Source organism: Typopeltis vanoorti, chromosome 13 (genome assembly GCF_054136105.1).
Source record: "Typopeltis vanoorti isolate ZY-2024b chromosome 13, IOZ_Tvanoo_1.0, whole genome shotgun sequence".
NCBI lineage: Eukaryota > Metazoa > Arthropoda > Arachnida > Uropygi > Thelyphonidae > Typopeltis > Typopeltis vanoorti.
The window spans coordinates 18,739,280-19,027,637 of NC_143561.1; the positions used below are offsets into that span (position 1 = coordinate 18,739,280).

At 35.6% G+C, this 288,358-nt stretch overlaps 3 protein-coding genes and 1 long non-coding RNA gene across 4 annotated transcripts; 1 reads left to right on the forward strand and 3 right to left on the reverse strand.

The window, feature by feature from the left end:
• Window positions 1–30,556: 30,556 nt before the first annotated feature.
• Window positions 30,557–134,477, reverse strand: LOC150099966 (uncharacterized). Its single transcript, XM_090402802.1, has 3 exons — window positions 134,353–134,477; window positions 31,924–32,054; window positions 30,557–30,703 (listed from the first exon to the last, which is right to left on the reverse strand). Exons 1-3 carry the CDS (start codon window positions 134,435–134,437, stop codon window positions 30,566–30,568), a joined length of 354 nt encoding a protein of 117 aa, XP_090258928.1. The 5' UTR covers window positions 134,438–134,477; the 3' UTR covers window positions 30,557–30,565.
• Window positions 86,212–153,243, forward strand: LOC150099967 (uncharacterized). The gene is made up of 3 exons (XR_016549252.1): window positions 86,212–86,232; window positions 129,317–129,370; window positions 153,169–153,243. It is a non-coding gene; the product is annotated as an uncharacterized LOC150099967 (long non-coding RNA).
• On the reverse strand, window positions 152,501–214,880 carry LOC150099968 (dual specificity protein phosphatase 19-like). Its single transcript, XM_090402800.1, has 4 exons — window positions 214,745–214,880; window positions 184,466–184,646; window positions 176,438–176,698; window positions 152,501–156,166 (listed from the first exon to the last, which is right to left on the reverse strand). Exons 2-4 carry the CDS (start codon window positions 184,572–184,574, stop codon window positions 155,721–155,723), a joined length of 816 nt encoding a protein of 271 aa, XP_090258926.1. The 5' UTR covers window positions 184,575–184,646; window positions 214,745–214,880; the 3' UTR covers window positions 152,501–155,720.
• Window positions 214,881–247,901: 33,021 nt separating this feature from the next.
• On the reverse strand, window positions 247,902–279,056 carry LOC150099969 (uncharacterized). Its single transcript, XM_090402720.1, has 2 exons — window positions 278,595–279,056; window positions 247,902–249,076 (listed from the first exon to the last, which is right to left on the reverse strand). Exons 1-2 carry the CDS (start codon window positions 278,873–278,875, stop codon window positions 248,827–248,829), a joined length of 531 nt encoding a protein of 176 aa, XP_090258846.1. The 5' UTR covers window positions 278,876–279,056; the 3' UTR covers window positions 247,902–248,826.
• Window positions 279,057–288,358: the final 9,302 nt, after the last annotated feature.

Consider the following 288,358-nt stretch of genomic DNA (forward strand, 5'->3'; position numbering starts at 1 on the left):
TTGATTATGCTCTCTAGCAGAGTTGGTTACAAACTTCGGCTGTCTGTAATAATATACGTTCTGAACTAAGTATAAATCTCATCTCCATCTCTTGTTAGGCATATTCACCAGCTTACAACCAATCAGCTGGGTCTCATTACTATGTTTCCTGTCGATTTTCAACATCACATTTGGGACAGTATCCTGGAGTGCCCTAAAAATCCACGAGTCAGTACAAAAGAGAGTTAAGTTGATTAATGGCCGCGCTCTCTCTCTCTCTCTCATACAGACATTCAATTTCTTCTGATTTAATTTCTTTAAAAAAATCCATGGTAATTCTCTCAGCATTCTCTGTTATGTTAAAACATATCCACAGACTATATAATCACTACAATTCCAACTCAGATTGATTTACTCCCAAAAAACACATTTTTCCTCCCCATTTTTCTTACTTGTGTATATATTTTTGAATATTATAATCTATTGGTCGTCATATCTAATATTAACAAGTTTATTCTTCTTTCTTTCTTTTTCGCCTCGACTTTCTATTGGTACTCCAGCACTCATCCTGAATACTCCAGTACCAAGGTTTAACAATCTTTCTTGTGCAGTATTACCAATAAAAATTTAAATGATTATAAGTATCATATCCTAAATACATAAACAACGTTACTTGTTCTTAGATTTGGTTTTCAGTTACTTTTCATAAGGAATATTTAACCAAGAATGTCACAGTTTTCTTTCTTATTTTTTCCTCTGTAACCTGTATTGAGTGTTTGGTTTATATCGGTGACCTCTTGTCTTTCTGAAACAGATAAATGTTTCGTCGTCTGTATTGTTTTTATTTGAGATTGTGTAGTTTTTTGTTCTAAATTTGTTTATTACGTGTTCTCCAAATGTATCTAAAATCTGCGGTATTTTTTCTTCCTTTTTCTATCATTAAAATCTCCTGTCATTATAAAATAATTGTTATAACTTCTCATTAACCTTTCTAAGTCATTATAGAATATTTCACTCTTATCCGACATTCTTTCTTCTGCGAAACTTACTTATATCATTATGAAGCCCTCAAGTTTCATTTTTACAATCACACCACGAATGGCGCTTTTATTCTACACGCTTGTATCTCATTATATTATATTTTAATAGTTCTGTTTATTTAACTTAGTTTCGGATACCATCACTCTTCGTTTATAGTTTTAACTGTTTCTGGAGTTCTATTTCCTGACCAAACCCGAACATTTCTTAATTTATTTTTATTTTATTAAAATGTTTATTAAATTTATTTTTCCTTAAATGGTTATTCATAAATACAAACCGTAATTATAAAAATTTTCTTGTCAATTTACAACGACAGTTTTGTTTTTCTTATAGTAAACGAAACATATGATTAATTAAATATTTAATTAGAATAATTATTTCTTTCGATTAAACAATTTTATATAATTAACCAAAAAATAATCATTATAATTTTAATAAAATAATTTTATGAAAATTATTGGCCAATTTTTGTCAGAGTAGGAGAATAAATTGAAATTTTCCTTTAGCTTATCAAGTAGAAATTAACATTTTATGTAATCGCAGCTGAGTGTTTTTTTACGTAAATCAGACGATCCTATGTTTTAAGGTCAGATAAGTGGTTAGAAATTCACAAATTTTTGAAGTAAGCTTAGTGAATGTTTTAAATATTTAAGTAGCTCATAAGTTTATGACCGTTTTATTTATTTATTTTTTTTTTTGTAATATCTTAAAATGTGCTGCCATCTACAGGCCACTTGAATACTCTTATCAGAAAATAAATAGCGTTTTCGGGAAAACTGCAATGAATATTAGATGGAGAGAAGCGGAAAGAAGAAAGAAAAGCATACATATCCCAAATAGAGCTGCATGAAAGAACTTGAGCTATGAAAGAACGGGGTGAGAGAAACACCAGACAAAAATTTGTTGACGTGTGGAATTAAGGACTTCAGTGATTCTAAGTAATAATTCTCATTGTGACTTAGAAACACTCAAACACACATTTGAGCTCACTGCGTAAATCATCGTAATACTAAGTGGTGTTTGTAAATTTAATTTATCCAAATGATTTAGTACATTTCATGTATTCTTGAAGAATTTCTATATTTCAAAGTAAACATCGTATTTGTTTATTCAAATTAAGTGGATATTGAATCCAACATTATTAAAAGCCGAATAGAGAAACTACAAGAGTTTTTTTTTTTTTTTTTTTTTTTTTTTGCCATTTTATACTGGCGCTGTTTGAAGATTTATTATCTTCAGTATTTATGTATTTATATATATTTATATATTTATCATATATAAATAAATAAATATTTATATATATTTTTAACAGTAGCGCATCATATACTGGAGGTTTTGCGGGACCTCGGGAAAAGTTATTAGTGGGGTCCCAAAATATTTGCAAAAAAGATTTTTTTTATCGAAAAATCATATAATTTTATTAAACATAATTTGCAAACATTAAATACATATAGTTAGATACTAAAATATTTTTCATATCAGTACATCTCTGGAACATCAAAAATGTTATTATCAAATTGCGGTGCCCTCTTGGCGAAGAGCCTTTGTCTGAGGCCTGAAAAACCGATGTCTGAGCCGGCCCTGATCATATATCTTTCTCTCAACTTTTTGCGTTGTCTTGGTATATATATATATATATATATATATATATATATATATATATATAGAGAGAGAGAGAGAGAGAGAGAGAGAGAGATCTATCATTAACAGCTATAAGAAGTGGAATCCGGATGTACAAGGATTTTCGAAAAGTGAGGGCTTAAAGGTCCACTTCCACTTGTTTTCATATTAAAGGCATTATTATTATTATTATTATTATTATTATTATTATTATTATTATTATTATTATTATTGATGTCTTTTCACCAGAACACTTAAGTCCATGTTGAGTAGCAGAAGCATGAACATCACAAATTATCCAAATTTATCATACATTTCGATAATTTATGGTCTTATTATGCATTTATACTTGTCTCAATTACGATGTTCAGAATCTTATTATTCCATATTGTTCTATTTAAACATTTAGAAATCTTGATTTCCTTTAAGTGCTCCTTATTTTATATTAGTTTAATTTTATTCCTTTTAAATGAATCTGAGCATGAATTCATTAACAAGAGAAATGGTTAAAATTCACCACTTCTGTTATTTTTATATTATTTTCACTTACACTTGATCGGTTAATATACTAATCACAAATAGTTTGGTATGATGTTTACATACAAAGGCAAATCAAGCAGCTGTCGGACCTGGCGGCCTCCAGGGGCCCCGAACTCGAAGGGGGCATGCGAGTTAACTTTTCAAATGTAGAAATTATTCTAAATTTTTTTCCACTATTGCTTTTTCCAATTCATCGGGAGAAAGCTCTTTCTATCTTAAAAAGGGTAATAAACTACCTAAGAAATACTTTGTCAGAAGACTGGTTAAAGAGTATGGCGCTATTGGAATAGCGCCATACTCTTTAAATAACATCGATACTTTGAAAACAATTGATGAATTTGCTAGAGAAAAATAGAGGGAAAAATTTATTTAACTTTTTACTCCAACTTAAATATGTTTCTTTATTTATTTAAAATTTTTTTTGTAATTTTTATTTTTATTTATATACTGTATTTTACGCCTGATGTTATTATAAAGAAAAATTTATCGTAGTGTTTTGAAATAGAAATCTTAAATAACATATTATGTGTGTTTAATTTTTTTTGTTATAGTGAAGCCCTTAGTAACACATGCATACGTATATAAACACTTTTTTAGGGACTCGTAAATTTTACCGCTAGTAGCCTCCAGCTCGCTTAATCCGCATCTGTTTACATATTATATTATTGGTGCCTGTTATAAATTATTATTATTATAAAAAACATCCATGGAGTCAAAGACTCGTCGTGGGAGATTCACTGTTATACACACAGTTTATCATACCACGCCTTAAATATGTTCACTGTCTCTGCGCTCACCACACTCTCGGGCAATGCATTCCAATCACTCACCACTCTCCATGCAAAATAACCTGCTCCTCATTCCCTTGCTCATACTCTCCTTATACACCTTCCAGAACTGACCTCTTCCTCTCTTCCTATCTTCGCCCATTCTGTGCAAAACCTCCCTGACATTAATCTGGTAATATCCTCTTAACAGCTTATATGTCTCAATCATATCCCATCTCCTCCTTCTATCCACCAATTTCTGCAAATTACATTTTGTCAATCTGTCTTCATACTCAACATTCCAGAGACCAGAAACCACCTTAGTCGATCTCGCCTCTGAACCTTTTCCAACATATTTTCATCATTTTGAAAACCAGGTGACCAAATCTGCGCATAATCCATGTGTAGCCTCATTAAAGCCTTATACAAGGGAACCATAACATCCTTACTTGTACAAGTCAGAGCCCTCCACATCAATCCCATTTTCGGCTGTGTTGTCCTTACAAAATGCCTTCTTTTATAAATTATCTTATGCGTCTGGTACTGTGTCATTTGCATAACAGATCAGACATTGATATTTTCCAAATATAAATAAACATTTTTTTAAAATTCGATTTGTTAATAACATCAAAAACAATCAATTTACCTTAACCATATGTATATATTCCTTCACTCGTTGATTCTTGACAGATGATCTGCAATATCAGTGTATATCGGAATGTTATATTTATTAATATTACTCCACCATATAAGAAATTTTTAATAAATAGGTTATCTTTTAATAAGTTTAAAAGATAACCTATATACTAAATTACAGTATAATATGCAATATACTATAATAAATGAGGTAGTAATAATACATGTTGAAATAATTATCACTCAATTGCTTTTTTTTTTAAGTCTTCACATTTTAGTTAAGGATGAATGGCTTAAGACTTGTCTACTTCTTCTAGGTAGGTGTTAGCGAATTTATTTATCTTCACACTTAAGAGTTATATAGGTTTGACCTCAGATTAAAGAAGTATTCGTAAAGTGAGAAGTCTAAGAGGATCTCAAAAGTCAGAAGCCTGGAAATCATTCAAAGATACCGTGGAAGAGTTTTGGAGTCAAGCAGCAATAAGACTGAAAATTAATAAAGGATTACTCGATCTGCTTTTACTATAGTACTGGAGAAATGATAGTCAGAATTTACTGAGTAGCATCCTTCAATTTGTATATATTTTTAAAATTTCTTCTTACTTATTCTTAATATTTTTATTCTTCTTATTCTTACTTTATTCTAAATTTATCACAAGATGCACACACACTTGAATCGCATGTTGACGTTTTAAACATGCATATTTTTTCCTGATTGATAAACACTCGCGCGCGCGCGCGCGCGCGCACACACACACACACACACACACACACACACACACACACACACACACACACACACACACACACACACACACACACACACACACACACACACACACACACACAATTTTAAAAAATATTTTTGACCTGTGTTAATATTCTACTACTATAGCTCAACGCAGCAGTAAAAGTATAGTTTTAATTTTTATATTTATTTCATATGTATTGATCATCAGTAATTTGTGCGTATTTAATTTTATAAAAATAACATTTGTCTAATTTTATGAAAACTGACTTGCATTTGAAGAATTTCCTTCTATAGTAAATTTGAAGAGGATCTCAAAAACCGGAAGCCTGAAAATTATTCAAAGATGCTGTAGCACAGTTTTGGAGTAAAGCAATAATAGGGTTGATAGTTATAAAGGACTGAATGACCTAGACCGATGTTCTTTCATCTAAATTATTTGCAGCATCCCTAGAAGACATTTTTAAAAATATGAATTGAAAAAGTAGAGAATTTATGGTAAATGGGGAAGAACTAAGTTACGATTGATGATGACATTGCTCTTTTAGGAACCTGCAGAACTTCGACAAATGATCAATGAATCGAATGCAGAAAGTAAAAATAAATAAATATAAACAAAGACAAAAGAAAAATAATGTATAATGAATACATCACCAAAACTCTAGTACAAGTAGAACACCAGGAAATTGATATAGTAAACTCTTATGTTTGCCCAAGAAATCATATATAGAATTGAATTGGTGGATAGATAGCCTTTGGAAAACATTACGAAGCACTCGAAGGAAACATCCCAGGCTACCTTAAAAGAAAAATATTCGACAGTTGTGTGAAACGCGGACTTTGACAGAAAAACTGACCAACAAGTTGAGGACTACCTAGAGGAAAATAGAAAGATCATTGATCGATATTATCATTGTAGATTAAAACGCAATACGTGGGTCAGAGCTCAGACATTATAATAGTCGTTAAAATACCCAAAATGGCCACAGGCAGATCATATTTCTATCAAGAAGTAGCACTCAGAAATGGACAAAATTGATATCTGAGTGGTATCCCAGAGATGGAAAGAGAGACACAGGAAAACCAAAGAGAGACGGTGTAAGGATGAGATTAAAGAGATGGTTGGAATTCAATGGTATAGAAAAGCTCAAGTTAAGACTTGAGCTTTTCTATGCCATTGAATTCCATTTTCTATACCATTGACTGAATGGATGGTTTTGAGGAAAGGCTTCGTGCAGCTGTGTACCGAATATATATATATATATATATAGGAATATCACATACGCGCCCTTTAGCCACCAATCCCGCAGGAAGTCATCGAGGAAAAAGTTGACGCCAGTTGGCAGTCTGTTATTATTATTATTACTATTATTATTAATATTGTTGTTGTTGTTGTTGTTGTAAATCCTCTAACGCCTTTCATTTCCGAATGGAGTACACAAAGCTCCTTTAGCCCTGACTAAGTTTTTGACGATCGTGCGCAGCCAGTCTCCATTACTGACAGCTGAACTCCAGGCTGTCAATGAATGGGGACCTAAAACACTGGGAAAAATCTTATCTATTCCTCCCCTGTCTTGTTGATATTTTGAGTATTTGGTATTCTAGATTAATCAAGTTTAATAACTTCTAATCCTTCAAACCTTTCCTTCAACGTCAGAATCAAACCTGCTCCAGAAGAATGAAACACCCTAATACAGTATTTATTAAACAACTCTTGTATGTTCTTTACACCAGATAAGCAAGGCTGCTCGTTCTCCTGTTGGCCACATAAACGTTTTCAGTACGTTTTATATATTGCAAAGTTTTTCACGTTAATATGATAAAATACATCACTCCGCATGCGCTTCCTGTCCATGATATATTTAAATATAATATCAATGGTATTACAATTTTAATATGCATTACGTATCCATGGTAACTTTGACGTGTATAAACGTCATGGCCGGTTGGGTGGTTAAACTGAAAAATTCGGTTTGTGAATTATTTCTAGAATAGTATTATTGTAATGGACAAAATTCCCGCTAGGGGAAGTTTGTTGTTTGCTCAACGATATTGTCGTTTGCTCTAGTAAATGTAATACGTACTTAAACAATTTATACGAAAAGAGCTGCATGCTGAGTGTAGAAAATGGATCGTTTCAAAATGTCGATATTTTTTTCTCAATCAATAAAAAAGTAACCAGTTACATATACTATTATCGATTATTAATATTTCATATAACAAATGAAAGCATCGAATAATAAAACCGAGAGTCGAGAGTAAGTATTTAGGTATGCAGAGGTTAATTATTTAGACTTGCGAAGATTAATGAACCTGCTTTACCGAAATAAAATCAGCGACATGTAATATGCAGATGCTTTTTTCCCCCTTCGGTAATGAGCAAGTTTATTTACTTATTAAAAATTCCATTCGAGACTATGTACATACATGAATCCCCTTATAAAATCTGATTAAGAAATTCCGACATCAAAAGACTATTTATAAAACGTGTAATAATTCTCATTGTTTGCTATTTTAAGCGAAATCTATTTGCTTTTTTTTTAGAATATGCATTTAAGTTAATTTAATTATAAAGAAAAATTACAGCTGAAAGTCTTCTGTTAACCAGTATTTGAATTTTTTTGCTTGACTGTTGGTTTTAATTTTTAACTGATTTTCTTGTGATCTATTGCGAATTTCATTGAAATTCGCAATAGATCACAAGAAAATCTTAAATATATCTGGAAAAGGTAAACAACAAGGTGACCAGATAAAAACTTTTCAAAACGATACAGTTATAAGTGGTGAATGAAACATTATTCAGAGCCACATAGTTTATATTTAAGTTGTAAGCCAATAGTTAGTATTGAAGGAAATACAAGATAGTTGGATATAAAATCAGGTAAAAGGCAAGTGTGCACACAAATCCTACTGTTATTCAGCATCTAGATCATATGAATTGCATTATTAAAGAAGGTTTCAAACCTGATATTAGAAATGTTAGAGTTATCAAATTTAGGTATTTGCTTTACGCAGATGATGTTGTACTCCTAAACATATCCAATATGCACATCTCTAGGATTGATTAACTAAACTCAATAGCGGCTGTAACAAATTTCGCATGAAAATCAGCAATTAAAAAAGACCAGAAATTATGAAAATAGGCAGGAACATAAAAAACTTCAGGTGCATTCTCGATGTAGAACCTATAGAACAAGTATATTATTTTAGCTATTTAGGCACAGATTTTAGTGAAGATGACAAATTAAGTTTGCCATTTTCAATAAGCAAAGCTGGTAAGGTCGGAAGCAAGGTGAATATACAGGGTGTTCGGGATAAATTTGACAGTTTCGTAAGGAAAAAGAAAATCTTCTTTGTATCTATTAAATTTAATGAATTGACAAAAAAACATTACAGGCAGAGTTAATTACAATACTATCAACAAGATTTACTCAAAATAACCACCATTAGCATCGATCACAGCTTCAATTCTGCTTCGGAACCTCGAACAAGCTGATGCTACAGTCTCCCTGGGAAGGGCCGCAAAAACTGTTTTAATTTTATCCATTAACTGGGCTTTTGTATTACTGGAAGTGCGATTGGTGTCTTTTTCAACTGCGCCCCATACAAAATAATCCATGGGGTTAAGGTCTGGGGAGTTTGGAGGCCAAACATTTGGACTGGTGAAGTCGTAGAAATTTTCAGACAACCATTTTTGACTTTTCCCAGAGGTGTGGCAAGGGGCCGAATCCTGCTGCCATACATACGGCCTACCATTGGCTACCCTTGTTATCCAGGGCTTGACTACAGTTAGCAACTCCACGAACAAAGCCCGAATTCCAATGCCAGGGTTCTTCAACACCTGTTCCTGCAGATTTGCGAGGAATTCTGCTGTACGAACGCAATCAGATCGTCTGCTAGGGATCTTTCTTCTTGCTACATCCTCGTAGTCACCATTGCAAGTCTCTAGTTCATGCCTGATTGTTTTTACTGTATTCAGGGAGCATTGGGCAGCAGTCGTAATATCGTTATTTTGATGGCGGGCACGAATCATCATGATACAAGTTATTCTCTTCCATGATTCAGGTGGGTTCCAGCTATCCATCCTTTCTGACATCTTGTATATGAATGAAGAAGGGTCCAAACTTTTAAATGAAGAGAAGTGTGTGTTAATACATGTAACTTACGGAAAAATATAATTAATTATAAATATATCAAATTTATCCCGAACACCCTGTATATACAGTATATATATGCAATAATAGAAATTAGCTAAACACTAAACTAACAGTATACGAGACAGTGTTCAACCCAGTTTAAGCGATGAATCGAGAGTTGGTTTAGAAATAAAGCACTTGATTAAACATTAGAGACCGCACATATGAGAGTTCTGAGAAAGATAAGGGGGTGAACCGGATGACTTTATGCCAAGTACTTTGTGGGCTGGCATGAAGAACCTCATTACCTGCACATTACTTCTTCGTACCTATTGAACCCTATTGAACATCTGTGGGATGAACTGGAACGTCGGGTAAGGTCAAAAGACGCCCCGCCCTACAACAGTCCAGGACCTTATTACATGCACCATGACTTCATGGAGTCCATCATGCCATGTAACGAGTCACTTATTTGTAGCCCGTATAAATGGGAGCAACATGATGCTTTCAAGTCTGCAGCTGTGTACGGGTAAAAAGCTGGGAGAAGGGAAAGGGAATTAACGGAGCTTGAAAGAGGCGTTGTCATAGGATGCCATTTTACCAGTCTATCTGTTCGGCAAATTATCGAAAGATTGGGCCATTCCTGGTCAACAATCAGGGATAGCATGCTGAAATGGAAGTGCAAGGAGTCAATTGCAAGCAATGGACGACTAGGCTCACAACTGGGATTTCCATAGCAGGAACACAATATGCAAAGCTCCACATTACTCAAACGTACATGCACCGTCGTCTTCAGTAGTGCAAACTGCGTGTACAGTGGGACGTTGAAGTGTACAGTGGGACGTCGCTCCAGAACACGGCTTTTCAAGCCGTGTTCTGGAGCGACGAATCACGCTGCGCCCTCTACCGAGCAGATGGATAAGTGTAGGTGTGGCAGATGCCTGGTGAACGTCTCTTACCAGAATGGGTAAAAGCCAACTATGAAATTTGGAGGTGGCGGTGTGATTGTATGGTCCTGTTTTTCCTGATTTGATCTCGGACCTCTTTTTGTGGTGCTGCGAACACTGAACTCTGAGTGGTATCTGAAACCCTTGGCAATCAATGCAGTGTGTTTCTGCAAAACTATTCACCGTTCTCTTTCAACAAAACAATGCACCGTGTAATAAGGCTGCTGCTGTAACAGCTTGGTTTGTTTGTAGATGAACATCACCAGGCTTGCATGGATTCAACAGAGCACTGATCTGAACCCTATCACACATCTGTGGAATGAAATGGAGAATCGAGAAAGGTCAGGATATGTTCGCCCCAAAACATTCCATGACCTCATTACATGCCTACAGGAAGAATAGTTCAAAATTCCCATTGATCACTAGTGTATGCTTGCACAAAGTATGGCTTGTCGGATTACTGCAGTCACTGCAGCAAAAGGAGGTCCTACATTTATTGATACCATTTTCTTTCTTACATCTATGACTTCTTTCCAAGCAGTGTGTGTAGCTCAGGGGAAGTGACTTTTACTTCCTCAGAGCCAAACTGCCCGAAGAAAGGCCCATGTTTAATTCTAAGACTGTCTTCGACCAGTTCCCCAGTTAGTCGATCTCTAACTGGAGAACTGGTCGAACTAGTAAGGATGTTTTTCTTCTCCTAAACTCAATAAAATCGACCATAGAACCCACGTTATTAGAGATAGTATATTGTGTTAGAATTAGGGACTAGGAGATGGCGACACTTGACAGTCGTCTCTTCATTGGATGCCGTTTATAACTGATGATAGTCTTGGTCCAGTTATCTTTGATTGGCTACGGTGGAGATTGAACAGCCCCACGCAGTCTAAAAAGGGTAATAGGGTTAAAATGGCCTCGCCTACTACTATACGAGAATAAAAGGCGTTTGCTGATATATACCAGCTAACACCTTTTATTCCTTTACAGGGAGTAGGCGAGGCCATTTTAGGCTGTTTCAAGGAGGAAACTTTGACGGTACCAGATATCTACTATCAGAAACGGCTAAAGAAAGACTTACAAAGAGTTGTGCTAGTTGAAAAAAAAATTAAAACTATATCTGCGTTTATTCGGGCTTCTAAGATGAAACGTAGAGAATCTATTTACCTACTTTCAGCCAGTTAGGGGTGATAGAACTCCATCTACATTCTTTTGGTATAAAAGCACTTACAAGATTTGTATTTTATTAATTTAATTATGCCCTTCATTACCTCACTAACTTTCTAGATATTATTTTAGTGTGTGTTTAACTGCGTTTCGAATCATATTTATAGTAGTGTGGGGATTTTTTTAATTTTTATTTCGATACCTCACTTGACGTCGGAATATCTTCTTGGAAGTAGGCTAATAAAACCACTTTTTATTCTGTTTCAAGAGTTATTCATGATGTGTTAGGCCCCTTTTCTATGACATAATGAATCCCAACCTTTATTCTAAGGCAGTTTTTCTCAAAATGTGGTACGCGTACCTCCGGGGTTACGAAAAAGGTCGTTAGGGGATATGTGGCAATTTTCGGCTATGCATAACGGGAACAACATAGGCGTTAGCTGATTTTTTTTTTTTTTAAATATTTTTCAACAAACAGTGCAATTAGAGCACTAACTAATGAATCACATCCCCTCGCCAACAGACACAGCTATATAGACCAAGCAAAACCATATGTTGCCGGTGGAACATATGCTTTTGCTTGACACTACCCCCGTCGTTAACGTGTTAAAACTAAGAAATATATAGTGAATGTGTTTCAGATATTATGGAATTCGGTTGAAGGGAATTAACATTTCAACTCAACTGTTGAAATGCTAATTTGTCTTTGGTTCGCGCGATCTTTTGTTAATACCGCACCGATCATATGAAGTTCTTCGCTGTTCTACAGGGTGTTCGGGATAAATTTGACATATTTATAATTAATTATATTTTTCCGTAAGTTACATGTATTAACACACACTTCTCTTCATTTAAAAGTTTGGACCCTTCTTCATTCATATACAAGATGTCAGAAAGGATGGATAGCTGGAACCCACCTGAATCATGGAAGAGAATAACTTGTATCATGATGATTCGTGCCCGCCATCAAAATAAGGATATTACGACTGCTGCCCAATGCTCCCTGAATACAGTAAAAACAATCAGGCATGAACTAGAGACTTGCAATGGTGACTACGAGGATGTAGCAAGAAGAAAGATCCCTAGCAGACGATCTGATTGCGTTCGTACAGCAGAATTCCTCGCAAATCTGCAGGAACAGGTGTTGAAGAACCCTGGCATTGGAATTCGGGCTTTGTTCGTGGAGTTGCTAACTGTAGTCAAGCCCTGGATAACAAGGGTAGCCAATGGTAGGCCGTATGTATGGCAACAGGATTCGGCCCCTTGCCACACCTCTGGGAAAAGTCAAAAATGGTTGTCTGAAAATTTCTACGACTTCACCAGTCCAAATGTTTGGCCTCCAAACTCCTCAGACCTTAACCCCATGGATTATTTTGTATGGGGCGCAGTTGAAAAAGACACCAATCGCACTTCCAGTAATACAAAAGCCCAGTTAATGGATAAAATTAAAACAGTTTTTGCGGCCCTTCCCAGGGAGACTGTAGCATCAGCTTGTTCGAGGTTCCGAAGCAGAATTGAAGCTGTGATCGAGGCTAATGGTGGTTATTTTGAGTAAATCTTGTTGATAGTATTGTAATTAACTCTGCCTGTAATGTTTTTTTGTCAATTCATTAAATTTAATAGATACAAAGAAGATTTTCTTTTTCCTTACGAAACTGTCAAATTTATCCCGAACACCCTGTACGTATCTCAAGTCGTAAATGACTGGTAATTTTTGCTTGAAAAAATGGGAAAGAAGATGACGCTATTTGGGTAGATGACTTTGACGATGCACATAAAGAAACTGTTCTCGATGCCAAAAGTAGTGATAGCGAGTCGGAGCTTCTTGGTAAGTCGCACCATTTTCAGTTTTGTTCTGAAAACTTTAGTTTCCGAAAATTTCCGCACGTATCTCGCAACACGATTTTTTAGCTTTAATTTTGGGAAAAACGTTAGAAACATATTCGAGTAAATACAGTATTTTTTTTTTCGAACTTTCAAATTCTTACGTATGGCTCATTGGTTAAAGATTGGATTTATAAAACCCCCAAGAGAGCAATAAAGCAAATACAAGTAACTATAAGTAACAAGAAAACGTTGATATTGCATCTGGATCAAATGAAATTAATAAGAGTGTGTCGTCTGACATCTCTAGAGAACCAAAATTTAAAAATAAATCATATTTTTTGTTTATAAATTCAAATAAAATATATATTTAATTTTAATTAATATTTTAAATTAATTTATTATTTTTAATTAATTAATTAATTAAAATATCTCAGGATATCTGAGGTTCGAGAAACACTGTTCTAAGGGATTCAGTGCGATCCCTTTCTCACATGCCTTCAGTTTCTGCCCATGTCTTTTCTATTGCTTTTTCATGGATGTTGTTCTGCTAGCTATCATCATTCTTTCAATTTTCTTTGGGCTTTGTTAAATAATGAATGAAGGTAATTTATAAATTATAATACTTCATTCATATTTAATATTTCATAAGCAAGACATTTAAATATTATTTATTGTTTGTCTCTTGCTTATAGTGTGTTATTCATGCAATTATATGAATTCATATAATTCATATAATTGCTTATAGTGTGTTATTCATATACAAATAAACAAAATCCTTGAATTTTGTTTATTATTATTTAATAATATAATCTTAAGTAATGTAATAGTTATAAAAAGGACTCTGTATAAAAATGTCATTCATTTTATTTAATTTATTCCTATAATAATATTGTAGGAAATTATATATATATATATATAATTTGTGTATATATGTGTTTGTGTGTGTGTGTGTGTGTGTGTGTAAGTTTAATGTGCCTAATGTGAACTATGATATTTTTTATTTAACATTACTGAAAGAGAAAGCAATTTTATGTAAATCTTCTGATTGAATTTGATTGGTTGTTGTCAAGGAAACGGAGTTAATTTTAGATAGCGCGTGCGTAGAGCGTGAGCTATGGTATTCGAAGGGAGAAGGAGTTGATATGAGCTGAACTGGTTAGAACCGGATTTTGGCGGGAAGAATGAAGGTATTTTATTGGAAAACGAAAGTAAACAGGGGAGAAGCATTCAGGAGAGCACGGAGTGAAGTAAGGGGTGGCAGTAAAGGGAATTGGAAATGCCATAAAAAATTAAGAAGGGACCGGGAAATTAATAGGCAATTTAGGAATATTTCTGCGGAATTCTAAAATTACGTCGAATTCCAATTGTTTTGAGGAAGAATAGTGCAAAGCCCGAAATTAATGCATAGAAGAAAATAAGGAATAAGTAGATTACCTGAAACGAGTGCGTCAAGACTTGTGAAGCTCTATATAGCGAAGATTCCTTTTTAATAGTGTTACTTCAAAGTGATAGTTAACTTCAATTTTAAGTGTGCCTATCGTGAATCCAATGTGCAAAAGATGTAACCAGGTAATAGCAGTCCATTTTTTTATATTTCAGCGTGATGAAATAAGAGTTAGCTCCGCCCGATATATCTTAACATTAACTGTGGCGTTCTACTAAAATAGCCGAAGTATGGAGCTTTAAAGTATTTCCCCCTTGAAGTGATAACTGCCTCATAATTGAATTAAGTGTTTGTTGACTAAGAGAGAATTCTACTTTAAGAATATTTACTGTAAGATTCTGTAACATTGAACTGTGTGAACCATTTTTAATTATTCGGAAGAATGTAAAATTGACAGCTGGATGTCTGATGCCTAATGTTTTATGTTTGTTATGAGTATTTGAACTAAGTTTATTTGCATTATCTTGTTTTCAAAGTTATACTTAATGTACATGTTATGTAACCCTGCATTAAATGTTTTGTTTTATTGATTCCAATTTGGTGTTTGCCTGATTCTCTTTCATTGCACCGCTCATAAAGTTTATCGGACCTTGCGGAAGCCTTAAATAATGATATTCACCTCGGCCTGTATAAAGTGAGATTGCAAGGGTTAGTTGATGATTGATTCCTCTATATTTTATAGGCTAGTCTGAATATAGGGTGGCGCAGGATAATATAAATTTCTCTATATTTGGATTAGTAATCAACCAACAATTAATTAAGATAATAAAAAATATAATTTAAATAAGAACTACGTTCTAACAAGATGACGGATTCAGAGCCAGGATGTACGACACAACAGGCTTTTAATAATACGCACAGATTCTGGTCAACGCACATTTACTGTAAAGCTTATTTTAATAAATTTTCATATCACTGACTAAATTCCTGCAATCTACAGAACAATCATTCACATTAATTTTGACAACAGTGCAGTTTTCGCAATAGATTGCCATGGTTAAAGTTTGTGGATGTGCAACTGCATTGTTCATAGAATTCGAGTTTACCAGACTCCGTAATCCTGGTGTGATCTTTCTGCTATCAGAGTGATGTTTCTAGCCCACCTTTCTGAGCACTCTCTGTTCCCTTAGTCTTATTTTTTGGTCGTATTATTGGGAGATACCATGTGCATGATTAGCGGGATCCTGAAATCCATCTCTCTGCCATGGCTACCGGTGCTTTCCAATATAGCCCCACCAAATATACAAAGCGGCAGGCTTCACTAAAAGAACTGGAGAAAATCACAAATAAACTCCCTACTTCCTCTCCACTCAACCCTTATAAATTCCCCTTAGAATTCCGCTGAAGTCAAGGCACACATTTTGGGACATAACCAGAGCCTTTCTAGTCCAGCACCTTCAACTCACATGTGGAACCAACAATGGCTCTGTTGTGAAAGATGTACTGCCGTCGCCAGCCTGGCTTCATCCTTCCTAGAAGGTTATCGACAGAATCAAGGTGAATCAAGACAGATGCGGCTACCTTTTACGAGTACATAGATGGAATATGGCAAATAGCCCTTACTGTGACTGCACCCATATTCTACAGACTATCAAACACATCATCATTGACTCCCCCCCCTTCGCCAAGAAATAAGACTAAGGGAACAGAGGATGCTCAGAAAGGTGGGCTAGAAACATCGTCACTCTGATAGCAAAAAGATCACATCAGGTTTACGGAGTCTGGAGTAGTTGTTAAGGACGCAAATAGGTGTTTAACTCGAATTCTATGAACAATCCAGTTGCACATCCACAAACCTTAACCATGGCAAACTATTGCGAAAACTGTACTGTTGTCAAAATTAATGTGAATGATTGTTCTGTAGATTGCAGGAAGTTAGTCAGTGATATGAAGCAAGGAATAACGCTACGTCATTGGATGGACAAGGCAAGGTGTCGATGATGCCTAAAAATGTTTAATGCCTACATATATAATTTCAACTGTGAAGCTTGGTGCGGAGGTGTAATGGTCTGGAGCTATTTCTCCTGGTATGACGTAGAGCCGTTGCACTTTCATATATCCATGGAGCGTGGGAAACCTTCCACGCTCTATTGATGTAAACATTACCTGTTATAGATCACTAACGCGTAATGACTAGTATTAAATGAGACAGTTATCTAGACTCATATGCACTTTTTTCTCCTAACGGAAACGCAGATTTATCATCAACAAAGCAGACAAACTGACGGTTAACAGAAATAATATATTGGCCTGAGAGATTAATTGCTTCATCTGTAATTACAATCAAAGCAATACGTTATCGGTGCAAATGACTGTAACGTGATATTAGGCAGGTGATCATCAGTCGATATTGTGTTAGTGTATATCAGTTTGGTCAGACAAATGACGAACACATTTGTATCTTGATTTACAAGCTCAACAGCATTCTGTGAGATCATCATCCAGAAAGGAGAAGAATGTTCTAGATGTGGGTAGATTGGAAACCCAACAGAATCTTTAGCGTGGAGAAAGTGCCATAAGCGATAGCCTTCTTAACAGGGGAGTTATTTTTTTATTTTTATGGCGCAAAGTCATCAAGGGTCATACTGCGCGAGGATACAGGTTACAGCGGTACATATGGTAGACGGTTAGTAGGACAATCACAAACATCCATGGCCCTGGCGGGATTCGAACCCGCAGTCTCTTGGCTGGAGAGCAATAATTTCAATTCAATAGCTCATATAATTAGCGTGAATGAAGCCTCCGTAGCTCAGTCGGTACAGACGAAGCCCTTTGGTCGGAAAGACCTCGATTCTCGTTCATGACGTGAGTAGCCTTTATCTGGTCTCTTTCGACTAAAGGCGAGTTAACCGGTTTCATACGTAGGTAAGGTTTTTTCACCCAGAAGCTCGGATTTTTCGTCCCTCAAAACAGGCCCAGTAAACACATACGAATTTACAGTCATCTTAATCCCTCATTAGGCTCAACCCGTCCTAAAGGACGGGAGAGGAAAAGAAGGAATAATAAATGATGTTTTCATCCACTTTTCATCATATACTTTTTTGGGAGAAAAGCCACAGGGCTCAGTTTTACTAGCATAATTTACGTATTGTCAATTAACTTGGAAATTATCTGAAGATATTAGTTTGGAATTTAGTTACATATAGGGGCGGTTCGTGCATAAGCACCTAAGGAACCGCAGCAGCCTAAATTTTTCTCGATATATAAATATATTTATTAATTTATTTCTATTTGCTTGTAATATTTAATTTTATCATCAACAATCCTATACAATTCCCTTATTTTGTATAAAAAATAATAAAAATCCATCTTGTAGCACTTAGGAGGGCGAAGGACGCTAGCAGCACTGTGATTACCACAGTCTCATATTGATACGCGCGCAAGCATACGCACGTCATAGTGAGATGCGAGCTACTGTATACCCACAGATGCGAGACCCTTCGACACTTCTGCGCATGTCAGAAGAATGAGAATCCATTCGGATATTAGGATAATCAATGCGTTTCGTGGGATGAGTGTTTATTATTATACGTCGGAAAGTTAGCTTTTCTTTTATTAAAATTGTAGTTCTTAAAGTGGTAACTATTTTACTTGTACAACAGTTAGAAAATTTACGTAAAACGCACGTGATTTCGCGTGTTGGTGACCAATTCGTACATCCTTTATTTCTTTCTCCCCTTCAGCATAAACTGACTATTCTTGGCAATCTGCTAGACCGGGTTCTATGAAGTGTGGATGTACAATATTAGCGTAATGCGGCATTGTCCGTCGCGCAGTTCCACTGTTGTTTACATGCAGTTTGCGCCAGTAGTAGAGTGGTCGTAGTACTTATCGTGTTTACTCCGTCTTACTTATTTTATTTATTTTTTATTTACTTATTTAACAAGGATAAATTAGCTAATTTTAATAAATTGCCTACAGAAGAAATAAAATTGACCACTGAAGCATATCCCATGATCAACAAAGGAAAACTTGAAACTGAACTTCGAGTATTCTACAGTAGACCCGACATGCATGATTATTGTAAATTAATTGACTTGTTAAAATTTATAACAGAAAATAATTTAGATTGTGTTCTTACTGAAATTACTGTATTGATAAAAATTCTCTTGACAATTCCTATGACTACAACAGAGCCTGAACGCTGTTTTTCAACATTAAAGAGAATAAAAACATTTTTGAGGAGCACTATGAATCAGGATAGGTTAAATGCACTTGCGATGATTTCAACGGAGAATCTTCGACAGTCACACAAACACCAAGGAAAAAGTTATTAACTTTTTCGCTCGAAACAAAGCAAGAAGAAAGGGTTTTATTTTTAAGTAATTTTGAATTATACTAACCTGTATAATTTAATCGATAATAAACAATATTTTTCATGAAACAAAACAAGAATATATTTTATATTTAAGTGATTTTGAATTATACCAAACTGTATAATTTTATCGATAATAAACAAGATTTTTTCATGTTTATTTATTTTTTTTTTAATTTTTACCATAATTTTCGTATTTTGTCCATACACGTATACACTGTACTTACAGTATGTATGTGTATTTCGAAAGTTGCAGCACCCCCACGATTTCAAGCCACGAGCCGCCACTGGTTACATATTATCTTGGAGATAATATGTAACCAGTGGCGGCTCGTGGTTACATATGCAAGGAAAATTATGCTTTTCTAATAGGGTCCAAGATTTTCAGGAAGTTTTGAACATTTACTGCAGATCTGCAGATGTTGCAATAGCCGTCTTTACTTAGTAATGGTTGTTCGGAAGAAAAGATTTTTTTTATTTTTTTTTATTTTTGATATTCATGTCAAAAGTTACAAGTTGCGGTTAGTTCAAGAAGAAAAATCCGATACAGAAATAACATTATTGAAGATGAGTGCAAGTGAAAAGAATTCGATTTTTTGTGTGTTAGATAGAAGGCATTGGATATTTGTAAGCAGTGACGCTAACAAGGTTATCCTTGTTAAACTACAAAACCGGTTGAAGAATGACTAAACGTCATCTTTAAGAGGTTGTCATGTAAGCACATATTTCTTTTTATCTGAAAATATAAAATCCATTAAAATTTTACTCGAAATATGTAACATAGAATAACTGAAAAGGAGGACGACAAGTCATTTTTATAATTCATCAAATTTAAAAAAAAATAAAAAACGCCATGTTTTTGAGTATGGCGCAGTTCAAAATCTTCGAGACTTTGGAGGTTTATAAATATGTTGATCCGTGTTTGGTTACAAACTCTGGCTAAAGTAATGATCTGTATTAACGTAACTTTTTGCCGCATAGCATGTTGCCAATATTTTTCATATTTCTCCTTGTACGCTTCTATCATTTCGTAATATTTCATTAGCAATCCCGAAGGTATTGAAAATGCAAATAAACACATTGACACACTTATGACTAGTTTCTGATGTGTTTAGCATATATTTTCTCAGTGTTTTTTTTTTTTTTTTGGCATTTCATTGGAATGCATTTCAAGGTGTGTGGATCTGCGTGTGTTAATTACAAAGTAGCTATGTAATAAATACAAGCCAAGATCACTTTAGCGATTGTCGCTTTTAATGAGTAAACACAGAATCCTACATACAGAATCAAATCATTGTCTATACTCATAATTTATAACGGAAGTGATTTGAATGTGGTTTATGCCAGATGGAATACTGCAACCCGAGCTCTTGTCCAGTCTTGGGAATTCAGGAACTTGGGATGCTGAAAAGTATATTTGGAGAAAATGGGGAAAAAATCTGCCGGAAAGAGAAAAAAAATGGAAAGGAATTATACAATAAGGTATTCAAAACATTCTAAAAACACATTTTAATGATATCACAATATCAGAATGCATACAAAATAACACATTCGGTGCAAAAATTAAAATACATAAAATATTAAGTAACTATTCAAGAATATTTATTTGATTACTATCGCATTTAATAATAGACTGCTGCGATATTTCCATTCAATCAACTGGTGGCTGTATCAACAATTCGCTTACCTTACTGTCTTCTACAGCTAGAAATATTCTCTAATTGAATGGGGTATGGCAAGTGATGGACTAAGATTTATAATTGGCTTTTGTGTTCGTTTATACGACGAAACTCTATTTGATATGTAAATTTCATGACTCGATAAACGCATACTTAAGATTAATTTTTATCGGGTAGCCAAGTACATCGAATAAAGCTTTCTACTCTAATATACAGATTAGCATATGTTTGTTTATTATAATCTTCCACATCCACAAATCAGCGTGTAAATCCCGATTGCTGGGTACCTTCACATACGCGGGAGAGTTGGGTCTACTTGTCCACTGACTATCCAGTCCGTGAGGACTCATTTGAATAACTAATTGTCAAATCCTTTCCTTGCCATGTTGTAGTGCGAATCACAACAAAAACGCAATTTGATTCCACAGTATTATTTCACAGTATATGTGCAGTATTCAACTGCACATATCGGACATTGAATTAGAAATCTTTATGCAGATATACGCAAAAGTCACGCGGCGTATATGCATAATACTTCGTCAAGTGCGTCACTACGTGTGTTTTAGGCAACTATTTAAGAAAGTTGCTGGTCTGTAAGCGTTAATAGTGTTTATCCTCAATGGGAAAAACAAAGGATCTTTCGAAGTTCGCTAAAGGGCTTATTGCCGGTGCCCGTCGCAGGCTCCAGCCACATCAGAGCTGACTGGTTTCTCAAAAAAAGAAACGAGTGGGGATGGAACTCTAGAAGAATAGATGGAGAATATGTAAATGATTAAAACATATTAGAAGGATTCTAACATGTTTTAATACTATTAAAACATGTTAGTATTAACATCTTAATAGTATTAAGACCAAATATAAATTTAAAAAAAAACTTCGTTTAGGATTACAATGAAGTAGGAATGAAGATGAAAAAATATTCGGTACTCCATTAACGTGAAGGCATGAAAACTTAAACATTGTCATAATACAATGCATTCTTTACAAAATCGAAGATGCAATCAAGACATTGCGAGAAGAATAAAGCAGCATGGGGTAACTTAGAATCCCACTGACGAAAGATGGCAAACTTATAACACGTTAATACTTCGTGTGATTTAAAAGAGCCCATTTTAGGGCCTATTCTGGACAGATGAGCTATCCACGAAATGCAAACAATTCTTACGTGGTATTTTTTTTTTTTGAAGTTTTAACGCATACATCTGAAACCTGAATTTTTATAAACAAAGATAAAAGTACAACATTAAACGATGAATATGAGTGCTGAGTAATACAGGAAGAGATATAATAAGAAATAATCGCATAATAAAATCCATAAATGTTGAAGCCATCAACAGGATAACACAATTGTGGTCTATTAGCATACCTAACCTACTGCAATATCCTGCAAGAGAAGGGAAGAGTGCTCATGGGCATAGTAGTCGAATGTAAGCGCTTGGACCCTATGAGAATCATGAAAGGTCTACCGAAAGCTTGATGCAAATGGAAGGGACAACAATCGTATAGATATCCCTGGGATAATAGGATCAACAAAGAAGAGATTTGGTTTGATCGTATGAAGATGGCGAAAGATGAGATGAAGATGAGGAGAGGCTGCACTATGCATTCGAATGACAACAATGCATACATTTCTAGAATAAAAATACTATCAACTAAATTAGTTGATAAACTAAACTAACTACACTATAAAGTAAATAATCTAAATTTACTAATTATCAACTAAATTAGTGTTGAAACCTTTGCATTATGAGTAGGATTATAAAGAAAGACTACAAGAACAATTTAATACATACATACTCCAAGCTCCAAAATTTTATTTTGTTTATAATCGTCGAGGAGATGTAACGGGCTACTCCATTTTGGACGGAAGGGACTCGACCTCCTCTGAGTAGCCCATTACTTTTGCCTTTCTTAGGTCCTGTTTATTACTGTTTCTGATGGCAAAATAATTAACTTGATTTTACTTTATGCGCGCGAAATTTCTGTTTAACCTTCATTTGGAAATATTTCTGAAAGCTGGTTAAATCTACTTTGTTGTAAATTTTTTAGTAGCTACCAAACGCTAATTTAACCAGGTTGAAAATAATATTCCATATTATTATTCTATTTGGCATATTATTTTCAACTGGATCCCGCCATTTTCTGTGGCTGCGAAAAGCTAAAAATGTAAATAACACGTAAATACTAATTTAATTTTGACCACTGCAGAAAAAGAACGAAGACAGGTATATGGAGATTGCGCTGCATTGAGGTTTATGGAAAGAATGCTCGCCTCATAGAAATGATAAAAGAATAAGCGGTATGTAAGCATTGCTCACTTGAGAGCGAAGAGTCCTCATGAATGTCCTCTAACTTCCATAGGATCGTGGCTTAATCTTTAAGAGGCAGAAGGATGAAGGAATGACAATTTGAATCCTTACATTTGCAATAACCACATTTTAGATGACACTGCGGTCGTCACCATTTTTTTTTGGAATCTAATATAAGTGCGCAAATGCTCTGTCGCAATATTTTAAAAAGCTAATTACGAAGCTACATAGATGTTGGTAGTGGCTGTATTAGTGTTTCATAATTAGCTTTTTAAAATATTGCGACAGAGCATTTCACTGCAGATATCTACTAGACTCACAACTGAGCTATAACCGAGACCACTATAAATATATTAACAAAAATGTCACCTGGTCTGCTACCAGGTGTCAGGTTTAATTTAAAACTTGAAATAATATAAGTCACTGTCTTACGAATATTATTCCAAACAATAATATCGTAAGGTGGTGACTATTATAAAAAGAATTACGGACTCGAACAGCTGTACTATATTCATCAACAATTCCTCACAGATCGCTCTTCAATCGCAGCTGTTTAATACAAATAGCTAATAACCAGATTAAATTCTTATTAACTCATATTAAATGATAAAAAGCGTGCAAACGTTTTTGCAATACAGATTCTTAATACTTCGCTGACAAGTAAAATCTTGTCATAGGCATGCTCTTCGCCATGATAATCACTAACATAGGAAATTGTAATCTTTGCATAAGTATACAAATTTTCATAATGAACTGAGAAGAGAGAAATGGGAAGAAAATAGAACCCTTTATTTCTTTTTTGATGGCAAATATGATCTGCGTAATCAGCAAACTCATCAGGAAGATCTAAAGACCTTTCATTAAAACAACAAATATTAAAATCCACATGGAAGCCCACCACATCTGCATTTTAACTGTCATTCAAATGTACTAACTAGAATGATTGAGATTTTAAAGCACTATTTAACGTCGATCTTCACGCTATACTCCGAGGCAGTTTTATCAAACTTTTCCTGTTCTGTTGCGATTGCTTTTCTTAAAAAAAAAAAAAAAAAGCCACAAAACATTCCTTAACAGGAAGAATCGTTGTGATTTTATATAAGAATCTCCAACAAATTTATGAAAGTTTTGCTACGGGCATAAATAAGACATTGGAGTACGAAGCGAAGCAACGACACGTCGCACGTAAATAGACTACTTATTTTTGCGAAAGGTCGCCCGTTAGGTTTACAAAACGGAAGCGAAAGTATCGAAATGACCTATTAAACAAGACAGATGCGAGAATTATGCGGCAGTAAAGCATATCTGTTACGATAACAAAATAACAGTTTTCAACCGCAAATCTCGTATACAAGTTGTACACGCACGCACGCACGGAATCTTAAAGCATGCAGATATGCACAACGTAACCTTGCCTTTCTCATATTTAAAGAATTGACTTCTAATGACGACATGTTCTACAGAGGAGCGACTCTTTCCATTATTTATCGACGATGACGTCGAAGTATTCTCCCCAGACTGTAACACCAAAAGGAATATTTTTCATCACTGGCGAGCTATCGAGAGAAGGAATGAATTCTTGTCTGTCGGCAGGAAGCAGTCAAGACATCTTCAAGATATATTGGCGACGGTTGTCGTGGGAAGATAACAAGCTAGGAGAAGTTCGTCTTAGAAGCTGACATTCGCTCGTGTGGAAACTGGTCGTTATTATATCTCCCCCCCCCCGCCCCTCATTCCATCCCCATCGATTGCTGTAACTTTTAAATGCGCAAAGTTCCAGTAATATTCGGTCCAGAGGGACAAAAAATGAAATTTAAATCAAGAAATCGCGGCCAGTGAATTCAGTAGGAGTCGTTTCAGAATTGAACATGGGAGGACGTTAGTTTTTATGCACTTATTGGAATCAGCTGTGCAGAAACTAAATCTTTGCGTATGGAAAAATAGAAATAGAAGGCAAGTAAAAAAAATCGAAAGCTATTCCGGGACCTCCATCATCTTCTGCGTTATAAATCACGTGATGATGATGATGATGATGGTAAAAGGCAACTTCCATTAACATCGTTCTACGTTGCATTTTTTAGACGAAGAATCGATTTATTGAAGTCGACTTTAGCGGAACGTTACGTGCATTTTAGAGACGATCTAGAGGTCGAGCAATGCAAAGTGCATGCACAATACTTAATGGCGTTTCTTAGTGGATTTCTGATTGCCATTTCGTTCCCCGGCTAGGAATTATTTGGTAAAGTAAGTTGGTAAAATGTGGTGAAAGGTTGTTACTTTTCAGTAGAAGCGCATTACAAGCCAAACACGAGAGGGAGTGCGAGTTTGGATAGAAGCATGAAAGGATATTTTTACATTTACATTTCTATAAACTCATGTTATATTCAGCTTTCTTTTTTAGTTTGCATCCATACAATGCTGTCACTGCATCGGTTGTTTTCTTCAGGAATCGAGTTTAACTATCAAATAAAAGAAAAGTTGTCCTTCTTTAGAAAACAGAGGTATAAAGTGGATGTCATAATGATAAGCATTAAGGTTCTGTAAACAAATGTCGAATGTACAGCAGAATCAATGGGAGTTAAGTTCAAAGTTGCACTCCCAATGAAGGGCTCCGAAATTTCGGATGCGCATATAATAATGAAATAAAACTCACTTCCTAAAGTCTTGAGTTAAATCAATTTTTCTTTTACTTCGCATTTCAGCTGGAAATACGTGGGTTCAAATCTCCTTTATAAGGGTTTTTTTAAATGAAGGTGAGTTAGCTAGCCTCATATGCAATGGCAGATTAGGAAACAGCTTTTCATCCCACAAAATAAATCGACAGGAGGACATACATACAATTGACAGACCATTCGCTTTGACAATAATGATATGGTAAATCCGTATTAACAGTATTTCCAAAAGCATGCGCAAATTTAAGCACTGAGAACATTCCCCCATTTCGAATACGAATCTATCTGGGTGACTGCACATCTAATATAGCCAGGGAGTTTGTAAATGAAGAAGCCAAGGTGTAAGACATGAGCAAATGTTCCTGTCTTACACCTTCGATACCAAGTGTACGGGCAAGCTAAATGAAGGACTCGTTCAAAGCAAATGCTATCATAATGAGATATCTCCTCTGTTCTAGGATGGTGACGATCACCAGCGCACTGTCCCCGATATCGCTGATCAGTAACATAGTGTGGAACAGTACCAATAGTGCATTCGGATAGAAATGGGTCTCTTTACTACAGAGGATGTTGCATTAATCCAATGGTAATTTTATGTAAGTCCTACACACGAAGGGTTGCAAACGTATACATTAGTATTAATACTACGGGCGAAGTAAAGATTAGATGAATCGGAAACACTGATCTAGAGACAAAACAGAATTTTCAAAGCCACTTCGCACTTCCAATAAGTAGGATAGTGGTCTCACACGAGTTAATGAAATTCATCTGCTATTTAAAGGCATTAACAAATCCATGACTAAGATGGAATTCGAGCCTAAACCTGTTGGTTGGGTAGTGGATGCGTTATATACTCAGTCGATCTTTCCGCTTCTGGGTGTGACTAATTTACTTTCATTCCAAATGTTTTTATAAACGTTTTTCGCGTACGAAACGAAATTGGAACTCAACCAAAGAGTATTATCGTTTGAGACTCATCTATACAGGTTCGATGAAAGCAGTTTCTACTGTGTCAGCAGCTTGCATTTGGACACTAGGAGAGTGGAGAAAAGTGTGCAAGTCCGACGGATTGTATACGAGTTACTGGACTACGAAACGAAATTGGAACTCAACCAAAGAGTATTATCATTTGAGCCTCATCTATACAGGTTCAATGAAAGCAGTTGCTACCGTGTCAGCAGCTTGGCATTTGGATACTAGAAGAGTGGGGAAAAGTGTGCAAGTCCGACGAATTGTATACGAGTTACTGGACTTCTTCTGAATAGTTTTCGCTATTCAAGCTGAGAAAGGAATGAATTAAAATCCCACTTGGGTACTAACTAAAGTGGTGTTACCTACTGGCAACTTGTAGCAGTCTACGCGCTCTCTGCCAAGTTGCATTTGCTCCCAGAAGGAAGATGAGTCATTAGTAACTCTAATGAGCTCATGTCACCGGTGCTGTGATGTCAGGAATTGGTCAACGAACGCACGAATGACTTCCGTGTTGAATGACCAGAGAATTCACTGGATCTAAACACAATCGAACACTTGCGAAATGTGAAACGTATAGACTGTACGTTCTTCCTTTCCTAGACTTTCGTATGGCTAGCAAACACAACGACTACAGGTTCACTAATATCATTACACATCTAATGAAAGCAGTCCCATAGCAGATGAAGGACAGTATCAATATATCAATACGAAAAGCGACCACGATATATTAGGCAGTTATTCATAATGAATATTATGTCATCGTCTGTTGTGCTACTATTCTGCATTTAAATTTGTTAAGTGTTTGTGCTCATCTCTCTATTACTAAATTTTGGAAAATAGATTATGAACAAATGTATCCACACAGTTAAAGTAGCATTTGAAAATAACTTTGATGCAGTGAATATAAAAGAAATAAAATATCGAACCAAGAAGAGAATTAATACACAAAGAATTACTTGATAAAGGAGGAGTATGAAAGTGTTTCTTCGGGTTGATCTGTGATAAATCAGAAGAGACAACAAATGCAAGCCTTATAAATCAAAGTCCGATTTAAAAATCAAACTCTACTAAATAGAAATAATGAATGCAAATGGATACCTCGTTAAAATTGTCTAATTTCTAAATGTCAGAAATAACAGTGAGCATAAATAAAAGAACGAAGCAATTTTATCGTAATTAAGCGCGTAACTTAAATTAAATGATCGTGTAATCAGTAAATATCGCATTGCTAATATCTGAATGACGTATGAAATGAACTTTGATTTTCAGAACTTCCACTTCGTTTTATAGTATTTGGTAGTCTAGTAAAATTACACTATTGCAACCAGACTCCAGACTATCTGCTTGAGAAACAAGTAGTTATCAAACTGTACTGTTTAATTATTAATCTAAAATTTCAGAAGAGAATATTTTCAATTTCCGATGACATAATTATAAGAAATGGGTGTACCTAGCTATCCGGCCTAGAATGAGTATAAATGAATTGTTACGAAATTATTATGAAATTGAACTTTAATGAACGAATCAGCAAAGAAGCGAAGGATTTTCTTCATCATAAGAACTAAAAGAGCAAAGGTTGTGGGTTTTTCATTCCACAACAGAACAACACATGTAGCTTGGAAAACATACACGGGTAGAAACACCACATACGCGAGTAGAAACACCACAAAGTATGGCATTGTGGACAATGCCATACTTTGTGGTGTTTCTACTCGCGTAGGATTTCTATAGTCATCGTAGCGAAGGAGGTCCGACATCTTATTAAAGTGGGCGCCATGACATCACAAGTTAATTCGATCAAAACTGCAGTTCCTTTTGATAAATACACTTCACTTCACGTCTTATAATCTTTCGGTGAACTGTTCATTCGATAATTTGTAGTTTCGATGAATTGTGGGTTTTCGAAGAATTGCTATTCGATAAATTGTTTTCGATTCATCGCTTTCTCGAGAAACTGCCTTTCGATTAATTGCTTGTTTTCGATTAACTGTTTTGTGGATAAACTGCCTTTCGATACATTGTCGTTCATTAAATTGTCTTTGTATAAATTGTTTTCGGTGAACTTTCTGGAGTTGTTTCTTCCCTAATTCCAAAAAAAGTGACATAAGATTACTTACTTTCGTATCTGAATAACATTGAAACATTTAAGCATGCGTTAGAATTAAGAGGTTTTAGAATTAATGAAAAATGTGCTAAGACACAAGGGGAGCGTTTATCTAGTTTTGTGGAAAACTTCCAGTTTCCAAGAGAAAAAATGGCAATAGGAAATATAGATTTACATAAAATACATTAATTAATCTTTAATATACTGGATTCGTATACGAATTCTATTTTTCACATGGAAGAAACGAAATACACACACATCTCTACTAGTGTCAGCAATACGTAACTTACAGACCATGCTGGTCAAGTGGATAGAATCCCTGCTCTCCAACTAACAGTCAGTGTGGCACTAATGTTTGCGAAAGTCGTTAAATAATGATTTTCACCTTCAAGTGGGAGAACACTTCATTTAAGCCTGTGGTAGTTCGAAAAAGTTTTATGTTCGTTCTCTAGAACAGGGTTTCTGAACTGCTTAGCCATTAGCCCACCAATGGTACGTTAGGATTACGGCGTTGTGATAGCATTGTCGTCGTCATCATTATCATCCGTTTAAATTTGTGCCTTTAAGCCCACACCATGCTATGCAGGCTCTCGAAAACCAAAGCGTGGAATACGATGGCTAGCTCTATTTCCGTAGTCTGCGATGTTTGTTTACTGCGTATGTTCTCCATCCGGTTTCTCTTTCTCTCAATTGAGAAAAACCGGGTTCCAGGAACCCCTCCACTTCCTATAAGATCGCCTGTTTTGTGATTGAGCACTCACAAAGGTTCTTCGCGTCATAGATAGGATTTGAACCCAGATATTTCAAGATACCGATTAACAACTAAGGTTCAATAAAAATGTGAAAAAGAAATACAGTTATTTACATAACGACAACTATAAGAGATATTGAGGTGAATGTTCATTTTTATAGGCATATAATTTTGCGAAATGCAATTATAATATATTGATCAAGTCTAATAAATGACGGCAAATAACGATAAAGGCCAAGAATAGCGATAAAGGAAAGTGCGCAAAATTCCACAGATAAGAATTCTCAAAAGCAGGAGAGGAGAGAAAATATAATTTTGTACGAGGATGAAGGTCATTATCACCACCACATAAGTAACAACCCCTATATAACCTGGCAGGAATTCTCTACACAATCTGCCTTGAAGCTTCACTATCTGCTACGGCCATTTGCTGTAATGGCAATGCTGTGATGGCATTTGTACCTGATATTATCAAGGGGCTAATATTACCGTATACAAGAACTTTGGTTCACGGTAACGAGAGAATTATGAAGCACATCCATTTAGAGAATATGCAATAGACAAGCCCGTCTATTTTAGCGATTAATACTTTCATATCAAATACACTTCCGTATCACACAGAACTTATGCCATAGTATTTTATTATTATTATTATTATTATTATTATTATTAGAGAAACTTCATTTAATCACGTTACGGAAGCGATGAACTTTTTTGGATCTTTTTTCCAGAGAGAGTGAATTAGCGGTTTTAATGAGAAGCGAGAAACAGCCCACCAACTCTAGTCTTTAAAAAAATAGAAAGACACAGAAAACCAACTGCATTCACAGTCATATACACAAACGAAATATATTTCTAGAGAGCTCATGAAGGAAACAATATTAAAATGTTCTTACCATAATGTTGAATGTATGACTTCATTCTGATTCTTGATGGTAACTGTTCGGTTCCTCCTGACTTCTTATGGACCTTTTCGAAACCGGAGTTTCGCCACGGAGATCATACGAATAGTTAGGTCTTGCAAATTCTCTGTCCTCAGGAGTCAAATCCAGAAGCTGAAAGATAAGTTGATATTAGATTGAAAACCAACACGAAGAAGCAAATAGTTTGCAAACGTATCTCATTAGTTATGAAATAACTCACAGAAGGATCTCTGTGGGTATCGTAGTGAAGTTGTCACCAACAGATTTCTAACCTGTGATCCGAGAATTTCTACATCTGTCGGTTTCCTGAGGAAAGTCAAATCTAGGAAGGAAAGCCGCAGGAAGAATTCTCGAAGATGTCCCCATAAACGATAATTTATCCAGCCATTTTACCTCTTTATTTGTAACACGTGATTAATAGATATCACTGGCAGTGGTCTCTTGATTATGTGGGATGACGTCATAATGGATGCAACAGGAAATAAAGACAGTAATATTTTTTCCTCAGAGAGTGCTGAGGTGGTAGAAAAATGATGATGCAATGCGTTATATGTCGGAAATAAGTTTGGATAAAGTGCTCAAAGTTATTTTATCCAAAAAAGAGAAAAGAAACAGATGCGGCGGGACAATTTTAATTAATTGTCCTAACCTACAAAATGAATTAATTTTTGCCGAATATCAATGTTACTTATTTACATTTTGATTTCCATTTACACAGATTCCGTTGATTTTAAATAGTTCATTTAAAGCGAATAATTCTAAACGTTATCAGCCAATAAAAGTGTTTGCATCTTTCTTTAATTCAGCATCTAGCATTTCGGTCTTCGCTCCCTCTTCCTCTCTTTTTTTCCGATAGACAGACTGAAAGAGAGAGAGAGAGAGAGAGAGAGAGAAAGAGAGAGGGAGAGAGAAAGGAATATAATGGTCTTCGTTACAAGAAAAGTTGAGGGGGGAAAATTGAACAGCATTATTTACTTTAAAAGATTTGCTCCGTTTGAAAAAGGAATTATTGTAGAAGAGGATTGTTGGATGCGTTAAAAATTCTCTCCCTCACATATTCTATAATTTAACTATAATTAACCACTTTAACCACTCATTTAACTATAATATCACCCTAGAACAGGGTAATATTATAGTTAAACATCTAACAAAGCGAATAACTGAGGCTTCAGGGCACAAACGACTGAAATTTTCAATGGAGTGATAAGTTATTTTGCCTAACACACACGCGCGCGCGCACGCACACACACACACACACACACACACACACACACACACACACACACACACACACACACACACACACACACACACACACACACACAGAGTACAGAATTACATTTGATACTTACAGCTCTTAGGATTTCTTTGATCTGCTCTTTGCGGATTCCGTCTGACCTCGTAGGTAGATAACGACCTTGTGCCAACAAACAGCAAGCTGTTAGCACCAAAAGGGCCATTAGGACTATGCTGCATCGGATAGCTGGAAAGAGGAAATTTTGTTGATTAGCGTTGCTTGGGTTTATCGCAGGTATCATCATTTAACCCCACCTCCATAATGTGAAAATGCTGCTGCACCCAAGCACAATGAAACAAAATGGGAATACTCTGCTAATGATTATAATTAAACAACAAAAAAAAAAAAAAAAAACTTTCCAGACGTACTTCTGCTGCTTCCAGATACGCATATCACTTCAAGGAATCTTCATTGCGGTTTCAATTTCTTCTTGGATTCCAACATAGACATTGGGTTACGTTTTAATTTCTAGATGATCTTTTTTGTATAATCCGAAAAGATGGTTGTTATTTACATCAATGCGTTATACGTTGCCTGAACAACAGCATGCTGTCCTTGAACAGAACATCAACACCAATTTTCAATAATTTGTCGTCTTACTATCAAGAAATGGCGGGGACTCACAAATAAATCCGAACGAATTGTACTTAGTTAATGAAATGAGGTAAGAAAACACAGTGAAAGAGGAAGGTCTATAAGTTTGTAGATGAATTTCGTCGCCATGTGAGAGATCACCCTGCTTGTTGGAGCCTGAAGTGGCCTTAAAAAAAGTTCCATGTTTTGTTTATGGCCAAGGTTTCAGATTATCCAATCCTTAGTCTGTGTACAGTACTAAATGTACAATATGTTTATAAGCCTTTCAGAGACTCACTGAAAGGTTTGAGTGAGTCAGTGTTAATGATTCGGTTTTAAAGACAAACTTTGTATTATTTTCACATGGTTTAAATTCAAATTTTAAACTGTTTTTTTTTTTTTTTCAAACGTATTCGCAAGCTCCACTTACATAGCCTAATTTGCCTACTGGGAAAAAGGATATGATTAGTCTATGATCCTTTCACGAGCTATTTTTTGTTAATTTTGGATGTTTTGTTAAAAATATTTCTACTTTAATTAAAATATTTATTGAATATCATAATTCTGCTCGTTGACTTTATAAATCTTAATTATTAACAATCAAAAAATTTAAAAATAAATTAAAACAAATTTAATTAGTATTGATTGTTTAACAAAGTTATTTCGACTGGGAATCGAAGTAGTTATTCAATATCCAATTTATTTATTTCATATCCAAACACCAGTGATGCAGTAATAAATGATTGGCACAACACTATTTACAACTAATTAGGATATATTACAAATGAGAACAGTTTAAATTTAATAGATACAATATAAAGGGGAATAATAGGTAAAATACACCAAAGGGAACGGAAAGCTATATGGATGGGCGATAGATGACTTTGATGATAGTAGTGTCGTAGTTAGAGAATTTAGTAGTGGAGAGGATGAGATGTATTCAGTGAAGTAGAGCAGTGTGCCCTCCCGCGATGAGTCCTTTGACTCCCTGGAGGTGTCACGTAATAATAATAATAATAATAATAATGATAAATATAACCAAATGTTCCTCTACTATCATGCGCAACCAACTGCTCTTTCTGTGCAAGATGCAAGATATTTTGTTGCAAGGTGAATGAAGAAAGGGGCAAGACAGAAAGTGTTCGTTCCACGGACTGGGTTGTTCCACACTCTCACTTATCAGGTCCAGTGAGGAAGCCCCATTTGATGAGATTTTGTCTGTAAAGTCTTTGCAAATTCTGTTGAGGATTTTTCAGGTGTTGCAGCCCAAGTGGGCACCAGGTGAAAGATGTTCAGCTATTGGAATACCAGTATTACTCTCAGGGTACAATGTATACCATTGTTGAAGCCTTGTCTCTGGAGGTGGTTCAACAGTTGCTAGAAAGCTATGTCGAGATCTTAGTCTTTGGGGAACTGAAGTCTGGCCAAATATTGGGCGATGCTCATCATTTGTCTGCTTCTTTCGTCAACTCAGAATGTTTATCTTCGGGTTGAAGGGGGAGAAATACCAGACAAAGTATAAGTTTCTTAATGGTGTTGGTTTCAGGCATCCTGTTATTAAGGTGGCAAATCTCATTCAATTTCCAAGGCATTTCCAATATTAACTGCACGGAATTCTGGATAATTCTCAGGAAGTTTATTGAAATGGTTTTCTATGAAATATATTTAACTTTTTTTTTTTAAAGAATCTGTTAGTCTTACTCAAAGAAACAGACAATTGGAGTACGGGTGATCAGTGGGAACAGAAATTGTATTTGCTCGATTTTAAAATATTTTTGCGAATGACGTATATAATTTATGCGATAATTAATATAACACGCAGTAATAAAATACGAACATGAGGCCTTCGTAGTGGTAACGCTTCCATAATGCTAGACCATCAAAAGAAATACTTTCATAGATTTGATTCTACGCAGAACTAAACGCATTTTCCAGGCCAGGTTTCCAAGTTAATCAATTTCTAGGGAAGGCACATATGGCTTATGTCCTGAAAATTCGGAATTTTACTCCGCAACTCAGAAAAAAAACTGTCGTATTTGGAATCCTTACAAAAATTGTGGAACACCTCAGTTTGCTACAATCGAAGCATTTGCAAGACAAAAACATATCGAAATTATTACAGAAATAACTTTGAAATAACTGAGCTGAGACTGATGTTATACAAACATATGAAAGGCCTAGCCAATTCGGCTGAACTCTTTCTTTTAGCAAACTGGCTGATATTCCATCTGTTTCTATAGACAAATCACAGATAAATCTTATCCAAGTTATGCAACAGCTCTTCAACCTCATTTTTATGAACCTCTAACTCTTCATCCAACGTAGTAGTAGTACTGTGCATGTTACATACACCTGGTTGATATATCTTAGCAAAGTGAGCACTTGTTAACTGAACAATCCCAAAAGTTATTCTTTCGCATTCATTCTTTCTTTTGCTTGCGGCATAACGACAAAATCCTTTTGTATTGCCTTTAGCTTGCATTATTTCTTTTCTAACTCGGATTTGGTTTTCCGCACAATACTTGATACTTTTCTGGCCTGAGCTTTATATATTTCATAACTCCTTTCAATCTTATTCTCACGATAATCTTTCCACATCATCTTCTTCTTGTACATCTCTTGCTTAATTTCATGAGGAGAAAGACAAAAAATGACAAGATAAATGTTGAAAGATCAGCAGAAGCGAATTTCTTCCTGATTCTAGAATGCAAAAAATGCAAAGAAGGAAGAAACATATCATAGATTGATCTATCTGTAAGGTCTAAAGGAAAGGCGTGCTAGGGTACAAAATTCCTTTTCGGAGATGCCATAAAAGAGTAAAATAAAAACAAAAAACTATCACTCGCCGTTTTCCCTTGCGGATAAATAATCAGTAGCACTTCAATGTAACACAGATGGTTAATAATTAGAAATTATATTCTTCCATTATATTATAATATTGTTTAGAAGAGTATTACAGAAAATAGCACTTAATTCTGTTACTCGCAGATGTTTAATATTTCAGAATTAATTTCTAAAGCCTGCAGGATTTAGCAAAACAAACAAGTGTGGAACAATCACATTTACTAATGTATGGAGCAAAAAATTGGTGCAGGAAAAAAGAAAAGATACTTAATCAGCCTGGAAAAATAAACGTAGTAATAAATGCCAGCCGGATATAATGAATAAGAACAAATACAGAAGATGAGAAAGATGGGAATGAAGAGGCGAGAATAAAATGGATTGAAAGTGTGAAGGAGGTTACTAAATTTGTAGCTCCAAAAATCAAGATGTTTCATTCTTATCATCTGTGCCATAATAAGGAAAGCGTTTCTTATTCATTTATTCTTCCTTTTCATAAAAATTTCAATGAAACAAATACCATTTTAATGTGGGAAGTGAAATTTTTGAAATCCATTTTGACTGAAGTCGAAGCCTTTCGAAACTCTTCATTAGGAAGGCAGTGCAGTAAGATAAAAATGTGTTTAGTTTAATTAATTGAATCATTTCAAATATAAAATGCTCGAATTACTAGATAATTTCTTTAAAATTATATAAAATGAATTGATTAACAGAAAATAATTATTTTGAATAATTGAATTATTGTCATGATCTTCCGGGTTAGAATTTTCTGGTTTTCTTTTTTTTTTTTTTTTTTTTGTAAATGTGGAATTCCAATTCTTAAAATGAAATTTTAAGAACTGGAATTTGCACTTCTGCTAAGTCTGCCAAAAAGAATTTTTGCAAAATTCTTGTTAATCCACCATTTCATGCGACACTCATGTTTCATTAAAGTCCTATGTATACGGTAATCTTCTTTTGTGGTTGTCTCGTAGAAATAATTCTCGTTGTAGTAATCCATACATAAACACCTATTACATTTATCTTCCTTCCTTTTAAGCCTCTTCTTAAAATACAAACATTGCACGACTTTAAACTACTCTTCTTACAAGTTTTCTCAAGTATGTTAAGACTGTGTACTTTGAGCGAGCTTTGCCCACCTGGTTTTTAATTAAGAGGTCTGGAAGGTTTGAAACTGTATCCTACGTGTCTTGGTTTAATTGGAAATACTCAGTAGCATTAAGGTCAGTATCTCATCATGAAAAACAAATTAGGAGAAAATAAACTAAAAGTAAAGCTTTAGCAACTAAAATAAGTTGTTATCAAAGAGATCTCAGCATAAATTATCCGTAAGCGTTCCTATTTTTAATTAAGATATATATGAATATTTCAATAATGCATGAAAATATGTACAAAGTGATAAATACTACTTTATACATAAGTACTAAAATTCCCAACCATTATTACAACTGTATACATTTTAAGCTTAGTAATTTTAGTAACGCACTCCGAAAAAAAATCAACGTACTCCTTGCTACACATAGAGTGAGAAGAATAAATAAGTTTCTCATAAGAGACTAGCTAACTCATGTTCAAATAGTAGTTGGGTTAGCTTAATAAAGCACAAGAGTAGCTGATGGGAAATTGGATATACTATAACCTTTCTGGAGTTTACAAAATCATTTAGATTAATATTGAAGTTACAACGAATGAGTTTGAGTATCACGTTAGCGGATTGGATTAGCAGTTGGCTATCTAAGATATACACTATCTACCAAAAATTGTCCGGACACTTTAGCAATTTACAATTGATACCAGCAGGCGAACCCTAATGTCGTGTAAGTAGGTGAGTGGATGCCTTTATTCTATGGATTCAATATTTGCTTCGACACCTGATAAAGCCTTTATTTCCTGCTTTCATAATATTGTATGGGTCGATAATAGAAAGTCCATTCAACGTTAGCGGGTACTCACGTTATGTTACGACACGACAGTGAAATTAACAGATGCATTAGAAAAAGATAAATGAAGAGAAAAATCTATACTTAATTCTGTTGAACAATAGCAGTAATGGTAGGTGCATTACTTCGATTGCGTTAATTCCAGTGGCTATTTAAAAGCACAGCCTTTGTATAGTGTTACTCTTTGCGAGCTGGCACTTAGGAAACACTCAAGTAATACACGCATATATGGAATAGAATAGCGTGTTGATTTACACAATAACCTTCTGGAGCAGTTCTAACGTATCGTGTCTAATTAACTGAAAATTATCTCGAGGCTGTTTTGTTATACTATGGGCGAGTAGAAGGTAGTTTTATGACAGACTCCGACATATATGTGAATGCTCACTATTTAAGTGGTCACCGTTGGAATACCAAAACTACGAACGTGTCATCATAGTAACTGTTCGCGCTAGAAACGGAATAATTAGAAATTCACTTAGTATTGTAGTAACAATCAGTTAGATCGAAGAAATTCAAGTATTACTAAATTCATAATATAAATTTAGTATCAGAGATAGAATAAAAAAAAAGTGTATTATTTTTTTTTTTTTTTTGCTTTCTTAGTACCAAGCAATGGTAAGAAGAGCACTTATTAGCGATATCTCAAAGTGCGGCGAAGAACTGAGGATAACAGCGCCACATTTAAAAGCAAGAACGCTTGAAATGGAAGTTTCAAATCTTTAAAGTTGTATAATGCAGCGGATTTGTGAAAGAATAAAACCCCGAGGATTTAGCAACACAGCTTTTAGTAGTCTAATAATATAAAGAGAGATTTTTGATATTTCTTTTAGTACACTGAAATGGAACATCGTAGAAAGATAAAAGAACACAAGACTCACTTACGATCACTTATAATCGATTTCTCTTCCTTTCAAAACGGTATTTTAAAAAGATGATAATAGTCCATTAGGAAGCTTATAGTTGACTAAAAGAATATTTGGACTATTAGTAGTACATTCCGTATGGTAAACATGCAATAATGGATCTATTTTTACACGCATTTCAGTCCTTTCTATTGATCACATGGTAGGAAGTGTCCAAATACCGAAAATCCCTCATCTCTGTATTGTTCTAGCTCGATATAACTATTTTTGCCGTGATCTTTCTCGATGTGTTATTTGATCGATGGGAGGATTGGTGGCATTATTATTGTCATTAGGTGAAGGAAGAAATCTTACTTTACTCACATATTGGAAAGAGAAGAGATATGGATGACAAAGAAAATCTGAACGAGCGAATAAAGAGAAGTTTCACAAATAAGAAAACAAAGTAAAGTTAAAATACAGAAAGAAATGATTATGAGTGGTAATCATTTCCATGGAAAAGTATAGAATCGAAAATTTATGTTTTACTAATAAATTACAAATTATCTAACTTGAACATTTTCCATCAAGAATCTTCATCAGCTGAATGCAAACCGATAAGCTGTCGCAGTGTAAGATTCAAGATTCACTTTGGCAAATATCCATTTCCTGTGGCCTGCTTTAAAAGTAGCTGGATATCTGTCTGCAAAAGCTGTCCGTTGACGTTGATGAAGAAATAAATTCTTATATATCAAGCAGTTGATGAATTTTCTTTCCTCTTTGGCTTCAGCGTTTTTGATATTTTTCACTGAGAATGATTGAGTCTTTGTTTGTGCATTGCAGTCGTCAATAGATATCTCAAACCAAGTTAGGACAGTTAAATACATTCTCTTAACCCACAGAAGTTCTTCGCATATCTTGAAGGACATTAATGATCATACTAGATATATTTTAGGAAAAAAGCTTGGCAAACAAAATTTCTAAATTCTGGCCTCCCGCTTCTTCAATGTACATTCTTGTAGGATTAAGTGATACACTCCAACAAATGTCAAACGTTACATGCAATAAATTCACTGGGTGTATTTTATGATTACATATATATACGGATTATCTAATATTATTTATTAGTTACGAGTTGAGACTCCTCTGGCATTAGAAAAAAATCTGGAAAGGTCATGAGGAATATTCGATGGTTGATAGGACGTGATGAGCAAATCAGAAGCAGGTAATTATGACCGAGTGGAGAGTGAACAGTTTCTACATAGAGCTAATATTTAAAAAGCCACACAGAAACACGGGACAGCTCCACTGATTTTGTTAATTTAATAGTGAGATATTTTCATTCGAATCCCTCTGCATTTATGTTTCTATTTTTGTACACTTTTGAATTTCTTAAGATTCTTAAAACATGAAGTTATATTGCATGTGATTTATCCCCTAGGTGCGTCTCTTTATGTGCTTGGTGACATTAAAAGCAATGTTTGGCCATTAGAGAGGCTGTTACGTTTCCATGTTATGTAATCCCTATTGTACTCACTAGTGTGCCAATATTTATACTTTTGTGGATGTAGTTAACCAATCTGAGATGGTGGGATCAAAATTTTGCCAAGGGCACATGCATTTGAGAAATCAAAGGCGAGGATACCACCTTAAATAAAACGAACTTTGAAGGTCTCACACTAAACGAGATAATCCTGTTCATTATTTAGAAGCAAAAGGTCTTCCATATGTCCTATTATAATTATTATCATTGTCCGTTAAGAAAAGCAAGCTGATATTATACGCTGTATAAGAAATAGTTCGATGAACACATGCCGAATACTTGGAAGCAACTGTTCTATAAAACTCACTGCCTCTCTGACTTATGCACTATCAAAGGCATGAAGCCAAAGGAACAAACTCAGTACATTTCATTGACATATCAAAGTTGTAGTAGTAGATTTACTAGTAATATTTGGTTTATATTTATTTACAAATATATATACGGTGAGTTACTAAATTACAAAGGAAATAAATTCCCGAAGATAGCCTAAAGCCACACTCTACAGAAATTGTTTGAAACTGAATGTTTCCAATACAATGATCAGATATATAAAAAGAATCCGGACTAGTAATAATGGAATCATCATTATCTTCATTAGCAAATTTTTATATACAGAGTTGTGTTAAAATGCATTTTGATACATAGTTAAGTAAATCAAAATGCAGATGATATTTTCCTAGTGACAGTTTGACCATAAGATTATGTGAATCTCATGCACGAAAAATTATAAACCTTTAGCAATACTTTAGCATTGTTGGCACTCCATACTAGATAAGATTATCGAGTATGAAATTTTAAAATAAGAATTACATTCCAAACTATAAATAAATTATGTTTAGTCAAACCACGATACAATCCAGAAAAATACCCAGACGTGTACAGCATCTTGCGGAGATGTGAATATACTGAATTTCGGTCGAACAGAGGGCGGAGCAACGTGACATGCAACAACATCATGAACAAAACAAAGAAAAATAAACCAACTCGGAAAAGACTCGGCTACTTCATCGATCGTATAAAGAATTAAACAAGGAAACTCGAGTATCTATGGAGACACGAAAAGCACCGGTGGAGTTAACCATCGCATCAATTCCCAACTTCAGTCTGTCAGATGTATACAACGCACTATTAATAAGTGATATCGTCCATTCACAACGCACCTCTGGACATGAAATCCGCGAGGCATGACGGACGAAACGGAAAATAAACAGAGCGTTGTTTAAAGCGACTCGGATCTTATTAGATATTCGAACAAGGAATCTATAATTTGTATGCGCTTCTTAATATTACGGAATTTCTTAGCAGGTGATAAAGAGCAGGAATACTACTCAAAACGATTGTCAGAGTGAATAAATGCAAGTAATTACAGGTTTCCATTAGAAATAGGTGGATGTGATTTTGAAGCGTTTCTTTTTTCCTCTATCGACAACACTCCTTACGATGTTGCGTTCCTTTTTTTCTAAAAATACATAAGATAAAGGTTGTAATTAAATTATCTGATTAAAGGAGTCAAACTATTTCCTAGAATAACTCATAAATGGCTAGAATTGCTCTTAAACTATATTATGAGAGGACCCCAAGATAGTTGGATATCTATTGTTACGACAAGGCAACTTAAGACCGCAATCCACCTATGTTAGGGTAAATTAAGAGGAAAAGTTATAATGTTATTACATAAAAGTTAAATAGACGAACTGATTAAATCTTAGGATTCTCCCATATTATCAAGTTTTGTGTTTCACATTTTAAACTCACAATTTTGATTTTGCCCTTTCAAACTCGGTAGAGGATGGAATGGTCCTGTTAGCACACAAGTTGTTTACAAATCGATACAAGTTACAAAGTTGTCAGTCTGAGAATGCAGTGAAAGTATTTCTGTAACCGTTTTTCTCTATTATAGCAGTGGATGGCCAGAGATACTATAAGTTGCATCCAAGGAAGTGAACATGGCAACAAAAAAAAATAAAAACATATTGAATGAAGGTTAAACAGAAAACAAGTGATCCGAGAAGTAGATGAGCAAGGAGGAAAAACACTGAAAAACAGATCGCAAAAGAATCACTCAGGATATCTATTTCAGTTCTGCTTGAAGACTGTTCGAACTACTTCGCATTTCTATCCAATTGAACAAACAAAAATGACAAACTTTTGTAACATTATTTTGCAAAGAACATCAATCTATGCTTGAGTTAAACAAGGCGTGCATTTTACTTTCAGCGTGGGCAACAAAGCCAAATTTATGCTTACATTTAGATCGGACTATTCAGATAAACACGTTCCATTTAAAATATAATTTTTCCTCTGCAAATCGGTGATAGATGTTTCGCTATGAGTAATGGTGTGTTTTAGACTACTAAAATCGGACGAAAAGCAAAATAGTTTTCTATTTAAGTAACAGAATTCTTTTTTTGTAAACATTTGCTGCTGTGCAAAGATGCGAGACCCCTCGACACTTCTGAGCATGGCAGAATAAGGCAAATCCATTCCGATAATACAGTAATCAATGCGTTTCGTGGGATGAGTGTTGTGTTTATTATTACACGTCGGAAAATTACTTTTCTTTTATAAAATTTCCAGTTTTTAAAGTGATAACTATTTTGCTTGTATAACAATTAAAACTTTTTACGTATAAAGCACGTGATTTCTCGTGTTGGTAAAGAATTCGTACATCGTTTTATTCCTTTCTCCCCTTCAACATGAAATGACTCTTCTTGGCAGATTGCCAGCCGAGGTTCTCGCATCTGTGATCAGACAGCACAAGGACTTTTTTGAGTATACGTAATCACTATAATGATAAAAAGGAAATATAGCGATATAAATTGTGCGGTTCAACACCAACTCCACAAGTTGTTATTATGCTGGTTTTGTTTCCAGCATGGTGAAACACATGAAATACGATTGTTTCGCAATATAAGCCAGTTTTACTAACTACTTATACCACTTTAAAATGTTGCAATTGTTACATTTTCATATTTTTAATTTGCAGCACTCTTTGCTATATTGCAACGTATAAAAGTTTGGCAAAATGCACAGCGCCTATAATTAGGTTCATTTGGCTCCAATACCCGCACGTATAAATGTCAAGAGCCAGCAAACACATTAGCGCGATAAGTACAGTTAGCGAATTAATTAATCCGAACAAGACGAATTTTTGTCAAGTTTTTGTTTACAGTTCATAATAAGTTTAGTTTTGGTTTACTATTTTCGGTTTTGGTTTTACTTCACTATTTTTTGAGTGCTGCGTCTTTTAACTGTCTCTACGATGTTTAGTGCTGTGATTGTTTAATAGTGTAAACAAGTTGACATTCTTAGTGTTTTATTCATTTTGTGTAGCTACAAAATGGATATACTTCTAAGAAAGCGTTCAAAAACATGTGCTGTTTCTCAGAACACATCCAAGATTCAAAGACAAACTGCCAATGAGTGTGGTGTTGGTTTGGATACTGTTAATGCGATTTTAATGGATTTAGGCAGGCTGGTATCTTTTCTCCTGACAGAAAAAAAAAATGTGAGCAAAAAAAGGAAACCTACACTTACTCAAAATCGTTTACTAGTTAGGAAAAGCAAAATGAATCCAAGATTGTCTGCTGTAGACTTAGAGACTAGACAGTTAACGAGATTAATGTTTCTGACATGACAGTCCGTCGAAGACTGTTGGAAGCAGGGAGGACTTCCCACAGACCAAAACAAGAAACAACTTGTTTGGCTAGGCAGAAAAAGAGACTCCAGTGGGCAAAGGTGTATATAAAGATCGAACTGTTGAGAAGTGGAAGGAGGTAATATTCTCAGATGAGAGCCATTTCTTCGTCCAAGGAAAGCGAGTACCCTATGTTCGCAAATCAGCGGCTGAGAAGATTTCTCCCACCCACCTTCAAAAAGCTTCTAAACACCCAGCTAAAAAAATGTTAGTGTTCGAATTAATTTGTTCGCTATGATATCATCATAACTAATTATAATGATACCGTAGCGAATAAATTACGGCATCATCATAACTAGTTAATTTACTTGTCTGCAGAGACTGTGGACTTAGTATCTCATAATGCAAAGTATTATGGGAAGGATCACTATCCAGACCGGTTTTGATCATTATTGATTTTACAACAATTTAACTTTGGTATTTTTTGGATTTAGTTCCCACTGATGAGACTAAAAAGATGTAATACGAGCATCTGCACTTCTATTCCGAAAAATGGCCTCTGATTATCATGAGATTTTTCTAAAGTGTTGCCGAATTCAATTTAGACGAATCAAATGAAAAGTAATAAAACTATTCTGATTTCTAACATTAGAAACAAGTCACCCAGATAGATAGATAGATAGATAGATAGATAGAGAGAGAGAGAGAGAGAGAGAGAGAGAGCCCGTTTGCCGCAGAAACAGAAAACAAAATGCTCAATGTGCTGCTGACGATGTGTCGGTAACATTTGTTATCGAAGAACCAGACACTGGTATGCATGTGTGGTGTGAATAGTGAAACGTACGTACGTAGGCTTCTGAAGGAACGTGGCATTCCTTTGACTCGTGGAATTTTCCACCATTAGAATCAGAAAGTTTATGAAAGATAAGATGCTAAAACAATCTTAGAGAAGACAAATGTGCTATATGGAACAGGTCAAGCGATGGTTTTTGTTGGCTTCTTCGTACAGCGAGCTTAATTAATGCCAGGCAAACCAAAGAGTAATTAAAACATTTAATTAGATAGATGTTAATAAGTCCGTTTATGAAACCACAGACTCGAAGTAATTATATCACAAAAGTTTTCCAACAAAAAAAGTCATTATTGGCACTACTCGTCATCTTTTAATATGGCATTCCTCCCATTAAAAAACAATTCTGTAAAGAAATAAAACCGGGCATTAGCTTAGCAAGTGACAAGTGCGGCTATTAATGAAGTGCACTGTATAATTTGCGAATGAAATACGAAAAGAAATAAAAACTTGATGGTAATAAATAGATTTTATAAACTGACATGATAAAGAGCTGCTACTTTCACTGCATTTCTAATAGATTTGACGCGTCGGAGTTTAGTTTTTGACATGACCAGACCTGTATTTGAATCTAGATGAGCGTTTCAAGTAGGAATGATTTAGTAGCTTATGCTGGGTTACCAAGATCGTCTACCTATCGTGATCTTCGGTTTCATCTTCTAAGAAAACATGCAGAACATTAATGATATTTTAGGTTTTTTGGTTCTGCGAGTAATCTAATACTATAATTACATAAATGGAGGTTTCTAAAGCAAATTTGTAATGAAAGTCATGATCAAAAAGAAACCGTTTTCTCAAAACATTCTGATTTGAGAACTACGTTACACATCGCGATGTATGTGTAACGCAGTTTTGATTCACTGATCTCTACCATGAATTAGAATAATTTAAACAATATTCAGCTACAGGTGAGGTTCAATTGGTGGCCAAATATTTGCGACTGAAGGCAATCACAAACATTTTGAAGAATTACTGAAACATTTATTAGTTTTAGCACCTTAGCAATTACACTTAACTTGTTATTCGAGTTTAGTTATAATCTAGTTGCTAAAGAAATCGACTTCCACCGAAGGACTGAGATGTTAAACCAGAATCGCATCAATTTATGTACAGTGACATTTCTCTAAATGGGCTGCCTGCATGAACACCTATTTTATGAACAAATTGAAGAATTCATTTGAGCATCAAATGAATTCTTCATTAGATTAATTCATTCATTTGATTCATTTGATTAATTCAAATAGAGATATTTGGATTTACAACCAAGTGTTACTATTTTAGGACGCTAATATCCAAAACTTAAGCAATATTTTTAAGTTGAACTGAACAACACAAAATGAGAAAGAATGGACTATGGATGTCAAATTTATAAGTTCTGGCTTGGTTTATAGAATACTCTACTAATTTCAGCGAATTCTTTGAGATGATTAAATTGATTCTGTCGTTTCAATTTTTTTTTTTGTAGTAAGTAGAGGACACCACCTTCTAATTCTTATAATCATTAATATATGTATATGTAGTATTCTATTGAGGAGTTTTACGATAATTCATAAAGATAAAACTCTGGTATACAATATTAACAAAAAAGCAAAGGATAAAAGGCAGCTAATATTTTTTTCAGCAAATTATAAAATTTTAACTGCTTTATTTATTGTACGCCAGTGTGTCGCCTACAGACCTCATCAATATTTACATGCTTGTGAATCCTGCTTAAACAGCTGCGATAACTAATTATTCAGAGTTTAATTACCTAAGCAGGAAACGTCTTCCGCTAAGAAACAGGTTTATTAAGTGATGGTCTTAATGACAGTACACTGAGAATGTTCTACTCTTTGCTTTGGGTCTTGTACTATTCTACTTATTAAGTATGGTATAAATCGTGTATTTATTAGTATGTAAGAGTGTTATTGACTAGTTGAGCTCATTTTGTAACATGTTTTATTATTATTATTATTGACTTTACACAGGAGAGATCACAAGACCTAAAACAGTACATGTGTACTGTTTTAAATCTTGTGTACATGTGTACTAGAAGGGATTCAAACTCAGATCTATTCACCCAGAGTTTCTTTCGGTTTGGAGATATTTGTTCGATTGGAGAAGTCGTATACTTTTATGAAAATGTTATATAAATTTTATCCTTTTAAGATTAACGAATTATAGTTTTTAAGAGCTGAGCTTATTTAATGCGGATTTGAATTCCGTTCAAGGCACGGATGTTTGTAAATACTGCTATGAATGATGGGTGGTCTCTTGTATTTATTTTTTACGAAGAAACACTTATATTGAATTAATCAAAAAAATCAAAATTTCAAAGTGACATTTCCAGTTGTGAACAATACAAATGCGACAAATGTCTTATAGTTTCAATAGGAAAGCGAAAGTAAAAGGATTCATAATCTACGAAACCTAGTTTTCTTGTTTACTGAAACGTCTATCAGTTCGAAAACGAAACAATTTCGTTGTCCGAATGGCTAGCTTTCTAAATAATAAGCTGCTGATTAGAATTCCGTCGTGGGCATGGATGTTATCTTTATGTGGCAGATGAATTTCATTACTTACCGGAGACATGAAGTTGCTTGGAAAAGTTCTACGTTTTGATCTCTACAACAGGGTTTCGGAGGTAAAAATGAATCAAAATTCAAAAAAGTACAAAAATTAATAAAATACAAAAAATAATCCTTAGACCACCCACGGTACTAATGTACCAAAATGTGTCGAGGGAGGAAGCCACTTAAAGAAACACGGATAATCAAGCAAGGATAGATGTCACTTGGCATGTTTATCAGAAGAAAAAAAAAACAGGGTTAGAATCTCATCCTGAAAACAATACTTGTTACTGTCAAACAGCATTAACACTTCACACTGTAAAAAAAAAAAAAAAACGGCAGACTCTTAAAAGCAGCGCGGATGTCAGAGAAGTGACATTCTGCCACTTATCACATGTTCGGATGGCAAAGGGCAAAAGTGCTCATCCGCACATAATCTTGACAACCATTGTAAGAATTCATCGCTGTGAAACTGGCCACTTTCTCAAAGCGCAACATCTTGTCAGTGGCAAGACAACCCTTAAAAGATAGCCAGAGAAAGATGAATAGTTTCACTAGCAGATGTTCTGACCCAAGGGTACTTCCGAATGGAATCGGAGAGGACGATTAACCTTTGTCATCTTCTGTGTTACGACAGGAAGAGAAAAACGCACAAAAGAATATAATTGTCTTCTTGAAAATCTGTAGTGTTATTGCAAGGCATTCAGTAGGCGGCTTCATCTCGTGAACTGACACACTCCCACTTTTCGGTGGTAATCGAAATCGAACAGGTGTCAAGAACATCGTGATTGATGTCGTTAAGTGTATGTGGGAAGGGAAGAGAGAAAGAATGAATTTAATTTTCTCGTATCATCGCAAGAGTAGGTTTCATTGGTTCCCATTTGGTCTTTAAGGTTCTGTCAATATACCAAAGCACAAAAATAAGTGATATAATTAAATGCTCTTACTGTAATATATAAGCACGTATTTTATTTCAGATCCTATTAGTTGAAGATACTAAGATAACAGTTTAGGTGATGGCTCTGCTGCAGCTTACAGTAAGTGGAAGACTGAAACTGCTTCTCGTAAAGAAGTACTTCGTATAACTGGACTGATTAAAATGGATTTGAACGACTGGTAAGCAATCACCAATAATTAATACCAGTATTCGTCAAATGATTGGGGAGGATACTGAAAGAACAGTTATCCATGAATTATGTAGTTCGTTTTGAATTTTATCTAAAGTGAAATTTGTGTTTATCATAGCTGCAAGAATACTTGTTTCGCAATGTATGGGACAGAATTGTGTAAAACATTAAAATTCCAGACAATGCTTCCATGTTGTAGTTTTAGACGAGATCCTTAAGTGGAAAGAAATCGCTCATATCTTGCCAAAGATGAGGCAAATTTTCTACGCATGCAAATCAAGCTGAGCGGAAAGATTTGTCTGTTTTCCTCAAGATGTTTTATCTTTTCACATATGTATCTGCGAACAAGCTGTTTACGCGATAACCAAATTAAGTATACAAATTGCCAACTTCAAGGTGTAGTAAGAAACGGATGAAGACAAAGCTAGCATGTCAACTCCAAAAATAATCGAAATAATTAAGACGACAGTGAAAAAGAGCTTTAAACCAAAAGTATCACGTAGCATAATCCGAAAAGAATACATGACATGATTTCTTAATCATAATTCTCAAGAAACTCCACACGCCTTTTTTACATTTTTTCTTTAAAATAAAAATGATATGTACCAAAACCATGTGAAGTTGGTGTGTTATTTCTATAAACTGTGTTGAATGAGATATTTAATTCCTAGTTTGACTATATCTTTTTTTTTCATAAGAATATTTTTTCTATTCTTACAGTTATTCTTTATAAATATTCAGTGGACAAAATTCGTTAGAAAGACTATCATTTATTTCTACAATATCTCTTAGAATCATATCCAATAAAAAAAACAAGCCAAATTAACGTTAAGACATTTAGCTTATTTAATCGAATGCGGGAATAAAACTTTGTTTGAATGGTTCAATAATTAAATCACTTAACCTCCAAAGAATAGGAGCAGAAGAATAGTCTAGAACTTTCCACGAAATGTGGAGGGTGCCAGTGTAAATCGGGAAGCACACGTGCTTATCCACTTGAAAAGTCTTGAAAAAGATTCTATGAGGGTGGGAGTAATTTTGCCGGCCCGGTTGGCCGAGTGGCTAGCGTATCTTTTCTTCAGCCGAGAATTGAATCGTCCTAGTGGGATGCCTTCTTTATTTTTGCGAAAATGTAAAAAATAAAAGTATAAACCAGAAAAAAGGAAGGATAGCGAGGAGCATATGAATGAGGAAATCATTGGATCTGTTAATGGGCGCCTCCGTAGCTCAGTCGGTATAGACAAAGCCCTTTGGTCGGAAAAACCTGGGTTCGATTCCTGTCAGTGACGTGAGGAATCTTTATCTGGTCTCTTTCGACGAAAGGTGGGTTAGCTGGTCTCATACAGAAGTAGGGTTTTTTTTCACCGGAAACTCTGGTTTTTCTCCCCCAGAACAGGCAAACTGGCCCCGTGAACACAGGAATCCACAGACAAGACACTCCTGGAATAGGATTGACCGACCTATTCAGCGGGATTTCTGGTTTCGAATCGGAATTGGCCACGAAGCCTAATACAAAAAGGAAGAAAAAGATAGATATACGGAGAACATACCTAAGGCAGAAAACAGTATTTAGTTTGCTTTACAGACATCTTTGAGTATGATACAGAGGTATATGAAACTATCAAGCCGTTTCCAAAGACTATGGAAAGAATAGCGAAACGAGAGATGTACGTATGTGTACCTAAAACAGGAAAAAAAACTGATGAAAGTATACAAGTATTTATGATTTATTTTTGTTACCTAAGTTTAATTTATATCACTTTTCAAGATCATGAAGGAAATATACAAGATGTTTCGAGCTTAGAGCTACACTAAGTAAAAAGAAGGAAGATGATTGCATTGAATAGAAGTTACTAAGATATTCTCTATGGCATGGCGAGAATGATAAAAACTGCATCAATAACTTACTCCTGGTCTTCATGTTCATATTTTATGAAGCCAACATTACTACCTGAGTAGCAAATGACAGTGTTAATGGATACTCAGTATTGTTATTAATTCCGAATTATGGGAATAGTAATGATAGTTAGTGAATTCGCTTTCCAGTCAGCTCCTAGTTACGCAGTGAACAGACTAATTCAAAAGACGCCGTTTGTCGAACAAAGCGCTATTAATAGGTGCTTACATATTGTGGCAAGTAATAAAAACACCGAAAAACAACACGAATAGCACAAGAAAGGCAATAATTATGATAACAGAATTTTCAGTCCCCACTAAAAGAATAGTCTTAAGCCTAATTCTCGCAGTGACAGTGATACGTTCATCGAGAGGAATGATTAGTGAAACTCGGTAAGTAGTTTAGGATGAAAATCTTAAAATGTATCAAATCGGAAAGCTCCTTCATAGTGGACGCCATGACAAATGTCTTGCAGTATGAAAAACTCAGTTTTGAATCTCGTCTAAGTCGTGAAGAATTTTTATAAGGATATATCAAGTGAAGGAGAGTCAGTCGATCTTATACGGCAGTGGTGGTAGAATGTTTCCTCCGCATGGTTCTTCGTTCATATTTATAAGCCCAATGATGATGATGTGACATTCCATTCTAATGAATTTTACGATCTATTAACAAGCACGAGAAGTTTGGTAATTGGTCTCATAACTTGGCCATCATTGCAAACATCCCAATCGATCCAAGTATGATCAGTCAATCCTGATTTATTGTGTTTGTGATAGCGAATGTATGTCTTGTGTTCACTCATCCACTGTTTATAAATTTTCCAGTCTGTGAAAAGTAGGTTGTAAAAAATTGTTTTGCATAATAATTCAATGTATAATATTTAATAAACTGGAATAAATGGAATTTTTTATTTGTTTTGTATTAAAAAAACCAAAGCGTGGACTTTCAAATATTTAATTAAAATACTAATTTAGAAAAATCTAAGATATTAGACAGCGTACTGATGATAATGAATTGGATTATTTGATAGTGGAGACTTTAATGGTCTCCTTAGTTGGCGCTGATGCTGAATCTTGTTTTATGGATACTGTGGGTAAGTTATGCATAAACACTAATGACATTACAAATCAATATACAAATGGGCCTTATTTTTGAAATTTGTCACTGTCATCAGCATATCTCCAACCATCTCGTATGACAAACACTTCTCTATATTTGACAGTAACTCACTGGTAATGGTGATGACTTGTGACATTTGCTTCTCGAATGGAAGTTCTTACTTAGAATCTCGCCTAGGAGACGAAACACCTTTAGAATTCATTTTCAAATGAAGATAAGATAACCATCCTCATTAAAACTCAATATTATGAACCTAAAAATAATGTATGAAAGCAGTTCAGTTCCATCAAAACCTGAACTGAAACCTTTTTTAAACATACTGAAGGGAGTTGCCAGTTAGTCATCTTTAAAACTTGAGTACGTTCATATGATTCCTGTTTTTGAATTATGTACATAAAAGGATACGCTATTCACGACAAACTATCACATTCAGTAATGTAGTAACAATATTATAATATTAGTCAATCATAATTAATAAAATACTATGTAATATTAACATGATATCCTTTTGGTCTACCCACACATACTGCTGATCATGGTCTCATTGCCAATGAGTGCCTGAGATAATGAATGACGTCATTCTCTCAGGATGACGTCATCATCATCACACACCATGATTTCCAGCACGTTCAATAATTTAGATACTAAAGTTTAGCTTTACAAATTAGGACACAAATTGAAGCAGACTCAGAATATAATATCTTATTCTAATTCATCCACAAACAACAGTGTGCTATTATACATAAGCAGACAGAACAAACGGTCCTAATAAGTGCTTACAGATGTAATAAACTGAACTACGTGCAATAATCTCTAGTTATATGGATCCAAGGATGTTATTAAAGAATGCTCAGAGAAGAGGCGAAAGAGATGTCGAATGAGCTCAAATACTCAATGCAGTCGTAATTAATTTCACACTGCACTCGATTTGAAAGAAAAATACTGAGAGTGGAGTTTTTTTATTACTTTTATAAAGAAAGAAAAAAAAATACTTTACACGAGCGTGAGGAATGACTTTATACAGTGCAAAATAAAAACAAGTTATTGTAAAACTAAAAGTAAAATAAAAAGAGAAATGGCACTTCTTTCAAACTGAATCAAACATCTGCTTCTCTTTCGGGTCGTACAAATTATGCAGTATAAGTTTCTAGGCTCTAAAGAGCAAAGGTTTAAGAAATGGTATTCTTTGAGGTACAGAAAATAAAACTACATTTCCAAAATAGCTTTAATCTAATAGTAGAAAGTTATTTCAACTTTCTGAAGTAAAATTTTAAAAATAACAGGACTTAATAATTGTAGCTTAGAGAAGCACGTGCATTAATAGAATATCATTAAATCAATAACTGAAATTATGTTCTGGTGGAAATGGACGCACCAAAAGCAACTAAACCTATCTTACCTGCCATGGTGCTGTTGAGAGCTATAGAACGGAATACTTGAAACAACAGAGAGGTGTTCTTGTCTTCTCTGCAATCAGTCTGCCGTTCTCTGGATCAGAGATCACGCTTCTCAATTTATAGCCTCCCTAATTTTCGAAAGCTAGCGCACGCTCCGTTATGGCTACCTTGCAAACATCGCTGATGTCAAGAGATAGATTCTCCGCCTAATCGTGACGTCACTAAAGTTTGAACGCGCCAGTTTCGTAGGAGTAGAACGCTTTGAGTGGAGAAATGGCACAGAAGGTGCTGATGTTTGTGTGCGTGCGTGCGTGCGTGTGTGTGTGTGTGTGTGCGCGTGTGAATCCATTTAGTTTTTTTCTTTTTTATGTTTTTGTTTCGTCAGTGCAGCTATGGGCCACAGTGAACAGTTCGAGGGCGGATGTCAATAGGAACTGGATATTCTGTGTGGGAGGTAATAAAGAAGTTGATTTGACAGATCTCAATGAATACAATTACGGTCATGCAACTGGACAATGCTACGGATAATGAGTGCTCCAAAATAAAGTAAGAAATATTAAACGTTTCTTTTTTTCCTTCATGTACTTATTTGGTCATTTGAAGACGCCTTCCTTCTCTCCACTTGAGGAGAGAGAGAGAGAGAGAGAGAGACTACTTGAAATATTAAAGATATTTCTTGTAGGTTTCATATTTCAGAAATTATATCTGATGATAGAATTAATTCTAGATTATGAAATTTCATGGGTTTTTAAACTGGACTTCCGGTTCTTCTTTTATACGGGTGGAGGTTCATCAATTTCAGGATGGCATGCGTGCCAAAGCGAAACTAAATTTAAAAAATAATCAAAAACATTTTTATTAAAATTATTCAAAACAAGTGACTCACTGGTTTAGTTTATTATTTATATTCGATCTTTTTCTTGGTTGATGGCAGAATTATTTAACCTAGGGCTTCCATTCTTAAAAAAAAATCAAAGGACTATACTCGATTAGAAATCTGAATATAGTATGATGTTACGATATAACAAACGTATATAAAGTGAAGAAGAAAGCAATCAAAATCTTTAAACACTTCGTAGGAGACCACTGATATATAAGCTTAAAAAGTATTACTGTTCCTTCATCAATAGAAAACGGAGGTGTGCATCCCTAGAATGTTTTAAACTACTTGGTTTGTTTTTTAAAAAAACACTCTCCCTTCCCCACAGCGTGCAGTCTTCCATTTGATAGGCAGGAACGTAACAATTTTGATAAAGAAATTCGAGTGGCATTATCCACCCTAATCATAAATATATTTCTATTTTCCCTCTAAAAATGCAATCCATTTTAAGTTCACATTACTGCAGGAGGGAGATTAATAGGATATAGGAGGAAAGTAGTACTGATCATGACAATAACTGATCATTGTCTTCGAAAACTGTTCAAGGATATTTCATAATTAAAAAAATTTGTCTATAAAGAATAATATAATTTGAGGAGTCGTGATAGATCTGAATATAAATCCTACATTTTGATAAATGCACAAGCCTACAAAGGTTCCTTACCAAGAAAAACAAAGTGGGTTTTTACAAAATGTATGTACTGCCACTTGTAATTTTATTTATTTATTATCCTTACGGGATGTACTAACGGAGGTGAAGAATGACGATTTCTACAATCTGAATTTAATTATATAAATTATGTGGTTCGCAGTTATCTAGTTATAAAGTTTAAATTCTCGGTACTATCAATTAACTCACCGATGCTTCTCTTCATCTGGCATTTGTTTTCTTGGAACTTAAAAGGATTTGAAATTCGCGAGTTTTTAATCATTGTAATCCATTTTTAGATGTTTCGCAAAATACGCAATCATGAGGTTTGTCTTAACCATTCATCTGCAAGTTTATTCAAGAACTCTACTTGACGGATTTTAAACAGATTTGGTACTCGTATTCATACAAAAATTTACTGAACCAACCTAAAGTTTTTGTTACAACTGAATATTTCCAGAGACACAATGGAACAATACACGATTAAATTATACATGGCAATAAATCCACTCTTGAGTGGATAGAATTTAATAAAAATTAGAATAAACAATGCGCACAAGGAAAATGTCAACGCGCTTATTTTAATTTCTATTGGCGCATTTTTACTGACAATATTTGGCAAGAGAATCGAACTGATATTAATAAGTACATGCCACGTAAGTAATTAAAACAAAATCTCATAGAGTTATTTGAATAAATAACTTGGTCTTTTTTTGTTTGCTATAACTGGACTGTTTTATAAGCAAAACATTTGAAATGATAATAATTATTCCCTTGAATAATTATTATCATGACTATTAAAATTTGTCAAGCATTGCAACTGGACCGTTTCAATGGCAAAATTAAGAAAACAGTGCTTCAGTAAATATGCCAAAAACAGCTTTCGGTTCAACTTGATAATGAATGATGTTATTATACGAAAATACGATGACATTTTATGGCCTACGATTATTTCATTCGGAGAATAAAATCAAATACTAAACTGATCGCATTGAAACCAAAAGTAAGGCAATGATCTGATGTAGGATATGATTATTAATTGGTGATAGGTAAACTTAAAGATATGTACGAATAATAAAATTAAAAAAAAAAAAAAGAAGGATAAGAATCTGTCTAAGTTAAACATGAATAAAATAAAGGATTTTTTTCTGTTATGATAAATCATCGATTTCCGATTTTGGAGAATGAGAAACCAGAAGTTTGAAAAGAAGAACTTCCAGGCAACACAGCAGAAAGTAGTTGAAAAATTTTAGGATAGTATATAATGAGGTAGTAAGCGACTGTTTGGGTGCTAAGTAAGGGAAAAAAGAAAACAAAAGATAGTTATCAAAAACACCTAAAACAGCAAAAAAGGAAATCTCAGAAAATTAAAGAAAGTATTTAATTTTAATTTTCTGAGATCTGAGAAAGACATTAAAATACCTCCAACTGTTCAAAAAGAACATCAACAAATTGCTTTTTTTCTTGAACCCTGTCTACACTTGGCATTGATTTGCTATATTCATTGCGGACTCATGTATAGAAGTGGTAATACATAAAAATGAGTAGTTGTAGAACAGGTAGAGTACTGTATATCATATCTTTATTCTAAGGAACATTACGAACAAAATATAGAATTTAGAATCTCCTTATATCTATTTGTAGATTTTGCTAAAGCTTTTGACATTATCGATAGAGAGATAATATCGATAATTATTAGAGCTACTGGATTCCGGAAAATTATGTGAGAATAATAAAAATGTATATAAAAAGTAAAAGTTGTATTATCAACAAACAACATCATAGTGGTTTGAGATGAGGACTGGTGACAGCCAAACCAAAACTTCCAGAGAGGATTGTGTAATATGTAGTCTACTTTCTAACACAGCCGCTGATTGATTGTCAAGAAACTTAAAAGTACAAAGAGAGGAATGAAACGGAATCAATCCCGCATCTGGAAAATCTGGATCTGGAAGATTTAGATTATGCAAACAGTATAGTTTTAATCTCATCCGTGAACCCTGATATATCACCAAAATGAGAGTATTGTATACGACAGCTAAACAAATTGGATTAAAATATGAATAAAACGAATGAATAAAGAAACTTAAAACTAATCAGGATACAACAGAAGATGTTAAGAAGTTTATATAGAGTTCGTAGCTAATGTTGATACTGAAGGACAAGAACTGACAAGAATATAACACAACGTTTGATGAAAACAAAGGACTACTTTCAGAAGATTAAATAATGATGGAACTCATTCAAATATCAAATAAATAAATCAATAAATATCTTCAATAGCATTGTTGACATGTTGGACATGTACTGAGAATGGACAGAGGAGAAATTCTCAAGGGTGACTTCGATACAGATGGCAGAAGGGAAAAAGGAAAAGAGGAAGTCCCAAACCAACTTGGCAAATAATAGCAGAATAAATTTTTTTATGATTTGATTGGTTTATGAGAGCTGGAGAGAAGCAGAATTCGTTATAAAAGATAGGGTTAAATGGAGAAGGTGGAGCTCGGCCTTATGTGCCACAGGGCACGAAGAAAATAGGTGGAAGGTAGGTTGATAGATACAAAGCGAAAACTGTTTTTATTATAATTTTCGTACATAATTCAGATCCGCTGAGAGATGCGTTTTCTATTTTCTTTATTTTTGATCCCTTATTTTCTCCCCTCCCCGCTTTTTAAGCCTAGCCTAGCGTTCTCATTTCCCGGTAATGCCGGTAATATATTAAACCATTTGTTGATTCTAAAGATAACTTAATTTTATCGAATGTCATGACTATCACTGAATGCTTCAAATCCATAATCGATGGATTTGAAGAAGTCACAACATGAAGTTTTAATGCTATAACAAACTATCAAATTAACCTCATTTTATTACTCAAAATCGAACTCTTTTTCCCCGAAACTTGACTAATACATTTTTATGACAATGTCCATTTTATGACTACGAACCATTGGAAAAACATTAACAATTGAAGTCCACCACCCACATCACATTTAATACGTGTAGTGGAGGTTAAGTAAACTGAGAGCCGTTCATTAAAGACAAAATACGTTGTTTTGATGCACTTTATACACATTACGTGCTCTAATAATCAGTAGTGGTGGTGATAGGGCTCGTGCCAAGTGATTAAAATCGTTCATTGTCTAAAGACGTTCACATTAACCAGCTTGTGATTCGAGTCTATTGGTGGTAAAGTAGGCAGACTATACACTCAAACATCCGCTCAAGCCTGTAATTCGTCCGTGAATTACATACGTCTCAAAAAAAGGAGGAGGTGGGTTTCGTGAAAATGTGTGAAAACAATAAATGAGAAGTTATTCAAAAATATTTCTCACATTTTTCTAATAATCTCTAAACATATATTCGAACTGGCAAGAGCAGTAACGTATCTCGTCTTCAACTGGATCTTCATTAATGTTAATTTATTAGATTTCAATACTCCATACTACTAAAAAAATTAATGCTAAATGTAATTAAATTTTAAATGTTGGAGTTTTAGCAATTCATTTCGTCATCCGATTAACGGTTTTAGGATGGATATTAGTAAATAAACAGCGCATGTAGTTACCGAATAAAAATCTAAATAAAAGTCAAAGAAACAAAGATACATATTTAAAATAAACAACAAGAAGAAACAATACTTGCATACAATTAATTTTTAAGTTAGTACACAACAGAAATATGAATGACATATTTCGCATTACTTGAGCTGTCTAAAATTAACAAATTAAGCCCATCCTGAGCTATTTATATAGTTCAGGTAATGAGAAATATGTCATTCATTTTTCTATTGTGTACTGAATTAAAAATGTTAATTGTATGCAAGTATTTTATATTATACTATGTATTACTCTGCTTGCCTCCCCCCAAAATTGACTAATTCGGGAATCTGTTTAAAAAGCCTAACAAAAGTTCTTTCAATTACTATAATCAAACTTATATAATCACTATATAATAATAAAATTATTAATTTAGCAATTATAACACTAATACTTTTATTATTATATAAACATTTTATTTTATATCACGAAAAAAAAAAACTTTTTATTATACTTGTGGTTTGGAATAGGTTGAATATTTGTTAGGTAATTTTTGAGGGAGAGTTCTTATACGTTAATTTGAGGAATATTTAGTGAGAGCCTGTGAAAAGGGAAGAGAGGATTTAAAATCCCTAGAATGACATTAGGTTCTTTATGAATAATGCCAAATTTTAAATTGTAGAACATAATTCTAGGTTCAGTATCACGATCTATTTTATCACGAGCTCCTTTTTTAAGTAGGTAGACAGTGATAAAATATGTTTTGCTAATAAAGTTAGAGAAGGATAAACTTAAAATGATACAGATAGTAGAAATGAGGAAAACACAATAATAGACAATGTTATTGGATAGAAGGCTTTTTTTAAGAAATACCGAATGGATAATTTAAGCATGCGAATATTCATAAATACACGTGGGGTTAGCTAAACTAGAGATTTGAACTCTATCACTTCTTGTGTAATACTTAAGATATGGTTAAAAACAAAGGCTACAAATGAGAGTTCACTGAGACACAGAATGTAGAACAGGCTGTATGTTAAATAGAAAAGGATCATTGAGAGACTGAAATATTCTCCACACTCTACAGTGCTCCAGTAGCTCAACTTAACTTTTGGTAGACACTTGTATGAAATGTCTAACCAATTAAGAAGACGTTACAAAAGAATGGAAATCGGCATGCATAACTCCAGTATTTAAGAATAGAATAAAATAATCTAATAATTACAGAATTGTAATTACAGTTGGTTCTTTTGAGAGATTGTATAGGAGTATGATTTACAACATGACAGAACATTAAGTAGAGGATCCAGAAGAAGACAGTAGGTTTAGTGCTGGGAGATTGTGCATAAACAACATCTTTATATTGAGATAAATGATAGAGAAAATGACAGCACGTGGCAGGGATATACATCTGGCGATTACAGATCTTCAAAAACCATCTAATATAATAAAGAAACTCTTGTGGTTTCGAAGCAGTCGAATGTAAGCAGGAAATATCGGAAAGCTAAAATCGATATATCATAACCGCAAGAGTGCTGTAAAGGTGAGAAATGAATTATCTCATACTGGTGTAAAATATCTAAGGGATTAAAAACACAGTTTAAAAACAAATTTTAGTAAATTTAAATATTTACTAGTCGGAGAACCTAGCCGTAATTTTATTATCGACAAATCTGTTGTTAAACTATGCTTTCGCAAAAACTGAGATAATAATAAATATTATATTTAAGATATTATAATTCTGTTTAAGATAGCAGAAATAATAACCAGAATTATAAAGAATATTGTGATCGAAAAGAATCAATGGAAACCAAGAAGACAACAGAAACATCAGTATCGAAAATATCATTACTTACGATATAAAGTGGGGAACTGATCGAGAAGAACAAAACAAGCTTTTAGCTGTGGAGATGGATTACCTACGGAGAAGCTGTGGCATTTCATGACACAAAAATATCAGAAATTAGGAGATCAGTAAAATAATGCACAGTACATTGATAGATCGAGTTGATAGTGAAAGACTCTTATGAATGAATCCCAAAAGGAAGACTAAAAAAAAAACAATACCAAAGAAAGAATCAATCACTGATGTGATAAGCTTTATGAACGATAGATAGACTGGTCAGGACTGTAGGCAAATTAGGAAAGTCTGGTTTTAGGGTGAGGAATAAGGCATTCATAAACAATTATAAAGAAAATTGCTAATAATGAAGTTAGATCAGACACCAGCAAATAGGAAATTATTTTTCTTTTTTATTCGCCATTTTTTGAACATATGGTCGTATTATTCATCAATAAATCAGATTGCCCATTCCCCCCTAGGCAGCTTATTTCTATAGTAATCTCAGTATAAGTGAACCGCAACCAAATTCTATTGAAAATTCCCAATGGAGGCTTCACTGCAGAGCTCTGGTGATTAAGGGTAAAGGTAGTTTACCGGAGTTGTAAGGAAGAGTTTCTAGATCATTTGAGTATGAAATTTCAGCGTAATTAAACGCATTAACACAAATAATATTTATACGTTATTATTATACGATACCTTCTGTTGATTAAATGTAACGTCTGCAGTGACGATAGCGACAGTTATTCTTTTTATTTCACTTAAATTCGTGGGTTTTTAACTGAAGAATTACACGGGTTTATGGGTTTAATATTTGAGTATCTATCAATGTTCAGTTATCCATTGATATAAGTATTAATCCACTTATGTTACATAAACTAAATCACATAAAATACGTTACTTATTAGCGAGTTATTCTTTTATTTTATTCTTTTATTTATATGTAAATGCAAATGAAAAAATAATCATCTAGTGACTTTATAATATAAAGTTAAATAATTATATATATTAGAATATGTATACTGTGGTCAGCAAAATAATTACAGATAACGAAGTGGGAGGGATTATTAGGAACTGCAGAAACTTTTTCCAAAGTTTGATTAATTTTGCCAAGTGATACCTAAACGACATTAACATTTTCAGAGAATGTTTCTGTATTTTTAAGCAAGTAGCTTGATCTTTTTAAATCGATTCTGAGATCGACAGTTTTCAGGAATTATAAATGTCACAACATATCTTCCTTTAACCTTACTGAGCAATATTAGATTTTCAGTTTATGGCACTTCAAAACAAAACAAAAAAAAAGCAAAAAAGCAGTGGCCTCTTGTTCAAGTGGTAGTTATTCGTTCCCAACACATATTAAAGAAGACGCTAATATCTCTGCTATCTTCGCAAACATATCTCGCGATATAACCTTAAATGACCTTTAAGGCTATATCGAGGTTATATGAACTCAAGTAATTTTAAAACGTAAGTCTCTTTTCTTAAATAACCACTCTTCTCCAGTTTGTCATAATATAACGACTTAGCAATATTTGTAACTGTTGTTCATATTTTACAGTTAGCTTTATTTATTTTCGTATTTTTACTTGAATGTTTGCATGCAATGAGGAACTTCCAATGTCTACATGAAAACGATTACAGAAAAATTCATGCGGCTGATGATAAAAAATGTTCCTGGAAAGCAACCACATTAAATGATAATTTGGTGCATGTGATATCAGACTATAATTTAATAACAGACTTTAGAATATAGAACTCGAAAACATAAACATTGAAAACATACATTGAAATAATGCTTTTATGGGCTTGTTAAAGATTCAGCCGCATATATTTTGCAGTACAACCAGTGTTATCAGTGGTTTTAAATTTTTATTCATTTTTCTTTCTAATTAGTTTTTTTTTTCGATTGCGTATATTTGAATAGTGCAACATCCCACATTTCGCTCATTTCTTTTATTTCCAATGAACAGTCGTATTCTACCAGCTATTTTGAAAAGTATGGGCTAAAAAGTAATTCAGTTGATAAACAGAGAAGCGAACTTAATGGATCTTAAATTTGAAATAGAAAAGACAAAAAACCTGAAATGTTTAGCACACTTTTGGTAAAATTAATGGACGCAGCCCATCAAATAACATTCTTTAAGTTTCGGCTCATTTACATCCTACTTTATGAGCAAGATCTTATCTAATGGAAGTGCTATCGATAAGGCTTATAAAATGTCGACATGAAAATGAAACATTATTTCATCATATCGATATTTATAAAATTGTATTTGTAAAAATATATAACGGGGATTATATCGAACAGAATTCAATAAGTAAAGGAAGGTAGTCTTCAACTGTGCATGTGTGTTTAGGCTAATTCCCCCCCCCCACACACACACACATCATATCAGTGATTCATTCATTATTCGAACTTAGATAACAAACATCTAGTACCCAACGTCAGTTTATCCTATGGCGAACTTCACAAGTCTCTTTTCTATTACTAACCAAGTTATTCAACCAATGATATACTATTTCTTATATTTTGCGCGATCTGGATTTCAGTATTATACAGGGTGTTCGGGATAAATTTGACAGTTTCGTAAGGAAAAAGAAAATCTTCTTTGTATCTATTAAATTTAATGAATTGACAAAAAAACATTACAGGCAGAGTTAATTACAATACTATCAACAAGATTTACTCAAAATAACCACCATTAGCATCGATCACAGCTTCAATTCTGCTTCGGAACCTCGAACAAGCTGATGCTACAGTCTCCCTGGGAAGGGCCGCAAAAACTGTTTTAATTTTATCCATTAACTGGGCTTTTGTATTACTGGAAGTGCGATTGGTGTCTTTTTCAACTGCGCCCCATACAAAATAATCCATGGGGTTAAGGTCTGGGGAGTTTGGAGGCCAAACATTTGGACTGGTGAAGTCGTAGAAATTTTCAGACAACCATTTTTGACTTTTCCCAGAGGTGTGGCAAGGGGCCGAATCCCGCTGCCATACATACGGCCTACCATTGGCTACCCTTGTTATCCAGGGCTTGACTACAGTTAGCAACTCCACGAACAAAGCCCGAATTCCAATGCCAGGGTTCTTCAACACCTGTTCCTGCAGATTTGCGAGGAATTCTGCTGTACGAACGCAATCAGATCGTCTGCTAGGGATCTTTCTTCTTGCTACATCCTCGTAGTCACCATTGCAAGTCTCTAGTTCATGCCTGATTGTTTTTACTGTATTCAGGGAGCATTGGGCAGCAGTCGTAATATCCTTATTTTGATGGCGGGCACGAATCATCATGATACAAGTTATTCTCTTTCATGATTCAGGTGGGTTCCAGCTATCCATCCTTTCTGACATCTTGTATATGAATGAAGAAGGGTCCAAACTTTTAAATGAAGAGAAGTGTGTGTTAATACATGTAACTTACGGAAAAATATAATTAATTATAAATATGTCAAATTTATCCCGAACACCCTGTATGTTTAAGCTAATGTATAAAATGTATCACTCCGTCTAAACCAGTTCATAAAATGCCTTGTGATTACAACTGTTTCCTGCATTTAAATCTTTGGTGATGGCATGTTAACTACTAATATTTTAGTTGCTATAATGGGATGCTTGTTTTTAGGATTCATAATTTACATAAAACATAATGGTTTAATAAACAAATCCATTCATAAAGTTTAGGAACCTATATCATGTATTGGTAAGGGTTAGCATATCTCTAGAGTTATGAACTGACATTACCAGTATCGTGTAACGATCTGTTCTTATGAAACACAATAAAAAGAGAAAACGCACATATGAAAATGCGAGATGGTATATTTCTAGCAGATTTCGAAGATATGTTCGTAATATCGTTTCCATGTATCGTGCATTAGGTTGGAAACATTATTCAGACACTTAAATGCTTCATAAATCCTTTGTTTCTGTAAATAAAGTGTCACAGATGCCCTTTGTTAAGGGTTTGTTTCACTTTCACACGATTATAGCACTCTCGTTCGTAAGTAGGATTGCACTAACTGTTGAATAAATACAAGTATTTTGTGTACCTTCTTTCACCAAAATGCAGCCAATTCCAATGTGTGTGTGTGTGTGTGTGTGTGTGCGCGCGCGCGTACGTGCGATGGTCTGAAAAAATGAGACCATCACGCTCTCATTTTCTCAAACTGTTTCGTCAATATCCCTTGCAGCATGCATGCATGCACTATGTCATGTTGCAACGAATACCTATTGTAGCGTGACATAATGCATTATCATGTTAATACTCCACTGGCTCGTTGTAATAGAACCATGGTAGCGTAGACCAGCAATTCTTAAACTATGGGTCGAAGTAAACATTGATAAACGTGAGTAAATTATTATGCACGACAGCCTTTCATTCAATATTTGCTTAGTTTATTGCAGAAATAGTCGTCGTCAAACTCAATGATTACATGACACTAGAGTAGAAAAAAAAAAAAAAACTAACTCAATCGGTACTGCCAGGGGTTACTAATAATTTCCTCTTATGAAAAGAGGTCATGGATAAAAAAAAGTTTAAGAATTTGTGGTGTAGATAATATAAACTTGTTCATAATGTTGATATAAATTGATGTTCATTTTTTCGCGCATTTCTTCTTCTTTGGACACTACGATGTGTCCAAAGAAGAAGCATTTCAACATTATATCACCACCTCCACCATGGAATGATACATTCTGCTAAACAATGTCTTCCTAGAAGATGCAGTGTCGGAATTGGGCTAAAACACATCGGATTTTCATTCCAGTTGACACGAAATAAAATCAGAAGCGATCTTGTTCTTAAAAGTAGTATAAATATTATTTATTTATTTTTGTTTTATATATATATATATATATGATGGAAATTATTCAATAATTTTGTAATTATCGACAAAGCTCAATAACTGTTTATGCGTATGTTTGCCGCAGACGCACCAGAGACAGCTCTCCGCCAGTGTAAGTGCTAGGGAGGTTTGTAGCCCGCATGATGTAGGGCAGTGGTGTTCAACCCGTCGATCGCGGAGCGATTTTTGGTCGATCTCTTGAGTATTCCTACTTACTTAAAAATTTAATTAAAACTGAAAACATAATATTTTATTTATCATTATTTAGTATTATTTTTAATTCGCTTTAAATGTATTGCTATTGTTTATTTATTTTTCGTTAAAATTGTCAAAGCAGTAATTTTCTTATAAGTCCGGGTAAATGAATTAATTTGGATCAGTGGAAGTCAAACAGCGAGCCGAGTGAATACGATTATAAGCAAAGTGTAAAAACTCGATTGTTGCTTAAATATTAAATATTCTAAAGCACATTACATCGATTTTTTACTTAGGTTAAGTCCCATGCGAATATTGTAAAAAAATGACAAATATCCAGATTTTTTAACATACCACTATGTTATTCATCAACAAGTACTGTGTAGTAAAAGATTAAAAACAAAAGATGTTTTGGATATTACATTTAAAATTGTAAATTCTGTTCGAGGAAAAGCCCTGCAACGGCGGTTATTTAAATTACAGGCAGATGATGATAGGGAACTTCTGTTGTACAATAATATTCGCTGGCTCAGCAGAAGTCAATTTTTAGAATGATTTCTTGTATTAATTAACGATATAAAAATTTTTCTTGATGAAAAAGGAGATATTTATCTACAATTGAGTGATAAAAGATTGTTGTTACATTTATCATTTTTAGTAGATTTCTGTACGAAATTAAGCAATTTAAATTTAGAGTTACAAGGTAGAGATAAAATTTAATTGACATGTTAAGTTCAATAAAAACTTTCCACCACTTACTTTTATTAAAGAAAAATATAAATGACCGCGAATTTAGATATCTTCCATATTTATTAAATTTTTATGAACAAAATCAAGAAATATTTCGCTATGATTTAAAAGAATTTATTCGTGAAATAGAATTAGTTGAGGAAGAAATAAATTCAAGATTTAAAGATTTTAATAAAACTGAAATGATTGTATCTTTTATCGATATTCCATTTCAAGAAAACTTGAACATCACAGAAATTTCAAATAAAATTAGTGGGCTGTTTGATATAAACCAAGCCGAAGTAGAACTTGAGATAATAAACATTCAGAATAGTTTACATTTAAAATCAATAAACAATGAAGTCATTTGGAAATATGCACATGAAAAAAATTTCCAATATTAACTGATATTGCGCTAAAAATTCTGTCGTGTTTTGGATCGACATACTTGTCAGAATCCGCTTTTTCAAATATGACCGTCATAAAAAATCAATTAAGAAACCAAATTACAAATGATCATTTGGATGATTGTCTGCGATTGGTCACTTCTTCATATCAACTTAACTATGAAAATATTGCGAGGTCCAAACAATGCCGAATTTCACATTAACTTTTTTTTTAAATCAACCAGCATTTCCTGTAACTTGTGAGTTTGTAATCGATCTGTTGTTTTTTCTAACTTTGGTTTTCCAAAATAGAGAAATAAATATTTTATTCCAATATACTTGTTTTTTTTTATTGTATTTAAATATTTGTTGTATTAAAATAATTAAAAGTGATAAATAAATTTTTAAATACACAAATAAAATTTTTAGTTGTGTATTTTTTTTAGTTGTTTATTTGTGCGTATTCAGATACCAGGTTGGGGGAACGTGATCTATATAAGAGAGTAGATCGCCGAATAACTTTTTATAGAAAAGTAGCTCGCGTAGTAAAAAAGGTTGAACACCACTGATGTAGTATATAATAAGTTTAGTTTAATCCTTTATCCAAGTGTGAGCAAACAAAGTTTGCACCTGAAAGTATCTTCAGGACTGGGGTAAGGTAGTGCAACACCAAGCAACTCGTTGCAAAGGTGGAGAAAGTTCTCATCACTCCTATCTCAGTATCTCCCATAATGCAAAGCATATCTCCTTGTGGATATGTGTAATGCTATGCATTAAGACAAGGGCCACTACCCATACCGGTTTCGACCTTATGTATAGGTGAAGCGGGCTCTAAAAATAAGACGATCCCGAAAGATCGCCCAACTCAGCGTTGTTCCACTCGATGACAGGCTCACCCCGTCACCGAGAACTTCTCAGCATTGGCTCTACCCAGTGGCAGCCTCACCCCACCACTAAGCAGAGCTATTATCTCAGCGGTGGCCCCACTCAGAGACAGGCAAAAACCTACCTCTAAGTGGAGCCTCTCAAAGCCAGATCCGCCCCGCACCAGTTTCCACCCTCATCGGAGTCTCATCAGTGAGTAGGTAGATCCTAAATACCCATACCGGTTTTGACCTTTATTGAGGTCTCGTTAGTGGGAGCCAGGCCCAGTAGTAAAGATACAAAGGCAGAAGCAATGAGAGGTCATCCTAACCTATAGGAGTTGCCAAAGGGTGTGCAACCTTATTATTGAATTACTCCGGATTCAGAGAAAGATGTTCAGAGTTTATTTTTCACTTGGTTAGACTATAATAAGTTTAGTTTAATCCTTTATCCAAGTGTGAGCAAACAAAGTGTGCACCTGAAAATATCTTCAGGACTGGAGTAAGGTAGTGCAACACCAGGAAACTCGTTACAAAGGTGGAGAACGCTCTCATCACTCCTATCTCAGTATCTCCCATAATGCAAAGCATATCTCCTTGCGGATATGTGTAATGCTATGCATTAAGTCACTACCTCTCATTGCTTCTGCCTTTGTATCTCCACTACTGGCTCCCACTGACGAGACCTCATTAAAGGTCGAAACCGGTATGGGTAGTGGCCCTTGCCTTAATGCATAGCATTACACATATCCGCAAGGAGATATGCTTTGCATTATGGGAGATACTGAGATAGGAGTGATGAGATCTTTCTCCACCTTTGCAACGAGTTGCCTGGTGTTGCACTACCTTACCCCAGTCCTGAAGATACTTTCAGCTGCAAACTTTGTTTGCTCACACTTGGATAAAGGATTAAACTAAACTTATTATAGTCTAACCAAGTGAAAAATAAACTCTCAACACTGATGTAGGGTATGAGAATTGCGACGGAAAAATCGAAACTGCATGATATCTGATTTGTAACACACGTTTTTGTTTTTGTAAATTATTCGTTAATCTTGGCATGAAACAGAATAATGAAACACATTTTTTTTTGTGTATGAATTACAGACCAAACTTTTCACACAAACAGACACACGCGCATCGTTCCCATATAATGCGTTTATAAAAGTGATTAAAATTAACAAAAATAAATATATATATAAAGACCAGAACGAGATAAAACAGGAAATCGAAAGACAAATACAAAATCTGGAGAGTTCAAGCAACGCCTATCAAAGTAAAGTATTACTGCTCTTACTTCCTGTTGAAAAATTTCCAATTCGAGCACTGGCAGCCATCACACTCAAACAGGCACATCTGATTTGATTAAGAACGTGTGAGAATGTGCATGGCCTTGTGTGTTTTATAGTTAGTCGCTGGTATGAAGTATCTGAGAAAAAATGACATCTTGCCAATTTTTTCATTATCCAGAACTCATGCTGGCACTGAAGGGAAAAAGAGTTGATGTCACCACCATTACTAGAAAAGAAAATAAAAGAAATAAACCAGATCTCTATGTTTTACTTGCTGTGTTTATAACACAAACTTTCTGGAAACGCTGTAGCGAGGCAAGTCAGAAAGGCTCCTTTTCGGCTTCTCCAGCTAATCTCCACTTTATCTTTTCGGTTTCCATTTTAAGTAAATATCGTCACCTTCTAATTCCCCCCGCCCCCCAACCGCAGAGTAATTGCAATACAGCGATCTATAAACAAGAAAGCCCATCTCTTGCAAAATTCCTGAATTTGAGTCTCCCATATGTTACATAAACCTTAGTGAATCCAACTTTCAATAGCTTCACTACCACTTATTTTAACCATATATAATAAGCTTCATTTGTACGCTAACAGATTCTCAAATTATTTACTGAACCCTATCGCTACTGGATATTTGTTTCAGAGTCTCGTAATGAATAAAACAAGAATAAACATTAGGTTAGTAGAATCTGTTAACCAAAGCAAGTATGAGATGGTAGAACAAGACGTTAGATTTGATTGGGACTTCTAGACGTATCAACATTGATCGGATTAACTACTTGTAGCCGCATTAAACAGCGCTAAGCAGTTAACACGAGATAGGCAATTAAGAGAACCCAGCAGGCTTGTGGACAAAAGCGATAATTAAAATCTTAAACTGGAGCATTTAATCGACTCCCATTACAAGACGGCAATAGAGTTTTCTTTCAGTAAGTTATTGTGATAACTTGTTTCAAGAAGTAATTCAGAATTCAAAGATATTTTATAAAATGCAATGACAGAGCTTATCCCCTAGATGCAAATTAAACAATACATGAGGTCATGCTAGGAAGAGTAAGTTAATTTAGAAGGAAATACATTATAAGAAGTTGCTTTGGGTAATTATAAGTGGTATCAGAGAGCTATTAAAATGTAACACATTTCACGAAGTGTTGAATGTGTTTATTTTGAGTTATTCGGTTATAACTTACTTTTAATGAAAGTTAATGTGCTAAAAGAAATCCTTGGAAATTTCTTAATAGCTGGAGAGGTGTAAACAGAACGCTGAGGGCAGAAGAGTAACAGCACGATCTAGAGTGGATGGGAAACGTTTTCTAAAAGTATAATTGGTCTAAACAGCCATTAAGAGATCGATATCTCCTCTTTTAATATTCCTCATTGATAATGAGATTCGGTATTGAGTACCGAAGACATGTTTTATGACTATTACGAATTTAGAGTTTAGTTGCAATTTACGAAGTATGAAAGAGGAGAAGATAATTATATTATTCAAGTGTATGGCCTACAGAAATCGACACGTATTTGAAGATCGAGAGAGAGCGAGAGAGAGAGAGAGAGAGAGATCTAACAGCCACAATTAAGTGTAGAGGTCTAATTATTTCATGTTAATATTCAATATCGATTGGAAAGCATAGTTTTGCTGATTTGTAAAAGCAGTGGAGGGGCCGACATCATTGCAATGTTGCAGTATCACAGAGGATTAACTTAAAAGATATTTTTACGTAATCACAAGCGTATAATTTGGCGAATTCAAAATACAGGGTGTTCGGGATAAATTTGACATATTTATAATTAATTATATTTTTCCGTAAGTTACATGTATTAACACACACTTCTCTTCATTTAAAAGTTTGGACCCTTCTTCATTCATATACAAGATGTCAGAAAGGATGGATAGCTGGAACCCACCTGAATCATGGAAGAGAATCACTTGTATCATGATGATTCGTGCCCGCCATCAAAATAAGGATATTACGACTGCTGCCCAATGCTCCCTGAATACAGTAAAAACAATCAGGCATGAACTAGAGACTTGCAATGGTGACTACGAGGATGTAGCAAGAAGAAAGATCCCTAGCAGACGATCTGATTGCGTTCGTACAGCAGAATTCCTCGCAAATCTGCAGGAACAGGTGTTGAAGAACCCTGGCATTGGAATTCGGGCTTTGTTCGTGGAGTTGCTAACTGTAGTCAAGCCCTGGATAACAAGGGTAGCCAATGGTAGGCCGTATGTATGGCAGCAGGATTCGGCCCCTTGCCACACCTCTGGGAAAAGTCAAAAATGGTTGTCTGAAAATTTCTACGACTTCACCAGTCCAAATGTTTGGCCTCCAAACTCCCCAGATCTTAACCCCATGGATTATTTTGTATGGGGCGCAGTTGAAAAAGACACCAATCGCACTTCCAGTAATACAAAAGCCCAGTTAATGGATAAAATTAAAACAGTTTTTGCGGCCCTTCCCAGGGAGACTGTAGCATCAGCTTGTTCGAGGTTCCGAAGCAGAATTGAAGCTGTGATCGATGCTAATGGTGGTTATTTTGAGTAAATCTTGTTGATAGTATTGTAATTAACTCTGCCTGTAATGTTTTTTTGTCAATTCATTAAATTTAATAGATACAAAGAAGATTTTCTTTTTCCTTACGAAACTGTCAAATTTATCCCGAACACCCTGTAAATGAAACAGTACCAGAATAAGTAAAACTTGCATTGTTTTCCGTTTTTCGAAGACGTAATCAAAACATAAAAACTTCGTTAGTTTTTATCGTAGGAGAGCATTTTTTTAATTCTTAAATATTTTTCATTCAGTCTTTACAAGTTGTTTTTAAATATATTTTATCTCACTGTTAGATGTTTATGATGTTTTAAAAATATGTAATTGAAACAGGTCCGCTCGGTTATATATGCCTGGGGAAGGAGTGTCCTGGGTTCGATTGCCGTCGCCGACGTGAGGAGTTTAGGATCTTTCTCAGACATAGCCACGTTAGCTGGTCTTGGGCGGGGACAGCAGGGTTTTTCTCCCTAGTTTATCTGGGGTTTTTCCTCCCGCAAACAAGCCGGTCCCGTTAACCCACGCCTCTATAGACATAGGATACCTCCAGGAATAAGGAGTAACCAACCTATTCCGTAGAATTTCGGTTACGAATGACTACACGATAAAAGGTGTAGGTCTACGCGTGAGCATAAATCAGGAAATTGAAAGAGAATGTAGCTGTTTGCTTGTAGTTCGCCAATACCTTTTTCCACCAGTAAAGTGGCATCGATCAGGTGTCGTTCTTCAATGAAAAAATAATACAAGCGCGTGTATTATTGTTCACATAACATAAGAGCAGTGATATAAAAGATCTTTCAGGACCTATTTTTTGTTGAAAGAGGTGAAGCATTTGGTGTGTTTGTTACACGTGCATGTAATCGTTACACTGTACTATACATTATACTTCACAATTAAAGCCAAGATTTAAACACCTTCACAAGAAAATGGACGATTTTCCTTATATTTTCAAATCAGCTGTTCTAGTACATCACAAAGTAAATAATTTTGATGAGAAAACAAATTGTCATCCTCAGTGGCGCAACTGGTTAGCGCGCGATACTTATAAGACAGTGCTCGTGAGTCATGCCAATGTTGTGTGTTCGAGCCTCACCTGGGGAATTTCGTTTTGCCTTCATAATCTAAAATAAGCATCGTCTCAAAACCAAATAAAAACATTTCATCAATTACAGATACTCTTTCACAAAAAGAAGTTGTAGATTAGTTTTTGTTAATTCTGGTTAACGTTAATATTTTTTTCTAATATCTATTACATATATTAGAGAGATAATTTCGCATTTGTGGTTAACTTTATACCTTATACTACGGAATTCGTTTTCGGTGTTAGCGAAGAAATTTGTTGGAAAACTATTTTCCCTGTAATACTGGCGGCAAATAGTTCTTTTAATAATATATCATCATGGTATGTATCGAGGGCTTTTCAGCGCAGCATTTGTTCTAGTTCAGTGCAATTGGAGCTTAGAAATTTTCCAGTAGTCTACTCATTCCTTAATTTTTAAAGACTGTACAAATGTGCGTTTACTAGAGTATAGTTTGATGTGTAAAGGATTAAATTTATGTGGACTTGCGGTAAGCCAGTGCTGATATTTGTAATTATGGTAATATATAGCTTATATAATAATTCTTAAGGATCACTGTTTAAATCACTAGGTTTGATTAACATAAAATAAGAGGTAGAAGAGGAGGGTGGTGTCAGTTAATTCTAATAATGCTAAAATTGTTCATATAAGGTATCTAAATAAATAATGATTGCATTACTAGATCGACTTAGGAGAAAACTAACGTCATAAGAGACAAAAAGAAAAAAATCAAGAAAGGGGAACTACTTTCTCTACGTAATTAAGCTTAAGGAAGAACTTGCTCTTTCTTCATTGATTATTTAAAATACTATTAATCACTTTTTATCATAGTTTTAATGTAAACATGTGTATAGATTTTATGAATCAGTAATTTTAATTTCAGTGTTGCTGTTTTGAAAAAATACCTTTATTAACTACATTACTAGTTTCGTCCAAATTACAAATACCTTTTTCAGGTGCGAAAAAGGCATAAAATATCAAGAGAAAAACTTAAAAACAGTAAAAAAGACTCACATTGCAACAACAAATTATGATAAAAATGTCATCTCTTTCAAGATAACGTTTTTCTCTTAATATTTTTTACGTTATTGTTTTTCCATTATAATAGTGTATGCCATAAGTTTCTTGTGATGTAGGGAAAAGTCGAAATACTCTTATCAGAACTTTGACTTTCTCAAACGAAGACAATCTTTTTCTTTCTCGAGTTTGATAAATAACTATGAATCTTAAATAAACAAACAAATAAATTCTAATTCATGGTCGATTGGTAGAGCCTCTGCTATTAATGACGCACGTAAAAAGTTAAGCAAGTATGAGCGCGGTTAGTAGTTGGAAAGGGTTCAATAGTTCGATGCTGTTGGCACACTCTCCCTCGATGAGTCTTTGGACTCTCTGGAGGTGTCAAATAATAATAATAATAATAATAATAATAATATTATTATTATTATTATTTTTCCTCAAAGTGAGTTAACAGAGCTCTTTAGCCCGCTAATACATTTTCGGAAATGGTAGTGCAGTTAGTTTCCACTCTGAAATCATCACCAGTATTTGAATTCATGTTAGGTTACTTTGAATGATGAGAATACAGCAGGAAACTCGTGTTTCTAACCGCTAACTGGTACTATTGTCTGAAGCAATAAGAGTTCTATGGTTGATTTTTTCCGAATTGTGGAGATTTTCAATACGTCCCTGTAATTGCCTGCACGAAAATCAATTACACGGACCTATTGAAAAATGGGTATGGAAAAAATCCCTGGACAACAACTAAAATGGAATCTAGAATCATCCCCGTTAAGGACCCAAGGTACATTCATAAGGACAAACTGGCAGGCATCATCATAGCCTTTTAATTGTATCGTGTCATACTAAATAATCATAAGCGATCTATTTATCATTGAATGAAAATATTTCCCGATATTATTTGCAGTTTTTCTGTATACTTTCCTATGTTTGGTGCACAAATACTTCTGCAGAGTGATGTTTCAAGACAGTCGATCGGGATAATCCTGGCTATCTTCAAGAGCTTTACGTTTGTTTAACATATTTGGTTAGGATTATGTTCAACCATTGTAACTTGTTATAGCCTTTTATTGTAATTCATTTCGCTGCACCAGTCTTCCATGCGGTTCTCCGTTGCTTCCAAAACTAAGACCTAAAAATGCAAAGATGTAAGACATTTTATTTTGGGCGACAAAAAGCCTCTTGCTTTCACTGTCTTCACAAAGTTCTTCGTATCTTAGCCGTTCTTGTCTGATAATTTTCTCAACAACAGTAAAGATCTTTTTGCATTTCTTTTCGTGTGTGCTTGATTGCGAGAGTCACTGTCAGGGCTTTAAAGTTTTCTCCTGCACGCTCGCGCGTGACATTTCGGTCGACAATCCCGACAACTACTTAAACTTACAACGACTCGCTTTACGTTTTTATTTTCAGAAATGGTTATTTGTTCAAGCAACCAAGCTGGTAGAATTATAAACATTGTGACTTTCCCACAATCGTTATTTCCATGGAAACCTACGAAATATTTCTGAACTAGTATTTTCCCTTCAGCCAGTTAACGTTTCAACGCGCTAATTTTTCCTCCAGCTAGCTAAAACCCTCATACGCGCACACAATATGCATGTGAGCATATTGTGCCAACATATTGTATGCATACACATGCACTGTATGCGTGTTAAGTATGATGACATACATCGAATGTCAACTTTATTAGGCCCTACCCATTTGTACACACGCACAGACTAGCAAGGAATATTACAAATGGATGCTGAAATCCTCCAGATATACTTTTATTTCAACAATGAAATAAAGACCATAACTTCTGTCTAGCGACACAAGTGAGATTAAACATATAACGGAAGTAAAATGAATGAAGAGGAGAAGGATTTTAACGTCGCCAAATGAAAAGAAACTTGACCGCGATATTTGGTTTTCGAACAATCAACTGATTTGTACTAAACCGTTTAAAGAATGAATTGTGAAACTTGGAGATCATTCAAAAGTCACAGATCTAAGATGCTAATGTGGAATGCATACAGTTCGTGTGATACGATTCGTGCATGTCTGTAAAAGAAGATATTTGAAGTGATGTACGAAGCAATATCGATAGTTACTGCAAATTAGTTCTCATCAATCGTACTTACTTTTACACCTGCAACTCAGAAAATTCTACCGTAGAACAAACATGAGTACATATAAATAAATAAATATTAGTTAGAGTAAATTTAAAAACATCGTCTCTTATTTAGCACGCCATCAGAATAAATCAAACCTGGATGATGGCGAGAGTGGAAACAAGCTACCTACCGAATTTCAGTCCTTCCATACTCTACCCACCCTAGTGAATGGAAGGACTGAAATTCGGTAGGATTACTGGCTGCATTAAAATGCCGTCACCCGTAATCACGGGAGACGGCATTTTAATGCAGCCAGTATGCTACTCCTCTGATGCATCCCCTAAGGGCGAGTATTTTATGCCCGGAGAAAAAACTTACACCGGCTAACTCTGCTTCAGATGAAAAACCCTGATAAAGGTTCCCGTCATAGGCGGAATTAAAACCCAGGTCTTTCCAACCAAAGGGTTTGTCAAAACTGAGAGAGCTACGGAGGCTCCAAATTACTCCTTTCAGGGGATGAAAAAGCATCGGAGGATGGTAACCTATAGTATATTTAGGATGGTAGTTAGGGTGATCCGAAAGTTCGCTGTAGAGATTAGACATGACATATTTTAAGCCATTTCTGGTGTTTAATAACTAGGATAATGGTCTCGCACCTGCTAATAAATTCATCTTCCTTCTAAAGACTTTCAATAAACATCCAAAGTGTGATTCATACTCACAACCTATCAGTTGAAGTTGAGATTCAACTTCATATGGCTTGTATGTTTGTTGTGATGCCATCCGCCTAGTCAATCTGGCCAACAAAGCACTCATTTCGCGGTGTTTGTTTGCATTCAGATTTCAGATGATTTGTACTCTCCATGTTCCATCACACTAGATATTTTTCGAAATATATGTTTTTTCCTTTTATATAAAAGGCATTCTCAGTTTTCTTTAAGATCTTTAAAACTACTTGAAAACAGTTGTACAGGCGAGAGAGAGAGAGAGAGAGAGAGACCAGTTTGCTCATTTTGAGCAAGAAAACCTTACTATCTCCGTATGAAACTCATCAATGGGCGTCATCGCTACCCACTACACTATGCTACAGATCCAGAGGCATTGCTGATTTTGGCAACAGATATCCCTCTTAGTCGCCTATCACTCTATAGAAATCTGACACATTTTGTATGATGTAAGTCAAAGAACAATTTCTTACACCTGCGTTGAAGGTAAAAAAGGTCTTAGTACTAGACGAATTACTAACGTGCAGGTTATTAAAATAATATTCAATATCTTATTATGCTTCTCTGAAATATTTTCAGCATCTTCAGAAAATAATGAAAGTAATCTGAATCAAAAATCAACTACTTCATTTATATTATTCAATGCTTGCTTGCACCTACAATATGCTTCTACTTATAAATAAACCAGTAAATTAAAAGAAATCATAAAAATTAACACAAGAATGCCATCAACTTCGTTTAAACGAAAATGATAAATTATAATGATGATAATAATAATAATAAAGATTATATTTTGTAAATTTCTGATTCCATCTCATGTACGTTATTGTGAAACACTTCGGTGATAGTTTACTTCAACTGTAATTCTTAAAGAAAGAGAAAACAACAACATCGAGGTGAATAAACACTGCATGATCGATCAGGTGGGCTTACAGTTTGTTACTACAAACTGTAATGGGTGGGGGAAGACTTTGTCCATCCTCGATGTGAGGCGTAGATCCAGTTACTATTTATGCGATTTAATTTTTTAAATTAGATATCCTTATCTAACAGACTATGGGATCGCAATAAGTTTTCAGAACAGTCTCGATATGAAGAAAATTCAGTTCAATTAGACGCTAGTTGCGCAGAGGTCCCATCGAACATCTTATCTTGCCACATCTCAATGGATAAACGATTTGATGTACTTATATATACCTGCTTGGAATAAAGTCAGCGGACACCCCCTACATGGCCAAGGCTCATCGTGCCCTGTAACGAGTCACGTAGCCGGTATAAATTGGAAGAATATGATGCTCCCAAGTAAGTGCAACTGTCCGGGTGAAATGGCCGTGATAAGGCAACTAACGAAGTTTGAAAGAGGCGTTGTGATAGGATGCCATGTTGCAGTCCTATCTGTTCAGCAAACTGTTGACAAATTGGATCATCCGAGGTCAATAATCAGTGATATATATCATGCTGAGACAGAAGCGCAGGGAGTCAACTTCAAGCGCTACCTGCAATAAACGACTCACCACACTCGCCTAACGTCACCGTATGGTGCTACGAAGGATAATATATAAAAACCGCCATTCGTCAGCCGACCACGAATCTGCACAAAAACATTCAGAATCAGGGCACACAACATGGGTTTCCATGGTAGGACTTCAATATACAAATCCCACATTACACGAACCAACATGCAGCGCCGTTTTCAGTGGTGAAAAGAGCGTGTGTAGTGGGAAGTGAAATCTTCGAAAGCTGTGTTATGGAGGAATGATTCACGCTACACCCTCTACCGAACAGATGGACAGGTGTGGGATGCCCTGATCTCAACCTTATTGAACATCTCTGTTGAACACCCGACGCTCAAGTTCGTCTATTATGAACTTGAGCGTCGGGTGAGATCAAGTGACGTTCGCCCCACAACAATCCAGGATCTTGTTACATGCCTACACGAAGAATGGGCTAACATTTTCATCGATTGCTATCGTCAGCTTGTGGAAAGTATGCCCCGTAGGATTGCTACAGTCATCGCAGCAAAACGACGTCCTACATCTTATCATTTTTACAGAACAGCCCTTTGAATAAAAGTAACAAACGCGTTTTCGTGTGGCAACCGTTGAAGTAAGAGTGTGTGAATGGAGCGTGTCAGAAGTTGCGTCATGGAGCAAAAAGCTGTAGTCAAATTTAAATTAGGAAAAACTACTAAAGAATTGTGCCAAGACCTAAACATGTTTAACACTTTCATTGCCAAGCTGAAAATTGGAATTTCGTGTGGTGGCCAAATTTTTTTTATTTTTTTTTTATTTAGTTAGCGACGTCCACGCGATATCGCTTGATTGGCAATGAACATGTTAAGGTGATGACTGTCTGAGCCGTGCACAGGTGCTCCGCTGGTTTTCAACATTTAAAGAGGGAAGGGAGTCTGGTAGATGAACCACGCAGTGGACGACCAAGGACAAATGAAAATGTAACGAAAGCTGGGGAAAATTGTTGTCCATGGCAGGCGAATAACCACTAGGCTACTTGCTGCATAGCTCGGTGTCAGTAAGGAACCGACTAGATTAATCTTTGAAAGAGGAAAATTTGTTCGAGGTTTGTGCCGCACACATTGGCAAACGAACAGAAAGAGCAGCGTGTTGCATGTTGTCAAAATTTCATCTATACAGTTGATCGAGATTGTGATGTGTGTTGCAGAGAACTGTCACCGGTGATCAAAGTTGATGTTTTAGTTTGATCCGAAAACGAAACATCTTCTCCCCGGCAGAAGAAAGGCAGGTTGTAAAATTTACGTGTCAAAGCAATGGTCATTTTTTTTTTCGACGCTTCTGGAATTATCCACCGCGAATTTGTTCCTTAGGGCACCACAGTGAATGGTCAGTATTATTTAGGAGTAATGTGCAACGTCTGTACGCCCGCGTGCGACGTGTCAGGAAAGAAATGTTCCACAACAATAATTGGTTGCAAGACAACGTTCTCGCGCACTATGGCTTGCCTGTGAAGCAGTTTATGGCTTCGAAGTTGATCTGTGTGATCGAACATCTCCCCTATTCGTCAGATTTAGCTCCCGCAGACTTTTTCCTCTTCCCAAAGATGAAGTGTGCCTTGAAAGGGGGGGGCAGTACTTCAGGGACATTGAGGACATCCAACGCGATGTGACCCAGACAGTGAAGGAGGTTCCTGTTCAGGACTTTCTCCGTGCCTTCGAACACCTATATGACAGATGTAAACATTGTGTCGAGTTGGAGGGAGATTATTTTGAAGCTGTGAATTGACAATTCCAAATATAGTTCTTTTGATATAATAATTGTTATCTCATTACGTAACGGACACACACGCACGCACGCACGCACGCGCGCGCGCGCGCACACACACACACACACACACACACACACACACACACACACACACACACACACACACACACACACACACAGCAGACCAAAAGTTTTAGGACAAAAAAATCATAAAGAAAATCAAAAACACACGAGAGAAAGATAGAACATATTTATTACTTGAAATGCGATCTTGGCATCTATCCAGGCCTTAGCACAGCAGTACAGTTTTCGGCGAGCTGTAGAAAATTCATCTCTTTCGACTGTCATTAATGCATCGGTTATAGCTTTTTTTTTTTGGATGGTTGGAATATCTACAAATTGGTGTCCTTTTAGCTTCATTTTAAACTTTGGGAACAGAAAATGGACCGAAAGGGATAACTTTGGTGAGTAAGGGAGGTGATAAAGAGTGGGGGATACTTTCGTGTGTCAAAAGTGATGCACATTTGCAGCTTTGTGAGTGGGAGCTTTATGGGGCAACAGGAAAAAATCTCACTACCGAAATGCGGTGAGATTGAATGCATTTCAAGCGACGATCCATAACTTGTTTATGAAATTCCGTATTCACTGTCTCTCCTCAGGGAGATGTCTCACCAACCCATTCAGAACTCTGTCGTTTTGTTCCGGAATCGTAGGCGAAACACTAACTTTCATCTTCCGTAATCAATTTGTCAAAGAAATTTTCCTCTGCATCCAGCAGTCTACAGAAAATAAGAATGTTTACATATGTCATGACAAGACGTGGAAATCTTCTCTTTGCTCAGATGTCAAGACATGTAAGACACAACGTGCACACAACTTCCTCTTCCACGTCGAATTACATCATGGTAGCCTTCCCTATCATCCGTCGATTGTGATTTGACGATCGTTCTTCACCAATTGAACGACAGTGGCAATGTTTTCCTGAGTTCGAGTCGATATAGGACGGTCACTTCTCTCGTCATCTTCTACCGACTCCCTTCCATCACAACATCGAGAATACCACCTGAACACTTAGATCGGTTCATGGCTTCGTTTCCATATGCTTTTTCTACCATTTCTAGAGTTTCTATAGTAGAAAGATCCACATTTTAAAACAAAATTTCATCGCAATTCTCTGTTCACTTGTCATATCCACGACATACAGAGAAAGCACTTTACACTACACATCATAACTCGCATACTACTGAAGGTGTTGTACGCGTCAAGAAATCAAGTTCTGAAACTTACGGACAGCACTTTGTATATACAGGGCTCGAAAAATTATTCAAAATCCTACTCGCCATTCAGAAAACGTACTTCCTCAAAACCCCCAACCTTCGCTAATTTCTTTTCATGATATGTCCCAATTTAATGGGATAATTTTATAATTTTATTGGGAAATTTGAATTAATTTTATCAAACAATAATATTTCGATTGTGTAAAAATCATTCGAAGAGGGAAAAGGAAAAGGTCAATAAATAATAAGAATAGGAAGAACAGTAAAACTAATATTACTTTTTTGGGAAAATATAATTTATTACATTAATTTTTGTTACTAGAATGGCTCTTTATATGACGAATATTTACAGAAAAATTCCACTGATCAATTGCACATTCTGGTCATTTCAATATATTGTTATAAATTCTTAAGCTAGAACTCCCCCCCCCCCAACAAGCTTAGTTCTGTTATTACATTTTCGCAAGATGTCTTGGAAGTAGGAAGAACTACTACTGTTGATTGATATTAATTTCAATCAAATCGGAAATCTGTCCTTGTGTGACTCAGTTGATTTCAGAATGTCACCAAGCTCAAATGACTGCATAATACATTAACTTCGTACTATTCGTTTAAAATGGTTTTTATAACATCCGTAAGTGAATCTTTAGGAGATATTAAGTGATGAAAATGGCTAGTGAGCGTCTTGATTTCATAATCACCATAAAATCAATGCCGAACTGCCAAGAAATACTATCAAATATAGAGCAGGCACCAGATACTTCGCTATTAATTTTGTCCACAAATATTTTATTAAAAATTTTATTAAATAAAAAACTTTAATAAATGTTTTTAATTAAATAAAAAAATTCTAGTGAAGGAGTAGATCCCTCGCCAAATTAGCTTAGCTTTTTCTTCTATACTACTAATATTTTGGGAGCACTGTGATTTTCTCAGAAAATGTAGCGTATAAAAATATTCTGTCTAGTCCATAGGTTCCTAAACTTTTTCGGGCCACTGCCCACTTTGCAAGACATAAATTTTGTAACGCCCCATTATAACAGTTTTCCGCGTTCAAGCCGTTTGATATTTTTGACGTAAATAGCAACTAATGATACCTTGCTGCTTATGCCGTTAAATTTTTAAAAAGAAGTGGCCAATATGTGCTTCATCTTGAACACAGTTATTGCTATACCGATTTTGGTGAAACGTAGCCCATATGTAAAGATTGTAAAATGTATGCTCGAATAACATTATGCACAATTTCATACAATGGTTTAAATATGAAAATGTGGATACAATTAAGAGATTGCATTGCATTAATAAGAATCTTATTGTAATAATTAAAACATCATTAAATACATTACAAAATTGCTTATTTCTAACTTATAAAGTAAAAATACAAAGCAAAAATAACAAATTAATGTGAAGTTTCATACAATGGTTTAAATATGAAAATTCGGAATGCATATTAAGAGATTGCTTCACATTAGTAAGAATCTTATTGTCATAATTAAAACACCATCAAATTTATTTCGAACTTACAAAGTAAAAATACAAAGAAAAAATAACAAATTAATGTGAAGGATGAGCCTGGTGCATTTTTAAAAGTTTGTTAATATCGGGTTCAACTGTCGTTAAAAACAGTCGTAAATCGCCACGCTCAGTTATATTCAATCGGTTCCTTTTCTTAGATAGTAAATTCACTACAGCACTAAACCCACGCTCAGCCAAATAAGAAGATGGAAATGCAATTAAAAATGTCTGCACTATTTCCCATAATCAAGGGTACAGTGTCGGTATTGATTTTTGAAGCCAGAGCTCTTGGTATCCAGTTTTGAATTTTATTTTTAGTTCTTCATTTCTAGTGAGTTCTATGAGTTCCACTTCTAAATTTGATGATCCTGCTGTGCTTACATGTGAGAAAGGATCTAGAACCCAATTTGGTATATTCTTGTTTAGAATATCCTTGAATCGCTCATTGAAATCAGCATGGAGAACCTACAAGTGTTGGCAGTATGTAAGTAAATCTTCCTTTTTGAGAGACACTGCTGATAAATTTGAAAAGTGGCTATAATCCCCTCTGCCTATATTCCGCTTGAACAGAAGAAGTTTCCCTACAAAAGCAGCAATAACGTTTTTTGTTTTAATTCAATTCAATTCATCACCTTGTAGTTGTAGATTGACTTCATTAAATATTTTATAAGGTCTGTCAAATAAGCGATGTCATTTTTGGATGTAATTAGGTTGGCCCGCAATCCGTCGTCTCTGTTTTCTAGGAACTCTAGTACTAAATCAAACAAATTGTAAAATCGATTCAAACAAATACCTTTTGAAAGCCAACGAACTTCTGTGTGAAGCGGCAAACGATTGAAATCTTCATCGTTTTCACTACAAAGTTGGCTAAACAATCTGTCACTCGATGAATTGCTTCTAATCTTGTTGACTATTCTAATAACGTAATGGAGCAACGTGTGTAGGCGTTCACTTACATTTTTCCCAACCAAATGTTGACCATGAAGAACACAATGTATAGCGAGTTCATTTGGCACGGCGTGTTTCAAATGCGCTATGAAACCCTTGTGGCGCCCTGTCATTGCTGGAGCACCATCAGTAGCAGCAGACAAAATATTACGAATAGGAATGTCTTTCTCTTGAAAAACTTATTCATGAATTAAACATAGATTCTCCCTTTGTATCCGCTTCCAAGTTTTTAGCAAATAATAATTCATGACAAACTTTTTCTTCTTTTATGAATCGTACGCATGATAAGAGTAGTGGTTCATTATTTGGGAGAGTTGATTCATCGAGTTGAATGGAAAATTGGCATGTCTTCAAATAATCGCACAATGATTTTTCAACGTCTTCAGCCATTTCATCGATTCTTCTTTGCACTGAATTATTGCTCAAAAGGAATTTTTTTCCTGATGATATCTGACGCTGGCTTATGAAGCACAGTGTTTATTACTTCTTTTACTGCCGGCAAGATTTATTCCTCCCCAATTGTGTGTGGTTTTCCCGCTCTTTGCGATTAATAATGAAATATTATAAGAAGCTTGTAATCCGTCATTATCTTGTTTAGTGGACTACGTAAAAAGTTTTGGTATAGTTAGACGTTTAAAATATTTTTCTTTTAGTACTTGAAAATAGGACAAATCTTTATCCTTTTTGTCAGCATGCATTATAGTCAAATGCTCTTGTAGCCTAGAAGGCTTCATTACTTCATTTGAAAACACTTTTTAGCAAATCAAGCACATGGGTAATAATTGGTTCGTAGGAGACTGAATAAAACCATATTTCAAATACTCAATACTGTACTGTCGACATTTCCTCTTATATTCAGACATAATGAAGTAATAAAATTTGCAAAAATATTCACAAAATAAAATATTTAATTTGCACTTTGTATGACTCCACTTATCTATCACACTTTCGACTGATGACTGTTGACAAAGCACACAAAAAATAATGAAACTTATTCCTGAACCACTGGTATTTATAGATTTGAAATCTAGCCCGAATTGACTTGCATGCATTGACTTGTTTGCGATACCATCGTACTCAGTCTTTGAACAAGTCACTGCAAACACCCATATTCCTGTCAAAACATGCTGAATTGAGTAAATTACCTACGTAATAGTTGACCGACATACTACTAGTTAAGACTCGTCTGCTGCGTGGATAGATTAAAGCCTGTATGGCACAATCAATTTTTACAATAGCAAAAAATGAATAAATTTTTTAAGTATATAAAAAATAGAAGTTAAAATATCCTGTATGACACATTCAATTTTTTATTTTGCACGCAAGCGCATTTTGTTCGTCCGACCACGACATTGTCCGAATAATTAATAAATTAAATAATTACACAAGATATAAACAACAAACCTACAAAACATAATCACAGAAAACAGTATAATAAGTTTCGAATAATATTTGCTTTGTTTTTTACTTCTAGTTAGCAATATAAGTTAGTACTAACTAGGCTAACTAAAATTTACGATTTTATTTCTTTCTTGCCATTATTATTTTTATTCGTAATATTAAATTATATAAAATTCGGTTTATTTTTGTACAAATCAATTAGAAAAGTGGTTTTATATATTTTATATATATTTTGAAATGAAATATAACGAATATATTTGCTACTGTAAACATAACCTATTATACACACATATATACATGCTCTATTTTCTCATTGACATAGAAAATTGACATCTATTTCTATCTGACATGGTAAATTTTCAAATGATTAAATAATTGAAATAGAAAATTGATAAAAAAAAATTGATCGTGTAAGACGGACATAAGATTAATTAAAATGCAATATTTAAATTTTAAATGATTATCTAATCACAAAATCACGAAAATAATTAATTTTTAAATATATATTATTAATTTCTTCTATAAAGAGCCACCGACCCCTAGACCGCCTGGAGGTCCCCAAATGTTTCTGATCCTTAGCTCCCCCCCCCCCTTAGAAGGCTTCAGCGCCCACTGGAGGTACCGCCCACTTTGGGAACCTATGGTCTAGTCTATAGCTACTCGTCACGTTCGAGTGGGCGAGCGATTAGTGAAGCTCTGTTGTGCGTGTGTATATATATATATGAGGGAGAGAGAGAGAGAGATGTTTTCCAAAACAGAGACCATCAGAGGAGGATAAAACAAATAAAATGGACAGGAGATTAAAAAATATTTTTTTCTTCGACTCTTTCGATTTCCTATTATTACTGATGTTGCAGTAGCCATTCGTGTTGTTTCCAAATTAATATACGATATCGGAAAGGATATTGGTTCTGTGAGTAAAATAGAATGTTTGATGAGTTTGAAAGTAGACGAATAAAACTGTAATCGAAAGGGATTTCAGATGTACGCAAGGTTCTAGATATATTTATTTAACAAGTTACAGCAAGGCGACGAGGATATATATACTCGTCGCTGTGAAATTCATCTAACATAAAATTCGCCTAGGAATTACAATCTAACAGTTAACTCCCAACCCATTTCTAGATCTTCGATTATCTAAGGAATCCGGAAAATTAAAAGTCTCTATATTTCAAAAGCATGCACATATATGACAAATATGTACATGCCTCTTCCCATCATTATATACCTCAAATACAGTATTGAGTATTATTTCTACAGTAGGAGCAAGATCCCCGCCGACTTATCCCTGACAAGGATGAACTAGCCAAAGAACTTCAACATTCAAAAAACACCTTTCTTTAAAATGGTTATAATAACCGCTTTATCGCTAGACTACTTAACCGACACGAGATTAGAGATAATTCTAATGAAGGGGAAAACAGAGGCTTCATTACTCTTCCATAAAACTAGCAAAATATTTAGAGAACATAAAATTAAAACAGTATTCACCCCCTTCATCAAGAGATCACTACTCCGATTCACAAAACCTCGACATAGTCCACTTAAATATCCGGATATCTAACGGCTACGGTGTGAATGTACTCGTAGGTCATCTCATTATGGACAGACAGAAAAATCCATCGAGCAAGTTCGAGATAATGAACACAGAAGGAGTGAAGAATCAACTTTATCATCACATGTACTCTCTTCAGCTGACCCAAACACGCTTCGGCAATGTGACATCAAGTGTTATGGGATAAATGGGAACTATTACCGTTGCTATGACTTAACTGAGAGAAAAAGTTGAGAATCCTTAGAAATGATATTGGATCCGAAACATCTAAATATAAGTCCAAGTATCAACTTGTCCAAATACATCCCAGCCATCGTTAGCCAAACGAGTGTGCGCACAAAGTGCTGAATAATGCAACGCATAATTAGAAATATTTTTTTAAAAAATCCATCGGTCCCTTGTATAACTGGTGACAGTGGTTGTGAGGTTGTTGCTCCTTACTTTATCTACTAGTTTGCGTGTTTATAACTGAAGAAATCACACACACACACACACACACACACACACACACACACACACACACACACACACACACACACACACACACACACACAGTGATACTGTAAAAGCCTTTCTAATAAGTACTCATCGAATTCATTAACAAACTTGAGGAGAAGATAATTAGCTTTAAAACCATCACATGGAATGTTAATACACACGGTTTAAATATTCAAAAATGTCTAACTTCTCATTAAAATGTAAATACCATGAACAGCTTATCCGACATGTGCCGGTGATACAAATGCATTTCACACTATTACGTTAGCCAACACAGAACAGTCGATTTCGAAGCTGAAAGTAATTTAATCATATCAACGCAAGGCATATCTTATTGCAAACTTAGTCATGAACTAATGAACTATTATGAACCGAGTCAAGAAATTAACATAAGTGAAGTAATTTCTTGAGAATCTATATTAGAAAAACAGCACAGAATTTGAAATCCTTGTTCATATACACTTGATCCCCAAAAAATTTTACAATAAACCAGAAACCACTTTAATGTAAATAAACCTATATATTTATATATTGTGAAAACCGATTATTGATTGTGTACACAAGAGGTCACTCTTATCGTATTATTTCAGTGACTCGTGGCCAAAGTTCAACGTGATGGTGTTACTATGCTGTTATGATAGCTGAGTATCAAGGATAACATGTGCTATTGTGTTTTGTGTAAAACTCAGTAACACAACAATAACAATAAAATAAAAATAAAAAAATATGGCTAGTTCAGAGATTCTGCACTGAGCTGTGTAAAGTGCAGTTTTAAAGATAGACGGATTGACTTGAAAGAAAGGATTAACTGAGTGAGTGACGGAAATATTTTAGCTGTTATCAATAAAGAATTAGTGACTGAAATAGATACTTGAGAAATAATAGATGACTGACAGATCGACCATCAATTAGTATGAATTTCCTATGTTAAGGTTAGTCTATTTCAACCTAGCAAAAGTTGAAGAGTTTAATAGACCGAATAGTAATTTTTATATACTGATGTTCCAGCATCTACTTAGAATAATGATAGCAAGGGTGAAATCTGTTTTCTAGAGAAACAAATTTTTTCGAAAAAAAAAAAAAAAGATGTAGTCAACAGGTTAAATTAAAAACAAAAACTGTGTTGTTCACATATGTTATTTATCGCCGAGAAATTCCTGATTTAAAGAACTCATCTATAAATATTTCGTGGCTACAATGTTTTATCCATGTTTCTTGCCTGCAATTTTCTTGTAGTCAGACATTTTATTAATATCTCTTTTCATAGTATTGGTGCGAGACTCTACAGTTGATTTTTCTAGACTTTTTATTCTGTCAAGATGGATAAAAGCAGTTCGAATAAATGTTCGCGCATCTGATAGATCAACGAAGAGTCAACGTACCTATCATTGCATCCACATTATATTATTTTTATCCATTCACATTACGCGGCTATTATTACTTTGAGCTTCGTGTTTCTCCATAGCAACGGTTACTAAGGAGACACACCAAAACTATTAGTTTTTATAACTTCAGATATTTTACAGCATTCTTTGCGCGTGTGTAAAAGACAAGGTAGTTGATCCAGAAAGTGCTAGAACAAAGTGACGCTCGGAGCTTCTTACTTATAAGTGTCCCTTGTGAAATGATCTTACGTTGACATCGACATGACGGATGGCTTGTAGAATATCAGACGCAGAACTTCAGCGTCGTCTGTGGCTTATCTGTGTGAGAAATGGCCTGCAAAGTGAGTTGCTTTGACGTTCAACACGTCATAGGTTAAACTTTTCACTAGCACAACTACAGAAAACAGGATGAGCGGACATCGTTTACTCGGCAACTTCATTTGACGAACAACTGCAGTGTGAGTGCCAGGCGCGTGACAACAGGTTGATGAAGATGTACAATGCATTCTTTTTGAAAGTTTATTGTACTTCGTTCTTCAAGGTTTTCGTCAGCTGTATATGCCAAAATTCCATAAAGCCCATCAAATGAGAATGAAGTTTTAAACAATTTTTAGTAAATGCTATTAAAGATTTGAAGCAAATTAAGAAATTTATTCAGTCTCTAGAACAGGACAAAAGTAAAACATTTGGTAGACTTGGACAGTCGAAAAATGAAAGATATCGAACAATGCAGTATTACTAAAACCAAGTTAAAACAACAGTTAGTATACAGGCGATACTTAAGATATTTTTAGATGTTTTATGTAATAAAACATCTTAAATATCTCCCTACCGGCTACTTCACCTTTTTTCGAAAGAGACCAGATAAAAGGTTCCTCACGTTGCTGGCGGAAATCGAACCCAGGTCTTTCCGACCAAAGAGATTCGTCTATACTGACTGAACTACGGAGGCTCTCAATGAAATAGTACAATACTTGAAGTTTTGATATCTACTACCTCCCAAATTTTCTCTATTTTCACTCTTCTCAGCTTTTCTCATCTATTATATTCTAGCAATCCTAACAATTTTTCAACTTACCATCCTTGGTCTTCCCCTTTGCTTACTACCATCCATAGCATTCCATTCTGTTAATAATTTAGATCATATTGCGTCGTTATATCTTGCAATATATCCAATCTATCTGTGTTATGAATGCATAATACCTTTGACAAAGTAAACCCGTTCTAAATCTTATCAAATGGAAGGATATCCTGTCCCAAAGCGTCATGCCGAGCATGTTTTTTTTTTTTTTTTTTTTTCATTCTTCTCTGGGCAATACCTGGTATCCCCACATTTAAAAGAATAGTTTGCAATAAACAGTTGAAGCGTATTTTATCTTTGCTAATAAATTAGGAATTATTATTCTGTACTATTTCTTGCCAAAAGGAGAATGTGAATGGAAAACTTGATTGTGCTAGAGATGGACTATAGATATGCAATACGTTGTAGATAGACACTAGAGAATCAGATGATCAATGTATAAGCTTTATAGGTAATGAGTGTGTAGGTAATGCCGAGCATTCTGGATGTTTCTTTTTTGTTGTTTTGTTTTGTTTTTGGTAAGTGTATCGATTCCAAGTTGTTGCTCATCTTTTATTTTCTATTTGGCTTTTTAGAGTATCCAATTTTGTTTATCTTCATAATTTTTAAAAACATAACAATACGCCAGTCAAACACAGAGGATACAGTCTGTGTTTGACTGGCTGACTATTGATTTTGTGCAGTTTCTTGCCCCCACCCCCCCTTTTTTTTGTAAACTTTATTAAGATAAAAACAATTATGAATGTTAACAATAAATTTCATTATAACTATACACATTTTGATTAATATCATTATTTTATGACCATAAAATAAAAATTCAATTATATTATTTAAAATAATAAAATTTTATAGGGTTTTAGATGTATAACCAAACCTTGCTAACCACAAAATATTGTTTTGCTCTCCTGCTCGCGTGCGAATAGTTGATTATAATTGTAGCGTGAAGCAACCACAGAATTTTCAGCATGCTCTTTAAATAAAATATGTTACATTGGCCAGTCTAGCTTTTAATACTCAGTTTAGCATTCGTTCCATGTGCAAAATTAGAAAGCACATTCACCGGGCGTTGTGAAGTTTAACACACACAAACAAATAAACAAAAGCCTACTTGCCGAATTTATCGTTAATTAACTATAAAACTTTGTCATGTCCCTCAGTTTCAGTAAGAAATGAGTTAAAATGTGAGTTAATGAATCCGTATTGTTTCGTGTGTTAATGAATGCTGTGTGAAATTGTAAAACAGAGAATTAAAAAAAGAATACATAAAATCTCCACTTATTTTAGTGTGCTAAGAACCAAAAGATAAATGAGAACACACACTTCTTTTCTTTTAGATACAGCAATAATTTTTAGAAAACTCTATAATATCATCCATTTTTAAAATCCAAACGCGAATTCCCTTCAGCGTAGCAAAAGTAGTAATTTGTCACATACACTGAAATGCTGCCGAGTAGACAGAACAGAAATAACCGAGTGTAAAAAAAAAAAAAGGAAAAAAAAATCCGTAAAACAAAAACAACTAAAAAAAAGACGTTTGTGATAAGGTTTCGCTGGTAAGACAGAACTATCGAGAAATAATATATAATATGGGATAAATATCTCAGACAGGCAAGAGGAGAGAGAGAAGATGCCACGAAATGATCTTTATTTTTTCCTGCAGTTGCCACAGTGGACATGGAACTACATATCTGTTATTATTCTTTTTTTTTATTCTACCGTAGATTCAACGCTCAAAGATTGGTAGTTATTTTTTTTTTCTGCGCATTACATAAAAATACTAGTGATGATACAAGCATGCGTATAGTTACAAGAAAGCTGTTTCAGCAGACGACAGCACACTGATATTCAAAGAACTGTTCTGCGCAATGTCAGTCGGAAAATAACGAAGCGCTCTCTGTCTCTTCTTGAAATGTGAATATACACATTTAAAAGCGCTTACACTGAAACCTTGTAATTTCTTTGTGATACTCGACGTTCGAATTCCTCACACTTTTAGATCCCCTCAGGGCTGTTTTGTTTTTACTATGTGCCTTAATTTAAACAAATACATAGAGTAATTTTTTTTTTCGTAAATATTTTTGTTGTAAAAATAAAATATCTTGAAAATACTAGAATATTTAAAACATATTAAAAACTATCTACGAACAAATGCTTTATTTATTATATCGATGTGATTACACATAAACTTTCCAAGAATTTTGTACAATTCCACATCTGTGATGAATGCGTTCAAGTTAGAGCTTCTGGAATGCGAAATATTTCCGAGTTGTAAACCGCTGCTGAACCTGACAATCATTTATGATTAAATTAGCACTTAATAGCCAATCATTCCCTTTTGAATGGATTAAAGCAAATAATTAATTGACTTCTGACAGATATTGGAGAAACCACGTCAATAGGGATTAATTTTTGATTGTTAAGTTATTGTGTTCATATTCACACAACGTTACAGTCGGGCAACTTTTATTAATTGCATTATTTTAATAGCAACCGTGTTCGGGTTGCGTTAGGTAAATAAATGTGAATTCAGAGAAACGGAACACTTCATTACTTCATCATAATTGATTGAGGTAGCTTTCAAAAGATAAATTCTGAGGGGCAATGCCGGGAAAAATTAATATATTTGATATTTCGAATATTATGCTAGTAAGTAAGTATGCTTCCTTTGTAATTAAATTAGCAGAAGACAGCAAATTAAAACAGAGCTATTGGTCACCAAATGTCATCTTCTTATAAAGGAGGATTAGAGCGTCCTCTCGTATGTACATTGAGCAAGTTTAGTGAGAATCTCCCAAAGCTTTGATAAGCCTTTTGAGAAACAATAGAAAACACAGCCCTTAAAAAAGAAAGAAAGAAAATACATTTAGTAATAGATTGGGGTGAAGTATTCCATAAGGTCGTGAGTGCGGGGTCAAATTGTAACGTGGATGTTACAAAACATTCTTCAGAAGTAAACTAATGCATAGCCTCGGTAATTATATGTAAGTTGTCCAAAAATTAATTTGTTTTTCAGAAATAATTTTAATAAAAAGTCGGTAGAATATGAACGATCGCATTAAGAATGATTATATTCTCGCATTGTCCTCCTAGATGGAATAACTTCTGCTGTTTAAATCCATCTGTAACACATTTCTTCGACACAAATAACGTACTTCGCCTATTGTGAATTTCATACATTTTATGGTGGGGCCATCTCTTTGTGAAGGAGTAAAACTGCATATCAGGAGGGAAAAGATTAAGTTGCCGGTCTCACAACGACTCATGAAGCTTGAAATAAATTTTTAAAACTCTGCGACTGGTTTGAATCATAAACTATTGAGAAATATAAAATAAATGTTTGTGAAATGATATTTATCCATTCCATAATAAATCCTTAGTGTGAACAAGTAGTTCATTTCCAAAATTAATAGTTATAATAGTTTTTAAGAAGTAATTACTGCAGTATATTCTGTGACAAAATTTGTCACCGTAGATTTTTGGAATAGAAATTATTACAATTTGTCGCCATTGATAAGACTTCAAAACAGAATATTCGTATATTCCACTAGCAGCCTAATGCCATTCTTGATATTTTGCCAATACACAATTATATGTATGGTTGTATACTGTTTGTAACAAATAACACCGTACATTTTCCTGTACTTTTGTAGTATCACTTGTGCTATCTTCCATTATTATACAAGTAATACACTTTCTAAAATTATTACACATATCTGATGGAAATGTGGAAGAAGAAATGTTATATCTACTGTATGTTAAAGCAAGTATTGGGATTCATCCTGCTTTAAATGTATATTGGCATATACCAAGTAGAACTAACGGACTTCGAAAAGGAGTTATCATAAAATGTTATATCGCTGGCGTATCTGTTTGTAAAAATCCATCAGCCGATGGAAACATGAGGATGCACGCTTTCTGATCCCATTCCAAAAGAATACTTTTTTTTTTGGATGAACTGGAACATTGTGTGTCGACCAAAGTGTCCAACAACGACACATGGACTAGTATTCATGGCGACGATAAATGCTTTAACATATCTAGAACATATTACAATTAGGTGAAATGTACAGTATATCTAGAAGGATGGAAAGCATTATCAGGGTGCAAGGAGGCCCACTATTGAGTGAGTGCAATTTAGGTTTCTCGTAAATATAGCACTATTTCATTAGTTATTTCGACAAAAAATACTTGTATTTACAAGATAGGAATTTAAAGAGAAAATAATGAAAACACTTCACGACAAATTTACTTTTATGTTTTGCATATTCCTTTGTCAACATTTAAAACCAAAACTGACCATCTTTAAAAATCTCTGCCAAAATATTTTGTATCCTTTCTCATCCTGAAATTTATACTGCTATAGATTGTTTGTTGTCAGAATTTTCTGAGGTAAGAGGGCATCTGTTTAAAATATTTAGTTTCCGTTATGTATTTTGTTCAGAACTGCGAGAATGTTGTGTGCCCGGATATCACATCCAGAGTTCCCACTATTCATAAAGTCTTCAAGTCCCCAGTAAGTCTCGACTTTTTGGGGGGTGGGTGGGTAATCAGCCGACTAGAAGTGGTCAGCGCTCATGCCTACAACAAAGTTGTCGCCTCTGCAGTAAGAGGAGGTATAAATAATAAAGTACGACGATGCCAGCGAAGGGATCTGGGGATTCACCGAACAAGATTGCAGGCTATCATGGTTAACGAATTTAGTTAGAGGCAGCTACGGAGACCTTTTCACGGTCTGATTTACGCCCTGGTTGTGAGGAGAGTGCTGGTTGAAAGTGATTGGATGACAAAATGTGCTTGGCAGGAAATGGAAAATTATGGACTTTGCCAGGAGATGAAAGAGACTTCGCTTACCTGAGAGTGAAGCCATAAACCTTCGCTTGTATTCAATAGTATTAGTATTAGAAGAAAAATATTTGGAGGACGAATAAAAGTAGCATTGCTCCCAGAGATGAATCCTTTACTTAAAGTTAAAAACTGAAATGAGAACCGTAATCATTACCCTACAAATGGAAAGAGGGGTGAGAGGGATCTTCTTCTTCCGTAAACACAAGAAATCGAAAGTTACATCTTGTAGGCTATGCCATTTTATCACTTTATCTGCTGAAGAGCAAAACAAATAAAGCTGAAAAAAAGAGAGAGAATTCAATATTGGATCTTTTTTTCCCCCTGTCCATGAATAACTGGTATGTAATGGTCCCGAGTGATCGGAAATTAAAACACGAAGTACATAGAAACTAACGGACTAGAAGGCAACTGGCTGACGCTATATTTTCTCATTGAAATACTTTCTATGTATTTCAATGAGATCCAATTCATCAAGGCAGAAAGTATTTGTACCCTGATGAACATAGTTCCATATAAATTATTATTGTTGTTGTTATTATTATTATTTGTTGTTATTATTAATGCATAATCAAATCATCTAACATAAAATAGCAAAAGCTATCTCATGTTTTCTGTTTAAAATGATGAAATGAAAATTACAACTAATAAAACAAATAGCATTTCGCAATTCTGTCAGTACTTCAATAGTTATGTTTATTGAAATGTATTAAATGTATTGATATTTATTGATAAATAGCAAAATCAAATATTTAAGAACAACCGTATTATAGTAACTCAAAACAGGATTTCAAACTTTGTTATGGCTTAGTATGAAAAACAACACGATAACAATTAAAGAAATAACTGATAGTTTGTTTCAGCTAGATCGTGACAATTTACATATTAAAATGCAAATTTAAGTTTATTTTGATCTGAATAATAGAAACAGAAAGATGAAAACGTTTTATCTTTATTATTTTTATACAAAACTTGTTAACATAGGATTCTAAATTCCACGAAAGATCATTGGTAAACTTATAATACATTGTACTGTGAGCGGGCTAAGGATTTGCACCCATTTTTATCAATTATATATATATATATATGTAGAAAGTATTTTACCTTGGTTATACCCAAGGTAAAATACTTTCTACATTTATATCTCCTCCAGAGATTTTTATTTAATAAGGTTAAAATACCTTATGGCAACTTGTTCTGGTAAAATACTTATAAGCTCTGTATTACTAAATCTTGGTATTTCTAGCCTAGCTCCCACTGATGAGACCTCAATAAAGGTCGAAACCGGTCTGGGTAGTAGCCCGTTGCCTTTAATACAAAACATCATGCATCCCCTTCTTGGAGATGTGCTTTGGCATTAAGGGTAAATATTAAGATTAGTGATCAGAGCTTATGCCACCTTTACCACGAGTTGCCTTGGTCTTGCACTACCTGTAGGATCAGCTAGACTTGCATCATTTGCAGGCGCAAACTTGACTTATTGTCTGTTTGCTTACTTGGGAAATGGAGTAAAACCAGGTTTAAAATTGCTTGGTATTTTTAACACACACACACACACACACACACACACACACACACACACACACACACACACACACACACACACACAAGTGGATTACCATAAACATCATAATGTTTCATGATTTTTTTTCCTACGGAAATTAAATTAAGGGTTTTAAAATTACTGGATGTGAGGAAAAGTGCAATAAAGGCAACATGTCTGTAAACGTTCAGCAAACCATTAAAAAAGTTATTAGCTATATTTTCTGGAAGAAAATCAAATCAATCTACGATTACTGTATTTGGTAGGCGTTCGTACTCGTAAGTTTCTTGGATTAAATGTACGATAGGTATGAAATGTGTATTGTGAAGAATGATAGCATGGGATTCCAACGATGAATCTTGGACTCCATGGAGATACCCTGTTAACAACAACAATAATCCAAAAGCATAAACACTAGTGGCAGTTGCCGAGGGAATGATTGTTGTGCGACTGCGCAGTTAAAAGAAACCGCAGGAACATCTAACAACAAAGGAACTTTATATTCATTATAATGCTGTTTTTTCTACGTTTGCTTGATTAATTCCAAAATCGTCATTCAGTCTTTACTGACTTTTTTTTAAACAAATCAAACGAACCGTATTGTAAACTGTAGAAAATTATTTTTATTAAGACTTCTGACAAACCATTTTTAATACATTCATTTGCCATCTCTTTTATTAAAATGTGTTTTCAAAGGCTAAGTTTCTACTTCTCTAATCCGCTTACACACACACACACACACGTACGCACGCACACACACACACACTCTGCAGCTATAGCTAGCTAAAGAAGAGACATAAACCAGTCTACCTTAAACGCATTTAAGTGAGCACTTTCATTCATAACCGTAGCTGTCTGCAGCAACAGCTAAAATAGATTATTTGGGGTGTATTCAATTATGGAAGTTGCATGCAATTACTGAAAGTTATGGGATATGTTTGTTGTGGAAAAAGATGGCCTGTCTCTAGAACAATTAAAAGTAGATTCTGTTGGTGAAAACTCGCATTGCAGACAAGAAGGCATTCTCTGGATTAGTTCGTTTTTATCACCTGACGCCTTTGTGGCAGATTAATATCTCATTTCTATTTGATATTGTAATCCTATTACAAATTATACGATTCATCATTTAATCCGCGTAGCTACTGTTTAGCGTCCCACACATATCGTTCCATTAGCTTTGTTTATGCACAGTATATTATCATTATCAAGATTAATTCAACTACAACAATGAGCATTTAATCTATTTTTCTAATACAAGCGTGACCCAAAAGATCTTGGAATTTATATCTTTCTATTGTATGTTCATTTTTATTGTGTCATATAAATAATTCTGTTTTTTGTATATCAAATTAAACATATTATGCCTGCAAGCAAAAAAAATGTGTGAATCATTCTTGCTTGGTGCTTAATAAAAAAAAAAAAGCTTCTTTAGAATGAATGACCAAAATTGTCTACATCAAGAACTTTTACAAGTTCGAAATGGGACGCAAAAAGTACAAGCTAGAAATATCCTCCTCACTTCGGATGGGCTGTTTTAATATCGATCTTCTGAATTGACAGAATCAATTAAGGCATCAAGCCATCAAAGCTGATCCATCAAAAAGGACTTTTTAATTGCATGCCTAACGTATTACTCTAGGAACTATGTAAATCACCATCATCATTATTAGTTTGGTAAGGTCATGAAATTGTCGAAAAATGTTCCTCACAAAGGAAGAAGTTCGACATTGCGTCGATATCTGTAGATAATTGCTTGCAATATTCGAAACGAACGCTTCGTGAAATAAAATATTACCTGCGATGAAAACAGGATGACTTCAGCAATCCGCACATACAAAATCAGTTGATCAACCGGATGATGCAAAAATTCCAATCCAGATGAGTGATCGGTTGAAGGATAAGGTCATGTTTTCCGTTTTGATGGATTTTCGAGGCTTACTATTCAATGGAATGTCTGATCTACTTCTTGGAGAGTGCATCATGAAAACGCCAACCTCTATTAGCAACGTTCACAGCGGGTGAACGTTGCTAATAGATCAAATGTGGGTGTTGTTACTTCAACAAGATAACGCCAGTACAGATCTAATGCCATCTCATCATGATCCAATCGCTAGCTCCGTCCTGCACAAAGACGACGCTTCCACATTTTTGAGGAAAGATTTTTCGTCTTTCAGAAGTGGATCTGGTATTATCGTATAGGTATTGTACTATTTGCGGAGAACTGGATCAAGATCAAAGAATGAATGCTAAAATAAAAATGTCAAGATTCCGAAAACTTTAGGATCTTCTGTTTGGTGTAACAATTCAAACTAGAAAACAGATAGTTAATCATTTTACAAATAACATCATAAAACGTTTTTATTTTTAATCATTTTAATCCATTTATTATCAACACTCTGAGTTCTGAGAAATCTGAATAATGCTTCATTATACGAGAATAAGTCAGAGAGAAAGTATTTGAAATATTTTTATTTATTTATTTAATTGGTTCCATTACAGAACGCTCAGTCAACGAGCCAAACATGAACCATCGTTGTTATCAAAGTGAGGTATTTTTATTGAAAGTGACTGTGCAAAGATTACTCCTGACGGCATGCACCAGTGGAGAACAGTATGATGTAAAACTGATTCGATTTTTAAGACCTAAAGAAGTAAAAGGTGAAGAAATTCATTGAGGCCTTACTGCATAAGCAGTGTAAAATAGCACTGTGCGCAGTGAAGCATATACGAATAGATTCATGCCAAAAAAATGGCCGAACAAATGTCATGTAACGTTTAGCATTACATGAAGTGATAAAATGGAGAGATATGTCAAGAAATAAAACCCAATAAAAGTTTACGTCATTACTTATTGCAAAATGTTCAACCAAGCATCACAACGATTTTCAATGCAGAACACTTCGAAAATATAGCAAAGCAAAGTAACGATCCGCAGAATAAAATTAAACAACTATGACAAATGTATTAAAACACGGAGGTGGATAAGCTGTGCGTATGTGTGTGTGATTTTATGGAGATGACCGAAGAGGGTAAATAAAATAAATTTCATTTCAATTCAAATAGGCAGTATATTAATTAAAATAATTCTAAAATGAATCTATCGATTAATTTTAAAAGTATTTTAATCAATATATTAATAAGTATCAATAAAAAGTAAGAGAATGTCCGTAGCGCAGATACAACTATGAAAATCATCTTCTGTGAAAACATTTCAGTTGCTGACGTAAATATTCCTTAAAATAAAACAGTCACCTAAAAGTGAATTAGCCAACATCAAACGGAGGTGATAAGATTTTTCTCTTGGATAAATGTTCTTTTTTTTTTTTCATCCTAAAGGCAGACAAACCGAAGCCAAGAACATACAGCTAAATTCAGTGAAGAACATAGGAGACAGAACGGCTCATAAGAGTCTTGAATTAAAGGAGTACAGAATACTGTACTCGTTTAAGGATAGTTTAAACGAATTTTCTTTGCTAAGCTACAATCATTTTTTTTCCGATGGCCGATGCACCAAGGTTATGACATACTGCCAAGTAAGATTTAGGGCGGATTTACAGTTTCACAGGCGATTCTGGATGAGGAGGGAGAAAGATGACGTTTCGGGCATTTTTTTAAAATAATTTCAGGCACTCATTTAAACAATGAGCAAAGGGGAGGGGATATATTTCGAGGAGATAGTGGAACAAAATTTGTTTTTTCTTTACTGCTCCTTTATTCCGATAAGTAATGTGGCAGATATTCAAACCTTCAAAGATACTTATCCTTTCAAAACGCCAACACATACATATTGAACTCTGCGAAAACAGGTCGTACGGTGAGTCTAATCTTTCTGTCTAACCATCAAAAGTTACATGAGAATTTGCTAAGCCTGACTTTCAATTCTCGGCTAATTACTGATCTCCAACGACAGTGGAGGCTCGGGTTTACCATTAACTCTTAATCTATAGGATTACTGGGTGAGCGCTAGCAGTGCAGTTTCATGCAACCGATGGCAAATAAGCGACAATATTCCTTAAAAAAATAAAGCTAAGAAATCAGTATATAAAACGTTCTCGTCCATCACGCACTCATATATATATACACACACACACAAAAAAAAAGAGAAGAGAAAAAGAAAAAACACAGGCAAAATCCAGTTTCGTTCAGATAGTTAGCTCATTTATTTTAAATTAGATCGGTGTAGAACAAGAGAAAAAGAATCACATCTTAAAATCCTAGAATTGTATCGATCCGTTCACGTGGCGAACTCCTGATCAAGAAACGACAGGGAAGAAAGACGAGGTCGGGTCTTAAAAAATGGGAAATATTTTAACGAAAATTTGTTGCGGAGCCTACCAATTTCACAGGCGACTGCACAATCTGTCATTTTAAGTTGTTGTCCTAAATACTGTTACTAAAAGAAGTGAATTGATTTATATAAAAAAGGAAGAAACAGTTAATTTTAGCCATTAAACAAGGGGCTTATAATAAATCACTCTACAAAGCTGTAACGCCTGCTGACTAACCATCGGTCCAAAGAAAAAAATTATTCCAATTATGTTTGAACTTCACTAGAACAAAATAAGTTACAGGTATGTTTGTGCGCATAAATTATAAATAATCCACGATATCATCACCTGAAAGCATTCGTTCATTAATATTTAAATCTTAAGTTCAAAGTTAAATAACATCGTTAGTTCGTTGAACTCTGAAAGATAATCTATTTGTAATAGTCTCTAGATCGTGCAAATTATTATAATACTATCTGCCGAAGACTGGTACGCTAGATAAATTGCATGACTTCAATCAGTTGAAAGACAAGTCTTCAGAACGCGGTACAGGAAGAGCAATTTGCATTAAATATGATGTTATCACCGAATTAGACAAATTACTCTTTAACAGTGGGCTATGCGATCCTTCGACGCGTAGATATAATTTGTAACGGTCTTGTTAAAACACAAGAACTTAATGATACTTCAGTTTAATTGTTTAGTGGATAATTTATTACAATCTACGGCCTTACATTGTTTATATTGCATGTAACGATATTAGTATGGACGAACCTTCTTTCGTTACTTGCTACTAATTTACAATATTCTGCATTATTGGGGGAAACTCAGTTTTCTCAACAAAGACTTTTGACAGTAGAATCCTCAAAGCAAGAGTTCGGAGCTTCTCTTTTCAGAGAAACTCAAAACTAGTTTCCAAAGGTGTAATATATTTATAGCACCAAATGATTAACTCACAGTGGGTATTAAACTTTAATATCTGTATCTATCGTGATAGGAAATTTCTCACATCCTTCGCTTCTTTCATTTGCTTACGGTCTATTCTCTACCTGTTTGTTTTGTGTGGTCCAAAGACGTCCCCATATTGACGGTAACCAATTTATTCATTGTTTTTGCTTATTTATTATATAAAAACTGTGGTTTCGTGAGTTGACTACTTCCATTTTCATTAGTTTTATCTCGTTCATACTGTACATAGTACATACTTTTTTCGATCCTTCTTTATAAAACTTTGATTTTCTGCATATTTAATAACCGGGACTAACATGGCCATCTCTGCGATAAAGAATGTTTGGTCAAAAAAATAAAAAAAAAAAAGAGAAAACACGCTAAGAAAAATAGACTGTAGAGAAAGAAAAGAAAAACATGTAGTCATCAGTTTTCTGTTAGTGGTCCAGGTATCAGGATCTTATTAATAATGAAAGTTTTCCTTGGAGGGTTGTTAACAAATACCTCGTCACTAGAACACAAAAGCTTATATATATATGCTGTTATTACTGGAATCAAGTTTCTCTTATCAGTAAGAAAGTTATGAAGGATATTTTCACCATTTTCGTTTCGTTTTTTTTTTTTTTAAATGAAAATGAACGCAAATTTATATGGATAAATTTGTTCATTTTCAAAGCGACATCTGGATAGTAAGAAAAAAATCTGTTTCTTAAACTATTATTTAACCACTGGCAATGAGTTTTGATCTTAGAACGTAATGAACATAAGAAGCGCATGTTTAACTGTTATACGGATTCTTCTTGGTATCATAGCGAGAAAATGTCTAGTATCAACTAATGACAAACTTTTGCTATCGAACTCATAAAACGAAAATGGCACTAAAGGCCGCTTCACGGTTAGTATAGTCATCACAGCCACCTATAGGATTCTGATTAATTCATTCACTTTTCCGTCACCAAGTATTTTTATTCAATAAAAAGTATGATAAAACAGAAAGATAAAAAGTAGATCTGCCGATGGCGAATAAATGAATGCAATGTCTGATGAAATCGTTAAAAGAAGAAATTTTCCAGGGTTTTTTTTTTCATTTAAAAATTAACAAATATTAATAAACAATAAATTTCAATGTTTCTTTCAGTTGACTTGTTTCGTAAAAAAAGTCAACTAAAAAACAAAGCAAACTGCTTTTTAAGCGGTTTTTTTTTGCAAGGTTCAGAACGCTTTCAGCATTGCTATATTCATATTTAACTATCAAGACAACTACCTAAAGTTCTTTATAAAATGATCTATTCTATAAAATCTAAATTTAGGTACAATGACTGTTGACGACATATATAATCCCACTCGCTCCCCAAACCAGTATACTAGTTTTGCTTCGTAAACGAGCTCTTCCTGTCTTCCAAGGTTTTAATACTGAATCTTTCGTCTTTCAGAGTGCTATTATAAGCGACGTTCCAAATATTTCAACAAGAATTTTGCCAATAATCGCTTTGATAAACTATATCGAAAGCTTGTCTCTCCTCTCATAATTCATTGCAAGTATTTCCTCTCTAAACTGACGTCACATTCAGTATTCAGTGGGGGGGTTCCCACATAATTTCAGGTTGCAGCAGCATATTCCCATCAGTTTTTTCTTTCTTAACTACACTCGCTAAGCAAAGCATCAGTGTTTTATTACACAGGCGCGACAAATTCAAACCATGCAGCCTAAATTTTAAAAGACTAAATCGAGGGTGTTGTGGATAAGAGAGAAAGAAGGCGGAGGTGTTTTCATCGTAACAGCATTCAGTTTATGCAGTAGAGAACATTATTGGAGAAGTAGCTTTATATGGTTTTATGATTTCGGAAACTTTTTTTTTTTAATATCTTCAAAGCTTAAGTTTCGAAGACACTTCTAGTTCATTTGCATAATGGCCAAACATGCTCAAATGAGCTGTCTCATGAGTTGTATATGTATATAAGAGTGGGGAGGCAATTTTCTTCGAGACTTGAGTAATCATACGTTTTGGCTTTGCACTTACTAAAGTGATTACGTGTGATATATGCGGTGGTGGACAAAAAAGCAATGTATTAATCATCTTGTCACTGTGTGTGCGCGATTCTTTGAGGATGCGTCGATATATTCAGAAAAGTTTTATTTTAAAAAAATAAGTAATTCTTACAAAAATGGACTGAAATAAGAGAGTGCAGTTGTCGTGAGTGTCATTATTGTAGAGTGAAATAAATAAATCAATAAAAATTTGAGAAGACGATCTAGTGTGGTTGAAAAGAAACTATAATAAACACCAGCCGAACTGTCATAACCAAACATTTGTTTACAGTTTATTGCTTGGCAAATCAAAATTAATGGACAGTGGAAAATCAATTGGAATTCTGTTACTATGACAGCATAGCACACTTCCCATAGCAATCGATGGTTTTCGTTGTTATGACTCTGTAATTAAATAAGCTGATGAGTAAGATATTTCAACTTTAGGGATAACAGGAATGCTAGATGTCTGAAACTTTACTTAAGAAGATACGTTACAGTAGAATGTTCATTATTAAGAATGGATATCATTAAATCAGGCTTAGAGATATATACTGGCCTTAATTCTGTAGTTTATAATTATATTCTACAGTAAATACTTTTTGAATAATCGTTTCCTTTGGTTCTCTAACCAGTAATTTGAAAGCTAACAGTTCATAGATCTGTGTCAAATAAAATGTATTTCATTATCATAAAGCCGTTCGTATGGGGGGGAAGGAGAGAACGGGGGGAAAGTAATGTAAAGACATCGTTAGCGCATTTGCGGTAAGTAAGCTGCATCGAGCACACTACATTAGAGAAGCACTGTAATTTCCAGTTTAATTGGGCGGGTCTTGGATTTTACCATCCGTTTCTCTCCATTCTATCCGACTGTGATTCGTTTCTTCGTAGTGTGTAACAAATGCCACGTAGTATGATGCGTTCATGTCAGGGGCGCACGTGCGGAACTGATAATAACAAAGGGCCATGCCGTAAGTAGCTAGTAATTACAGCTAATGTTCAATTGACACTGTCTTAGATAACTTCTGGCAGCATGGCTATTATCGTTAACAATGCAGGGGGGGGTAATGGAGCCGAACGAATTTTTGTGCTATTTTTATTGTGTGAAATTATGGCTTGAAAGTGCGTATTGTGTAGGAAATCTTTACCGATAAAAAGAAAATTAAGATATTTGAATTTATCTTAACTAATATATAAATCAAAATTTTGTTCAAACTAGAATAAGGGAACGAAATGGTCGACACACAGAAAGCAAGACAGGTTTTCTTGATGAGTAAATTCAGAACTAATTGCTTAAAAATTTAGTGTGTACAGAATCACCAGAACTGTACACACTAAATTTCGAAGAACTAATAAAGAAAAACTTTATTAGTTCTTCGAAAGCTGAAGAACTAATAAAGTTTTTCAGCTTTGAGTGTAAAGAAATCATTCGATAAGGTTTGGCTTAATAATTTCTAAACTATTAAAGCTAGCCAAACCAAACTTATATCATTCGATAACTGAGGGAATAAAGATTCGTCAGTGACCTTCAAAATGGCCGAGCCCTCGGGGTGGCAATGGGGGACTCAGCCATTTTGTGTACGATCCGCCGCGCCTTGGAAACTTCCACTCAGTATAACTTCGCACTCTGTCGTGGTAACGATGCTCGTTTTAGTGTCAATCAACAGCTCTCGTCGAGATCTATCGATTCAACGCATAATTCTTAAATTTCAATACAGTGTTGATGAAGAAAATGTGGACTGAAGTTGAAAAACTTTAGAAATTTCACAATGTCCGCCTATACTCGCCGGAAAGCCAGCCAGAAATATGCCGAACGCATACAACGGGAAAGAGCAGCTCATCAGCTTTCCAATAATATCCCAATGTCTGGGTCGGATCGAATAAGGAAGTATCGGGAGCGAAAGAAATTGGAAGCGGTGCAGCGCGCGGCTGACGGCGCCAGGACTTCGGCGGTAGCGACGGCGCACGAACCCATGGATTCGTGCGCCGTAAGTGACTATGCCACCGCTTCGGAAGATGGATTGAACGAAATGGATGTGGATTTTGGAAGATCGGTGACAACGGAAGAATACTGGAGGTCGGCGATTCACAAATCGCAAGGAGGCACTTTCGATCGAGTCGTCTTTCAGTACGACAAGTCTCAACAAAATCAACTGGTGTACGTTGCACTGAGCAGAGTCACTTCTATCGACGGGCGCTATTTGACTAACGATAGAGACTATTATAAATTTTATCACGGTTACGGAAATTCAGCACCCGCTGTCAGGGAGATACGCGACGAATACGCGAGAATGAAGAAACACCACTTGCCGACGCTGGTTAAGCGAGTTTACAGTTTCTGTGGTCGACGATCGTCGACTGCTGCGATCACAGAGGAGGTCCAGATATTAAACGTAGATGATGATCATGACAACGGCGAAAACTCACGGCGGGGAGTCTTACTTGTCTCGGTGATCAACGCACAGAGTTTGGTGGAGCACGCCGAAGATATCGAAACTGAGTTCATTATTATTATTATTATTATTAGTGACACCTCCAGGGAATCCTAAGACTCATCGAGGGCATCTACTCTACAACTCTGTCTCCACCCAATTCTCCAACTACAATCATCATCATCATCATCTAGTCCACGAAGTTAGCCTAGTGGCTTTCCGCTTCGCAACCATATGCCTGTGGAAGGAGTGTCCTAGGTTCGATTCCCGTCAACGACGTGAGGAGCTGAAGGATCTTCCTCAGCCATAGCCAAGTTAGCCGGTCTTGGCCGTGGGCAGCAGGGTTTTTTCCGCCAGTTTATCTGGTGTTTTTCATCCCGCAAGCAGGCAAACCGGTCTGAGGACACACGGATTACAGTCAGGAATACTGACCCAGCCATAGGTCTGATTCGTCAGCCTATGCCGGTTCCGGAGCCCGATAAAATTTGGGGGGGGACTAGATGGTACCGTGAACTCCCGTAAAAAGGGGGAACGCAGTATCATCACACGGAATTTATTTATCATCATCTACACCAAACGCCATCTACCGCCCACAACCACCAGTAGTATTTTCACAATCACAAACATCCATGCCCATGGCGGGATTCGAACCCGCAGCCTTTAGGCTGGAGAGCGGATACACTAACCACTCGATATTATAAACAGATCTGACTATAATAGCCGGCCAACCAAGCCGACAACTATGAACAGATTTGACTACTTGGTCATCAGTGAAACCTGGATGGATGATGCCACACCTGTGAATGTATCTGATTTCGAACTTAAAGCATGTAAGAATACAGTCATAGAAAGGCGACGCAATTAACCGTCAACTACGTCGTCATCGTCCAAACGCACCGCTGGTGGGGTCGCCATATATAGGAACCTCAACAGCTTCATCGACTATCAACGTATCGTTACCATTGATGTCAGTCGTAAGCTTAGAGTCGAAGAACCATCAGTGGGAGATATATGCCTGGATGACGTAACGATCAACGGTGTATCTAAATTTGTCCTCGGAGCTGTGTACATTCATCCGAATGCTTCATCGTCAGCGATAGAATGTTGTGTCTATCGATTCCTGCTGCAATACTCAAAAAGCATAAAAAAAATAATCCCTAGTATCGAGCCAGACCCGCATACGCCCATCATCATCATCATCACCTGTAACTTCAATGTCGATATGTCACTAAACCGATTACTGCAGGACTTTATGGAACGCGAGTTTAATCTCACTTACGTTCAGACCACGGCAACCACGCTAGGTAAAACTTGTATTGATTTGACTTTCGCCAGAAACTTGGATGTATCTTGTCTACCGTTTGTATCTTACTTCTCTTATCATAGACCTATGATAAATAAAATTATAATCGACTATTAAACTTCTCTCAGGGGACCCTGTAACTCCTAGAGAGCGCGTCCCCTGGGTGGCGAATAGGGGAGCCCACCGTGTGTGTGTGTGTGTGTGTGTGTGTGTACATGCGCGTGCGTGTGTGTGTGTGTGTATATATATGGTGGGATGGTCCGAATATACTGAATAAGGACTCGTGGACCAACAGGGCCATAAGGGGCAATCATCTTGATTGTAAGGGAAGCGGCACTCCCATGGACCCCTAGCTGGATCTATCCTCTCCTTCTTCTACTTTGAGGAAGACCCACTTACTTTAATCTTTCCTATAAGGCCTTATCAGCCAACTCTTCTTACTTTATGACTCTTGTGCTATTAGAGTACTCGAGGGCCATGGGGTCTTTTCATTTCTGGCCTTACAAATATGTCCTCTCTATAAACCTTACTATATTTCTTCTATAATCTACCCTTTCCCCTTCAATATACCCTATTCCTCCTATGGGTTTAAATTCGGAAGAAGGCGAGTTCAGAAGCCTTAAGGTAGCAGCCCTACCACTGAACTATTCCATCATCAGGCTAGTCCCCTGACATGGAGAACATAACCATACTTGTAAGCTGACAGAAAAAGATAATCGGATTGAATCTGTGGGAAACGACCCTGGAATGGAAAAGGGAAAACGAAAATGGAAACGACAAAATATAATACACATAGCAAACTGGAATGTAAGAGGAATAGCATATAAAGAAATAGAATTAGACCAGTTATTAAATGAAAAAAAAAAAAAAAATCAGCTAACGCCTTTTTATTCCCGTATACGGGAGTAGGCGAGGCCATTTAGCCCTATCTAACTTTTGGAGACTGAGTGGGCAGTTCAATCTCCACTGGTACCCAATCAGAGACAGATGGCCCAAGGCTATCACTAATTAAGCGGTACGCAGTGAAGAGAGACGGCTCAAATGTGCCGCCATCTCGTGGTCCCTAACCCTAACACAATATATTTAATGTCTGAAATAATGTGGGTTCTATGGTCGATTTTCTTGAGTTTACAGGACGAAAAACCCGAGTTTCCGGGAGGAAAAACCTGCTTGCCCGTGCCAGAGATCGACTAACTCGGGAACCGGTCGAAAAAAGGCTTAGAAAAATTTCCTCTAGTCGCCGACTAGACTCGAAACCAAGTCTTCCTTCGTGCGGCCAAGCGCGGTGGTGTGCAAACGCCACATCCACTGAGCTACACAGGCTCTCGTTATTAAATGAAAGAAATTTTAAAATAGCAGTAATCACTGAAACAAAAAAGAAATTAAAAGGAACTATGAAAATTGAAAATTTTAATGTGATATACAGTGGAGTCGACAGAGACCAAAGAGCACAAGCAGGAGTCATGATTTGGATTCATAACTCCCTTTCAAAACAGTTAAAACATAAATTATGGAATGAAAGAGTAATAGAAGCTAGAATAAAAATAGATAGAGGCTATTTAACAATAATCTGTTTATATGCCCCAGAAGAAGGAAGAGAACAGGATAATATTGATTTTTATAATCAGCTACAAAACATATATAATAAAATAAATAAAAATGATTACATAATTTTAGCAGGAGACTTAAATGTAAGAATTGGAAACACAAAAATTAATAATAATATAGGAATACATGGAGAACACACTCTAAACAGAAATGGTAAAAAATTGATTGACTTTGTAGTTTATAATAACCTAAAAATAATGAATTCCTTCTATAAACAAAGACATACATAAATATACTTGGGCAGCAAGAGGATGAAAATCAATATTAGATTACTTCATATTAAATGAAAAGACAAAATTTTTACTAGATGTTAGAGTTCACAGAGGATATGAAATAAGCAGTGACCACTTCCTTGTTAAAATAAAATTAAGATTACCACCTAAATGGCTACAAGTAACAAGAACAGAAAGAAAAATTGAAACATTTGTTTATAAAACTAGACTATTGAATGACACAAATGTACAATGGCTATATGAACAAAGAATTAACCAGTATCTAGATAAAATAAAACAAAATGAAGAAATAGAATGGCTTAATATAAAAACAATACTAAATGCAGCAGCAAATGAAAGCTTAGGAAAGACCAAAAAATTCAATAAAAAAAACTGAAGATCTGGGATGATACAATCAAAGAAATAATCAAAAAGAAGCCTATCACAAATGGTTAAGCAGTAAAAGATTAGAAGATGAAATAGAATATAAAAGAATAAGAGCCATAGCTAAAAGAGAAGTCAGAAAAAACAGAATCATTGAATAAATTTGTTTCTAATTTAGAACATGATTTATATAAAATAAGACCCAATGTATATAAGATTTTGAAACACCTAAATGCAGATACCAAAGAAAACATAAAATTAAACACTGAATTGAAATTAGAAGAATTTCTAAATTACTACACAGAACTGTGGACAGACAAATATTTTAAAAAAGACAACTGGCAAACAATTAACGAAAATGAAAAGGAAATAACTAAAGAAGAATTAGAAATCAGCCTGAAAGAAACAAGAAACGGAAAATCACCTGGAGAAGATAAGCTAGGTTCAGAACTATATAAATACGCAGGAACAAGATTCAAAGGAAGACTTATTATTTTTAAATAAAATTTACTCAACTGGTATCCCCCCAATAGAATGGAAAAAAGCAATTGTCTTATCTTTAAGAAAGGTAATAGAGATGACCCTAAAAACTATAGAGGTATCAGTATACTAAATTCATGTTACAAAATATACAGCAGAATCTTAAATAACAAACTAATGAAATATTCCGAAAACTTTATTCTAGAGGTACAAAATGGATTTAGAAAAGGACGATCATGTATAGACCCAGCCATCTGCCTAAAATTAATAATAGAGAAAAGAAGAGAATATAATTTAGAAACACATATTGCATTTATTGACTTTGAAAAAGCATTTGACAAAGTTAAAAGAAACATATTATTTAACATATTAAAAGAGAGACAAATACCAAATAATATCCTAAAAGCTGTCACAAGTATATATGAAAATAATCAAATACAAATAAGATTAAATCATGAGCTATCATATACAAGAGAGATAAACCAAGGGGTCCGACAGGGATGTCCCCTCTCAGCAACTCTTTTTAATATCTACTTAAATGAAATAATAATAAAATGGAGTAAAAATTTACATCAAGGAATTAAACTTTCACCTACAGTTAACTTAAACACTCTCCTCTTTGCAGACGACCAAATAATAATTACAAATTCTGAAGATAACTTACAGAAAGCTATTTTAAATCTAAATGAGATATCCAAAGATTATGGTATGATAATATCAATGGAAAAATCAAAAACTATGGCCTTTAAAGGACAAGATCCAGCAAGAACTAAAATAGTATTAGATAACAAGATCTTAGAACAGGTGAATTAATTTAACTACCTAGGATGTATGATCACTTATGAAAATGAAAAAGATATAAACATAAAAACTGCGAAATATTTAAAAATAACAGGAGTAATTATCTCTATTTTAAACCAAACCTAGTTCAAAAACAAACCAGGCTAAAAGTATACAATACATTAGCCCTACCGGTCTTAATGTATGGAAGCGAAATCTGGACAATAAAACAAAAAGACAAACAAAGATTAACAACAGCAGAAATGAAGTTTATGAGAAAAACTGCAAAGTATACCCTATTTGATCACAAAAGAAACGAAGGTATTATGAAAGAATTAAACCAAGAACCAGTAATTGAAAAAATTAAAAAATATAAACATAGATAGATCAAAGAATGAAAACAGAAAGATTACCAAAACAAGCCTTAAAGTACAAGCCATTAGGAAAAAGAAAACCAGGACGTCCTCTTAAACGATTCAACGATGACTTCTAAGGCCGGAACAGGCCATACTAGGCCTAAATCCTTGATACGTATGATGATGATGACTATTAAACTTGTTTTCATTTATTTACACTTCCCAACACATATATAATCCGCTGGCGTGAAGGGCGTGACGTCTGATGAGAGAATGCAGTGCTCCTGCATACATGTGATCACTGCGACATCTTACCGAAATACGGTTTTACATATTTTCAACACCTCCTCAGTGTTCAATCTTTTGCAGTCCAAAGATGAAGATTCACATCGGTGACAATTATCATCAGCGGAAGGAAGGAAGAAATGAAATGGTTGACAGAAGGATCAGCGTCTCCACTTTTCAACCAACAAGTTAATGGCTAATATTTCACTGTAGTATGGATGTTTATAAGTCTTCAGATGATATGTGGTGTTATCTCTCACAACGAAGCCGCTAACGCTACTCGAGACCTATAGTAGCAAGAAAAGTATTATGTTTGGTCTTTATAGTTGGGTTCCGAGATTATCGCGCCGTTTGTGGAGGTTTAAGACATCTAGGAAGTGGGATAATCATAAACAAAATAACAGCGCTTATGACGGTAACATTCAAGATGTTTAAAAAAAAAAACGTGACATCAAAATTGTTTCGTTGGAGATAATTTATTCATTTAAAAAGTGCTTACCGTGAAAGGATACTTATTTCTATTGCAAAAAAAAAAAAAAATCAACTTAACTGAGTTTGAGGCTATCATGAAAAGAGGTGCTGTTAGGAAGCTCTTGAAGGATCGGTGATTTTTGTTGATTTATTGAGTGTTTTCTTAGATTTATTGGTGTATTTTTAGTGTATTACTGTAATTTTAGTGTATATGTTGTACTACAGCATTTAATGACATAACTGTAGAAATACTATTAGTAAGAATGGCAACGAAAACTCGTCACAACAGAGCAGTGTCTAAAGCACAAGTTAAAGTTGTTATTACTGAGGAGAACCTTTGTCCCGATGAGCAGAAACGTTGCTGCAGTGATGATGGTAATATCTTCTTCTTCTTTGGCACTACAACCCCATTTAGGGCCTTGGCCTCCCATATCTGGGTTTCATAATTCATTACGAGGTGGGGGCGTTATCCCCACGCTCAACCATGTGTAATTGTCTGTGAGGCGTTGTATTCTTAAGACCGGTTTGCCTGCTTTGCGGGAGGAAACCCCCCCCCCCCAGATAAACTGGGGAGAAAAACCCTGCAGTCCACGCCCAAGACCGGCTAACTTGTCTATGTCTGAGAAAGATCCTTAGCTCCTCACGTCAGTGACGAGAATCGAACGCAGGACACCCCTTTCCCAGGCATATGGTTGCAGAGCGCGTAACCACTCGAACGATGATGGTAATATATCCGAGGATAATCTGAAAATGGAAATATCCAGATTAAAGAAAATTATTAGAAAATTGACCAGAGAATTAGAAAAAAGTGGAAAAACGTTTGACTAAACTTAGACACGATAAGAAAAAGGATTATAACAAGAAGAGGCAGGAAAACACTGAACTTGGCAATCATAATAATAATAACAATAACAACGAGGTAAGTCAATTGAAATCTAAGAAAACAGAGGCGATGTGGTATTGTGACTCAATTATCAATTTGCGCCTGCCGAAGCAGTCGTCACTTCTAGTTTCCCGGGGGTCGAAAATTAAAGATATGACAAACGTAATCGAAAAACAGAAAAGAAATGTAAAAAAGATGGTAGTTCTTGTAGGAACTAATAATTTAAGTAGCGACAAATATAGTATCGGGTGGGGGGGGGGGGGATATGAAAGGTCTGTTGGAAGAAGCGAAAAAGAAATGTGAGAGAGTAAAAAGTGTAGATTTGCTGCGAATGGAATCATTTTTAATGATTCCATTCGCAGGCTGTGTAGAAGAAATGAATATGAATTTTTAGATGTGTGGAGGTTTGATGACAGAAAAGACTTGTACAAGAGAGACGGCCTGCACTTGAATTCATTTGCCTTTAGGAGCCCGGAAAAATTAGTTATCGGGATGAGACCTAATGAAGAGTCAGGAAAACTAGATCATCAAGGAAGGAATGAGGAAAATATGAACGTTTAGCTATGATATGCAAATATGATAAAGATATGAATGGCTTCAAACATGGTCATGCATCTGGCGAAGGGATGGAAATATGCGCTTTGGGTTTGAATCTTTTGGGTATGTCTGGGGAGGGAAAGAGAAAGTTCCACAATAAAGCCAAATAGATTGCATTTCTAATTATAAGAATAGGCTAGGTGGTAATTTGTTATGTCTATACACAAATGCCAGGAGCATCGAAACAAAGGTGTTGAGTTCGTTGTTTTATTGAATCGAGTGTAATGGTTAAACTATTTTTAGGAATGACAGAAGAGATGGGAGAGTAGGGGAGTACTACTAATGATATAAGACGATTAAGTCCACTTAGGGTAGAAACGCAAGAAAATAATGATGGTAGCAATGTCCCATGTGGCGGGGAGTTTGAGTCTATCTGGTGTGAAGTGGAGGTTAACAGAATGAAATATATTCGGGGGGGGGGGTTGCTATAGACTTGGCGGCTCAGCTGCAGGAAACGAAGAAATGCATCAACAATTTAACCTTATGGGTACGAAGCGAATGATCATTATGGGTGACTTTAATTATCCAAACATAGATTGGGTAGAAGAGAAATCTCATGATAAGAATGAAAAGGAATTTAGTGAATTGTTGCGAGACAACTTTCTCAAGCAGCATGTGAAAGTAGGAACTCGAGGTCAAAAAGTGGTGGATTTGCTCATAGCGTCAGAAAGGGGGGGGGGGGTTTCTATAAGTAAAATACCACTACAAAGTAAAATAATACTACAGAGATAAACCCTACTTACCTTTTTCATAGATCAATTAACTTGATAACTGGCTGAAAAAAAAAAAGTTCACGTAGTCAGTGACTAGAATCGAACCCATGAGTCAATACATTGCTCTACATACCTAACTGGTTAAAAGTTTTTTGGGTTTTTTTTAGAATAATTTCTTATTTGTCAGGTCTTCTGATGCGCAGGCATCTGCATCAGTCTATTCAGGTTTTGTTCTTTCCCTGGGATTTTTTCCTTTCATATTAAGTCATCACCATACCACCTTTGATAATTTTCCTTTTAAAGTTAATTGAAGTTGTTGATGATTTAAGTTCTTTTCTAATATGTTAATTTTTAATATTATTCTGGCATTGATGACACCTGTTCGCTCTCCAAATTTTTCTCATATTTTTATGTCAATCATATCAACGAAAAGCTGAGAATTTACAGTATATTTGATTAGTTCTGTGAGTGAGATCACCATAAATCTTCATATTTACGGGTCATTCATTTCGTATGGTAATTCAACGGCAGTGAGTCCCTTTTACGGGAAGGTACGGCAACGCCTCAATTCCCCCCTATTTTTTATCAGGGCTCGGGACCAGCGTAGCTGTCACTTCAGACCTTTGGCTGGAGGAATTGTCTTAAGTATTCCTGACTGTATCCGTGTGTGTTCACGGGGCCGGTTTGCGGGTTGAAAAATCATTCATAGCCAAGACCGGGTAACTTGGCTATGGAGGAGGAAGATCCTTAAGCTCCTCACGTCGTCGACGAGAATCGAACCTAGGACACTGCTTCCACAGGCATCTGGTTGCGAAGCGCATAGCCACTAGGCTAACCGCGCGGACTATATTTACGGTCTCTGTTTTATCTGTAATCCAGCTTTCAGGTAAATAAATCATTGTTAATTTGAATCCTGTCTTATATACTGCTATCTTGGTCTTTGGGTTGATTTCTATCCTATTCTACATAAATTCACTCGACTATTGTCCCACTATACCAGTCATTTGTACCATTATCTATTTCCATATTTATTTTGTCAGCTTCAGAGTAAACACCGTCTAAAAAGGTTAAATATTTAACTTGCTCTCCAGGTTTTGACATTGCGAACTTATTTGTTATTTGTCTGTTTTCAAGCAGTGCTTCTGTGGCAATGACTACATTTTTCTAGGTTCAAATCCCTTCAGGTCGCGAAGAACTTTTTAAAATGGCTTTTCGACAGACAGTAAGTCTCGATGACGATGACAACATATTTTCTCCTGGTAATGTGGGAGAGCCTCTCGCATATCAGAGAACCTACCGGAGAAAACAACCGACTTAAAGGACACAATATACATCTACCAGAACTTTAGTTCTAACAAAACCAAACCTTTCCTGGAATAAAGATGTAACAACTATAGCAGGCTTAGTATCAAAAAAGGAGACTTCCGAAGTCGTATCGGGAATGCTCTTCGGTTCTATAATAATAAGTTCCGCCTACATGCTACATATATTGTAATCATATGTTTCTGTCGTGAAAAATTGATTAAAACGTTAGAAGAAATCAGGTGAACAATTAAAATAAAACTTGCATAAAAATGACCCATTGCACAACAACTCTGTGATTAAAAATTATTCAGTTTAAACAAAAATTGAAATACATAAGATTTAAGCAGATATCCCAAATATTATTAACTTTGAATGAAATCTGTTGCTTCAGTACGCATGTAAATAGAAACAGCGACAAAAATAGACATGCAATGTGACTCTAAAAATGGCTTCAGTAAGATATTCAGAGCCTCTGCGTGATATAATGAACCTCGAAGTTTGAAACAACTCTCATATTAATGAAAACATTTAAAAGAGCATCAATGAAAAGAGAAACCGAGTTCGATCAGATTTTGCCAGGTCATTTTCGGCCAAAGTAATTAAGGCTATATGAGGTGATCGTATTATATTGTCTATAAATTTCGTGTGTTCTCTGGTCTATTTTGCAAGATGAAAACTCCTAAATTACTAGTTGATGCAGTTTGTTAGAACAAGAAAACATGTATGTTATCACAAATGCTATTATATCATTTCGTTTCGTTGTGCAAACCAATGTTCATTCACTCAAGTACGAAATTGTGCTAAGCTGTGCAAATTAGTCTTAGGTTCATTCCAAAACTATGAAAGTTGACATAAGAGAAACTATTTATTTATTTATTTTGCTATCAAAATATATTTTTGACCTTTTAAGGATTTATGGAAAGCTGTAACCTCCCCCTCACACATACACACTTGAAATTACTGCTTCAACAATCAAAGGAAACATTCTTATAAGTAATTTCTACAAGTGATCCTTTTCTGGCTCCATACACTGATCAACAATGTACTTTATTTCTCAGGAGACTCGCTGCCAGCTAGTGATTCACTTATGGAAGCTAGAATAGCGAGAAAGTCGTCCCCCTAGTGCGTTAATATTGTATTAAATAAGAGTAATGCCATGCCAAGTTATTTACCGAGTCGCTGATGATGTACCAAACTAATGCGCGATAGTAACAGAAACCGATGGCTCACTAATAAATAGACCCAGCATTCATTCCTCTGTGACCTAGCGTCCTTCTGATTTTGTCAAACAGTAACAAACAGCAAAGATAAACTGTTTCATCTTTCCCGAATGTTTTAGTAGAGGTAGCTTTGAAAGTTTTTCTATAGTACACACGAGCTGTTTGTTCACCATCTTGGTTAGAAGTGGAAAGTGTTTTCGTCGAAGTATACAAACTTTCCGCTTTGCATATAAAACTGAAATCCAGCGTTATCTTATAAGAAATCCATGTCATACTCGACATTAATGTAAGAATCGCACATGCAAACAGATGGGCAACATATAATTCAATAGTTGAAATAAAAACTGCTGAATTTAGCACAAAACACTTGACGTAGTATGCAAACAACGCAAAATCAATAAGGATAGGAACATCCTTATTGATCGAGCTCTAAGTTCACCATTTTATAAGCTGTTATATTTTAAGTTGAAACTTAAAATCTGCTAGGAGAGCATAATAAATAGGCTTACTGTAAGTGGTTTTATATAGTGCCCATTACCTTTCATAAGTGAAAGCGCTGAAATATCGCATGATTGATGAAGCAATCAAATCTTTGATTTTCTAAAAGTAAATTCATGGTTAAATGTGACTGATGTTAGTGGGAACTCATTAAATTAGTTAACGAAACTTGTGATAGATGGCGACGCCATACTCAGGGAAGTTACGGATGAATAAGAGTTTAACTTGACATTCACTCTTCTGTGACTATTACAACTCTTCGAATATCACTGTCAACGTGCCGTGTTTATTAAAAAATTCCAAGAATAAATTATTTATTGCAAATCACTTAGTAAACAACATAAGGAATGTTGAGTGACACTTAAATGCACGCTTGTTCATTCATATTTTTAGATGTTGTTCCCTTTTTTTGATTCTATTTCGGGTTTTTTTAATGCCTAACAAAAAAAAAAAAAAAAAAAACAGAGAAAGAGAGAGAGAAAAAATTTGATTTAGATCTGCCATTACCAAGAAGGTCTTTATGAGAGTAGCACTCGATACTAGAGGTGTAGCCTCAATAGGTTTCATTTTCTTCTCATTCTAGCAAGTCTATAAAGGACGCTGCACTTAAAAACTGATGTCGTCAGTGAAGATAATGCTGTTTGCATGGAAACAACACGATATCAGAAAAAAAAAAAAGTTGTTTGGAACTGCTGTAAACGCCGGGTATAATGATGCCATGAACAGATTTTGAATTAGTTATAAATGCATCAAGTTGCATTCTTGTTAATTAACATTAATTGCAGTCAGCTTGCGTTAAAGGGAGGGGGAGGGGTGCCAGTTTGTGAAAGGAAAACCTAAGTTTCCAAAAGGGAAGGAGAGATCGCTTTTATCCGAGATGGGAAACATCTTCAGTTGACAAAATCTGGACGAAAGCAGTGTTCGATTCCTTGAGTAGATTCGAAGTTGGACACCACACAATCTTCCGCCCATACTACGGAAACGCATATTTAACGTCCTCACAGTTTCTGTTGGAAACTTGTTTCCAACAGAAACTGTGAGGTGGAAGAACAACCTCAAAAAAAAAAAAAAAAAAAAAAAAAAAAAATCGAACCCGGTCAGTTTGTGTGTTTTAACAGGAGAAAAGTCAAAATTTTCTAGCAGAGAAAAACCTTTCTATTTCTGAGAAATCTCCAGTTGAAAAAACCTTGTCGATTGCGTCGTAAATGGAATTCGAACTAGTCTTTCCAAGTAAAGGTAATATTTTAATGCGTTACGGAAGCCCATGTTTAATTATTTGATTACATTTTATTTCAAGTAACCACAGATTGCGGATAAAAAAATGCAGATACTGTGATATTTCTAAATTTTGCAAAAGCAATCGAAAAACTATTATATTTTAATAGGGGTAAATGACAATGGAGCCTCCGTAGCTCAGTCGGTATAGACGATACACTTTGGTCAGAAAGACCTAGGCTCGATTCCCGTCAGTGACGTGAGGAACTTTTATCTGGTCTCTTTCGACCTACGGAGGTAGGGGGTTTTTTCACCCGAAAACTCGGGTTTTTCGTCCCCTAGAACAGGCAAATTGGAACACGTGAATTACAGTCATGAATATCACAGCTATATGACGGTCCCGAGGCAGGATAAAATAGGGGAAGGGTGGTTGGGGAATGGTGAACTACCTAGTAAATATCTTACCATGAATACTTAGTGGGCAATGCCTACAAAGTCAGCTACGGTCGGAAACGATTGAAAGGGAAAATCAGTCAAGGAAGTGGACTGGATGGTATTGTGAATAACATTCATGTTGATGGTATGGTGAATATTATTCACCATACCATCAACATACAAATAAAGCATTAGCAGTATTTGGACTGATGTTTCGTCTGTACGCTGATTGACGATACTGGAATATTTTTTGCTGTCATTGCTTGCATGTGATGTAGCGTTCAGGACACTTATTAGGAAATGTATGAAGGTGAGGGCCTTTTAACATCAAGATGCTAAAATCTAAAACAAAGGACTTCGAGAACTTTCTTGAGGCGCTTTTGTTTAGTCGATCCGGGAGAAAAGGGTGGACTTTAGGACAGTCGCACAGAATGCTTTTCCTCACAAAAACTTGGGTTAAAAACTAAATTTACAGGAAGAAAAACATCATAGGAGAAAAGGGGATACTAGTTTAAGTACTCATACTATTTCACACAACGGTACGAGTTAGGCTTATTATTAGAGAGATGTTTGCCATACTCTCTCTCTCTCTCCAATATCTTTAATAATATCATCGGTAGCCATAAGCTAAGCAGGTGACGTAAGAGCGGAGAACAGGTGTCCTCCAATTTTCAAAAAGTTTGGGCAAATAAAGAGTTCCAAAAGGACCAAAGGCTTACTTCCTTTCGGAAATAAAAAACCATTATTTATTAATTAATTTATTTTAATATCAATACGTTATAGCAATTGCACTGAATTTGCTAATCTAGACAATCAGAAAGTATACTCTTTTATAGTACACCTTCCGATAATCTAGATAATTGCAGGCGCCATTAAGTTCATCATCTTCTAGAACTATGAGCATTAGAAGCTGATGTATTTAAAGAACGGCGAAAAAAAAAATTGATAGCTTGTTATTGAGTGAATGGTAGCATCTCTGGGAATGATGGTTTTGATTATTTAAAACCTGAAACAGTAAATTTAACATGAACGTTGAAAAAAAAAAAATAAAATAAAATTGGAAAAGCAAAGGCAGAAAAAATTTACTGTATGATTTTCCGAAAAAATGACATCGAATATAGCACGAAATCAAATATTAAGCCAAATGATAATCGGTGTGAAATAAGATAAAATTAAGAAAATAAATGAAATAAGGGGTCATTTTTTTTCTTTCGTGAAATATTTCAGCATAAATTGCGAGGCGCATAGGGAGCATCTGCGGTAATTTTATGCCACAGAAGGCCTTCCTATCTTCACACATAGCATACATTACCATATAAGACAAACAGAAATTCCTCTAGAATTGACTGCACATTTATACACTATTATACTGACAAACATTATACTCTTTTGAAAAAAAAAAAAAAAAAACTGAAACACCCCAAATCAACTGTAGGCAAAATTCTCAGACTGTGGAAATGTGAGGATGCTAATCTCTGCTACACAACGCATAAGAAGCGCATTGATACCAGGGGACAAAAAATTGCCATGTATGAGTGGTCCCGAAAGCTCGAGCCTACGTGAGAAAGATCAATTATCAGTTCAAAAAGGCTACAGAGATTTGGTAGAATTATTCATCAATAGCGCAGACTATACTGAAAAGAATATCGTGACTGGTCCGGAGAGATTTGAAAGTCAGTGATATAGAGTGAAGAATCATGCAAAACTCTTTTCCAACTGGATGGGCGAGTGTGCTGAGTGATGCCTGCGCGAACGCCTCCTAACGCCTAATTCCAACTGTGAAGTTGGGTAGTGAAGGTGTAGTGGTCTGCAATTGTTTCTCCTGGTTGGATTTAGACATTCGGTTGTAATGCCAGGAAGGTGAACATCAGCAAATAAGCCGCACTTTCTGGATAATGTAAATCTTCCTATAATGCAGCAGTTTTGTCATATGTAGGTGCTACTGCAACATGGTTTGAGGAAAAGAAACTGTTTTCCTCAAACCATGTTGAAAAAAAAAAAGAAAGAAGAAGCTTTGCATCTCAACTGGCTTTAAGTGCGAAGGTCGACCAGCGAGGCTTACAACAATGTTAAAGAATTAATAGTCCAAAATACTGGACTCATTATTACAAACTGTAGAGGGTGAAGAGTGGAAAACATAATCAAGACAAATCAGGCCCACACGCTCTAGAGTGTGTAGTTTAAATTTCTTGGAAATATAGTATTGACCCAATGCTTATTACATGTTATATATTTTATGTAATTAAATGACTCACCTTTTTAGTTTTTATGAACTTGTTTTTCTGGATCCATAAAGTAAAATAAAATTTTAATTCAAATTTATTTCTAAAATATGACTAAGAATAATCTATCGCAAAAACCCTTAATGCCTCAAATGAAAAGGTTAGGGTCAAATTTCAACTGAAAGTGAGTTATCCGATCCATATGAGATAGCACGGTTTTCCTCAAGCAAAGCAAGCAAGGTGGGTATAGCTGACACAGAAGGTAGACTATGTGGATAGCATTAACAGCCTTATCAAAACATTAATTCGAGCCTCCATAACTCAGTCGGTATCGTCAACGCTTTTGGTTGGTAAGAACCGAGTCCCAATCCAGTCTAGGACAGGAAGAACCTTTATAAGAGATTTTCAACTGAAAGTAAGTCGGCAGCTCTCCTACAAAGGTAGTAGAATTTTTCCTCGCAGAAACTCGGCCCATACGAACACGCGTAATTAACAGATATAATACTCGTACAGTGGCCGCATATCCTTAGATGCTTGCCATAATTCCAAACAATAACAAATTAGTCAAGTTTGCTATATGGAGTTGAAACATAAACGTTAAAGGCAAATACAATAATAATAATAATAATAATAATAATAATAAACTGGATGCCTTTGAAAAGTGGATATTTAAAAGGATGCACAAGATCCCATGGAAAGAAAAGGTGAAGAATGAAGAGGCACCAAGAAAAATAAAAATCGAGAATTCATCAATATTGTGAAAAGTAAAAAAAAAAAAAAAAAAAACTGCCTACTTAGGACATCTAATGAGAAACCATAAATATAACATTCTCCAGATAATAGGAGAAGACAAAATCAACGGAAAGAGAAAACCTAAAGAAAATATCATGACTACACAATATAAAAAACTGGACTAAACTGAACACAGAACTTTTGATCAGATCCACTAAAGACAGAAGTCAATTCGCAAAGGTTAGTAGTCCAGGCGCTTTAAACCAGATCAAGATCAAGATAAGATAAGGAATCGTGACGTGATTGGTTGATAAGAAAATGACGTCATTGTGGGCGTGACATCATGATATTGGAATGTTATGAATTTCCCTGGGGGCATGTGTGTCAGTGAGGTAAGTTCTTGTGTTTTGGTTCGCATATGGAATTATGGGTGATGATAGAGATATGGATTCGTGTTGTGATTGGTAGTGCGCTTCTGACCAGATGAAGATCAAGATCAAGATAAGATAAGGGATTGTGACGTGAATGTTTGTTGTTATCAGATGAATATAAGTGACGTCATTTGTTAGGTGTAAATAAATGACGTCATTTATTAGTTGTAAATAAGTGACGTTTTTGTTTTGAATGGAAAAGGGAGATATATTAGTGGATAAGGAATTATCCACTAATATTGTCGTGATTGGTGGGACACGTTTGACCAGATCAAGATAAGATAAGGAATCGTGACGTGATTGTTTGAATTTAATTATATGTTGATGTCACTCAAACAAACAGTTTTTTTTTTTCTTCTATAGATGGCTGTACTAATTTTGCAATACATTTTGGGGTATTTCTTTCATGTTAAAGGGTGGGAATTCTTAGAGAAATTCGTGATGGCGGCAGTGTTTCGAGCTTTTCTGAATAATTTAATTATATACTGGTGTTCCTTAAACACACACTTTTTTCTTTTTCTTTTTTTTCCATAGCTCATCTGTATTTTCTTCTATATTTATATTCTAATTCATGTTCATATTTTATTCATAATTCATCCGAATATTTTGATTTGTCTAAATTAAGAACTTAAAGTTCAATAAATAAATAAATAAACAAATCTTGTGTGAATTCACGGTGATTTCAAAAGTGATCTTACTTAAACATACATAACACATTAACGACACTGTTTGTTCTTTTAAGTTTAAACGGCGACAGTATTTCGAGCTTTTCTGAATAATTCAGTTATATGCTGGTGTCTCTACGGCATTTTAAAAGAAATAAATTAAAATAAACGGACAGTTAAATGGATTACAAAACCTTTTTTAAAAAAGGTTTTGTAATCCATTACAAAATCTACGATATATTATATATTTTACAATAATTATTTCACTAAATAAGAAATCACCAAGAAAACTGTTTCATGTGATCCAACAAATACGCCACTCGGTAAAGTTTTACTTTTAATCTGCGTGGGTTATAATGCATCTAATGTAAAGTGAATTAGGAGATATGCGCATTCAACGTCTCCCTTACGAGTACATAATCCTCCAATACGTGACACTACTACCATCTATCGCCTAACACAACTACTAATAACATACATTGTCTGTAAATATAAACGTGGGTTCGATACCAAATGGTTATTAGCAATTGGAATTTTTTAAAAAAATAAGCATAAACAAACACGTGCCAAGTAACGAATCTGTTCATTCATAGTCCATGTTTACAACATATTCTCAAAAACGCCTCCCTCAGCTTTAATACACAATGCAATCTCGTCCTTGTATAGCAAGTACTTCTCGTATCTATGGGATGAGAATAAAAATGCAATCTCGCACGTCATGTTTCCACTTTTGCTTGGCATACTTACTCTTTCATTCACCCCCCCCCTTATATTGGGGGGGTGAATGAAATGATTTAGGTCCAGAGACATGAATTTTGTGGATCAAAGACCGATCTGCTTGATAACGAAATTATCAACATGCATTTTCACTGCAAGGGTAAAATGTGGGGAGCTCCATTGTGTTGGAGTATACATAACAACACTGTGTAGCGAAAACTTGGAGTACATATAACACTATAACAGTAGCGGAATTCGTCTTGCAGAAATTGATTACGCAGCTGGAATTCGAACTAACGCTTTCCTGGAATCTGTGGGAAATTATTACATTTTTATCTCTATGATAACATCTCAATTGTCTTATTTGCCTATTTTCGTGCTTAAGGACGTTTTCGAAGACAACAAATATATCTTTAATTGCTAATATCAATATGATAGAGCAAAAATAAGCCACTTACTAATTAAAAATAAGCAGTGTATTAATTTTAAAACTTACCAAATTGATATTAATCTGAGAAAACTAGCTTGATATAACTGTAGTTGTAATATAGTTATACAGTATAATAATTTGTAATGTAATATATTATATATAATACACAGCGAAATCCCCATAAACATCACTTATTTCAGACGACAATACCTGGTCTATCGTAATTGGCTCAGAGCACAAATTCGCCACCTATTAAATAAATTCAATTAATATAATGCGACAATTAATAAATTATCCAAATGAATAAAGGTTAAATAATCGTTTTTAGGATGCCAATAGCTGTTTAATTTCACGTCTAATTCTTATTTCATCTTAATTTTGTTGCTGATAGAAGACGTCTATTTTAAAAGTGTCCATTTTCAAAACGTGATTAATTATTATACAATAATAGTATTATAAGGTGCTAATTATTAAAATACTTATTATTTATATGAGTTATCTTAAAACATCAACTGCGGCACACAAGCGGTAGTCATTATAGTTGTACAGCAGGTCTCAGGACACGAACATGGCACACGTCTCTGTGGAACACGCGAGGTCTCATATTTAGGAAAGCTAAACTATGTTTACTATGTAACATATGACTTTATCATGCGCTCGCTGTACACCTGGGTTTAATTATCTTGTAACTGTACATGTATCCCGAAGGCCAACGTCGAGGTAGTTGTTAATCTCGGCACGTTCAATGACGGGATTTCCTTCATGAGGTTATTTCGTATGCATTCAAACCGAAAACAGAATTACGGAAACGCATACTGAGCACCTGTCTTAGAATATGCTCGATAGCATCTTCAGTCCACTCAATCAATTATATCTTCTCAGCGGGGACGGGTAGGTCATTTATTACTTGCTTTGACGTTTTCGTGACTAACTCTTTATCCTGCAAGGTTGATGCACGTACGATTCTCTGGTTATTTTCCCATGAACTTCTGTATAATAAGATTTCGCTAAATTATGTTTACTATATTTTTCTTTTCCCCCTTTGCTTTCCTGAATTACTTTCAATTAGTTTATGGGGGAATGAAGAAAATCTTTGGGCGATGTGTCAAGAGTTTCTCATAGTTTATCCTCCCGTTCTATTGGACTATTTATACTAGATCTGGAGGGAGGTAACATGTAACATGTTCAGTCATGCAGATGTTCAAAGATTGAACATCTGCAGATATTCATCAATCCATGAACATTGCAATGTTCCAGGATTGTTGAAAAGTCGAACATATGATCCTGAAACACTAGAAATTCATGTCTTTTTTCTTTTTTTTTTTTTTTTTTGAAATAGCAGTAATGCGTTATCGAGCCCACTTAGTAAAAAGATGCACTAAGAAACATCAAGATGTTTTTTAGTGCCAACATTAATTTGCTTAACGTAGTCTAAAATATTTCGTATTGTAAAGTACTACAGTTAAGGACTAAATGGTTGGGGATTGGGTTTTTCTTTAATAGAATTAGCATGTTTCTGGCATTTATTTAATCACTTTGGGCTTTCCGCAGTGGATCGAACATGAGGTTGCCATCATGGCAACCCCATGTTTGATCCACTACTGAACGTTATCAAGTTCGATTCTAGTCCCTGAGTAAAGGCGCTTTTTTTTTCTGACAGTTCTTGAGTAAGTCGATCATTGGCACAGGCTAGGAAGGTTCCCCTCCTGGAAATCTCAGGTTTCAACTCTGCAACTCAAGGAAATCGACTTCAGAAATCACACTATTTCAGATAATAATATATATATAGTGGTAAAGTTAGGGATCACGATATAGCGACGATTGTTTACCATACTCTACTCCCCAGCTTGAACTCATTAATATCCTGACCAGCTTGGTCGACAGTATCTGTGACAACTGTTGACTAAGATGGAGAATGGCTGTCTGTCCAGTCTTTAAACAATGAATTAAGTTTAAAATACCTTGCCTATCCCTTTGGGAAATATTAATGGATCAAATATTCTAGGTTGGTGTCACTCTATTAATATCATAACGCTTGTCTAATATTATATGTTATATAATATATAATTATATATATATATATATATATATATATATATATATATATATTAAATTTCTGAATATGCACATAATAGCCGAAAATATGAAATAACTTCTGTTTTACTTGATAAGCCGTTTCCATGATTTGGCTTATCCATCACTAAGATTCTCTGATGAAATAAAAATGCTAACCTAAAGTAACATTAACATACCATCTGTAAATATTTTTTTATAAACAATAACAGAAAAACACTCGCTGTTAAAATTCCAGTTCTTCACAGATACTTAAATAGTTTTAATGGGTTCAGTTTCGTACCCTTTAGAAAAATAAACAGAACCTTCTAAAAAATGATGAACCAGGGAAAAGGTTTTTGTAACAAACTGGTTTTATTTCGAATATGTACAAAAATTAATAAATAAAAATATTGATGTTTTATTAAGATTTTTATTTTTACTTTTTTAAATAAAGTACGAAAATTTTAAGATTTTACGTATAATTATCATTATATTTTGATAATTTTGGATAATGAAATTATCGATAGATAAAGCAGAAAATAATTGAATATTTGGACTACCATCTTAATTTATAAATGCATTTGTAATTCATCTAGTGAAATTTCTGGCCATGCTCTTGACCATCATTGTTTCCAATTTCTCAGAACTTAAGATATAAAATTAATCAAATTCAGAAGTTCAATTTTTTAGCCAGATAATTTCCAGCACTTGTACCTGCAACTTATACTTTTTCTTGGTAGAAAAATAAATCTAATTATATATTATGCATATCAGGTATTTTTATTGACAATGTTCTGGGCAACATTTTCGAATATGCAAGGGAGGGGGAAAGTGAATGAAGCAATACTGTCACCGAGCAATTGACTCTGGTACCCAGAGATCTACACATTGCAATTGTGGTCCACTAAGTAAAATTATCAGCTTCAAATAATCAAAAATCCACTGTCAGCCATTCATCAGTGATACTAGAATGAGAAAGTCGTATGTATCCTATGAGAGAATTACATAATGGCGAAAATGAACAACTACAAAATAAATTTAATGTCAGGGAATTATTATTACCATTATTAAAAGAGACTGTCCATGGAGGCAGAAACTCATCTACGGAGGCTACATATCGACCGGTAGCCAATCAGAGATACCTTGTCAAAGACTATCACTAATTATATATGGCATCCGGTGAAGAGATGTGGCTGAGAAGTGCTATCATCTCGTGGTCCCTAATCCTAACACTACGTTTACTGTCTGAAATAGTGTCAGTTCAACGATCAATTTTCTTGAGTTTCTTCTTCTTCTTTGGTGCATCAATCCGAAAATTGGTAAATATGGCAGCACATCACACATCCTGTCTTGTGACTTCCTTTTTATCTCTTCATAACTCTTAGCGCCAATTAGCATCATTATGTTATTTATATACGAAATTCTTGGTCTGCCTCGTGGCCTCTTTCCTTCTACAGTCCCCTCCATTATTTCTGTAATCAGTCCCCCATGCGTCAAATGGTGTCCAATTAGGCTTTTTCTTCTCTTATTGATGTGTTTCATTAATGACCGCTCTTCATGAACTTAATCAAAACTTCATTACTTTTCTTTTCTGCCCGACTAATTTTCATCATTTTTCTCCAGCACCAGAGACTGACTAACTCAGGAACTGGTGGACAAAAGACATAGTAATAGTTTCTCTAGTCAGTAACTAGAAATTAGAGCCAACAACGCTTTCTTTGGACTATCTAGTGCCTTGACAGCGCATGCCACTACCATTCAGTGGATACAGTGCCTGTATCCACTGAACTATAAAGACTCTCTCCAATACTAATAATTATAATTATTCCAAAGAACGCGAATGACTCATTGTGCAGCCCATAGGTTTAATTGCTTTAGCTGTAACTGCAACCGAACAAAATCAAAGTTTGGTAGTAATAACTTTTAAATAACTTTTATTTTTCTTATCTTTTTTGTTTTTTTTTCTTGTTAGATCAGTAGGCTGCTAGCCTCTATCTTCAGCCCTTTCCTAATAGTCTGAAATCATCGATAACCTGGGGCTATCGATGATTTCATAGGCATCAGAGCAGGAGCACTGCAGACAACTTGTCACTATCTCCAGTTCTTAAACTTTTAACAGGTATATATTATTACTAAAATAATGAGTGAGCTCTAAGGTCGACTTGTGTATTGTGGATACGAAATCTCATTTCTGGGAAGAGGAAAAAAGAAAACAAAAAATACTCGATTGTGCCAAAGGTCAACTAAACCTGGAACCAGCTGAAAAATGTTTCTCTAGTTTGTGACTAGAATCGAACCTATAACTATTTACTCTGGCACAGTGCCCCCCCCCCCAAAGAAAAAGGAGAAAAAAAAAACACTAGAAAACTTTCCAGAAATCTTTCCCTAATTAAAATTATTTTTTATTTATGTTGTGTCGTGTCTTCTTTTTCTATACTAGTTATGAATTAGCGATCATTGCAGATGCTCAATCATAGTTCGTATGCGATACGTAGTGTGTATTCTCAAATTGTCTACTCAACTCTTACTCCCCTTCTCAAAGATTAAATCCCGAGTGCACTACTGCTCTGGCAGCATAATATTACATCACAAAACGCATTATCTTAGTCCTACACAGTCCTAGTCAAACTGCCTAACGTTATTAACTTAACAGCTTATATGGATACATTCACGACCACTTCAGGTCTCCATTAAGTAAGGTGGACTCACTCAGGATGATATAAATCATCAGCCATCCCTAAATAACTATCACATCGTCAGATGCGAATCCACAACATGGATAGTGGAGACTTTTGTCCAGGCTCAACGGCTACACACATATTAATCATCAGCGTATATATCCAGAAGATAAACTTGGACTCCAAACCAACAAAAGTATATTTTTGCTCTCACACAGTACTTCTCCATCTATGCTTAACTGTGGATAGTTGCTAATGAAATTATGTCAATGAACTTAACCCCAATACTGAAAAGGAAGTAATGTCAAAATTTAATAGTTGTCTTAATTAGTGGAACAAGTAATCAAATAGGTGCAGGAAACCATCAGTTTTAATAATAGTAAAACATTGACCACTCGCTTTGCTTGCAATAGAAGGATCTTGCTTCATTTTTCTGTTTGATAATATTCGATCTCTTGACAAGACCAGATTTCACTGATTTACACTGTTTCTTAGAAAAAATTCATATTGATATTTCCCTAAGCCCACAAAAATTCGGGTCTTTTTGCTCAGGACCTATAACCCATTCTCTAAACAAATTCGAAATCATCCCAACCATAGAAAACTCTTCTTAAGTGTGAGGTAGTGTATTTAAAAATAAATAAATCTTTTCTAATTATTTTTGATGTGTCAAGATTAAGGAATTATTCCACACATGACATTTGTTAAGGATCTTTTTGACCTCTCATGGAATGTGCCAGTGCCTCTACTCTTTAATGTGTACACTGCTCGGAAAGAAGTCAATGGACACCCGAATGGAAGGAACAAACAGCCATGGGATCCACCTTAATAAGATGTAGGACCTCCTTTGACTGCAGAGGATTATATGGGGCATACTTTCCACAAGCATATGATAGCGATCAATGGGAATTATGTAGCATTCTTCCTGTAGGCATGTAATGAGGTCCTGGACAATTGTGGAGTGGATGTCCCTTGACCTCACCCAACGCTCCAGTTCATCCCAGAGATCATCAATAGAATTGAGATGAGGGGTCTGTGATGACCAGTCAAGTGTAATAACGTTCATGTCCACAATCGCAGCAGTTACAGTAGCAGCCAGATGACAGTGCATTGACTTAGTGAAAGAGACAATGGTCATTCCATAGAAATGCCACAAAGTAGGTTGACCCAGATACCTCTCGGAGTTGTGTTACTGACACTACAAACAAAGGTCCAGTCCGACCTATGAAAAATAGACCAGATTACCTACTATGGTAACAGACGTTCACCGAGCATCTGCCACACCCATATCTATCTCCTCAGCAGAGGGTGTAGCGCGATTCGATACTCCATGACAGTTTTCCAAGTTTCCATGTTCAACTGTACATGCTCTTTGCATCACTGTAGACGGTGCTGCATGCTGGTTCAAGAAAAGTGGGACTTGCATATTGTGATCCTATCATGAAACCCATGTAATGAGTTGGTTCTGAATGCTTTTGTGCAGAGGTGTCAGTGTTCAGTAAGTTGTCTACTGCAAATAACACTTGCAGTTGAATCCCTGCACTTCCATCTCAGTAGGGTATGAGATGGCCCAATTTGTCAACAATTTGCCAAAAACAGAGGTCTGCAACATGGTATATCACATCACAGTGCCTCTTTCCAACTCAAATCAGTTCCCTTTTTGCAGCCATTTCACTCAGACAGTTGCACCATATTCTTCCAATTAATACTGGCTGCAAACACGACTCGTTACATGGCCCGATTTACCTTGTCTATTGACTGCTTTCCAAGGAGTGTATCAATGATATAGGAAATCAGAGCCAGCGCAAGGGTCTTTCCCACCCACATGCAATTTCAATCTAAGTGCCCCTGTAACAATCCGGGCGTGTGCGGTTCTTTTATGATAATAAAAGAAAACTTTAAATTATTTGAAATTACTTAAATAAATTTTGACAGAACAGCCACACGTTGGTTCGCTAAATGTAACGAACAAAGGGGTGTTGACTAGGCGGGATAATCATTAAAAACCCGAATATTTAAAAAATTCTCAAAATTTAAAGCAAATTTTGATAAAGCCACTTCACTTTAATCATTGAATATAATGATACAGGGATTATAGCCTTCTCACCGACCTGAATCGCTAACAAAATTAAAATGAATTTTAATTAAAGTTAAAATTTATTTGAACTAAAGTTTAAAAATTCTTGCATTTTACAAGTTACTAAATTTTTATGGGGGGGAGTCCGACCACACCTCCTCTCCCCCCCTGGACTCTTGAAGCTCTTGACCAAATTTCTTATGGTCCGATTTCAAGGTGACTAACGTGGCAACGACATCCAATTTTTTAATGAAGAGTCAACTGCCCCAATACTGAACTGACACCCACTCACATCTTTTCCTGTCCAGCAATTGCAGCGGCCTTGAAAGAAATGGATCCTAATCCTGAACAAGTTCTATACAAGCAGAATCATAGAAATGGACAGGGCAGTGTAGGGAGCACACGGAGGCATCTAGGACTCTTCAAAGGAGACAACAACAACAAAATTCTTAGTAACTTATAAAAATTATTAAAAACTTTTACAAGTGGAACTATCTTCTAGGAAAATAAAAGAAATTCAAGATAGATGAGAAAATAAGAAAAGAATTCAGAAATAATTAGAACATATTAGAATAAATTAAATTACATAAATATTCTTGAAATTTTTTAATTAAAATTTTAGGGTTTTCGATTTCATATTCACAAAATTAGAAATAATGGTATTAACGTCTAATTCCGCACATATATCATTTTCAATAGCTATTAACGCCAAACTAACAAGCTTGTTCTTAAGTAGGTTTTAATCAATTGCAAGTTGGAAAAGGAACGTCACTGCTCGCTACGCTAACAGGTAAGGTTAATAGTATTCTTAAAGCAATTGAAAAGTTAGGGAAAGATAAATTATTGGACACAATAAAATTAAGAATATCGAAACGGTTTTGAATATTTAAATTATCCTTCCGTAAAATATCCCGGAAAGCACATAACTCGTCATATAGTTCTATTGCATTTACGTCTTTATTGTCGCCGTCCTTCAAGAGAATTTCTAAATCGTCACAATTTTTTCGTAAATCTTCGTTATTAATTTGTAGTAATCTATACAATAAATTGAAATTATATGTTTTTAGTTGTTCAAAACGTTCTATTAACGAACACATTGCAACGTCTAGAAGTGTATAAAACACATTCACTCTAAATTTATCTTCTGGCGATTGTGGCGTTTCGTCGTGATGCTCATAGTCAAATTGTCGTGTCTTCTTTCGTCGTCGAACTTCCATACCAGATTTAAATCCTTGTTCTCCATCCACCTCTTCACTCAGTTCTTTTTGCCGTTTTTAGAACTTCTTTAAAATTTGTATCTGATCGATACTCTTGTAAGAATATTTTTAAGTTTTCGATAGATTCTAAAGCAAGTGTAATGTTCATATTTGTCTTGAAGCATTTTGCTCACAGGGTTTATTTTGTTAAGTAAATCATGCCAAGTTATAAGAGAGCAAATAAATTTGTAGTCCTTTATTTTACCTCATGTTTGTGCTTCATGCCGTTTCTTTATTAAAATTTTCATTATTTAAAATTTCAAAAAGTGCATCTTAAATTTCTCCTAACTGATATCGTAGAGGGCGGAATGCATTAATTTTACTTTCCCATCGCGTTTCTGATGGCTGTTTCAATGTTAATTTTTTTACGAATTTTAAAAGGATTGCCCAATGTTTGTAAGAGAATGAAAAGAAATTGTATATTTCTTGAATAATTGCAAAGAAACTAATTGTATCTGCATTCACTTTGGCTGCATCGTTAATGATTAAATTTAGAGTATGAGCAGCACATGGCACTTAAAAAGCTCGAGGATGTTTATTCAAAAGCAAATTTTGGAGCCCACGTTTTCCCTTTCATATTTTCCCCATTGTCATATCCTTGACCTCGCATGCCTTCAATGGGAATGTTCAATTTTTCCAGTTGTTCCATTATTGTTACACATAGACCACTTCCTGTGGAATCTGAAACATCTGCAAAACCTAAAAATTTTCCCCTGATCTTGACAATTCCATTGTCACAGGAAACAAAGCGAATAATAATAGTCATTTGTTCTGTTTTATTTGCATCAGGTGTGCAGTCTAAAATTATGGAATAATATTTAGATTTTCGAATTGATAATAAAATTGTATTCCTGATTGCGTTACTTAAAGTTTCCAATATTTCATTTTGACTGTCTTTCCTCAAATAGTGTACTCTATTGTTTCATTGTAGGGCCCTTTCAACATGATTTTCCATAACGGGATCAAACTTCGCAAACAGTTCGACTAATTTTAAAAAATTTCCATTATTCCTTTCATATAATTTATCAGATGATCTGCGAAAAGCTAAATTTTGGCTACGAAGGAATTTTATAATTTCAATCACGCGTTCTAAAACACTCGTCCAATGTTTCTTTTCCATTTCATACATGCTTTGAGTCTGGCAATCAATAGTAGTTTTGTTTTTTAAATTTTTATCAAGTTCCTTCCATTTTAAGAAATTCTTTGTGTGAGTTAAACTAGTCTCATGTCTATGTAAAGTTGTACTTACATTTCTCCAATCGTTATAACCTTCTACAAGACTTGATTCAGTAGGTGCAAAAAGTTTGCAACAAAAGCAAAAAACAGAATTTAAAGTTTCGGAACAAATGAGCCATGTTCTTAGCACGAGGTCACCGTTTTCCATTTTTCTATTATAATACGTGTTGCCAAATTTACGACCATATGTATCTCTGGGATATATATTTTTCTTTTGGACAGGCCGCATTTCAATTAAAACAACTCTTAATTTTTCATCAATGTCACCATTCACCTGGATCTTCTAAATTTACAGAGACTAACAATGTGTTAGTTTCGTGGTCAACTACAACTAAATCTCCTGTTTTTCACTTAAATCATGCGTCTTGTTATCTTGTTCAACAGTTGCAATAGTACTTTCATGCAAACTGGATGATGTGCATGGTTCTTCAACTCGGATTTCTGATGTATCGAGTTGGTTACAATCTGCATCAGAATATTTTAATATTTTAACAAATTTATTAAGAGCCCCAGTTTGTTTTTTAATATCTGCTTCTTTCGCAGTGACGCTTACGATTTTGTGCACCGGATAAATTTAATTTTTGATTCCATTTCTATTTTAGACCCACAAGAAATTATTACACAACACGACACAGTAGAAATAATAGTCCGCACTGCGCTGCTGTCAGTAGCCTACTGAGATGCGTACGATATGACTGGCTAACTAGCAACAAATGTTTTATACGAAAATTCGTTTCTGCGCATAAAACCAGTTCACCTTAGATAGACTGCAGTAGACAACATTCTCCAGGCAAGTTTAGCCTGCTCTCGCTGCAAAATTGTTACAAAATAGCCAGCTGATCAGAGGCAGCAATATACAATTTTTTTAATTTTTATTCGGTGTATTGGGCCTTATTTTAATATTGATCATTCTAAGAATTTTGTTTTTATGATAAAAATTTTGTTTCTTAAACATGAACTTATTAACCGTGCCCCAGCGACGGCGCCCCCTTCGTTGTGGCGTCCGCATGCACTGCATGCCTGCTTCCGCTGGCCCTGTAGGAAATGATTTAAGAGGGATAATATTCAGTTGTTTGATGATGCAAAACTGGAGGACAATGGTCCATAAAAGTGATATAGATATCCTGCAAGTTGGTTTAAATAAATTGGCATTATGAACAAAAGATAACCAGTCAGCTTAATGTTGGAAAATGTAAGGTTATTCACTTCTGGTTTTTTGAAAATATTACATATTGTGTATCACTGATGATACTGAACTACAGGAAACTGAAGCTAGTTGAAGTTGTTCAGAGAGCACATTGCAAAAGGAGGCAAAATAGTCCAAAGGATTGCTTGGATGTTCAAAAACACATTAACAAGACAGTCAGGCTATTATTACTCATAAAGCTATGATTCTTCCCCCTCCTGACTACTGTGCACATACATCTCTCTTGGAAAGAAGTCAATGAACACCAGTGCTCATTTACGTCCATGGCACTTACCTTAACAAGGACCTCACTTCACTGTGATTACTGCAGCAATTCTATGGGATATGCTTTTTACAAGTATGTTAGCGATCAATGGAATTTTGGACCATTCTGTAGGCAAGTAATGAAGTCCTGGACTGTTGTGAGACAGACGTTCTTTGACATTACCCAATGCTCCAATTAATGCCACACATGTTCATTAGGGTTGAGATCAGAGCTCTGTGGAGGCCAGTCAAGTAACAGCTAACTCACCTTTCAGCAAAAGATGAGTTAGCAGATCTCATACAGATGTAGGGGGTTTAACATCCCCTAGAAAAGGCAAACTAGCCCTGTGAACACACATGGATTAGTCTTGAATACATCCCAGCCATATGCCAGTCCCAAATCCGGATAAAATGAGGGGGGGGGGAAGCAACTACCCTGTAAAAAAAATCTCAGAGAACACAATGCCTACAAAGTCACCTAGGGTTAAAAAATGAACTGAAAGGGAAAAACCACCACCACCATACACACATTTATATAAATGATCTACCAATAATTGTCCAGACACTTAAGTGGAATTTATCTCCATTCCTTCATCAAAGCAGCACTAAGTTCAGTGACAGATCGAGGCCATGCTGCTCTGGACCTCAATCGCTGCTCTAATTTATCCCACGGGTGTTCGATGGGATTGTGGCCAGGATTCTGTGCAGGCCAGGGAAGTCGTTCAACACCTAGCTCTTCATACCATTCCATAACAGCTGCAGCTTTGTGGCACAGGATATTGTCATCTTGATAGTCACATGGGTCTGTTCCATAAAAACTCCACTGTAGGCAGCAACCTGATTATCCAGAATATCAAGGTATTGAGCTGCTTTCATGAAACCATGGATGGCCATTGATCCCACTCCAAATCAGCTGAATGCATCATCCCACACTATTACTCATCCACTACCAAACTTCACTGTGGTACACCACACTGGTAACAAGCGTTCACCAGGCTGTCTCCACACCCTGCGATCAGACTGAAAATAGGTGAATCTTGATTCGCCACTCCAGAGTAGTTTTCCAATGATGAATTGTTAAGTTCACATGCTCTTTGCACCAGGCCAGATAAGCAACCTTATTCTTTATGAAGTTTGGTTTGTGTGCCACTGCCCTTCCATGGAAACTAACCCAGTAAATGAAATTCTTTTCATACAATATCAGTGCTCACCATGCTGTCACCCTGGGTGCTTTCCTGTATACTAGTAATGCTAGAACGTTTCCGTTTGTTGATCACATTGCCAACCGTTGATTTTGGAAGCTCCAATCGAGCGGCAATGGCACCAATGTGACAGCCCACAATGACACCTCTCTAAGTCACCGAGTTCACATCATGTTGCCATACCACCTATATTCAACTGCTACGATGAAATACTGCTTCCTACTACCTGTACACCGGTTTTTGTTATTAACAAACCTGGAATGTCCCATAACTTCAAATAACAGGGGTGTCCAGACAATTATTGGTAGATAATGTGTATGTATATATAATTCATGATCCCAATCTGTAAGCCTCAAACTACTTTTCTACTTTGTTCATTTCTGCAATTGCTTTCACAGGGTCTTGTTACCCTGAAATAAGATCCATCTATGTGAGTTAAAAAGGCAAACAGCTGCTGATTAACTTGTTCACAGTCCAGCTTCCAATACTATCTAGAACCAACTGTACTGTTCATCTCAGCCATTTTTATCTTTAACACTTAGCGATTTTTGGTTTTAGTGTTCTCTGAAACCAAAACTTCTTGATTATTAAATAAACAAAACAGTATGATTTCTCTAATTAAACTCACCTACAAACATTTCCAATGTGCTACGAGTTCTGAAATCTCTGAATATATACAAAACAATCACATCTACTACTTGCCAGGGCAACATGGTGATTCATAGATGAAGAGCTTGAAAGATTAGACAACATCCTTAATCACATGAAAAAGATAAAATTAAATGGATTACAAGAGGAATTCCAAGAAATTTTCAAGTGTCATCACACATTAAGCTATGCCTACCAACACTTCTATGGGTGTTTATAGGCAGAAAGAATAAGAATAATATTTCATATCTTGCAGTTTCACAAACATCTGAGATTAGGTTGATTTTATATCTGCTGCTGATTCTAATAAGTCATATCTGTAGTTTAATGAAGCACAGTAGTTTCTTCAAATTGCATTGCATAAAGTGCCCATGGCATTGTCTGTTAGACCTGACTATAGTTGGAAAATGTATGTTCTTTGAAATGGACATCTTCAAATGCAGATCTTCCAGTTTACAACGCAACTAGCTGAGAGTATAAGGAGCATTACTGCATTGAACCTTGGGGATCTACAGACCAACTCACTTCCCTAAATAAAGCATTAAAGAAATATTATCTGCATAGTTTTCAAACAAATACATCTGCCATCACACTCATGGTAAGTCAGGTCAAGCAAGCCATGCCATGGATACCATGCACAGAATCAAAGAAAAAAAAAAACTTATACTTTACCACAGCAGGTACAAATATGACCAGAATCAGCTTGTATTCTAAACTCAACCCAACCTCAATAATATGGTTGTGCAAAACTTTCTGAGAAATGGGAAACATTCTTAAAACCACTGTACAACAACCAAGGTTGATTACCAGCACCCACAAACACAAATATTCAAGTTCCTTTCAGGAGCTTAATTTTTGATCACTTCAGCTTGTTGTGTACATGTTTAAAATTTTGTTTGAATTTCAAAAATCATGATGATGGCTCATGACAGACAAAATACTGGGGTCATTCAACTAACCTGTTTTTCATCCTTGATGTTGCCTCTCCATTCCATTATACACAAAGTATTTTGCGCTTGATAGATAAGAGTATTACTATTCCTCTATTCAAAGAGAATTAAAACTCCTTATTCGATTTTAAAGTATTTGTGAAAACCTAAAGCAGTTAAAACTGTAGAATTGGTATCACATGACTGCATCTATTTAATTTTGACAGCAGAGATTTAAGGTGTGCCGTTAGTTGAAAAACTAAGTAATCTAAAAGCAGAGTTCTGAAAACAAAATCCTGAAGATTACTTGCATTATTCTAATTCTTAACTCAAGGATATTTCTTGTATGCATTTTTATAGCTAAGAGCCTTCATAGACAAAGCCCTTTGGTCAGAAAGAAGTGGGTTTGATTCCTGTTTATGTGAGGAACCTTTATCTGGAAGCTTTCTCTTTCAATTAAAAGTGAGTTAGAGGATTTTTTTTTTCAACTGGAGAAACTGATTTTTTGTCCATCATGGTTAACTATGGGCATAACATTAACCTCCTACATAGGAGAAGGCATTTAATGGGATAATTAGCTATCTTCAATTGCTAAGCATGAAAATTTTACAACAGTACTCATTCCCAAGGTATAAATAAATTGCATTTATAATTTTTATTTTGTTTGTGTTTATGGTTGTGGTGCATTCCCATTAATTTAACACTTAAATTTTTCTGGAATAAAATGATAATCAGCATTCAGTTATTAAACCTAAATATTGTAAAATTCTCTTAATTTATAACACTAACACTTAAGATATTGTAATTCTTTTATTCATGAAATTCTTTCTATTCAACAAATAAATACTTTATTACCAATGGTGCAACATCCCCCCCCCTCCAATATATAGTTTTTTCCATAAAATTACAATTAAAAGGAAGCTTAATAAAATCTACAAAAGTATACAGATATAAAATGCTCAAAGACAGTGTGAACGTTCAGGCATAAAATCTTCAGATATAACTGTACAAATTATAGTTGCTATCAACACTTGGGAACAGTAAAAGTATCAAATTCTTATATTAGATATGTAATAAAATCTTAAAATATTACAAATGTACACCACTGTACAGTGTTAAATACACATTTACATAACAATACTGATAAATTTCAAACAGTTTAACAGGAGTATATATATCTTCAAATGGTACCCTGATCATTTCTTTACCCATTCACTCAAGCACTTGCTTGGTATAGTTTCGCACCTTTAATAGTTACTGCACTATATAATTTCTCTATTACCACTGAAAACACCGGTGCATATATGCTAATTTTTTGATTTACTAAATGCTTCTTTGTACTTACTTTAGATTTTTATTCTCTATACCCTCACCAGACCACCTTGAAGATAACATAACCTTGTAAATCAAAGTAATTTATATTACAAAATAATTGTTTAACAAATTATAAACTGTATTAAAATCTTAATTTTAATTGGCAACAGTCAACAGATTCTCTAGTAACTATTAACAAGTTTATCATGTCAGTGGTTTTTCATTATCTTGATGTCAAGATTAGAAAATGACTAAACTTAAATAAAGTTGAGAAAATTGTTCAATGAAAAATCACAAGCTATTTTTGATGGCTGAATATTTTAAATATAAATGAATGCATACATAGCATAAGACAAAACTATAAAATAATTTTCCACAATACATACAATTTTGCAAACAGAAGTACAAGATTTTTGTAAACGTTAATAGTGTTCCATTTTGAAGAGTGGTTAATTCTTATCACATACAAAGATGAAGAGTTTACTATCTCTACCAGCAATGATCAAATTATATATTATCAGAGTCCATTTTTATTCGAGTGACTACAAGATTTCATAAGAAAAGGATTGGGGGATTAAAAGTATAATTCCTTTAAATACATACTTTTTTCCCCCATAAAGAAAGATTTTTGTTATAGATTTTTCTTCCTACAACAAATACAAATCATTTAAATAATTTTTGAATAAGAAAAACTCCAATGTTGATATAAACAGTAGCTATACAAAATAGCTTATTCTTTTGGTTCAGGGTGGGAGGAAAAGGAAGGATAGGATTGAATTTCACACTGGAAAAGACCTATTTTGGCCATCACTGACTTATACAAGGTAATATATCTACAAGGATAAACCATACAAATATCCTGCTAACTAAATTACTCACAATTATCAGAAGCACTTCTATATATAGTAACATTATTATTAAATACATATTTGGATGTAACATAATTCTCTCTGCTTGAAATAGCCAAAGTTCTAAATCTAGCTCTACTCATGAATCCACTAGTGGTAATGAAATACTTATGGAATATATCAATGCTAAAAAAGGTACCAAAATACCTTATAAAATCATGCTTTCAGGCTACTCTTATCATCAGAAGAAATACTGTGCAACAGTAGCATACCATCTACAGCACAAAATTGAATACAATAGACTGGAGATGCCCAATTAGCAGAAACTATTACTATCTTCAAAATTTAATTCAGCTAGTTATTCTAATGAAACATGTAAAGGATACAAAAGTAACAAGAGATTAATACAGTTCCATTTAATGGAATATTGGATTTGCTAAATATTAGCAAGTCAAGCTGGCTAGCTAACAAGTAGTCAGTAATGTGAAATTGCTTATAATGCAGGCAAATGCTACCTCCCAATTTCGATAGATTCATATGTGCATTATAAAATTTTAAGGATGAATGCACTTGACTTACTAAAATCTAAAGTGCAAGTGGAGGTGCTGCAATGCACAGGTGTTGGGATAATCTATGCTCAAAGGGTGGATAAAAGGTGATTAACATACAGCAAGCAAAAAAATAGCTCTTAAGTGAAGGCCATCAATAAAAAGAAGCATAAAATAACAAGCTAACAACTTGTTGCCATGTTAATATGGTTTATGCAAGAATGTGCAGAAGGAACCCTCAACTCTGATGAAATTTTCAAGATTAAAGATGAAAAACTAAGGAAACAGAGAAAAAGATATCACAATTAAGTTATCATACAAAGGATGGCTATATTCTGGAACAAATTTATGACTGCAATCAAACTGAACTTAGTCATGGCATGCTTCCTAATCAGACACTAGCTTATAAATCTGGTAAACAAAAAGCATGGGCTTTAAATACAATGAAGGAGAGGGCAACACTGCTGTTTTGTGTCAACAGCAATGTAAAAATGCTAATGCCTGCATTCTTTTATGATAGATATATCATAAAAATATACAGGCATTAACATTTTCACATGGACAGAATAAGAATACTTGGATCACAGCAGAAATTTGAGAAACATTTTCATAAACCTTGTGTATACCATCAGAGCATGTTCATTTAAGGAAGAAAAATATGGAACCTAAAGTACATTTGTTGCTGGACAACTGAAAATGCAAAATAACAGTTTCACTTATAAAGCAACCCAATTTTTGGACCCCCACCATTCATGTTATATTGGGTATGCAGCATGCCTCATGTATGCATTTTTTTTTCCTCAGGTTTTCTTGGTAGAAGAGAACTTTTTCCTTAGGTTACTTGAGAAAAAGCAAATAACTAATGACTGAAAAATTGGCAACTAATTTGTTTTAACAAATTAGTGACAAGGACTTTTTTTGTTTGTTTGTTATAGTAAATCATTATAATGATGTTTGCTATAGTGAGAGTCAACTGTATGGAAACAGAATAAGTATGGCTGATATGATTGACATTATATATATATATATATATATATATATATATATAGAGAGAGAGAGAGAGAGAGAGAGAGAGAGAGAGATCAATCAAAACACCCCGAGCTAGCAGGTAGAATTCAATTTTAACATATTGACTTGGGATATGGATTAAGAAGAAAATAGCTGTTTGTCAAAGAACATAGACTACAAATGAGTTGAAGAAAAATTAGACAACTGCAAAGATGGAACCTGAGGCAAAAACATATTACTGACAAGAATGGAGAAAATAGCTTGACATTAATAATAAAGTGAATGTGTGAGCAAAGGTAATCTAAGGTGGATGATAAACAGAATAGAAGATTAGCAAAGCAGATGATCGAAATATAAATGGCAGGAAAAAGACCTATAGGAAGACTAAAATATAGATGGGTTAATGCAATTAAGAATGCCTTAAAAACAGGGGTTTTCAAACTTTTGTGAGATTCATAAGGATTCTATGAAATCTGATAAGGACAAATTTTTTTTGACATAATCTGAATGATGCTTGAGTTAATTAATATCCCAATTTTTTCAAATTCTGTAGTTTAACATTGTTTAACCTAAATCTAAAGGTCCCTGGTTCGTTTTCTGGTTTCGGCAGTTTTTTGCCGGCCTAATTAGCCGAGTGGATAGCGTATCCACTCTCCAGCCAAAAGGCTGTGGGTTCAAATCCTGCCGTGGGTATGGATGTTTGCGATTGTCTGTGGAAATACCAGTCGTGGTGGTTGGCAGTAGATGGCATTGGTGTAGTTGGTGATTGAATGGTGCAGACGGAGATGTAGAGCAGGTGCCCTCCCTCGATGAGTCCTTGGACTCCCTGGAGGTGTCATATAATAACAATGAAAACACTGACAGTGTTTTCAATAAGACTGTCAGTAGATTGCAAGAGGATATTCAGTTATTTGCAGATGATGTGAAGCTAGGAAGGGTTATTAGTAATAATGCAGATGTGGCAGCCCTGCAAGAGGATCTGAATAAACTGGACAGATGGGCAACTGAATGGGATGTTGGTTTAATGCAGCAAATTGTAAAGATTTATGTTTGGGATACATCAATGGAAGGCAGCATACTCGGTTGGAGGAGCTGCACTGGAGGAAGTAAGGAAGACAGATCTGACGGGTGATGATTGATAGAAACCTGAAATTCAGGGAACATATTGCAAAGGTGGTGATGGTAACCCAGAGGATTGCTGCAATACTGAGAAGGATGCTGACCTGCAGAGATAAGAGTTGTCATTCCATTGTATATAAAGCCCTGATCAGACCACACTAGGACTAGTGTTTTCAAATTTGGTCCCCAGAATTTGAAGGGAATAAATTAACTGTGGAAAGGGTACAGAGACAGATAACAAAGATGGTTTCAGGACTATACAATGTTAGTTATGAGGACTGACTGAGGGAATGTGGACTGCAGAGTTTGGTAGATATCATAAGAGATCTTTTGCTTAATGGAACAGGGGGAAGGGGCAAGGACAAGGGGCCATCCAAAAGTTAGGAAAGGAAGTTGTGAGCAAGAGGGTGAGGAGTGGTTTCTTTGCATGGAGGGTGGTTGAACTGTGGAATGCATTGATATGGTGAGACACAAATGGTCAATGAGTTCAAGGAGCAGTACAATAGACTGTTTTCTAGGAAGGACCTTCCCCAATGAGTCTTGATTCCACGGAGTAGGTACCTGAATCATAATAATGATTAATTGTGGTGGTAAGCGCAAGCCAAGAGTGACACACTCAAGATCCACTGGCATATTGACCAAAAATAATAATTATGTAGATTGTGCATTTCAAAGTGCACCTTCCAAAATCAGTTTCTCCCAGATTAAAGGATATTCCTGCCAATGACCAGCTATGGCATATGTGCTACATGTAGCATGTTGCTACCAATATGTGAATTGCAGTAGAACATTGATTATCTGAATCGCCCTCTGCTAAAAAAAATTTTTTTTTACAGTATACAGTACCTACTTTTAGTGTACTGGTTATAATGAAATATTCATCCTTCCACTTTCGCATTTATTTCCAATTATTTATTCGAAGATACATGCAGTATAACATATACACTTGTGGCCAATGACCTTGATATGTCACTGTCTGTTGTGAGCACAGGAGTATAGGTGTGTAGGGAGAAGGTTGTTAGCTTTCACTCAGTCTGCTGTGAGGTTATTGCAGATGTTTCTAATTACTCAATCCTCCTGTTTTTGTTTGTGTTGCTTTTTAAATGTTAACACTGCTGTCCTTTTGTGTTAATAATGGCATCTACAAGCCAAAGAAACTACTGTCTTATCAAAAAAAGACAAGATAATTATTAATAGAAGGGAAAAGAGTAAAGCAACATCTAACAAAGAGCAGAAAAAATTAAATTTCAAAGTTTGCTTGAAGTCAGACAATGAGGATAGCTCTATTCATTATAGTCTTATTTGATTGCATTACTTGTGTTTATTTCTGTTTATGTAAAAAAAAAAAGAAAAAATAGTATGATTTATTGTTGAAACCAAAATAATTGGGTAAATTCAAAATAAATATACCTTGTTTCTTCAAAATATTTTAGTTATTATCCACAAAGAATTTCCTAAATCAATTATTTTTTATATTCCATATATTGAAATATGGGATGCTTAAGGGTCAAAGCTGTATAACTGAGAGGAGACCACCACATAGCCTTTAAAGGAATGCGGAGAACCGACCAGGGCTTCTGACCTAATGTCCAATCCTCACCTTCTCGTGGTGCACCCTGTTGGGTATCTACTTGGAAACTGAACGAACGAGGATGGGCTGGCAATCTGGGATTTAGCGGACCAAATTGTATTCTTATTGGTTAAACCAAAATAAAAAAAAAATGATGGTACAACATGACAAAATTTCATGCCGGCTGGGGCGTCGCCCGGCTAAACAAGGCCCCCATTGTTTTCGCCAGGAAACCAGGGTGAACAGCGAAAAGTCAGCTACTGGAACAAATCTAAAAACAAGCCCCAACCCAACATCACCAGAGTTAAAGATCGGTACTATCAACATAAGAAGCCTGAATGGCAAAGAAATGGAGCTAGCTGAGGAATTAGATAAGTATCAGATTGACATAATAGGGGTGACTGAAACAAAAAAGACAAAAACTGGTGAGATCTTTCTGAGCAATAAATACAAAATGTTATCTTCAGGCAATGACAATCAAGGAAAAGAAGGAGTAGCCATAGTATTCAACACAAAATACGAAGCTAATCTTCTTGAATGGCAGTCAGTCAAGTAGAGTAATGTGGGCAAATATGAGAATGGGGAACTGGACAATGAGACTTATTTGTGCCTATGGTCCCACAGAAGGTTCTACTAAGGTAGAAGTGGAGGAATTTTTGATGCTTTAGAAAAAGCAACTAACACAATGAAAAATGAAAAGTTGATCCTTGTTGGGGATCAAAATAGCAGAGTAGGAAATGATTGTGAGACATACAAAAATATTTTGGGAAAATTTGGAGAAAAGAGCAAAGCTAATAATAATGGCAAATACCTGTTGGATTTCTGCTCATTACATGGACTGGTTATTACTAACACAATGTTCCAACATAAAAATGTGCACAAATTCACATGCAGAGAAGAGGCAAGGAATAAGAAAAGTCTCATTGACTATGTTATTGTTGATAGTGATGTTTTCTCCCTGGTGCAGGACACCAGAGTGTACAGAGGATTTGAAATTGGAAGTAATCACTATTTAGTCTTGAGCAGAATAAAATTGAATTTCATATTGAAAAGAATAACATGTAAGAAAGTTTTAAAGCGAATAAAAGTTGAGCAGCTCTCAGATGTGAACTGTAGGCTAAAATACACAAAGATTATTGAAGAAAAAATGAAAGAGTTTGAGAACAGGAACCAAACCTTGGAGATTCAGTGGCAAGCCTTCAAGAAAACACTGATTGATTCAGCCAGAGAGGCATGTGGTGAGGTTGTCTGCAAGGATAGAAAAATCAGAACTCCCTGGTGGACACAGGAAGTTAAAGAGGCAGTGAAGGAAAAGAAGAAAGCATATCAAAAGTTCCTGTCAAATAAGTCAGCTTGTGCTCTTAGAGAATATAAAGACAAATGCAAGAATGCTAAACACTGTGTAAAACTAGCTAAACAGAAGTCGTGGGAGGACTTTGGCAAGAATATAGAAAATAAATATCAAGAAGGTGGCAAAATATTCTGGAGGTTGTTGAAGAAGCTTAAGAATGGAGGAAAGAGTGCTGTAAAAGGAATTAGAGATGATAAAGGTGACATGAAAATGGGAGAAAAAGATATCCTTGAAGTATGGAGTAATTACTTTGAAAAACTGCTAAATGAAACAAGCAGTGATGACAGCACAGTGGTAAAAAACACTGACCAGGCATGCAGGCAGGAATATATATCCATACTTGAAGTAGAAAAAGCCATCAAAGGCTTGAAATGTGGAAAGGCAGCAGGAGTAGATGATATTCGACCAGAAATGCTGAAGTATTATTATTATTATTATTGTTCCGGGAAACTCCAAGGAGTCGACCGACTCATCGAGGGAGGCCCTAACATCATGTCAAGAACAGCTATTCACCATTCACACAGTATCTATCATACCTTGCCTTGAACTCATTCACGGTCGTAGCACCCACAACAGACTCTGGAAGCTTATTCCACTCATTTACCACTCTCCAAGTAAAGAACCTAGCTCTAACACCCTTGTCAACCATGCTCTTGCCCAGCTTCCATGCATGGCCCCTAGTCCTCCCACCACCAGTCATATTTTCAAAAATGTCTTCTGGATCAATCTTATAAAAACCCTTCAGTAATTTGAATGTCTCAATCATATCACCCCTCCTTCGCCTATCGTCCAATTTCTGCAACCCACAAATCTTCAACCTATTCTCATAAGGTTCATTCCACAGACCTGCTATCATCTTGGTCACTCGTCTCTGGACCCTCTCCACTTCCTCCCCATCACGAAGAAACCCTGGTGCATATAGCTGGGCACAGAAGTCCAGATGGGGTCTTATCAAGGCTCGATACAGAGGAACAACAACTTGTTCGTCTCTGCATGTTAAAGTACGGTGGTATAAGAGTCTTACAGTGGCTGCACTGCATAGTTCAGAAAGCCTGGAGAGAGGGACGAATTCCCGATGATTGGAGTAGAGCTCTAATAGTACTCATATATAAAAAGGGAAATAAAACCGCATGTGAGAATTACAGAGGTATTTCCCTACTGAGTGTTCCTGGCAAGATCTATGCCAGTATACTTGAGAAACTGTTGAGAAGAATTGTGGAAGAAAAGCTTGGTGAAGAACAAGCTGGATTCAGGCCAAATAGAGGCTGTCAGGATCAGATCTTCACTTTACGACAAATAGTCTAGAAAGCATGGGAATATAACAAAGATCTGTATTTAAGTTTTGTTGATTTGGAAAAGGCATATGACAAGGTGCCAAGAGAGAAGCTATTCAATACGCTGCAGTTATATGGTGTCAATGGGGCATTATATCAAGCAATACTTAGTCTTTATTTGAGTTGTAAGTCAGCAGTTAGAATTGAAGGAAGTACAGGAAGATGGTTTAATGTTAAATCTGGTGTGAGATAAGGATGTACATTATCCCCTCTGTTATTCATTATCTATATGGATCACATTATGAAGGAAAGTGGTATTAAACATGATATCAAAATTGGAGATGTTAATGTCAGCTCTTTGCTTTATGCAGACGATGTTATACTTCTAAATAAATCTGCTACAAGTCTGCAAGATTCTCTGACTAAATTGAATAGCTGTTGTAATAGATATGGTATGAAGGTCAGCAATAAAAAGACAAAGACAATGAAAATAAGCAGAATCATTGAAAATGTCAACTGTGTTGTGAATGGAGAACATGTGGAACAAGTAAAACATTTCAGCTATTTAGGGACAATTTTTACTGAAGATGGTAAATTAAATATAGAAATAGACAACAGAATCAGCAAAGCTGGTATGGTGGGAAGTCAATTGAATAAATTCATATGGACTAAGAGAGAAATTAGTCGGAACACTAAATTAGCTGTATACAAGACAGTGTTGAAACCAATTTTAACTTATTATGGATCTGAGAGCTGGGTCAGAAGTAAAACACTTGACCAAAGACTAGAGACCACAGATATGAGAGTCCTGAGAAAGATTATAGGCGTGATCAGATGGCATCAATGGCAATATCATATTAAAAACAAGGATATTAGGAAAGAACTTGACATTGTCAGCATCCAGGAATGTGTTAGCAGAGCTAATCTCAGGTGGTATGGTCACTTAAACAGAATGGGCGAGGAAAGATTAGCAAAACAGTTCTCTGCCAGGTTGGCAGCAAAACGACCCAGAGGAAGACCAAAATATAGGTGGATTGATACGGTACAAAGTGCTTTAGACGATAGAAATATAAGATCTGATAATGTTGGAGTCTTGACAAGTAACAGACTGATTTGGAGGAAAATTGTAGATAGGAAATGAATAATGATGTAATTTTTTTTTCATATAGTACTATCATATCCTGTACACCCCTTGAGGGTACATGGCAGGAATTTGATGATGATGAAACACCATTATAACAAACTCGCTTTACTAAACTATCAAAACATCCCTCACCTAAGCCCATCAAATGATATGCTTAAAAAAATTCACTATAACAAACTAATCCTCTGATCAACAAAGGTTTGCTATAGTATGAATGAACTATACTATCTTCCTATTGACAATTTTCCTCCAAATTAGACCATTCTTTGTGAGGACATAAATATGTTATCTTTCAGTCTTCAAAAGGCACTTCTAACTGCATCTTCTATCTATTTTTGGGTCATTTTCCTGCCATCAAACAACCATAAGATCGACTCTGCTCACACATTCTTGAATGCTAACAATGTCAAGTTCCACTCCAATATCTTCATTATTAATATGACTGTCATTGATGCCACCTGCTCACTCCTCCAATTTTTCTCAGAGCTTGTATTTGTGGTCTAGTCTTTAACCAAGTTTTATTCCTAATCCATCTTTCAGATCCATATGAAAACTGATCATATATATGGCTAGTTTAGTGTTTTGACTAATTTCTCTTATTTCATGTGAATATTAATGATCTCCTCACCATACCAGTTTTGTTTATTCTGTTGTATATTTGCACATTGAATTTATCATCTTCACTGAAAACTGTTATGTTGTGCTGAAATTAGCTAAATACTGTTTACCAGCATACACAACATAAAGTCAGTTATGTGCAATACTCAAGGGAAGGCAGGGTTCTCACAAAATAAAAATTAAAAAAAAAAAACTCTGAACCGGTACTTAACGTGTCCTACCACATATTTAGAAGTTAATTTTTATGTCATTTCTAGCATTAAAAATGTCTTTTCCATGAGCTTCCTTTGCTACGCAACATGGATAATGCTGGTAAAGATGTTCTAACATTAAAATACTATTTGAAATAGGGTTCAAAACTGCAAAAAAAAAACATTATTTCTGAGTCAACTGCATCTTCAGCTCTGAAACCCATAAAACAAGAATGTCCAAATTTTTTCAAGTCAATGTCACTCTCATTTTTGGAAAGTATGTTGTAGGTTCCTTTTTTTTTTTTTAAATTTATATTATTGCAAGAGGGACTGTAAATGTATAAGTAAAACACAAAAATTTTCTATAATAAGTAAAAAGCATTCACTCATTATAGTTGACTTATACTATAGCAAACATCATATAATAAACTATAACAAATTACCAAAATAGTTCCAACCAAATCCCCATATGCACAATGGTGTTCTAAAATAAATCCACTATAGTAAACTATCCCTGTAGTCCCTACAGGTTTGTTATGGTGAGAATGAACTATGTGAGCAGTAAAATTGCTACGAGCTTCTGCAGCTAAGTCAATAGAAGATGCCCTTTGAATGGGTTCATATCATGATTCAAAGTCTTGAGTTCAAATCCCATCTAAGAAGCAACGAACTGAAGGCTTTCAAATGAAGATGAATTTGCCAATCTCATGAGATGACAGGGGTTTTCATCCAGAATTTGATTTTCCATCCCACAAGACATACAAACTGACCAGAGAATACATGAAAATAACAAACACATAGTTGACTATGTAGATGCCATACTGGTGTGTTCATGAGGATTTCTGTTACTGCTAACATCAAAAATGTTGATAGGTGGCACAAATTTAAATACTTAAAATGCCTTGTTGCTTCCAGATAACTCCCTTCCTGAAATGGTAACATGACAAGCAGTCTAGATTAGTAAGGATATTCATTACTGATCCTTTATCTAGTTCATTTATTCTACTCATTAATTATAACTTTACTCTTTCTGTTGGCACTTAGAGTATTGTGCTGATAATGAATGCACAGTATATTTATTCATTGTAGTTAGTATTACTACTTTTTTTTTTTTTTATTATCCATGGAATTACACACTATTCACAAATTGGAAATATAAAATAACTGCCTAAATATTAATATTACCATACAGATCCATAATGTTTCCAAGACTGCTGTTATTATTCTTGTTATCTTCAGCTGTTTAGAATACACGGGATCTTTTTTTTTTAAAGCATATTTAAGTATTACTATTTTCTCATTCAAAAGCAGTCCAATGCAAAACAATCCTCATATCTATTAATGAAATCGTGAACTATATAAATACTCTTCAAAAATGCTGAACATTAGATATGAAATTTTTGACCACAAAAATTGCATATGCTTATTGTTTATGTAAAGAACAATAAACTTTATGACATGTCCACTCAGAACAAACTTCTTAATTGATATCATGAAGTGAACACAATACTTATATGGCACCTGACTTCATGTTTCACATACAAGCTCATTTATATAGTGAAAAACGAGAGCAATTCCTATAAAAATGCCTTGATAATAAAATTAATGGTTCACTATTAAAATACTGCATATTGAATTAATTGTGTTTTCTTATGTGAAATCTCTAAAGCAAATAAATGAATATCTTGATAGAAAACATTTAAACATTATGAAAAATTCACTCCAAAGAGATTGTGCAATTTAAGTTAAGGGGATAAAAATCCCTTATTGTTTTTCAGCCAGTAAGCGAAACTAAGATCGAAAACTACGATCTGTAACGTTTCATGCCGACGAACTGTCAGCGTATCCAAGCGTAAGTGACCACTTGGTAGTGCCACACCACGGCAACTCGTTGCAAAGGTGGAGCAAGCTCCCTCACTGTTCTTGATATTTTCTCATAATGTAAAACACACAGCTCTTAAGAGATAAAGCGAAACTAAGATCGAAAACTATGATCTGTAACGTTTCATGCCGACGAACTGTCGGCGTATCCAAGCGTAAGTGACCACTTGGTAGTGCCACACCACGGCAACTCGTTGCAAAGGTGGAGCAAGCTCCCTCACTGTTCTTGATATTTTCTCATAATGTAAAACACACAGCTCTTAAGAGATGTAGTACTGTTTTACATTATGAGGAGAGGTCACTACCCAGACCGGTTTCAACCTTTTTTTTGAGGTCTCATCAGTGAGTAGCTAGACCTAGAATATCAGAGTTTAAGTGAAGAAAACTTACATACTTTTGCTATACGATTGACCGAAAGGTGTGTCAGTATATTATATTATAACATAGTATAACTACGATGAAAAGCCAAAATAGCTATTTTTTTTTTCTGGCGAGGTTGATATAAGTTAAGGGGATAAAAATCCCTTATTGTTTTTCAGCCAGTAAGCGAAACTAAGATCGAAAACTACTATCTGTAACGTTTCATGCCGACGAACTGTCAGCGTATCCAAGCATAAGGGATTTTTATTCCCTTAACTTATATCAACCTCGCCAGGAAAAAAAAAAAAAAAAAAAAAAAAAAAAAAAAAAAAAAAAAAAAAAAAATAGCCGTTTTGGCTTTTCATCGTAGATTGTGCAATCATTAAATAAACTACCTGGCAAAGGAGAAGTTCATAACACCTTGGTATTTTGGTTTCAATTATATTTATGAAGTTCTTTTTAGCCAAGTAGGTTAAAGTATCTATTCTAAATTTAGAAATAAACTGGTGAGAATTTCAATTTTTTTTTTTTTTAAATTTTAGATATTTTCCATTTTAAATGAAACAATCTATTTTCTTGAAGGATAGAACAGATTTAAATAAAAATACTTTATATACAAAATCAGTATAAATTTTATAGGTGCAGTGATATAAACAAAAATCAATTATCCAGTTGCACTAAGAAACCAATTAGTTGATCAATATGGTTACTGAGTAATTCCAAGGCTATAATAACATGCTAATTATTCTAGGACTCATTAACTGAGGGTAAGATAATTGAGAGATTACTGTACATAGATTTATATATACAAATAAAGTGCTACTTTTCTCACTACACAAGAGGAAAAAAGTTATTTCTTTTACATATCCTATGAAATGGCTAATTAATTGGTTTTGAAAAGATGTGGATGCAGCATGCACAACTTCCAATAATAATCCTTAATTAATAACCATGAAAGATACAATCGACAGATATTCTGAATAGAAAGGATGTGCAATACAACCAACTCTCACTACTGCAAAAATTATTACAGCAAACTTGTTTAATATAAAGAAATTTCCAGAGACTTCTTACATTAATATTCTATGAAATCCTTAAACACCTTTTATTTTCCCAAAGGAACATGCAAGGCTGTTTTAAAAAAATTAATAGACACCAATCTCCACTTTCAGTTGTCACTGATAGCTGGCCTCATGGCTATCAATGATTTCAGCAGTTACTAACACTGTTACTATCTGAAGAAAGCGAGTTCTGTTGATTTTCTTTAGCTGTGACGGAGGGAAAAAAAAAACTTATTCTCCCATGCAAAAGTTGATTACTCAGTAATAAAGTGAAAAAAAGGCCTACAAGTTCATTTGTAGTATGTAACCAAATAAACTTTAAAACAGTCTTTCTTCCAGCAGTTATGCTATGGAAGCAAATGCCTTTACCACAGGGCCACACTTCAATTCTAAAGGAAATTCACTATAGCAAACCTTCCGCTACGGCAAGCTATTTATTCCTTTGGTCTCTATGACTGCATAGTGAGAGTTGATGTATACATTATTTTAATGTGTGTGTGTGTGTGTGTGTGTGTGTGTGTATATATATATATATATATATATATATACAGGGTGTTCGGGATAAATTTGACAGTTTCGTAAGAAAAAAGAAAATCTTCTTTGTATCTATTAAATTTAATGAATTGACAAAAAAACATTACAGGCAGAGTTAATTACAATACTATCAACAAGATTTACTCAAAATAACCACCATTAGCATCGATCACAGCTTCAATTCTGCTTCGGAACCTCGAACAAGCTGATGCTACAGTCTCCCTGGGAAGGGCCGCAAAAACTGTTTTAATTTTATCCATTAACTGGGCTTTTGTATTACTGGAAGTGCGATTGGTGTCTTTTTCAACTGCGCCCCATACAAAATAATCCATGGGGTTAAGGTCTGGGGAGTTTGGAGGCCAAACATTTGGACTGGTGAAGTCGTAGAAATTTTCAGACAACCATTTTTGACTTTTCCCAGAGGTGTGGCAAGGGGCCGAATCCTGCTGCCATACATACGGCCTACCATTGGCTACCCTTGTTATCCAGGGCTTGACTACAGTTAGCAACTCCACGAACAAAGCCCGAATTCCAATGCCAAGGTTCTTCAACACCTGTTCCTGCAGATTTGCGAGGAATTCTGCTGTACGAACGCAATCAGAGCGTCTGCTAGGGATCTTTCTTCTTGCTACATCCTCGTAGTCACCATTGCAAGTCTCTAGTTCATGCCTGATTGTTTTTACTGTATTCAGGGAGCATTGGGCAGCAGTCGTAATATCCTTATTTTGATGGCGGGCACGAATCATCATGATACAAGTTATTCTCTTCCATGATTCAGGTGGGTTCCAGCTATCCATCCTTTCTGACATCTTGTATATGAATGAAGAAGGGTCCAAACTTTTAAATGAAGAGAAGTGTGTGTTAATACATGTAACTTACGGAAAAATATAATTAATTATAAATATGTCAAATTTATCCCGAACACCCTGTATATATATATATATATATATATATATAAGAACTCAACACTACAGGCTATAGGATACACCGGGGTATAAGGCTGACCACCTTATCCTGTAAACGGAGTGAGGTCCGATGATCAATGGACCCTCGACACCGCAAGGTATAAGGAAGATGAGATGAGATGAATATATAAATAAATGCAGTGGCACCATTATAGTGAGAATGGCAATAAATCAACAGCCATTATTATTTTGCAATTACTCAATAGTCAGAGATAATGTATTTAAAATAAATAAATTCTGTTACCTTTACCAATTTATTACTCTATTTCTAGAGATAATTTCTACAAAATAATTATTTAGAATCAAATGGTGGTAATCCCTAATCATTTTATTGTTGGTTCTCTAGGAACAGAATTAGTGCAAAATACTCTAGAAGCTACTGGTTGACAAGTTCAGATTTTTCATCTAATTATTATGAATTAAAATACTAAAATAAGTTTATGCACAAACATCCAACTTCTGAATGTATAATACAATAGTTAATGATTTTGCTTCATCAGATTAGACTTAAATACATATGTAGAAAGTATTTTACCTTGGGTATAATATATGTTAAAGATACCAAGCTATTTTAAACCTGATTTTTACTCCATTTCCAAAGTAAGCAAACAGACAAGTCAAGTTTGCACCTGCGAGTCTGGGTGACCCCTGCATGTAGTGCAAGTCAAGGCAACTCGTGGTAAAGGTGACATAAGCTCTGATCACTATTCTTAATATTTACCCTTAATGCAAAGCACATCACCTGGAGGAGATGTATGATGCTATGTATTAAAGGCAAGAGGCCACTACCCAGACCGGTTTCGACCTTTATTGAGGTCTCATCAGTGTGAGCCAGGCTTAGAAATACCAAGATTTAAGTAATACAGAGCTTATAAGTATTTTACCAAAACAAGTTACCATAAAGTGTTTTGACCTTATTAAATAAAAATCTCAGGACGAGAGATCTTTCTACATCTAAATCTTTCTACGTCTGGATAGTGGACCCTTGCCTTTAATACATAGCATCATACATCTTCTCCAGGAGATGTGCTTTGCATTAAGGGTAAATATTAAGAATAGTGATCAGAGTTTATTTCACCTTTACCACGAGTTGCTTTGACTTGCACTATGTGCAGGGTCACCCAGACTTGCAATACTTGCAGGCGCAAACTTGACTTGTCTGTTTACTTACTTTGAAAATGGAGTAAAAACCAGCTTTAAAATAGCTTGGTATCTTTAACATATAAGTCTAATCTGATGAAACAAAATCATTAACTGGTTTTTATTGTAGACCAGTATGTGTATACAGATATTGTACAATAGAGATTCAGATATTGTACACCAAAGTTTGGTAGGCATATCCCTGTAAGTACGCAAAATGTTTTTGGAAGGAAATTAGGCTTTTTTTTTAAATTCTGATTGTTTTTATTTTTACACTTTTACATTTCTGTCGCACACAAGTGCAGGTCTATTCTATAAATATATTCTTTTTCAATAACTAAAAAGTCTAAAGCAAGTTTTAAACAAAATGTGTCACTTGGCATGTATTGATCATGCCAGCCACATGGTTTGAGTCTGTCTGCATTAAAAATTTTAATATATTTCTGAATCTTAAATTGTCAGGGCTCTCAGTGATTGTTTCACCACCCGTGTGCATCTAGACATATATTATAGGCTCACTGACAATACTTTTAGCAGTTAGGTTGTTGGTTATTAACAAATCTTGAAGTGAGAGTCTAATAATTAATATTAAAATATTTAACATTAATTTTAACTCTCTCTCTCTCTCTCCCTCTTTTGTATTTCTTAAATCCTTTGATATGAATCACTGGTTAAAAATGCAATGTTTTTAACCAGTACTTAATTTTTGTTTCTATTGTATGTATGTTGGATTAATAAAACTAATGCCAATATATTTTAAATGTTTAATATAAATGTTAAAAACTTTATAATTATTCATGTTTGAATGAAATATTGTTAAAGGGGATATGCCAGTTTTACTAAAACTTTAAAAAGGGATATACTGAAAGTTTAGGAAACTGTTCTACAGTATTTTTATTAAATGAAATGAGTGCAAACTTAAATTTCTTTTTAATTAACAGGTTCTTCTGTCAGTGCCAAATACATTGTGAGAAAAGCACAAAATTAACCTCCCTACTGGCTGAGGTGAATGAAATAGCGAGACCACATTGCACTTCTTATCCATGTTATTCAATAGGTATTAAAGAATCCTATCCAGATTTAGCCGGATGTCTATAGACATCATGGCCAGTTGGGGTTAATGTAATTTTTCTTTTATATAGTTTTGCTTTGTTTAAATAATGTTTACAAGGAACATTAATTAACATAATGTATTTACATGATTGTCAGTTGGTTGATCTATCCAAAATAAGTAATACAATTTAATGTTAAGATATGTTTAAAATACATAAGTAAAGACTTATTTCAATGAAAGTTTTACTGCTTTCAAGTAAAGCTCTATAAGGATAACACAAAATGGCAGTTCCTCTTCTCATTTCATGACTGGAGCAGAAACTGGGATATTGAGCATGCATGAGTGAAAAGAATATGGTAACTAGTAAACAAATGAAGATAACAAGAGCTATAAAGATAGGTATGGAAGCATCTTTAGAACAAGTCAGAGGAAAATTCCACTATTAGTAATCTTTCATATAGAAAGAAAGACATTTAAGCTGTTACATTAAAAGATATTAAAAGTGTCATTAGGACATTTGATAATATTTCTTTGGAAATCCTGTAGATAGGAAGAAGAAAAAAAAGTTGTGAATCTTAAAGGAGAAAGTAGGAATTTTTTTATGTGATTTTTCTAGAAGGCATTAAAAGGTGGAATGCTGGAGAGTATTCAAACAGAGGATTTTATTATCCAAGTCTGAAAATTGTATCACTTACCACGAGTAGTAAATCTACAGTTATTACATACACACTTTAACATTAATACTGCATCCTTTGCAATCTACTTATTTTTGACCTATATATCAAGATATTTTTAGAAGAATAAGAAAATTATAAATTTTCATAACCCACTTCAGTATTATCATACATGCAACAATCACCAAAATAGGAACATCAATCTAATAAAGGTAATGGATTTCTTCAGTGCCTAAATTCCAAAAAAAAACAATCCAGAACTGATTATCTGAAATATCTTTCAACTGTGCTACAATGGCTGGTGATGGATTCAAATAAGAGTTCCTCCAAGTTTGTTTCATTAACATTTGCCAGGGCTGAATTCAGGAGAACTGGGTAGCAAAAAAGGAGAAAGCTGACTTCACTAAAATGGTCAGCAATTAAATTTATATAGCTGGATCCAGTGAATTGCTCTACCATCACCATTTGAAACAAAATAGAAATGGTGTTAAGTGTGTATGTGTTACATTCTGAATGCAGGTGCATGCACATATGGAGAATTCAGTCATGACATTATTATTTCAACTTGTAAATATTCTCATACTATGGATATGTACAAAGTGACAGCATTGGTGAAGTGACTCAGTGTGAGGATATATACATCCTCCTACTTGACTAATGCTGCTTTACTGATATACACACAATTATTAGTATGATACATCTTACTAGAGTAGTTTTGCTAATCGTTAATAATTTAATTCTAACATAAAACTGTTTCTGCTTTTTCTTTAATATTTTAGCTACTGATGATTAAACATTTTTCTACAAAGGCCCTGGTATAGTATACTGTACAAGTGCTAATTATTATGCACTATGTTCACTTCTCTCATCTCATGGAGCAACCTGCTTCTCTCACCCACCTCCACTTGTGAATGCCGATTATGTTATCAGTTTTGCAGCCTTTGTAAGTCTTACACAAATATGATAATGGCATGACATTTGTATCATTTTCGATAAGTTGTATCTATTCTCCTGGTACTTACAAATATATCTCATTTCAAATGTTTGTTACAGTAGAATCCTATACATGTGTATTGCACTTCATGACTACAGATGTAAGATAAACTACTGATTGCTGCATATTTACTTCAGTTTTCCAGCAGGCTTATTACATTAGTATATTAATTTCAGTTTATATGTTCTTATTTCAGTGGCCCATCCATATATAAATGATATGACTTACTATGCTAATTACTGGAATGAAAGTTTGAAAAATATGGAATGAATATTCCTCTTCTACTTTCTCATTCTAAATTTCCAAAATGAAATGATTATTCTATTTCAGATTAACAGATTTGTAAAATATCCATTCATTTAATACTAATAAAAATTAAGAGTATGCTAGCTGGTTAAACTGAACGAAACAGTTTTTCTCAAACTGTCTCTACAAAAAACAATGGATATTCAATTTTTCAAGAATTTAGATTCAGAGAAGTGCTTAGTGAGTAAATCTGAAAGTTATTTCAAGAGCCAATTTAAATTCTGACTGCCTAGAAACCAAAAAACAGCATAAAGAGCAATGCAAACGTTGTCATGATGCATTCAAATAAAACATCTAAACATCACCAGTGATAATTATAATAATTACATAAACCCTTTCATTTTATCCAAACAATTATAATAATATGCCATATTATACAGAAGCTTAAACATTTAAACATAATTTAATTATTTAAGCTGTGTTTATCCATGCAATAATACAATTATAACTTATTGAACAAAAATTTTAAAACTTCTGCAGATATTTAAAACTTGATACAGTGTCATGTATATCATCATCATCACCAAAAAGCTCCTTTTCATATTCTTGTAATTGATCAACAAAACCATCATTGGGTCTAATATAGGGCCTCACACTTTTCACTGTGGCCATTGCTTCGTTTAACCTCATTTTCTGCCGACTCATTAAATAAGCTATTACAAGTGTTGCAGAACGACTTATTCCAACATTACAATGAACCAAAACACCACCAATTTGGCGTCCATCATCAATAAATTCAAAGCAACCTTCAAAGAAAGCACGAATGTTGGTTTCAGGAAGATCCAAAATTCTCACTCTTTTGTAGATCAACTTCGAGTCATAATAGTTAGGAACTCCACTTGCCATGTTGATCACATGTGTTACACCATATCTTTCGAGAAGGTCAAGATCCTTTGCAACATCCTGAGAACCTGGTGAAATTAATTACTTTTTTTTTAAAAACTACTAATTTAAATTGATTTATAACCTATTATAACATTTTTTTTAAAATTATAACATGCCAATAAGTAAAATAAATACAAAGAAAACTTTGATGGCAAGGGAATATCAAAATTGCAGAAATAAAACTAAATACAGTTGGAAATACAGTAGAGGATTAGCAAATCCATATTCAGTGCATTCCAAAAAGGAGAGATACATATCAAACAACTGACCCATTGCCCTCCTGTCACTTCTCTCTAATGTAATAAAGGACATTAACAACCAAATTTCTAGATGCCCATCAGTTAATGACTACCACTCTAGAGATCCACAGCAGATCAGCCTACAACACCCATTTCTGGAACCAGGACAGAAAGGTGAAGAAACCTATACTGCCCTTTAATCTATCCAGAGTATTGGAGTGGATCTGGCATAGTGGTCAGCTTGGCAAACAAAATTGGGTAGCCAGCTTTCTATTTTGTCATTTGCTACATGTTATGGTAGATTGCTTCCTCTTCAGGTGGCTTCCTTTTGCCACAAATACAGGTGCCTGCAAAACTGATGCCTAGGGGAACTGCTATTTCCCACCCTGTATCCTATGCATACATAAACTACTTCTTTTACTAACTTCAAACCTTATCCATAGTTCTGCTGATAACACATTTTCTTTCTGCTCATTTAATAAACCCTACAGTACTCAAAATCTCAAGTATCAAGATCTATAACAATGCCTTACATCAGTAGTTCCCATACCTTTTTCCACTTGTGTACCCCTTTTAAATCCATTTCTATTAATTGTACCCCTTGTTTTTAAAATAGCTGTTTATAAATACTGACACTTTTGTTCAGTGCCTATCTTAATGTAAAATACTGGAAATGAGGTAATGAGTTGGGAAAGGAAAATTACTACACTAAAAGTACAAATGCATATGCATACCACCGGTTAGAAACCAATGCCTTACATGATCACATCATTCTTCAATGGGGTTGAGTAACCCAGTCATCTTCAATATTACCAGAGTCCTGGCTTCTTACAAAATGATCTCCCATTTGAGATCTCATCTGGTGGCAGTATTATTATTACAAGAAATAATAAGACTAATACTACCACAAGATGAGATCTTTCTTTCTGGACAAGATTTACTGTAGTTTTTTCTAACACAACAACATTACACTCAACAAAGTTTTCTCGTTCCAAAAAAAAACTGATCTTTTCTGCTTAAGATTTTACTTGTCACTTGTCCAGCTACTCCCTCAATACAAATTTTGAATCTGCCTCCTTTAAAATATCAAACTCATATTTGGGTTAGGGCAGAAAAAAAAAATTCACAAAAATTCTTCATGCTTTCCTAGAAAGGGGTTCAACTCTCACTTTAACCACCATATCAAAGTCTGCTTCTAATTTGCCTTTTCTGTAAGTTTTTCCACAGTTGCTGTTCCACTTGTATCCTGTATGACCTTTTCAGAATTATCATATGTCCCCTCTTTCTCACAAAATGATCTGCCATTTAAGATCTAATCTTGTGGCAGTATTATTATTATTACATTGCTAGTGTTTGTAGTCCACAAATTCTCAATCTGTCTTCATAAACGGTATTCCACATCATCTTTAACTCTCTTTTGCACTCTCTTCATAGTATCAGCATCACTACAGAAACTAGGAGACCAGACATGCATAAAATATGCCCAAGCAAGGTCATATCACAGCTATATATAGAGGCAAAATGACTTCCTTATCTTTACATGGCAATATTAGTTTTGTCATTGCAATTATCCTCTGAGTTGCATTTGCCATCTTTGCTATATGGCCCTTGAACTTCTAATCTACTAAAACTTAAAAATCCCTAGCCTAATCAGTTTCTTTCAGAATAATTACACAGATATAATATGCACTGGCTATCTCATCACACCAAAGTGCATAAGTTAACATTTACTAACACTGAAATGAAAGCCATTTATGTTCCCACAATTCCAGCTTATTCAAATGATTCTGCAAGTGCTGCATGTCAGTTGAGTTCCTAATTACATACTTATCTTTGCATCATCAGCAAATAGCTGTATATCTACTGTTAAATCCTTCTTTTGTCAATGTACAGACTGAATAACAACGGACCAAGGAATGATCTCTGGGATACACCATTAGTCACCTTCTTGCAGACTCACATCCCCCATACACCACTTTTTGATATCTGTCAGCCATCTTCTCAGTTTATAATCCAATTCAACATTTTCCAACTTATGGAAAAAGTCTTCCATGGTGAATCTCAAAGGTTTTAGCCAAGTCCAAAAGTATCATGGTATATTCATTCCCCACATCAACACAACCATCACATAAAATTTGAGCAGGTTAAAAAACATGGCCTTTCCTTAGTAAACCCATGCTGTTCTTTGCAAAGTATAGATTCTCTGTAAACCCATTTCTATATGTGATCTCTTGCAACTTTTCCAAAATCTTCACCATCAGTCTAGATATACTGATAGGTCAATAGTTTCACACACGAGTCTTGTCTTTTCACCACACTTATGCATGTATATTATCATGCATTCTTTCCACTCCTGTGTAATCTTCTACATGGAAGTTGAAAGTTTATTTTTCACTTGGTCAGAATATAATAAATTTAGTTTAATCCTTTATCCAATGTGTGCAAACAAAGTTTGCGCCCGAAAGTATCTTCAGGACTGTGGTACAACACTGGGCGACTCCTTGCAAAGGTGGAGCAAGCTACCAACACTCCTATCTCAGTATCTCCCATAATGCAAAACATCTCCTTGCAGATATGTATAATGTTATGCATTAAGGGAAGGGCCACTACCCAGACTAGTTTCGACCTTTATTGAGGTCTCTTCAGTGGGAGCCAGATGTTGATCATTCTTAAAAATTGGTATTGAAATTCAGGGGAATGGAAATGGATGATAATAATGGTAGCATATAGGGGCAGAATAATTTGTTATAGATATTAGTGATTTCGTACAGAATTGGAAGGTGGAGAGCATGGCTTGAAGGAAGGAGGTGAAAGTAGTATGTCAGCAGGTTTTCTGTTCTAGATCTGTTGCTCTGTTATTTAAATGTTGATGATATAGTCCAAAGTTTGAACAAAGATATTCAGCTGTTTGTGGATGATGTAGAATTATGGAAAATAGCAGAATTCTCGGCTGCTATTTTCGATAATTCTGCATATTAACAAGTTTAAATTAGCTGTTTTAGCATACAGATATTCTGAGAAGAACTCTCTCTGGACACATCATTGTTACTAATCAAGTCAAATCAATGGAATGCAGTTTTCAATAATGGCAGAACTATGCTGGAGGAGATGGAGAGCCAAGGGATCTGGTAGTGATGGTGGATACAGATGAAGAAGAAACATGGCAAAAGTTGAAAGTTTACCGGGCAACTCCTTGCAAAGGTGGAGCACTTGCTCCATCTTTGCAAGGAGTTGCCCGGTGTTGTACCACTTTACCCCAGTCCTTTCAGGCACAAACTTTGTTTGTACACACTTGGATAAAGGATTAAACTAAATTTATTATAATCTGACCAAGTGAAAAATAAACTTTCAACATCTTTCTCTAAATCCAGAGTAATTTAATAAAAAGGTGGCACACCGTTTGGCAGCTCCTATAGGAGGAGATGACCTTGCTAATGCTTCTGCCTTGGTATCTCCACTTGGGCCTGGCTCCCACTGAAGAGACCTCAATAAAGGTCGAAACTAATCTGTTTAGTGGCCCTTCCCTTAATGCATAACATTATACATTATACATATCTGCAAGGAGATGTGTTTTGCATTATGGGAGATACTGAGATAAGAGTTTTGGTAGCTTGCTCCACCTTTGCAAGGAGTCGCCGGTGTTGTACTACTTTACCCGAGTCCTGAAGACACTTTCAGGTACAAACTTTGTTTGCACACATTTGGATAAAGGATTAAACTAAATTTATTCCACATGGAAGATTCCACAAGAGTGGAAAGGAACAGCCAGTTCAGCTAAACACTCTTTTGGCATTGATGCTGGTCTCCCATCAGTCTCTAGTGCTGAATTCATATTCATTTTATGCAAGCTACAGCACCTTCTCCTCATACACCTAGGTTTCTTCCTCCAGTGAAAAGGAAGCATTGAGCTCTATGTCACATATATGACGCTGAAAGCTTTTAAAAAAATTTAGTACTCATTAGTCAAACAATCTCTTCTGTATCTGTCACCCATAAACCATCCACACTGATGAATTATTCTCTCACACTCAATCTTTCTGTTACCTGCAACATGATAGAATTCTCTTGGATTGCTTTAGCTTGCAGAGCCAGTTTCTTTTCATATTCACACTTGGCTTTTCATATAAAGTTGCATCTCTTCTTGTCTGTGATTTATAATTTTATAATTGAAATCATTATGCACAGAGTATTCCTTAAACATCTTTTTCTTAAAGAGCCTCTTGCTTAATACGATTGCACATACAGATAACATGGGACTGAACTGAGTATTCTCCTCAGCTGGTCAATTTCCTGCTTTGAAGTTCAGCATGTAACCTTTTCTATCACCAGCTGGAGGCAGAACAGTCAACTTTAACTGAATCCCCCCCCCCCCTCCTCCTCGAACACTGTAATCAGGTCTATTACTCTGAACTCTAGTTCCTACACAAAAGCTCAATAAATTCAGCTTCTCTTCTCATGAGATTTCACTGCTGCCCAATGTTCAGATAATTAAAGTCACCCTGACAATTCACCATTTAGTACCCATTAGGTTTGACAATGCATCTCATTGCTACTAGCAGTTGATCCAGTAGGTCGGTAGCAACACCAACCTACTGGATCATGTATTTGATCTTGTTAGATTCCACCTCATACCATATGGCTTCGAACTCACAGCTAATATTTGCAATCATAGTTATCTATCCTAACTGAACTCAAATCATTTGAAATTATTAGCATTACACCCCCTTCCCTCCTATCTTGGTTATCCTTTCTTAAAAATTCTGTACCCTTTTACACGCAATACCAGTTAGTAGATCTGCTTCTGAGACCTAATTCTGATTATGTTGTTTCACCTAAAACAACACAGAATTACAATAGTATACAACTTCTAAACAAGGTTTCCACCTTCCTGAGACAAATCAAGGATCACTTGAATCCTCTTTCCTTCCCATGTGTCCCCTGCCAGCAAGCAACTCAGTATTTTGAATGGACAGGATGGAACCTTAATAATCAGAAAAACACATTTAGTACAGACAAACGAAAAGCAGACTAGTACAACATTCCTTGGAGGAAGACTATTTCATCAGATGGAAGAAACCACCTATGCTACTTCACAAATCCCAGCATTGAAATCAGAGAGTCTGTTCCTGAAACCCTCAAGTGCTATACAACCCAACTGCAACAGAACTCATGGTGTTATCTAGCACAGATTTTGGCAGACTACCCTATCAACCCATCAGCATTAATAAAGAAATTGCTACAAAGAGCATTAGCACTATCATTAGCATTTCCATTCATGTCTTCACTGAATGTACTGTTAAAGTGCCTTCTGATAATGCTAGCTTAAGCTAGCTACATCAGCTTGCAAATAATTTTTTAGTTAGCAAATTATTGATTTGCATTCCAGTTTCTACATAGATTTTTTGTTTCCGAAACTTTGACATGAACATCCCTTAAGGGAAGAGTTGTTATAAAAATCAAGACCTAACAGGAAGAATTCATCATAACATTAATAATGGAATTACATTAAATATCTTTATTTGTAAAATTTTTGGCGAAGTTTCATAGCCATTGTCAATATAATTATAAGAAAACACAACACAAAAAAGAGAACAATTCGATTGAAACCATGTGATATTATGCACACTATCGGCTGCAGCAGAACAGCTCCATCTGCATTAATCATCCAATTCCTGCCATGTACCCTTCAAGGGGTGTACAGAATATGCTAATACTACATGAAAAATTTACATCATTACTAACTTTGTATATACAATTTTCCTCCAAATCAATCTGTTACCTGTCAAGACAACATTATCACATCTCATATTTCTATCTTCTAAGGCACTTTTTGCTGTATCAATCCACCTATATCTTGATCTTCCTTTAGGTCTTTTTCTGGCCAACCTGCCAGAGAATGCTTGTTTTGCTAATCTTTCCTCTCCAATTTTATTTAAGTGACCATACCAATTGAGATTAGATCTGCTAACACATTCGTGGATGCAAACAATGTCAAGTTATTTCCTAATATCCTCATTTTTAATATGATATTGCCATTGATGCCATCTGTTCACGCCTATAATCTTTCTCAGGACTCTCATATCTGCGGTCTCGAGTCTTTGGTCAAGTGTTTTACTTCTAATCCAGCTCTCAGATCCATAAGTTAAAACTGGTTTGAACACTGTCTTATATATAGACAATTTACTGTTTTGACTAATTTCTTTCTTATTCAATATAAATTTATTCAGTTGACTTCCTACCATACCAGCTTTGTTGATTCTGTTGTCTATTTCCATATTTAATTTACCATCTTCACTAAAAATCGTGCCTAACTAGCTGAAATGTTTTACTTGTTCTATAGGTTCACCATTCACAATGTAGTTGATATTTTCAATGCTTCTGCCTATGTTCATTGTCTTTATTTTGTTATTGCTGACCTTCATACCATATCTATTACAACAGTTATTCAATTTAGTCAGGGAATCTTGCAGACTTGTAGCAGATTTATTGATTTATTTAGAAGTATAATATCATCTGCATAAAGCAAAGAGCTGACATTAGCATCTCCAATTTTGATAACAGGTGTAATACCACTTTCCTTCATAATGTGATCCATATAGATAATGAATAACAGAGGGGATAATGTACATCGTTGTCTGACACCAGATTTAACATTAACCCATCTGTCTGTATTTCCTTCAATTCTAATTGCTGACTTACAACTCAAATAAAGACTAAGTATTGCTTGATATAATGCTGCACTGACACCATACAACTGTAGCGTTTTGAAAAGCTTTTCTCTTGGCACCTTGTCATATGCCTTTTCTAAATCGACAAAACTTAAATACAGATCTTTGTCATATTCTCATGATTTCTTAATAGTTTGTCGTAAAGTGAAAATCTGATCCTGAGAGCCTGCATTTGGCCCGAATCCAGCTTGTTCTTCACCAAGCTTCTCTTCCACAATCCTTCACAACCGTTTTTCAAGTATACTTACATAAATCTTACTAGGAACAACTCAGTAGAGAAATACCTGTAATTCTCACATTCAAATTTTATTTCCGTTTTCATATATGGATAGTATGAGAGCTCTACTCCAATAATCTCGAATTCGTCTCTCTGTCTTAGCCTTCTGAAATGTGCAGTGCAGCCACAGAAACTTTTATACCTCCATACTTGAGCATTTCTGGTCAAATATCATCTACTCCAGCTGTCTTTCCACATTTCAGGCGTTTGATGGTTTTTTCTACTTCAAGTATGAACATGTATTCCTGATTGCATACCTGTCATTGTTTTTTTTACCACTGTGCTGTTACTCATTGTTTCATTTAGCAATTTTTTTAAGTAATTACACCATACTTCAAGGATATCTTTTTCTCCCTTTTCATGTCACCTTTATTACCTCTAAATCCTTTTACGGCACGCTTTCCTCCATTCCTAAGCTTCTTCAACAACCTCCAGAATATTTTGCCACCTTGATATTTATTTTCTATGTTCTTGCCAAAGTTCTCCCATGACTTTTGTTTAGCTGGTTTTAGTTTTACAATGTTTAGCTTTCTTACATTTGTCTCTATATTCTTTAAGAGCACAAGCTGACTTATTTGTCAGGAACTTTTCATATGCTTTCTTTTCTTTAAATGTCTCTAACTTCTATTTTTCTTTCCTTACAGACAACCTCACAGCATGCTTCTGTAGCTGCAATTTTTTCTTCAAGATTTGCCATTGAATCTCAAAAAAGGTTTGGTTCATGTTTTCAAATTCTTTCATTTCTTCTTCAACAATGTGTATTTGAGTCTACAGTTCACATCTGAAGGCTGCTCAAACCTTGATTCATTTTAAAAAAAACTTTCTTACACACTCTTCTTTTCAATATGAAATTCAATATCCTGCTCAAGACTAAATGGTGATCGCTTCCAATTTCAAATCCTCTGTACACCCTGGTGTCCTGGACCAGGGAGAAAACATCACTATCAACAATAACATAGTCAATGAGACTTTTCTTATTCCTTGCCTCTTCTCTCCATGTGAATTTGTGCACATTTTTATGTTGGAACATTGTGTTAGTAATAACCAGTCCATGTAATGAGCAGAAATCCAACAGATATTTGCCATTATTATTAGCTTTGCTCTTTTCTCCAAATTTTCCCAAAATATTTTTGTATATCTGGCAATCATTTCCTACTCTGCTATTTAGATCCTCAACAAGGACCAACTTTTCATTTTTCATTGTGTCAGTTACTTTCTCTAATGCCTCAAAAAATTTCTCCACTTCTACCTCAGTAGAACCTTCTTTGGGACCATATGCACAAAGAAGTCTCACAGACCAGTTCCCATTGCATTTCGAGTAAAGTGATTTGTCCACATCACTCTACTTGAAAATGCTTACCATCCAAGAAGATTAGCCTCGAATTTAGTGTTGAATACTATGGCTACTCCTCCTTGATTTTCATTGCCTGAATATAACATTTTGTATTTATTGTTCAGAAAGATCTCACCAGTTTGTCTATTTTGTTTCAGTCATCACCCCATCATGTCGATCTGGTACTTATCCAATTCCTCAGCTAGCTCCATTTCTTTGCAATTCAGGCTTCTTATGTTGATAGTACCGATCCTGAACTCTGTTGATGTTGAGTTGGGATGTGTTTTAGGATTTGTTCCGATAGCTCACTTTTTGCTGTTCACCCTGGTTCCATGGTGAAAACAATGGGGTACCTTGTTTAAATGGGCGATGTCCCAGCTGGCATGAAATTCTGTCATGTAGTACCATCATTTTTATGTTATGGTTTAAGACAATAATACAATTTGGCCGGCTAAATCTCAAACTGTCAGCCCATCCTCATTCGTTCAGTATCCAGGTAGATACTTAACAGGGTGTACTATGAGAAGGTGAGGATTAGACATTAGGTCAGAAGCCCTGGTTGGTTCTCTGCATATCTTTAAAGGCTATGTGGAGGTCTCCTCTCAGTTATACAGATTTGACCCTAAAGCACCCCATCTGCATTAATCATCATCATCATCAAATTCCTGCCATGTACCCTAAAGGGGTGTACAGGATATGACAGTACTACATGAAAAATCACATCATTACTAACTTCCTATCTACAATTTTCCTCCAAATCAGTCTGTTACTTGTCAAGACTCCAACATTATCAGATCTTATATTTCTATCGTCTAAGGCACTTTGTACCATATCAATCCACCTATATCTTGGTCTTCCTCTGGGTCGTTTTCCTGCCAACCTGGCAGAGAACGCTTGTTTTGCTAATCTTTCCTCTCCCATTCTATTTAAGTGACCATACCATCTGAGATTAGCTCTGCTAACGCATTTCTGGATGCTGACAATGTCAAGTTCTTTCCTAATATCCTCATTTTTAATATGATATTGCCATTGATGCCATCTGTTCACACCTCTAATCTTTCTCAGGACTCTCATATCTGCGGTCTCTAGTCTTTGGTCAAGTGTTTTACTTCTGACCCAGCTCTAAGATCCATAAGTTAAAATTGGTTTGAACACAGTCTTGTATACAGCTAATTTAGTGTTCCGACTAATTTCTTTCTTATTCCATATGAATTTATTCAATTGACTTCCCACGATACCAGCTTTGCTGATTCTGTTGTCTATTTCTATATTTAGTTTACCATCTTCAGTAAAAATTGTGCCTAAGTAGCTGAAATGTTTTACTTGTTCCACAGGTTCTCCATTCACAACACAGTTGACATTTTCAATGATTCTGCCTATTTTCATTGTCTTTGTCTTTTTATTGCTGAACTTCATACCATATCTATTACAACAGCTATTCAATTTAGTCAGAGAATCTTGCAGACTTGTAGCGGATTTATTTAGAAGTATAACATCATCCGCATAAAGCAAAGAGCTGACATTAACATCTCCAATTTTGATATCAGGTTTAATACCACATTCCTTCATAATGTGATCCATATAGATAATGTACATCCTTGTCTCACACCAGATTTAACATTAAACCATCTTCCTGTACTTCCTTCAATTCTAACTGCTGACTCACAACTCAAATAAAGACTAAGTATTGCTTGATATAATGCCCCATTGACACCATATAACTGCAGCGTATTGAATAGCTTCTCTCTTGGCACCTTGTCATATGCCTTTTCCAAATCGACAAAACTTAAATACAGATCTTTGTTATATTCCCATGCTTTCTCGACTATTTGTCGTAAAGTGAAGATCTGATCCTGACAGCCTCTATTTGGCCTGAATCCAGCTTGTTCTTCACCAAGCTTTTCTTCCACAATTCTTCTCAACCGTTTCTCAAGTATACTTGCATAGATCTTGCCAGGAACACTCAGTAGGGAAATACCTCTGTAATTCTCACATTCAGTTTTATTTCCCTTTTTATATATGGGTACTATGAGAGCTCTACTCCAATCATCGGGAATTCGTCCCTCTGTCCAGGCTTTCTGAACTATGCAGTGCAGCCACTGTAAGACTCTTATACCACCATACTTCAGCATTTCTGGTCGAATATCATCTACTCCTGCTGCCTTTCCACATTTCAAGCCTTTGATGGCTTTTTCTACTTCAAGTATGGATATGTATTCCTGACCGCATGCCTGGTCAGTGTTTTTTATCACTGTGCTGTCATCACTGCTTGTTTCATTTAGCAGTTTTTCAAAGTAATTACTCCATACTTCAAGGATATCTTTTTCTCCTGTTTTCATTTCACCTTTATCATCTCTAATTCCTTTTACAGCACTCTTTCCTCCATTCCTAAGCTTCTTCAACAACCTCCAGAATATTTTGCCACCTTCTTGATATTTATTTTCTATATTCTTGCCAAAGTCCTCCCATGACTTTTGTTTAGCTAGTTCTACACACTGTTTAGCTTTCTTACATTTGTCTCTGTATTCTGTAAGAGTAAAAGCTGACTTATTTGCCAGGAACTTTTGATATGCTTTCTTCTTTTCCTTCGCTGCCTCTTTAACTTCCTGTGTCCACCAGGGAGTTCTGATTTTTTTTTATCTTTGCACACAACCTCACCACATGCCTCTCTGGCAGAATCAATCAATGTTTCCTTCAGAGTTTGCCACTGAATCTCCAAGGTTTGATTCCTGTTCTCAAACTCTTTCATTTACTTTTCAATAATATTTCTGTATTTTAGTCTACAGTTTACATCTGAGAGCTGCTCAACTTTTATTCGCTTTAAAACTTTCTTACATGTTATTTTTTTCAATATGAAATTCAATTTTATCCTGCTCAAGACTAAATAGTGATCACTTCCAATTTCAAATCCTCTGTACACTCTGGTGTCCTGCACCAGTGAGAAAACATCACTATCAACAATAACATAGTCAATGAGACTTTTCTTATTCCTAGCCTCTTCTCTCCATGTGAATTTGTGCACATTTTTATGTTGGAACATGGTGTTAGTAATAACCAGTCCATGTAATGAGCAGAAATCCAACAGATATTTGCCATTATTATTAGCTTTGCTCTTTTCTCCAAATTTTCCCAAAATATTTTTGTATATCTGGCAATCATTTCCTACTCTGCTATTTAGATCCTCAACAAGGACCAACTTTTCATTTTTCATTGTGTCAGTTACTTTCTCTAATGCCTCAAAAAATTCCTCCACTTCTACCTCAGTAGAACCTTCTTTGGGACCATAGGCACAAATAAGTCTCATTGTCCAGTTCCCCATTCTCATATTTGCCCACATTACTCTACTTGAGACTGACTGCCATTCAAGAAGATTAGCCTCTTATTTTGTGTTGAATACTATGGCTACTCCTTCTTTTCCTTGATTGTTATTGCCTGAATATAACATTTTGTATTTATTGCTCAGAAAGATCTCACCAGTTTTGGTCTTTTTTGTTTCAGTCACCCCTATTATGTCGATCTGGTACTTATCTAATTCCTCAGCTAGCTCCATTTCTTTGCCATTCAGGCTTCTTACGTTGATAGTACCGATCTTTAACTCTGGTGATGTTGAGTTGGGGTTTATTTTCAGATTTGTTCCAGTAGCAGACTTTTCGCTGTTCGCCCTGGTTCCCTGGCGAAAACAACGGGGGCCTTGTTTAACCGGGCGACGCCCCAGCCAGCATGAAATTTTGTCATGTTGTACCATCATTTTTTATTTTGGTTTAACCAATAAGAATACAATTTGGTCGGCTAAATTCCAAATTGCCAGCCCATCCTCGTTCGTTCAGTATCAAAGTAGATACCCAACAGGGTGCAACACGAGAAGGTGAGGATTGGACATTAGGTCAGAAGCCCTGGTCGGTTCTCCGCATTCCTTTAAAGGCTATGTGGAGGTCTCCTCTCAGTTATACAGCTTTGACCCTTAAGCACCCCATTACAATAAAATAATTTAGTTCATAAATTATTTTTAAATATAAAAAAAAATTACAAATTAGGGAACACATGAATAGTGAATACTAGCCAGTGTAACTTTCCAAAATCGAGGAAGTTTTAGCCAATTGCTTTTGTTCAAGTTTAGGTTGTGAACATGTGCTTCACAGCTTTCTTTGCAGTGTTTCCAGAAGAAAATAACGAGAAAGATTTTCACTTTCTCGTTATTTACTCTCGCTTCTTCTAACAACCCTTTCATATCCTCTCTCATACTGAACTTATTGCTAGTTAAGTCATTAACTAGCTAACTCGTTTACTTTTCTTGTTTTAAATTCCATGTTTTATGATAGTCACAGTATGAAATAATATCCTTTTTACAATCAACGTTATTTACTAACTTACCTCATTCCCTGCTTTGTTGTTTGTTATTCTGCCTGCTTAATTTTGTTATTAATAGTCTATCAATCAGAGTTAAATTCTCAGTAGCTAATATTTCCATTGTTTTCACAAGAGCTACCAGCATGTCTATAACATGACATTATTCAAATAACTATCAAGTGATAGTATATTTATATCAAGTGATATAAATATACTATGTCAATTTGTTTTTCACTTATGTACTCCATTTTTGTTTTGCTTAATTCTGCCACAAATGGTTCAAATGAAACCAAAACAAATGACCTGATAAATTTTAAGGGATCCTAAATACCAAATGTTATTAAATTTCATATGATCAGTGAGAAATTAATCAGTTCTAATCATCATGCCAAATTTTGTTATTGATATTGTGCTGAAAAAAACCCAAAAATTGAATAGCAAGGACATATTCAGAGCAAGGTTATGGCAATAATATAATTTCTAGACATTTTGTCATTTATGTTCTTGCAAATTAAAATGAAACAAAAACTGGAATGGCCCATCAAATTTTTATAAGAATTTGATTTGAATAAAATCTTCTGATTATAAAAGGTCAGGTTACAAATTTGGAAGAAGCTATTCTTCTATTCCCTTTTCCACTAACCTAGCGCTGTTGCAGTGGGAGTAGACACTACATAATAAGAAGCAATTACTTGAAATTATAATAACAGAATAAAAAAAAAAACATATCTATACAGTTAAAAAGTTAGGAAAGATTAGCTGATTTAAAGAGTACTATCTCCCATAAAGGGGATAGACATAGACCATCAAATCTGTTTAAGTTGGGAGAGTGAAGTAAAGTTTTCCATGTTTCTTTATAAAGCAGTTGCATGAGGAACCAACTTTTGTGAAGGACTCTTGTCTTGTTCCAATGAACTATGTCTAGTGTTGATGGCATGCTCTGCAAGTCCAGTCTGTTCAAGGTATTGAATATACGACTTGTGTTCTTCTATCCGAATAAAAGCAGATCTTCCTATTTGTCCAAAATAAGATAACCCACAAGAGCAAGGAATTTGGTAGACACCTAGATGACTTAGATGTAGAAGCTTGTCCTTCGGAGAAGTGAGAAAGGTGGCGATTTTTCTGATGGGTTGAAAGGCAACAAAAATATTTAGTGGTTTTAAAACTTTCGCTATACATTCACTAATACCTTGCACATAAGGGATAATAATAAGTGTTATTTCTTCTGCATTCGAAGAGGAAGATATATCAAAACTGCTTAAAGCACTTTTGATGAAAGAATTCTTATATTCATTAGATAGAAAAGAGGAAATAATATATTGCAATTCTTTCTGTAATAGTTCCTTTGAAGAACAAAAAGGTGTAGGCCCAATGAACTGGTGTTTTAATAGTTCCCACCTTTTGACTGGGATGGTGATGAGATTCAGCATGGATATAATGGCCTGTATGAGTCTTCTTCCTACAGACTAAGAAATGTAGATTACCATCTGGTTGGCAAAGAATTAAAAGGTCTAAAAAGACTAACTGCTTATTTACTTCTACTTGTTGGGTGAACTGGATCCTTGGATGAAGTGCATTTAATTTAGAAAAAAAACTGTTGTAATTCATCAGAAGAACCATTCTAGATAGCAAAGATGTCATTTACATATCTAAACCAATGAGTAGGTCTAGGTGAGATGTTGTCAAAAATACGTTGTTCAAAGTGCTCCATATAGAAATTGGCAATAGCAGGAGAAATAGGATTGCCGATTGATGTTCCTTCGATTTGTTGATATAACTTGTTTTTAAAGGAAAAATAACCAGAATGCATTACAAAATCGAATATTTTAACAATGTCTGAAGGAAATTCTTGTTGCAGAAATTCAATGGTGTCAGATAAAGGAGCATTGGTAAATAATGAAACAACTAAACTAATCATAATATCCAAAGCATCCAAAATTTTATTTTTGAAATCCAAAGAATTTTTTTTATATACCTAGCAATTCTTCTAGTTGAAGAAGTGAGTAAATTTTTATAAGTGGGACAACCTATACAGTCTACAACTGGTCTTAACGGAATGACTATTCTAAGAACTTTTGAAAGGTCATACAATCCAGATGGACGACCAAAAGAGGTTTATAAAGAAACATACGAAACTTTACTTCACTTTCCCAACTTAAACAGATCCGATGACCTACGTCTATCCCCTTTATGGGAGATAGTACTCCTTAAATCAACTAATCTTTCTTAACTTTTTAACTGTATATATGTTTTTTTTTTTTTTTTTTTTTAAATAAGTTAGGAAACTTAATGACCTTTTTCAGTTATCCTACATGAGCTACTTAGGTGGTGCCCTTTGGAATTTTCAGTTATTGTTTAATTAGCCTTTCTACATGTACTGAAGATGCCTGTGATACTCAGGCAAAAGTTGTACTAATAAATAATATTTTACAAGTTAATTCTGTTATTATAATTTCAAGTAACTTGTAATTCTACTCACAGTATTTCCTCACTGAAACAAATAATAGAATTATTAAAACGCTGGTCATCCTGAACAAAAAAAAAGAAACTAACTCAAATTAACAGAAATTAACATTAATATTGATTTTCTCGTAGGCATCAAGAACAGTTAAAAAATTTCCCTGAAGGGAGAGATTTAGTTCATTTAATTTCGAAAAAATGTCTGAAAGATAGGATAGTGTTGATAACCATGCTTTGTCAACAAGGATGGATGTAAAATCAGAATTACGTTCATTCACAAATAATAAAACTTTGTGCCTTAATTGAAATAATCTTGTTAGTACTTTGCCCCTAGAAAGCCAGCGAATTTCAGAATGAAACAAAAGTCGTATATTCACTGCCCATTTCATCGTAGAGCACTGAAAATAACCTGTTATTTAACGGTCGAGCTTCAATAAAATTAACTAGCTTGACAGCGTTGTATAGCACAATTTTAAATTCTGGTGGCATTCCTTTGGAGGCCAACGCTTCCCTATGTATGAAACAATGCACCCAATTCATATCTGGAGCTACTTCTTTGACCTGAGAAACAACCCCACTATGCCTGCCTGTAAGAGCGCAAGCTCCATCCGAACAGAAGCCTATACATTTTTCTCCACTTGATCCCTTTGTGTATTATGTAATTATTGAGAGTGTGAAATATCCAGTTGTTCGGGATGACAAAGTTCTACAAAACAGAATATCATCATGAATGTTGTTATCATGTGCTTATCTTACGTAGCATATTAACTGCGCATCATTTGTAACATCAGTAGTCTCGTCTATTTGTAACGCATAAGGGCTCTTCTTAACTCTTTCGATTAACTGAGATTCTATGTCACCTGCCATATCATTACTTCTTCCTTCCGTGTGTAGAGGCTTAAGTGCTGTGAGGACATCATGTTGAAGGCTTAATGGATTTTTTTACAACACTCAAAAAGAATTAAGATAGAATTTAATACTTCCTATATTTCGTCCTAGTCACTAGGATATCTATGGGGATTACAAAACCAATTAATGTAACATGCACACACAAATCTTACAATACTAAGCCCAACCACGTAGGTGACACTAAAGTCCTATATAGGTGGAGCGCCCTCTAAGGGCGGTAGTAGGTGGCCTGGAATGTAAGGTGGGAACTCTGGTGATGAGTGTTTCCCAAATCTTCGGAAGCTTAATGCAACTGTATTTATTAAGATTTGGTTGGTTTCTGAGAGCTGCTGCTGCTTCTAAGAAAAGTCTCTCTTTCTTAAATTTGCTGTGGTGGAGCATGGTGGTATTCTTCCATGATACTCTGTGGGTGGTGTCCAAAACATGGTCAGCCAAGCCTGAATGGCTATAGTTGTGTTTACAGATGTAAGATTTGCATTCCTCCAGGTGAATGGATGCTGATCTGCCTATCTGTCCAAAGTATGCCAGCTTACAGAAACAGGGTACTTTGTAAACTCCAGGCAGAGAGAGAGAGAGAGAGAGAGAGACGGGCAATGAGGACAGGCAATGGGGGAGGAACTGATTATTTTTTTGATACTGTGCTTGCTGTAGCCATTGGAGAGGAAAGTGCTGTGTATGTGGTTAAGCTCAGTAGTAAGGGTGGTTCCACTGGAACAAAGATTGTGGACTCTCTTGGTAAGAGTTTTAATGATGCCATATTGTTGCGAGGGGTGGTGGTGGGAGAGTTTGTGAATGTATCTGCCTGTGTGTGTGGGTTTTCTGTATACAGTGAAGGCAAGTGTATCATTAGGCAGGCGTGTGACTAAGGTGTCTAGGAAAGGAAAAGAACAAATGTAAACATTTGTTCTTTTCCTTTTCCATAGTGAACTTTAGTGTCAAAGTTTAGGACTTTAGTGATACCCACGTGGTTGGGCTTAGTATTGTAAGATTTGTGTGTGCATGTTACATTAATTGTTTTTGTAATCCCTGTAGATGTCCTAGTGACTAGGACGAAATATAGGAAGTATTAAATTCTATTTTAATTCTTTTTGAGTGTTGTAAAAAATCCATTAAGCCTCCAACATGATGCCATATCATTAATTCTGCAACCAACAGTGTCATTTGAAAGAAGAATCAAATCAACATTTTTTAGTAACTTTTTGCCAAACAGTTTTTACCACATCTTTTATAGCTGGAAGTAGTAAATTTTCCCCGATAGAATGAGGTTTCCTGTTTTCGCTGCGTACAAACTCAAGAGATAGGATGCTTCCAGAGCTTTGCTATTAATGGAACCCATGGCTGAAATTATATCTTTCCCATGATTTAATGTCCCTAAGCATTGCTGAAAAAATTCAATTGGCTTATTTTTCACATACAATGTTTAGTTTCTAAATGTCAGAGTTTCGCAGGTTTCATGGACTCGTTCGACAACACTTCATAACACAAAACACATCTGTTCACTTTCATCTCCACACCAAGTAAACCCGAATTCCAAATATGAACTGCTATATTTCCTACTGTATTTTTTTTCTTTGAACTGCTTGTTTCTTCTACTTTAATAGTATCAGATTTACTGGCCGTTACAACATGTGTATTACAATTAGGATTAGCATTACCTGTTTCATTTGCTCTTCTTTTCAAAGTCCTAGTTCTAAGCCACTTTTCCATCATTAAAAAACTTTCCGAAAAATATATAAATACTGGGGTTAACTCATGACACATTTTGTTCAAGTATCACTTAGCACTTCTGAAGATTTACTGAGCCTTGGCTGAAGGAAACCTTCAATAATAAAAATCAATACATAACAAGCAATTGGTTGAAATGTGGATCACTTCAAATCTCAAAACAGCAAGGGAAGGCAGAAGCAATAAAACTATATTGTTTTTCACTTTACCCCTCTTTTATTATTCGTCATTCTGCAGCTACAAATTTAGCAGCAGAATGACGAATAATAAAAGAGGGGTGAAGTGAAAAACAATATATTTTTTATTGCTTCTGCCTTTGAACATTCTGTCACTATGTTGATTTTTTAAGGCTCCATTTGATTTCAATAATTTTTACTTATTCAATTTTAATTTGTTTTGTTTGGATAATTAAAAAATATATATTTATTTAATTAATTTAAGTCTGCCTGCGGACCACCTGTCCCATCGTCGCAGACCACAGGTTGAGAAACACTGCTCTAGAGAATAAAACATGCATTAGAGGATTTATTTATTTTGTAATATATTTAAAATTTACAAAATTCTACTATACCAACATTGGAACAAAGGACATAATTTAATTCTTTTAGAGCAGCTGGTTTTCTAACACTGTTGTTGGTAAAAAAATCAATGATGGAAGGTTTCATTACAATGTGAAGTGTGTTAAAGTTTCATGGAAAGGTTTAAAAATTTCATGGAAGGTATACATTTAAACCCTCAGATTATTTTCAAAAGCTAGAGAGACTCAGAATATCTCAAAAGGTAGCTTATGTCTGTATATATAATATACAGTCAAGTATATATATAAAAAAGTGCTTTAATACTTCTTGAAATTGTGCTAATATCAGAAATATTATCAGTTCATCTGAATACAAGCCACATCTAACTTTACTAAAAACAGGAAGTATTTTTTGGCTTTACTCCCCATCCCTCCAACAACAACAAAAGAATAACCTGAACATACATTATCCTAGTCTGGTTAAAAGATTATGATAATGTTCCCCAGTAGTTATTGTTTTACCCTTTTCAAGATAATTAATAAAGAAAATACCTTTAGCATCCCAAAACATCGATGCCATGACCTATCCTGATGGAACCAACTGTCTTCTTTGGTGCTGAACAACCAGCTTCTGTCCACTGTTTTGACTGCTGTTTGGATTCTGCTGCATAATGGTGAATCCAAGTCTTATCAATAGTAATAAATCGACAGTTTTATTCTTGTTAAAATGCTCCAAGCATTGTTTAGAGATTTTAATGCGAGTGCGTTTTTGATATGCTGTGAACAAGCACAGCACCCATCTTGCACAAAGCTTTTTCATTTGCAATTCTTCATGCAAAATATATCCTACATGTTCTTTTGTAATGCCTATAGTCTCAGCAATTTCACAAACTTTGACTCGCCAGTCATCCAATACCATATCACACTTGATCAATAATTTCTGGTGTTGTTACACTTTTTGGACGTCCTTCAAGTGGATCATCTTAAACGCTGGTATGGCCATGTTTAAACTCGGAAGCCCATTTCTTAATTGTCAAAAACAAAGGAGAAGAGTAAACTTTTATGAACTTCAAATGAATTTCTTTTGGCATTAAACCTTCTTTTACAAAGAATTTTATAACCACACAATACTCAATTTTATCCATTTCTAGGGATACAGACAACACTTTAAAGATAGAATGACTTGCAATGGGTGCTTATGACAGATGTACCAACTTAGAAAAAAAAAAAAATTGTGCCGATAGTGTTGCCATCTATGGTCGAAGCCGAGAAGTCGAAGTCATCAATGAGGGAAGGGGATCTTAGCCACACCTATCCATCTTTTTATCAGAAATTTCTCTATGATGAATTTCAGTAGTTATGGCTAAAAGGCAGGACAATGCACTGTTAATTTCTCTCAGTCATTTTGTTTATATTTGATGATCTTTGGTCATCAGCATATCATTATCATGCAATATAAAACAAGATATTCTAAAAAACTTAACAGCATATAATAACACTACCAGTTTAAAGAAAAACTAAATGAATAACAGGCTGCATAGATATTTATGGATACAAACATGATTGTTCCCACAATCCTCCCAACTATTATGCATCAAGACAGTTCTTAGCATTATATGTAGTCACTTTTTTTTTTATTTTTGTTGTTCCATGATGATTCTGGCATATATATACAGCCTAAAATCTTAACATGACAAAGGCTACTTTATTATTATGTCTATATAAACAAAATATTTCAATTCGACATTTAATATGAACATACCCATTATCAAGCCAGGTAAAATTACAGACATTCTGAGATCTTCCCTAAAATCGGCTACAAATCCATGTGCTCTTCCTCTCTTTTTCACATGATATTTTCCCTGATTATCTCTACTTTCAAGAAGCTGTTGACCATCTTCAGTGGTGATGTGCGTTTCAACATGTTGCAATTTTTCACTCTTAAAATTTTTAACCTCATCCAAAAGATATTTTGGATTCATTTTACAAATGTGTAATCTTCTAAAATGTGTAAGATTAGATCCTGTAAGATATCACAAATATTAAAAATAAATAATATAAAAATATATAATCATATATACACTACTATATTAATTGTTTAAAAACTTGTGGAAGAAAAGATCTAAGAGTTATTAAAATATTTACTATAAACTCAAAAATATATACATTTTGTAGTTCTCTCTCTAAGGAGATCTGACATTCATATTTTCTGTAGAAAATCATTTAGTAAAAACTTAATTTTCAAACATCCTAAATATACCTAACTTTTAAATTCCATTAAATACAGGACGACTAAAAGGCCATTCAAAAATTACACAGTGAGGTTAAAAAAACATCTTTCACTCTGATTCTCACACAAAAGTTCTAGTTTCACTTGACTACATAGAAAATTCTAAGCAAAATTTATTTCATAACTTTCATCTTGATTGACTGATTGATCTCATCAATCCCTTTAGGATGGATAGTTCCCCCCCCCCTAATGAGAGGGTTCACGAAGAAATTAATGCGGCCGGTTCGTCACTCCTTGTTGCATCCCCCTAAGGGTAGTATTCATGACTAATCAGTACGTGTTTATGGGGCCAGTTTGCAGGATGAAAAACTCCAGATAAACTGGAGCCAGTTTATCTGGAGTTTTTCATCCTGCAAATGGAAAAAACCCTGCTGTCCACGCCCAAGACTGGCTAACTTGGCTATGGCTGAGGAAGATCCTTGCGGTCCTCACGTCATCGACAGGAATTGAACCTAGGACACTCCTTCCCCAGGCATATGGTTGCAAAGTGCACAGACCCCAAAGATTTTAAATTGACTAACTTTTTAACAATGCGTGGCAGTGAGTCATGCCTCAGTATAGCTTCCCCTCCCATAACCTGCTACTCAATGCCATAGACGACAGGCTGTTGTGCACAAGCAAATCAAGTTTAGTGTGGGACCCCACCTCACCACTTTTGTTACATTTTCCCACTTTACTAATGGCAGGTTAATCACAATAAAACAAGTTGAATATCTCACTTGACTATTATGCTTACAAATAACTTTTTCTAGGAAGAAAGTTTTATTAAAAATATCCTTTCTTCATTTGCCCAAGTATGCATGAAGATAATCCGTGACAATAGGAGTACAATATCTCAGCAGTTCCAAAAGCATTTTCAAGAAAATGAAACTTGACTGCAGATTCCATCTCACTTCATGAAACATACCATTTGCCTTCCAAATAAGCACATTACATTCTTGGTAATATACAAAGACCTGACACATTTATACTGTCCTTTAATATTAACCTCACGGTTCCTCATTGGAGAGTAGATAAAGATGCTATAAAAATTTTCCGAGATCCAAGAATTTAACTCAGTTTTTTTCCATTCTTTCCAACTCTCCTTCCTCTTCATTCTTGTTTGCTTGCTGACATTCCCATTATCATGGTGGTAGCTGTTCCAAAATTCCCAACTAATGTGCATACCTGTTACTGAGATCCAAATCAAAACTATAATGACAACATGGCTATGATTCGTATAGCAACTCCATATTACAATAGAGTATTGCATATGAACAGTCTTATGAATAGACATAAAATAATATAGATTATTTCTGTGTAACTCTAAAGATTACAATATTCCAGTAAGCAAGCTGAGTATTTAAAAATATAAATTAAATTAAAGATGCAAAGAAATTATGTTCTTGGTTTAATCCTTTATCCAAGTATAAGCAAACAAAGTTTGCATCTGAAGTAATTTCAGGACTGGACAATTTTTCAGACCATCCTCGTATAATGCTATGCATTATGGGAAGAGCCACTACTCATACTAAGGCAAGTGATGTGAAGCCATTAGCTTCTATATATACAAGTTGGCCAGTCCTAAAATTACTTCAGAAGCAAACTTTGTTTGCTTACATTTGGATAAAGGATTAAACCAACAATATAATTTCTTGGCATCTTTAATTTATAGTATAACCAAGTGGAAAAACTTCCAACAAATATTTAAAAATCTCAGTTTCCTTTGTTATGCCACTGTTTAACTACCAGGTAGTTCCAATAATACTGATGTGTACAATTGCATTAATAAATGCATACAAAAAAGTAACTATTTTTAAAATTATTTTATCATAAACAAAACTTAAATCTTATTAATCCTTTCTTTCATGCTTACATGGTGATCAGAATACATTATGGAAATTATGGAGACAACTACCGTGTTAGAGCAAAACTTTAGTTTAACATAAACCAAAATGAATACTCGATGTTTCGACCTTCATATCAAGGTCATCATCTGGAGCATACACATATATACAGAGAAACAAGCTGCACTACAATCTACATGGTTTGCTAAAGTTACTGACCAACTGTTACAATTATTGGCCTGACCTCTGGTGGAAAAAAAACTGATTATAAAAACTGTGATTATACATATAAATTTCAACAAACTGGTAATGAATAGTTTCCAATAAAAGCTGAAAATTTTGCTTTTTCTGTATCTCCCCCCCCCCCCTGCTAGATAATAAGTAGGCTGAATATGTGTCATCCAAATTCTTGGAATTTTTATGCCACCATTATTGTCAAGATTAGGGTGGTTAATCAGAATGAATGTATGAACGCTCACTTATGTCACTGCCTAGTGTATATCAATCTGTCGTACTTTGGACAAACCGGACGCTCTATAGAAAAAAGAATACAAGAACATCAATCGTACATTCTTCACAACAAATCCGATAAGTCTGGATTGTGGTGCAGCATGGGATAGAGACAAGTCACAACATTCTCTGGTCCAGGACTCGCCTTCTACACAGATGTCGCTATAAATTTGAATGCCTATTCAAAGAGAGTGCTAAGGCCTTATGTCAATGCCCTAACTTGAATCGAAATGATTGCCTATCCTTGTCAAAAATATGGGAACGTTTAATCTAGATAACACACTAGGCTTTTTTTAATATTTTTTATTTTATTTTTTGAGACCTAATTAGTCTAATGTTATCTTTAATTTAAAATATAAATTAAGATTATTATATGAAATTGTTTTACTAAATCACTTAAGGAATTGACAATGTAGATAAGAATATAAATTAAATTACACTTTAATAAATATTTCTGATATTTCGGCAATGTCACGTTGCCATCTTCAAAAGGAACTTACAAAAAAAGGCACGTGCATGTAGGCACTACAACACAATAACTGAGAATGAAGTGATGAAGCTATTGTTCTCCTAAAAGTCCTGATGGTGCCTCCTAGCAGGCTATGTAGGTGTTCTTGGCCATTGGGCTGAAGGTTTGCTGATGCAAGTCTCCCAAATTTGGGGCAGTCTCATACAACCAGATTTGTTGAGGTTTGGAGAGTTTTTTTAGGGCTGAGGTTGATTCCATGAATAGTCTTCGAATTTGTATTTGCTATGGTGTATTACTGTAGCTTTCTTCCACCGTATTCTGTGGCGTGTATCCAGAGCATGGTCTGCAAGACCAGATTGTATAAAATTGTGTAAAATTTAAGCACCGTTTTGTTTCACAAAAAGCTCGCCATATCTATAACCACACCAGCTACACTTTGCTTTGGGAACAAATCGCTGCCACGCGGTTTCTCTTAGCTGACATTAACAAAGCTATTCGTGTTCTTGAAGAGCTTTCGTGCACTTTAAATCATGAGCTTTGGTCGATTTTACATGTCTCGTGTACTGCAGCAAACAAAGAATTTGAAAAAATACGGGGTTGACATATCAAAAAATTTGAAAAATTAAAAAAGAACTCTATCGTCAATCCAAAACTTCCTACCAACAACATAATCTTTCTTTAGTCACCCTGAAGCCTGAAGCACTCAACGTGCTTTCACGTGGCCACAACTTCACCATTGCTCCTAGAAAAATACCTAGTGAGGATATCATGATCCAGATTGAACGTGGAATCCGCCACCTTCCAAATCAAATCGCCAACAGTGTAAGACTGGATGTAGCTTGTGTCCTCTCCAAAGCAAGACCACCAAAAACCAACATATCCAACAAGGAATATAAAGCACTGCAGGAAATAAGGAATAATAAAGAAATAGTTATCACCAAAGCAGATAAGGAAAATGAAACTGTAGTACTTAACTAAAAGGACTACACAGGTAAGCTTAATGCTCTTTTATTAGATCTGGCTACTTACCTCCCTATCGAATACAATCAAACCAACTCACAAATCAGAAAACTTCACAGGCTCCTTAAAAAAGTCACTTCTTGGCCTGTAGAAGTTACCAACAGATTAACCCCCCCACCTGTATTTATGGACTCCCAAAAATACATAAAGAAAATGTGCCATTACGTCCCATAGTGGATGGCATTGATTCCCCCATATACAAATTAGCTAAACATTTGGCCAAAGCGCTCGCACACTATACTGGCAACACACCATCACACATAAAAAAACTCAGCCCACTTCAAAGCCAGCATAGAAAACCTTACACTCCAACATACTGACATAATGGTCAGCTTTGACGTCTCCTCGTTATTCACAAATGTCCCACTCAAAGAAACTTTAGAGCTAATCCAAGATAAATTTTCTCCCAATATCTCAGCCCTATTTCAGTTCACAATGAACTCAGGCTATTTCGTTTGGCAGGGAAAATTCTACGAACAAATAGAGGGGACGGCCATGGGGTTCACCACTCTCCCCATCCTTGGCCAATTTCTTTATGGAGACCTTTGAAAAAGAAAAAAGCCTTAGCCTCTGTCCCACAAAAACCAACCATATGGCTTTGCTATGTTGATGATGTGTTTGCTATTTGGCCACATGGCTCTGATACACTCCTCTCCTTCTTAACACACTTAAACAACCAACACCCCAGAATCAAGTTCACTCTGAAAAAAGAAGAAAACAACAGCCTCCCTTTCCTAGACACACTAGTCACCCGCCAGCCTGATGGAACCTTGGTTTTCTCAGTTTATAGAAACCCACCCATACAGGCAGGTACATTCACCAACAATCCTCTCCCCCCTTCACAACAATATGGAGTGGTGAAAACACTATACAACAAAGCTAACCTAATCTGTTCTAACGACAAGGCCCTAAACACTGAACTAAATCACATCCTCAACACTTTCTCAGCTAATGGCTACCCCCCCCCCCCAAAAAAAAATCCAAAACATATTGAAACCAACAGACCGCAAACCTCCCCCCCTTCACAACAAGGATTACTCCAAATCCATCACCATTCCCTACATCCAAGGCACCTCGGAAAAAATTACCAAAATCTTAAAAAAAAAATGACCTCCTGTTACAGACCATACAGAAAATTGGCATCCCTTATCTGCTCCACTAAAGACCAACCACTTCCCCTAGACCTACCTGGTGTATACCAGGTCCCTTGCAGCTGTAAACCATCTTACTTTGGCCAAACAGGCAGGACAGCGAACATCAGAATTTTGGTAAAACAGAAGGACTACATCTGGTTTCACAAGTACAGCCACTCTGGTCTTGCACCCATGCTCTGGATACACGCCAGAGAATACGGTGGAAGAAAGCTACAGTAATACACTGTAGCAAACAATTCCTTAAGTGATTTAGTAATGCATAACCAATGTATAAGAGAATTATATGAAATTGTGATAATTTATTCATCACTCTGATGAAATTTACCTCTCTTTAATGCTTAGCAATGTAATATCACGTGGCTCGTTCTACTTTTGAATGATCAATTGTTTGTATTCCACCTTGTAAAAACTGTTCCTATAAAGCCACTGAGGATAGTCTGTTAATTTCAGACTGAAATATTTGGCAAATATTAAAATATTCTTGTGTTAACGTGTTTATATTTCTTAATACAAATTCATAACTATAACCACGGTTTTCAAAATATTAACCTTCCAAACGGCCAGGACGTCCATAGACGTCCAACTAAATCTGGATATGATTTAGTCCACCTGTTTAAAGAACCAGGATAAGAAGTGCAATTTAACCATCCTGTCCATTAGGTGTGATAAACCCTCACGCTGAAGAGAACGGTTAATCGGATTATCTCACGTTCCTAGCTACCTCTCAGTTGCCTATAACAAGAAGCGCACATCCTTGTTCTATGCTGGTCAACTGGATTTTAGTTATATAGGATAGACTAAAAATAGAGAAATTATTTATATTTTTGTTTTCTCTTTTTATTGTACAATACAATTTTAATTTCTGGGCAAAATAAAGGTCTTGCATAATTTCTTCACTTAAATATTGCCTTATCTTGGAGAACCAATTTCATTTTTAATTTTTTACACTAATTTTTTTCTAATTGCTTTCTAGACAAAACATTTTGCTTTGTTCTCGAAGAAATTATTATTTGAAATATTCCTTTAAAAAAATAAAAGAAACCGGCTGCCGACGTTCCAGATTATATTATTTTTATACAAAACCATCAAAATCAAATAATACTTCACAGATTTCCTTTAGGACACGCTGGAACAACTTTGCTTTATAGAGAATAACGTGAAATTCTTTAATCATATCACTAAATTTTTTCTTTATATTATATAGTAATCTACTGTTCTTTGTACTTTCACTTTCTTGGCTTCCCTGTATAATTGGTCATTACAAAATGAAATTAACAGTTATAGATATTTACTGCATAATTCAGATATTTTATTCTCCAATTTTTAAAGTAAGCGATACATTTGCTTATTTTTATCATTCAAAATATGTATATCAAATGCATCAAATGTGAAATTTCATTTCCTTTCACAATACAAATGAACTTTATTTCGACTTTGATAGATCACCCCCCCCCTCCCATTGCAACATTACCAGACACCCGAAAGCTGTTATGAAACATAGGTACAGTTTTTATTTCATTCGTGATTTTTCCATAATTTTAAAATATTTAAAAATATTTTGTCAAATATTTATATTTTTAAATAACATTTAGCAAAATGTCATATTTATTTCACTAAATGTTATTTAAAAATATAAATATTTGACAAAATATTTTAAACGTAAACAAACATTTGAAAATTCACGAAAAAGAATCTATACTGTCAGTAAAGTGGAGGAAATTAACTATTACTAAAGTATATTCATTGCAAAGGCTGATCTATGGTCATTTCAGGATTGATTATTTATTTTGGCAGTGTGAAACTTCTATTTTTAGAAAGAGACAAGAAATAAATTGTTCAGCAAAAAAAAAAAAACCGATCAAATATCCTAGTACAGTGAAGAAAATTCAAAGTAACAGAGTACATGTAAAGACAAGTGACACAAAAGTTGCTCAACTACAGTTAATCCGCTAATGGCTCTCAAATCGCCGTTAAGGGATTAACAGCGGAGGAGGGTAAATACTTGATAAAAGATAGAATGCCGATGAAGTTTTGATCCATGAAAAAGTCTGGGGTAGTCTTGCTATTTCATCCACCTTGGCCGGTAGGAGGGTTAAGTAACTGTTGTCTACCCAAAATAATTCTTTTCTTTTGAACAGTACTGTTGAAGTTATCAACAATATTCTATACTAAGCACTTCACAATAGAGCCACTTGTACCTGTTGATATACTGTTAGAGTATATTATCTGACTAAATTCAGTATATGAATGGTCGAGTGGTTAGCGTATCCGCTCTCCAGCTAAAAGTCTGCGGGTTTGAATCCTGCCGTGAGCATGGATGTTTGCGATTGTCTGGTGGAAATACTAGTAGTGGTGGCAGGTGGTAGATAACGTTGGTGTAGTTGTGGTTAGTTGTAGTTGGTGGATTGAGTGGTGGAGACAGAGAGATATAGAGTAGATGTCCTTTCTCAATGAGTGGTTGGACTCCCTGGAGGTGTCACATAATATCATAATCTCTATATAAAGATATCTGTATACATACCTGGTTGAAATGCTGATGATCTGCACAGTATTACATTTGCCAACCTGTTTGCAGAATATATAACCCTTGTGAAGAATACTACTAATTTCTGACAAATGGCTGCTGACATCAAATGATTATCAACAAGTGTTTCCTCAAATACTTCTTATTTCATTATGTTTCAGCATTCAAGTCTTATTAGCTAGCACAAAGGAAATCAATCTTAGATAAAAGAAAATATGCAATAAATAAAGTTTCATTTTTTGTTATATATAATTGCTATCAAAAATAGTATGTTCATAACATCATTAAAATCAATTTTGTTAATTCAGATTATGAATGTAATATTCTAAAGTAATTTTTTCTCATAACTAAATATGAGAAAAAAAAATATTTACAAATGTAATGACCTTACAAATTGAATTCTATTTTATAGATTACATTTAATACACTATAAAATTATAATTAACAAGAAATTACATTCTTGTTTTTATTCTATACCCAAATATGAGCTGGTGTTTTTGAATTGTGGCCAAAGCAACAAAGAGTATAAGGCTGGCATATTATGTCTTAAATGTGTGCTGGCTGGTTTGCCTATTTTGCAGGACAATTTCAAGATAGCCTAGTCATTTATGGAGACAGAAGACTTCACATCAAAGTGTCCTAGTATCTCATAATGCAAGCATGCTTCCCTTCTCAACATGTTTACTGGTATGCATTATAGGATTGGTCACTAAACAGACTGGTTTCCAACCTTGACTGAAATCTCATCAATGGAAGCTAGATCCATGGAGATATTCTGACTAAAACAATGGTGAAAGTTACATTTCCATATACAAGTAGAGAGACATGGTGTATCACCCAGTGGTGTAGCGTGCCAATTCAGGTTGGGTATGCTGTGTCGTGGCTTAAGCAACCGGTGCTACAAAATTCAAATCAGTTTGACGCTATGATTGCATTTTTATCGATGTATGAAAGTTTTAAGAGTGCATAGCGCATGGGCACTCATCTTAATTGGTCCAAGGCAATTAATTGTAGGATAACTTTGAAAACTTTAATTTATCAATTAATTATAACCAAATCTATACAGAGTGGGAGACAATGTGTTTGGTTTAAGATACTGTATATTAGAAAACAATGAAGGAGAATGTCATATTTCGTGTATATGTGAATTACTCAAAAGGTGTAAAATTTGGAAGAGGAGGACAAGGCTTACCTCCTTCAACTACAATGCTGTTTCCCATTGCAAATATGGGCAAAAAGTTATAAATTTATCGAAAATTATAAAAACTTGCCTACTACGTCAGTTCATACTTCATGTATGCAAAACAGATGGAAACTCAGAAAACAAAAACAGCAACTCATAACTATGTTCAATTGATTGGATGACATAACCAATCACAGCTTCTAGGTGCTATTATCTCAGAGTTCACCCTGCCTTACCTTCTGAGCAGTTTAAAACTACTAGAACACTAAAAATTTGACCCAGTTGTGCCATCTTTTCGGAGGGCTGAAAGGTGTATATATTTTGAAACCCGGGTTATTAACACAAATGTGATGCAATATTTATGTGACGAAAAGTGTCCTCTTCTTGAAGCATTAGTATATTGTGTTTACTTTCAGGAATCACACAAAGTCTAGAAGCAATTAGTGGAGTCTAACAGAAATAAATGCAAAAATATAATATCTGTGATATTCCTATTCGGTGGATGAGCGCTGCACACCTGGAATGTTCGCCCCTGGTACTACCATATAATATATATATATATATATATATATATATATATTAAAAAAAAGACTCTGAATGAAAGTTGTAGAAAGTTTTGTTTCTATGGTTAATATACATATTAAAAGAACAAATATCAGACAAGCAGGCACAAAAATCAGAAAGAAAGTGGAGGAATGCATTTTCATGCACATCATGATCCCATACATGCATCATAATCTCTCTCTCTACAAAGCTTAAAGCTACAATCAGGTTCATTGCAGATAAATGTAGGCTATGAAATAAGTAGCTTCCTCTATTACCAAATTATTGTGGTCATCAGTGAGGAGTTGAGTTTAATGATAGTAACAAGCATTTTCACTAATCACTGAAAAAGATTTATAGATCAACTTGTAATAAATATTAAAGCTCAACTGCAGGAATAAGTTGAACTGTCTCATTGTTCTCAAGTCTTTCAAAAAATAATTGAAAATGCTGTTATTTTTGAAAGGTATCCTTCTGCTTTCTCTAAGGGAAAAAAAAAAAAAAGGGAAAGCCAATATTAAAAATAGAAATCATGAATGTTGAAATAATTTGAAAGTAGTTACAACTAACAACTATTTGTTACTTCATAACAGAATCACTCATGTTAATTTAAATGTCTTTATTTGTAAAATTTGTGACTATGTTTCAATTAATATGTTATGAGGAATTCTTCCTCTTATAGCTTGATTTTTAGTACTATTTGTGACTTGATAAAAATCTTTGAAATTTAGGAAGCAAAGATGGGATGTAGAATAGATAATCAGTGGAAATATCTTGGAAGTGGCAAAGGAGATGAGAGATCTGAATAAGGACCTAAAATTTTGGAGCTATATTGCTAAAACTGAGGACAGCACAGCTGATAAAGGAAATGATGTCAAGGGCACTGACTAATGAAAATAAGGCTGTTATGGTTCCTTGTAAGGGTTTGATCAGACCACATTATTAATATTATTATCATCATCCTAACACCCACTGAGTCAAAGATTCATCTAGGAGGTCCCTTTGTCATACAACAGCTCATCATACCATGCCTTAAACACATTCAAATTCTCTGCAGACACCACACTCTCGGGCAAGGCATAACAATCATTCACAACTCCATATGAAAAAAACCTGCCTCTCACTCCTCTGTTCACACCCCGCTTTAATAACCTTTAATAACTTGTATGGCTCTATCATATCACCCCTCTTCCTCCTATCCACTAAACTCTGCAAATTGCATCTTATCAACCTTTCCTCATATTCAACATTCCAGAGATCAGAAACTCCCTTAGTCAGTCGACTCTACTCTTTCCAACATCTCTTCATCCTTTTAAAAACCAAATCTATGCATAGTAGTCCATCTGTGGTGAAATCAGAGCCTTAGAAAATGGAACAAGAATCTCCTTATTTCTACAAGTCAGTGTCCCCTGCATCATTCCCAGAATTATTTTGGCAATTTGTCCTCTAAATTTTAGATCCTTATTCATCACCATTCTAAGATCTCTTATTTCCTCCACCTCCAACAATATATCCCCACCAAGCATAAATTCTACATCCCATCTTTGTTTCCCAAATTTTAAAATCTTACATTTTGCAATACTGAACTGGCATCCCCACTTTCATGCCTATTCACTAAATTTACCCAAGTCTTCTTGTAAGGCCACAAGATCTGTTCTACTCCTTATATTCATCCCTACTTTGCATCACCTGCAAACAACTGAATATCCCCATCCAAATCTTCCCCAATTTCATTAACATACAGGTTAAACAGCAATGGCCCTAAATCAGACACATGAGGCACACCACTAGTAACTTTCCTATTGTGGGATATTGCTCCCTCATACACAACTTGCTGATGCCTATCAGATAGCCAATCTCTGATCCAATACATTAGTCTAATATCCAACCATCCCTATTCTGCTCTAGTTTGACTATCAACTTATGCAGTAATCTATCAAAAACCTTTGTAAAATCTAAGTATACAACCGAGTATCCATCTCCTTTGTCCAATGATACCATCACCTTATTTTAATAAGTAAGTAGATTAATAAAACATGACCTCCCTTTAGCAAATACATGCTATCCATCAAAGATAACACCACTGTTATCAACCCAATTCTGGATCCTAGTTTTCACCAGCATCTACAATACTAACAATAACTGACACACAGATAGGCCCATAATTTGAAGCTTGAGTTTTGTCACCTCCCTTATGAAGCAGGATAATCTTGCCTTCCTTCCACTCCTTTGGAACTTGACCCAGTGCAAAACTCATTAAATGTCAAGGCAGATGCCAACTCCCTGGCACATTCCTTCAAAATATGTGCCGATTTATTATCAAGTCCCACAGCCTTATTAACATTTAAGTTTGTTCAATTCCCCATATAAGCTTATCTGCTTGGCTAACTTGATTATACATTTCATGTTCACTACCATCCACATTACCAGGTCTATAACAACATCTAAGTATTTCATTCTATTCACTCTATCTCACACCATACTGCCTCAAAACCACTGTCACTATTTCCCTCTTGCATCTCCACCTTGTATGACAACTTTTTCTCTATCATCAATAGCACTCCCCCTTCCTTTTTTACCCTTTTTATTTTCACAAAACACATCATGCCCTTCCATCTCTATTCCTGTCAGGTTGTCATCCTCATCCAACCATGTCTCACTTATTCAAACAATTTTTGGGTGAACAGACTCAATTAATGCAACCATTTCATTTACCTTGTTTCTTACACTACTAGCATTTGTATATAAACATAACAGCTCATTCCTGGATCTATAACAAGTTTCACTGATACCACTCATTACATGTGACTTCTCCATACTTAACTCGAGCCATTTCTTTTTCTCCTTATTCATCTTAGAACCTTCTTCAAATCCAACTGTTTTCCCTTGTTCCCAGGTTGTCTGCCCTTCCCGTCTATACATACATTCACATCCTCCTGAATCATCAACTGCAACACCCCCCCCACGTCCACACTGAACCCTCCCTGTTTTCCGGTTTGTCTTGCACGCTTGTTCTCTCATTCTTTATACCCCATGCTAACCATTTCTTCATTCATAACCACCACTTAAATATTGGATTATTGTGCACAAATTTGGTCATCTAGTTTTCAAAGATGAAGATATATTGGAAAAGGTTCAGAGACGGTTGACTAAAGTGGTTTCTGGTGTCTCTGGAATGTTGAATATGAAGACAGAATTAAGAAAATGCAATGTGCAATGCAGAAAGTGATGGATAGGAGGAGGAAAGTAGGGGGATATGATCGAGACATATAAGCTGTGAAGGGGTTATTACCAGGTTAATGTGGAAGTTTTGCAAAAAAAATGGGTGAAGGCAGGGAGAGAACAAGAGGTCATCCCTACAAGCTGTATAAGGATTTAAGCAAGGTGGTGAGGAGCAGATTTTTTGAATGGAAAGTGTCAAGTGATTGGAATGCATTGCCCAAGAGTGTGGCAAGTGCAGAGACAGCGAACATATTTAAGTCACAGTATGATAAACTTTGTGTGTGACAGTGGGACCTCCAAAATGAGCCTCTTGACTCAGTGGAGGTATGATAATAATAATCAATCATACCAGGATATAGAACCACGTTCATATATTTCATGACACGTTCATTTATCGATAGGCTATTATCAAGATTTTCATTTTTAATGCTGCAATAGCATCTTAGAGTATAACCCACGAGAACATTAACATTTATTAAAATGTTACTACAAAAATGTATATGCATAATACAAGATCAGCATATTCAAAAATATTCCAAGTTTTCATAAAAAAAGTAAAATTAATACACATAACACAGTTACTTAGCACAGGCTGTAAAAACTCTCAGTATATTAGTGCTATGGGTAGGCTAAGATTTTTTTTTTTTTTACATAATTTAAAAATTCTGCTTCTAGAGACCAAACATGAAATTTTTTCAAGCCACTTCAGATCTCCAATAAGATGGCAGTGGTCTCACACTGGTGATGAAATTCATGTCCCACCTAAAGACATCTAAAACATCCATGCCAATAGCAAGATCTGAACCCAGAGTTCTTCTGGAGAGTACACTAACCACTCAGCCAACTAGACCAGAAAGTACATGTTTACATGAATATACAAGTTTTCCCTCCCTTTAAATTTAAAGAATTATATCTCAAGAATCAGACAAAACCTGCCTGAGTGCTAAACTGCCAGCCTGGTTCACTGAGTGGTTAGCATACCTGCACTCCAACCAACAGGCTGCAGGTCTGAATCTCACCATGGGCACAGATATATGTGATTGTCTTTAAGTGGGAGATTAATTCCACTGCCCTGTGCAAGACCACTGCCCCACTTATTATAGGTCTCAAGTGGCTTGAAAAAAAAAAAAGTTCCCTGTTTGGTTTCTAGAGCAGGGTTAGTAGACTATATATTATTATTACAGGCAAGAAATTTTCAAAATATACCAAATTGATAAATAGAAAAAAAAATAAAAATTCTTAGCACACCCATGGAACAAGATGTACTCTAGGTTTGCATATAACCTTTCATGGGTGAAAGCAACATAAAAAAAATAATAATAAAAATAAAATTAAAAAAAAAAACATTCAAAAGCAGTAAAATAATTACTCAACAACAGTAGTCATTTTACAGCTTTTACATATGAAGAACTGAGCGAGAACAACTTTCTCTTTAGAGTCCCTGAATGTGGACTGTTCTGTCTATTTGATATAGTTTGTGGTCATTCTAATATCCCTGTGGCAAACATTATTCCATAATGTGTGGTAGGGGGTTATTAGCTCTCCTCTTATGCTCTATCTGTAATCGGTATAAGAGATGGGTAGATGACTTTGTAGAACAAGATGTTCTAGCATCTGCTGGGCTCGTTTCCCTTGATTACAACATGGCTCAGAAACCAACAATGAATGTCTAAGCATCCTTATGTGATAATGCAAATGTTGGATTAGAAAAGCACTAAAGTGTCATAATATACTAGACTGCTTAGTGCCTGTAGCAGACCAAGAAAATCATAAATAATACACTTTAGGTAGTATCATCTTTTTTTATTATTAACATCAGACCTCCATGGAGTCAGAGACTCATTGTAGGAATACACATCATCATCACACACAAAGCTCATCCAACTGTGCCTTAAACTCATTAAAAAGTCTACATTCATAACACTCAGGCAATGCAATCCACCCATCAACTCTCCATGCAACGAAACTGTTCCTGACTCATTTGCTCACACCCTCCTGATACAGTATCCAGGGATGGCCTCTTGTTCTATTCCCCCCCCCCACCTCCCATTCTATGAAACATTTTTTCCATATAAACCTAGCAACAACCCCCCCCCCCCCCCACGATCAACTCATGTTCAATCATATTCCTGCTACTATTCATGAGGATTTGAAAAATTTATCTTAATCTATTTTCTTAATCTATCTCAATATTTCACATTCCAAAGACTAGTTATCAACTTCGTGAATCTTCTCTGCATCCTTTCTAACATATCCTAGTCACCATGAAAACCGAGTATCCAAATCTGCATAGAATAATACACGAGGCCTGATCAAGACCTTATATACAATGCCCAGAAAGAAGTCTATGGACACTCCCATGGCCAAGGTGCATCGTGCGATATAATGAGGTATGTGTTTGGAGCCAGTATAAATTGTAGAAATACGATGCTCCCAAGTCAGTGCGACTATGTTCAGGCGAAATAGCTACAAAAAAAAAAACCGACAGAGTTTGAAAGAGGTGTTGTGATAACATTCCATTGTTATATCTCTTTCTTTAATGATATTATGTATCTTTTATTCTTTATTTTATTGTTCTTAACATGTAAGGTATTGCTTATGCCTATTTGTCTTGTTCACTCTAAAATGCGAGACTAACTTGATCATTCTTTACTAATTGTGGTAGAAGAGCTATCTACACAGTGGACCGACCCCGTGATTGATCACGTGTATTAATTAATTAAAACAAAGGGTTTGTCTCAGGTTAGAGCCAAATCCTTTGTTATAACTAGCTGGAGTTACTTCTCAATTAGGTACTGGCAAATTTATTTGTTCTAGCTTCACCAGCCAATACCTTTAGGTTAGAAAAACTCTTAACCAAGCAACAACTCCCAGAAAATATACAAAACTGATCAATCTATCAAATTATCTAAATCACTTATGCCACTTTTCGTTTGCAGTCGTGATCTCAAATATGTTATTCTATCCCGCTCAGGTTCTGTTTAAAATGAGTGGTGCATTGATTCAATTTCAGGCCACAAGTCAGGTTAAAATACATTTCTTGAATTCTTAGAATACATATCCAAAATTATACATTCAGCTAAATTAATGGCATTCTAGGTTATAAAGCTAATTATGGCAACTAAAATTGATGCAACTGAATCTTAACATGAATTATTACTACTAGAATAATTCTTATCTCTGATCAATACACCGATCTATAATTTCCTCCAAAACAGTTAATCTATTAATTTCGTTAACTATTTCTAATAACATAATTCATCTATACAATCACTCATTAATTAAACTAATTCCATTGAAATCAGTGATACAACATCAAATTCCCGAGATCAATGCTGACAGAAGGACCTCCACTACGATAGCAAGACTACGAACAGGACATTATAGAGGAATGAAGATCAATACAGATGATACGAGAACATATAGAAACTGCAACAACTGCCCCAATACGGAACTGACACCCACTCACATCTTTACCTGTCCAGCAATTACAGCAGCCTTGCAAGAAATAGATCCTAATCCTGAACAACAGCTCTATACAAACAAAATCACAGACATAGCCAAAGCAGTACGAGGAGCGCACGGAAACATCTAAGACTCTTCAAAGGACAAGACAACAACAACAACATCACTCATTAATATGTTCATGGAACTGGAACTAAGACACTGCTACTAAATAATCACTAAGAGTTCTATAATAGAATGTTCCTGCTTACTAATTCATAACATTTCTTCCCTTTCTCCACAAAAGAAAGGCTAAAGGTTGTACATTACCAACTCTCAGGAAACTTGTCGGGTCCGTCACATATTCTTCAACTATTCTTATGAAATGCTTGTTCTTTGTCTGGACGATTGTCTCACATGGCTTGACTTGGAACTCATTATTAGGTCTCTTCCTCCAAAGTCGACTAGAATCAGCTCAGCTTAATTTTTGATACATGTGGTCATTCATAGCGATCATTGCGTACAGAGCTCTACGGAAGGCTGACCATGTGTCCACGCTTGTTCTGCTCCTTTGCAGCTTTGTCTCCGTCTGACATGCCGTTTTGAAGGTCGTATTCAGCTACTCATTTCCGAAGATGTCTTGAGCCAGGACCCTGGAACCACTGATGTCGATGCTGAGCAGCAGAAGATTCCGGAACCCAAGAAGAGACAAGAAGGAAAAAAGACCTGAGAAAGGGGAGAAGACTCCTTTTATGTTCCTCTCTTTTGCATTCCTCTTGTCGTTTTTTCCCCGATACCGATCTTTTTGCACGCGAGACGATCTCCTTTGCAGCATCTTCCGGGAATTATGAGCGTGTGCCGCACCCCATGCATTCTCGATTGCTGCAGGTCAAATATTTATCTGAAAGTTTCGCCAGTGAACTTTGAACTATTATTCTTACATCATAATAAGCAATTTTCATAGAATATTTCTTTCATTGTTAGACTTTATAAAACAGATTACACTTATTATTTTTCTATAGAGTAATTCTACATTAAAGGTATTCATTTATAAATCCTTGAACAATCTGCTTCTTTACCTATGAAAAAGTATATCTGTTGATTTGAACTTGTTAAATCCTGAATGAAGTATTAAAAAAAAAATAAAAACTCTTCATTCAAGATCTAACACCATGTTGCAGGTCTATCATCATCAAATTCCTGCCATGTACCCTCAAGGGGTGTACAGGATATGATAATACTACATGACAAAAATTACATCATTACTAACTTCCTATCTACAATTTTCCTCCAAATCAGTCTGTTATTTGTCAAGATTCCAACATTATCAGATCTTATATTTCTATTGTATAAGGCACTTTGTACCGCATCAATCCGCCTATATCTTGGTCTTCCTCTGGGTCGATTTGCGGTCAACCTGGCAGAGAACACTTGTTTTGCTAATCTTTCCTTGCCCATTCTCTTTAAGTGACCATACCACCTGAGATTAGCTCTGCTAATGCATTCCTGTATGCTGACAATGTCAAGTTCTTTCCTAATATCCTCGTTTTTAATATGATATTGCCATTGATGCCATCTGTTCACGCCTCTAATCTTTCTCAGGACTCTAATATCTGCGGTCTCTAGTCTTTGGTCAAGTGTTTTACTTCTGACCCAGCTCTCAGATCCATAAGTTAAAACTGGTTTGAACGCTGTCTTGTATACAGCTAATTTAGTGTTCCGACTAATTTCTCTCTTAGTCCATATGAATTTATTCAATTGACTTCCCACCATACCAGCATTGCTGATTCTGTTGTCTATTTCTATATTTAATTTACCATCTCCAGTAAAAATCATGCCTAAGTAGCTGAAATGTATTACTTGTTCCACAGGTTCTCCATTCACAACACAGTTGATATTTTCAATGATTCTGCCTATTTTCATTGTCTTTGTCTTTTTATTGCTGACCTTCATAACATATCTATTACAACAGCTATTCAATTTAGTCAGAGAATCTTGCAGACTTGTAGCGGATTTATTTAGAAATATAACATCATCCGTATAAAGCAAAGAGCTGACATTTAACATGATACCTGCAATTTTGGTATCATGTTTAATACCACTTTCCTTCATGTGATCCATATAGATCATGAATAACAGAGGGGATAATGTACATCCTTGTCTCACATCAGATTTAACATTAAACCATCTTCCTGTACTTCCTTCCATTCTAACTGCTGACTTACAACTGAAATAAAGACTAAATATTGCTTGATATAATGCCCCATTGACACCATATAACTGCAGCGAATAGCTTCTCTCTTGGCACCTTGTCATATGCCTTTTCCAAATCGACAAAACTTAAATACAGATCATTGTTATATTCCCATGCTTTCTCAACTATTTGTCGTAAAGTGAAGATCTGATCCTGACAGCCTCTATTTGGCCTGAATCCAGCTTGTTCTTCACCAAGCTTTTCTTCCACTATTCTTCTCAACCGTTTCTCAAGTATGCTTGCAAAGATCTTGCCAGGAACACTCAGTAGGGAAATACCTCTGTAATTCTCACATTCATTTTTATTTCCCTTTTTATATATTAGTACTATGAGAGCTCTACTCCAATCATCGAGAATTCGTCCTTCTGTCCAGGCTTTCTGAACTATGCAGTGCAACCACTGTAAGACACCATACTTCAGCATTTCTGGTCGAATATCATCTACTCCTGCTGCCATTTCACATTTCAAGTATAGATATGTACTCCTGACTGCATGCCTGGTCAGTGTTTTTTACCACTGTGCTATCATCACTACTTGTTTCCTTTAGCAGTTTTTCAAAGTAATTACTCCATACTTCAAAGATATCTTTTTCTCCTGTTTTCATGTCACCTTTATCACCTCTAACTCCTTTTACAGCACTTTTTCCTCCATTCCTAAGCTTCTTCAACAACCTCCAGAATATTTTGCCACCTTCTTGATATTTATTTTCTATGTTCATGCCAAAGTCCTCCCATGACTTTCGTTTAGCTAGTTTTACAGTGTTTAGCAATCTTGCATTTGTCTCTATATTCTCTAAGAGCACAAGCTGACTTATTTGACAGAAACTTTTGATATGCTTTCTTCTTTTCCTTCACTGCTTCTTTAACTTCCTGTGTCCACCAGGGAGTTCTGATTTTTTTATCCTTGCAGACAACCTCACCACGTCTCTCTGGCTGAATCAATCAATGTTTTCTTCAGAGTTTGCCACTGAATCTCCAAGGTTTGATTCCTGTTTTCTTCAATAATCTTTGTGTATTTTAGCCTACAGTTCACATCTGAGAGCTGCTCAACTTTTATTCGCTTTAAAACTTTCTTACATGTTATTCTTTTCAATATGAAATTCAATTTTATCCTGCTCAAGACTAAATAGTGATCACTTCCAATTTCAAATCCTCTGTACACTCTGGTGTCCTGCACCAGGGAGAAAACATCAATATCAACAATAACATAGTCAATGAGACTTTTCTTATTCCTTGCCTCTTCTCTCCATGTGAATTTTTGCACATTTTTATGTTAGAACATGGTGTTAGTAATAACCAGTCCATGTCCTGAGCAGAAATCCAACAGATATTTGCCATTATTATTAGCTTTGCTCTTTTCTCCAAATTTTCCCAAAATATTTTTGTATGTCTGACAATCATTTCCTACTCTGCTATTTAGATCCCCAACAAGGACCAACTTTTCCTTTTTCTTTGTGTCAGTTGCTTTTTCTAAAGCCTCAAAAAATTCCTCCACTTCTACCTTAGTAGAACCTTCTGTGGGAATACGCACACTCTCATTGTCCAGTTCCCAATTCTCATATTTGCCCACATTACTCTACTTGAGACTGACTGCCATTCAAGAAGATTAGCCTCGTATTTTTTGTTGAATACTATGGCTACTCCTTCTTTTCCTTGATTGTCATTGCCTGAATATAACATTTTGTATTTATTGCTCAAAAAATGTCTCACCAGTTTTGGTCTTTTTTGTTTCAGTCACCCCTAATTCCTCAGCTAGCTCCATTTCTTTACCATTCAGGTTTCTTACGTTGATAGTACTGATCTTTAATTCTGGTGATGTTGAGTTGGGGTTTGTTTTCAGATTTGTTCCAGTAGCTGACTTTTCGCTGTTCGCCCTGGTTTCCTGGGCGACGCCCCAGCCAGTATGAAATTTTGTCATGTTGTACCATCATTTTTTTTATTTTGGTTTAATCAATTAGAATACAATTTGGTCGGCTAAATCCCAAATTGCAGGTATATCTGTTCGGTAAATTGTTGAAAATTAGGCCATCCAAGGTGAACAATCAGTTATACCATACTGAGATGAAAGCGCAAGGAGTGAAGTGCAAGTGCTACCACAGTGGATGACTTGCCACCCTCACCAAACTAGAATGTAGGGTGGTACAAAGGATAATATGTAAAAACCGCCATTCATGAGCCGACACACTGAATGTGGTGTTCCAGGCATCAACTGGAATATGAATCTGCACAAAAACATTCAGAACCGAGGCTCACTACATGGGTTTCCCATGGTAGGACTGCAATATGCAAGTCCTGTATTACCCGAACAAACATGTGGCATCATCTTCAGTGGTGCAAAGAGCATTTAGAGTAGGATGTGGAAGCTTGGAAAGTTGTGTTATGGGGTGACGAATCCCGCTGCACCCTCCAGCAAGCAGTTGGACAAGTGTGGGTGTAATGGATTCTTGGTGAACTTCCCTTACAAGAGTGCATAACTCCAACTATGAAATTCAGAGCTGGCAGTGTGATGGTATGGTCCTGTTTTTCTTGGTTTTGCCTCAGAATCCTGCTTGTGGTGCCACAAACATTAAACTGAGAGGTATATGAACATTCTGGACAATGAAATGCTTCCAACTTTGTGGAATGTCAATGTAACTGAACATTGTCTCTTTCAGCACAATGCATCGTGTCATAAGATTGTGGCTATAACTATAGTTTGTGGACATGAACATCACCACACTTGACTGGCCCACAGAGCCTTGATCTCAATCTATTGAACATTTGTGGGACATGTAAAATCTCTCACAATAAGTAATTCTATAACTTATGATTGGTTTTACAAGGGTCTTAAGTTGGAAAATACATAAAATGTAATATAAAATTGATATAAAGTGCATATGTGATAATAGTTTATAATACATAATGTATGCAAGGTTTTGATATTGTCTGTAAACAATTGTGCTCAGCACAAAAGAAAGAAAACTTTCTTTGTTAAATAATGAGTCAAAAAAAGTTGTCTGGATTAATGAAGAACAAAAGGAAGTTCCTGAAGGGAAAAGTCACAGTGACTTGCGAAGGTTAGAGAGCACCAAGAATAAAGACTTTAGAAAAGGCGCATAAAAGTGACGTCAACATGCCTGAGGGTAAATGCATAACATGCAAAAGTGAAAGACAAAGGAAATCGAAAGATATTTAAGTGACCTCATGAGTAGAAAGAGGTTTCCCAGGTTCTCAGTGCTTACTCTTCCCTGCGACCACTGGCATCTACAGCCAGGAACCAAAAGAGAGGCCTCGCCGATGTCATCCCAGAACTCCTGGCATTATCCCGATCGCAGACTTCCAGTCATCAACAACCGAGAAAAGGGGAATATCTCCCACAGTCTGCATTGAACCATCATAAAGGATGAAGTTCATTGCCACAACATCCTGAAGAATAGCAGCAATGCTATAAACAAGACAGAAGAATGGGACAATCCTAACAGAACTTTCACTAAGTGTCAAGAACTGCTTGTGAAAGAAGATCTGTAGGTAACTGTGATAAACTAGTACTCTTGTGGCATGGAATGAGTTGCTATGTGAATATATGTAATGAACCATTATTTTAGTAGTGTAAAATATGTCAGAAGGTTGTTAGCCTCGAACTGTCTGAGAGCGTTATTCAATTTATATTAGTGCATTGTTTAAGTCCTATAAAAGCCTAGAATCAAGGATTAGAAAAACTAGGAAGGTGTAGCTATATCTACTTGATGTTTAGACTGTATATATGCATTTCTCAGTTATAATAAATAATTTGTAAACAACACGCTGATCAGATATCTGTCAATGCACTGTCTACAAAAAAATTATAAACCTGTGTGGTAGTAATAAGTTATCACAACTGATATAATGATGCAATAAGATAAAGGAAGAGATAGTTCTGATTAAGGTTACAAGTTCTTGCATTGTCATTAATCTATATTCCAATCCCTCACTCTCTGAAGTGCAGTCTGGCTGGAGCAGTCTAAAAAAAATAATCAATTTTGCTAGGCTGCAGAGTGTAACAGACTGGATAGATCGTAAACATATAGCTGGCAGCAATCAGAAATAAAGCCGACCATACGTGCGATAGAGATTAAAGCAAGGAAGGAAGTAGAAGAAAGGGAACGTTAATATAGAGTGAGTGAGCAAAGATATAAAGGTAAAAACTTACAACCTTGCAAATACATAATACAAATGCATATATAATAGGAGAAAAGTAAATCTTTACAGATGAACTGGAGTGTCAGGTGAGGTCAAGGAACATCGACCCACAACAGTCTAGGAACACATTACATACCTGCAGGAAGAATGGTCCACTGATCGCTATTGTATACTTATGGAAAGTATGCCCCATATGACTGCTGTAGTCATCACAGCAAAAGGAGGTCCTACATCTTATTAAGATGGACACCATGGCTATTTCTTCCTCATACTATAGTGTCCATCGACTTCTTTCCAAGCAGTGTATAATGGAAAAATAACCTATTTATATACATAAATAGGTTATTTTATGTATATAAATAGGTTCCAGTGCATTCCAGTGGGACTCAAATAAATATGCTGTTGGAGTAAACAGCAGCAGATCCCACAGGAAAACTAACTTTGAATCAACTATGTAGGCTGCTAGATAATTGGTCGCTAGGTGTCGCACGGATTAGATCGTCGGCTTGTCGAGAGCTCCTGAAAAGATCAGTATTATTTTGTGTTAACATTAAATATTTTACCAGAATTTTAAGTAGTATTGTTTGCTTTTTGTTTCTTGGTGTGTCTGTGCAATTTTTGCGTGTTTTCTGTTATTTTAACTATTATTTTTAAGAAAAGATAGCGTACACATGGCACCGATAAAGAAAAAAATGGCGGCCAGGTCGCCATGCTTGCTTAAGAGTTTTGATATAAAAGAATTTATGCAATGTGCTGTCTGTGAGATGTATGCCTTGCGAAGAGCGGTAGGAGTCTGGTTAGAAAGTGATAGTGGAGTTAATATGTGTAGAAAGTGTAAAGAGAATGAGGACTTCAAGCGTGTTTCGTGTATCGAGACTGATATCGTTAACGGTAGTCAGAATGCAGAAAATGGCGGTGTACTAGAGAATTGCGTGGTAGTGCCAGATATGTGTGAGAGCGTCGCTGAAAGTGTAAATGAAGGTAGAAACACCGAAGGAATGGATGATTTGATCGATAATGAAAATGGTGAGATAAATGCGAGTAGCGAAATTGCCCGTTTAAATGGCGCGATACACAGAGCCAAACGACAACTGGAGCGTATGCAAAAATGTGTGTTGAACGTACCGACAAATAACCGGCGGAAGTCTGTGACGGCAAACAATAGAATGTACGTAAACGTCAATAAAATGAAGGAGCGAGTGCTGTATGGGGATTCGCTATTAAGAGGCGTAATAATTGAGAGTTTAACGAAGTCGTACCAGCCGGGTGCGAACATAAAGGACGTCAGCGAATCTATTCGACTGCAAAAACAGAGGGTGAAAGAGATGATAATAGTGGCAGGAACGAATGATTTGAAAGAGGACAAAATGGAAATGATAGAGGATGTGAGGGAGTTGTTTGAGGTAGCAAAAGAGAAGAGTGAGAGAGTTAGGATGGTGAGTATCTTACCGCGGTATGACAGCGAAGTGTTTAGAAGGAGGGCCATAATTGCCAATGACTTTATGCGTGGGTTATGCATGGAGAGTGGTGTGGAATTTGTGGATGTGTGGAATGAGTTCGATGGGCGAAAGGACTTATATAAGATGGATGGGTTACATTTGAATGGAGTTGGTGTACGGAGACTTGAAAGAGTGTTGATGAATGATGTGGAAGTGGATGTACAGACTCAGGGAAACTAGATTTATTAAGAGGGGGGGGAGTAGATATGCAGACTTTAGGGGGGGCAGTTAAGTGTATGAATGAGTATATTATGCCCGGGCGAGTACGACGGACAACAAATCAGAATGGGATAATTAGTATAAGGAATCAAAGTAGGGATGGGACAAATGGGCTTCTGCGATTCATGTACACTAATGCCAGGAGTATTAGGAACAAGAAGGAAGAGTTTTTGGCCATGGTTGGCACTTCCAGGCCACAGGTTGTCGGTATTAGTGAAACATGGCTGACAGAAGATGATAAAGCTAGTGGGATTGAATGCGATGGGTATAGCGTGTTCAGGAGTGACAGGGTGAATAAAAAGGGGGGAGGAGTGTTATTGATGATAGCTGATGAGCTTCAGCCAAGGAGAATAGAAGTTGAACTGCAGGATGGGGAAAAAAGCACATTTGAGGCTGTTTGGTGTGAGATACAATCTAGCAGAACAAAATATACAATTGGGTGCTGCTATAGACCGGGTGATGGAGTGGATGGTGGGAATAGTATGCATAAGCAAATAGAAGAAATGAATGGAAAGAGGGTAATTATTATGGGTGATTTCAATTATGGTAATATTGACTGGAAAGAGGAGAGGGCACATGGGAGGAAGGAATTGGATTTTATGCAGTTATTAAGGGACAACTATCTACGGCAACATGTATTGGAAAATACCAGGGGGCAGAGAGTGCTGGACCTAGTAATTGCAACTGAGAATGTGGCTGTAACGAACATGACCTTGTTGCCACCAATTGGTGAGAGTGACCATAAGGTCATGACTTGGGAGGTGGCTAAAGGAGTCGAATTTACAATTAAGACAGGGTATATGTGGAATTATCGGGCTGGTAAGTATGACAAGCTTAGGTGTGTGCTTGGCTCAATGCCATGGCATGTAAAACTGCAAGGGCTGGATGTTGATGGTGCATGGGAGGTGGTCAAGAACTGTTTGCAGGAGGCAATGGTTGACTGTATACCAAGAGTCCGAATAATAAATCAGGTAGGGGTTAAATGGATAAATAACACTATTAAGCTTGAGCTGCAAAAAAAGAAACAATTGTGGAGGGAATTTAAGGAGAAGGGTGACCATCAGGTGCATGAACAGTATAAAGCTCAGGCCAGGATGGTAACAAGGGTGGTAAGAAAAGCAAAAGCAGATTACGAAAGGAAATTGACCATGCAGGCTAAAGAGAATCCCAAACAGTTTTTTCAATATGTTGCAAGTAAAAGGAAAAATGCTCATGGTAGAATGATCTTAAAAAATGCTGAGGGTAGGAAGGTAACTGAATCAGTCGATGTTGTGGAATTACTGAGCGAGCACTTTGCAAGAGTATATCATCCAGGTGGTGGCCTTGCGGAAATGGAGGAACCAACAGCTTATACTGGAATTGTGATGAATGAGGTAGAGGTAACTAGTCTGTTACAGAACCTCAATGTCAATACATCTGTGGGATTGGATGGTATACCAGCTCGTGTCGTACGTGAAACGGCAAAAGAATTGTCAGTGCCCTTGACCATTATGTTTAATTTGAGCCTCAGGACTGGGTCAGTCCCAAGGGGGTGGAAAGAGGGGAAAATAGTTCCACTGCACAAAGGTGGTTCCAAGGCTGCTGTTGAAAATTACCGGCCAATCAGCATAACAGGAATCATTATCAAGGTCTTAGAGAAAATAGTCAAGAGGAAAATACAAGATTGGATAGAAGAAAATGGGATACTGTATCGGGGACAGCATGGTTTTGTGAAGGGTAGGTCATGCCTCAGTAACTTGCTCACGTATTATAACACAGTGACGGCTGAACTGGATAAGGGTAATGGGTTTACAGTGATTCTGCTGGACCTTGCTAAGGCCTTTGACAGGATACCACATGGAATTCTAATCAGTAAATTGCAGCATATGGGAATGGACATAGGGTTGGTGAGATGGATAGGAGGGTGGTTGACGGAGAGATATCAGAGAGTGGTTTACTCAGGAGTAGAGTCCACAAGACGGCCTGTGACTAGTGGTGTACCACAAGGATCTGTTCTTGGACCACTGCTGTTTAATTTGTTCATAAATGATATAGGAAAGGATCTGAGAGGAACAGTTCATTTGTTTGCGGATGATGCAAAGTTGGGTAGGGCAATAGTGAATGCAGATGACGTCAAAATTTTGCAGGATGATTTGGATAGATTGGAGGTCTGGGCTAGGGAGAATGGATGTCAATTTAATGTGGCAAAATGTAAGGTTATGCATTTTGGGGTGAAAAGATGGGAGGCAGTTTACTGCATTGGTGGAACCGTGCTCCAGGAAATTGATGAGGCACGAGATTTAGGAGTGTTGGTGGATAAGGAATTGAAATTTAGGGGACACATTGCAAAAGTGGCCAAATCAGCTCATCAAATCACTTGGTTGCTGAAGAATACGTTGACAAGCAGAGACAAGCAGGTTATTGTTCCTCTGTATCGAGCCTTGATAAGACCTCATCTCGACTACTGTGCTCAGATTTGGTCACCTAGGTTTCTTCTTGATGGGGAGGAGGTGGAGAGGATCCAGAGGCGAGTGACCAAGATGATAGCAGGTCTGTGGAATGAACCGTATGAGAACAGGTTGAGGATTTGTGGGTTGCAAAAATTGGTTGATAGGCGGAGGAGGGGAGATATGATTGAGACATTCAAATTACTGAAGGGTTTCTATAAAATTAATTCAGAAGATATTTTTGAGAACAGGGCTGGTTGTGGGAGGACTAGGGGACATCCATGGAAACTGGGCAAAAGTGTGGTTAGTAAAGGTGTTAGAGCTGGGTTCTTTACTTTTAGAGTAGTGAATGAGTGGAATGCGCTCCCTGAGTCTGTGGTGGATGCTGTGACAGTGAATGAGTTTAAGGCGAGGTATGATAGATACTGTATGAATGTCGAATAGTTGTGATGAAAATGATTTGGGGCCTCCCTCAATGAGTCTAATGACTCCCTGGAGTTGCCCGTAATAATAATAATAATAATAATAATCTGAGTATTCTGCTATACTAAAAAGAGCTGTAGGTAGAAGAATGGATTATTTTCCTAAAGAGAAGTTGCATGATAGAATGTGGCCATACCAAGGTAAAAGTAGGAATAGCAGTGTTGATGCAGCGTGGTCTACAGAAGTGGTTCCCAAAATAGGTGGTACCACCTGCTAGTAGAGGAGGAGGAGATTTCTGGAATTACTTACGGGAGAGAGTGTTTACAGGAAAGAAGTGGCATGCTGGTAGAGGTGGATCTTTCTGAGCATGATGGCAATTCATTTTATGATTGATCATTCTAGATTTTGGATGCCAAACTTTATATTCAAAGTTTGTTTTTTTTTACTACTTGCAAGTGGAAAATATGACCTCTGCACTGACTTAAATGAGATATCTTCCTAAGTCTAGCTCCCACCAATGAACCATCAATAAATGTCAAACCAGTCTAGGTAGTGACCCATCCCATAATCCACAGCAATATTCATCCAAAAGGAATTGCATTGTGTATGTGGATACTGAGACAACTGATGTGAAGTCAAAGCTTCTGAATGCAGGTAGTCTAATCATGAAAATACTTCATGTGCAAACTGTTTGGTTATGGTTTATGGTAAAGGTTTAAAACAAAATATAATTTGTCTTCTGACTGGTTTGCCTGCTGATGAAGACCCCAAGTTTCTGGGAAGTAGGATAGCATAACAGAGGATTTCATTTTAACTGTATTGAAAAGATAGATGTTATCAAAACAAGAGTGATAGTTCATTTGCTATGACGTGAACTAGAAATGGGCAATTGATCTTCAAAATGTACCAGATAGTTCTAATTGTGTGATACACCATCAAAGTGTACTGTTTATTGCAGAGACATAAACCTGAGACCCATAATGAAGTCTGGAATGGCTTGTTACAGATGGGGCAAAGAACATAAGTCTACATCCCAAAAGGTGGAAGACAGGGTGTAAGAGATGTTCACTGCTCTCTCTGGTAGTTATCTTGCAGCTAGAATACGTGGAGAAGATTTTTAATATCAAGATGAGTTCCAAGAACTTTGCTTTGGTCATAACTGGGATTATCATCTGTTTCCAGTCTGAATTAGATGAATTCTGAATCACAAACAAAGCTGTGGACAGTCAGATGTCTATAGGTCGCAAAGAATACAAAATAAGTCTACAAAAAAAAAAAAAAAAAAAAAAAAAAAAAAAAAAAAAAAGGAAGAATGAAAAGGGCCAGCACTATTATGAAGAGATCCCCTCCCTAGGAACAGATGCATCACATGGAGAGGAGCGAGAATTCTCTATCAAGATTTTGTTAAATATCCAGAACAAAATTTGTGCTTTCTAGTGATCTATACACGCAACTGTCTTCGTTCAGACATGTTCGGAAAAAAACAGCGAAACAGATGCTCATGTGTGTGTCTGAAAGAAAGATGAACATATCATGCAATTATTGCCATTCAATTTCAGTGAATATATTAATTGAAAATCAGTGTGGCAACAGAATCAAGAATATACCATTCCAGTCTTTGTGCTGTATGAATATATAGAAAGCATACATCAAATGTAAATATAATAATCAAAAATAAAAATGGTTCAGTATTACAATACAGTGATCTTTCAATTATCTGAACCCTCAGTTAACTTACCCTTTCATTATCGAACCAGCATATTGTGAATGTCAGATAATAAAAAGATTACTGTATTTACAATACAGTAATCTTTAGATAATGTAAAATGAGGCACTGCAATAATGGGAAAAAAGGTCATTCATATCCCCTACTGTTCAATATTCTAATAAATGAAACAATTAAAAGAAATAAAAAATTGATAATACAGTAATCTGTAATACTGTCAGCACTACAGAAGATAATATAATTGACAAGTGTTTAATTTTCAGATCTGTTAAAAAATATGAAAATATCAATATTAAAAAATTAACAGGCAACAAGTGAAAGAAATAAATAGAAAAATAATACATGTAATGAATTTTAAGTACTTTGCAATTTCAAATTAACTATGATGGAATAACTAAAAATGAGGGGGGAGAAGAACCATTTAACGCAACAGGCTTTTTGAATATTTAGAGAGAACATTAAGAATTTAAATATCGCAAGTACATATAAAAGTGTAATAAAACTAGTGCATCTAAAACAAGCAATAACTTCACGAATAGGAACGTGACAATGAAAATAAATAAGACAGACTGAACTTTTATTTTTTATTGGTATAAAGTGGTCTTTGTAATGTGGAGTATGAGGACAGTTTGAGAGATAAGTTGCAGTGACTCATGAATAGGAGGAAGGATATGATTGAGACATATAAGCTAGTCAGGAGTTTGTTATTGGGTCGACACGGAAGAGATTTTTCATAAAATGGGAAGGGGGAATAAAACAAGAGACCATCGCTGGAACCTGTATAAGTAAAGAGGGGTGAGCAGAGGAGAGAGGAGTAGGGTCTTTGCATGGAAAGTGGTTGGTGAGTGGAATGAATTGACTAAGTGTGTTGTGGGTGTAGACACATTGAATCAGTTTAAAGCACGGTTGGATGAGCATTCTCAGACTCATTGTGGACAATAAGTCTGACAATGCTCAAACCCCATGGAGGTCAAATGTTAATAATAATAAACTTTTTTTCCCCATAGTATGAACAGCATCTTCAGCATGACTTTCAAATTAAACAATAAAAACAGAAACTGGTATATTCAACAATGGAATTAACTAGAGATTTAAATATATAATAAATAAAAATATATAAAAATTAAATTAATTCTAGAATTTGTGGAGAACTATTTCCCATAAGAGGAATAATTGGAGTTCATTGTTTCTATTTAAATATAGCCAATGTAGCAAGGTCTTACACTCTCATTGTATAGACATTCAAATATATTACTTTTACAGGAGGAATTTAGCCTTTAAACCACCCTGGGGTATATTAAATTCCTTACTAATGCAGATTATTGCATTTTGACCAAACAGGTAGATCTGCAACCATGCAGATCAGGAGAAAGAGGAGAGACTGACTATGAGTGAGCAAGAAGTATATGAGAAATTGATGACAGAATTGATGATGGCTGTGAGACTTGATAATATATCACCATGTATTTCACGGAATGTGTCAGGGAGTTTCCATCTACCGTGGCATATTTGTTTAACAAGTCTCACATTGGGTCAAGTTCCAAAGGAATGGAAGGCAGGCAAGATTGTATTGCTTCATAAGGGAGATGACAGAACTCAGGCATCAAATTATAAGCCAAGCTTTGTGTCAGGTGTTGTGGTTAGTGTTTGGGAGATTAGTGAGAACCAGAATCAGGTTGACAACAATGGTATTATCATTGATGGGACAGCACAGATTTGCTAAAAGGAGGTCATGTTTTAATAATCTACTTTTAAAATAAAGTGAGAGCTGCAACTGACGAGGGAGATGGATACACTGCAGCAGTATACTTAAAATTACCACATAAGTTGATAGTCAAACTAGAGCAGATGGGGTTGGATATTAGATTAGTGCATTGGACTGGAGATTGCCTAGCTGATAGATATCAGCAAATTGTATATGGGAGAGCAATATCCTGGAAGAGGAAAGTAACCAGTGGAGTGCCTCGTGCCTCAGGTCTGTTTTAGGACCATTGCTTTTTAACTTGTATGTAAATGATATTGAAGAAGATTTATTATTATAATTCATGAAGACTCATCTATTGTACAACTCTCCATCTCCACTACTAACACAGAACCTCTACTACCAATTACTTACATCAATGCCATCTACTGCCCACAACCACTACAACTAGTATTTTTTGTCTGTAAATTGTGTGTTCTGAAGGGCCGATTTGTCTGTATGCAGGATAAAAACCAGAGTTTCCAGGAGAAAAAACCCTGCTACCTCCATATGAGATCGGCTAACTCACCTTCGATTGAAACAGTCCATAGAAAGATTCCTCCCATCATGATGAGAATCAAACTTAGGCCTTTTTCTAATAAAAGGGCGCAACATATAGTCATTCTTCCAATTGCGCTACGGAGGCGGTTTGAATGGGATATTCAGTTGTTTGTAGGTGATGCAAAGTCAAAGATGCAAAATGATGGGAAGAAAAACTATGAGGAGTAGAGCAGATGTTGTGGCCTTAAAGAGGACTTTTGAATAGATTGAGTGAATGACTACAGAAGTGGGGATGTCAGTTCAATGTTGTAATATATTATTATTATTATGTGACACCTCCAAGGAGTCCAAAGACTTATTGAGGGAGAATGTGCCAACAGCATCGAACGATTGGATCGCTTCCAACTACTAACCATGCTCAAACTTGCTTAATGTTTTGCGAGCCATTAGTAGCAGAGGCTCTACCAATTGACCAACCTTTGCTGACAATAAGGTTTTAAAATTTGGAAAACAAAGACGAGATGTAGAGTTTATGCCTGGTGGGGAAATATTGTTGGAGGTGGAGGAAATAAGAGAACTTGGAGTGATGGTAGATAAGAATCTAAAATTTAGAGGTCATTAGCAAAACTGTGAAGACAACACAACAAATTCTGGCAATGATATGGAGGATATTGACTTACAGACGTAAGGAGATTTTGGTTCCATTGTATAAGGCCTTGATTAGGGCACATATGGACTAATGTGTACAGATTTGATCACTTGGATAGCAGGAAGAAGGGCGATATGATGTAGACAGAAGTTACTAAGGGTTTGGTGGAAGTTTTTTTCCTACTTGGTTAGACTATAATAAATTTATATTTAATCCTTTATCCAAGTGTAAGCAAACAAAAGTTGTGCCTAAAGTATCTTCAGGACTAAGGCAACTCATGGTAAAGGTGGACCAAGCTCTCATTACTCCTCGTCTTAGTATCTCCCATAATGCAAAGCACATCTCCTTGCAGACATGTATAATGCTATGCATTAAGGGAAGGGCCACTACCCAGACAGGTTTCGACCTTTGTTAAGGTCTTGTCAGTGGGAGCCAGACCCAGAGGTGGTGATACTAAGGTGGAAGCAATGGAAAAGTCATATTTACCTATGCAAGTTGCCAAAAGGTGTCTCACCTTATTATTACATTACTCTGGATTGGAAGTTTTTTCTTCCAACATCTTTCTCTAAATCCAGATAATTTAATAATAAGGTGAGACACTTTTTGGCAACTCGTATAGGTAAATATGAGTTCTCCACTGCTTCCAAATTAGTATCACCACCTCTGGGTCTGGGCTCCCACTGACGAGACCTTAATAAAGGCCGAAACCGGTCTGGGTAGGGGCCCTTCCCTTAATGCATAGCATTATACATGTCCGCAAGGAGATGTGCTTTGCATTATGGGAGATACTAAGACAAGGAGTGATGAGAGCTTGGTTCACCTTTACCATGAGTTGCTTCAGTCCTGAAGATACTTCAGGCACAAGCTTTGTTTGCTTACACTTGGATAAAGGATTAAGCTAAATTTATTAGAGTGGTACCTTGGATTACGAGTAACTTGGTCTGCAAGTGTTTCGCAAGACGAGCAAAAATTTTTAATAAATTTTAACTTGATAAACGAGCGACGTCTTGCAATACAAGTACTGTATTACCTATACGCTTTGTCTGCCGAACGTCACGTGATCACAAGCCGCTCAGGATTGTGGGTAATCGTCTCGCATGTGCGGTCTCAGTCGGCATACCTCATTCGTATAGTCAACATTCGTGCTAGCGTTGTGACCACATGTGTGTACGTAAAGCATTTTTTTATTTTGTGTCCAAATGTAATGACTGTTCTTTATTAACCGTACGACAACAATGGCACCAACGAAGAAAAGGGTTGAAAAGGAAGGCAGTAAGAAGAAGATGATTACGGTGGAAGTTAAGAAGGAAATCAATGGGAAGCACAAAAAAGGTATGCAAGTGGCCGCCATCGCAAGATTTTATAAGAAGTCTACATCTAAGAAGTCTAGGGAGGTGTGTAAAATGTGGGAAACAGTGCAAACTTTTGTAGAAAAGCACCACCCGAGTAAGGCTATGGCAGTGCGAGTGATGAATCTGTTTAACGACAATGCAATGTCATATTTCCGTGAAATCCTCAAAAGGAGGCAAAAGCAAGTGTCATTGGATTAGGTTCCATAGTTAAAGTCGCACAAAAAGAAAGAGTCAACAGATAGCAGTGATTCCGTTAGTGACAATGAAAGTCGTCCTACCCGATACAATTACTGTAATATGTAATTGTAATGTAATTAATAAATTTGATTACTTTATGTATTTTGTATTAATTTTTATATGAATATTTTTGAGTTTTGGAACGAATCATTTGAGTTTTCTATTATTTCTTATGGGGAAATTCGCTTTGATATACGAGTGCTTTTGATTACGAGCACGTTTCCGGAACGAATTATGCTCGCAAACCAAGGTACCACTGTATAAGGGTTTATTATAAGATTAACGTTGAAGTTTTTCATGAAATAGTGGGAGAGACAAAGTCATCCGTGGAAGACGTATAAGAAAGGTGTGTGGAAGAAAGTGAGAAGCAGGTGTTTTTGCATGGAGTTGTGAATGACTGAAATATACTGCCTGAGAGTGTAGTGTCTGCAGGGAATTTGAATCTATTTAAATTCTCTGCAGACACTAAATTCTCTGGATGAATATAATAATAAGAATAATATTTTGAAAGTCAGACTGAAGATGCCATTGATACTAGAGCAAACATTTTATACCAGTAAAAATATATATGCAAGTTAAATCCATCATGTTTTAATAAATATTGCTACAGAAATGAAAATGTTTTGGGGGAAACAACCAGAAATAAAGAGATGAAAAAAAAAATGTGAGTGAATGGGCAGAATGAAACAAATAGAACAACTAGAATACAAAAAAGGAAAGGAAATATTAAATTACCAATTGGAATAGCAAGGAAATGGAAAGATGGATTGATGAACATTATCACAACAGGTTGAAGACTTACAATTTTGGACAAATAAAACCAGTGGTAACAATTTCTTACAATTTCTACTAAACAGAATAATATTTAACTGAAGATCATTTCATTTTATCAAGAAAACAAGACTATATAAAATGTATACAAGAATATATAAAAATATAAAGGGAACCATAGAAGCCATCCAGAGATGGCTTTGCCTTATGCAAGATTCAAAACCACAGCATGGACAGTAAACAATCAATGGCTTTACAACTGGAGAGCTGATAAACCAAAAATGTGACATGTTTATGGAAGTTTTTTTTTTTTTTTTTTCCCCCATTACTGGCTGGCAGAGTGGTTAGCGTATCTGCTCTCCAGCCAAAAGGCTGCGGGTTCGAATCCTGCCGTGGGCATAGATGTTTGTGTTGTCTGTGGAAATACTAGTGGCGGTGGTTGGCGGTAGATGGCGTTGGTGTAGTTGCGGTCAGTTGGTGAATTGAGTGGTTGAGACAGAGTTGTAGAGCAGGTGCTCTCCCTAGATGAGTCTTTGGACTCCCTGGAAGTGTCAAATAATTTTTTTTTTTAATTAAGCTCCTGAGCATTAAAATGTCCTTGTTCAAACACAAATGGAAAGAGAATACCTCCAAGCCACTTCCCTCTTCTATCTTAAAATCACCCCACCCACTGGGAAGAAAACTTACTAGTATCTTGTACATACAGCTGCCCTCGCTACATTAACTTAATGTTAACAAATATCTTAAATTTTTTGCCGGCTTGAAATTACCTGAGTAATCAATGGTGGCAGGAATATGTATTATACTGAACAGAATATATATCAGGACTTTGGAGCCAGAGCCTGGAGTTGCTATGAAGCTGGAGCCAGTAAAAAAGAAACTAGCTCCATGGCTGAAACTTGGTCAGTCAAAAAACATGTATGTGGCACACATGCACATGCTTTGATACTCCACAGTGAACAGTTTCATTTCCCTGTTCTTTTTGGTGACCATGTTTTTTTTTTCTTAAATATCTAAACTAGTGAGTGGTTTTTGAATAATGCACATTTTATTTTTTCAGACATGTCTGGTGTTTGCATTGCTCCCAACTCAAGCCAAGGAAGAACATTTATTTTAGGCTCTAAAAAAACTATTAAATCAGATTTAAGAACATCAATGAAAGATGACTTGCTTGAGGCAATCTTGTTCTTAAGAATAAACTATGTTATATAATAAAATGTTTTGCATGTTTTAATATGGCAAATATAAGTCAATTTTTTCCTATAATGCAGTTGCTTTTCAATTCATAATTCATTTTTGTTCCTTTCATTAAACTAAAGTTCAAATTAACGATACATTTTTAGCCTATAACATAAACATCATTCCAACAATGTTTTCATGTGTCAGCTGGGTATGATTGTTGCTCACCTCAACAGTTCAAAACTAAATTTAGGATTCTGATAAATTAAAAGGAGCTAGATCTGTTGCCAGATGTTTGATAAATTGATGGAGCTGCAAAATTTTCTTTCAGCTCCACAGTGCTGATATATATATGTGAGAGAAAGAGAGAAAATGAAGTACACACAGGACAAGGAGTGGGATACTGCTGATAATAGCAGATGAATTGCAGCAAATAAGAGTAGGAGTCAGTCAGGCAAATGGCAGTTCTTTCAAGTCAATATGGTGTGAGATTGCAGCCAATAGGTCAAAATATAAAACTGGTTGCTGATACAGGTGAGGGAGTGCCAAGGATAATGTGGAAGGCATGCATCAGCAGATTAGTACAATGAGTGCAAGTAGAGTAATTTTTAAGGGGGACTTCGACTTCGGAGACATAGATTGGAAGGAAATGGAATTTATACACTTACTGAGAGATAATTACTTGAAGCAGCATATGATGGAGGGGACTCATGATAAAAGAGTGTTGGATCTTTTATAGGATCAGAAGACTTGTGTTCCTTCCCATGATGAATCATTGGAACCAGGGAAAATGCTACTTAATAACTAAGGTGGCTACTTCACCTCTAGTTGGGAAAAGTAATCTTATGGGTTTTGACTTGGGAGGTAGCAAAACGTGAAAATTCCAGTCAAGAAGGGAACATATGTGAAACTACAAGGCAGGTGATTATGATACACTTAGGAGGCAGCTTGAAGCAGTATTGTAATAAAGATCCACAAGGGATATTCACAATGCATGGAGGTTGTCAAGGGGTATCAGGAGCAAGTAACATTACACTGTATACCCATTTCAGTGACCATTTTGCAAGTGAAGATATTATGGCAAAGGTGATAGAGCTGATGTGAGAACAGAAGTTGATGAATTGGAAGTACTTAGGATATTGCAGAATCTGAATGCAAATATAGCTGTGGGATTGGATGGAATATCAGCTCGCATTTTAAGATAATGTGCAGGGGAACTGGTGATGCCAGAGTAGCTGTTTAATTCTCAGCTCTGGCAAAGTTTCAAGAGAGCAGAAGGAGGGCAAAAGAATTCCTTTGCATAAAGGAGGATCTAGGTGCAACAAATTATAGACTAATTGGTATCTCAGGAGGAGTGGTGGTAAAAGTTGGTCAAAAAGAGAATTCAGGAATGTGTGGATAAGAATATGATACATATGAGTATCATATATACGTATGAGTATGAGGAGAAGCACAGTTTTGTTAAGGGTCAGTCTCGCCTTAGTAATCCACTAACTTTTTATAATAGGGACAGCTGAGTTGGATAAAGGGAATGGCTACACGATGATACTGTTGAATATTGCAGTGGTGTTTGATATACCACATGGAACTCTGTTATGCAAACTGCAACAAATGGGGATGGATATGAAACTGGCGATATGGATAAAAGGGCAGCTGATAGACAGAAACCAAAAAATAGTATTTGGAGGAGCAGAATCCAAGAGAAGGCAGGTGACATGCTGCAGAGCTCTATGCTTGGATCACTGTTATTTAATTTGTACATAAATGATATAGGAAATAATTTGAAGGGAGATATTCAGTTGTTTGCTGATGATGCAAAGTTAGGTAAGGTAATAGTTATTCAAGGTGATGCCAGGAGGTTGCAGGATAATTTAAATAGGCTGATAGTATGGATAAAACATAATGGATGTCAATTTAACATGGAAAGGGCAACATTATGCATTTTGAGATACAAAGATTACAAACTGTGTACCATACCGAGGGAACCATACTCCAGGAAATTGATGAAGCCAGGAATTTGGGGGTAATAGTAGATAAAGAGTGGAAGTTTTGAGGGCATACTGCTAAAGTAGCCAAGGTATCTCACAAGATTACTCGGTTATTGAAGAACACATTAACAAGCAGAGATAAAGGAGTTATGTTCCACTTTATATGATATGATAGCCTTACTATAACATCTGGATTACTGTGCTGAGGTCTGGTCATCTAGGTTTATTGGGAACGAGGAAGTGATGCAGAGGCGAGTGACCAAGATGGTGAGTGATCTGTAGAATGCTCCTTATGTGGACAGATGGCAGAAGTTGGTTGATAGGAGAAAAAAGGAGAGAAATGATAGAAACATTCTTTTCCAAGTTACTTAAAAGTATTTTATAAGATTGATACAGGGGAAATGATTCAGCATTCGGCTAGTGGGGGCAGAACAAGAAGTCATTCCTAGAAGCTGGATAAAAGTGCGATTAGCATGGGCGTGAGGACTAGTGCTTGTCAAAGTGCTTGACTAAGTGGTGTCAAGGAAAGGTACAACAGACATTGTGTTAATAGTTTGGGTCTCCCACAATGGGTCTGCCTCACGGAAGCAACCATGCAATAATAATCATAATAATATGATACTGACTGGAAATTATGTATATATATGATATCGATAGGTGGGGGGGGGAATAACGCCGCAAGTTAATCAATCCAAAGGAATGCATTAATACCTCCTAAACTATAACTGAAAGAAATAATAAAATACAAATTCTTCTACTTACTATATAGTAGGCTCAAAATTTTTCCATTAACCACACCGCTCCAAAACTTACCACATTAAACACCACAGAATCAAATACTCTCCATTAATAATCTATAAACAGCGATAGTACTGCCATCTAAACCACCCAAATGTGTTCAAGTTTTTGGAACAAATTTGCAAAGATCGATTTAAACAGAAAGATCAGCTAAAATTTGTTTAAATTCTGAGAAAATATCTGATCTGAAAGTAAAGTCGGTATAGAAATTCATGGAAGACTTACCGCATTGTATAATAATAATAATAATAATTTGGAGAAAAGCCTGGCGGAGAGTACACAAAAACGAAAGAAAGAGAGAGAGAAAGAAGAATATGAAAGGTCGAAAGCATGAGAATAAGGATCGGATTTTGTATGGTGATCCATTTAAGAGAAATGCTCGAGGAGAGTGTGACGAAGTTATGTTTCATTACAGCTAAGATTAAGGATGCCAGTGATGCTATAAAGAAGCAGAGAGTGAACGTGAAACAGCTGCATATTTTGGCTGGTGAAATTGATTTAGCAGATTTTGACAAGTGTAGAATGCGAGAATATATGAAAGACTTGTTAGTGCACCCAAAAAAGGAGAGTGAGAAAGTAAACGTAAAAATTTTGAGTCTGCTTGCACTGTATGTTAGAGGCCAGATGAGACGGAGAGCTATGATCACGAATAATTCAATGCGTAGATTTTGCAGGAGGAATGGTGTGCAATTTGTGGATGTGTGGAGTGAGTTTGATGGAAGCAAGGATTTATATAAGGCGGATGCTTTGCATCTGAATTGATTTGGGCAGGAGCGAATTGCTCTTGTTATCATTCAGGGAGTAAGAGATGATTGAAGTCTGATTAGCGGAATAAGAGGGGAAAATAGTTCCGCTGCATAAAGGTGGTTCCAAGGCTGCTGTTGAAAATTACCGGCCAATCAGCATAACAGGAATCATTATTAAGGTCTTGGAGAAAATAGTCAAGAGGAAAATACAAGATTGGATAGATGAAAATGGGATACTGTATCGGGGACAGCATGGTTTTGTGAAGGGTAGGTCATGCCTCAGTAACTTGCTCACGTATTATAACACAGTGACGGCTGAACTGGATAACGGTAATGGGTTTACAATGATTCTGCTGGACCTTGCTAAGGCCTTTGACAGGATACCACATGGAATTCTATTCAGTAAATTGCAGCATATGAGGATGGATATAGGGATGGTGAGATGGATAGGAGGGTGGTTGAAGGAGAGATATCAGAGAGTGGTTTATTCAGGAGTAGAGTCCACAAGACGGCCTGTGACTAGTGGTGTGCCACAAGGATCTGTTCATGGACCACTGCTGTTTAATTTGTTCATTAATGATATGAGAAAGGATCTGAGAGGAACAGTTCATTTGTTTGTGGATGATGCAAATTGGGTAGGGCAATAGTGAATGCAGATGATGTCAAAATTTTGCATGATGATTTGGATAGATTGCAGGTCTGGGCTAAGGAAAATGGATGTCAATTTAATGTGGCAAAATGTAAGGTTATACATTTTGGGGTGAAAAGATTGGCAGCAGTTTACTACATTGGTGGAACTGTACTCCAGGAGGTTGATGAGGCCAGGGACTGAAGAGTGTTGGTAGATAAGGAGTTGAAGTTTAGGGGGCACATTGCAAAAGTGGCCAAATCAGCTCATCAAATCACTTGGTTGCTGAAGAATACGTTGAAAAGCAGAGACAAGCAGGTTATTGTTCCTCTGTATCGAGCCTTGATAAGACCCCATCTCGACTACTGTGCCCAGATTTGGTCACCTAGGTTTCTTCTTGATGGGGAAGAGATTGAGAGGATCCAGAGGCGAGTGACCAAGATGATAGCAAGTCTGTGGAATAAACCTTATGAGAACAGGTTGAGGATTTGTGGGCTGCAAAAATTGGTTGATAGTCGGAGGAGGAGAGATATGATTGAGACATTCAAATTACTGAAGGGTTTCTATAAAATTAATTCAGAAGATATTTTTGAGAACAAGGCTGGTTGTGGGAGGACTAGGGGACATCCATGGAAACTGGGCAAAAGTGTGGTTAGTAAAGGTGTTAGAGTTGGGTTCTTTACTTTTAGAGTGGTGAATGAGTGGAATGGGCTGCCAGAGTCTGTGGTGGATGCTGTGACAGTGAATCAGTTTAAGGCGAGGTATGATAGATACTGTATGAATGTCGAATAGTTGTGATGAATATCATTTGGGGCCTCCCTCAATGAGTCTAATGACTCCCTGGAGTTGCCCATAATAATAATAATAATGAATTACTGACCATTTAAAACTATATATTTAGAAATTTATGTATATTTAATCATATAAATACATTTATTTTACAAATGATATTCGATCCTTTTCAATTTAGCTGACCAACATGAATACAAATTCTCCCCCATGGTTCTTCTTTATGAACTGGTCAATACATCGTCATAAAAAGTTGGTTGTAACTTAATTTTTCCAAGCAACACGCACACTTGTAAAGGCTGGCTAAAGCTCACTGGCTAGAGCTATGTTGACTGCGTATGGCCTGTGTTTAAGCAACAGAGTGAGACGAAATGATTTCATGTGCGCTGCTGCGAGGACCTGGAAGCTCCTACAACCGAGCAAGCCAAGGTAGTTTTGACTAGACGAGCAAGCATCGGCCTTCGATACACAACACGAGCTCAATTATTGCGGTGCAAGTTTAAGGTCTACAAAAGTAAAAGGCTAAATGGAATGCTTATAAATTCATGCATTTATTAACAAATGAATATTACTTCTTTCTCAATTAATGAGCTTGCGCAGCAAGCATAGCAAGCATAGAGAATTCGCCCCTGGATTTCGGATCAGGAGCCTTGAGAAAGCGTGTTTAGTGAGAGTTCAGAAGTGCAAGGGTCAGTGAATTAGAATATTTATTAGGAATGAGAGTCAGCGTGAATTTAGGCAACCTATGGGTCAGTAAATGAGAGACTACCACATGTTGCTAACTGTAGCATCCCAGGCTCTTAGGTTTAGTTGGCTAAGCAACACAAGCTGTAAAGGAGGTTGTGAGATAAAGAGAGTATTGCAGTTGATGATTACTAATGTCAATAGTATTAGAAATAAGGGTGAGAAGTTTTTGTCATCGGTTAGCTCAACATGGTCAAAAGATGTGGTTCATAATGCGACTTTGTTGGCCGAGCAAAATATGGTCATAGGAATAGAATGAGAGACATGGAGTCATCAGAGAGGACAGAAGGAACAGGATGGGGGGGGTGATAGTGACAGCAGATAAACATAAGTCAACAAAGTAACCGTACGGCATCTGTGGATGCCCAGTGAACATGTGACATCCACAGATGCCGTATGGTTACTCCGATGCTCGGTGATATGCCACACCAGGCTTCACTATGTACTCCTGTTGTATGCTTTTGTGGAAGCTTAAACTTTCTGAAGATCAGTCACTCCACACACACACACACACCATCCATCCATCCATCCATCTCATTGCAGGTCTACCGCTTCCTCTTTTTTCAGGAACTTTACCTTCTATTACTGTTCTGAGAAATCCTCCTTCCATCCTTTCAATGTGTATGAAATATTTTAACCTTCTCCTGTCAATATCCTTAAGGAGCCTTAAAGTTCTACCAATCTTTTCCAACACCCATTCATTTGTATGCTTTCAGTATATGATATCCTTAACAGCATTCTGTAACAACACATTTCAAAAGCATCTATTCTTTTCTTATCTGACTTCTTTAGGTTCCAAGTCTCACATCCATAAGTCGCCATTGAAAAAAGAACTGCATCCAATATTCTCAACTTTGTTCCCAGGGAGACAGATTTTTTCAGATTATAGACAAGTCTCTGATTGTTGTTTTAGCCATTCCTAATCTTCTACTGAAGTCTTCTGAACAACAATTCTTCACATTAATAATGGATCCCAGGTAAAAATATGGTCAATCTTGCTGACTTCCTCAATTCTTTCTCTATTAGGATACACTTGTTTCTCAAGAGCAGCCCTGTTTGTATTTCCTTTGAGAAACATAATATTTTTCTTGCTAAGATTGAGTTGAACTCCTCAGTTATTACTGATCTTGTTAACTTTATCAAGAATTTGTCCTAGTTCTTCCTTATCATTACAAAGGAGGAGTACGGTATCATCAGCATACCCCAGATTACTGATCCTAAATCCTTGAGCTTATCCGATGCTTCACGCATGATGTCCTCCGCATATATGTGTGTGTGTGTATATATATATATACTAAACAAGTGAGGAGAATGTAAACATTCTTGCCCAACTCCTTTTCCAACCTGAAGTCAATCAGTTACTCCAACACCTGTTTTTACCATGGCTGCTTGCTCCCTGTGCAAGTTGGCTATCAACCTGATAGTGTGTTGAGGAAAACCCATTCTTTTCATTACTTCCCAAAGTTTCCCATGCTGAACACAGTCAAAAGCTTTGGAGTAGTCTAAAAAACACATTACCACAGGGAGTCTGAATACTTTATAGTTTTGTATGATATGATCTCTGGTGCCCTTATCTTTCCTAAAACGTATTTGTTCCTTGGGCATCTCTGCCTCAACTTTGACCTCAATCCTATTTAGCATGATTTTCAATCAAACTCTGCTTGCATGAGATAATAACTAATAGTTCTATAGCTGCAAGCCTTCTTCCGGTTTCTAGGCCATGATTCTGTCTCCCATATCCTTGTAATCGGTTTATGAAACACTCTTAGACCTCCTTCCCTTGTGGCCTTAATTAACTCTGATGGGATTCCATCTGCACCTGGGGCCTTATTGTTGTTAAGCTGCTTAACTTCTCTTTATGATCCAGGGAGGTTCCTAAGTGCAGGGGTTCCAAATCGGAATTTGGCTCCTCCAAATTTTCTATATCCACTTATTGCAGTTCCTCAGTATTCTTTCCATCTGTTCTGATTTCTAATTCTTCTGTTAGTAATGCTTCATTCCTGCCTTTGATAACTTTCGATTTGGGCTTAAATTTTTGCTTTAGGTCACGAACTAAATAAAACATCATTTTATAATTGTGCCTCCTCACCTGCAACTCTATCTCTCCACTCTATTGGTATAAAATTTTCTTTGTCTTGATTGATTGCTCTTCTGACTTTACTATCTACCCTCATATTTTTCAGTCATCGTGTCTCTTTGTTTTTCCAACTGCCTTCTTTTGATCAGTTCTCATGTAATTTGATATCCATGGGTCTCTTGGTTTCCTTATTGAGCGCTGATACTTTTTGGCTGTATCCTGTATTATCACCTTGACTCCTTTCCAAAGCATTTCTGGTGAGTTCTCTTCATTGGTCTCAAAAAAATCATCCAACCAAGTTGAGGTTTCTTCTGTGGAATTACTCCAAACATCCAGTCTAGTGGGATGGGCCTGACTTGGAAGTTTTTTCAGTATTAGCCTTACTTTGGCTCTTACTAATTGATGGTGTGTACCACAATATGCTCCATGACAAGTTTGCACATCAGAGATGCTTGTCTTCCACCGCTGGAGAACCAGTATGTAACATTGTTAGATATCCAAGTATAGGTCCTTTGCGGGCTTTTCTGGAAGCAGGTATTGGTAATATCTAATTTGTTAGCATGGGCAAATTCCAACAGTCTTTCAGCATGGGTATTACGTTCACCAGGGCCAAACATGCCACACCCCACCCCAAGTTCTCATATTCTTTCACTTTTGCATTTAAGTCCTCTAAGATGTAAAGTATGTCTCTCCTTGGTTGGCAGTCCAAAATAGTCTGCAAGTTTTCATAGAATTTTTCACTCTATTCATCAAGCCTATCTGTGTGGGGGATGCCAAAAAGAAGAGAAGTATATCAAGGGTTCAGGGATGCAGAAGGCAGTTCATTTGAGTTTACCTGGTGAGATAGAGATCAACAGGACGATATATGTAAGTGGTAAACACATTCGAATGTGTGTCTTAAGTGCGTAGAAAAATAGTGAAAGGTTACAGAGCAAGACCAACAATTCTTGAAATTGTTGGTCTTGATCCCCAACCACCCTATCATCACATTTTTGTATGGCTTTTTATTAGTCCATTTTGATCAGGTTTCACTGGCCTGACAGCTGTTTCAAAATGGCTGGTTCTCCTCAGAGACCACTGTTTATGTAAAGGGTTTTTCTAAAAATTAGGCGATCCCCAGATTATTCTGAACTAGTAACCGAAGGACTCAGCATTGGTTCCACTCAATGACAGGCTCACCTTACTACTGAGCAGAACCGCTCATATTCCAGGGGAAAAGCATCCACGAACACGGCCCCGATAGAGCCCACACCAGAAAATACTAACCTCTCGGAGATACAAATTGCCCTCTCAAGGCAAAACCTCCCAAAAATCCCCTCTCAGTGGGAGCCTGACCCGGAAGAAACCTTAAGAGATAAAACTCTCGTTCAGTATTAAGGAACTTGAAATGTCGGAGAGGTGTATTTTTAGTAGGCAAGCTCTTGGTCGGTGAAGTATTTACTAAAAATAAACAGCCAAATCTTCATTATTATTAGATAAAGACTTCATTAATATAGTGTATATTAAATCCAACATTATTTCAAAGCTGAATGCAGACACTATGAAACTATGGAACTATGAATCGATGAAATAATGCTGGAGCTGATATCCACTTTACTTATGTAATTTGGCATCGCCAAACTAAAGTCTTTTTCTCTTTCCATGTAGTTTGTAGGACAATCACAAACATCAATGCCCATGGCGGGATTCGAACCCGCAGACTCTTGGTTGGAAAGTGGGCACGCTAACCACTCAGTAAACACCTGCGTAGCTCAGTGGCAGTAGCGTTCACACTCTACGGCGCTTGAACAAATGAAGGGAAAACTTTGGTTTTCAAATCTAGTCGCCGGCTAGAGGAACATTTCATAAGCCTTTTTTGACCGTTTCCAGAGTTCGTCGATCTCTGCCATGGGCAGGTGAGTTTTTTCTCCTGGCAAATTGTGGTTTTCGTCCCACAAACTCAAGAAATTCGACCGTCGAACACACCTATTTTTAGACATTAAAGTTAGATAAGGCTGAAACGGCCTCGCAAACTCCCTATACGGGAATAAAAGGCGTTAGCTGATTTTATTATATATATATATATATATATATATATATATAAGTCTAGTCTTCTTACTTAGCCACTGATACGGGGTATTACCTATTAAGCTCTGCTAATTTTTATACTAAAAAACTGCTTAGTTTGTTTCCATTTAGTCATATTTACTGCTGAAGCAACCAAAATACCATGCTAGTGTATTGTCTGTTAACTGCTGTGTGTCTCTGACTTGTTTACCCGTTTTTTTCAGAAGGAAAAATCCTGTCATCTTTCTGTGAGTCGTCTTGCCACCTGTGAAATAATCATAAAAGCTTTTCATCTTTTGTTGAAAGCTATCGTAAAGGCTCCTAACATCCTAAATGGGATTCGAACGCCGCTTTTTTCAATAGAAGGACAAATGCTGCTTCGTACTTACGATCGTGTCACAGAAACGTCACTATGTAAATAAATCTGCAGTTTGCGACTAAGAGGAAATTTCGTTGTCATTCGGTAACAACAATGCTCTTTGGTAGGAAAGACCTGAGTTCGAATCTCGGCGCAGAGAACGTTTATAAGGACCTTATGTGATGAGGGTGAATTAAATGGATAAGACATTAAATGGGAGGAAGATTGAGTGGAACGCGGATCATTGGTGGCACGATGTAGTGAGTAGATAGAATTAAGTGATTAAGTAGTGTTCTGAAAGGATAGTGAACAAGTGCAGGTAGAGAACGCAAAGAATCATACTAGTAACCTGATCCGAACAACAACAGATCTCCCTCATCAAGGACTAAAGTGTAATGAAAGAACCTACCAAGGTAAGGTTTAGTCATTTTAGTTTGAGCGATATAGAAATTTACATCAATACCACAACGGAAAATCCATACACGCGCCATAATGGAAAGCTTTAAAAACTTACTACAGCACCTAAACAGAGATCAAGCTCTAGACCTATTTAAATTAATCCTTAAAAAATTCGACACGGAATGGCCAGGCTTCCTAAACTTGTACACACAGACACAGCTGAACCAGAAGACATCGAAGACGAAGAGATCACAGAAACAAACAAACAACACGATCCCCCCCACCCTCCCGAGAACTTAAAACAGACAAACGTCACAGATGAACACACAAGCAAAAGACGCAAAACCAAGGACGACCACATGGAAGACACTTCACCCTCACAAACAGTCCTGGAAAAGAAGGAAAAGATCACCCCCCGGTAATTCTCCGGGCAAAAGAAAAATGGACCACAGTACCTAAGAGAACACAATATTGACTACTCCTGGGCCAGAAACACAGACGAAAGGGTAAAAATACAACCAACAACAGTAACAGACTACAGAGGGATAACAAAAATGACAACAACAAACTACAATATCGCACCTTCGCACTAAGCAGTGAAAAAAAACTTAAAGGTGTACTCAGAAGAGTCACAGAAGGCATCACCTCTGAGGAGATCGCGGCAGACCTCACCCAACAGAGCCTAACACCTATCAAGGTCAGCAGGATGACCAGATCAGACAAGCGACCAATTCCACTAGTCTTAGTAGAAGTCCCCAACATGCAGAAACAAATCTGTGAAATAACCGCCGTCTGCGGTCTCAGAATAACCCCAGAACCACTAAGATAGAGAGCATCAGCAGGGAAATACCATCACTGCCAAACGTTTAGCCATGCTGCAAAACTGAGTACAGATGCCTCAAATGTGGCAAAAAGCCCAACTTTTACCTGTTCCAAACCAAGAACCGCACTAGTCAGATGTGCCAACTGTGGTGGACCCCATCCTGCCAACTACAAAGGATGCATTCGTCATCCGAAAAACCGTAAGGCAACAAGACCCATTCCCCAATCACCTGCTCCCATTACCACCCAAAGATCACAGATTGAGACTGATCAAAATATGAATCAAAGAAAACTAAATCAAACAAGTCAGGAAAGACCACAATCCCCACCAAGGATGAATGCAGTACATACCACTCAGAAAAGCCCCAACATAACAACAATTCTGACAGCCGCATTAGCCACTATGCTGCAAGAATTTAGCCAAAAAAAACCATCGCCATCCTCATCGAAGAGATTCCTTCAAGGAACCCACTCCATACTAGCAGCACTCAATGAGTTAAGCTAAAATACAACCAAACTCACTCCTGATAACTGCCTGGAATACCAATGGCCTCACCAACATGACACCAGAGCTACAAAAGTTCGCACTCAGAAGAAACCCCGACATTATGCCGATTAGCGAGATCCACCTGAAACCTGTTAACAACCCAAAAATAAGGGGGGTACACCATGTACCGAACAGACAGACTAGGTACCAGAGGGGGGAGGCACAGCCATCTACATCAAGCACAATACTATATCCAACCCACCAACCACCAACCTGGAGATTAGAGGAGTAAAAGTACACACCAAAAATGCAGGAAGTATCAAGATATATGCAGCTTACAACCCACCAAGCAAACACCTATTAATATCAGATCTGGATTCCATCCTAGGCTCTACAGACCCCATTCATATGGCAGGAGATCTGAATGCAAAGCACACTGCCTGGTAGTACAGCTCCACAGTTAATTCAAGTGGCTACGCTCTACCAACTACACAGTAGCCAACTCAGCCACAGTTGTTGGACCTGTTGAGCCTACCCATCAAAGCCCAATTGGCAGATAAGACGTGCTAGACATCATTGTTTTAAAAAATATCAAATATCAGTACCAGCTAGAAACAGTAAATGAATTGTCATCAGATCATAATCCCCCTAGTACTCAAACTAGGTAAACTAGATCAATTCTCCCCCTACACTCATTCTTAGCATGGGACAAACTATCGCAAGTCCTACCAGAGTACATTGGCCCAGTGCTTATCATACATAAAAGAGAAGAGATAGACACTGCAGTAAAAAGCTTAACAGACCAAATCAAGAAAGCAATTACTTCAGTCACCAGAATTACACACATCCATTCAACCAGCAGAATCCCAGAGGAGATTACAAACTTAATCAAGTCAAAAAATAAAGCCAGGAAAAGGTATCACGACACTAGGGCCCCACAAGACAAAACTATCCTAAACAACCTAAACAGAAAAGTAAGAGATGCACTACAAAATCATAGAAAACAGGAATGGGAAAAGAAGTTAACATCCCTAAACCCAGCTGATCATACTCTATGGAAATTTTTGAAGATCCTCCATAGAAAAAATCAACCTTTACCCCTATGCAGACCAAGCGGAATAACACATTTTGATAGAAATAAAATTGAGGCACTGGCTGACAGTCTGGAGGAGCAGTGCAGACCTTCGTATGAAAACCTGAATATTAGTCATATATATAATATTCATATGCGGGTCAGGCATACTTTAAGGCAAACAGAGAACTGCCCAGACCACATCACTCCTACCACCCCAACAGAAATATATAACATCATCAAGCACTTAAATTTAAAAAAAAAAAAAAAGCCCTAGGACCAGATGTAATCACCAATAAAATCATAAAATTTCTTCCCAGAAAGGCCATAATCCATATAGTCAACATAACAAATGCAATAATCAGACTACAACATTTTCTCATAGCCTGGAAAATTGCTAACATAACACCTATAAAAAAGCCTGGAAATAACCCACAACTTCCCCAAAGTTACAGGCCCATCAGTCTGCTATCCAGCCTTGGCAAAATCGCAGAGAGAGAGAGTTATTCTCTCCAGACTACAAGATGCGACAGAGAAACTTAAAATCATCCATAATGAGCAATTTGGTTTCCGAAAGGAGCACAGTACCACTCAACAAATACACCACCTGGTAGAACACATCACAGTCAGCTTTAATTGGAACCAGCACACTGCAGCCGTATTCTTGGATCTAGCAAAGGCATTCGACAAAATATGGCACCAGGGCCTGCTCTACAATGTTATAAAAGCCAACATACCCATAAACATCATAAGACTGATCAAATCCTATCTCTCAGACAGATACATGCAAATAAAAATCAATGGAATTATACATCCAGAAGAAAAATTCTGGCAGGTGTACCCCAAGGCTCTCTTCTGCCCCCCCCCGCTCTTCTCAATCTACGTAGCTGATATCCCACAAAACCCAAGAACAACCATCACTGCCTTATATGCAGATGATACGGCAATATTGTCCAGATCTCTCAGCCCCAAGCTGGCAACCAAAAGACTACAGGATAGCATCTCCTCTCTTGCAAAGTGGTTCTCAGACTGAAGGATTCAGGTACATCCATAGAAAAGCTCAGCTATGCTTATACCAGAAGAAAAGTACTCATCAATGAGGACATCCAAATCTATGGGGAAAATATTCCATGGCAAACAGAAATCACGTATCTGGGAGTTAGACTGGACAAAAGACTTAGATTCAACAGTCACATTAAACTCATCTGCAGCAAAGACATCCAGAGCCATAGCGCAGCTATACCCCATGATCAACTGCAGAAATAAACCTCACACACAAAATAAACTACTAATATACAAGATGGTATTACGCCCTGTAATCACGTATGACTCCCCAGCGTGGAGCCACGCCTCACAGTTTAATATCCTAAAACTCCAGAGGATACAAAATAAATGCCTACGGATGATCTTGGATGCACCGTGGTACGTCAGAAACACACAGATCCATCGGAGACCAAAACTCCATACATAGCCCCTACTACTGTATATGATCTAGCAGAGAAGATTTCACCAGGGAAATCACTCATCCTAACCCACTGATCAGTCAAGCTTCAGAATACGATGAGACAGACTACAACAAGCACAAAAGACCAAAAACAATCCTGCTCCCAGCTGATATCAACTAACTCCACTGCCCACAAAGGGAGAGCATAAAGCTCAAAACAATCCCATTCATCTGTACACCAACCCAGATCAAAGGGGAATATAAAAGCATTTTATATGAAAAGCATTTTATATGAAAAACTCTGGAAACTCCGGTTCCAGATTTTTTCATTCTCGAAATTCGAATGTTTCATATTGCAAAATAGGAAAAGTGGCTAGAACACATTCATGTTGGAGTTTTAATGGACTTAAATTAGCACTGAGAAAGGATTAAAACTAATTTTAATGCTAACAATATTTCGTCTCAGTCGCAGAGACATCTTCAGGGATTAAAAAAAAAAATTGTAACAACACACACAAATACAATACAACAGTGAGTGAAACCAAAGTCCTATCTAGGTGGTAGGCTCTCTATGGGAGTTTGCAGGTGGCCTAGGATGTAAAGAGGTATCTCTGATAATTAATGTTTCGCAAATTTTGGGAAGATTTATGCAACCATATTTATTTAAATTAGGTTGATTCCTAAGTCCAGATGGAGATTCAAAGCACAGTCTTTCTTTTTTGAATTTATGTGGTGAGCATGGTGATTTTTTCCAGGAGATCCTGTGGGCTGTATCCAAAACAAGGTCTGTAAGGCCAGATTGACCATAATCCTGATTGCAGTTGGAAGAACACAAGTCATGCATGTGTTCTGCCTGTCTGTCCGAAGTAAGGCAGTTTACAGTAGCAAAGTACTCTATATAATTCAGGCACTGAGAGAACAGGGTGCTGATCTTTGGTGGAATGGATAAGGATAGCAAGTTTATGGCGGCTTACTAGCCGCCTTCTTCGCTGTGTGCCGATTAATTAGTGATAGCCTTGGGCCAGCTATCTCTGATTGGCTACCAGTGGAGATTGAACTGCCCACTCAGTCTCCAAAAGTTAGATAGGGCTAAAAAACGGCCTCGCCTATTCCCTATATGGGAACAAAAAGGCGTTAGCTGATTTTTCTTTTTTTTTTTTCTTCTTTTTTTTTGAGTTTTTGTTTAATCGTGTTCAAGTGGTATGTAGGTAGCGCGATCCCAGAGAATAATATCCATTTTCCGATTATATTCTGAGGCGTAAAGAACGACTGTGGCATTACCCTTATCAGCTCTGGTGATAAGGGTAATGCGACATTTCGATACTTTTTTCTTTCCGTAATTTTCTGAGGGCAGAGAGTTGTCTGGAAGATAAATTAATTTTTGGAGTTGATGACTGGCAGAGGATGTCAGCTACTTCAAGTCTGATGTTATTGGTTGTTTCCAGAGCAAAATGACAGATTCCGCGTTCAATGTTGTACATAAAATCCAATAACGGAACTTCTTTAGCTGCGACGCCAAAATTATGGTCGAGGCTTAGGGCACTAACGGCATCTTCGCTGTGTCTTTTAACCGATAGTTTTACTACTGTATGGAGATGTTGAACTTGAGGTAGCGGTTTCAATTTACAAAGGTGATTAAACTTTTTGATGTGCTTATTTTTTATTTTTTGGAATTCTTTCTGAGCGGAAGCTTCTGAGATACCAAAGAGCATTGACCGAATTTCGGGATTGAGTATAGCGGAGAGCTCTGATTGTAACGAGCCAATGGTGGCGTTCGTAGTAGCGAGACTGGCGCGAGTTGCGGCAATCTGCTCTCGTAATAGTGCCAGACTAGCATGTTTGTTTATCCGGAGGGCTATATTTTATTTAAATTTGATTTAAGTCTAACACAGTTAGGAACAACTCTTAAGCGTAGTTTCATTTCGACTTACAGTATTGTTTTACTTTGCTTGCTATTTCTTCACTATGAATGCTCACAATCCGTGTGTTGAGGTGTGTTGAGGCTTAAGTGATGTGAAGAATTCATGCTGAGGGTTTAATGGAATATTATCAGCACTGAAAAAGGATTAAAACTAATTTTAATGCTTCCAATATTTCGTATCAGTCACAGAGACATCTTCAGGGATAACAAAATACTTTTGTAATTGTTTACCAATATTTCCCTAATTCTTTACCTTAACTCTTAAAAAACATTTTTTCCTCTGATATCTTAAAGCTCTTTTCCTTTGCCATCAATTCTGGTAATTTTTCTTGGAAGAACAAAATCTACAAACGGATAGAGGGAACTGCCATGGGTTCCCCCTCTCATCCCCTCTTGCCAATTTTTATATGGAAAATTTTGAACGAGCCATAGACTCTTCTCCTCTAAAACCTTCTATCTGGCTAAGATATGCAGATGACCTGTTCTCTATTTGGCCTCATGGCCCAGACACATTAGATTCCTTCCTCAGTCACCTCAATAGTCTACATCCAGGAATCCAGTTTATGATGGAAAAGAAAATAACAATACTGAACCCTTCCTGGACACCTTAGTAACATGCCCTCCTAATGTAACGTTTCTTTTTCTGTATATAGAAAACCTACTCATACAGGCAGATACATTCACAAACTCTCCCACTACCACCCTGCTCAGCAATATGGCATTATTAAAACTAATATTTTGATAATGCCATATTGCGATTGTGATAATTTGACCAATAGAGCGATTGTGAGCTCTATTGGTCAAACATGACCAATAAAGCTAACAATCTTTGTTCCAGTGAAACTGCCCTTTGAACCGAACTCAAACACATACACAACACCTTCCTTTCCAATGGCTACAGTGATAACAGACTCAAAAAAAAATAATCAAGTCCTTCCCCATTAACCGACTATCTCTTCAGAAGGACTTCAGAAATGCCATCACCATACCATACATCCGTGACACATCAGAAAAAATAGGCAGATCGCTAAAAAGCTACAACCTCCATACAGCTTTTAAGCCCAACCATAAACTTGCTGCCCTTATCCGTTTCACCAAAGATCAGCACCCTGTTCTCTCAGTGCCTGGATTATATAGAGTACTTTGCTCCTGTAAACTGCCTAACTTCGGACAGACAGGCAGAACATGCATGACTTTTGTTCTTCCAACCATCCGGTTGGAAGAACACAAGTCATACATCTGCAATCAGTATTATGGTCAATCTGTCCTTACAGACCTTGTTTTGGATACAACCCACAGGATCTCCTGAAAAAAAAAAAAAAAAAAAAAAACACCATGCTCACCACATAAATTCAAAAAAGAAAGACTGTTCTTTGAATCTCCATCTGGACTCAGGAATCAACCTAATTTAAACAAATATGGTTGCATAAATCTTCCCAAAATTTGGGAAACATTAATTATCAGAGATCCCTCTTTACATCCTAGGCAACCTGCAAACTCCCACAGAGGACGCACCACCTAGATAGGACTTTAGTTTCACTCACTATTGTATTGTGTTTGTGTATGTGTTGTTACAAAATTTTTTTGTAATTCCTGAAGATGTCTCTGTGACTGAGACGAAATACTGAAAGCATTAAAATTAGTTTTAATCCTTTTGTCAGTGCTGATAATATTCCATTGAACCTCCAACATGAATTCTTCACAGCACTTAAGCCTCAACACACGGATTCTGGCTAGAACATGTTTATTTAAAAGACGTAATATAATTTCTTAGAGACTTAGCTCCTTCGATCGTAATTCAAAAGAACTAATCGACTAGGTTTCAGTGACGAGTGTAATTTCCCAAGAGACTGTGTATGTATAAAAAACCAAATTCATTTCTTATATTTTTTATGTGATTTATTCTATGTATACGCAAAGTGAAGAGATCACTGATTATAAGAAAATGCAAGCTTTCGATACTAACACACGAAGGATCCTCATAATGTATGTGACATTTGTGTTGAATCATTAAGATTAAGGAATCAAAGGGGGAAAACTACATCTTTTAGCATTACTTAGTTTGGTGCAAATCAATGAACCATTTTGATGATTGCCACGACCATACCCTACCAGCGTTTTTCATCTACAACAGTGGTTCCCAAACACTTTCCAATTGTGTATCCCCCTGCGAAACCCATTTCTATAAATTGTACCCCTTGTTTTTAAAATAGCTGTTTTTAAATACTGACACGTTTGTTCAGTGCCTATCTTATTGTAAAATAGTGGAAATGAGGTTTTACCGCCATTAATGATTATTTTCCGTGTACCCCTGAACGGCCCAACTTAACCCCGGGGGTAAGCGTACCACCGTTTGGGAACCGATGATCTACAATAAAGCAGGTTGGGTTGGACTATTTTAATTACGGCCAGATTGCACACGTGTCCGCTCTACTTCCCCAAGAAACAAACAATGGAGTTTGAACTAATGAACATAAATTGACTCCAGGAATAAGGTATTTAATTTGTTCGAGAATACCTTTTATTTGCTATGGAAATTGTAGGAAAAAAAGTAGAAGGTAATTCACTGGTGATGGAATGATGTAGCCAGTTTTATATGAAATTAGGAGACTAGAACTATTGAATGTTATATTTTTTGTTCAAAAAGAAAAAGTTCTATTTCATAGTCAAGTAAAACTGGACCGATTCTATGCCTCCTATTTCTTGTAATTTATTCAGTCCATTTACAAGAGACCTCCGATAACTTCAAGATAATCTTGGGGTTATAAAAGTGCAATAAGAAAATAACAAACGCATGACATTCAGGGACATGAAAATAGAAAGTATTACTTGGTCGTAAATCTAGCTATGCAATTTCCACGAATCCTCTATGATTGGGATATCCGTACGAAAATTTCCTGCACTCCGAATTTGACAAAACTAAAAAGTAACAGAAACATTAACAAGTGTTTTCATTATTTCTTCTATCATATAGTGAATGATAATATCTGCTAATGTCTTTATGACTTTCCTTAAGTTTAATATATCATTTTTACCGTTTTCCTTTCTTTCGTGGATTGTATATTTCTTACATTATTTTAACTAGGCTAATATTACAAATGGCAAAGTATACTAGACAAGCAATTATGTTCTTGATGTAATTCTTTAATTCAAACATGAAGAAATAAAAGTTTACACATGAAATATCTTCACGAGCCACGCTACCGGTCAGGACGTATATATACCTTCACATTTCCATGAATGCGAAGTGCATATTTAAATTGTAATACCATTGGTATTACATTGAAATTTATGATGGATACGAAGCTTTAGAGGGCGCGTATTGAATCTTTAATGGCCGGTAAGGTAGCTAGGCTACTTGTATATATCGGCTGTTGACTTAACATCAATGCTCTTACTATCCTATATTGCCTAACATACTTCTTTCGGGCGTAAATGTTTTAATGGATTATGGCAAAGGTTCGGTACTCAGCCCAATTTGAACATTTATTGAAATAATAAGTTTGTTCAAACTTAACCTGGCATACAAAACCTATTGAACGTTCACAGACAAAGTTTAACAGAACTCTGTCTGTGAATGCTCAATGTAACTCTCTATAATCTATGAGAAATTAAAAGGCGATATCTCTCTCTCCTGATTCAACTGCCAAACAGCACCGCGCAGAACAAACACTGTACTAAGTGGCAGAAGAAAAAAACCCACCGCTATTCGAAATCTGAGCTATATTACTATGGCAGGCAAACACCCACAATTATTAAACCTCATTTGTAGGCAAGAACCCTCTACCGTTCTAAATATCTGCTCTCTACAATGATGAGGGACTTGATCCAGGGTAGCCGCCTCGATAAGGTGATTGAAGTCAAAACGTGAAGGGTATTCATCATAGATAAGTGGTATGGGGGATGTAAGAAAGTCTGATAGCATTAGGAGGGGAAAAAATAGAAAAACAGTAGTAGGGATAGAGGAAAATGCCTTAGCTTCTTAATTATTATCATATAGCCAAAGCGTTTTTTTTTTTTTTCATACGTCACATTCACTGAAATACCAAAATATTAATATTGGATCCAGGAACAACTGGTTAATATTGGATCTAGGAACAACCTCTCACACAGTGAGAGGCCTCTCATCAGTAAGCATAGACGGAATTTTTTTCCCTAGTGATGAATATTAGATTACGTGGATAGTCTTCACCACTTCGCCATAAATTTGCTACCTGCTAAGATGCCTCCTTCTGAATATAAATATCGATGACGACTGAAAAATAGAATTTCATAATGGAATATTCTAAAGCATTTGTATGCCATAGTACTGATTTGCAAAACCATGTTTCCTAACTGAATTGAAATGAATCGTTATTCCTCAGAGAGTGCCTATTATATCTTTTGTAAATGCCAATACTTTATATATATATATATATATATAATTTTTTTTTATTTTTCATGGTGGAGAGAACTGTTATTCCTCGCACAACATACGAATCGTGAACTGCCTCTGAAAGAAAAGCTGGAACCAGCCCAAATAGCAAGAGACTTACAATCCAGCTTTGCTTAACCCCTTTTTGGATTTTGAGGGAATAATCCGTCGACAAGGAGAGAAGTAATTGCATTAGCACAGGACCCTTTAATGAAGAATAGCAGCCTTTTGCCTGCCTCAATTTGCTGGTCGATGTGGAACTGGAACTGAAAATGAATAGCGGACATTGTCAAATTGTCTATCATTACCCGATGTTTTTTTTTTCATATTTACCAGATGAAGTAGTTCGCATAGCAGCAACAGATTAAATTCTACCGTTGGGCTTGAAACTCTGTATACTTTTGTACTTTTGATTACAAACTCATTCCTACTTTGAGGTTGTTGTTGTCGAAAATGAGAAAAAGGCACTTGTAATCAACTGAATTTGCAGAAAAGGAAAGGTAGATGAGTGTTATTAAGGCATGTTTAAGTGCTGGCATACCTCTCCAAAAACTCTGAGGGATCCACAAGATAACTTGAAATCTCACTGAATGATCCTAAAGGATCACTACTAAACTTATTACTCCTGATCTGAATCACTTCAGAACAGGAAACTTAGTGGTAGTTCCGTTCAGTGACAGGTAAAAACCTGTCACCGAGTAGAACCTCTCTATTCCCCAGGAAAAGCAAAAACAATGACGCGCATTGTTTTTGAAATCCAATTAGTGAAACCAGACCCAGGGAGAAACTGAAAGCTTAATCAATGTAGATGTTAATTATATTCCATACACAAGTGGCAAATTGGTGTGTCACCATATTATAATAATATGGTGTATCACCATAGTATTATAATATGGAAAATAATATGGTGGTTCACCATATTATAATAATATTATTTTCCATAGAGTTAGCTGTGGAAAATTTTTCGCTTGGTTAGAAAATTAATTATACTAAAAAAATTATATTCCGAAGCGTAAGCAAACAAAATTTCTGAATTTATTTAGATTTCATTATTCCTACTTGTTTGACATCCACTGAGAGAAGTGTTTGACAATAAAGATCAAAAATGCTCTGGTCAGGGAATTTTCAAATAATACACAGCAATATATATATTTGAAAGGACATGTATATTGCTGTGTATTATATGATACTGCTGCAATTGATGTGACGTGAACAGCCTGTACATCATCATCATCGCGAACCATGGGCTCGCTGCCCGTTGGTGTCTGATGCCTCCTTCATATCTTCTTCCACTTTTCTTTGTCCAGTGCACTGTGTCGCAGATTTTGTACACCCATTCCACACCAGTCTTTTATATCGTCTATCCATTCTCTGTATGGTCTACCTCTTCTGTATAAACCATCCAAAATACCAAACTTAAATCTCTTTATCTTCCTGTCCTCACTCATTCTACAGATGTGTCCAAATAATTGCAGCTTCCGTTTTATAATCTTCTGCATTAGATTCTCTTTTGGTTGTATCTTCCGATAGAGCTCTTCATTGGTGATTTCTGTACCCATCCTATTCTTAGAATCTTCCTGTAACAAGTTCTTTCAAATGCCAAAAATTATTTTTCTTGATTCCTTATTTATTACCCACGTTTCAGATCCATACAGTACACCGCTAAAGATGCATGTTTCCAGTACTCTTAGTTTTGTTTGCAGGCTGATCACTTTACTTTTCCAGATGTTATCCATGGCCTTCAGATTTGTTCTTCCCTTTGCAATCCTGATCTTTATTTGTTTTTTACAGTCCACGTCAAATGTCAGTTTACTTCAAAATATGTGAATTGTTCTCCATTTTCTATATCAATTCCATCTACTTGAATCTTTTGTTTCATGTACTTCCCAAATACCATTGTCTTTGTATTTTTCAAGTTCATAACAAGTTCAAATATCTTCCCTTCCTCATTTAACAGTTTCAGTGTTTTTTGTAGTTCTCTTTCGTCTTCTTCAATAATAACCATGTCATCTGCAAATCTCAGATTGTTAATTCTCATTCCGTGTACAGATTTTCATTTTGCATCTTCCTTCAGATTGTCCATTGCTCTTTCTAAATGTGCGATGAAAATGCTTGGTGATATTGGATCCCCTTGTCTAGTACCTCCGCTTGTTCTAAACTATTTCCCCAAATCATCACCTATTCTAACTGCTGCAACTGTTCTGATAAACATCTTTTAACATAGCTATTAGTTTTTTCATCAATTCCATAGGAGTCCAGAGCTGCTAATGTCACTTTTTGGTCAATACATTCAAATGCTTTCTGAAAATCAACAAAGCAAGTATATATGTTTTTGTTTTTTCTCCAAGCTTTCTCTGCTATTAACCTCATTGTTAAAATCTGTTGAATTGTAGTTCTATCCTTCCTAAATCCTTCTTGCTCATCTGCAAGGTATGCTTCCAATTGTGTTCTCAATCTTTCTGTCAATATCAGCATCATCATCACTTTACCAAGGTGACTTGTGAAGGCAATTGTTCTATAATTTTCACATTCTAGCTTATTTCCTTTCTTGTATAATGTTATTAATATTGATTTCACCCACTCTTCTGGCATTTTCCCTTCTTTCCATACCATATTACATAGTTCGTGCATTTCTATAACCATACTTTCACCACCATATTTAATCATTTCTCCAGTGATGTTATCGTTACCAAGACTCTTGTGTTTTATCCGTCCTATTGCCTTTTCTACCTCTCCTCTTAAAATGTCCATATCATGCTCATTACCTGGTGGCTGCTTTAATTCTTCAGTCAGTTTCCCAACGCTATCTAAATTTAGTTTTCCTCATTATAACTCAGTATAGTATCTTGTCCACCGTTGTACAATTTTTTCTTTATTCCTCAATACTTTGCCTTTTCCACTTTTAATTGTGGTTTGTTTTGGTTGCCACTTTCTATTAATGGTTCGGATCATTTTATATACCTCTCTTGTTTTATGCTCTCCATAGTTTTTGCTCTCCATTTTTATGCTCTCCAAAAAGAAAAAAACTCGAATCTAAGAGGTGAAAGGAGTAATGAAGGCGATAGAAGATGCAGTTGAAGAAACAGAAGAAGAGAAGATCTATTGTTGCATTGGGCTTCTAACCATTTCATCTTATCCATTCTGACTGCTCTTTTCACCTCATTACACTTTCTTCTATATTGCCTTCTATTTGTTCTGATGTATTCCTTCTTATCTTCAGCATTCTTTTCTCCTGTACTAACTTCAGTGTTTCTTGTGTAATCCACTTCTTGATCTTCTCTTCTTCTGTTTCTTCAACTGCATCTTCTATCGCCTTCATTACTCCTTTCACCTCTTAGATTCGAGTTTTTTTCTTTTTCCACAATTTTAAGTTCCTCTTCTAACACTGTTCTGTACCTTCTTCCTATTTCTGCTTCACTGATTCGTGCTATGTCTCTTCTATTCTGATTTTGGGGTGTATATATCTTTTTTAATTTCAACTTGATGTTTACGATCACTTAATTATAGTCCAAGTCTATATCCGCTTCTTGAAAAATTCGACATTGGTGTACTGATGTTATCCATCTTCTTTTAATCCTAATCATACCAATCATGTTCTTGTTTTTCCCATCATTTGATCTCCACGTACATTATCTACACTCCTTTTGCTGGAATCTTGTGTTACAGATCATTATCTCGTGGTCCAAAGCAAATTCTAATAATTTTTCACCTCGTTTATTTCTTTCTCCGAAACCATATTTTCCCATGACTCTTTTCTAACCATCATTATCTATTCCAACTTTGGCATTCCAATCTCCTTCAATAATTAGCACAATAATTTGCTTTGGTATCGTTTCTATTGTCTTTGTCAGATCTTTGTATAATAAGTCAATATCCTCATCTGTGCTGTAAGATGTGGGTGCATATATCAGGACTAATGATATCTTGAATGGTTTTGCATGAAATCTTGCTACTATTATTCGTTCATTTACTGGTTTGTAGCCTAACAGTGCCTCCCGAGCTCTTTTGCTAAGAAGGAAGCCAACTCCTGCTTCGAGCTTGGTGTCAGGTCCTGACCATATTACTTCACTTCACATCCATTGATCTCTTCAGATGATGTCCATCGCATCTCCGCCAATCCTAGTATATCCCACCGATATCTCTTCATTTCCTCACGAAGTAGTTCTAATTTTCCTGAGTGTCCGCACATTCCATGTTCCTACTGTAACAGTTCTGTTAGTTTCGGTTTCTGTTTCTGTATATACTTAGGTATAATTAACCTAGTCCCAAAGATACCTGAAGCGCAGACTTTTGTTTGTTCACCCGGTAAAGGATTAAAACAAAAATATAATTTCTTGTCTAGTATAATTTACTTTCTAATCAAGTGAAAAACCACAACTTTTATGTCTGAGTCTTCAATAATGTGTTGCAGTACTGTTCATGCTTCTCCTAGTAGGTGTAATTAGTCTAATATATCATAATTAGTCTAATAATTCATAATTGATAAATCTCCATTAAATGCCTGTGTAGCTCAATGGAAGTACCGCTTGCATCGTCTGCGCTTGGTCGCTCAAAGGTCTTCATTGGTAGCTGCTATAATTAGTGATAGACACAGGCCAGCTATCTCTGATTGGCTAACGGTGGAGATGGAACTGCCCACTCAGTCTCCGAAAGCTAGATAGGATATAAAGGCCTCGCCTACTTCCTATGAGGGAATAAAAGGCGTTAGTTGGTTTATTTTTTTATTTAAATCTCCATTTTTGGCTTTGTTTCCAGATGCCAGTATTATTATTATTATTATTATTATTATTATTATTATTATTATTATTATTATTATTATTATTTCGGGCAACTCCAAGGAGTCGAGAGACTCATCGAGGGAGGCCTTAACACCATGTCAAGAACAACTATTCGATATTCACACAGTATCTATCATACCTCGCCTTGAAGTCATTCACAGTCATAGCACCCATAACAGACTCTGGCAGCTTATTCCACTCATTTACCACTCTCCATATAAAAAATCTAGCTCTAACACCCTTGCTAACCACATTCTTGCCCAACTTCCATGTATGGCCCACACACCACCAGTCTTATTCTCAAAAATATCTTCTGAATTAATCTTATAGAGACCCTTCAGTAATTTGAATGTCTCAATCATATCACCCCTTTTCCGCCTGTTAACCAATTTTTGCAATCCACAAATCTTCAACCTGTTCTCATAAGGTTCATTCCATAGACCTGCTATCATCTTGGTCACTCGTCTATGGATCCTCTCCACCTCCTCCCCATCAAAAAGAAACCCTGGCGCCCATATCTGGGCACAGTAGTCTAGATGGGGTTTTATCAAGGCTCGATACAGAGGAACAATAACCTGTTTATCTCTGCTCGTTAAAGTGTTTTTCAGCAACCAATTGATTTGATGAGCTGATTTAGCCACTTTCGATTTTCCCCCTAAACTTCAACTCCTTATCCACCAACGCTCTCAAATCCCTGGCTTCATTAATCTCCTGGAGAACGGTTCCACCAATGTGATATACTGCTGCTAATCTTTTCACCCCAAAATGCATAACCTTACACTTTGCCACATTAAATCGACATCCATTTTCCTTAGCCCAGTCCTCCAAACTATTCAAATCATCTTACAAAATTTTGACGTCCTGTGCACTCACTATTGCTCTTCCCAACTTTACATCATCAGCAAACAAGTGAACACTTCCTCTCAGATCCTTTCGCATATCGTTAATGAAAACATTGAAAAGTAGTGGTCCAAGAACAGAACCCTGCTGCACACCACTAGTCCCAAGCCGTCTTTTTGGACTCTACTCCTGAATAAACCACTCCCTGATATCTCCATCAATCACCCTCCTATCCATCTCACCAACCCTATATCCATCCCCATATGCTGCAGTTTACTTATTAGAATTTCATGTGGTATCCTGTCAAAGGCCTTGGCAAGGTCCAGAAGAATCACTGTAAACCCATTACCCTAATCCAGTTCAGCCGTCACTGTGTTATAAAACGTGAGCAAGTTACTGAGGCATGATCTACCCTTCACAAAACCATGTTGTCCCCCATACAATATCCCATTTTCATCTATCGAATCCTATAATTTCCTCTTAGCTAATTTCTCCAAGATAGACCTTGACAACGATTCCTGATATGCTAATCGGTCGGTAATTTACAACAGCAGTCTTGGAACCTCCTTTATGCAGTGGAACTATTTTCCCTTCTTTCCACCCCCTCGGGACTAACCCAGACCCGAGACTCAAATTAAACAAAATGGTCAAGGGCACTGACAACTCTTTAGCCGCTTAACGTGCGACACGAGCTGGTATACCATCCAATCCCACAGATGTATTGCATTCAGGTTTTGTAATAGACTACTCACCTCCACTTCATTCACCATAATTCCCGTATAATCTATTGGTTGCTTCATTTCTGGAATGTCACCACCTGGATGATATATTCTTGCAATGTGCTCGCTCAGTAATTCAACTATATAAACTGATTCGGTTACTTCCCTACCATCGGCATTGTTTAAAATCATTCTGCCATATACATTTTTTCTTTTACTTGCAACATATCGAAAAAACTGTTTGGAATTCTCTTTAGTCTGCATGGCTAATGTTCTTTCATAATCCGTTTTTGCTTTTCTTAACACACTCGTTACCCCTCTGGCCTGCGCTTTATACCGTTCATGTGCCTGCCGGTCACCTTTCTCCTTAAATTCCCTCCATAGTTGTTTCTTTTTTTGCAGCTCAAGCTTAATGGTGTTATTCATCCATTTAACCCCTACTTGATTTATTATTCGGACTCTAGGTATACAGTCAGCCATTGCTTCATGCAAACACTTTTTAACTGCCTCCCATGCACTATCAACTTCTAGTCCTTGCAGTTGTACATGCCATGGCACTGAACCAATCAAACTCCTAAGCTTGTCATACTTTCCAGCCCGATAATTCCACATGTACCCTGTCTTAATTGAAAATTCTACACCTTTAGCCACCTCCCAAGTTAAGACCCTGTGATCACTCTCACCGATTGGTGGCAATGTGGTCATATTTGTTACAGCCAAATCCTCAGATGTAATTACTAGGTCAAGCACTCTCTGACCCATAGTATTTTCCATTACATGGTGTCGCAGATAGTTATCCCTTAATAATCGCATAAAATACAATTTCTTCCTCCCATGTGTCCTCTCCTCCTTCCAATCAATGTTACCATAGTTGAAATCTCCCATAATAATTACCCTCCTTCCACTCGTTTCTTCTATTTGCTGATGCATACTATCTCCACCATCTATTCCATCACGTGGTCTATAGCAACACCCAACTGTATATTTTGTTCTGCTAGTTTCGATCGCACACCAAATAGCCTCAAATGTGCTCTTTTCTCTATCCTGCAATTCCACTTCTGTTCTCCTTGACTATAGCTTATCAGCTATCATCAATAACACTTCTCCCCCATTTTATTCTCCCTGTCACTCCTGTGTTCAGGAGTGACAGGGAGAATATAGAAGCCCTATATCATCTTCTGTGAGCCATGTTTCACTAATGAAAATAACCTGTGGCCTGGAAGTGCCAACCAAAGCCAAAAATTCTTCCTTCTTGTTCCTAATACTTCTGGCATTAGTATACATGAATTGCAGAAACCCATTTGTCCCATCCCTATTTTGATGCCTTATACTAACTATCCCATTCTGATTCGTTGTCTTTCTTAGTATATTACACACATTCATACACTCAACTGTCTCCCTAAAGTGTGCATATCTACTCCCCCCCCCTAATAACTCTAGTTTCCCTGATTCTGCACATCCACCTCCACCAGTATGACGCATGATGTGTTTGATGTGAATATTTCGTAGTATTATTAGCATTTGAAAGACCTTATCATTCAAATTGAAGAGTCATGTGCATGCGTCTGCGTGTATATTTCCTAAAATGCAATGTGTCATAATAAGTTCTATATGTGAAGGGAAATACTATGCAATTCAGGGAATTAATATGTTTTCAGAAGTTAGCGTACTAACTAAAGAATTGTTACTTCTAGATATGAAAACTTCGATTCTCCCTTTACAACATGCAAATCAAAACTAAAGTAACATTTTTTCGGTTTCATTCTAAAATTAACTGAAATAATTGAGGGTGTTTAACGTGAAGTTCATATAGAGGAAGTATATGCATTTTTTTATTATTACAAGACAAACCTATTCCTTATTACAATTATTCCATTAATTATTACAAAAAAAGAAATAAAATAAAAGGACTAAAGTAGGTCAGAAAAGGTTTCTGACTTTCTTTATTCTTTTGACTACCGAAGAGGTTTCTGCATAGACGATCTCAGAAAGAAAATTATCAGAAAATTAAACAAGAATACCGGAAAATGTTAATTTTCCGGTATTCTTGTTTTTAGGTATTCGAGAATACATAAAAAAGTTAAACCCAGCTACTACCATCGATGATGCTAATTAAATCTTAACAAAATCTATCTTGAATTGTGCACTAGAAATAGGAGGTGTAAAAAGGCACCAAAGAGAGGAAAAACTAAGACAGGAAACCTTAGATCTGATGAAGAAAAGAAGAGATTTGAATGACACCAATAAAATAGAATACGCGAAAATTTGTAAAACTATACGTAAAAGGATGAAACATGAAATTAGATCGTATAATAGTAGGAAAATTAAAGAAACAATAGTAATATGAAGGTCCTAAGAATCGTTATCAGTTGGAACAAAGGAAATAGCTGCTGTAAGAGGAAAAAGTGGTGAACTTATGAAAAATAGAGATGTAATAATCAAAAGAATTCAGGAATCTTATATTGAACTCTAGGAAGACAAAGACCGAGACATCCAAGAATCATCTATGGATAACTCGAGTGAGAAAGAACACGATGCCCCTGAGATCTAACAATGTGAAGTGGAAATGGCACTGTAGGAAATGAAGAATGGAAAGGCCCCAGGAGAAGATGGAATTATGATAGACTTCTTAAAACTGGGAGGAAGCCCTGTTATCAAACGGCTGACTAAACTCTTTAATAAATGCCTAAAACAGAGAAAAATTCCAAAAAATTGGAACAACTCACTTCCAATATTAATTTTTAAAAAGGGCAATAAGGAAGAAATTAAAAACTACAGACCTATAAGCCCCCCACCATATATAAAATCTTCCCAAAAATTATAAATATTAGAATAAAATCTAAACTTGAGGGAATGCATTCCTGTGAACAAGCTGGATTTAGAAAGAATTACACCATATTCACACATTAAGACAGCTCATTGAAAAATCAATTGAATACAATAAATCCTTAAGTCTGGCCTACATAGACTACGAAAAAGCATTTGATTCAGTTAAAACATCTGCAACACTAAAAGCACTTGAAACCCAGGGAACTGAGAAACCATATATTGAAAACACTAAAACATATTTACAATAATGCAACTTCTGTAATTAAATTTTATAAAAACAGTGAAAAGTTCCCAATACAAAAAGGCACCCGGCAAGGCGACGCCATATCTCCCAAATTATTTACAGCTGCACTAGAGGAAGTCTTTAGAAGCCCTGATTGGGAAACAAAAGGAATAAACATAAATGGAGAAAGGCTGTATCATCTGAAATTTGCAGATGATATTGTCCTAATAGCAGATAATATTAAAGATCTGGAAGAAAATTAAATCAGATAAATGAAGCCTCCAGAGTAATTGGACTAAAAATAAATAGAAAAAACAAACAAAAATAATGATGAATAAATACATTAACCATAGAACTGTCAAAGTCGATAGCTATATAACAGTGTTTTTGTTTCTTTTATTCCTTAATTTTCAGTTCTTTTTAAATTCATTTTTAAATTTTGCGTAATTCGTTTTTTTCATAATTGGCTTATTCAGTTATCAGTATTTTATGTTCTGCACTGTTAACTATTATTTCTGTTTTTGATCATCTTGTACCAAGTTACGCACCATATTTACCTTCAAAAAACGCACAAAGGTATGACAAATTAATAATCCTTCCTTAATTAAATAAATCTTATTTAATTAGATTACATTTAGCCTGCTTGTGATAGAGAGACTGATGTTTTGTCAAAAATATCTTTGCTTTTTATTTAATATATTTTAAGGTATTTCGAAGAATGGTATCGATCAGGAAGAATGCATCGCAGATATTAAGTCCCATCTGTCAGATAAGCATAGCAAAAAACATAGTTGATTCAGATTTCAAGTCATGTATGACGATTGGCAGAAGGACAATATCTGCAGGTTAAAATATTGAAACATATTTTCAAAACTTGGATCGTGTACACTGCAACTATGGACTTAAGAAGGATCAAAACTTGGAAGGATCAACCATGTGACTTAAGACGGATCAATGTCTTAAAAAAAAAAAAAACGAGAACGCGCTAAATCACAGCGTTGCATTATATGTGATATATGTGTCCTCTTCAGAACGAAAGAGTCAGCTGAGTCATTGTGTTGTTAATTAGTGGCGATAGTTTTGAATGATAAATGGTATATACAGAGGTAAGTGTTCTTCATTTTCTGAGGTTTTTTAAGGTGAAATATTTGCTACCGTTGCTGGTAGATCGATTTGATCTACGGGATATACTGTATATAATAGAGTAACATTTTATTGCTGGTAGACACCTAAGAGTGTCTACGGGATCTGCTAGTGACCCCCAAAAGTCCACAGGATTGTCTTTGCCTGCTCGGGGCACCTGAGGGACCTCTATTCTTCTCCATCTGTGTCTCAACACATTTTTATTTCTTGAAATGACAAAACTTCTAAATGAGACCCAATTCGAAGAAGTTTACAGGGAATTCCTCAGACTGGGAAAGCTACTGAGTGATAATTGGCCGGGAAAGGTTAAACTGTATGACACGTTTCCCCCCGAATGTGTCTCAGACGCTGTCGCTGAAGATCATTTAGAGTCGATGCCTTCTACTCCTTCAGACTTTGCAGAAGTGCGTGCTTACAAAGTCGTCGCTGAAGATCAATTAGAGTCGATGCCTTCTACACCTTCAGACTTTGTAGAAGTGCGTGCTCGCAAAAAGCGAAGAACAACAGAAGAACCGCACAATGAAATACTGTAATGGAACAGGATTCTCAGGGTTCGGACGCCGCTACTTCTCCCAAAGAAAAGGTGCCTCCGGTCATCCTTAGAGAAAAACAAAAGTAGGCAGCTTTACGATCCACAATGTCCAATCTGCATATTGGCTTCATTAAGGCCAAAAACATGGATGAAGGCATAAAGATTCAGCCAGCAACAGTGACAGACTACAGAAGGTTGACCAAGGAACTGGACAACAGAGGCATCCAGTATCATACCTTTGCGCTCAGTTCAGAAAAAAATTTAAAAGTAGTCCTTCGTGGTGTCTGTGAAGACATTGACACAGCAGAAATCGCTGCTGACCTAAATTCTCAGGATCTGCCACCAGTCAAAGTGAGCAGAATGTACAAAGCAGACAAAACTCCCATGCCATTAGTCCTTGTTGAGATTCACAAAATATATAAGGATATCTACAACTTAAAAACAGTCTGTGGTCTCATCGTCACACCGGAACCACTCCGTAAAAGATCATCTTCTGGGCAGTGCCACAGGTGCCAAAAGTTTGGCCATGCCCAGAATCTATGCCGAGCAGAATATAGATGTTTAAAATGTGGAGACAGCCACCCAACCAATACCTGCACTAAGCCAAGGACCACCTCGGCCAAATGTGCCAACTGCAGTGGCCCTCATCCGGCGAACTACAAAGGATGTACTCAACACCCAAAGAACAGACGGATGGAGGCAATCAATCAGCCCTCCTCCTACAGTACAAGAACACCAGCGGCCCAGACATCAAAACCGGAGACTCAGCGACCACAGTCGGAGACCTCCAACCGAAAGCAAACAAGAAGTTATGCCGATGTGACCCGTACAACTAGGCCAATTCCAGAACAAAATCAACCAAGAGCACCTAAAAACCTAACAGCTATTATCACGGCCTCACTAGCAAACATGCTACAAAATTTTAGCCTATCAAACCCTACTGAAACCTCCACTAAAAGATTTCTTCGTGAAACACAGGTCATCCTCACAGCTCTCATAAATGAATAGTAACAAACTCATTCCAGCATCTCTTCAAATAGTTGCTTGGAACGCAAATGGCCTCAAAAACAAAATCCTGGAACTCCGTGCCTTCACATCTAGGTATCAGCCAGATGTTATTCTAATCAGCGAAACTCATCTAAGACCCTCAGACAACCCTACAATAAGGGGATATCACCTATACAGAAATGACAGACTACTCTACAGGGGTGGTGGCACTGCCATCTTCATTAAAAACTACATTAAGCACCACTCTGTGAGCATTCCTTCAACCACTAACCTTGAGATCACAGGAGTGGAAGTAGTCACCAGCTCCACTGGCAAACTGAAAATCTACTCAGCTTACAACCCTCCCCAAAAATCTCTACTTCACTCTGATCTAAATGCCATCTTAGGCATCAGAGGGCCCACCATTATTGCCGGGGATCTGAATTCCAAGCACCCTGCCTGGAATTGTTCAACCACAAACAAGAATGGTTGCATCCTTTTCAATTACTTAGGATCAAGCAACGCTGTTGTAGCAGGCCCCACCGAACCAACTCATCTCAGTACGTTCGGCACTGCTGATATCCTGGATATAGCTATCCTGCAGGATATTAAACTTCAGTACAGTATCATATCTATGGATGAACTATCATCCGATCACAATCCAATACTGCTGCAGCTGGGAAATCAGGAATTCCTGTGTCCTCCTTCTCACTCCTACATTATATGGGAAAGACTGTCAGCAGCACTCAAGGATTATATTGGACCTGTTCCTCACATACGCACAAAAGAAGAAGTAGAAACTGCAGTTACAAATCTCACACAACAAATTAATTCTGCTATAAAGGTAGCTTCCTCCTACAAATCTGCCCGCAAGCCAGATCGTTTGCCTGAAGACATCATGAACTTAATCAGAGATAAAAACAGAGCTCGAAAGAGATTCCGTAACACGTGTGCACCACAAGACAAAACAAATCTAAACAGACTAAATGGGGCAGTAAGAGATGCACTGAAAGCTCACAGAGACTATGTATGGGATGAAAAGTTATCCTCCATTTCACCTAGTGATCACTCCATCTGGGGACTACTGAAAACTACCAAAAACAAAGCAGATCCCTTCCCCCAATATTAACTGATCAGGGCCTTGCTCACACAGATGTGGACAAAGCAGAGGTTATAGCGCACAGCTTGGAAGAGCAATGCAAGCCTTCGTATGGAAACCTTGACTTTGACCACATACATAAGATTCACAGCAAGGTCAGACACTCACTCAAACTTCCTATCACCAGCACTGACCATATTGCATCAACATCACCTGCTGAGATATATGACATTATTAAAAATTTAAAGAACAAAAAAGCTCCTGGACCAGACGGCATTACTAATCGTGTGATTAAACTTCTGCCCCGGAGGGCAGTAGTGTACCTGACCAGTATAATAAATGCAATTTTAAGATTTCACTATTTTCCTTCCACCTGGAAACTGGCTGACGTAATTCCCATACATAAGCCAGGCAAAGACTCACACCTACCCCAAAATTATCGTCCAATCAGTCTCATCTCAAATCTGGGTAAGGTTGCAGAGAAGGTCATCCTCTCACGACTTCAAACCTCAATAAATGACCTAAACATCCTTCCAAAAGAACAGTTTGGTTTTAGGCAACACCATAGTACTACCCAGCAAATCCACAGAATTGTTGAATACATCACAACCAGCTACAACTGGCGCCAGTGCACAGGCGCTGTTTTCCTAGACTTATCCAAAGCATTTGACAAAATCTGGCATTTTGGACTCCTGCACAAGCTTATCTCAGCCGGCATCTCACCTAAAATGGTTCATTTAATCCACTCATATCTTCAAAATAGATCAATGCAAGTAAAAATCAACGGTTCTACATCCTCCCAGCGCCACATCTTTGCTGGAGTGCCGCAGGGATCTCTACTGGCTCCATTGCTGTTCTCTGTATACATGTCAGACATCCCACACAATCCGATGACTTCCATTTTGGCCCTATATGCAGACGATACGGCAATACTAACCAGATCTCTCAGACCCCTTTTCATTACCAGAAAGCTTCAAGAAAACATTCTAAAGCTGGAGGGTTGGTTCTCTAAATGAAGATTGGAAGTCAACCCCCAGAAAAGCTCAGCCGTTCTTTTCTCAAAAAGGCCAATGTCTCCTGTAGGAGATTTGTTACTATTCAATATTAAAATTCCCTGGCAGTCAGAAACAAATTACCTGGGTGTAATTCTCGACAAAAAAGCTATCTTTCAATCAACACACGAAGTCTGCATGCACAAAGGCATCTAAAGCCATAGCACAGATCTATCCGCTAATTAATAGAAATAGCAAGCTCAGCAACAGAATCAAATTGCAGCTATACCAGTTGACGATTCGTCCTATAATCACCTATGCCTCTCCGGCCTGGAGCCACACCTCTAATGCTAACATCATCAAAATACAGCGAGTGCAGAACAAGTGCCTGAGAATGATTTTGAATGCCCCGTGGTATGTTAGAAACACTCAACTCCACAGAGACACAAATATTCCCTATATCTTCTCTTTTCTACGATCCTTAGCCACCAAGGTTTTCCTAAAGACGTCCACACATCCCAACGATTTGGTTCAACAAGCTACAGCATACGATCCAACGGACATATTCAAATACAGAAGACCAAAAGCTATATTGGCCTCCTTTAGTGATGCATAATCTCCATGCCCAATCAGGGCGAGCATTCTGCTCATAAATTTTACCTTCACTGCAACCACAACAGATAGCGGGGAATATGAAAAGCATCTTGCTTCACCCCTAAAGACATAAATGTCAATTGTCAATTGAGTCAGAACCGTAACTTCAAAGCAAATAGTCGTGACATAAAAAATTGTTGTTTAATTCATTCAGAAATACTACGTATGCTCATGGAACAAATGTTTTAAAACTAAAACTAAAACTTTAAGTAAATATAAAAATAAAAAAACTCATTCCAAAGATAATTTTTGTTCATAATAAATTTTTGATAGCTTACAAATTATTCTATTTACACTATTATTATTCTATGGTTCATTGCAAAATAAAAATAAAGAAACAAGTGCATTCACCATTAACATTGTGAGGGAAAAAATAGATCAGTATTCATCAGGAATTTTTATTTCCATATCTTCATGAATATCAGTCACGTAAGATAATCTTAGCAGGAGAATTTCACATTTCTATAAACAGTGATATTTCAATAAAAAGAATAATCAAAATATATGTAAGTAGATAAAAAAAAATACAGAAGAGTTTGATGCTGATATCTCATATGAACACTGTAAACTACGATCGATCCAATGAATTGAGTACGCCTGTCAATTTACTGCATTGAAGCTAATCCCTTCAAAATATACTTGCATTAGATGCAAACAAAAGTATTTAACATACTTACCTTCGGATACAAATAAAAGTCTCTGACTTAGTTTTATATTGCACAAATTTCTAGGGAGCAAAACTACAAAACAAAACCATAGGTATAATAAAACCTGACTGTTCATATTCAGCTGCGAGTCACTATCGTCTGCTAATAAGTACGTATTTCTACCAAAATATAAATGAATATTTTAAATAAAAGTGGAGATCTAATATTGTGGATTTCATTTCTTCTAATTTTAAGCAGTAGTCGTGATTTAATGATGTATATTATGTTTATCTTCAAACAACTTTTTTTTTCTTTTTCTTTTTTTTTTTTTTTTTTGTAATTCGACATTGCATTTCCAGCTGTTATTAAATCGTTAATTAACTAAGGCTATGCACAGAGCATTGACTGAGAACATGGTCTTACTAACTTATTATTAACACAATGCTTTGATAATTACGAAAAATTTTTAATACACAAAATAATATTAATTAAATAATTTTTTCTCAAATGATGGATTATTAAACTCTGTTTCTTTTTTAAAAAATAAACAAACCAAACTAATTCGAATATACTGTAAACGCGAACCGCAGCCGGTAAACAAGACATCGACTCATATTTATTTTTAAAATAGCGCTCCCTAATACAATTAGATGTCTTCAGTTGGAAAGATTGCATTCCTCATCGTCGTCGTATTCACACGAAGACGAATTGTTTGAGATATTCGTGGAATTACCAAGGTTAACCCGTGACATACTTTGGCGCATGCGTCTCATTTCGTTATAGATTTCCATAATACGGCGTCTTATGTCATCCGAAAGGAAAGACGAATTGGCAGTTGGATACGTATCGATTCCCAAATGGTGAAGAATCTGAGCTTGTATCATCATCACTCTTTCCTGTTTCTTTCTGTAAAATAAATAAATAAATAAATAATAAAAATGAATGGATAAAAATTCAGTTAAAGTTTTTAAAAAGAAGAAAAAATATACAGTGCTCAAAATAATTAGGGGATATTTTGGTTTTCTTGTAATTTATAAAATTATAAAAATAATTTACAAATGTAACACATTTATTTTAAAATATTCTTAATATACAACAGTGTAGAACACGCAACTGCGTACAAAATCATGTTAAGACTTGTCGAAACGTGTCTTAGACATACAAGCATGTGAGGGGTATAAAAGCGTGGCTTTTGCGCTTACTTCCACAATGCATAATTGTCACTTCAATTGTAAACTTCTGTCACCTACCACCCATTATTTTGTTAAAAATAGCAGATCAATATGATATTCCGGAATCCATGGCTTGAAGAGCCATTGATCGATTAGAAGCTGGACAAACGCAGCAAGTTGTCGCTCAAGTGTGTCGTGTAACTCATAGCATGATTTCACGACTTTGGAATCCCTTTCTGGAGACGGGAAATGTTTGCCGAAGACAAGGTCAAGGTCGCCCATCACCAACAACTCCAACAGACGATCAGTATTTGTTATTCCTTGCCAGAAGAAATCGAACACTTAACGCAACACAACTTCGAAGCAAACTTGCCGCAGCAACATGGAAGCTGGTATCGACACAGGCGGCACGAAATCGTATTCATGACATAGGTGTATATGCTTGAAGACCAATGATTTGCATTCCACTTACTGAAAATCACAAAAGAGCCCGAAGAATTGGGGCACAGGAACACCGCAATTGGTCAAATGAGGATTGGACTCGTGTACTTTTTATTGACGAGTCCAGGTTAAGTCTGCAAACCAGATAAACGACGTACTTGATATGGCGTGAAAGTGCAACAAGAAATAATCTACAGTTTGTTCGTGAAAGACCCCAACATCAAGGTGAGAGTTTGATGGTACAGGCTGGAATAAGTATAGGTGGCTATACTGATCTCTATTTTATCAGAAACGGTTCCTTAAGAGCCCAAGGGTATCGCGATGAGATTTTGGAACCTATAGTTCGTCCATATGCTGCTGTAATTGGCCAAGAATTCATTTTTATGGATGACAATGCTCGTTCACAAAGCAAATTTGGTACAAGGGTGGGTTGAGGAAGAAGGTATTGAACGAATGGACCGTAATCCAATCGAACATGCCTGGGATGCTTTAGGGAGGCGCGTTTCTGCTCGACTGGTGCCACCACGATCACTTTAAGAGCACGAAATTGCTCTCGCAGAAGAGCGGGGAAACATCCCTCAAGAACCGTTTGATCATCTTATCCAGTCCATGCACAATTTAGCAAGAACCAAAATCTCGCAATTTTAGGAACTCCTAAGGCACATTTTTAGCGAGCGAATAATTTTCGCAAAGATCTGCAATTAATTGGTCATCACATTCAACCAATCAGAGCTAGCTGGCCATGACGGCTTGTAACGGCCTTCATCAGGTGACATTATAAAAGAAAGAAAAAAAATACACTAAACACTGAAGGCTAAAAAAACTATGAACAACATAGAGAGTTCTCTCTATACATAATTAGCATGAAAACGTTGTAGTTGTATTTAAAGCTGTTCTTTCGTTTGTTGCATTGTTGGGAGAGTGCGTGCTCGCAGCATCACGTGAACGCCAGTACATGATTACAGCTGAATGACAATCTGGGAGGTTGTAGCTCAAGTTATTATTTAGATGAACAGGATTGAAGATGATTTCTCTAGGTTCCACGATTGTTCTCTCTAGTTCATCATTGCAACGGAAGATGTTAGTAGATTTTTCTCTGCAGACTTTGTGACTTTGGTTTTCATCATTAGGATTAGCCGAGAAAAGGATATGACTTGATAATGCACTGGCTCGCTGTCTCTTGTAAGTAATGTCCCTCATGTGTTCTTCCATACGCAATTCGACAGATTTGTCTGTCTGCCCAAAATAAGGAATATCACAATCACACAATATTTTATATACACCAGGGTATTTGAGTTGACGATGACAAGGTTTTGGGTGGCTAATTAAGGAACGGATCTTTGGAAGTGGAGTGAACAAGGTTCTGATATTGTATTTTCTTAGAACTTTTGCTAATTTATGTGAAACTGTGAAACATTACTTACAAGATATATATATATATATGTTTAAATCCCTTCGCGACTTATGTATGAGACTGGCTAAATCATCCTCAGTTGAAATATCCCTATCGTCCTAAACAGTATTCAAATTCAGGTCTTTCCAATAAAGTGCATCGTTACTACTCAATTAGCTATAAAAGGACCCCGAAATCCTCTCTAAATGAAAATTCAATTATGTAATATTTATGTAAAGTGAATATTGTAGAATAAACTATCATTAGATACTAATTTCTAATGATATTTTCAAGTATAGGCAACTCTGTTATCATGTGGTTTTGGCGTTTGCTTTTATAGCTCTCGATCAATTCTAATCGTCCCCTAGAGGAACGTTTCTTTTTTGAAGACGGTTCCGAGTTAGTCGATCTTTTGCACGGCAGATAGGGTCCTCTCACTCCGAAAATTCAAAAAAATCGACATTCGTGACAGAGAGAGAAGGATAAACAATAGTATGCGTCTATAAATAATAATTTGGTTTTATATATCCTATTTCATTTTTGTGAAAAGGAAGAACGATCATAATAAAAAATGAACATCCTTAGTAGGTTTCTTAAACTGTTTATTCAGCACATAAGATAATACTTCTCCTATCAGTGATGATAGATTAAAGAAGTAATTGCGAAACCCCAGTACTTTATATTTACATTAAACTTGAGAATTACTGGAAAAAACAGCACACTCTGCAGAAATGTAAACGTTAGGTCATTAGGAAAGGTTACACGAATAAGAAAGTCGAGTGCTGTGTACGCAGAACATTTGGGAGAAAGAAACTATGTGAAAAGAGATTTGATTAAAAAAGAAATCGGGAGATCTTGTGGATCAAAGGAAGCAGGATTCTAGTTAATGTTAAGTGAATGCAAACTATCTCTTTAAATATGTATAAATATCTGCTTAGGTCAGGAGGTGTTTATAGTTCAGAAACTTGTCAGACATGACGATCTAGGCATATGCAAAACATATATAGGCATAATGACAAAGAAGAAATTTCCAATCACATATTCTTATTATAAATAAGATTTTATAATGCTTCCTTTCACACAATTGCATTCAGCATTTCTAGAAAAGCAGAGCTTAAGAAGCCCAAACATAGGAGTGGTTAGATCTATTATTGTGATAGATATTTAACAAGTGGCGGCTTGTACATAAACACTGCGACACTGCAGCATCCCTAAGGAAAAAACGAAAAAATTAAATTTTGTTTGTGCTTATAAATAATAACAATTTACAACATTATATAAATGCAATACAGCATGTTAAAGGTTACGGCTTATGTTTCGACATTGATTGAATAGTTTATAATTGGAATTGGAAGTGTCGGAATTATCACGTTCGGCCAGTTTCGGCTAGATTTGCCGATATTCGTTTGCACTTGCCACTGCACGTAACAAGTGATTCCGACACTGCTTGTTGAGCAGTGTCACTACAGATAAATTATATGCTTACGCGTTATTTCTGTGTACGCAGCTTTTATTATTGGTGTGTGTTCGTGGTGAGGGTGAAATATTTTTGGTAAATCTTATTTTATTCTGTTAAAATAGCATATATTTATTTATTTATTATAAATACAAGGCTGAATTATGACGAGTGTCACTGTTGAAAATATGAAAAGGATTATATTTTCTCAGTTATCGTTACATGAAAAAATAGAAATAAAAAATAAAGCTCTTCCTACTCCAGATATCATTATTAGTCAGAAAGGAATAAATAAAAAAAAATATATATATATATCAGGTCTTTTAAAAGTGGGTGGTATCAAAAAATTAAAAGTCTAAAATTTAATTTTTAAAATTAAAAATTAAATAATTAAATCAATTTTGAATATGTAAATTTACTTATTAATAAATTGGTTACTGATTAGGAAAAATGAATTATTTTTCTTATTTTGTATATGCAGCACTTAAAATTTTCACCAGCAACCACTGTATTTAACATTATAAAACTTCAAAACAGTGCTATGTTTTACAATGTACATACATGAAAAACTAAAGGTTTTTCATGTGTATACATGACAAACCTTCTTAGAAATCCTTTTATTAAAGCAAGACTATTTTTGTTCAACAGTCTGCTGATTTTAGCAAATGAGATCAGAAGGTCCAAAAGAATACAGGATAGATAAACAGTATGCGTTAGAAGGCTCATTGCAGCATCACAGATTACATTTTCTATAATAATCCAAAGCCTGTGTAGCTCAGTGGATGTGGCGTTTGCACACCACGGCGCTTGACCGCACGAAGGAAGATTTGGTTTCGAGTGTAGTCGGCGACTAGAGGAAATTTTTCTAAGCCTTTTTTTTCGACCTGTTCCCGAGTTAGTCGATCTCTGGCACGGACAAACGGGTTTTTTCTCCCGGAAACTCAAGAAAATCAACCGTAGAACCCACATTATTTCAGACATTAAATACGAGTGTTAGGGTTAGGGACCACGAGATGGCGGCAACTGTAGAGCAATTTCTCTTCACTGCGTGCAGCTTAATTAGTGATAGCCTTGGGCCAGCTATCTCTGATTGGGTACCAGTGGAGATTGAACTGCCCACTCAGCCTCCAAAAAGTTAGATAGGGCTAAAAACGGCCTCGCCTACTCCCTGTATATATGGGAATAAAAAGGCGTTAGTTGATTTTTTTTTTTTTTTAAATAATAATCCAATCCATGACACGTTAGAAAAACACACTATTTATTAGTACCGGAGAGATCACGATTAGGTAATCTGGGAACCTTGTTGAACAAAATAAGGTACTTTAAGCTACTTCAAGTCTCCAGTAAGCACAGTGATGGTCACATTGAACGGTGAAAATCATCTCCACCTACAACGAACTGTATTCTAGTAAACTCATGGTCATAAATATTACTGATCAGATCTGTGAAGGTTATAGTAGAGTCCTGCCACAGAAGCCAAATGTTGAAAGAATAGACGAATCTCTCTACTTATTATCTGTTTATTAATTCATTCATACAATAAGTCCAGACTAACACCCGATGGAAGTCTGAATCTCAAACTGCCCTGCTCGTAGTATGGTTTTTGACTGACGGCTTTCATGCTGATAAAGTAACTCATAACTACTTTCCTTTTTCGTGTTAGACTCAATGGCCCTATCACGGCCAAGTAACTTGGAGTCTTAGAAAAGTGCTTACCGTTTTTTTAGGGCAGATTTTTCCCCCCTGCTGGGTCTGTAAATTATGTGTGTTTTGGCCAGCTTGTCTATTTTGAGAGAAGAAAATCCCGAGTTTCCCTGAGGAAAACTTCTGCCACCTCCGTGAGATTAGTTAACAAGTTCAGTTGAAAAGCTCTGATAAAGGCTTCCTAGATTGGGTTCGCACTCAGATGTTTCAAAAAGGACATCATCGATAGCAGAAGTGATAATAAGATTATGTGGCAATTATTTGACATGCAGCTGTAGGCTAATGCCTACTCTCAGCAATGTAAATGCATGAGGAATTTGTATAATATTTTAATAGTCAACCAAACTGTTTTAATGCTGATAATCAATTTTCGTATATTTTCGGTATGGTAAATTTTTTTTAAAAATTCTATTCAGACCAACAATCGAAATTTTATTAGTAATCATAAAAATAAACCGAACAAATCCTATTATTCTTTTTATTTGAGAAATAAAAAGCATAATAGGAGCAAAGTGGAGCACTTTTAAACCATTTGGATATCTGGAGAGCAACAACAGGTCTCCACCCTTTGCAGTACCGAAAGTTGAGTCCATAGCTCTGATTTTTAGACATCGGAGAGCGTATAGAAGACAACTCCGTCATCTCACGATCCTAAATCCTAACACTCGCATTATTGTTTGTAATAGTACGAATTCTACAGTCAATTTTTCTGAGATGGGGGATAAAAAAAATCTAGTTTCGGAATAAAAAATTGCAATGTGCATGTAGATAATTATTGATAACTAACTCGGTAACCGTTGATAAAGTTCCTCTAGTCAGTAACTAATATTTAACCAAGTCCGATCTTTTTCGGCGTTTAGCATTGTCTTACAAGAAAGACTGCCAGAAGGTTGCGAAGGCGCCCCATTGATTAATAAGTGTAGTTAATTGCACAGTTAAGAAAACCAAGCTTTTGTAGTATTAGCGTAATTGTAATGGATATTTTACGCACATTTTATTTATGCATAATACATATTTTATAAAAAAACATTTATCACATTTTGTAATAAATAATTTTATTGTAATTTTCTAATAAATTTTGTTATGAAATAATTTTATTACATTTATGAAGTATTACCCACATTTTATAATTGTGTAATATTTTATTATCGCCTTAATGAATTTTGTATTTTTGTGTTTTGTAGGATTTATGTATGATTTTTTCAACTGAAGATGAATGCGCTAGTATTAAACGGAGGTAGAAAGGATTTTCCATTCGGAAACTCTGATTTTCATGCTGCAAAACAGGCAAACCAGCCGGAGAACACACAAAGTCATCATACATAATACACCTCTCTCATAGCATTAATTGCTTTACAGTAATATTCCAACCAACACATCTCGGTCAAAAGTTATGCTTCGTATATTTTCAGATGTTATAACACTGGCACAGTAGTGACACTGACATCCAGAAACTATTAAAATAACACGCAATATATTTTCTATATCAGAGAAGTTTCAGAAACTTGAGAAAATTGGTGCAGTATATAGGCAAGGCTAGGAGAGATGGTATAACCTCCATCTGTTCAGAAATCCATTCTGAACAGATGGAGGTTATACCATTGAGGAATGCTTCATAAGGAGAGGCTGTTTTAGAGAGCAAAGGTAGATAGAACAAAAGAGGAGTGGGAGAAGCAGATTCATGGGATCAGCAGCCGGACTGTAAATAGATGTTAGACTTCTGCTGCTGCTTGTGTTAGGGTAGCTATAGCAAAAGAGGAGGAGGAGGAGGAGAAATAATGGATAACACTTCTGGGTGTGTGTGAGAGAGAGAGAGAGAGAGAGAGAGAGAGAGAGAGAGAGAGAGAGAGAGAGAGAGAGAGAGGCATTATTGCGTTTTGGTAGCAGTGAGTATGAGTGTCTTCATCCTATCGAAGGACGATATGGAGATATCAGTGTTTAGAGAACTGATATCAATACCATCACTAATTGCTGTAGTAGAGATCTTGAAGGTTGAGATGTTTGAACACCGCCAAGTTTGTCAAATGAACAGAAAGAATGAGTAATTAGTTAAATAAGTAAGATATAAATCTTTATATATATATATATATATATATATATATATATATCTCTTCTGTAGTCAGGTAATCGCAAGGTGCCGAAATTTTCTGATACCAGAGAAGTCAACCACAAGCATATTGCAGCTAGCTCATCAAAATCTCCAACTTCTTTTTCGATTTGAAAAAAAAAAAGTGAAACAGTTGCAAGAAAATTATCAACACATTAAAAAGTGATTTAGAAAGGGCCAAAAGCAGAAAACTTGTATGGTATCGAAATGACAGGTATGCTATCTAGTCTCATGTCAATCTTACCGGCGGTAAGTTTTAGCTTACCGGCCACTGAATTATAAACTTTTATATAATTCCATGTTGGACCTATAGGCATGTGACTGCAAATACCTATCCTCTTCAATTCTCTGCGCATAGTTCGGCAAGTATGGGTCGGGAACCACCTTCATTAAATGCTTCAGTAAACTGCTGAACACAGGAAGATCTGTTTGTTCGTACAAGTCTTCTCAGACGACAATCTCGTTCCTGACAGACTGTCTTAGGACTACAGTTAGACCTCGTAGACAAGCAATGTGGGTTATTTTTACACTGATTAAACACCCGTGATATCTCACCTTTTCACAAACCAGTCACCTCTGCTGTTTTCAAAATCGGGATTACAGCCAGACCGGCACTTACAATAATCCCTTTATCGAACTCCAAAAAAAAAAAAAAAATACTTTGTTTTTCTTGTTGTGAACACACTATTGACGATTACTGACTAGCAGCGTTCTTACACAGTTGCCGATGATGCGTGTGACCAGTATTTTGCATACACGCTGCGTAAGTGACGTTTACGTACATATGCATGAAGGTTTCTAATTCAATGACCGGTATGTGTATTAAATAAATGACGTTCAATGTCTCTTTGAAGTTTTTTTTTTTTTTTGGCCAGAAAGAAAATATAAGGCTCTTGTCAAGGCAGCTGTTTAAGAATGCTGTTGGTCAGTAATTCTTTCGTGCTCCACTGGTATCTCTCCTCTAACTTAGAAATTAATCAATATTCGATCATTCTTAAGAAAGAAAACAAATTTTTACTTTCAAATTAGCACTCAGGGTTTCTTGTTTCAATTTCACTACTTTAGAAATCTTTCTAAAGTAATGAAAAAAAAAAAAAAACTAACAGTCAGCTTCTAAACTATAATATTTATTTCACCAGCGGCTGAATCCATACTAACTATTCGATATTTGCAAGATCTCCTGGGGAACTAATTTCATTCACCTTTGAACAACTGCCATGGCCATGGAAAGATTTGGATGGCCTATTAAAAATCTTGTATCATATGATCCGTCTTCTGACTTCTGCAACTGGGTTGCCAGCTTTCTCTCTAGAGGTCTAATACGTGTGATGGTAGACGGATCATTATCCTCAAACTTTGCAACTAATACTGGTGTTTGACAAGGCTCTATTCTTTCATCTGTTCTCTTCCTTCTATGTATATATATATCAATGAACTTCTCTAGTTGACTGCAATTCCAATACAGTTTTGCTGATGCAGTATACTACAATCCTATTTCGCATTTGCAATACATATTACCGTCAAAACTTCCAGAATATTAACTGATACAGTCCTAAATTTTGATCTCCCATCTATTCTTCTGTGTGGGTTGACATCAGTGCTAGTAAAACTTAACCCTGTCTTACTTCTCGGTTTTAAAAAATAACTTTTTCCCCCCATTCTTACTTTTAACAATACTCAAATCTCTGAACAAGATAATACCTGTAAACTCCAAACTTTCTTGTCATAAACATTTTAAAAATCTCTCCTCAGCATCTACGAAATTAAGTCTACTCTTTGCTTCACGAAAATTTAGGAAACTATTGAATACCGTTCTCACATTTGAGATGGGGAACTACGATTTTCCTAAAAATACTCGATTCGCTACAGTAGAAGAGCGCATTATGTTAATTAACAGTCCACTCTCCTTCATACAAGCTTTGTTTCTGCTGCTTGCATTTTATACCAATATATCAATTATCACTCTTCATCAGACTTGACATTGGTAGTTCGCCATTCTTCAATAAGTTGCTTAAAATATTCAGAAACTGTTCAACGCTCCTTCGTAGTTCAACTTCAAACTTGTCTAAAATTAACAGCTTTCTTTTTTTTTCCCTCAGCTTTCTGCCATCCACAGCACTGATTGTACATTGTACTATACGCTGAATAACTTTTTTTATATAAATTTATAACGTACAAGGTGCTTTGAGGTATTTTTTTTATCACTGAGATTCAAATGCTCATATGGGTCATTAGTGTTGAGATATCAGCACAAGAGTTCTAAGTGCTTTATGTAATAGATGATATTTATTTCCAGATGTGAGATACCCATCTTACTGATGGAAGACTGAAGTGGCTTGAAAATGTTTCATGTTTAGTCTATCTATAGAGCGGAATTCTCAGATTATTAACCAAGGTACTAAATGCTGTAGTCCTCCCCCCATTCGTGGATGGATGGGATTGACATAAAAAATGAAATATTTCAATAAATTTAAACTATTCAGTCTACAGTCTTAAGGCCCAGAAAAAAACGAACAAATATGAAATTAGAATCTCAATAATGAAATTGACCATATGAAGTGACCCCAATCATCAGCCTCACTATTCAAGGTCGTATTTTAAATGCACGGCTCGTTTACTCTGTTAGGCAACAGGTTATAAGAGTCTTGCATTAACATCTATTTAGCATCTTTGAAGGTTAAATGATATGATGATGACTTTGCTCTAATGGTCAGCTGGGGAGGCCAGGGCGCGGGGGGGAATAGTGATAAGAAATCAACGTAATATATGTAAAATATAATAACATGTATTTATTCGATACTTGATCACTTATAAGTTGCGTGTGGCAATCAAAAATCAAGTCCCTTTAAGTGTATTCATTTGATAATTTTGCATCTATCTTCAACAGTTTATTTAACACAAGTACTTAAAATTCAGGAAATATTGCAGAATGAATTGCCATAATGCTACAAAATTGTACAGTTATGAAATATGTGCTATGTGCTTCTGTATCTACAGGACTACGAAATATATAAACTGGCAGATAGTTACAGGAAGAAACTTTTATGATTATTCTATAGCAGCAGCATGCAAATTTTAGATTAATTGAAATCTGATCAGTATGTCTTTGCACTCTATCATACTATGTTGACGTTCAAATACGTTGCATGATAGGCAATGCGATATAACAATCAGATGGACTGTGGCTAGAAATTAAGAAAAATGTATTCTAACAGCTAACTAAAATTATTTAATTAAAGCATTGAACTGTTAGAATTACAGCCGAAATTTAGGCTATGAACACCAATATATTATGTATATTAACTCTATGTCCATGTATTTTCACGAACTGTTTTTTTTTTTTTTTTGCTGAAATGTCCCTATAAAAGTTCTTTGCATCACAAACGGCTCAGAACTTGGGTTTTTAACCGAATCGCAAATATTGCTATATCCTAGCAATACGCTACTGAGACAACCGATTAAAGTCATACTAATTTCCAGAATAGATACTATTTTGTAAATCTCTCTCTCTCTCTCTCTCCCTCTCCAGCTTTGACAGTCAGCTAAAAGGCATTCCATACTAGTTTGAGAGTTGTATGATTTTATATGATGTGATTTTGGAACTACAGACAAACTCTATAGCCATTCTTTGTTGTTTATTTCCTTCATCGTTATTTTATAAGTGCAACTGTGAAAAATATAGAGGAATAAGTCTCCTAAATACTTCTTGTAAGTTACATGCACAAATATTAACTTCAAAAGTAAACTATGTCTAGAAGATAAACTTTGTGAAGATTAAATTGTCTTATGAAAAGGACGATTTTTGACCCAGCTTTTACATTAAAAATCTTAATGGAGAATCATTGAAGCATTATGAATTCAACATAGAAACGCCCATAGTATTTGTGGATTACCAGAAAGCTTTTGACAGAGGAACAAACTGTGGACCGTACTCAATAATCTTAACATTACAAATCAGATTCTTGCAGCAATACCTAACATGTATCAAAGCAACCAAAACTATAAGAATCAATGAAAAGTCAGAGAATGGAAATCAATAAACAGCGGAGTCCGTCAAAGATGCCCAATGTCGCCACTTGTCTTTAATATCTATATAAATGAAATAGTGAAGAAATGAAAGAAAAAAAAATAAAACCAGCATTTAAACTGGATAGTGGAACTATACTTAATACCCTTTTGTTTGCAGATGACCAGATAATCGTAGTAGGAAGTGAAGATGAACTCCAGAGATCAATACACTCCTAAAACATAATTGCTGAAGAATTTGGAATGCAATGCAAATATCACCAGAAAAAACAAAAATTATAGCTTTTGAAAGAATATCTCCAGTTAGAAGTAAAATCATAATTGAAAATAAAATTTTAGAACAAATTAACTACTTCAAATACCTTGGATGTGCTGTATGATATACAAAAGAAGCTGACATTGATATCAAAATTTCAAACTTTCTAAAGATAAACAAGGATAGGAAAGCTAAATAAAATTTGGAATAGTAATAAAATAAGTAAAGAGCTGAAACTAAAAATATACAACTCAATGATACTGTCTGTGGTCCTCTACTGATCTGAAAGTTGGATAACAAAGAAAAAAGAAGAAATAATATTACAGACGTTTGAATCCAAATGCTTACGAAAAATAAACCAAACAAAATGGAAAAAACAAAAGAAAAAGACCAATCAAATAGTGAAGAATGAACTAAATTACAAATAACTAATATTAGACAAATTAAATAAAAAGAGATTAAAATAGCATGGGCATGTAAACAAAATGAATCAGAGATTACCATATATCACCTTACAAGGACAAAAAGCCACCAAATGGACAAGGGGCAGACCAAGGATAAGCTGGATCTTAATATTAAGAAAGTTGCTAAGATCAAGAGCCTTCAAGATCTCTCAAGAAAGACTTTATTAAGAAAAGAGTGAAGAAGATGGATTCATGAAGTACTCAACCTGTCTTGAAGAAAGAGAATCAATCATCATCATCAACTATTTTTCATTGTGAAAAAATATCTAGTATATTTCTGATAGAGACAGTTACATCTCACAGCAGTCAAAGTCTTCATATCACTATATCTAAATATTATGATATGTTATTCAAATCTTTTCAACTGAAGATGAATTAGCTAGTTTCTTACAGTACTGGCACGGTTTTTCCTTTCCGGAAACTGTTTTTTCGTCCCGCAACAAGACAAACGAGTCAAGAAAACACAAGCGATTTACATACAATATAAATTTAGGCATAGGACTAACTACCTTATCCTAAATTATGGTGATGAAAGCCAATCTTGGCAGACGTAAATCCTTTTTGGCAGATGTAAACATACAGCGAATTATTATTATTATTATTATTATTATTATTATTATTATTATAACAACATGTTACTTAATCATAAAATAAATCATAAATTCATTACCATGCGTTTACAAACTTGCAGTGGGCGCAGTTTTAAAGAAAGCAAGTCAAAAATAACACCTACTTCAGTTCCAGGAAAACGGTATGAGACCCTCATAGTCAGTTGTCTGCAAGTACGTGTCAAACACCTACTTCAAAAAATCTGCATGAGAGACGATTATAGAGAATCGAATGCAAGTAGATGTCAGAAAAACATAACTCAGAATCTGCACAACACTCTGAGCGACCCTTATAAAAAGTCGTCTGCTTTTGCATTCCTTCTTCTCCAAACTTGAATACCAAAAGATATTGACCATAGCAAAACGGCATCTCTTTTCATCATTCGACGCCCATAAATTCATTAACCCATTTTAAAAGTTAATGCAACACAAATTCTCTCTACTCCCTCTGGGATGAGTTACTTAACGACTTTCAATTAATAAACAAAGGGCAAGAGGATTAGTTCCAGACTAAGTCATTAATCAATATCACGAAGTAGCGATTAAAATCACCTGTATCCAGTGGTGAGCTATAACGGGCTCGCGCGAGCCCTTTGTTAAATTTTCTCAAATTTGAGAGTCCCTTGTTCTTCTTGTTTAATAATCTTGTAGAACTAGAAAATACCACCGTAGAACGTATACATACTACTATAATTGCTACTTTAAATTCATGTGGATTTTCTTATAAGTATATAAAAAATCATCTCATTGCATTTTGTTCTGCTGGAGCTAGTGTAATGATAGGAAACAAATCAGGTGTTGCAATCAAACTTCTACAAAAATTTCCCAACGTTGTGATTTGGCATTGCGCTCATCGTTTGCACTTAGCATTAGACGATTCGATAAAAAACATTAAAGAAATAAACTATTTTGAAATATTTATGGATAAATTATATGCTTTTTATCATCAATCACCAAAAAATCAACGAGAATTAATTAACTGCGATTGCAAAAGACCTTGGTATCGAAATTTTAAAGATCGGCCGTGTGTTTGGAACAACGATGGGCACCTTGCAGTTTAAGAACGGCTCTTGCTGTGTGGAGAAATTACCCAGGCTTTATGCAAGCATTTTGCATCGAACGATGAATATAAGGGCTTTTTAAACCTACTTCTCAATTTGGAATTTTTAAAAGATCTAACATTAATGATTATTATCCTGCAAAAATTATCATATCTGTCAGAAGCTCTACAAAGTCACAATATAAGTATTATAAGTGCTAAGTCAGGCCTTTTTTTTTTTTTTTTTTTTTTTGCTCGACGATGCGAGCCCTTTGTTAAAATTTCCATAGCTCACCACTGCTTGTATCCAAGGATTGCTCAAATTCGTGAGCCTATCGAGCAGGGAAAAACACTTTTTTTTATCTTCTTGTAATTGTAGTTATTACCGTCCATTTTTTAAAAAATTGCTTGGTAAAGTTTCCACAAACTCTTGAATATTAAGTTTCATCAAAACTGTCATCCGTTTTCGAATTCTTTTATGCCAAGAACAGAAAATAGACACGACTGGGGTAATAGGCGTTCGCTTGTAACATCTTTAAATATATCAGAAAGTTCATCAGGATTTTAACGAGTTCGCTAGTAATTTATTTTTGAAACTTGGTTTTCTTAAGACCAATTACAAAAATAGCAAAATTATTTTCCTGGAAAACTTTAATGTTAATAACCTAAACTTACTTCTTTTCCCTAATTCCTCTGATCAATTTGGAAGGAATGTTAAGTATTTTCTGATAATAAAATACAAATTGTCCATCTACCTACCACAATAATGAATAATCCTCGTCCATTTCCTCACGTTGGATCTTTTCTTAGTCAGCTATCTTTCCGAATATGCTATAAATATTCTCTCTCTTTTTATGTGACTCAAACCTTGTCCATATTTCCTTTCAAATGAAATATTCTTCACCTAGCCATTCTCGGCTGGCACTATAAGTGGTATAAAATGGGATGGCCTCTGTAAATTTTACTCCTACTTTTCATGATCTCATTATTTTTTCTGCTCTTTTTGTAGAAATGCCTTCTCTGATGGACTTAATGGAACAATCTTTGAGAGAATCAAGGTATTCATTTCTCCATCTCCATTCTACCTTAAGTCTCTGAGCGGTGAATCTCAAGTTACGTGAAGGTTTTTTTAAGACTTCTTTGTAGAAATGGCAGTCGAACCTTCTGATGAGGCTGACCTAGGCATAAATATTCTCTTCCAATTCTTCTGTAGAAGAGATCAAGGTACGATATTTCCTACTATAGCAATGACGGTTCGCTGCATCCCTACTCTTATATTTTGACAGAAACACATCAGTATCCTTTAAAACTCGGATACCAACTAATCCCCAGATGCAGATTATATTACTCCAACTGTGTTCAAAACGTACGCTTCAGAATTAATTCTTATACTTTCAGTGGCATCTATCTAACATGAAAGCAAATACGTATTCAACCAATACCAAAAATTGGAGAGAAAAGTCATCCATCAAAACTGTTTTCTTTTCCTCACCTGAATTGAAACTTACAAGAGAATGTTATCAATAGCCAGGGTCTTTACTTCCTGGAGACCTACCAATTATTAGTGATCGCCAATATGGATTATAGGCTAGAATACGTAATACACTAGAATTTCTAGCACTCTTGTTCCGTAGCCAATCTCCTAACTAACCTCACTCCCCTTTGCACACAAACTATGGGAAAGCTTTCAGAAATTCCTGTGCGGTAGCATTGACATTTTTAAGGTATTCGATCGGGACTGGCATAAAAGTCTACTTACCATCTTATGGTCTGTCTTCTACCCTTTGCAACTGAATCGAAATTTCCTTTCTAGTGTATTACGTATCAAGGTTTATGGTATTCTTGCTTTATATTTCTCCATCAGTGCTACATTCTCAGTGTTCTATATTTTCGCCCAAACTTTCCTCTTATACATAAAGGTCTATGTTTTACTAACCTCAAATCTTATCCATGGTTTTAGCTAGGAGCGAATACACACCGTTCCTCTTTTTCATTTGAAAAACCTTGCAATGGTCAAATGATTCAAGCCTCAAGATCTTCCATAATAAGCATAACCAACACTGATCTTCTTGGCATTCTGCATTCGTTGGGGCAAGGACAACTTTGTTAACGTCATTGTCACCAAAACAGTTCTGTCTTAATCCTCCCATGAAAAAAAAAAAGAAAGTTAACTTAATTTCTCCAACGTTTAGATAATACTCCTATCTTTCGCTACCATATTTTTTTTTAGGGGGGGGGGTATTTGTGCACACCTCTAGCTTTTGTTAGCACAACACATCAATTCTATAATTTTTTTTAGACAGCAAATTAGTTTCTTGCGAAATTCCTACCGTTGTTTAAGTCGTTTAAGTCCTAAATTTTCCCAATCTTAGAACCTGTTCTCACATATTCTGTTCACTAAAAACTTCTCGCATATGCTTGATGCTATCCATAAAAGAGAGAGAGAGAGTCATCTCTCTCTCTCTCTCTCTCTCTCTCTCTCTCTCCCTCTCACACACACTAATCACTTATAGACAGTCGCTGCCCTTTTCTATTGGTATTTGCAGGCGTGCTGAACTACCTGACTGACAATCACTCCTCCAGTTTCTTTTAAGGAACTACAAACACCAGCTGGTGCTGATCGTACACAGCTTCGCACTGATAAATCTTTATTTCCTTATTTATTCTTACCCACTTTGGTTCTACAACCCCTTGAAGCGTGATTAATATTGTAAAAAATGCATTGTGTTCATTTTAGAGTTAAAATTGGATTATTTGTAACTTTCAGAACTTACTTCGCCTTAGTTGGGAACAGTTCGTAAGAGATAACGTTGAGTTATCTCTTACGAATGCCTATTTGTAAGAGACAGCTCCTTTATTATAGAATAATATATTGGTCGTAGATTGATATAAGCATATTTGTTATATTCGAAGAAATATTTCAATCAGCGAAAAGTATTTATTTATTTATTTACTTTTTGACAAACGTTTGGTATTGCTAAGATGAGGTTAAAAAAAAAAGTAACTGTTATTCCATTCCTCTAGTTAAGCCCTCCTCACATCCTTATCACACACATGCAGGCTCGCAGCTGACTACTAGCCTGTCTGGTGTTTGGATGATTTTCAAATAATTTTTCAATGTTTCGCTGAAAGATAGATATTTTGTCAAACAGTAGCATGCGAAATAACAAGTGTTTTGAAAGCTCACAAGTCAGACACTTTCTTTTGGTTGCTTATTTGTATCGGTCAGTGGATTAAGTGCTTTTAAAATACTTTAACACTTTCATTGCTAAGCTGAAAATTGGAATTTCATGTGGTGGCCAAATTTTTTTAATTTTTATATTTAGTTAGAGACGTCCACGCGATAACGCGTGATCGGCCGTTTAGTGGGAACTCGCATCGCGTGATCGCGCGATATCGTTCATTGCCAAGCTGAAAATTGGAATTTCGTGTGGTGGCCAACTTTTTTTTCTTTTTTTATTTAGTTAACGACGTCCAGGCGATAACGCGTGATCGGCCGTCTGGTGAGGGCTCGCATCGCGCGATATCGCGTGTTTGGCAATGAACATGTTAACCCAGTGAAAACTATTATGAAACAGTTGAATGAGACTAATTATTCATTCACTAGGCTTGGTGAATTTTATTTTTAAGGGAGCAAAAAGAAAAATGAAGATAATAGAAGAGGTTTTTAAGCTTCTCCAGGTATGCATTTGTTGCAATATCAATCTACACAGTCATTAAGAAAGAAATATTAATAACTTTAGCGGCATCTTAGTTGGCTTTTGTGTCGAGTGTAGAGAGACTAATAGATTCCAGAAAATCTGAATATTTGCGTTTCAAGGAGCTAAATACTGTTGCTATACTATTTCTGGTGGTTCTAATAGGCAATGACAAAAATCTTTTTGTCAGAAATTTTACATAATAAATAAATTATTCCTGTTGCTTTTCTTTTTGGCGGATGGTGGTAGTAAGGTATATTTCTCTTTACTAAATCTGGAAGGATACGATGAATAAGGCTAAAATAAGTGACTGCCGCTAAAGTGACCCTATATTTAAAACAGCTTAAACTTTTTTTTTGTTGTTGTTGTTAACTCTCTTTGAGACCTATAGGCCGTTTTATAAAATTAGCACTTGTGTCAAAACACCGGCTAGTGGTGTTAAATAAGCTAAACTAATTTAAACATTTCAGAATCCAATATTTTTGAAAGAAAATATTTCACGATACCTGTACACGTGCTTATTATTTTGATCATTTGTGCACTCATTTACTTCGAATATCCTAAAAAAAAAAAATGAAGATTCCAGATGGGGCACTTAAATCAAGAACGGCTGGTAAAATAAGAGGTACACAGAAAATTGGATTCTTCCCATTTGCGTCAGCATTTCTCCTAGAAAAGTACCAGCAACCGTCTAGACAGTAATATGAACTGCTTGTTTTCGTCTTAAGGAACAAATGCTTTATTCCATTTAGAGGTAACAGAAGCAGTATTCAAAACAACACAAACATTATTTTCGGTTGTGAATGTTTTAGAGGAATGTATGCTTCATTTATTTCTTTTTTATTTGTTAATGCAGTTTACTATTGGAGTGATATAATACATACATAATAACATCGAATTTTTGCATAAACAAGCAGACGAAAATGACAACTACTGTGAAGATAAGCAGTGAAATTTCATAACTACTGCAGAATAATTATTCAGAACTATGAATTCAGCTTGTGATCGCACTACCTTTTACTGGATGGCATATAAGTCCAGTCCCATAACAATTACAATGATTATGAAAATGGGATAATCACTTCAAATAATTTTACGAATAACAGGAGTTAATATTTGGAAATTAGTAAGTAAACAATTATAATAAAAAAATCTTACTATCAATGAATTTTAGCCAGATTGGATACGCAAACTGGAAAATAGTATACTAGAACAATCAAATATCCGATATATGAAGTATGTAAAGGTGGCGCATGAAGTTCTTGAAAATTCAAGCGCTTAAAAATTGTTTCAACTCTTAAAATTTCTTTCAAATATTTTATAATACTTCAAATGATGAAAGTGCTTAACTCTTCAAAAATTACTACTTAATTCTGAAGATATTCCATTTGAAACACTTTGCTTTTTTTTAAATTATTTCAGTAAATTAAATATTCAAGATGTTACTTCAAATAATTTTATATTAATGTTAGATTTAGGCCTTTACGTTATTAATTGATGATCAGTAAGTAAATAACTGCATAATAATTTTTTTCTATCAGTATGCAAAATGGTAAAATATGTCTATATATAAATATCTAATAGGCATTGCATTTAATCAGTCTCAGTTCGGTTTTAATTGCGATTATGTATATCAGTCCTTTATTTATTCGACATTTATATAATAAGCGTTTATAATTAATTTATTGTTCAACATTTAAATGAAGCGTTTAATATAATGCCAATAGGTGGCGATAATTACATATATATTAAACTAATATGTCATGATGTTTGTAAAAGTTGTGTTATCAATGATTTTGCTGTTGTAACAAGTGAGCGATTATGTGAAATAATTTAAAACTGAAAATAACTACTTTTAATACCTAATACTGTATATATTTAGTTCTATAGTTTTAAGGTTCAACGCGAGATTTTTAGTCTGTATGTGAGTTTTTTTGTATCAGAAAATACGAATTTGGATTTTCAGTTTTTAAGAATTGAATTTTCAAGCAGTAACAGCAAGTATGATAAGTATGATGTAAGGCTGATAATATTTAAATAATATGTTCTAATTTGCACTTGAATAATCTCTAATGCAAATATATCAACTTGAAGTATTATGCTTTGTATTTAATTGCATGTCATATAAACATATATTGCATTAAAATTTCACATTAACGGAATTTGTGTTCACGAAAAAGATTATAAATATTTTTATCCCTTTAAAATGTATCATGCATGTGTTATTCAGTATTGTTACTAATAATTTAAATGTATCATTATTTATTTAGCGTATGGCATAATAAAGACACATATATTAATAGCTTATGGATTAAACTTGGAGCTATTTTAGTTAACATATAGAATAAGTCCTCTAATGCAGCGCTTCCCAAACCGTAGGCCGCGGCCCCCTTGGGGGCCGTAAGTTTTGTTGAGGAGATGTGTGTGTGCGCTCGCGCTCGTAAAATAATGAAAACAAATTTAAAATGTTTTAAGACTAAGTAGTTTTTTTTTAATCTTAAAAGAAACGTATTTAATTTTTATTATTTATTGTTTCTTTTTTGTTATTTTGTATATTTTAATGGAAAAAATTAAACATTGGTGTTGGTTCCCAAATTTTGCTTCCTGCATATTTCGGCGCTTAATGAATATTAGTAAATATATGCTTATTCATATAAGTTTCATTTCTATTGATAAGAAGCAAAATACAAATGCAAAATGCAAAATTTTGAATATAAATTGTATTGAATATAAATTCAATAAATATAATAATAATATATGTCTGTATAGCGGTTTTTTTGCGATGGGGGGCGTGAAATATTTTTATTTTTTCAAAGGGGGCCTTTGCATCCATAAATTTGGGAAGCACTGCCTCATTTCCCTAAGCGATTGGATGGCACCTTAACCCTAACTTTTTGAAATTCGGCACCTGCCTCTCGCCATTGTTCGGGTTGAATGGTCTTGGCGTTGTAGATGAATAGTATTTTATGTGTGTGCGCGCCCGCCAGCGAACGCACGATTTTTCAGATTTTAGCCCTGAAGTTAGTGAAACCCAAATGAAAAAGATTTTAGCCCTGAAGTTAGTGAAACCCAAATGAAAAAGATTTTAGCCCTGAAGTTAGTGAAACCCAAATAAAAAAGATTTTAGCCCTGAAGTCAGTGAAACCCAAATGAAAAGTAAACTTCTAAACCTTTACCCTCAGCATATTCAGAGTATTTCAAATACTTAAGTAAATACAAAATATCAAACGTACGGATACATACACTAAGCATCGATTATTGTTTTAAAAATTATTTCAAATACTAAATGCAAAAATGTCAAGTATTAAGTACGTACATAATACTTGATTTATGTGGGGGGGGGTGAACAGTTCTGATAGATACCTAGAACAAAAAATGATATTAAAGCAATTGATATAACCACAAGAAATAACGCATATCTTAAAACTCTTTAACTCCCATGTTTCATCAAATTGTAATAATTTTTCTTTTTTTTTTCTTTTTTTTTTTTTAGGATATGCAGTATAAGAAGACATGTCAGACACCCTAATTCCTTCATGGTAATTAAATATCACAACTTTTCAGCACACCCTGGTAATATTCGACTTCAAACGCATTTCAGATGGTAATGGTAACTAAAAATAATGATGTTTGAAGCATTGTTATTTTTATAACTATTATAAGATATGACAAGCAGAAGAAAGAATGACCGAAGTAGAATGATTTTGAAGAATGCAGACGGTATGGAAGAAACTGAAGTAAGAGACCTAATCGAATTATTGAGTAATCATTTTGCAAGCGTGTATCATCCAGGTGATGATATTACAGTTATAGATATGATAGGGATTAATGTTGAAGGAGAGATAGAGGAAGCAGAGGTACATAGGATATTACAGAATCCGGATGTCAATACAGCTATGAGTTTGAACGGGATATCATATTAGGAGAATGCGATGGAGAATTTGTAGTTCCTATGACTATTTTATAGATTGTTTAATCTGGGTCTCAGCTCGGGTAGAGTAACAAAGGAATGGAAGGAGGTAAAAATAGTTCCATTGCATAAAGGTGGTTCCATGACCGAAGTAGCTAATTATATAACAATTAGCATTTCAAGAGTAGTAGTCAAAATATTGGAGAAGTTGGTTAAAGACAAAATTCAGGAATGGGATAATGTATGGGGGGGGAAGCATGGCTTTGTGAAGGTTTTATATATATCATGTTTCAGTAACTTACTTTCTATAATAGGGTGACAGCTGAGTTGGGTAAAGGTAGTGTCTACGTGGTCATACTGTTGGACTTCGCAAAGGCGTTTGATAAGATACCACATGGAATCCTGATGTATGAATTACATCAAATGGATATGGACATGAAGCTGGTGATGTTGATAAGGGATTGGGTGATGGAGAAATACCATAGAGTAGTCTATGCAGATACACAGTCCTGTAGAAGGCCTCTGTCTAGTGGCATGCTACAGGGGTCTGTACTTGGGCCACTACTATTTAATGTGTTTATAAATGATATAAGAAATGATCTGAGGGGAAATATTCAGTTGTTTGCAGATGATGCAAAATTAGGTAGAGCAATAGTCAATAAAGATGATGTTGATATTTTACAGGGTGATTTAAATAGACTGGTAGTGTATTTGTGGGCAAAGAAGAATGGATGCCAATTTAATGTGACAAAGTATAAGGCTTTATGCATTTCGGAGTGAAAATATTATCATCTGTGTACCATATTGATGGAATTGTACTCCAAGAACTTGGTGAACTCAGGGATGTTAGGGGTATGTTGGTGGATAGGGAGTTGAAATTCAGAGAGCATATGGCAAAAATGGCTAAGAATGTTATTATTCCACTTTATAAGACCTAATCTGGATTACCGCGCACAGATCTGGTCGTTTGGGTTTCTTGGAGATGTGGATAAGGTAGGGAGGATTCAGAGGTGAGTAATTAAGATGGTAGCAGGACTATGTGATACTCCATACTTGGAGAGAAAGAAAGAGAGAGAGAGAGAGAGAGAGAGAGAGAGAGAGAGAGATTGAAGATTTGTAGGTTACTGAAGCTGGTTGATCAGTGGATAAGGGGGGGGTATAATATAGACATATAAGTTGCTTAGGGAGGGGTTATAGGATTGATATATTTCGATATGAACGAAATATTTCGGTACATGAATAATGTGAGGAAAACCAGAAGTCATCCATGGAAATTGAGTAAGTGTGCTTAGTAATGGAGAGGACGAGATTTTTTGCTTGGAGAGTGGTGAATAAGTGGAATAGATTGCCAGAGTCTGTTGTGTATGTGTGTGCTTTGTCGGTGAACGATTTCAAGAAAAACAAACATATACAGATATTATGCAGGTATTAATAATTATTGATTAATGTTTTTGAAATGGACCTTCTACAATGATTTTACAGACTCCATGGAGATGTCTGTATAATACTACCAATAATGATAATAATACCACTGTACCATGCATCATATTCAAAATAAAAAAATCTATTAATCGATTCCGTCAACATAAATATTAGGCTCCTTCAAATTTTTATCACCAGTTCTTATAGGATAAAATGCAATTATTTTCATGCCGAGCAGATCAGATATACCTCACTGAATACATAGCTATTCAAGTATTGGGTTTAATGTGGCAAACTTCTGAAACTCACACCAGTTTGTTATTAAGTAAAGAGTTTTAGCCCTTTTTTTTTGGGGGGGGGGGGTATTTCTGAACCTATTATAACAAAAATATCCTTTAAAGATTTTTTTCGGCTTCAACTTCCTTAAAATGAATTTTTTTCCATTTTGATAAACACTATATTATATTGAAAGAGTTGGTTAATAGATGGTATTTTTCAAAATGAAAAATTTACCATTTTAAGGTAGTTGAAGCAGAAGTTATATTTTTGTTTTAATCCTTTACCCAAGAGCAAGCAAACAAAAATGCGTTCGTCATTTGTTAACTCAAAAGCCTTTATATTACAAGTACCCTAGTCATAAAGATACTTCGACAGATTTTCTTTGCTCACACTTGGATAAAAGATTGAAACAAAAAAATATCATTTGTTTAAGTTAAGGGATATTACATCCCATATCGTTTCTTAGCCGAATGAAGCCTTTGGATCTTCATATATCTAATAAAAAAATATCATTTTCTGTCAAGTATAAGTTCATTAATTGTCGATGACTCATAGGAATAGAACTTCAGTAATGGTTTATAATCAGTTGGACATATTTGTCACCCAGGAAAAAAAATAAAATAAAATAAACCAGTTTTTCAGGTTTATTTGCGTAGTTGTCATTCTTAAATGCGAATGTACCATACATGAACAAATATTAGGATTCAATGAGAATTTAACGAGACTAGTGATTTGGAGTAGAGGGTGGCTAATGGATAGATATCAAAGAGTGGTTTATGGTGGAGCGGAGTCCAGTAGAAGGCAGGTGACTAGTGTTGTGCCTCGGGGCTCAGTGCTTGGTCCTCTGTTATTTAATTTGTACATCAATGATATTGGGAATAGTTTGAAAGGAGATATCCACTTGTTTGCTGATGATGCAAAACTGGGAAGAGCGATAGTTAATTCAGATGATGTGGATATCTTACAGGATGACTTAAACAGGCTGGTGGTTTGGGCAAAACTAAATGGCTGCCAGTTTAATGTGGCCAAGTGTAAGGTGATGCACTTCGGAAGGATGAGATCACATGCTGTTTACTATATTGATGGAACTGAACTGCAGGAGGTTGATGAGGTTAGGGACTTGGGAGTTATTGTGGACAGAGAACTTAAGTTTCGGCATATTGCAAAGGTTGCCAAAACTTCACATCAGATTACATGGTTATTGAGGAACACACTGACAAGCGGGGATAAGGAAGTGGTTGTCCCACTTTATAAAGCATTAATAAGACCTCATTTGGACTATTGTGCACAGATCTGGTCACCTGGATTTCTTGGTGATGTGGAAGTGGTGGAGAGGATTCAGAGGCGGGTTACGAAAATTGTTACAGGCCTGTGGGATGTCTCCTACGAGGATAGATTGAAGGTCTGTGGGCTTCGAAAATTAGTTGATAGACGTATGAGAGGAGATATGATAGAGGCATATAAGTTATTAAAAGAGTTTTATAGGATTGATACTGATAACCTTATAACAGATATCGGCCATATAACAGATACTGTACAGTATTTGGGTCTTTAAAATATTACTGAAAGAGTAATATTTTAACTTTAGTGTTTTAAATATTTTAAGCTTTTGTCAAAGATTTGAAATCCTATGCTTTTTCTTCCTACCCTGCCTTCCTCTGCTGCCTTGTGCTGGAAAGTTGCACAACAGCAGAGGCAGTTCTAGCAGGAACGAGGATAAAGTGATTCAGTTTTATATAGTGGTGGTGGTAACGAAGGATAACAAGATCAGAGAAAAAAAAGCCACTCTCTTTAATATAGTAAAATCAAACATGTTGACAATAATCAATAAAGAAAGCAATCAGCATGCTCGCGCAAAAGTATCAAATGGTAGCACGATTATCAGGACAATCCATTAAGCAATTCAAACGATTTTAATGTGCTTCATGTTCAATTGATGGATTGAGTGGCAGCACATCTTTGTTTTTTCTCTTCACCAATACTCAAAGATGTGGTATTCAAAAACTATTTTGAATGTTGTGTTTGTTTGATCTATGACTCTGAATTAAAAAAACAAACAAACATGCAATATAAGATTAAGGATGATATGTGTTGTGTATGCTTATTGAAGAGATGATGCATGGAAACATGAGGCAGAATCTGAAGGTGAGATGGATTCCGGTGAGTGAAGAACAGAATTGTGGATTCAAGATGTTGAAGAGGATGTTGAGAAGCGAGTCTCAGAGAGTGCAAAGTGAGGTTTAGAGATATGAAAAATGATTTGTGGAGATTGGAAGAGAAAGAATGAAATCAGTAGAGATTGGAAGAGAAAGAATGAAATCAGTAGAGATGGATAGCCAAGGGAGAACGAGACAGGAAGAGAAACAAAAGATAGGACACTTAAGAAAATAATATTCGGGGATTCGATGATTTGCGATATATGGCAGAAATGTATTAAAGAATATTTACTGGGAGGTGCTTTGGAATGTGTAATTCGTGCTCTAAAACGCAGTGAGAATGTAGGTGAAATGATCAACCCGAGATGCAGTGTAAATTGTAGCAAAGAATTTGAGGGAGATATTGGGGATGGGGAGATTAAATAGTGAAAGTGCTAGGATAGTGAGCTTGGTGCCTAGATATGAAAGGGGAGAACTAAAAAGGACATTCATGAATGAAATAGTAGTCAGAATGTATAGGAAGAGAGTTTGAATATGTGGGTGTATGAGATTAGTTTCATGAGAGACAAGAATTGTATGTAAAAGACGAGCAACATTTAAGTAAGTGTCAGAGTACGCATTTACAAAGATTATTATTTAATGTGATTGTGCTGGTATCAGATCATGGAAACGAGTTATTAGTATAGAAGGAAATGGGGATGATAGTCGAAAATAATGTTCACATGCAATTGATTGGAAACAATGAAAGATCAACGGCAAAGTAAAAACTGTCTTCTTCTCCTATTATACACTAGTGCGAGAAGTATAAGGAATAAGATAGAAGAGTTTATAGACTTGATTCTTACAGTCCAACCTCAAATAACAAATATAATAGAAACGTGGCTGACTGATATATTGATGGGAATCAAGGATGATGGGTATATTATTTTTAGAGAAGACAAGAAATGATAAAAAAAGGAGAGGAGATGTAACTATTCAGTAATCATTTCGTTGAGGTTTTTCTTACTAATTAAAATGATACTATTCTCAGGAAGTTGAGGGATCAATCCCTTAACTCATATGCTTGAAGGTAAATGAGTTGGAAACTTTTAATTTATCAAGACTTAAAGATGTTCACCTTATTAATCTTGATGTGGATAAGACAGTTCGTCTAAGCAGGATTTCTTCACTTGTAAAAGAGTGTGCTGAGGAATTGGCATTCGAGTTAACCTGATTGTTTAATGAGAGGCTTGCATCTGAAAGGATCTCCATTGAGAGAAAAGAGAACAAGATTGTGCATAAGGGTGGAACCAAAACAGGCGTATTAAATTACTGATCTGATTGCATTTCAGGTGTGGTTAAGGTTTTTGGAGGGATTGGTTTCTATGTGGATATAGTTGATTTCCTAAACTAGGAAAAAAATTCTGATCAATGTTGGTTTGTTAAAAGAAGATCTTGTTTCACCAATCTAGTTACCGTTTATAATTAGGTGATGGATCAGGGTGATTCATACACGGTGATATTTCTGGATTTTGCGGAAGCATATGAAAGACTACCACATGGTAAATTGGTATGTCATTTACGTAACATGAGTTGGGATAATGCTTTAGTTAATCGGATAGAAAACTTTCTAATATATCCTGTATAAGGGCTGTGTGCAGAGGAGCTGCATTTCTGAAGATAGTAACCAGAGGAGTAGCAAAGGGTTCTGTCCTGGGAAAACTGCTGTTTAATCTATATGTCAGTGCTCTGTGAATGGCTTCCAAGTGGATATGGAACTGTTTTCAGACGATGCAAAGCTGGAAAAAAACTATTGAAATGATGCTGATGTACTAGCGCTTCAGAATGATTTGAATAGACTGTTTATATGGATAGATAAGTGAGCATGCACACTAATACATGTCAGATTTTGCATTCTGAAATTCGGAAATATGTATCACACTGGTGGTGCGACACACACACACACACACACACACACACACACACAGTGTATTACATGGTGGTGGTGTATTCGAGGTGGAAGAAGCGAGGGATTTGGGGATATTGGTGGAAAGAGTTGAAGTTCAAAGGACATGACATACTTCACAAGTGGTTAAAACAGTACAAAAAACGTTATTATAGTTGAATAACATTTAAAAAGTAAAGATAAATAAGTGGTCGCTCTGTTGCAGAAGGTTTGATTAGACCATTTCTCGGCTGTTGCGCACATATTTAGTCGCCAAATATGCAACGATTAATTAATTGCGCACTTTAACATTCATCAGACATCTTTTGCTAAGCTGTTGCTTTGTGGGATGAAGAGGACTCGTATCGTGAACTTAATTAATCCAGACAACTTATATTACATGCAGTCTTTAGGAAAAAGGATATATTGTTATCAAGGATATAAAGAAATAACACTGTTATTTCTTTATACTTTCAAGTTTTATTATTTATTAGGGAAAGATGATTAATTCTGAAAATGGAACATGGAATTAAAAGAACAACAGGAATAAAAGAGGAATTTAAGATACCACCACCTCGTGGTGGTGGTATCTTCAGAAAAACGAGTAAACGGCCGGATAGCATGCAGTTAATAAACATAGCATTCTGACCTCATGGTGTTCGTTTCTTCGGCAGTAAACACCGGCATTTTGTTGATAAATTAAAAAAAAAAAAAAAAAGTGTGTGTGGGGGGGGGGGAGACTGTAGGTTTTTTATGCTAATTTCAGTAAATATATTACAGATAATTTCTGACTTACATTCATGTAACATAAAAAATTAATTGAAAAAATGAAAAATGCATAAATGATAGATATTTCTGATTTGAAAAAAAGCAAAGGCAGATGTTATGGTAATTACGTTTATAAAAAAAATGTTGTAAGCATAGTAATAAAGAACTATTAACAAAAGTATATAAAACAGATTTATGTGTTAACAGCAAAGAATTTAAATGTTATGAGAAAAAAGTTTGTGCGTTGAACTCGATTTCTGTATGGTATGCAAACACCAAGTTTGGATCAAAGTGAATGCAAATAAAAACTTGAAAAAAGAAAAAAAGGAAAACATGAGCATAGTTCTGAAATTAGGCTACTTTAAGATTGTATTATTAAATGTCGGTAAATAGAAGAGGCAATTTTTAATTTTAGAAGAGGCAAACCAGAAATCCTTGATTGAAATCCAACGCAGATATCAACTTGCATTGGTCATCAACTGAGACATCCTCCTTCTCCATACTTTGACATCTTAGTTTTATACGCTCCCTCAAATTAGACGGAGAGGAAGACCCACTAAACAATTCTGGCAGTATATTAACCACATTATCAGCACAGATACTCTCTCTCTCCACGAGAAATAACTCAACTTAAATACAAAGGGCAGTTGTAGAAGAAAAACAGATACGTGGCGTCGTATTAATAATTCTATATAAAAATTTTAAACAGAAATTATAGAATAAAAATACCCGAAGAACAAAAATAGTTCCGGAATAGCCAACAGATATAAATAGACCTAATATCACTTAGGATTAAAGAATTAATAACTGAAAAAAGACGATCAGCTTTAACGACAAAATAAAACGATATTGGTTGAAGTACTTGTTAATTTTAGTATGTTCATCGTTAACATAACAGCAATTAAAATAGTCTAATATCGAAATAAGAAGAAATATCAAGAGAAACTAGTCCAATGTCAAAATAAGAAGAAATATCAAGAGAACTAGTCCAATATCATAACAGAAAGAAATATAAAGAGAAACTGCAACAGTTAAGCCTTATCAAATTTACTTATATTCATAAATGAAAAGCACTCTGAAAAATAAAACATTTAGAGAATTTTGGAATCAGCAGACGAAAATGGAAATTGTATTGGTTACGCAGAAGATGACTTGCAAAGATCCGTGATATGAAACTAAATTAATATGATTTGAATATATCAAAAAAAATAATCAACCGGGGGGGGGGGGGGTACCTTGTTAGGAGAATCGATAAGTTTGTAATAAACTGCTGTAACAAGAACTGTACATTTTCAGGCATTAATGTGTGATTAATGTGTTATTACCATCATAGAAAGGTAGAGGACAAAAGGTAGATAATTAGAAACTTAACAATATATAAGGAAAACCTGAAGACTAGTAATGAAGATTTATATAAAGAATCACCTGTATTTTTCACTCGAGTATTATAAAATAATGACGAGGTTATTACGATTTTGTCACTCGATATTTTATTTATATTAATCTTTCTTTTTCATTATTTTGAATTAGCAATGAAACAACAAATAAACACGGAACTCATTTAGATCAACTCCTACCTCATCTGTCCTTCAGTGACTTACCTTTCTCTATAACGCAGTTGCAACCTCCTAGTATCGTTGTCATTTTCCAAGTCTGAAAGGCTTGTATTTGACACTGTGCTGGAAGCGTTTGCTGTTGCTTGTTCGCGTATAGTGTCAACAGCAGATGAATTCTCGAGGAACATAATAGGTGTTGGCGAGAATTGTTTACGAGAACCTTCTTCGTATTCTATCGTTTCATTTTCGTCTGCAGTGCTAAATGTCACAAAAGGAATGAGAAAACTAAATATAACACATAAAAGCAGACGACGGTATGTATTCATAGTAATGATTCCCAAAAAAAAAAAAAAAAAAAAAGGCTTAGGTAAGAATTCTGAAGGAATTTATTTAGTAACCTCCATCTAGTTACATATACTTGAAATCGATATGAGATTATTAATGAACTGGAGGTCAAGCTACTTCCTAACTGCTATCTGTTGGCAAAAGTACAGAAGGGGAATAAGCTGTAAATATTATGTGCATGCATATATCGGTGGAAGACGCTAGTTAGTGACGCTTGTTTTCGTGAATATCTAATTACATGTTGACGCCAGTATTTGAATCGTCGACTTGGGGAGGGGAATCCTTTCCGGGTTTAGAATGTGATATAAAACTTCTCTTAAGAACAGCTCGATTGGAAGTTTAAAATAAATGTTTTACAAAATACCATACCTTTCATTAACAGGCCCCTTTCCAGTTACTTCTAATTCTCCAAATTATTCGTTCATCACACCTATCTTGAATTTTATTATCATAATCGAGGGCGTTTTTTTTTAATTATAGCATTACAGTAAATAATTATTATACGATAAAAAAAATTGTATCTATAATACAGAACCTAATTTAATTTTTTTTACTCTTCGGCACTATTTTCTATTTTACGGTATGCCTTATACGCCGATATAATAATTATAACATTTTTTAAACGTAATGTTCAATAAATGTTTATTTTTTGTGTTTACTACATGTTTAAAGTTGCAATACTTTTAGAGAAATTAAAATTATATTATATTTATATTTTTATACTTTTTATACTGGGAGGTTGCTAAAGGTGTGGAATTTTCGATTAAGACAGGATATATGTGGAATTACCGTGCTGGCAAGATGATCCAAGCTTAAGAGATTGCTTGGATCAGTGCCATGGCTTGTAAAACTGCAAGGGCTGGATGTCGAAAGCGCATGGGAAGTGGTCAAGGAGCATTTACAGGAGGTAATGGCTGATTGTATACCTAGGGTACGAATAGTAAAACAAGTAGAGGTTAAATGGATGAATAACACTAATTAAGCTTGAGCTGCAAAAAAAGAAACAACTGTGGAGGGAATTTAAAGAAAGGGGTGACCTGCAGGCACACGAAAGGTATAAAGCGCAGGCCAGATGGGTAACGAGTGTGGTAAAAAAAGCAAAAGCAGATTATGGAAGGAAACTAGCTATGCAAGCTAAAGAGAATCCCAAACAGTTCTTTCAATATGCTGCAAGCAAAAAAAAAAAAAAAACTGTACAGGGCAGAATGATTTTAAGGAATGCCGAGGGTAAGGAGGTTACTGAATCAGTCGATATAGTGGAATTACTGAGCGAGCACTTTGCAAGAGTATATCATTCCAGGTGGTGACATTGAAAAAATGAAGGAACCATTAGTTTATACGGGAATTGTGATGAATGAAGTGGAGGTGAATAGTCTATTACAGAACTTTAAGGTGAATACATCTGTGGGATTGGATGGTTTACCGGCACGGGTCTTACGTGAAGCGGCTAAAGAATTATCAGTGTCCTTGACCATGTTGTTTAATCTGAGTCTCGTGTCAGGTTTAGTCCCGAATGTGTGGAAAGAGGGGAAAATAGTTCCACTGCATAAAGGAGAATCCAAGACTACTGTTGCAAATTACCGACCGATCAGCATATCAGGAGTTGTTGTCAAGGTCTTGGAGAAAGTAGCCAAGGGAAAAATACAGGAATGGATTGATGAAATGAGATACTGTATGGGGGACAGCATAGCTTTGTGAAGGATAGATCATGCCTCAGTAACTTTCTGAAGTTTTATAACACAGCGACGGCTGAACTGGATAAGGGTAATGGGTTTACAGTGATACTGCTGGACCTGGCTAAGGCATTTGACAGGATACCACATGGAATTCTAATCCTTAAACTACAACATATGGGAATGAATATAGGGTTGGTGAGATGGATAGGTGGGTGGTTGATGGAGAGATATCAGATATCAGTGGTCCAAAAGAACAGAACCCTGTGACTAGTGGTGTGCCACAGGGTTCTGTTCTTGGACCACTGCTGTTTAATTTGTTCATGAACGATATAGGGAAGAATCTAAGAGGAACTTAGATTCTTCCCTATATTCATTTGTTCGCTGATGATGCAAAGTTGGGTAGGGCAATAGTGAATGCAGAAGATGTCAAAATCTTGCAGGACGACTTGGATAGATTGGGGTTCTGGGCTAAGGAGACTGGATGTCAATTTAATGTGACAAAATGTAAGGTTATGCATTTTGGGTGAAAAGATTAGTAGCTGTATACCACATTGGTGGAACTGTACTCCAGGAGATTGAGGAGGCCAGGGACTTGGAAGTGTTGGTGGATAGGGAGATGAAGTTTAGGGGGCACATTGCAAAAGTGGCTAAATCAGCTCATTTGGTTGTTGAAAAATACCTTGATGAGCAGAGACAAGCAAGTTATTGTACCTCTGTACCGAGCCTTGATAAGACCTCATCTCGACTACTGTGCCTAGATTTGGTCAACTAGGTTTCTTCTTGATGGGGAGGAGGTGGAGAGGATCCAGAGGCGAGTGACCAAGATGATAGCAGGTCTGTTGAATGAACCTTATCAGAACAGGTTGAAGATTTGTGGGTTGCAGAAATTGGTTGACAGGTGGAAAAGGGGAGATATGATTGAGACATGCAATTGTTAAAGGGTTTCTATAGGATTAATTCAGGGGATATTTTTTGAGAACAGGACTGGTGGTGGGAGAACTAGGGGACACCTATGGAAGCTGAGCAAGAGTGTGGTTAGCAAGGATGTTAGAGCTGGGTTCTTTACTTTTAGAATGGTAAATGAGTAGAATAAGCTGCTAATGTCTGTTGTTGGTGCTATGACATTGAGTGAGATCAAGGCAAGGTATGATAGATACTGTGGGAATGTCGTATAGTTGTGTGGACATGATGTTTAGGGCCTCCCTCGATGAGTCTAAGGACTCCCTGGAGTCCCCCGTAATAATAATAATAATAATAATAATAATAATAATAATAATAATAATAATACTTATGCATCACTTTTTTTAAGTGGATATTTGCACATAAACAGTTATCCTTGAATAGGTCGGTAATATAAAGCAAATTCAATATATCGTACCAAATTTTTGGGAAAGCATTATAATTTATATCCAGTATGATAAAATTATTATCCATTGATAAAAATTATGATGATAATTTAAATCTTTTCAAAGGAATAAATCAGAACACATTCAAGAAATAAAAGTGGAAGAAATTGCTTACGTTTGCTACGAAAAATATAAAAGACCACTAGATGGTATTTTTCAGAGTTAATATTGTGTCCATGCCGGAAATAGATTAAAATGGAGAGGATGGGATAACTGAAATAATTTTAAACCTCTACGAATGTTCAGTTTTTAATTACAATTTTTTACAGTTAAAAGTAAATAGCATCAACATTTATAATTTATTTATATAATTTATTTATTCATTTTTCCAACAGTTTCCATCATTCTCTATATACACTTTCGCCACCGCTGAATGAGATGCTGTATTTCAACTTAGTAAAAGTGTTTAGTACGACATCGGAGTTTTTCACGAACAGTTTTTTGCAGCTCCTCTTAGCCTACAAATAGGCGTCCTTGAAGTGCATCTGTCAGTCATATGCACGATGGAATAGGTGCCAAACAGGTGGATGCCTGGATTGGGAATTGCAGCATTTAGCTGGACTGATCCAGCTAAATGTTAATGTCAAGCGTTGCTATGAGAAGGGAAATATAATTATGTTTCTAGTGGGCAGAACTCTAGTACAGATGCATTTTTCCCTCCAATTTCTGCATAGTTTTCAAAGCTATAACAGCCGCCATTTCTAACTACTTCTATATTTCATGTGATTGATCGCAGCGCCACTCACTTTGGAACTACATGGTGCTTTGTCCACTCACTGACATGCAAATCTTTCTGCCACACTCGAATCGAAAGAGAAAAATAGGAGGAAATACTTGTATCCAGACTCTCGTAACGATAAAAATGATATAGTAAACAAAACCAATGGTTATTTATTTACAATTACTTTTCTAAAATTTCATTTTTTATTTTTTTTCCCTCTCTTTTATTTTATAGTATTTTATGATTGTTCAGATCAGAGTTTGCTTAATTTGTTTAAGAATTCAGAACGCAGAATTAAACCTCCAATAAGATCGGTGTATATTAATGTATAATGATAATTCAATAAATAAAAAATAAAGAAATAATATTGTAAGGAGAATTTTCAATAAATAAGTACATTACATACGTCGTCAAAATGATCCAAAAGATAGTTAACTAAAGCAGGAATCAGCAACCTATTCAGACTCGCTGGCCACATTCAACTTTTGTTTTTAATAATAGGGCCGCAAGAGTTAATTAAGAGAAAATAGTGAGTGAAAAAATACTTAAGTTATCAATTTTTAATATATCAATTTAAAAAAAAAAAAAACAGAAATATTTAAAATACGAGATATGAAACAAGCATGAAAATGAAACTCAATGAAAAATTATTATCACCTAAAAACAAATTAAGATAGTTTATGCATCACAATATTATTATTATTATTATTATTCGTGACACCTCCAAGGAGTCCGAAGACTCATCGCGGGAGGACACCTACAACTGTCTCAACCACTACACCGAACCTCTACTACGAATCATCTCCATCACCGCCATCTACCGCCCACCTCCACCACTACCACAACTAGGTATTTTTTGTCTGTAAATTTCGTGTGTTCTGAAGGACCGATTTGTCTGTATGCGGGATTAAAAACCCGAGTTTTCTTTTTTTTTTTTTTTCGGGAGAAAAAAAACCCTGCTACCTCCGTATCAGATCGGCTAACTCACCTTCGATTGAAGATCGTCCAGAGATGGATTCTCTCCCGTCGCGACGAGAATCGAACTTAAGCCTATTCCAATCGCAGGGCACAATGTACCGTTGTTCTTCCAATTGCGCTACAAAGGCGCTTAATATGTGCGTCTCTCTGCTTAATGTGATTTTTGTGATTTTCCCTTAGCCAAATTATCTATATCCACTTTATAACCTGAGGTGCAAATTCGAATCGAAGTATGCAAATGTTCATCAGTCAGTCGAGAAGACAATTTATTTTTTTTCTAAAACTCTTGGCAGAAAATGCTTATTCGCAAATGTATGTGCTTTCAAATGCAACTATCATCTTCTTTGCGAAACTGATTAATACTTCAAATTTTTTGGTAAGCATCGATAAAATATTTGGATATTTTCTAATGGAAATGCGTTCTTTATTATTATTATTATTATTATTATTATTATTATTATTCCTGACACCTCCAAGGAGTCCGAAGACTCATCGCGGGAGGACACCTACAACTGTCTCAACCACTACACCGAACCTCTACTACGAATCAACGCCATCTACCGCCCACCTCCACAACTGGTATTCTATGTCTGTAAATTGCGTGTGTTCTGAAGGGCCGATTTGTCTGTATGCGGGATGAAAAACCCGAATTTCCGGGAGAAAAAACCCTGCTACCTCCGTCTGAGATCGGCTAAGTCACCTTCGATGTTTCATTCTGTTGTAAGTCTTCCGTCTGTAGTTGGCTTGGTACGTCATCAATGTCGACATTAAAAGGATTCAAACGTAATTGCATTTCGATGTTATTTTTATGGAAATCAACAAATTTTGTTGAAACTTCCGTTTGTATATCTTCAATAATACCAACAGAAGTTTCCTTTTGTTGGTATTTCCAAGTTGCACGGGCGATATCACGAAGTATAGGTATAAAAGTATTTTTAATTTATTATTCATATTATAAAATGTATTATTTAAATAATTCAACATACATGCCATGTAAGTATGGTCAACCGTTTATGGGTCGTCAAAAATGCACGCCTGGGTCGCCGGTTGCCGACCCCTGAACTAAAGCATTAAATAATACATAAAATCAAAACAATGCGTTAAGGTTGTTTGACTTTGGAGAAACACGCATGGTGCTGCAAATATTCAAAACATGCGGAGAGAACATAGCATTCAAGAACGATAGCATTACACTCTGAACACTTTAACTATTAAATTTTGAAGAATATTAAGTGGATCTAAAGATATTTTCTTGGGACAGATAGAAGAATATTCTACTTGAAGCTCCTACCTTCGCTAACCTTCGAAAAGGCTAAAACTCCAGTGGAAGTAATTTTTAGGTTATCTCAAGTTGAGTCGCAGTCGGTCTATAAAAAAGGAGAGATATCTCAGGGCCAGAGTCATTAAACCTGCTGTCTTGAGGCATATGCAGGAATGAAACACATAAATAGACGTTGCATTGCGATTTTATTTACGATTTTAGAGGAAAATACATCTATTACGATTTTATCTGTAATCGATGTATTTCATTACCAAAAGAAACTCCGCTACTTTTCATATTGGAGATCTGAAGTGGCCAAAATCATTTTAAAGTCCAAAGCAAAATCCGGGATTTTCCCTTCCTGGTTTCTTTTGCTATCATCATCATCAATTTCCTGGTCGTACCTTCAAGGGGGTGTACAGGATTAAGTTCACATTATTACTAATCTCCTACCTCCAAATTAAGCTATTAGTTGTCAGCACTCCAGTATTGTCATATCTAAGATTTCAGTTTTCTAGGGCGCTTCTGACTGAATCAATTCACCCAGATTTTGTTCCTCATCTAGATTCTTTCCCTTCCATCTTAATATCAAATACCTGTTTTGTTAACCTTTTTTCTCTCATTCTGTTTTAAGTGGCCATACCACTTTAGAGTAGCTCTGCTCAGACCACGTCAAGTTCCTTTCTAATATTTTCATTTTTAATGATTCTGCGATTTATGCCATCTGTTCGCATTTTTTCTCAGAACTCTCATATCTGTGGTCTCTAGTCTGATGCAGTGCTTTGTTTCTGAATCAACTTTCAAATCCATAACTTAAAACTGATTGAACATGTCTTCTATACTGCTAGTTTATTGTTTTGGCTAATTTCAGAATAATTCCGTAAAAATTTATATGAATATGTTTATATGAAAAATTTTGATTGGGGAGGTTTGCAAATTTATATTTTTAACTAGGCTGGACAACAAATAAGACATAACTAGCATCGCACATCATTTACATTGTGGAATGTTTACTGCATGAAAGTTTGTTGCAATTTCTTGCAATAAATCAGTAATCTGAGAAAATGGTGTAAATTGAGCATAGCAAATAGCGTTTGATCTGGTTGGTTGGTTGTCAAGGTTACGTCAAAGCAACCGAAACTGTCATGAGGGCAAGCATTAATTGGTTTTATGTCATTAATTGTCTCTGTTCTCTGGCTGGATTATTGGATATTGTGTGGAATGGAAACAAAACCGTATAAATATAAATGACATAAATAAATTCTGTATCCTCTCTTCTTTGTGACTGACAAACAGTCGCCAGAAAACCAAATTATAGCAAACATTTGCCAAGATTTCCATAAAATTTATCTTTTTTTCTAACATTTACATGTATCCATAAGACATTCTGAAGAACGGTGTCTTTCGATTAGGAAAAAAAAAATCAGATTTCCCTCTAAGACTTGAAAAGCCATCATATATCATTGTAAACGAGAGTAGCAGAGATTTTCCTTCTCGGAAGTTGAATTTTTATCAAAAACAAACAGCTAGAGAACCATGGTATTGGACAAGATACATTTGTCTTGCAGCTTTCTTCCATGTAATCAGAGAACAATCCAGTCATCTAAGCATTACAGGCAAGCATCATAGTACCCCCCCCGCCGTCCTCATTTTTTAATATTTGTCCGCACATGAGAGGGCAATATCCTATGATACATCAATAAGTGTATGGGATGCAGGTAAGATTGAGAAAAAAGAAATCTAATGACATTTTTCTTGAAGAACTGGTGTAGGCTGAAGATGTTGGGAAACACATTGTGAGGAAGGTTGTTCCCGACGACAAAGGTAGGTGGAATAATTGAGAAACAAGAAAAGCAGGCTCCATGCATTTGCAGTTGTACTAAAAAGGAATTTTGGGAAGTTGTTGCTCTTGTTTTAACAGGCCCAACAAAAAAGCAGAGAAATTATGTTTGCCAGTTCACTGGAACACTGACCATTGAAATATCTACAGAAACACAGCGGACTGAGGACGTTATTCGTGGTACGTGTTTCTGCCATGAGAGGTTAGCAGTAAATGTAATTCCAAGGAGAGAGTTCTGATCCTGTGCGATAAGAGAGGGTAAGTTGAGATCATTTTACCATTCAAAAACAAATTTAATTGTGGATAATCGACAGAGGGAAAAAAAAGGTGCTTCGAAGCCACTTTCTTAAGCTCATGCATCGTAATTTAGGAAAAAGTTTATAAGTAGGTGGAGACCAAAATAGACTTCGATTATTAGGTGACGTAAAAGATGAAGAAGACGAGAAAAAGGCCTTAATACGAGAATTGCTGTCTGTTAAGAAGGAAAAAAATGCGGTCTTGATTCTGATTCGGTTCGACCATTCCCAAATAATAAATTTCCTCGGAATAACTTCAGTCAGAGCTAATTTGTTTTATGATTATATTGAGTGGAAGATGAACAGAGTGTACTTACATTTTGCGAAATACCTGATTGTATATTACTACAAAATGTCGAGTATGTTGGTTTATCAGTTTTACAGTAATATATATACTTCGTTGAAAAAATTATCCAGGTGCTTCCACATTACCCAATTACCATTGAGTAATCTCGGTCAAGAGTTCGGGGGAAGCCATCATGGTTGTACAGCTTTGTAGCCGAGTATTACGTTCTGAATTCCACAGCTACGGTTTCCATAGACGGAATGCTTCCTGAAAACTACACATCACTTCAACGAATGCCTACTTTGATTTTTGTAGTGGAAGGGTTCTAACTGAATAGTTGTTAAGTTGAATTGGAATGCCACACAGATCAAAAACGCACTCGCATGAAAATCGCTGAACAGTGCTTGGAGCATTTTAACAAGAATAAAACTGATTTCGTGCGTCGATTTATTACTTTTGATGAGACTGGGATTCACCATTACACACCAGAATCCAAACAGCAGTCAAAACAGTGGACAGACGCCAGTTGTTCAGCGCCAAAGAAGACAAAGTCGGTTACATCAACAGAAAGGTCATGGCATCGGTGTTTTGGGAGATGCTAAAAACATTTTGTTTATTAATTATCTTGAAAAGGGTAAAACAATAACCGGTGAATATTATTCTGATCTTTTAACCAGACTAGACGAAAAAATTCATGAGAAAAGGCACAGTTTGCAGAAGAAAAAATCATCTTTTATCAGGACAATGCACCTGCCCACAAAAATGTTTTGGGAATGAGAAAATTAAGGAATCTGCACTATTGATTGTTGGAACATCCACCCTATTCCCCAGATTTGGCTCCCTCTGACTTTTATCTCTTCCCAAAACTAAAACTCTTCCTCGCTAGTCAGCATTTTTCTTCGAATCGAAAGGTGATTGCAGCTGTAGTGGTGTATTTTGCAGATCTTACAGAGAACCACTGCAGGAATGGGATAATGGCGCTGGAGCACGCTAGAATAAA

What these genes read in the sequence shown, in the direction of transcription:
- LOC150099968 (XM_090402800.1), bottom strand. Translation starts at nt 184,574, where the DNA reads ATGTCAGCAGCCATTTGTCAGAAATTAGTAGTATTCTTCACAAGGGTT. An exon ending in ATCATCAGCATTTCAACCAG is followed by an intron (nt 176,699 to 184,465) that starts GTATGTATACAG and finishes GATATCTTACAG; the next exon opens with GATCTAATCTTACACATTTT. An exon ending in TTTACCTGGCTTGATAATGG is followed by an intron (nt 156,167 to 176,437) that starts GTATGTTCATAT and finishes TAATTTCACCAG; the next exon opens with GTTCTCAGGATGTTGCAAAG.
- LOC150099969 (XM_090402720.1), bottom strand. Translation starts at nt 278,875, where the DNA reads ATGAATACATACCGTCGTCTGCTTTTATGTGTTATATTTAGTTTTCTC. An exon ending in CAACTGCGTTATAGAGAAAG is followed by an intron (nt 249,077 to 278,594) that starts GTAAGTCACTGA and finishes TTTATTTTACAG; the next exon opens with AAAGAAACAGGAAAGAGTGA.
- LOC150099966 (XM_090402802.1), bottom strand. Translation starts at nt 134,437, where the DNA reads ATGTTGCCCTGGCAAGTAGTAGATGTGATTGTTTTGTATATATTCAGA. An exon ending in CACATTGGAAATGTTTGTAG is followed by an intron (nt 32,055 to 134,352) that starts GTGAGTTTAATT and finishes TCCTCTTTCCAG; the next exon opens with CTATCCGATGCAGCATAGTC. An exon ending in TCAAAGAAATCCTAAGAGCT is followed by an intron (nt 30,704 to 31,923) that starts GTAAGTATCAAA and finishes CTTATCTTTCAG; the next exon opens with CTTCTGGATTTGACTCCTGA.